The sequence below is a fragment of the Labeo rohita genome, chromosome 1, assembly GCF_022985175.1.
Source record: "Labeo rohita strain BAU-BD-2019 chromosome 1, IGBB_LRoh.1.0, whole genome shotgun sequence".
NCBI lineage: Eukaryota > Metazoa > Chordata > Actinopteri > Cypriniformes > Cyprinidae > Labeo > Labeo rohita.
In genome coordinates, this window is record NC_066869.1 from 32,299,284 (window position 1) to 32,557,115 (window position 257,832).

At 35.9% G+C, this 257,832-nt stretch overlaps 13 protein-coding genes across 23 annotated transcripts; 6 read left to right on the forward strand and 7 right to left on the reverse strand.

Annotated features, from left to right (window-relative positions):
• Positions 1–9,011: 9,011 nt before the first annotated feature.
• Positions 9,012–10,631, forward strand: foxe1 (forkhead box E1). Its single transcript, XM_051120187.1, has one exon. The coding sequence runs from the start codon at positions 9,336–9,338 to the stop codon at positions 10,398–10,400; it is 1,065 nt and encodes a 354-aa protein (XP_050976144.1). The 5' UTR covers positions 9,012–9,335; the 3' UTR covers positions 10,401–10,631.
• Positions 10,632–11,944: 1,313 nt separating this feature from the next.
• On the reverse strand, positions 11,945–28,360 carry spag5 (sperm associated antigen 5). Its single transcript, XM_051120175.1, has 26 exons — positions 28,207–28,360; positions 27,458–27,500; positions 27,210–27,326; positions 25,032–27,073; positions 24,757–24,946; positions 24,231–24,347; positions 24,060–24,152; positions 23,860–23,973; positions 23,630–23,749; positions 23,380–23,472; positions 23,139–23,273; positions 21,520–21,613; positions 21,284–21,431; positions 19,625–19,675; positions 19,362–19,536; positions 19,134–19,267; positions 18,863–19,031; positions 17,188–17,311; positions 16,759–16,845; positions 15,264–15,390; positions 13,934–14,066; positions 13,694–13,774; positions 13,384–13,533; positions 13,054–13,128; positions 12,667–12,747; positions 11,945–12,571 (listed from the first exon to the last, which is right to left on the reverse strand). The coding sequence occupies exons 2-26, from the start codon at positions 27,482–27,484 to the stop codon at positions 12,500–12,502; spliced, it is 4,749 nt and encodes a 1,582-aa protein (XP_050976132.1). The 5' UTR covers positions 27,485–27,500; positions 28,207–28,360; the 3' UTR covers positions 11,945–12,499.
• Positions 28,361–31,402: 3,042 nt separating this feature from the next.
• On the forward strand, positions 31,403–36,102 carry trmo (tRNA methyltransferase O). The gene is made up of 6 exons (XM_051093286.1): positions 31,403–31,620; positions 31,715–31,869; positions 32,139–32,313; positions 33,841–33,998; positions 34,986–35,534; positions 35,618–36,102. The coding sequence occupies exons 1-6, from the start codon at positions 31,532–31,534 to the stop codon at positions 35,827–35,829; spliced, it is 1,338 nt and encodes a 445-aa protein (XP_050949243.1). The 5' UTR covers positions 31,403–31,531; the 3' UTR covers positions 35,830–36,102.
• A 1,412-nt stretch (positions 36,103–37,514) lies between these two features.
• Positions 37,515–39,777, reverse strand: hemgn (hemogen). 4 transcript variants are annotated; one of them, XR_007828604.1, is made up of 4 exons: positions 39,475–39,636; positions 38,552–38,631; positions 38,074–38,396; positions 37,515–37,958 (listed from the first exon to the last, which is right to left on the reverse strand). XR_007828604.1 is itself a non-coding variant. In XM_051121350.1 (4 exons), the coding sequence occupies exons 3-4, from the start codon at positions 38,447–38,449 to the stop codon at positions 37,834–37,836; spliced, it is 501 nt and encodes a 166-aa protein (XP_050977307.1). In that variant the 5' UTR covers positions 38,450–38,631; positions 39,475–39,541; positions 39,643–39,777; the 3' UTR covers positions 37,515–37,833. The 4 variants fall into 4 exon arrangements, 2 of the variants coding, with proteins under 2 accessions (XP_050977307.1, XP_050977301.1); XR_007828603.1 differs by having other exon boundaries at positions 38,540–38,631; XM_051121350.1 differs by adding an exon at positions 39,643–39,777 and having other exon boundaries at positions 38,074–38,631; positions 39,475–39,541.
• Positions 39,778–42,620: 2,843 nt separating this feature from the next.
• Positions 42,621–47,267, forward strand: anp32b (acidic (leucine-rich) nuclear phosphoprotein 32 family, member B). 3 transcript variants are annotated; one of them, XM_051118592.1, is made up of 7 exons: positions 42,621–42,830; positions 44,618–44,767; positions 44,857–44,979; positions 45,966–46,158; positions 46,250–46,374; positions 46,460–46,529; positions 46,612–47,267. In XM_051118592.1, the coding sequence occupies exons 1-7, from the start codon at positions 42,777–42,779 to the stop codon at positions 46,695–46,697; spliced, it is 801 nt and encodes a 266-aa protein (XP_050974549.1). In that variant the 5' UTR covers positions 42,621–42,776; the 3' UTR covers positions 46,698–47,267. The 3 variants fall into 3 exon arrangements, with proteins under 3 accessions (XP_050974549.1, XP_050974557.1, XP_050974566.1); XM_051118600.1 differs by having other exon boundaries at positions 46,615–47,267; XM_051118609.1 differs by having other exon boundaries at positions 46,253–46,374.
• Positions 47,268–52,567: 5,300 nt separating this feature from the next.
• Positions 52,568–76,202, reverse strand: coro2aa (coronin 2Aa). 2 transcript variants are annotated; one of them, XM_051119483.1, is made up of 12 exons: positions 76,021–76,202; positions 65,792–65,992; positions 63,325–63,441; positions 63,009–63,158; positions 60,546–60,725; positions 59,972–60,088; positions 58,137–58,241; positions 57,934–58,030; positions 56,330–56,442; positions 56,086–56,176; positions 54,751–55,037; positions 52,568–54,634 (listed from the first exon to the last, which is right to left on the reverse strand). In XM_051119483.1, exons 1-12 carry the CDS (start codon positions 76,162–76,164, stop codon positions 54,503–54,505), a joined length of 1,734 nt encoding a protein of 577 aa, XP_050975440.1. In that variant the 5' UTR covers positions 76,165–76,202; the 3' UTR covers positions 52,568–54,502. The 2 variants fall into 2 exon arrangements, with proteins under 2 accessions (XP_050975440.1, XP_050975443.1); XM_051119486.1 differs by lacking the exon at positions 76,021–76,202 and adding an exon at positions 68,340–68,577 and having other exon boundaries at positions 52,569–54,634.
• A 2,004-nt stretch (positions 76,203–78,206) lies between these two features.
• On the reverse strand, positions 78,207–103,005 carry uso1 (USO1 vesicle transport factor). 4 transcript variants are annotated; one of them, XM_051110763.1, is made up of 26 exons: positions 102,756–103,005; positions 102,228–102,314; positions 101,411–101,475; positions 101,241–101,317; positions 100,990–101,001; positions 99,854–99,954; positions 99,642–99,744; positions 97,108–97,163; positions 96,877–96,997; positions 96,604–96,782; positions 94,153–94,293; positions 92,015–92,103; positions 91,774–91,928; positions 91,230–91,435; positions 90,244–90,264; positions 88,486–88,596; positions 88,048–88,166; positions 87,073–87,254; positions 86,502–86,623; positions 84,669–84,807; positions 84,407–84,570; positions 82,826–82,888; positions 82,596–82,694; positions 79,649–79,744; positions 79,313–79,528; positions 78,207–79,200 (listed from the first exon to the last, which is right to left on the reverse strand). In XM_051110763.1, the coding sequence occupies exons 1-26, from the start codon at positions 102,819–102,821 to the stop codon at positions 79,114–79,116; spliced, it is 2,877 nt and encodes a 958-aa protein (XP_050966720.1). In that variant the 5' UTR covers positions 102,822–103,005; the 3' UTR covers positions 78,207–79,113. The 4 variants fall into 4 exon arrangements, with proteins under 4 accessions (XP_050966720.1, XP_050966728.1, XP_050966737.1 ...); XM_051110771.1 differs by lacking the exon at positions 100,990–101,001; XM_051110780.1 differs by lacking the exon at positions 90,244–90,264.
• An 830-nt stretch (positions 103,006–103,835) lies between these two features.
• g3bp2a (G3BP stress granule assembly factor 2a) lies at positions 103,836–112,972 on the reverse strand. Its single transcript, XM_051118518.1, has 13 exons — positions 112,732–112,972; positions 112,176–112,292; positions 112,006–112,087; positions 111,737–111,910; positions 109,821–109,911; positions 108,953–109,055; positions 108,628–108,814; positions 108,209–108,310; positions 107,993–108,095; positions 107,801–107,860; positions 107,541–107,666; positions 107,307–107,425; positions 103,836–106,293 (listed from the first exon to the last, which is right to left on the reverse strand). Exons 2-13 carry the CDS (start codon positions 112,268–112,270, stop codon positions 106,012–106,014), a joined length of 1,524 nt encoding a protein of 507 aa, XP_050974475.1. The 5' UTR covers positions 112,271–112,292; positions 112,732–112,972; the 3' UTR covers positions 103,836–106,011.
• A 934-nt stretch (positions 112,973–113,906) lies between these two features.
• Positions 113,907–118,216, forward strand: ints12 (integrator complex subunit 12). 2 transcript variants are annotated; one of them, XM_051121447.1, is made up of 6 exons: positions 113,907–114,395; positions 114,461–114,619; positions 114,722–114,906; positions 115,315–115,474; positions 115,552–115,704; positions 117,304–118,216. In XM_051121447.1, the coding sequence occupies exons 1-6, from the start codon at positions 114,222–114,224 to the stop codon at positions 117,931–117,933; spliced, it is 1,461 nt and encodes a 486-aa protein (XP_050977404.1). In that variant the 5' UTR covers positions 113,907–114,221; the 3' UTR covers positions 117,934–118,216. The 2 variants fall into 2 exon arrangements, with proteins under 2 accessions (XP_050977404.1, XP_050977482.1); XM_051121525.1 differs by having other exon boundaries at positions 113,911–114,377.
• Positions 118,217–118,235: 19 nt separating this feature from the next.
• On the reverse strand, positions 118,236–133,024 carry arhgef38 (Rho guanine nucleotide exchange factor (GEF) 38). Its single transcript, XM_051121323.1, is given in 16 exon segments — positions 118,236–118,691; positions 121,028–121,239; positions 122,906–123,107; positions 123,186–123,317; positions 124,353–124,508; positions 124,510–124,665; positions 125,091–125,213; positions 125,890–125,994; positions 126,075–126,208; positions 126,533–126,732; positions 127,024–127,041; positions 127,142–127,289; positions 127,648–127,765; positions 127,888–128,072; positions 132,613–132,770; positions 132,772–133,024. Coding segments are annotated over 16 exon segments (2,295 nt in total). The 5' UTR covers positions 132,837–133,024; the 3' UTR covers positions 118,236–118,508.
• A 5,004-nt stretch (positions 133,025–138,028) lies between these two features.
• Positions 138,029–142,881, forward strand: ppa2 (inorganic pyrophosphatase 2). The gene is made up of 12 exons (XM_051121636.1): positions 138,029–138,281; positions 138,737–138,801; positions 138,912–138,950; positions 139,030–139,083; positions 139,429–139,548; positions 139,805–139,891; positions 140,257–140,383; positions 140,467–140,594; positions 140,683–140,771; positions 140,930–140,999; positions 141,078–141,117; positions 141,221–142,881. Exons 1-12 carry the CDS (start codon positions 138,107–138,109, stop codon positions 141,247–141,249), a joined length of 1,023 nt encoding a protein of 340 aa, XP_050977593.1. The 5' UTR covers positions 138,029–138,106; the 3' UTR covers positions 141,250–142,881.
• tet2 (tet methylcytosine dioxygenase 2) lies at positions 142,854–165,508 on the reverse strand. The gene is made up of 10 exons (XM_051121193.1): positions 164,883–165,508; positions 148,904–151,720; positions 148,672–148,762; positions 148,488–148,581; positions 148,086–148,294; positions 147,667–147,817; positions 147,490–147,579; positions 147,209–147,346; positions 146,525–146,879; positions 142,854–146,364 (listed from the first exon to the last, which is right to left on the reverse strand). The coding sequence occupies exons 2-10, from the start codon at positions 151,674–151,676 to the stop codon at positions 144,977–144,979; spliced, it is 5,289 nt and encodes a 1,762-aa protein (XP_050977150.1). The 5' UTR covers positions 151,677–151,720; positions 164,883–165,508; the 3' UTR covers positions 142,854–144,976.
• Positions 165,509–185,514: 20,006 nt separating this feature from the next.
• cxxc4 (CXXC finger 4) lies at positions 185,515–216,055 on the forward strand. The gene is made up of 3 exons (XM_051135111.1): positions 185,515–185,760; positions 187,131–188,069; positions 215,000–216,055. Exons 2-3 carry the CDS (start codon positions 187,245–187,247, stop codon positions 215,051–215,053), a joined length of 879 nt encoding a protein of 292 aa, XP_050991068.1. The 5' UTR covers positions 185,515–185,760; positions 187,131–187,244; the 3' UTR covers positions 215,054–216,055.
• Positions 216,056–257,832: the final 41,777 nt, after the last annotated feature.

Genomic DNA, 257,832 nt, shown 5'->3' on the forward strand with positions numbered 1-257,832 from the left:
AATTGTAGTTGGATCTGATCCATAAACAATTATTTATTGTTTGCTGCTATAACTATTTTCTAGCATCAGCTCCTCAAAAACAAGGTTTTAGTTTTAAGTAAAAGAAAAAATTAACGCTAAGCATTTGAGAGTGGTTAATCAGTGTTTAAAGAGCAGGAAATTAGTATATCATGAAATCATAATCAGACTACTGCCAGTAATAATAGGGCAAATCCATCCCACAAAGCAAAGAAAATCAAGTGTGTGAGAGCTTGAATACTTGTGCGCAAGATGTGGCTTGCGTTGGCTCTTTGCTTTAAGAACAGGTAATCCAGTAGTGTCAGTGATTGAGGAGATACAAATCCTGCAGTAACAGACATGCAGGTGGCACTGGAAAAGAACTGCATACCATGCAGTTTTTTTCTCTCTTTGTCTTTGTCAGGCATCCCCAATGCCAACCATCCACTAGCTCTCTCTCTATTTCACTTTTAAAGCATAGATAGATAGATGGATAGATAGATAGACGTTACACATGTTCTCTTAATATTCTCTTAATATTTTATTTGTTAAGCTCAAGATGTTTTTCAAAGATTTCATAACCATGTTTGTTATATTAAAGGGTTCAACCAGTTAAACAGCCAAAATCCTGCCAACACTTCACTAAATCTGCAGGAGCTGAAAGATTAGACACTGAATGACATTCATGAGAGATGCAGAGCTTTGGCTGTTCAGAACACTAGACATCATGCATGAACTCATAAAGCAAAGGACGTACACACATACATCTGGATTACATTCGAAAAATCCATGCCACGATTTTCAAGGGCCAAATGAGATCATTTCTATCACCACTCTGTCATTTTACACAATATCTGTGAACGGCATATAAACAAATGAAATAAATCTCAAGGTTAAGGACTGTGGAACTTCATTTCATCGTCAAGTGCCAGCGAGGCGTGGTCACATCTGTCCTCCTAGACAACCAGTTTTACTAATGAGAGAGAACATTCCATGGAGAACATTGAACCTTCACACTCACAATACAGCTGGATTGAGCAACCCATTCAGAAGCAGGCAGGGGGAAAGAAAATGAGTTTTTGAGCCAACAGAAGTCTATGTCTGCAGAAGCATTGGAAAAGTACCTTGGTGGCCAATGTATACTATCAGACACATGGAGCCAACGCAAAGCCATGGAACTGATGTGCATCGTACCCAGAAAAGGGTTTGCAGAGATGCGTTTCTGATGCTTTCAGGCTGTTTACTTACCATCTTTAAAATTCTGAGCAAAAATTTCAGTCACACTTAAAGAAACTACAGTCAAGGCCAAAAATATCAGCACCCTTGCAATTCTGACAGAAAATGCAACACTTCTCTCAGAAAATTGTTCCAATTGCAAATGTTTTGGTATTCACATGCTTATTGTTTTTGTTTGCACTGCAACAACACAAAAAAACAGAAGAAAAGTCAAACTTAATAAAATTTTACACAGAACACAGAAATAGACTGGATAAAATAATTGGCACATTGTCAAAATTGTTAGAAATAATTGCTTTTTAAGCATGTGATGCTCCTGTAATTTGTATTTAGACACACCTGTGACAAGTAACAGGTGTGGGCAATTTAGTAATCACACTTGCAACCAGTTAAAATAGAGAAAAATTGACTCAACCTTTGTGTTGTGTGTCACACTGAGCATGGAGAAAAGAAAGAACTGTAAAGAGTTGTCTGTGCATTTGAGAGTAAAAATTGTGGAAAAACATGGACAATCTCAAGGCTACAAGTCCATCTCCAGAGATCTTAAAGTTCCTGTGTCCACTGAGCGCAATATCATCAAGAGGTTTACAGCCCATGGCACTCTAGCTAACCTCCCTGGACGTAGACGGAAGAGCAAAATTAATGAAAAATTACAACAAAGGATTGTTCGAATGGCGGATAAAGAACCCAGATTAACTTTCAAACAAATTCAAGCTGATCTGCGGACACAGGGTAAAACAGTGTCATACCACACTATCCATCGCCATCTGAATGAAAAGGGACGCTATGGTAGGAGACCCAGGAGGACACAAAGGCATAAAAAAGCAAGACTGGAGTTTACCAAAACTTATTTGACAAAACCACAATCCTTCTGGGAGAACGTACTGTGGACAGATGAGACAAAAGTATAGCTTTTTGGGAAAGGACATCATGGCACTGTTTAAAGAAAAGAACACAGTCCCTACAGTCAAACATGGTGGAGGTTCAAAGATGTTTTGGGGTTGCTTTGCTGCTTCTGGCACTGGATGCTTTGACTGTGTGAACGGTATCATGAAATCTGATGAGTACCAAAAAATTTTGGGGTGCAACATAGTGGCCAGTGTCAGAAAGCTGCGTCTCCACCAGAGGTCATGGCTCTTCCAGCAGGACAATGACCCGAAATACACTTCAAAAAGCATTTAGAAATGGTTACAAACAAAGCACTGGAGAGTTCTGAAATGGCCAGCAATGAGTCAGACCTGAATCCCATAGAACACCTGTGGAGAGATCTCAAAACAGCAGTTGGGAAAAGGCATCCTTCAAATCTGAATGACCTGGAGCAGTTTGCAAATGAAGAGTGGTCCAAAATTTCAGTAGAGACGTGTAAGAAACTCATTCATGGTTACAGGAAGCGATTGATTTCAGTTATTTTTTTCCAAAGGGGATTCTACTGAATATTTAGTTAAGGGTGACAATAATTCTTAAAATCCAGTGCATTTTTTTTGGGGTTCTGTGTTGAATTGTATCAAATCTGACTTTTCTTCTGTTTTTTTTTTGTTTTTTTTTTTTTTTTGTGTGTGTGTGTGTGTGTATGTTGATGTGAGTACCAAAACATTTGCAACTGCAACTATTTTCTGAGAGAAGGGATGCATTTTCTGACAGAATTGCAAGGGTGCCGATATTTTTGGCCATGATTGTACTAATTTGCTACAGTTAATAAGGTAGTTAAGTTTAGGTGTAAAGGGACTAAACTATGGTCATGTAGAATAAGGCATTGCTTTATTAGTACTAATAAACAGCCAATATGCTACTAATATGCATGCTAGTTAGCTAATTTAATGAATTTAGGCCATATCAAAAATAGTTACTTTGGTCAGACTTTATTTTAAGGTCCAGTTCTCACTATTAACAAACCATTAACTATGGCTTTAGCCTCAATAAACTCCTAATTTGCTACTTATTAATAGGTAGTAAGGTAGTTAAGTTCAGGTATTGGGTAGATTAGGAATGTAGAATATGGTCATGCAAAATATGTGCTTTATAAGTACTAATAAACCACCAATATGTTAATAATAGGCATGCTAATAAGTAACTAGTTATTAGTGAGAACTGTTCCCTATACTAAGGTGTTACCTGTACTTTTAAAACATAAATAGATACAATTAAAAAAATACCTTCAGTGAAGACAGTATTTCAACAGATGAATTACAGTCATATCATCTCCAAAACAAAATATGCTGTGGAATAACAACTCTACTGAGAGGTGTTATTAAAATCTTCCCTGGGGTGAATTTATTGTTTGAGAAGCCTTTTCAGACAGATGATTCAGTTAATATTTTTTACGGGGTTATTCTAATGCGAATGTACGCAGAGCAGTGCTGATTGCCCTGTCAATACAGACAGGTGGTTGCCTTGTGGAGGGTCATAAAGAGTGAACGTTAGCCGAGAGAGGCAGCATTCTGCTTCAGTTATGTAAACTGGCCTGGCCTGAGAACCAGTCAACCGGCACTGGGACTTTGCATTGCCACTGACAAGACCCGGGCTAAATGCAAACAGTATACATGTTCAGGTACACACAAATAAACACACGCAACCATGACTAGACTAATGCATGAAACACAAATGAAAATAAATATATTTATACTGCTCTATAAGTACTGATAAACAGCCAATAAGCTAGTAATACACATAATCAAATATTACGGACAGGATAAGATACGATAAGAGAAGATAAGTTTTATGCCTTGTGCAGCACTTAAATGGGTAATATGAGAATCAAGGAACTGTTGAAACATACTGTAAGGAAGAACACAATGGGTCAGATAAACCATTTCTTAACATTCGACTGATCATATAAAACAAAATCTGTTAATGTTTGAGACATTTTTTTATTTATTTTTTTTTTTTTTTTTTTGAGTTCCTGAGCTCTTGGACAAAAACACAATATAGGTGGAATTTCAACAACAATAATAATAAAATATACACAACCAGTCAAAACTTTGGAATAATTAAGATGTTTTTTGTTTGTTTTGTTTTTCTCAAAAAAATTATTGTAATTTTCTACTAAACTTATTATAATATGATGATTTCATGCTATGAAATATTTTTAATATTTTTGTGGAAGCTGTGATTCAACACAATTTAAAAGTTTGGGGTTAGATTTAAAACAAAAACAATTGACCAAATATGAAATTAAACACATAATGTAACAAAATATTTCTATACCAAATAGGGTTGGCAAACGATTAATCGTGATTAATCGCATGCAAAATAAAAGTTTGAGTTTGTCTAATATATATATATATTCCACAGATATCTTTAAAGATATATTTAAAGATATAGATCATATCAGAAAACTAACAAATGCATTTCATTCAAAGTGACTTAGAGCAGCCTAGATTATAATTGCAAAGACAATTTCTCTAGATAAACATTTCTTTGCAAACTAGACTACCACAACTAGACTATACTGCCACTTTTTCGACAACAACTCACTTCTATCACAAACTTGCATAATAGCAAATGTTTGCCACAAAAAGAAGGCCAGTTATTCCACACCACCCACAGAGGGCTTTAAAAATAATTGACCTGCAATTATAATCAGCTAAAAATCTGTCAATGATTGATTTCATAATTTAAAGCTATTTTAAATCCTTAGATCCATAATGACCATTATTACTTAAAGATCAAACACCAATAGCATATAAAAATCAGCAAAACCTCCAGAACGTGCCAAATTTACCAGCTTGTAAATTGCTGAACACGCACTGAGATGCACACAGACCGTGAAAGGAGCAAATGAGTGGCCCTGTTATACACTGAACGCCTGAGCAATTAGTCATGTCTATTATTCTAAACCAGCAAGCATAAGAAACACTCAGAGCAACCCAACACAAATAAACTGTCACCAGCACAGCACCAGAGGGTTATTTAGTGAGCCGTCAGCTACGCGCTAATGCCAAACACTCCGAATAACACGCTAGATTTGTCTGTCCACTGTACTAGCTTTTTCTTAATCAAATTACAGCTGGGCTTATAATAATGACATGCATAATAATTATATTTTTTGCTGTTAAAAAAAAAGTACAACAGCAGATGTTTCCTGAAATGCAATACTAATTACAAATGAGCTTGTGACCAGATTTCTAACAGAAATGAACAAGAAAACATTGTTTGTGTTTTGAAGGAAGGCTGTGCTTTTGAAGTCTTTTACACATGAAACAAACTATCTAAAGTGACTTTCTAAATAAATACTGAAGTTTTCTTTTGCATGTCACCATTTTTTGCCTGAAGAGTGTAGGGGATGTCAGAGGTTTTTTGCATGGCTTATAATGACAAAACTCTGATTTACATAATTCATCAATGGATGGCCTTTTGGACCATTCCATTTTGTACACTACTGAAAAAAAACATAATTCTATTCACATTGGAATACACACTACATTTGTTCAGAACAAACTAAATAGAGCAATTTTCAAATTAAATAAAACATTTTCATTTGTGTGGCTGTTTTTATGATGATAAAGCAAAAGCCATATAGACATATATTATAAATTAATTCAAGATTTTAAGAATTTAATTGGAATGCTAAATAAACAGTATTTTCATTTATTTATTTCAGAGACTAGCCAAACAATCAGTACTAAGCTACACATATTACATACACAAACTGTTTCCTTGGAATTCCAAGGAAAGGGCTGGTGATTTCCACAGAATTCAAATTCCTGTCATTCACAAAATTTTTCACAACCTCCACCTGATTACTCTGTGTGTCATCATTACAACTTGCCAACTCGTAAATACAAACTTCCCAGGTCAATAAAGAGAGAGAGATTTTTTTTTTCTTCTGGTTATTCTATTTCATTCTTCACACTGGAATCTGCAGATCAAGTTAAAAGCATTGCATTATTAGATGCATTACTCCTTACAGCAAGGTCTGTAGATTTTGGCAAGTGTAGCATGCAATGTAGATTATATATGCAGAAAACACTGCTATTTGAAAACAAGCACTGAAAATGTATGTAGGGAAAACAAAACAAAACATTATGTGTAAAATAAATATAAAAACGGGTAACACTTAAAAATAAGATTTATTAGTTAACATTAGTTTATTAGTTAACATTAGTTAACATTAGTTAACTACTTTAGTTAAAATGAACTAAGAATGAACAATACTGTATATTAATAACAGGCATGCTAATAAGTAACTAGTTAATAAGTGAGAATTGTTCCCTATACTAAAGTGCTACCATTAATCTTAGTTATGGTTAATTTCAACCTTTACTAGTGCATTATTAAAAAGTTGTTCTTGTTAATGCACTGTGAATTAACATGAATGACTGTATTTTTATTAACATTAAGAATGATTAATAAATACTGTAATAAATGTTAATACATTAACATTAACTAATGGAACCTTATTGGTGTTACCAAAACCGTTATAAACTCTAAACTTTCATATTTAAATTCATTTAAATAGTCAAAAAAAACTATTTTTAAGAAATTTAATAGATTTTTTCTGTAGCAAAGGTGAATTGTGTCATTTTCTGTCCAATATGATATCTTTAGTGAAACAGTGTTTAGTGTTTATTTAGTTGTCATTCATTTTCAGCAGAATTTGTATCAAGAAAAAATCATCCTGCTTTCATAAATAAACAATAATATCTTCATATTATTATTTCATTCATATATTCAAGTGCTATCATTCAGCTGTGTGACAAATGTACTCATACATGGAAACACAATACCATTTTGATTACATGACCTGTAACTATGGCTTTTGCCTTAACAAACCACTAATTTGCTGCTTATTAATAATTAGTTACGTAGTTGTTAAGTTCAGATATTGGGTAAGATTAGGGATGTAGAATATGGTCATGCAAAAAATTTTACACAACCTCCACCTGATTTCACTGTGTGTGTCATCATTACAACTTGCCAACTCGTAAATACAAACTTCCCAGGTCGATAAAGAGAGAGAGATTTTTTTTTCTTCTGGTTATTCTATTTCATTTTTTATAATAAACTAATAAACAGTCAGTATGTTATAATATAATAGGCATGATCATAAGTAACTAGAGAAGCATTCTAAAACGTTCCCTGTTCTTTCGTTACAGTTTCCACAAAACTTATGTAATTACACAATTATCCCTCTGATTATCAATTGCGTAAACAGAGCTATTGCATGTAGTCAACTCAAAAATGTAACATGTAGAATTAACAGTGTTGGTGTATGAACTTTAAAAGACTAATTGTTTTTATCTTCTTTGGGGGTGGACCATATATTTATTCATGATATTTTTTTTATCATCTCTGATGTCCTCTGATGTTTTATTAACTCTGATGACGTCAGTGATAGAACGAACAAAAGATGGGGTATTAAGGTAAACTCATTTTATTAAATGTAAAATCATCTGTATGACAGAAAGCAACATTTTATGACTCATCCCTAGAACATTTTCTGCCAAATGCACAAGGGTGGGCAGCCCTTAGGAAATATCCTCCATAAATCCGCCAAGCACAAGAGATTACCCTTGGATGACAGGTAAGGAATCTCTTTGTAAGCCCAAGCAATGTTTAACCTTCAGAGAGAGGCTCGTTGTCTTGGCGTCTGTCCGAGGAGCAACCCATTTCGGCATAACCTCTCAAACTCTCACAGCACAAGATCCCTCAGTTGGCCTCAAGTGCGGGTTCTCACATAAGAGGTTTTGCCCGAGTATTTGCTAAGCACTAGCTTGAAACAAACCACTGAATATAATTAAAGAAGCCCACCTGATCAGCGTGGAAGTTCAGAAAGGTTGTTTAAGGACAGAATTTTTTCATTTGCCTAAGATGACCACTGAATGAGAATTAGCATTTAAACAAGGCTACTTTTCATTTAAAAAAAAAAACATAGCTTAGAGATTGTACACCGTGTAGAATCAATTGCATTTTTTTTAATTTCCTTTATTAAACATCTCCCCAACATGGAAACAGGATACCTGGCCTAGGTATCAGCCTATCTATACCCACACACCAAAATGTGACCCAGATTTGCATGCTGTTAAAACAGAGGGAGGCACACACGGTGGCTTACAATAACATATTTACATCTTCTCACACAGATGAAACCGCCTGACACGGCACTAAAGAAAAAAAAATACTCTGCGGAGGCAATGGAGTTTGTATTACCACTAAACAGGGCTATTAGAGCTCAATAATGCCCCACTTTAGCCAAAATGAATCCCAATCTGTTTTGCTTGCTACAAAAATAAACATGCTTGTTTTCCATTACTTGCTGAAGAGCTAGAAAATGAGGTTCTTGGAGAAGGATAAGCTGCATGTAGGAAAAAAAAATGATAGGAGTCACTACTCTGCAGTATAAACAAAAATAGGATAAGTAGTCAAATAGTAGATACCTTTTAATCTTTTGGATATTCTCTGAGGGAAAAAAGCACTTCGGTGGCAATAGAGAGTATGGTAGCTACTTGAGAGTCTCAGGAACATAATTATAGAAATCACTCTTTGAGAGTGAAGAATTTTTAACACACACAGAGAGAAATACATGCATGGACTAAATCAGTCCAAAGAACTCAAAATTTTGTCATTTGTCGGCTCTGAAAGAAAGGACATCTGTGTTTTTAATGTATTAATGTTAAGTAAATACAAGATAACAATTGAGAAAGCACTTAAAGATATACAAATCTGCAAAGGCATGTGCTTTTAGCCACGTGACAGATAACCTGCTTGAGGAGGTGTGGCTAATAACTCTTCAGGTAGTGTGTTCCTTGGTTAGCACAGCCAGTTATTGACTGCTCACTTCTCTCTTCAACGTTACGAAGACCACCATCAAATTTATGTGAGTGCTTCCATTTTTTAAACTTGGTACTGCAAAAACTGCTATGAATTTAGGGCATTAGTGTAAGGACACACCTGACGTTCCAGATGAAGTGCAAAGGAACTGATATTTCTGGTTGGGGATTTTAAGGTCTGCATTATGACTGGTATTTTTTCACCAGAATATTTCCAGCAAGCAAAGAACATTTGTTGCTCCTGACAAAGAACCAAGTGAACCAAAACCGTGACAGTCAGACTATCGTGATTTTCAAGCTGTGCTACCGTTGGGAGTCATTCTAACTAGAGTCATGCCTGTGGTTAAAGTGGAGAGTGATTCTCCCTCTGAAACCACTCTTCCAGTGAATGACAGTCAGAGAGCAGAGCCGCAAAGAGGGCGCCGGAGGAAGAGGCCCCTTCAGCGAGGCAAACCACCATACAGCTACATCGCTCTGATCTCCATGGCCATCGCCAACTCACCCGACCGCAAACTCACTTTGGGAGGGATCTACAAGTTCATCACTGAGAGGTTTCCTTTCTATCGAGACAACTCCAAGAAATGGCAGAATTCCATTCGCCATAATTTGACACTCAACGACTGTTTCATCAAGATCCCCCGAGAGCCCGGTAGACCCGGAAAGGGCAACTACTGGGCGCTGGACCCCAACGCCGAAGACATGTTTGAGAGCGGAAGCTTTCTACGACGGCGAAAGCGGTTCAAACGCAGCGACTTCACTACGTATTCATCATACGTTCATGAGTCTCCCGTCTTCTCGCCAGTCCAGATTGCACGCTCAGCCTACGCCAACTCGGTGTACTCCAACATGGCCGTGAGTCCGCCATATGCACAACAGCTGCCTTCCGCCTACTACCAGTCCTCTTCTCCAAGCTTCAGCGCTGGTCAGTCCAGGGTCTTCAGAATCAACTCTATCATCGGGTCACCTGGCAGGATGGGGCAAAGTGCAGAGATGATGCCTCAGCAGTCTTGCCGCAGTTTCAGTCCTGACAGTGGCTCATGCAGTTTGGGAGGCCCGGGATTCCAACATCAGTCCTGCAGCGGGGAGACGGTGCTGTCGTGCTGCTCAGGCTCCTCAAACAACATGGCCTTTGCCTACTCCAGCCCAGGACATGGACAAACTCAGGTATCATACCCGCAAGGTAGCACCCAGGCCTACGGGCCAACAGGGAGGGTGGCCATCTCCAGTTTGTCTCCCATTGCTGGAGATGCTGTGGGGGACCCCTATGGTAGAACCTCCCCTGCACAGCTGGGCTCTTTTGTTCAGTACAATAACTCTGGTCCCGTAGGAAGCTCAGGAGCCTACATCAGGCATCCAGCTTACTCAGGTAACATGGACAGGTTTGTGTCTGCCACCTAAACAAGACCAAGAATTATTATTTTTTTCTCCATTGCAAGAACCGCTGGAGCACAGGAACATTTGGCGGGACTATTTTAGCAAATATGAAAAACATTGTGAAAAATAACTGTGATATTTAAACTGATGTTGTTATTGTGATCCCATCAGTTGAGTAAATTGAACTGATAATAATCTCAATTTACGCATGTACAGACTTTTCCTATTACAAATTTAAAAAAAAAAAAAAAAAAAAAAAAAAAAAGAAAAAAAAAAAAAGCACAAAGTGCTCAAATTTAAAACAAATGTTTACAAAGATCAAACTTTTTTCTTTTTTTAATTATTTGAGTGAAATGTGTTCATATGCTTTGTATACGCTTTTCTTATAATTGCCATCTGTGGTAAAAGTGTAAATTTACTTTCTTAATGAAATAAGGTACTACATTTACTTAATTCAGTGATATAAAATGTTTCTACAAGACGCTGTGTTGCTATATCCTTTAGACAATTTCTGAGAAAATTTCTGAGTTCTGAGAAAAAACTTAACATTTTAGGTTAAATTTAATGATTTAATAGTGATTATATATAAAGAACACTACGCTCTACAGCAAGAAAACCATTATAAAAAAAAATAAAAAAAAAAAGTCCTTCAGCTGAACTTAAAATGTTAATATTTTATCATTTGAAAACTTTCAGCCATAATTATCTAGTACTAAAATAAAAGAAAGCTGAATTATATATATTTTTAGAAATTGAGTTAAGAAATTGATGTATTGATGTATACATTCTTTTGTAGCAAGCTTTCAGTCAAACAGGTAAAACAATGTTTTAGCATGCAGTTGGATGCAAATTATCAGTCATCCATGACGTTTTTAAGTTTACACTGCACAAACAACAAAATGGTTAGAATAAGTGCAAAAAAGGTTTACAAGACAGGTAAATATAATTTTCATAGAACTGTTTTGCACCTTATCTTTGCTGTGCTTTATTATACTTCCAATCTTCCAGTTCCACACAATAGCTTGTTATTTGACAGCATGTCCTGTCACTCTCCATTTTTTTTAAAAAAGGGTGATTTTATATAGGTCTATACTTAAAGTATACCAGTTGTGTGCGGTGACAAAAAAAACTAACAAACAAATAAACACCAACAATAGTGACATGTTAAAAATATAAAGCTGCTCTTTTAAACAATTTAAACTCACTTGGTATGCAAACAAGGGTCTTAAACCCAACAATAAAACTGAAAATATAAATAAAAATATTTGAATGAACTCCACAATCATTAAGCATTGTATTATGTGTAATGACTCAAGGATCAGTGTAGAGTGTAATCCTGGCATTTTTGACAAGCTTGTGAAGTGGCCAATATTTGCACTAGGATTAAAATGAAATTTTTCATCATATTTGTCTTGCTGTATGAGTCACAAATTCAATGAATCTGTATTTATTCAACAAAACGCAAAAATGTACAGATAAAAGTCCTAATATGGTGAGAAGGGAAAGTTGAGCAGTCAACTGCGTAGGTTTTAAATTGCAGGCCAAAGTAGAGATGGAGGTATTGACTATCAGTGAAGCAGAAGAACACATTAGTGAACATTGTGCTTGAATGGGTGGATTAAAACATCACAACGTTCACCAGGTTTTCACAAGCACTGGCATGATTAGAAAACTATGATTAATTGCTGGACTAGCTGCTCATCAATCAGCCTTTATGTATATGATTCAGACTATGAGTAAACAACAAAAAAAGCACTCAATCAAGAGTTTCTGTTTAAACCCAATCTGTAATACAAGAATTTAAAACACTGAAACACAAAATGTTACTGTTGTCCTGATAACAATTCTAATAGTTTAATACACATGTACAGCCCTTTAAATTTTAAATTAGACAATATATATATTTTAAACAGTATATCCATACACTAACTTATCACTTACAAAACTTAATGTAAAAGAGTGTTTACAAAAAAATGAGCAGAATGGCCTACAACCAGACATAAAGTCTGAAGATTTTTCTTTAGTTTAAATGAAAACATTTTTGAGAGGAAATCAAGAAGCCTGTTTATTTAACAATTATGCATTTAAAAACTAAACGGACACATTTCTGAATTTTCAGTAACTCAATCAAGCAATTCTACAAGCTTTTGTAGTTCAGGACAGCTCTTAACAAGATCAGGAATAGAAGACAATGTCTGTGAATGGAAGAAAACAGTAAATTTGTTAATATATTTCCAATATACACAATATATTATATAGATGTTTTTATTTTTTTTCCCCGTCTCCTCACCTGTCTCACTGTTTCGATCATATCATCAAGCAGATGTAGCTCTCGCTCCAGTTTACTCTGGTTCACGGCATGGACCCTTTGCTATAGAACAACAGTTTATGTAATACAAAATCAAAATGACATCAAAATAAAAAAAAGAAAAAAAAAAGAGTGAACTTAAACATGCACAAGTATTTTGTCTTATAACTTGGCATGACTTAGACAAAAAAAAAAAAAAAAATCATGATATATTTGGTTTAACATCACTGAAAAAAAAAAAAGTACATTTTCTGTTCTACAGATTGCAGGGTTTTTTTTTTGTCAGTAAAAAAAAAACCTATGCAATACAATACATCAACATGCTTGCGTCTGTACAATTACAACTATAATAAAGCAGGTAAGACTTACATGTCGTTTTGCCCTCTCCAAGACCTTGCCACGATTTTCCTCTGATTCCATTAAATTTGCCTTGAGCTTCTCAACCTACGAACAGAATGTGTGTATGTGGGGAGTTGATTTTATTATTTTTTTTTTTAGGGTTTCCAAAACTCTTGAGTCCATAAAATGGGAACTGCTTAAAACAGTGAATTTACTAACATTTGATTTTTGATTAATGACATGTAAAAAAAAAACAAGTTTTGGGCCATTTGAGAGTTGGGGGGGGGGGTATACGCGGTTATTATTGAATATTATTGTTTTGTGCCAGCCACAGAGGAAAAACTAGATAGACAGACGTACCTCTCTGAGCAGTTTGATTCTTTCATCTAATGCTTTGGCACTGGCTGCTGATTGGACACCTGTTTGGTTAAGCTCCTCCCTCAAGACCTGAGCCTCCACCTGTGCCTGCTGTTCCAGTCGACGCAAATCAGCAACTTCTCGACGCAACTCCTGTTTCACACAACAGAGCAAAGGCTCGTTAGTTGTCATACAACAATCTAACAATAGCATCAACAACCACAGTAATTTGTCCATCAGTCTAAAAACATATGTGGAAAGATAGGCAGCATTATGTTTGTGGGCAGTGATTGCACTGTCAAAGGATACATACACTATTCTCTGCTCTGTATTTGTGTGCTGCCTCCAAATTTTCCTCCATCTCGCTGCACAGTTTCCTCAAGTTTCTTTCATCCTTAAAAAGTGCAGACAGACAAATGATTATGTAATCACATATTTAATCCTCTTACGCTCTAAATCCTTGAGAGCCAAATTAAAGAGTTTTGTCGCTGGGAAACTGACCCTGAAAATTTCTATCAAATATGGCTTATTAAACAGCGAGTTTAACAATTACCTGAGCTTTTTGCTGCAGGACCGCAGCATCCTTGTCCACCTGAGTCTGCAGTCGGTCCACATTCTGCCTCAGCTCTGAGACCTCCAGTTTGTGTCTCTGAGACTCTTCCTGCAGCGCCTCCTGCAGGCCACATCTGAAACAGCAGGTTGTCAGAAACATGGAATGTTTCAAGGTTTTAAAACTAAGGCTGAAGTGAGGCAATAACACATAGATAACTGTGTGAATACTATACTTTGGTTTTCCAGTAATGTTGTACTGTTACATATAAAATCATTCTGTGGGACAAAACTTAATTTAAAACCTAAATTTCATGTATACTAATGATTGCACTCATTTTGCCGAATTTGGTCACACTTTATTTTAAGGTCCATTTTTCACTATCAACAAAGCTAGCTTTTGCCTCAAACTCATAATTTGCTGCTTATTAATGGTTAGTAAGGTAGTTGTTAAGTTCAGGTATTGGGTAGGATTAGGGATGTAGTTAAGGATGTAGTTACGAAACCAGTTTTTTTGTGAAAAATCTCTCTTAGCCACATCAAACAGTACAAGCACTGTCAAATGTGTTGTTTCAGTCATAGATTTTTAATACTGAAAAGTGATTTCACTGATGAGGGGTTTAGACCCAACTAACTCATAGTGAAAAAAAACTTGCATACAGAAAATAAATGTATCAAATATGAGGAAGTAAAATACTAAACAATTAGTACTGTGATGTTCAGGCATGACCTGTTTAGGTACGAATTGGGCTTTGATGTTTAACTCCGATACAAAACTTGGAACCTATTTGTGTGTCACATGTACACTGTAACCTATTACGGCTTGCGTGACACACTCATTTGCACACATAAATGAAAATCGTTTTATTTACTCATGATGTTTCAAACCAGTCTGACTGCCTTTCTTCTGTGGAACAAAGACGTCATTTTGAGATTTTTTTTTTTTTTTTTTTTGGGGCATATAACGAATGTTATAACGTCTTTTGTGTTTTGGAGAAGAAAAAAATCATTTGTTTTAAAATGGAATGAGTGCATTCTCATTTTTAGTTCAACTATTCCTTTAAATTAAGCAAAAAGACAAATGGACAAACAGTTCAGATAGCTATTTGTATAATATTACATTTAAATGTGACTTTACACTAGGCATCCTCTACTGTTAAACTATTCAGTGCATTTTGGATGTTATATATTTATATGCATGACAAATATTAATATTACATATTAACACAATTAAGCTATATATACCTGAAAACTCTGTTAAAACCCAGCCAATTTCCTGTTCCCATGCAAATGAGCATTACTTTAGCAGTACACCTCACACGTGAGTAACTCACATGGTCTGCTTCAGCGTCTGCTGCTCCGTGTCTTTCTGGATTCTCAATTGGTCTAAGGTGAGCTGAAGATCTGAGATGGTCTCACTAAAATCAGACAACAGCTCCAACATTCGGCTCCTTTTTTCCTCTGAGAACACAAGAGAGCATCTATATAAACATATTTTTATTATCCATCCATCTACATCTATATCTCTCTCTATATATACAGATGTAGATAGATAGAGATATACATGCATATGTAGATACATGCCAGGATACACACACAGATATACATGCATGCTTGAGTTTGGATCTAGCATAAGTACTAAAACAGTTGAAGTTTACATACACCTTCCAGAAATTTTAATTATTTTACCAAAATAAGAGGGATCATACAAAATGCATGTTTTTTTAAATACTGATCTGAAGAAGATATTTCACATAAGAGATATTTACATTTAGTCCACAAGAGAAAATAATAGTTGAATTTATAAAAATAACCCTGTTCAAAAGTTTGCATATACTTGATTCTTAATACTGTGTTGTTACCTGAATGATCCACAGCTATTTTTTTTAGTGATAGTTGTTCATGAGTCCCTTGTTTGTCCTGAACAGTTAAACTGCCCACTGTTCTTCAGAAAAATCCTTAGGGTAACACAGATTATTTGGTTTTTCAGCATTTTTGTGTATTTGAACCTATTTCAAAACAATGACTGTATTATTCTGAGATCCACCTTTTCACATTGAGGACAACTGAGGGACTCATATGCAACTATTACAGAAGGTTCAAACACTCACTGATGCTCCAGAAGTAAAAAAACGATGCATTGAGAGCCAGGGGTGAAAACTTTTTGAATCTGAAGATCTGGGTAAATTTAACTTATTCGTCTTCTGTGGAACTTGTAAGTATCTAAATGAAAAAAATATATATTATAGGCAAAATAAGAAAACTGTACATAACCTCACTACGTTCAAAAGTTTACATCCCTGCCTCTTAATGCATCGTTTTTCCTTCTGAAACATCAGTGAGCATTTGAACCTTCTGTAATAATTGCATTTGAGTCCCCCAGTTGTCCTCAGTGTGAAAAGATGGATCTCAAAATCATACAGTCATTGCTGGAAAGGGTTCAAATACACAAAAATGCTGAAAAACCATCAAACAATCTGTGGGACTTAAAGGACTTTTCTGAAAGAAAGAGAAAGGGCAGTTTAATTGTTCAGGACAAACAAGGGACTCATGCACTACAACCACTAAGCAAAAAAAAAAAAAAAAAAAAAAAACAGCTGTGGATCATTAAGGCAACAACACATTTTTATAAATTCAACTATTATTTTCTTGTGGAGTAAATGTAAACGTCTTTTATGTGAATATCTTATTCAGATCAGTACTAAATAAAAATAACATGCATTTTGTACGATCCCTCTCACTTTGGTAAAATAATTAACAATTTGTAGATTCTACAAGGTTTATGTAAACTTTTGACTTCAACTGTATATGAATGTGTTATGAATGTACCTTTCACTTCCGTGTGTGTAGTTGGTGGTATTCGGGTAAAAGCACTGGTTTCACTGCCAATGCCATCTTGTTGCTCCTCCCTCTCTTCTGCAAAACATTAAACAACAAAGTAGTTATGATAAATAATGATAAATAAACCTCTAATCTATTTTCCTGATGTAAAAGTAATCATTAAAACCTAAATACAACAGAACTGACATCAAAACAGTTTTGTGTGGAGCTTTATTCCATGTTCTTAAATTCAAAAGGGTTTAAACTACTTTTAAAACCTTTTGAATCACATTCCCACACACAAACATGTCTGTGATTATTTACTTTAAGTTTCGCAAGCAAACTGAAACCTTTGACACTACAGGAATAGATCCTCAAATTATGCAGCATTAGAACTGCTTTCCAACAAGACAAAACAAGTACCAAATACTAACGCACCTGAACCCTCAGGAGACTCTATCTCAGGTTCCTGTGTCTTCGTCATGGCCACCATAATAGAATCCACAAAAGAGCTGGAGGGATGTCGATGAGACGGCAATGCCTTATCAATGTTCTCTGACTCCTGAGAAATGCAAAACAATGTTATTAATTCAGGGGGGGGACCTGTTAAAAAATAAATATTGGGTTTGCAAAAAATATTGCAAACCCAATGCAAACACAATACAGTTTTTAAATTATAACCATTAGACTGGAGTAATGTCAATTAACAACTCACTTGCAGTTTCCATTTTTTTTCAATTTAAGAAATAACCCGATACAAGTAAATACAGTAACATTTACTTGGTATACCTCACAAAAACAAAAACAATTACTAAAAAATACCCATAAGCAGATTTCTAATTTGAAACTTTGTGTAAATGACCAATAAGCTTCCACTGTATCTACAAACTGTAAATCAGTAAATGATTACAAATAATTTTGCTAATTCAAAAAAGGCTAAAATAAAACATGTAAATAGAAATAAGATGTAAAATGGGAAATGTTGCTATCACAACTAACTTAAAATTATTTTAAAAACAATATAAAAGAATTTAAAAGGATAACATATAAAAAATATAATATATACATATAAGTAAATAATATATATATATATATATATATATATATATATATATATATATATATATATATATACAGTACTGTGCAAAAGTCTTAGGCCACTAGTATTTTCACCAGCTAAAAAATGGTTTAAAGTAAGTTTTCTTCCTTTTGTTGTAGTGTGTCAGTAGGAAACATCAGTTTACATTTCCAATTACATTACAATTTAGTGAGATTTTTGTTTGCACAAGGAGTCTGACAACAGCCAGTGCTCCACAGAGATCTGATCTCACCATCATCCAGTCTGTCTCTGGAATGACATGAAGACACAGAATAACTGAAACAGACTAAATCCAGAAGAACTGTTTCAACATCTTCACAATGTTTCAAGTAACCTACCTGCAAAGCTACCTGAAAAACTATGCACAAGTGCACCTAGGGCAAAAGCTGCTTTAAACGCAAAGGATGGTCACATCAAATGCTGATTTATTTTAGTTAATAGAAGTTCATTGATAAAGAAAATCTATTTATGACATTATTTTTGACAGCATCCTCATTTTATGTGCCTAAAAATTTTAACAGTACTGTAGCTTTGTAGGTATTGGTCTCTTAAAGCATCTTGGAGATGTTGCCACAGTTCTTCTGGATTTAGTCTCAGTTTTTTCTGTATCTTAAGACAGACTGGATTGAATGATGGTGAGACCAGATCTCTGTTTGCACAAGGAGTCTGACAACAGCCTGTGCTCCATACAAAAATCTCACTGGATTATTATAATTAATGGCAAAATGAATATTTAGAAATGTAAACTGATATTTCTTACTGACACACTACAGCAACAGACTGACTTTAACTGATTTTAAACCATTTTTTAGCTGATGAAAATACTAGTGGCCTAAGACTTTTGCACAGTACTGTATATGTATATTATATAAATATAAATATAAATATAAATTAGTAAAACAACAATATCACTAAAACTTAAAATGAAAATTTGAAAATGTAAAAATGAAACCTTATTAATTCAAAGTAATTCACAGCAAGCTAATTCAGACAAGTACAGTTAAGCATAGTGACCTTGGATGTTAGGGATTCCTTTAAGATGCTCATGAGAAAGCAAACTCTGTGGTTTAGAAGCATGACATCATTAGATGCCTGTGCCATCTGCTCTCCTTGTTCCAGCAGCATGCTGCGGGCTTTGTCTCGTGTACTGTCCAGCTCTTCCTGAAGGGACTCTTTCTCAAGCCTGAAAGGAGAGATTGCATCAGAAAAAGACTTTCATTTATTCTGATCTGTTGAGACATATTTGTTTTAGAAGTAACAGTGGACAGACAGGAATATTCTGTACCGCAATTGTTCCAGCGCAAGTTTGAGATCTTCACACTCCAAATTTCTCTCTCTCAGGCCCTGTAGGTGACACCGCAGCAATCGCTCGCTTTCCTCCATCTGTTCCCGTGCCAGTTCATTTTCTGCCTGCAAGAACTGATAGAACGAACCACATTTCTGTTATTATGGGAGTAACTAGTATAGCTAAAGTATTGTGAATGTTTTGGTGTAAATTCTAATAACTCATCACCTCAGTCATTTCTTTGGCACTAGACAGGTCGGTCTGCAGTTGAGCCAGCTGACCAAGCTGGTGGCGATGAATCTCAGCTTCAGCGTGGAGTTCTTTAATCAGGCCTTCTCTGTGTGACAGTGCGTTCTCATATTCCTCTAGCTGTTTCCTGGAAGTCTCCAGCGCTTCCTCAAGACTGCCAAAAGCATATATATATTTAAATTTTGTACATTTGTTAATACAGCAATAAACAAAAGAAAAGGGATCAAAATGTCAAGACATACCGGTTTGCTCTCTCTGTAGCTTGCTGCGCATCGCACATTGACTGCTGCAACCTAAAGCAGAAAAATAAATTAATATTTATAATAGAATTGCATGCTATATTTGCACCCTATTGTTGCTTCAAACCTGTATGATTTTTTTAAAACTCTTAATCATACAGTGTACATGTAGGTCAGTGTCCAATGTTGTTAACTGCAGTGGCAAAAACATTAAAATATTTTGCAAAATATCTTTTTGTGTGCCCTGCAGAGGAATGAACGAATGATACAGGATTTAAAGCAATTTAGGTAAATGGCCATTTTCATTTTTGGGTGAACTATTCCTTTTAAACAGTATCCATTTTTGAAGGTTTCCATATTGTTGCCAACATTTATTAAATAGTGTAATCAGTTAATGTCCTCTTTCTATGATTTACCTGGTATGAGTTTAACAAGTTCACACTCACGCTCTGTTGAATTTCACAGAATTCTTTTTCTTTTTTTTTTTTTTACACAAATATTTGAGTTTGTATTTTCTGTCACAACCATCATATCAACATTTTTTAAACCTCTTCCCCTTTACTTTTCTCATGAATGTTTCTATTTAGCAACATCAGAACAACAACATGGGTACTACATGTAATACATGCTTAATGTTTATTTTTGCCAATATTTATAGTGAATAACTGACAAATTATTTTGCATCTGAGGGTGTTACCCATATTGAGTAATGAGCGAAGAAAACCACATTTTGAGAAAGCGAAGCAGCAGTAGACTGCTCCCATGATCAACACATCCAAACATGCAAAATTATATGTCAGACATATATTTCAGTTTTATAGCTTCCCAGGAATATGTGATTAATAAAACTGTAACTGTACAATAAATTGGAAATAATTAGGTTTCCATTCATTTGCCTGGTTTGAAATGTCCTAGATATAAAAATGCCTATAGATTTGATTAATTTAAATGACTTAAACGACTCTAGAACAGGGGTGTAAAACTCAGTTCCTAGAAGGCCACAGCCCTACAGAGTTTAGCTTCAATTCTAAGCACCTGTCCCAGCTAATTAAATCTTTCAAGGGCCTGTTCATCATACATGAATTACTCAGTTAGCTGGATTTTATTGTTAGCAATTAGACATGATTAGGATTGTTATTATTTTGAAAATTAAAATATTTATTGCAGTCATACACACATTGTGTACAGTGTACATGTCTGAGCCATGCATTCATTTGAACAGTGAACTTTTATGCTGGTGATTTTGATGCATGACAAATCTCAAATGTTTTAATGATGCACAATTAATTTAAACACAGTCAGGTATCTCTTAAAATAGATCTTTTGGATTAAAGAATAAATCTGCTAAAAATTAATTAAAATTATATACATAAATATACACAGTACACGCATACATTATGTACACAAAAAGTATTATTTTGGATGCAAATAATTAATCATTGCCCAGCACTAATTATTTTAATGCTTGTTTTGGCTTATTTTAAATTATTTTAAATGAATTGCCACTGTTCCTGATTCTCGTGCAAACAAATAACAATGATTATAGGTCAAAACTCTAAATTTGTGTATCCCAAAATAATGAGTGCAATTCAGTCATCCAATAAGTAATATGAAATGAAATGAAAATCAAAAAGCTAATTCCACAAGTGGATTTCTGCATACTTGCTGGTCTCAGAGGCGAGGGTCTTTTCTAGGAAGGCGTAGGAGGCCAGTGTGGACGTGACAGTGGCTGAGAGCTCAGTGCTCCTCCTCTGCAGCTGAAAGCGCTCCTCTTCTGCCTGATTCAGCTGCTCCCTCAGCACTGACATCTCTGAACAAACACACACAGCAGAATCAAGTAAAAGCTCACCTTTGACTACAGAGGGAATAAGTCAATTCAAAGTAAATCACTGTCACACCTGAAGTCATAATGGTCTGCTGCATGTTCAAGTCTGAAATCTGTTGACTGGCATCTTGCAAGCTTGACCTCATGTGCTCTAGTTCATTTTCCATCTGGGGATTAATGGAAACAGTGATTTAAAAAAAAAAAAAAAAAAAAAAAAAAAAAGAGACTGCATCTAAAGTAAATGCATAAAGAGATTAAAGGCATCACAACAAATTTCAAATGACAGTTTCATGAATGAAGAAGATACACTCTAATATTAAAAAACATTTCCACCTCCATTTGCCCATTTATTGAAAGTGAGGCTTTAGAAAGGCCAAAAAAAACCTAGTACTTTCGCATTTCAGTTCGGTAGTCTGAAAAAATACATTCTTACAAACCCAGTCCAAGGCATTTAACTATTTGGCTTGAACTGTGCATCTTAGGGTGCAGTTGCAGACACACAGTATGATTCAACGCAGCAAGATTAATGTGGGCAGTCAATTCTACAGAACAACAAATTGGATATATGTGCTGTATGTAACATAAGCATAGAAATAAGTCAGAAATACGACTTTAATTCATTAATCTGTGAAAGTTTATAGAGAAAAATTCACAATTTCCACGTGCAAAAATGACATTTCTATTGTCAGTAATGTAGTGATCTATGACAGCTCACACACCATGTCACTTTCAATCCAACTATCTTTCTCTTGGTCGAAAGTGCCTAAACAGTGTGAGGCAATCTTTTGGCCTCACATGAAATTTCAGATTTTGTGAATTCTTATTAAAATGAAAAAACTAAAATAACTGGATCTTGCCAAACAACGGTAAATATGACTGCACTTTAAAAGTTGCACTAAGCAATTTTTTGAAAAACACTTTTGACTGCAGTGTCGGACAGAGTCCAAAAACACACTTGTAGCCAATCAGCAATAAAGGGGCATGTCTTTGAAAGGAAGAGAGAAGATAGCAATCACAGGGCAGATATTAGCAGATCAACTATAGACAGAGAGAATTGGAAATTTAAAAAAAAAAAAAAAAAACTAAAGGAAAATATCAGAGGAACAAAACATTAAAAAGAAGGCGATCAGGTAAGGGGTAGGACCTGCGTAAATATCAGAGCAGCCTTTAAGTGGTGGAGAGAGCTAAAGGAGCAGGAAGGGCTCGTATCGGACACAGAGGTTGTGTTGTTTCTTTTTGATAGGTAAGTAACATTGATTTTGCATTGTTTCACACAACTTATCTGTATTGGCTTTTGTTTGAATATGCTTGTGCCATCTTCGCTTGTGTTCACGGTTGTCATTATGCCAGGGTTGTGTATGTACGTGAGGGGCGGAGATGTCAAAATAGAGACGAGGTCCTGTTGGGCTATGGGCATGTTTATTTTGGTGCTTTCAAAAATCAACATTGTTTGGCTTAGTGCACCTTTAACATGCAATAGCTGGTCAAAATGAGATTTCAGTCTGATTTTAAAAATCAACCATCACTGGATCTGTTCCCTAAAATTTCTGTCTGTTCTTCACACAAACTTTTATATGATTTCAGAAGAATTTTTCTTCTAACTATTGTTTGGGTTCCTTTAAGGTTTGACAGACACAGAACTGAGGATTAATAAATAATGAGAGAAGTTCATTTCAGTGGTAAATGTCTAACCAGGTCTCTCTCTTCCATGGCTCTGTCTCTCATTGCCAGATGCTGCTTGCTGTTCTCCACGGCAGTCGCAGTCCTCTGATGAAGCTGGTGAAGCACTGGGTTTATCCTCCGAATCAGCTCTTGAGCCTTTCTCAGCTTTCCATGGAAGAAAGGGTGCAAATTTGTTATTTTGCTCCTTAAAGGGTGAATTAGCAAACTTTGATTGTTTGATCAACTGATGGTTGTAAATGGGAAGTCTTACCTCCGCTAACAAGCTTGTGTGATCTTCGTGCTTCTTTCTCAAATGGTCATTTGCTGCACTGATGGATTCCATGTATAACTTGCTCAGTTCAACCTTGGGGAGTTCACACACACACAAGTTACTCAGAATACAAGGACATTACATACACAGTCAAGCAAGCCTTACAGAGTGTCTGTGGTCACTATTCAGCTAGTGGGAACATTATATTTTCATATAAATTGAGGTAGGGATTCAAGCATAATGAGCAGACCAGTGATGGGTAGGCCACTTTGAGGGCTGACTTCAATTCCTGGTGAGACCCAACAGTGTGCTCTAGTTCTGCCACCTGAGCAGCATGATAGCTCCTCATCTGCTGCGTTACATTGAAGGCCTGTGCACAAAGACAAATGAACAGGATAAGAGGCAAATATCAATAGGATATTAATAAAAATAATCTTGCGTTCTTAAGCTTCAGCAAAATGAATAAAATTGTCCTCTAACCGCTTCCTTCTCCATTAGGGCCTCATCCATGCGATGTCTCATATCCTTCATCTTCTGCTCCATCTTCTGGAGTGTTTCCGTGTACCTCCCATAAAGAGACTTCATCTGACTGACCTACATAACACAGATAAGATGTGATTTCTTCACAAATATCTTTTATGAAGCTGATAAAATGTATTGGACATTAAGTAGTGACTTACCTGTCTAGATAAAATTTCCTGATCAACATTAACAGTATCACCAATCTGTTTCATCTGGAAGATGGCATCCTCTGTGCTAGACTTAAAAGAACTCTGTAGAAGAATTATAACATTTTAGGCCTGTAAAATTTTAAAATGCAAGCGTAACTTTAAAAATAGGGTCTCTCTCACCATCCCAATCCTCATTGCATGTATGCTCTTATATAAACTGTGAAGAACATCCTTATCATGCTCAAGACTCTGAATTCTCTCCAGGGCAGTGCCATACAAATCTCTGTATGTCCCATTCTGGCAAATAAAGATAAAATAAAGCAAATCAAAAACAGACATATTCAGACACAGTTTTTCTTCCAAAAAGCTGTCTGTGGAGCTGGGGTTGCTCCTCAGGTTTTCAGGTTTGTTTGTTTTGTTTTTTTCTGGATTCTGGATTTTGTTTTATGATTTGATATAAATTATTCATCAAAAATTGTCTAATGGAATAAATTCATAAAACTTTAACAAGATTATTTTATTCCATACTCTCATTCTATACTTTATTCCATCAACTGCTTGGTTACCAACATTCTTCAAAAAATCTTTTTTTGTGTTCAACAGCTGAAATAAATTCATACAGGTTTGGAACAAATTAAAGGCGAGTTAGGGTTATTTTAAATGCTGACAATTTTTGTTAATAGCATGTTAGGCTAAGGGTTCTCACCTGTCTGAGCTCAGTGTGGTCTGTCTGGATGAGTTTCTCTCTGAGATCTGATGGAGAAGTGTCTTTACTCGGATTATGGGCCCGTGCAGAAGTGAGCTGCTGGGAAAGAACCTCCACCATGACGAGCGTGGAAGTCAGTCTCTGTTCCAACTCTGATCTAGACAGATGCTCCATATTTCCAGGCATCAGGCTTCAAAGAGGAAGTAACGTGGGGACAATGTAGATCACATCAACAGAGAGACAACTATTCTTGCTTATCCACTTATCATACTTACTTCCATAGCAGAGAGTCAGTTGAAGTGCTGGCATCAGAAACATCAACCTCATTTAAAATCTCCACCGCTGCTGAGGTATTAACACTCCGCTCCATCCGCTGAACCGGGGTGCTCCAGACACAAGCACTACGCATCGCAATTGGAGAAGTGCCTACTAAAGCATTGTGGTGATTCACTGGTGCTGGAGTTGGAACAACCACCTTCCCTGATGCAACCATCAACAATTCAGCCATCTGTCTGAGCTGTTCCTGTAGAGGCCCATTGCCCAGAACTGGAGGGACATTCAATAACTTCTGTTTGTCTGCAGAAGGCATTTTAGGTTCCACATCCTTTTTCTTGGGTGGGTCTTGAGGAACAGGTGTATAGCTAAAAGCATTAGCCAGGGATGTGGAGTTCAATAGTGGAGGAGGCATTGGACTCTCCGGGAGCTCAGGCCACAAATGGCTCATTGGGTTCTCAGCTGTGTGGTCATGTAAAACACTTCTGCTTAGGGTGGGCGTCTTTGGAGTGCAAGAACCCGTTAGAGCAATAGCACTAGGAAGTTCCTGATTAACAGAGACAGCTTCACTAGATCTATCACAGAACCGCATAACTTCGATGTCTGGGTGGACCTTCTCGTCTTTTAAACTCAGTGTCTTATCTTTGAGAATGGTGGTTTCAAAGGCACCTTGAGGACAAAGATTTTCCTGAAAATGTGAACCTTCTTCTTTCCTTTCCGGCAGAACCTGTTGATCACAGTATTCCTCCACATCCTTTCTTGTTATGACAGAAGAGTCATCCTTGGGCACTTTGTATTTATCATCACTGTCGCTAAATGGTACAACATCTGAACTTTCCATATTATTTTTACCATTCAGTACTGACAAATGTTGGCTGGACTCTTGGTTAGCGACTGTCTTTGATGCTTCGGTTTCACAGCATGTGACAGATTCACACATTTTCTCTGTATTGTTTCCAAGAGGTGATGTTGAACTACCAACTGTATTTCCAGACTTCTCCAAAAGACTTGATGAGGAAAGCTGTGACTTGGAACAGACCTCATTTTCAGTGGTCAAAATATTTAGGACCTGTGAGTTTTCTTTAGCATGGCAGTAAATATGGTCATCATGCTTCCTTCCTGGTGTCAAATCAGCAAAGCTTTGACCATAATTTTCACTGATGTCACTTAAACAAGGCAGACTTTGTTCCTCAGCAAGATTCTCCATAAGCACAGACAATTTTGACATGTTGGATAGATCAGCAATTTCTACTTCAGCCCCAGAACAACACAAGCCTTTAAATGTGATTTCTCCTTCTCCGTTAGATACACCATGGCATCCTTCAGAGAGATCAGCTTGATCGTGATTGTTTAGGTTGACTGTATTTTCAGGGTCACACCAAGTACCTACAACGTGTTCAACATTTGACTGAGGCACGTCATCTGCATCAACTGTACTGACGGTGCTACTATCTTCACATAAAGACTTCCAATTACAGTAAGAATGACCCAAAGGTTGACTGCTTACTGATACAGCCTCTGTGCCCATTTTAGAAACTTGAGTATTTTTACATTGTGAGTGATTTCCTGATCCTAGATCTTTTACGAGAATGGATTCATCAGAGATGGACAAGTTATCAGAAACCTGAACCTCTCCACCTAAGCACATGAGGGATTTGAATGTGACATTTCCCAGCTCATTAGACAAAACCTCTGCCTCCTGACACAAAATAGATGAAGCATCTAAACCAATAGATGTGTTTCTATAATAGTACGCATGATCAAAATGCTCTTCAGTGATCTGATTATCCTCTGTGCCATAAGGTTCAATGGTTTCATTTGGGTCACTTTGAAGTGGGTCATTATCCTCCAGTGCTAGACGCCTGATGAGAACAGACTCATCTGACATGACAGGTTCATCCTCAACTACAACTTCTCCTTCAAGACACACAAAGGATTTTAATGTGACATCTTGATGTTCAGTGGCATCCACAGCATTCCCATCACTATGGTTGTTTGTTGTGATAGTTAAGCTGGATAGGTTTTCATCAGGGGCAACTTCATGCTGGTGGAAAATACAATATCTCAGCTGAGGTCAAAATAGTAACAGTTATTTTTCTTTCCACTCCACATTAACTTGAAATCACAGAAAGTTTTAAAGACAACGCTCATTTTAAATCAGTGAAGGAATGTCTCCATACCTTTGTTTTAGAGTCCCTATCATGCATCGCTGCATGCTTAAGCTTCACAGTCGGACTGTCCTGCAAATTCAGCAGTTCATTCTGTACATCTCTGAGTGGAACTCTATCTGATCTGGGCTAAAAAAGAAAAAAGAAAAAAGAAAAAGCATAAACCTCTATGATCAGAGCTTAAACTGTCAGATGGTAGGAACAACATAGATAATATTCATTTTTTATAGTTACGATATGCATGGATGTGGAGTACTCACGTTTGACAAGCCATTGACAGATGACATGTTTTTAGATTAATATCTGCAATCAAACAAAATAATGAATGGAGGTGATTTTAGATACATGTGACTTCCTGCAATATTATTCAACTTTAACTGGCACACTTTTCAGAAGGCATAAATATCAAGTAATATTTCATGATTTTACATCACCACACATTATAAATCACCATCTTTCAACTGTCATTTTCAGAAAGTTCTTGACAAGTATATACATAGGCTCTATTAAATAACGTAAATAACATTAACCATAAACAAGTGTTTAAAAATAGTTTGATATTTATAAATAAAAAGAGAAAGGGATATGCTGCCTGCATTCACTACATCACAGTTAAAATTTTAAAATAATATATAATACCTTTCTCACATTATTTCTTACATATCTGCTTACAAACAGTTGAGATCAGGACTACTTCTCCACAGCAAGTAACAGTTTAAGTAGTTGCTGGTTAATATCTTCCAAAAATATATTATAACAATAAGACATAAACGTCACTGCTTGCATCCTCTCAAGAAATGTCAACTCTGATTGTGTCTCAACGCCCAGCCAGCTGCCTTGTCTACAAGACATTTTAGACATCACAGACACACATCAAATATTTCTCAAATACTGCTTAGATTGGTAGGTAACGTGATAACTTCTAAAACATGGTCTGTTTATGGAAACGAATAAAGTAAATTAAAACCCGAAATATTATTAATGATTCCATTCCTTCTTTAATTCTTACCTTCGCGTTTCATAAGCGCTTTTCTGAACGGTACTGTTTATTTTAATCCTGACTTGAGTACTGTAAAAACAAGCGTAATCGATTTAACCGCCACTAGCACGTTCAAAATAAAACGCACAATCACCTCATTGGATAAAACCACCGCGTAACATACGGAAACACTGTTCTTCTTCTTCTCTGGTTTATTGATGATTCGCATTCCATGTACACAGCGCCACCTACGGGACTTTTGTGAATTCATCGTTGTGACATTTTTGTTAGTTTTTAGGGAAATGTTGTAATATTGCAACGTTGGGCCTACTGGGTAGCAGAATTTCAGTGATTTTACTTACTGTTTTAAGAAATGTGGAGAACATCTAAGGGTTCATTTGCAGGATGCACTGCTTATGTAGCCTCATAACAGTAGCCTATATATATCGTATAATCACACATATAATCACAAATCATGAAAAATATGAAAAAATGTTATAAAAAACGTTTATAATACAAAACCTTATGAACTGCACAAACACTTTGACATTTACTATGCTTAGCTCTGTTTATAACCATGTTCCCATAATAATAATAATAATAATAATAATAACCATAGTCCCATAATGTTGGTGTAGCCTTTATGGCCTCGTTTTATGCCTATGGTTTCGTTTTATGGGAGTTGTGTCAGTGAGATAGGATGCTAACTGAGGATGACAGAGGATACTAACTGAGCCTGAAACAATGTCCTGTTTAGTGTCTCTTTCTTGGTAACATTCAGAACTTTCCAATCCCATTTGTACACTAGCCATGCAGGCGTTGACCACGTCTAGGATGATGGTGTGCCAAAAGATGTAAATGTACCAATGGTGGGATTTCATTGGAAACTGGTATTTTGCTGCAAAATTAGTCCAACAAATCAACAACTCCTTGTTATGGGCACTCAGGCCTCTCAACTTCAACGTTTCTTTTTACTTCAACCGAGGAGCAGCAGCTCCGGGTCTCTACCAGATGAGTTTAAACACTGATTATTTTCTAGGCTAAATAATCCCAGCGCAAATGAATCCTTATACATACGAAAAAGCAAAAAACTGCTACTTGGGGTGTAAAAATAAATTGGTGATGTTTGGGTGCGAGATTCCTTTGTGAAGTCAAAAACTCATGAATCCAAGGCACTCGAATACTGTGGAATATAAAAAGTCTTTATTCATTGGCAGTGTTGGAGGTAACGCATTACAAGTAACACGAGTTACGTAATAATAATATAACTTTTTTTCAAGTAACTAGTAAAGTAACGCATTACTTTTGAATTTCTAAGAAAATATCTGAGTTACTTTTTTAAATAAGTAACGCCAGTTACTTTTTTCACCATTTATTGATTGACAAGTCTCCTGTCTGGAAATTGGGAGTAAACATAATGTTACTGTATCTCGCTCACAAAAAAACAGATTTAGTGTTCCTCTAAATGAATAAAAACAGTGAAATGCAAACTCAGAATATGATGCAACCCTGCAGTAACTAAATATTTTAAATAAAACAAATATCCTTTATGTATTTAATCCCATTTTATTAACCAGTGTCTTTGCTGCTGACCTTCAATGATGCAATTCAACCATACTAATAAGCAAAAATTACTTTAGGTAAACTAGCATTTGTGTTTCTTTTTTTATAGCTGAAGAGTGATCTCCTGCATAAATGTACTTTTCTTTCAGCCTGAGGTGAATTCATTTCACATTTTTTTGTAAAAGGGGTTTTACATTAGAATTGTTTTATATTAAAAACAAAGAAGCAAGCCCTGCCCAGATTTAAAAAGTAATGCAAAAGTAATGTAACATTACTTTCAATAAAAAGTAACTAAATAACGTAATTAGTTACTTTTTCAGGGAGTAACGCAAAATTGTAATGCATTATTTTTAAAAGTAACTTTCCCCAACACTGTTTATTGGCTTTAAAGTTTAAAAAACAACAAATGTGCGGGTGCACATTAAAAACTTTAAAGCCATGTGAATAAAGGCTTTTTATATTCCACAGTATTGTGTGTACAGAGTGCCTTGGATTTTTAGAATCCCTATCATACTTACACGTTGTAAAGAATCCACCCATCCTAAAAAATCACACATTCCACAAAATTCACACATTACTGTCTGGCTAGCTTATTGTGCCCTTTACTTATCATGCTAATAGCGCATATACCCCCACATTCCAGAACATTATAAACCTTTCTATTATGCAGCAAGCAGAAATTTGGGTGGGCAAAAAGCCTAGAAATGAAAAAAGGACTTTTTTAGATTTTATGAATTATGCAGATTTTATGAATGATAAAATACCAGTAGTTTCAACTATTGCTACAAGAATACTTTCCAATTCACAATAAATAAATAAACCCCTTTTTATACCAGTTTTGACATAACAACCTCAAAATACACTATTAACAATGCATTCAAATGTAGCTTAATTAATATCTGCATGATATTAATATAATATATATATATATATATATATATATATATATAATTTAGACATTTTACTTACTTGAATATTGATTAACCCAGTCCAGTAAAACAAAGAAATGTGCTTCAAAGCATGTTCACAGGTAGTGTGAGTTCATGACCAGGTGAACAGGCCTATTTACAAAATCTAACACCCCATTAGCATTACAAGGCTGGACAATAGGACATATTATGTAAATGTGGTCTCAGAGAGAGATAAAATAAATAAACAAACAAACATGTGCAGGTTTATTTTAATAGAGCTAAAAGTGATGTTCTAATATTAGAACAGTGAACTGTATTGACTAAATTAATATTTAAACAGTTTGAAGTACTAAAATATTTTCCTGGCACCCTACAATGCACAGCTTAATCGTTATTCAAATAATAATAATAAAAAATAATAAAATTGCTCAACCATTATTTTTTAAAGAAATATGTGTGAAATTTAAAAAATTATAATAGCATGATTCCAAGAGTATACAAAAAACACAAATATATATGCAAATATTATTTTAATGAGTGTCGCGTTACTGACATACATAAATTTACTTCGCAAAAACAAAAATTGCTGTTTCCAGCAGATATCAGGGTAAGGAAACTAGACCGGCTTGGTTAGAGCAGTCATGGCCCGTGTTGTTTGCACAGTAAACAGTAGGTGGCAGTATGTCACTATGTTGTTCTGTTCTCCAGTAACCTAAAGTAGTGTCATTCTGTGAAAGTAGTTGGTCGTCCAACGTGTTACTCCCAAAAACAAAACACGTGGTCGTACTGCAGTGGAAGTAGAGTAGTTGACGGAATAAACAATCCCGTTTACCATCACATGAAATATTTTCTAGAGTATAAGGTTTTCAGCTATTACTAAAATGTCGCCTCCAATATGTAGTTGTGCTGAACAAGTCAGAAAACTGACACAGCAGGCGTCAGTAATGAGAAGAGAGATAAAAAATCTCAGGTAGGTTCTCAAATCATGATTGTGTATATGTGTATATGATTATTCTGAAAAAACGTTCCCTCCATTCATTGATTGGTTTGTTGATCAAATACAGACAGCAGATGGATGGAGCCATACGAGCACATAGGAAGCAGATGTCATCACTTCAGTCCATGCTGACAGACTGTATGAAACACGAGGATAGCTTACAGTCAGTGAGCAAAAGCCCAACTCAAAGCTCTAGTGAAATAAATCAATTATTAGAGCAAGGTAAAATGATTCTAATACCACACATTGACACACTTTCACCACTGATTCAGCAGTCCACTATAGTAGACCATATTTAATTAAATGTAAATGTTGTGTGTTGTGTCATTTTAGGAAAATGCTTTGAATGTATAAACTAAAATGACTGACAGTGAAGAAAGCCCCTCTTTGGGTCCAGATTGATGTCGTCATGTTAACTAGTCTAAACAGAACCCCTTGGTCACAGCTTTGTTTTCGTGTCAAACTGTATTTGTCTGTCTTGTCGGTTTCAGGACGTATTCAGACAGTACCCATTGGATACATAAGCTCATGTTTTGCAGTCAAAAATGGCACTCCACGACAACCCACCATATGCAGTTCTTCTCGGGCCAGCTTAAAGATTGAACCCTCAGTCTTCAATAACCCTGAGCATTCTTTAGTTGGACTGGAACAGTACTCCCATATCTGGTATGTAGCAAACAAATGGAGAATCTCATTTGCGTGTACACATCTACATTGCTCCTTAACTGCCTGTCAGATTTTTGAACTTGTACCACATACAGAACTCAAGAAATACATCATAATCTTGTCTGTGGAACAAAATGGTAACAAAAAGTCCTGCACTTTTTTCTATCCCATTTAGGTTGTTTAAAAGTTAGTACAGCTACAGAGACCGTCACATTAGCAAAATTTTGATCAATTTTGGATAATTTAACAATGTATAAAGCACAGGTCACACAGAAGTCACTTTTAAACCAAGCAGCTTCATGTTGGTCAAAAGGCAAATCTGCATGACCAACTTAAACCTATTTTAAAATCTGCATAGGAAAATCTTTCGCCCTCTCTTGCACAGCCGTTGGTCTGCAAACATATAGTATGGTGAATGACGTCAGTTTGACCGATCCAAGATCCAAGATCTACATGCTTGGAGCGGTCAAATGGGGCATCTATACATATCTATGGTCATACACTACCAGACTTTAAAGTTGTTCTGATCACAACAAACTCATAAGGAAACATGCGCCTTGTTGCTATGAGACACTTGACAAATGAAAACAGTGTGTTTTAAAATCATCTGAAAATAGCAAACATGTTTTAAATCATCCGACTGTGTGGAATCAGAGTCTAAAGCTAAACAATCGGCATCTGTGACCATCATACACTACGCAGTTTTCTATGGAATCTGTCAGCTCAAATCTGCAAACTGGCTCTGACTTTCAGCAACTAGCACCAACTTCTCCAGACAGTAAATCGGTGGAAAATCAGGGCAAAAATTTGTATTCCAGTCTGTATGCTTACACATTCTTACCCATGCTGTAATTGAAAATGGTGTAGTTGTCATAATATTAAATGTGTAGCATCGTATACTGTTAAACCATGACATTTTCTTAGCTGCTATACCATAAAAGTCTCTCACCAATGCAACCCTATTAGCAAAAGCATAATGCTCTCAAGTCCTTAGATGGAAGAAGTCAGACAGTTAAGACAAACCACCTTTTTTTTCTGAGTGACCGATGAGCAGCGCCATAAAGGATTCTAACTTCCGTTTGGTTGCTTTCGTGTTCCGGTCTCCACAGAAATCCATGTTAAAACTGGGAAAAAAGATTAGCTGAATTGAAACTTTTTCAGTGTAACTAAATATAAAAATGTGCACAGGTTTAATGTTATATCAATGGCTCAGAAAATATGTTAATTTGACTAGAAACACCAGAGAACAGAAATGTCAAGCACCGCTCCAGTCAGGCGAGGCTTCCACGTTCAGAAAAAGGTGGATAGACAGAATTGTTTAACTGACCTAAATAACAACGTAGTGTTTAAGACTATTGATCATGCAAAATCAAATGAGAATGGGTTTGGTCATTACAAGAAGTAAATTTAATGGTTACCTGGTAATGTTTCTAGACAGGTCTGACAAGTGACCAGACCTAATTAATGACAATTGAAAGTTAAGTACACATTTGTGTGAAGTGAACTTTTTTTCTTTCACATTCTCAGGATCATTTTCCTTTTCCATAAGAATGGGCAAATGAGCTACAAAGCCAAAGTAAAGCCTCCCCGTCTGAATGGCCAGAGGGTGGGGGTGTACTCCACCCGTAGCCCCCACAGACCTAATGCTTTGGGACTGACTTTGGCCAAGCTAGAAAGAATCACAGGTACCAAATTTACAAGACTACGTGACTTTTAAGACAGTGGTTCTCAACTAGGTGGCCCAGGACCCACATGTTGGTCTCAGAAAAAAAAAAACACCTAAAATAGAGATATTTCTTATTTTCATTAATTCATTCAACAATTGTGTTTATTTCCTTGATGAACCAAAGTTTCCAGTGTGTTGAAAAACCTTAATATATGAGCCAAGTTATCCCAATTTTAAAAGTGTGATTTCTAGAACTGGAAAAGTCATGTGAGCTAACAAAATCATCTCAAATCCATGACATTTTTTAATGAATGCACATTCCAGTTATGCTTGGCTTTAATTTTTTTATTTGTATTTATTGGATAGAAATTGGGAGTTAAAAAAAATTCTTGACCTTAATTATTCTCCAGTAAATCACCAACAGCTGGAAAAGCCATGGGATCTTTGAACATTGTTGTTGTGGACAGTGGGGAGCCTTGGAGTCAAAAAGGTTGAGAGCCACTGCTCTACTAGATGATTATCGTGTTATTTCCAATGTAATTTTAATGTACGTGTTTATTTTAATTAATGAAGGTTTTTAATAGTTTTAGCTTTAACATTTTGTTACCAGAATGTACTGTAATGTAATGTAATTTTTATTTTTACTTGAGGCCATCATCCTCAATCACAAATTTTGCTGAAAGCCTACCATTAACAGGACAACTAGTGTAACATCAAGTTTGTCATAGTCAATATGTTTACCAAATGAAAATGTGTTCTTTACCTAATAAAATAAATTTGAGGGAACTTGAGTTTAAACGGATAGTTTACCCAAAACTGAAAATTCTGTCATTAATTACTTACCCTCATGTCGTTCCAGACCGGTAAGACCTTAGTTTATCTTCGGAACACAAATTAAGATATTTTTGATGAAATCCGAGAGCTCAGAATTTTTATTTTTGGGTGAACTATCCCTTTAACATACTGGATATAGCATAAAGGTAATATAGTATCATTTGTTTTCAAGGGGATACACTTCACTTGTCTGGTGTTGATATTATTGCTGGAACGCCTGTACTGGACATCAAGCCGTATATTCCAGACTACGATTCTCCTAAAACAAGGACAGATGAAACCAACAGTGAATACAGACAAACATCACCAATCACAGACTCTCAGATGCCCCAAGTAATGGATGTGGACGAAGAACCAAACATCTTAGAGACTTCATCTAAACCATCCTCAGAGCTCAGAGTTTGTCCAGCTGGACCTTCAGACTTCTCTCAGTCTGAAAGGTCTGGATCCAGTGATGTGACTGGTGTACTAGCAGAGGTTAAAAACTATCTTAAACAACAGCAGCTTTTCACTGAAAATGCAAAAGACAAACAGACAGATTCTCCTGAATGCACTTCATTGGCAGCAAACCCTTTATGTTCATCTGCTCTTAAATTTGGATGTGAGGACTACAGTACTATTGCTGCTTGGCTCAGGGAACCTCCTATTAGTAACCTAGATGTGCGATTTACTGCGAATGCTAAAAAAGAGCTCAATGAGTTTGTTCCCTGCGACAGTACAGGTATTTGTTCTTTCTGATGCCTAAGGGTTTATTTTTCTAATAAAGGCAGTTGTCATTTTTCTAATTGACTTTTGATTCAATAGACAGCACAAGACCAAAGTTCCAGTTCTTGAAAGGACCAGATGAAGCAATGGCAGCCATCAAAGGCATTCTGTCAGCTGACCCTAGATCAGTGTATCGTCGTACACGTTGTCAAGACCGGCTGTTCTTCTTCACCCTGGATACGGCTGACATCACCTGCTGGTTCGGAGATGGTTTTGCTGAGGTCGTGAGAGTCAAACCTATGCAGAGTTGAGAACTCACAAATGTCGTGAGATGTGTCAAGTTTCTGCTTTGTTTTTTTTAAAGATAAAAATACTTAAATGGATAATTTATCCAACAATGTAATTGTAAACTTGAAACATTTACTCACCTTCATCCTCGTGATTAAAAAAAATCATTTTTAAACCTCTACTACAAAGCACCTTAAGATATTTTTATGTTTCATCGTCTACTTTCTATATGTTAACATACTATCCTCAACAAGCAACTGTATTGCTGGAATATTTGTAGCTTAACAATTTAATAAATTAAATTTTAATCATATAATTTGTGTATGATTATTGCATTTTATAATTGGTTACATTTTTCTAGTGAAGTAATGAGTTTATTAAAACTGCTGTACGTAATTTTTTTTTTATTGTCATTGATAAAGCATAAAATACCATCATATGTTTGCAGATATTTCGGAAATATGTTCACTCACTTGTTTCTTCAAAAAAAAAAATAATAATAATGCTAGTGCCAGTTATTGTACTTTGAAATGTCTGTTCTGGTTAGGAATATCTGTTTTTGTTTTGGTCTGTGTGATTTTGGCCACTGTCTGTTTAACCAATTGTATTTTGACATCCTGGGTTGCCAGTTTGCCGAAAACACACCATATTGCAGCCATGGAAGCCAGCAAACGAACCGTTTCAGAGTTTGCAGATTCTACCCAACTTAAAAAGCTCTATGACCAGAGACCTATTCAAATGTAGATAAATCAACTCACTGTGTCAGGACTGAGTAGTAACTGATTGCATGTAATCTGGATTATGTAATCAGATTCCAGATATTAAGTACTTGTAATCGGAGTATATTACATATAAAGATGTTCATTATCAGTTTATGGTTACTTTTTATGGATTACATGATTACGTATTATTTATGCAAAAATGTCTATAAATTGTTAATTTATTGATGCATTGATTCCCAAATGTTTTTGTTAAAAAACTACTTGAATTAGTTTAGTCAATATTTAAATAATTTAATAACACATTTACATGTTTACAGTTCTCTAATATTGGTTATTGGTTACACTAACATACAGGTAACCAAATAAAATGGTTCAATTTTTAGTGTTCAAGACTTACAATTAAATTTTACATTTTTATGTTTGAGTTAATTATTAGATTACAATTCACAAAGCCACTGCAGTTTGGAAAACCCTGGTGTAATGTAATGTTTAATGTATTGATGTTAATCTAAAAAAATGGAATATAAATTCTTTCTTAGCTTTTTTATGTAAATATAGTATGTTTAATGATAAGTTTAAAACATGTTAAAGTAAACTAAAAGAAATCTAAAAAGTAGTCAGAATACATTACCTAAAATGAGTAACCTAGATTACGTTACTAACTACAGTTTTCATCATTTACTAGTAAACAGTAACAGATTACAATTTACGTGTAATCTACCCAGCACTGCAGATTGTAAAGCTTGTCGCCTGCCGTAGTCAATTGCTCCGGTTGCTATTGTGTATCTGGCAACCCGCGTGACCATCGAGTCTGAGTAGGAGGGGGAGGGAGAAACGTCTCTCTCCAATATTTTGAATTTGGACTGCAGTACCCAATTCAGCCGCTAGCTGTCAATGTTACATTGTGTACCTTTTAAGTGTTGCGAAATAAAATTTAATCCCGTAGGAGCGTGATGGGTTTAGAATTCAGTGACTGTAGACAAAGACAAAGTACAAAACCCATTTATTTTTAAAATAGTCAGTTGTACAAACAAACTAAAAAAAAATAATTTGTCAGAGGCTTAAGGAAAAGTTCTAGGTACTTTACAATCACTAAAGAACACAAAAGTACTATACTGTAACAATTTCAGGTTTTTATTTTATTAACAATATGTCTAGATTTTTTTTTTTTTTTAACAGAGTACTGATAAGTAGCATATATACATGGTGACCTGAAGAATTTAATAAATATACATTTGTTCTTGTTTTAGGTTTAGAAATAGTAAATTAGCTAAAATGCATTTTTTTCTGTAGAAAAAGAGACACTCAGATAATTAAACTCTCAGGTAGACTTTCTGGTTGAGAAGGAGCAGATGCTGGAGGATACACTGGCATTGAGGCTTGAGTCTGTTCAGGTACAGGTTCATCAGCACATGGCTGCTCGTCATCGCCTAAAACCAAAGTACATTACTCATCAAGTAAAAAAACATAAAATGCTTAATAATTTTATAAATGAACCACTCAGCAATTAATGAAGACCTCAGCTAGGGGCATTTCTGCAAATACCTGTGTCAATGACAAGGGTTTTTTGAGGCATGTCTTCCTCCTCATCAGGCCCCAGATCCTCAATCAGAAACCCCTCCAGAGGTTTTTCACTAATTGTTTCCACAGGCACCAGCTCTGGTTGTGGCTCAACTGGCACTAAAGGCACTGTCTCTGCTATCGTGGGTAATACAGGTACTGTGATAGGAAGTGTGACAGGGGAAGGATCTGTTTCCTGAGTCAGATCGAGATCTTCTGGAATAACTACGGGCGGTTCTTTTCTTGGTCGACCTTTCCTTCCTGGGGTACCGCTGGTCTTCTTTTTAGCTCTTTTAACACTTTGAGCCCTGTGTTTAATATCAGGAGACATTATCTGAATGACTACTCCACATTTGTGCATCAATACCACAATGTGATATGGCTTGAAAATAAATAAGTGTTCTAGGCCTTTTCTAGTGCATCTATTGGCCTCATTCAACACTATCTTTACCCATAAACCCACTGGTTGGTTGCCTTTTCCTCTGCCTCAGCCTTTCGTTTCCTTCAACAGGTCTCTGTCTCTCAATCGCAGTCGAATTCCACCTACCAAACAAACAAATCACTCACTCCTTTGCTCTTTTGCCTGCTGCAGATATTGCAGTTTACTTTGTAACATTAGCTAGGGTAAACCAACCACAAGTATTCAGAATTCACAAGTGCACCAAAAGGCGCCAAATGCATGTTTCAGAAGAAATGTAGATGCATTGACATAGATAAGAATCATGCCAGTTATGGCTGTTGCCAGATAACAAACATATATTCTAAGAACATTTTGCTAACGTTCCCATTATGAAATAAAAACATTATTTATGGAAGTTCTCTGAACATTCAAAACGTTTTGTTTACATTTTTTTTTTTTATTCTTGGCTATGCAAATGTTAAGGAAACATTACATTTTATCATTTTGCAAACATTATGGGATGTTAATTTGTAATGTTCTTTAGTAACAATTAAAAGCGTAGGTGTCCAACTTAATTTCAACTTCAACTTCATTCATTTCATGAATGTGCATTTGAAAAAAAATCATGAATGCTGTATAAATAATGTTTTTGTGCCAGTGTTACTGAAAGAACATTTCTTAATAATTTCTGAGAACCTTGCCACAATGTTAGCCAAATGTCTGAGAATCAAATATCTCATTATCATTGCTAATACATTTTTTTAATAATAATAATAATAATAATAAACAAAAAAGTTGTACATGAATATCATTTTATGTGCAGTGCAAATTAAAGTCCTGCAAATTTAAGAACTGAAAAGTTTTGTGTTTTTTCCTTCAACAGTCACTAATAGACAAACAATGAATAAATTGATAATGAAAATATTCAGGCAATCGAGCTCTTTCTAAAAGTGATTCATTATGAAGTTTTAAATCAAAAGTCATACCTTCATCAGAATCTCTTACTTCAGATGGCGGGATCTCTTTCTCCAATGTCTCTTCCATTTTGTTGTCCTGTCACATGAATATGAAGTATTGAAATGACAGGGCTGCAAAAAATTGCGCCCATTTACTTTTCCTGCTGCTAAGAGAATAATTATCTGGTTAAACATTACCGTAGTGCTGGGAGAGTTCTTGCAGTTGTGCTCTTATCTTATTTGCAAAGGTGGAGAACTTGGCACAATACTCACAGAAGAAAGTAAAAAAAGGAGGTCATGGTGCTGGCAGCCTGTGCATTTATGTGACTGTTTGTCTGTCGTCACTAGAGATGACCGCTAGTCCTGACTTGGTCAAGGGCCATTGACAAACATGTAGCTAAATCATCAGTTATTAAAAACAAACACATAAACTGACAGAGATTATCATTTAAATAAAAGGTTTAAATGAATCTTGTAGACTTGTAGACAAAGTATCATGGTAGATTATGATGAATACTTAAGATCTGGTTGTCATTGTGAAGAGTTTCAGATGCACTTTCATTGTGGAGAACGTCCCCATAACATTCTTCTAAAGTTCTCATTACATCCAAGTCTAACTATCTCCTGCTAAAATTCAATAATCAGTTTTTGTGTTTTCATCCTTTGTTAAAAAATAAGCCCCGGATCTCATGCACTCTTAAAAATAGAGGGTTCGCAAAGGGTTTTTTCACAGAGATGCAACAGAAGAACTGTTCGGGTTTCCCCCAAAAAAGAATATTTTGTGAAGAATATTTTAATAATCTGAAGAACCTTATAAGTTACATGAACTTTTCATGGAACCACTGATGCCATTAAAGCACCAAACCCTTATTTTAAAGAGTGTAAAACAGAGATTAACATAATTGAATTAAAAAAAATATATGTACTCTATGATCTATTCACATAAAAAAACACTGTCACGCTCACACTGTCTTTAATTGTTAGTCTTTGTAGTTTGAAGATACCACAGTTGAGAACTTCCCACCCAAAATAAACTATCCCTTTTCAAAGTGATTAAAAAATTGATGCTGACATCGAAGGCGTTTCTGCATTCTGTATTTCCATGTTATTTGAATACTCAAAAGGGTTGTAAAGTGCCTGCCCTCTCTGGCCACTCATACATAACCATTTTATCTCTGCCGCTCACTTTCTGGGCGTGTTCACAATCGTGTCGAAACATATTGAGCTCTGCTCTCCCGCCATTAAGTAGATATTGTGCATCAACAGCCTTGAACAGCTCTTAGGTTAATGAATTAAATATTACCATAGACATTCAACATTTATCCCAAATTAAAATGATTTAACATTTGTTTTTACATTTATTACTTTTTTCTTTTTTTTCTTTTTTTTTTTACAGTAGATTACTTTCCCCTAGCAAGCATTTCATTAAAATTAAATGTTTAGTTTTCTTCTCTCCTACTGTTTTAATTTGGTTGACCTCCACCACTGTAACAAAGCAACAGCAACACCGAACAGCATTTTAATATCGAGATGCTTTCAGAACAGCTGAAGCTTGTGTGGGATATTGCATGATTCTTCATGAAGAAAAGCCTCCAGTTCTTTGTAGGATGAAGTGCACGTTCAAAGATGTCAGTAGTCAGAGAGGCCATGGAAGGTGTTTGACTCTACCCTGTTAAAAATGTTCTTGTTTTGCAGTTTATTTTGAGTTGTCATCCTGGAGCACATAGAATAACAAGAGAGGATAGCGATCATACGCACTGTGTACAAATCAGCCTCATATTTTTTGCCCAACTCTGCAATAATTTAACTTATAAATAAAATAACTTCACAGTTATAAATCTCCTAGCATGTTGGCATACAATGCTGGTTAAAACTAGGTCAGGGGTTCAGAGAGGTGCAAATTTGTATTGGTATTTACCAGCAAATCTGATAAGTTTTAGTGTCTGTAGTGTTGCAGGTGACCTTTGACCTCTGTTCATTTTTGTCAATACAGTTTGTTCATGTCTAGCAAATGGAGTCAGTATTTTCAGAATGGTTTCTCTTGAATATTAAAGTAATGTGTAAGCACAGTTAACAGATAACATTTGACTCTGTGGCCCTTTGGTTCTTGCTGCCTCAAGTTGCTAATAGTTCTTATTGCTAATATTTAATGTAAAGTGACTGTCCTTTGCATATGCTTTTGTAATTGTTATTAACCCTTAGTTTCACATATATTTTGTTTCTAATATTGAAGGATAAGAGAGACCTGACAATGTAGAAGCAAGAAACAAAATAACGCCCTCTTCTGGCAAGTTTCTACACAGCAAGTGAACTTGTTGAATAGCAGTTTATAACATTAACACAGATTAAACAAATAGTAACAAATATGTTTTACTCTTTTGTATGTATAATTTAAACTGTATAAAATTAAAGAAAAACGCCTAATTAAAATGTATGCTGTTTTAAAGCATGTTTGTTGTCCCATGCATTAGAAAGAACATGAGACTAGAATTTTTTTTTTTTTTGCATTTAGAATCATGTAATAGTCGGTTTATACAACATGGGTTTAATCAGTATAAAGTGGTTTGCTTCCCAGACACAGATGAACTAAAATTCATGTCCATTAATGTATAAGTATTATACCAAAGTCATAACAAGGAAATGTTTTATTAAAATATATAATATATATTTTAGATATGTATATAGTTGATAGGGGATACTCCATTTGGATATATAAATAAATAAATCAGAATATGCAATTATTTATTTAGTGAAAATGTAGGCTTTCTGACTATTTTAAACATATTATTTGCATTAAAATAACATGTAGGCTGGGTAAGCAATAAAATGATGTTGAGGTTAACACGTTTTATTGCAGATACACCATAAATAATGGTGAGGCCGTTTTTACCCAGATAGAAAAAAGCAGTGTTCTGCGTTTGCCTAGTTCCCCATGATGATGCATGAATTTAAAAGCCATAATACATGATTGATAATATAAGCAATACGTTACATAAAATAAAACCATATATGGCACATTTCCAACAAATTTTAATTCAAGTACAACATTTAGACAAACTTTTCATGTCACATACTGTAATGCAGCACTGTTTGATCTTGCGTTTGTGTGAGTGCAATGGGCGTCGTTGGCCAGAGATGGCGCTATTGAGTATATATTTGTTTCAGTGCCGTTTCCCTCCATGGTTTCTGCTCTCCCAGAGTAACTTGGCGCTGGGCTCAGATCATTATACAGTCCCATATTCTCCCTCCATTAAGGCATCTTTCTACCTTTTGGGCTGAACAGAAATTCCTCCAGAACCCGAGAGGGAAGAGTCCAACTTTTGAGGGGCGATATGGACATGAAAAAGAGGATTCATTTGGAGCTGAGGAACAGGACACCATCTGATGTGAGTAATTTTGAGCCAAACCTTTAGTTTTGTGCCCAGCCATGCTAGCTGTGCTACTTTCTACTTCCACTGACCTGTGTGTAGTTTAATGGTAAGCACATGGGTGTAATACCCCTGGTACAGAGTTAGACGAGAAAGTACTGCGTGTATATTCACAGCATTAATGTTCATTCGTCTGTTTTGATATGAAATGACCCGGACTGTGGAAGCCACACTGAGTAGTTAGTTTGGAAAGCTGAAGGCATTATTGCAGCATTTTAAGCCCCCCATGCTGGATGTGTGTATTCGTGATCTGGCATGCTTTTATGCTTAATATTTTGCTCATTTTAACATCGGCGTGGTAGGATATGGATGGGATGGTTTATTTCACCGTGGTGGCCATGTTTGTTGCTAACATGAGGCGCCCTTTATTACAGGCACTTAAAAGCTAAAGTAATAAACCAGATATACTCTAAAGATAGCCATACATTAACACGTTTTCTTAAATACAATCACATTTTAGTCTGTATCACTCTAAAGCATAGCTCTTGCTTTGCTATAGCGTTCGGGTATTGTAATAATAAGAGCACCAGTTCAAAAAATAAAGTAAATGTGTAATTTGACGAACATACAGTCGCATTATGAATTTTATTCTAAAGGGCACGGAGGCTTTCCGATTCTATGAATAAACTGAGATTTAAAAAAAGTTTGAGTAAAACTGCGAGAAGATGCTCAAAAGTATCTTAAACCATGTAGTATTTAACGCATGTATTCGTTATTAATAAGATCGTGTTGAATTATTGTTACTCGCTGCTGCGAGGCGCTGATTCCCGCCATTACTCCCCACGCGCCACTACCGATTAAACTAACGCTTATAATCAATAAACCCTCGCTCTGATGATTTTTTTTAGACTGTTCTAAGATATAATATGTAGCACAACGTGTGCAAAGACGGAACGAGAGACTGAGTTAAAAAGAAGCTACATGTGCTAGTTAGGTTGGACAATCCGGCGGAAATGTTTGAGCTCAGTTTTAAAATCAACTAAACGTCGCGTAAAATATTATCCTGTTTGATGAATAACAGCATAGAGCCAGGTTTTCAACCGCAGCGTTGAGTTTTGTTTAATGTGTAGAGTTTTTCTGTCGATGTAGTCTATCTGAGGAGGCGCCATGTTGTCATGAGAGAAAGAAACTCTCCATTTTTGTCTCACTAATTTCCGCTCTGTCTTCGTCTTTCGCAGCAGGAATACGCCATCGACATATCGCTCCCATCCTATACAAGCTCACAAATACCCTCCACTTGCAGTTTGTCACACAAAATGTCACAAAAGACCGTGGTGTCTTTAGGATATGTCCATGTTGTCTGGCTGTCGGCGTGTAATCTGCTGTTTTCTCATTGGTGACTCGCTGCGACAGTCTGAGCCATAGGGCCATACAACAACAGCAGCAGCAACCGCTTAGCAAACATTATTCACTGGTTTTCAGATTAGTTACTTGACTAAACTCTTGTCGAACGCATATGGCTACTAAAAACATCCAAATCCCCTACACATTTTAAAAACAAGTGTATTTGCAAGGGTCGCCGCCTTGTTTTTCCCCAGTTGAGAAACTTTTTGTTTAAGCAGCATAGTTTGTCGCCTCCATTGAGCATGTCCATGTTGGCCAACGTGTCCAACTCCCCTGCCTACTCAAATTTGAGTTGTTGCACTTATGATTCCATATCATCGTTGCTGAGTCTTACTGTTAACATATTAGATACAGTATTATACAGTATTTATAATTTTTGCTCTTATGTTGGTTGTTTCTAGGTACGAGAACTTGTCCTTGACAACTGCAGATCAAATGAAGGGAAAATTGAAGGCCTCACAGCAGAATTTGTTAATCTTGAGTTTCTAAGTTTGATAAATGTTGGTCTACTCTCGGTCTCCAACCTTCCTAAACTCGGAAAACTTAAAAAGGTAACCACACACGTTGTTCACTGCTCTCTGTTAAGAATGTGCAATATTATCTTAGTTGTGTTCTGATATGCAAGTATTTTAATTTTCAGTTGGAACTCAGTGACAACAGAATCTCTGGTGGCCTTGATGTTTTAGCTGAAAAACTCCCCAATCTCACACATCTAAACCTAAGTGGCAACAAACTGAAAGACATCAGCACATTGGAACCCTTGGTTTGTACAAACTTCCTGTCATGTAAATTTGCATATAGTTTTACACGTTAAAGTTTCCAGCTTAACCCTGTAAAGCTTACTGTATAATATTTGATATGTAAATTTCCTTTTAATTATCAACGAGATCAAAACGTAAAAATAAATGTCATGTTTTTATTAATATTGCGAGATGAACACTGGACTAAAGCACCTTAGGTTTTCTTGATTATTCATACATACTTTTTTAGAAAGATCACGTTAAAATTTGAGTATCAAATAGAACACACAAAGCTTGATGAATATTTATTTGTCCATCTGTCGTAACTTTTATTCCGTTGCATAATTTCATTTGCCCCCAACAATAAAAACAGTAGATCATTGAGTGAGCATATAAATATCATCTTAAGACATATTGTTGGGAAATTTAAAATGCATAAAAATATCAGTCATCACTGTAAATAGTCTGCTAGACTAATATTGATATTAAATATTGATAAAAGCACCAAATTGCATACTTTTGTGCATTTTGGGCCTCCAAATAAAATAAGTGGGTTTTTTTTTTTTTTTTTTTTTTTTTTTTTGCACTTCTTCTGTATGAAACTATATGAGCCATAAAAGCCTGATGTTTCAATAAAAGAAAAAACTATTACTTTAGATATCAGGCTTTACGGGGTTAAAGTATTTGTTCACCCAAAAATGGAAAAAAACAGTCATGTCATTCCAAACCTGTTTGACTGACTTTCTTTCGCAGAACACAAAATAAGATATTTTGGCGAATATTGGCCACCAATAATTTTTAAAAAATACAGAGACATTTTTCAATATCAATTTCATCTGTGTTCCACAAAAGAAAAAAAGGTCTGGAATGACGTGAGAGTGAGTAAATGATGACAGAATTTTCATGTTTGAGTGAGCAATGCTACAAAATATTTGAGCTGTGCTTAATTTTAATGACATTAAAACAATGTAGGTGTTCAGTTTTGTGATTCATCTGTTCACTTTGGCAGAAAAAACTCGACCATTTGAAGAGTCTTGACCTTTTCAATTGCGAAGTCACGAACTTGAATGACTACCGGGAAAGCGTCTTCAAGCTCCTTCCACAGCTCACATATCTAGACGGCTACGATATGGATGACCGTGAGGCGTCAGACTCTGACGGCGAAGCTGATGGTGATGGGGTCGATGACGATGATGATGAGGGTTGGTGTAGCCAGCTTTCAGTTTCAGTGTTTAACAACAGTTCAGTTTTTTTGTGGTTTAGCAATGTTCATTAATATCACTTTAAATATAGAAGGAGAGGAAGAAGAGGATGAGGATGGAGAGGAGGAGGAGTTTGACGAGGAGGAAGATGACGATGACGATGAAGATGAGGTTGAAGGCGAGGAGGATGATGAGGATGGCAGTGGAGAGGATGAGGTACGAGTTCAATTTCATGCGTTGCTTATGGAAACTAATAACACCAAAAAAAAATGATTTAATTAAATGGGCTTGTTGGTTTCAGGAGGAAGACTTTGGTCAGGATGGAGAAGTAGATGATGATGAAGATGATGATGACGATGATGATGATGAAGGTGAGTTGTATTCCGATGAGAATTTTTGTGGTCTTGCTTTCTTTGGTGTGTGTTTATGAAGTAATTGTTTTATCTCGCTCAGAAGAAGAGCAAGGAGGAAAGGGTGAGAAGAGAAAACGAGAAGCAGATGACGAAGATGATGACGATGATGATGAGGAGGACGATTAAGAGCCAATGAACAACTCTGTTACCAACCCTACCCTCTCCTTCCTTTTCAACAACTTGGCTATCCCATCAACCTTTCTACCCTTTCCACAACTCCCCCCTTACCCAAGCGCTAAGCTCCCTGTGGGGGCAAGACTGTACCGGACGGGTGGAGCTGTTCATATGGAGCCTACGAGCTGAATGAAAGCCTTCTGGATCGGTGGCTTACTCAGCGTTCCACAAGTCCACTGTCAATCCCCTGCCCGTTTGTGTTTCAAAACCTCTGGGGACTTTGGGGACTGGTATTTAGTTTTGGGTCTGTGCTTTTAATATTTTGTTGAAAGTGTTTTTTTTTTTTTTTTTTTTTTTTTATATATATATTTTTTTCCTTTCTTTTTTTGTTGACATTTCCTCCCCCTTTAGTTTTTGTTCCAAATTTCCCAATAAGATTGCTATAGCAACTGTGTGACAAGCGGGCCATAATTTTAGTGTGGCAGCCTGTGGCACAAATCAAGGTTGTAGCTACATTTTTACTTTCTGTAAGACAAAAACTTTGTAAATAAAATAACATTTTGTGCTTTGCTCACTCTCCTATTTCTCTGTCCTTTGTCCTAACATTTATTTTAAGACTGACAACGACAGTTTGGGAGACCTATGTCTGTCTTGAGACGATCATTGCTTGATGAAACTGCAGCTGATCATTTAGTGCACTTGTTTTCATGTTGCAGTGGTTTATTTTTGTTTTTCGTTTTATTTTCTTGAATACAATCAAAATTAAGTCAGAAAAGGTCATACCATTTAAGTTGCTATGATGATGCTTAAGTCTAAATGTTATGACTAATAATTAGTCATTTCAAAATGCGGTGACGAACTAATAGAGTCAAAAATATTAATGACCTTTTCTTTAAAACCAAATCACAGGTGTTCTCAGAAGATGCATGTTGGCAAATCTGTGCTTAAACAAATCCAAACAAGAATCAGATGACAAAAATAGTATTTAGTGTACAAAGGGAGTTTGTAAAATATTATTAACTTATAATGAGCTGCTCATCGAGCCCTACATCTGATCCTGTCATACTTTGTGCATATTTCATACGGCTTTAACATATTGTATTCACAACATTAAAGCAAACATTGATTAACCCCAAATTACTAAACAACTGAACTATATTTTAATGAAATGCTTTAAAACTGTTTATAAAAATTGTAAAATGTAATAGAGCTTGGGGCTTGTCGTCACACTTTTTGTTTTGATTTATTCAGTTTCTGCATAAAACCAAACCTGAGTGCCTTGACTAAAAACAGCTACTGAATATTTTCAATGTCTTTTGCCCAGAAGAAAAATGGTTGTTTTTCTCTCACAGCAACATTAGAACACCACATTTTTGGTAAGTGTCAATGGTGACACAAAAATGTGTAGTTGTGTGTGCAGGGATCATGTAGAACCCTTGCAGAAAAGGACAAACATCCTACAGGTCACAATACAGTCCCAATGTTGGATTTCTTAACATCCTATAAGAAATAATACATGTAATGTATACTCACTGTAAAATGTAATTTTTTGTATGGTTTGTTCAGGACTTATGACTACTGTATTGCCATTTTCTGTGGGCTGCTATATCATAAAGGAATGATTACAGTATTCTTACAAATAGATGAACTGACAAGGCTACAAATAGCAGATCAAAATTAGAGAACAACCTACAGTTTCCTAAATTCAATTTCCGTGTCTCTGCTTAGTCCTATTTGAAGTTATCCTAACAAGAGTAAAAGGACCATTTTTAAGCATATTTCATAAATTAACTGTTTTGAAACACAGTATAAAAAACTTTGAAAAAGAACTCTGATCGAAATTAAAGAACACTTAACAGATATATAGTTATATAGTAATTGGTGTTTATCTGGCACCTGGTGCTAATTTTTTAAATTACAGTGTCTTGAGAAGTATTAATCTTTTTCACATTTTACGTTGCAGCCTTATGTTAAACTGCATTAAATGACTATTTCCCAAATCAATTTACATTCCATACACCATAATGACAAAGAAAAAATCTGATTTGTGACAACTGCAAATTTATTAAAAATAAAACACTGAAATAAGTACATTGCTTAAGTATTCATACCCTTAACTCAGTACTTAGTTGAAGCACCTTTACAGCCTCAAATCTTTTTTGGTATGATGCGACAAGCTTTGCACATCTGCATTTGGCAATTATCTGCCATTCTAAGCCTCACTTCTTCAACTCTCAAATTCTGTCAGTTTGGATGGCAGACATTTTCAGGTTTCTCCAGAAATATTTGATTGCGTTCAAGCCATGGCTCTGTCTGGACAACTCAAGGACATTCACAGAGTTGTCTATAAGCCACTCTCGCTGTGTGCTTAGGGTCATTGTCCTGTTGGAAGGTGAACCTTTTGCCCAGTCTGAGGTTCTGAATTTTCTGGACTGGGTTTTCATTAAGGCTATCTCAGTCCCTGCTGCTGAAAAAAGCCCCACAACATGAGGTTGCTACAAGCACACTGTACTTTTGGGATGGTACTCTGCAGTGCAGTGCTTGGTTTTCTTCAAACAGGATGCTTGGAATTAAGGTTCATCAGACCAGAGAATCTTGTTTCTCACAGTCTGAGGGTCCTTGAGGTGCTTTTTGCAAATTCCAAGGGTTTTTATGTGTCTTCATTGAGGAGAGGATTGAGTTTGGCCACACCACCATAAAGACCTCAGGGCTTGGTTTTTGCTCTGTAATGCATTCTCAGCTGTTAGACCTTTTCTAAGAGGTGTGTGCCTTTCCAAATCATATTTATTCAAATGAATTTGCCACAGTTTAACTCCACTCGAAGTGTAGTAACATCTACAAGTGATATGAGTGCTCTTGAGCTAAATTTCAAGTGTCCCAGAAATGAATGAATACTTATGCAGTGGAATCATTTCAGTGTTTTATTCCTATTTTCTTATTTCTAATAAATTAGCAAAATTGTTACAAACTGTCATTATGGTGTATGGAGTGTAGATTGATGTGGAAAAAAGTAAATTAAAGCACTTTAACATAAGGCTGCAACATAAAACATGAAAAAAAGGAGCATGAATACTTTTGCAAGGCACTGTATATGACAAACCCTATTTAACTGATAGCACTCACTGAGATTGCAAGATGGCGGGCTGCTCTAAGGTGCCTGCAAGAGAAGTTGGTCTTTCCAAATCTCTGATTTTTCAAATATTGCAGGTTCACAGTGACACTAATTCATTTAGGCCCCCCTAGAAGGGTGTTAGTCCATATAAGACAAATGCACGAGAAGACAGGATAATGCAGAGACTTTCAGTAGGGATTGGTTCAACACTGCAGCTGGAATTGCTTGCCAGTTCAGTGCTGAACAGGGTAAGGATGTGTCTCAACATGTTTAAGAGAAGTCGGACTGAAAGCACACTCTGCAGTGACCTAGCCTCTGAGCAGAAACAGTCAAAACGCCTAGGCTCACCTTTGCTGAGGAGAATGTTGTGTGGACAGTGGAAAACTGGTTCAAAGTTCACTTTGGCGATGACAGCAAGTTCAATGTATTTGGGTCTGATGGGAAACATTTTCTTTGGTGTCAAACTGGGGAAAGACTGAAGTCAAAGAGCGTAAAGAAGTCAGTGAAAGGTGAAGAAGGAAGTGTCATGGTTTGGGCGATATTTCCTACAGCAGGAGTTGGGCCTTTTGTATAGCTACTTGGCAGAATGCAAATGTTTATCAGAACCTCCTTCAGCAATATGCGGTACCTTCCCTGCAAGCATCTCCCAATCAGCCTGCAATTTTCTTGCAAGACAATGCCCCTGTTACAGTGCAAAACGGGTAAACCAGTTCCTTGAAGCTAAGAGAAATAATGCACCGAAAGCACTGAAGTAATGAAATGGCTGGCCTAAAATCCTCATCTAAGCTTGATTGAAAATCTCTAAAAATGCTTGGTGATAAAGTAATGGTTAAGGAACCCACTACAGTTACTAAATTATGGAAGAAAGTGGAAGAAGAGTGGACAGAGATCACACCAACACAGTGTGAGAAACTAGACATATTCTGCGACCACACATGTGCTGAAGTCATTCAACGCACACTTCCTACTAATTTCTGACAGCTGTAACCCGCCAAAATTTTAGTTGTAATCTTCTTTCATGCTACAGTGGTTGCTGTTCTCAAATTTTAATCACTGTGTTTGCCACAAAATAAAGGTTTTTGTTGAAATCCCTTGGTTATTTTGTCTAACATGTTAGTAGAACAGTAGTATACCTACAGCTAATATTCCTTCAAATTTTGAGCGATCAAGGTTAACAATTTTTCTGAAACAAATCAACTATTTATAGGTTGTTCTCTAATTTTAATCTCCACTGTTCTCAACCAAGAGCCCGGGACCCACTTTAGGGTGCTTGAGTAAACTTCCAAAGGGGCCAAAAGATGTCTCAAAATGATTAAAATAAATTATATGAAATAGCTGAACAGTGAGAATCTGGTTTCTCTCAGTCTGAGGATCCTTTAGGAGCTTTTTGCAAATTCCAAGGGTTTTTATGTGTCTTCATTGAGGAGAGGATTGAGTTTGGCCACACCACCATAAAGACCTCAGGGCTTGGTTTTTGCTCTGTAATGCATTCTCAGCTGTTAGACCTTTACTAAGAGGTGTGTGCCTTTCCAAATCATACTTGCCACAGTTTAACTCCACTCAAAGTGTAGTAACATCTACAAGTGATATGAGTGCTCTTGAGCTAAATTTCAAGTGTCCCAGAAAAGGGTATGAATACTTATGCAGTGGTATCATTTCAGTGTTTTATTCTTATTTTCTTATTTCTAATAAATTAACAAAATTGTTACAAACTGTCATTATGGTGTATGGAGTGTAGATCGATGTGGAAAAAAGTAATTTAAAGCACTTTAACATAAGGCTGCAGCATAAAACATGAAAAAAAGGAGTATGAATACTTTTGCAAGGCACTGTACATGACAAACCCTATTTAACTGATAGCACTCACTGAGATTGCAAGATGGCGGGCTGCTCTAAGGTGTCTGCAAGAGAAGTTGTTCTTTCCAAGAGCCCGGGACCCACTTTAGGGTGCTTGAGTAAACTTCCAAAGGGGCCAAAATATGTCTCAAAATTATTAAAATAAATTATATGAAATAGCTGAACAATGAAAATTTTGAAATCATTCAACATGTTGAATAATGCAACATATACTGACATTGTATTTCTCGCTCTGGGGAAAAATCCTACATGCACCTTTAGATTCTCACTCTCATAGCCTTTTAACTTGTCCCTAAACAGTATATATAACTCAAACTCTGATTCTAGTAATACACAGATATAAATGTCAGACTCTCTCCATGTCAACACCTCTGTAATCTTTTACTTTGGTTTTGTTGAAATGGCATTAAAAGAAATGTGTTAAATGTGTTTGTGTGAATTTGAGTGTTACAATAAGATGAATTAGCAATTTAAAGGTATGAATGGAAATAACATGCATTTAAATATCATTTACTTAACTGAATAAATTGCATATATTTTCAGCTTATTCTGACAAGTCTGTCAAAGCTGTATGTGTGAGTGGCAGGTGGAACAGAGGCCGATACAATCCAGTGAAATTCCCACAATTTGTGATAAAAGAATGGATGAGGCATCTGGGAGCTGTTAAATCTGGATTCCTTCAATAACACTTGACAAGTCTTAATAAAATAAATCATGAGAAAATATCTTCCAAGACTCAGTTATGAAAGTAGACTATTTTAGTTAAAACTAGAAGGCAGCAACCAAAATCTCTTTCATGAAATCCAATTGATTTGTCAGTTCTTTTAAATTATCAAGGTATTAAACTTTATTATAAAATACATTCAACTTATGTTTTTAATTATTGTATGTTTTTCTGTAACACTTTGTAAATCTTCAGTAATATTTGTGAATAAAACACTGTTGTTCATTGTTAATGTTAGTTCACAGTACAGTGATATTAAAAATGTATAATTGCTAAATGTAATGTGACCCTGCACCACAGGGTCACACAGGTATATTTGTAGCAATAGCCAACAATACATTGTATGGGTCAAAATGATCGATTATCCTTTTATGCCAAAAATCATTAGGATATTAAGTAAAGATCATGTTCAATGAAGATATTTTGTAAATTTCCTACCGTAAATATATCAAAACTTGACTAGTAATACTCATTGCTAAGAACTTCAGTTGGACAACTTTAAAGGCGATTTTCTCAATGTTTGATTTTTTTTGCATCGTCAGATTTCAGATTTTCAAATAGCTGTATCTCAGCCAAATGAGATCCTATCCTAACAAACCATACATCATGGAAAGCTTCTTTTTTCAGCTGAAAAATGATGTATAAATCTCAATTTCAAAAAATTGACCCTTATGACTGGTTTTGTGGTCCAAGGTCACAAATAATGTAGAAGTTTTGTTCATTGTTAGTTCATATTAACTAATGTAACTAATGTAAACAAAGAGAAACCTATGTCTAGTATAGTTGTGGCAAACATTTATTTGTGGTGAATGCTTTATTGAATCTTTATAGTTTTTTTTATAATTTAGGATTAAAAAAGAAGAGACTGCAATCAAGGTTGTTTGGACAACATTTAGTAAATATCTTGAAATATTTCAGCAACAACACTTAAAATAGTATCTATAACCTCTTATTCGATTATATATTCTGACGTGTGCACACACAGATCTATATATAAACAGAACATTATTCAAATAATTTGTAAAAAGTATGGCTTGTTTAAATTTGTGAAACTAAGTGTAGCATCAGTGGATCCTAATTGGAGACTATTTTTTTTTGTTTTGTTTTGTTTTGAGTTAAAGTAAATCATTAAAATGTGGTGGTACTTTCATGCATTTTGAACAGTTTGGCAGTTCATAGCAAGCGTGTTGCAGAATGGGATTTTGTCAGTGGATGGCCCTTATGCATGAAGGAATTACTGAACCTAAACTTGACTTTCCTTAGATCTTGTGTAAACCCCAGCCAGTTCCCACTATGCTACCACTTCAGTGCATGCTGGGATTTGGTAAACTCTTTTAACAGCATTTGAACACACAGAAAACTAAATATCTTAAACATAAGATGATAATGAACTTACATTTTCAAATTTACCTCCATTTGTTCTAAAAATTTGCATTGTTACTCTCAAACTTTCATCCACATCACTCATCCATTTGCACAGAAATTTAAATTAATCAGAAAAAAATCTAATTACAATCACATTCAAGCAAAATCTCAAATAACCCAATTTATAAAACAAAACACTCATATGCTCATTTAAGCTCATTTTTAAAATAATAATAATAAAAAAAAAAACATTTAAACAAGTATGATCACAAGCTAAAAAAAAAACATTTGCATAGTGCTAAAGTGTAATAAAAATTCCCATGAAGGTTGTACAGTGCACAAAATGTGCATACAAGGAATGACTTTCCATAAAGAGATGTTAGAAATGTGAATGTAGCCCATGTGTTTCTTTAAGGAGCGGTCACATTTGCGAAATTTCGCGGGCAAAAAGGTCTGTTGTCCATTGTCAAAAGTGTAGCGATGCATGAAGCACAGCTCAACAGTCACTTTCAAATCAAGCAGCTTTCTATTGGTCAAAGGCTCAAATTCATGTCACCAACTTGAACACAAGCAAAATCTCTGAGGGGAAATCTTTCACCGTCAAACAAAACTCCCGGTCGCAAGGACTCCTCTAGAAATGACTGGACTTCTGTAAATGTGACCGCACCTTTACAGCATAATTCATGAGGCCCAAAATTCTTAAGTGAATGTTAGTGAAGCAGACAAGGCTTTTGACAGTGTGATGTACTACAGTTTCTTTCAAAGAGTGGCATGTGAGTTTCTCACATTTTTGATCTCCAATTCTAGCTGTTTTATCCGCACATCTTTCTGGTTAAGCTGCTCCCTCAGCCTTCGGATCTCATCCTGCTGCTTATAAAACATCTGTCGTAGCTATATGCAGAAACACATACATAAACACATTAGAGGAAAGTATCAGAACACTTTTTATGCAAGCAGTCGCTTAGCTAAGGGGATAACTGATCACTGCTAAGCTACATGTAGCATACCTCATTCTCTGTTTTTGGTGGCGAGCAGTGTGTGGAATCTAGTTGTCCGTTGCTGACATAGGTTGTGGAGCTGCTTCTTTCATCTGTGGATGGGAGCAGCAAGGTTGAGGGGGTTTCTCTGCGCGTGTTCACCTCTTTGGCATCCTGCCTTTCCTGAATCAGCTGTGATAGTCCTGGCCGACTGCGAGAAATTTGCGTCTCCATTGAGTCTGTTGGGTCTTTCCCTGAGCCCAATTCCACATATGAGTCCAGTTTACTTCCAGGCCTCAGAGACATCATCACAGGACCTGCAGAGCATATCAATAAGTTTTATTCTCTCACCAATAAATGGTTTTATTATTTCTGACATTATATGTAGCAATACATACACTACCAATCATAAGTTAGAAGTCACGGTAAAAACTTTTACATTGTTACAAATATATATAGGGTACAATGGGGCTAAAAGGCACCCCCTGAGAAAAAAATGTGCTTTTCACTGTGCCCAAAGTGTATGATTACAGAAAAATACATATGTATTGAACATTTATGAAGCAACAGATTTTGTGTGAAAATAAATCATACAAGTCATTTATTTTGTTTAAAAATCTCATAAAATGTATGAGGTGGCAGGGGGTAAAACGCTCACCAGCACTGGGTAAAAGGCACACCATACTGATACAAATACTTTAGTTAAAATAATGTTTTTTAGTAATGTCTAAGTTAATACTATTCTAGTTAATACTAGTTCAAAACAATCACTTTGCAAAAACATTTGACTGGTCGTGTATATTTCAGAATATTACTGCTTTTACTGTATTTTTTAACAAATAAATGAAGCTTTGGTGAGCATAAGTACGGAGCCCCCACACATGACATGCAGGGCAAAAAAAGTAAATCATGCCTAAAAAATCGTCTAATTTGTTCCCTCGGTTTACTAAATCGTGCACACGATTTACTAATTCGTTCCTGTGTTTTTAAGTTTTGAGTAAATCATGCACACTAAATTATTCGTTCTAATTCCTGTTCACATTCTTATAAACCAATGTAGATGCCTCTTACTTAAATTTGAGAATGTGTCTGTAACTCATTTCCAACTCAAAATAAAACCCAATTAAAATGTCTCTATCCATAACATAGCAGCAGCTATAGGTTTATGCAGACAGAAAGTAGAATGAATTATTAATTTGTGCACGATTTACCTAAAACAAGGGAACAAATCAGTAAATTGTGCGCATTTAGTTATTTACCCTCCTAATAATAATTTCTCATTTTTTTATTCCACAGAAGAAAGAAGGACATGCTGGTTTGAGGGTTAGTAAATGATGCTAGAAAATTATTTTAAAAGACTCTAACCTTTGTCTAGACCACCGATCCACTCATCTGCTGTCATGGCTGGCTTGTTCCCAGCTGTCATGGGGTAAATGTCCTCTTGATAGGACTCTGACTGCAGAACAGAACACAATAACATCTCATTTAGTCATTTGCCAGATTGCCAGGGATCCTTATCAACAAGGACAGCACAGTCAAGTGTGTAGTAGCTCTACTTTTTGTCATATTTTTTGTATTTGCAAGCATGTTTGAACAGAATTGTATGTACCCTTCGTGGAACAATCATGGAGAGAGGTTCTATGAGACATTTGATTGTCACTAGCTTGTAGAATCTGAAGATTTCACAGGAACACACATCAAGCCCTCTCTTTGGCATGACACCTGGAAGAGAATGCAAAACATGTTCTGATTAGAAAATCATTAAAAGATCAAAAGCACACTTTTAAAAATAATACTTAGTACGGAAATAATACACTTAATATACTTAATGCAAACTGAATGTATTGTTTTTAAACACTTAACTGCATGTTAAAGTTTTTACATGTAATTTAATATTGTCTTTAAATTATAGTTATAGGGTACATCTTAATACTTAAATGTAATTTACAGTTGAGGTCAAAAGTTTACACACACCTTGCAGAATCTGCATGTAAATTAAACAGTTAAACTGCCCGCTGTTCTTCAGAACAATCCTTCAGGTCCCACAAATTCTTTGGTTTTTCAGCATTTTTGTGTATTTGAACCCTTTCCAACAATGACTGTATGATTTGAAGATCCATCTTTTCACACTGAGGACAATTGAGGGACTCATATGCATCTTTGCATATGCAAAGAACAGCGGGCAGTGAATGAACAACTGTCATGAACAACTAACACTAAACAAAAACAACAAACAAAAAAAACACAGCTGTGAATCATTCAGGTAACAACACAGTATTAAGAATCAAGTATACGTAAACTTTTATATGTAAAATTCAATTCTTTTTTTCTCCTGTGGACTATATGTAAACGTCTTTTATGTGAAATATCTTATTCAGGTCAATACTAAATAAAAAATAACGAGCGAATGATCTCTCTTATTTTGGTAAAATAATTAACATTTTGCAGATTCTGCAAGGTGTATGTAAACTTTTGACCTCAACTGTATATTTAAACTTGTATGTCATATTAAATATATTAATAATCCAAAATTTGAAATTATTTAAGTCACAATTATTTAAAATATATTAAATGTATATTAAATGTAAAATATAATGTGTATTAATATATTTAAAGTAATATCAAATAACACTGCAGTTAAAATTACAATCAAGTATTTTAAATGATAAACATCATAAAGTATGAAAAAATATAACTTTTGTTATTTGAAATATGCTTCAAAGTTAACTTTTAATTATACATTACTACAAAGTGTTAAGTCTCTTTGAGTATACTTAAGTGGCAAGTGCACACTGAATACAATTAAGTGGACTTCTTTTTTAACAAGGGCATAGTCAGTGGGATGGTTTTGGGTTCATACAGATGAAGCTGAACATTCTCAAAAACTTTTATATTTATGTACAATTAGTATATATATATGTGTGTGTGTGTGTGTGTGTGTGTGTGTGCTCCTGCTGAAGGTAAAATATAGTACAGTACTTCTCTGGCACCTGAAGTATTTAAGCCATTTACTTACTAAACCTGATAAGTGACAGAAATTACAAAAACGTCAACAAGGACAAACCAGTTTCAAATGATTGTTGATTTGTGCCGCTGTTTTTACTACTTTTTAAAGGAACATTGAAACGGGGTAATAGACTTCTGATGAATTGTTGTTATGAGTATGTTTTTGTGTGTATATACATACATGTAAGCTATACATAGAGTACTCACCCATTCCCTTCTGTGGTAGAAGAGATCGGTATTCAGTCAGATAATGCACATATGGCTTCTCTGGACTGATTTCATAGTATCTGATGTTTCCATCACCCTAAAGATTAAAGGAAGATTGTGTTATCCATTAATAACCTGTATCATCAACAGAGCGGTAAAACACTATTTTTGCCAATCTGGTAATCCAGGTTATATGTACTCACTTTTCCAGCTATGTAAAGCATGTGTGTGTCAGGGTCATAAAAAGGAAAAAGAACACCAGAGGAGCCGTCCAAGTCCTCTGAATAAGACGGCTTAGTGAGGTCCTCCTGCGGAACATACACATGTACGTGTGATTTTTGGACTTAACACTGTTAAGATTACTGTTTTTTTAGCCAAAGCCATCAAAAATACCAATATAAAGTTATTACTGCATTGAATCCATATTTAATTCATATCATAGTAAAACAGACGGAAATGCATTGTAATGGTCAAAAAAAAAAAAAAAAAAACTGCTATGTCATGATTGTAACACTAGGGGGAAATCTAAAGCGAGTCACGATTAGCTCATTACTTCTATGGCTTCTTAGAGATGTCCTTGAAGGTGAGCTTGTCAGTATGGCGCTTGTGATGACAGGTCCATTCCAAACAGTCAAAAATTAACCAGGGTTTGGGGCAAAAATGCCACCAAAAGTGACAAAAATGTCACAGATATTTAAAAGTGAAAACAGATAATTCCCCCATAGCAAATTCCTCTGTATGTGAAAAGTAAAAATTAGAAGCGTGTATCTCAAACACTCCAGTGTCAGTGTCACTACTAGTAAAAAACTTAATTGTTAGAAATGTTTAACTAATTTGAAGAAAAAAAACACACACACTACTTTTCAAATATTTTTGGGTCAGTAAGTCTTTGGTAAGTCAGTATGCATTAAATTAATCAAAAGTGACAGTAAAAACATTGTTACAAAACGTTATAAATTATTATTAAAGTTTATTAAATGTTGTACTTTTCACTTTGTTAATCAAAGAATCCTGAAAAAAAAAAAAAAAAAAAAAAAAAAACATAGAAATAATTGAAAAATATTATTTATGAACGATAATGTATAATTCCTATTTAATTCCTGTTTTTTTTTTTTTTTAATTGACCCATTTCCAAGCATTTCAGTTTTCACAGCTAAATCTTCTACCAATTTGTTGAAAATGTACTTGTCTTATAGCTTTCATAAGGTCTGCTTGTAATTTGGGTAGGAAATTACACCATGATTATTTTAAATTATTACAAGCTTTTTGAAATACCAAACCAAAGGTGATTCTAGTATGACAAATTTAAGGAATGCACACCCCTAATGTCCTGGTGTTGTGTTATTCAATAAAAAAAATATTTCAATTTATCACTACCAATGTGCTTTTGGGTCTCATATTTGTTATACTGAGAATTAAAAATAAAATAATTAGTTACACTATGACTGTCAATGTCAAGATGGTTAATCAAATCAAAGTAAGCAAAGTATACTGTTCACAGAAGCAATACCAGCACAATATTCTACGACTGACAATAATATCCTGTGATGAAAACTACTTCACTTTTTCTCAAATGGCTGTTTTGGTATCATTTATGTGATTTATGTAATTTCTAACAAGACAAGAAATGTTTTGCATTTTTGAAATATTAGGCATACAAATAAGTGTGAATGTGTTCATATTTAAAATATTATTAACAAATGGTTCAGAATGATTGCTTTCCCATTAAAAATGTTCAAGACATAGTTACGGTCTTGTTTTATAGGTGACAAGGTAGCCATAGTTGCTCAGATCTGGAATTTATTTCAATCAATGATTGAAAAATTTGCCATAAAATTTAAATTTTATAAAATAATATAAAATAATTTAAATAAAATAATTGTAAATAATTTAATTTAATAATAATAATAACCATAATTTAATAATAATTTAATTTAAAAAAAATAAAATTATTTTAAATAATAACATTTGAAGACATGCTGAGTGTTTTCATACAAATAAAGGAAAAACAAAGGAGCCTATTTTGAGAATCCCCTACCTGATCCCATAGTGCAATCTGACGATGGTTCCAGCGTGAATTGCCCGTTGAGAGGAGCATTTTCAGGTTTCCAAGAAATAGCACTTTACTGGCTTTGTGTGATTTGCAGTTAGTCTCCTGAAATCACACATTACACTTCAGTGAGATTCAAAAATAAATGCACATTCCTCTTTCTAAAAAATATACTTGTCAAAAAAATAAATAAATAAATCTATCAACTATGTCCTGTAAAATTACATAAATCATGAAATGAAGTCCTGTTTTCATCTGAGTCACATGAAGAGACATGCCAGTGTGAATGTACGAGCTGGTGCTGACCTTTGGGTAAAGGTTTTAAAAGTGTTAGTTTTGGATGTGTGGTGTCAGAGGGGCAGCCCAGGGGATGTGCATTTCTGTGCAAGTACACATACAGAATGGTATGCCGTCTGTGTCCCAGCACATAATTAAAATTAAGTGAAGGATGAAGTAGTGATGGGCTGGGTTAAAGTTGTATGGAATAATAATACAAGCTTCAAAAACACCATACGCATGACAGATAGAGAAGAAAATCAAACTAAAGGCCACACACACACACCTGTAAAAGGGTGCCAGTTCGTGGGTCAATCACTCTGATCTTCTTGTCCTTGCAAGAGGTGGCAAGTCTGCTGCCGTCTGTGTTGAATGACATTGACAAAACCACATCTGAATGCACACTGATGGACCGCACAGGGTTCTTGATCACCTGTTCAGGAACATCAAGCTTCCACACCATAACCTACACAGAAACACACAAACAAGCACACTTAATGTAAATTAAGGTATGTTTACTGACATTTAATGCATGTACAGTAAGTTCAAAAGTTTGGAGTGAGTATTTTTTTTTTAATTGTTACAAAATATTTATATTTTAAATAAATGCTGTTCTTTTGAGCTAAATGTTAAAGTCTTACCAACCTCAAACTTTTTAACGGCAATACTGCAAATAGCATTTCAGCTGTATTTTTCTTGAAAGTATATAAATTATTCTTCCACTCCATTCTTCCAAAAAAGCTTAGATCTTATTGACTGAAATCAGATTAAGACCGGGGCAGAACATTTCATTCTATACTGTGTGTTATTCAGCAGGAATCTGTTTTTATACACACTACACACTGTCATTTTTTGTAGAGACATTTTACAGGTAAGAATCCTACAGTTACTTTAAGGAATGCAAGGTGTGTGTGCCTATGCGCTGTGAAGGTTGTTGCTCTACACCCACCTTCACTGCCTCAGGATAGCACAAAAACAACCCAAATAGAAAAAAAAAATTAGAACAGGGTGGGGAACCATGAATAAGAAGTTTGGGAAACAGAGATGCTTAATACCACTTTTGTTCTATTGGGGGCTGGGTGGAAGCGAATGGGCAACAAATGAAGGTGGGAGTCAGCATTAATTTACTCAGACAAGACATAATCTAGAAACAATGAATTAGTCTGGCTATGAGCATCCAAGAAATATAATATGGAACGAAAATGCATCTAGACACGTGTTTAAATGACTGTTGACTGTTTCTTGATCAAAAGGGATTTACTGATCAAGAAGGGATTAAAATCCACACCTAGAGTCAACAACTATTTAATTATTCTGATTATTATATCATTATACTATTACTACAGATCTGAAATTAATCCAAATACTCCATTTAGGGCTATAAAAAGGGTAATACATGCAATACGTAAAGATTAATATTAGAGCTCAATGTTTAATGTAAAAAATAAGCATCTATTATTATATCTAGAATGATAAAAGCTATGTTGCGCTTTTTTATTTCTCTTGACCAAACAAGATTCATTATAGAAAAACTGACTCAGGATGTCATGTGAACACTGCATACTATGAGGCACATTTACAGCTGATTAAGCTGAGTTTAGTTTTTTTAAATTCTTGTTTGTAATTACATGTTTAATAAAATAAGCCACAAGCAAAACTTACAATAAATGGAAGCTTGAAGAAAAAATACTTTCAGAATTTTTTTTAATTATTTAATAATTTTTAATAAGAGTGACACAATTAAAAAAAAATGTCTCACTGCTGCTTTAACATATATAAGCACTTACGGAATGCTGCTTGTCTAACCAATTGCTGTAAATGCATTTATTTATTTAAGAGATCCCTTAGTCTCTTTTCCAATATTAACAAGGTCACTGCAGATTTTTGGGTCTCTTTCAGGTTATAAATTATATATACCAAAACTCAGCTGCTGGTTTACAATTATAAGATTAAATATGAACTCCTAATGGTACATAGAGACTATTAGACTCTGATATTACTATTATGTGGTACTAAATTTATAAAGTTACTTATGTTTTATTTATTTATGCTTTATCCTCTGTTCATCCCTTCAGAGTGACGTCTAAGTTTACTTCACTATATTACAATTAAATCCTATTCTAATCATGACAAAATATATAATTGGAAAGGTCTAAGACTCCTAAATAGATATTTTACCACAGTTTTTTTGTTACAAATTATGTAGGAACAGTAATGGATTAATTTTTGACAAGCGTGCACCTTAGAAATCTACATGATAACAGGAGTTTTGACCTTTGTCACCAAAAGTCTTCTTCGTTGGCCTCAAAATTCATCCTTTAAAACCCATTGCATTACCACCAAAATGGTACTTTAAAATCATATTAGAAAATGTATTTGTTCATGAATTATAACAATTTAAGTTTGGATAGTGCACTTTCACGTCCATGTTCAAAAATAGGTGTGACAGTTAAAGGGTTAAAATACATTCAAGTAATAACTAAACTATTATCTTTTAAAATAATTAAAGTATTTTATTTGTTTTGCTCACACACTCAAACAATAGAACTAATTCAGCTCTGGCCACTGGAAAGTAAGTTTAGGATTATAACATTGCTTGTGAGCAATGAAAACACATGATAACATGTTTTGTGATGTGTGCTAAGAGCTTATTATCACTAAGAATATTTTAAATGTTTACCTGGGGGCCAGTTCACAGAAACCTTGTCTGTCTTCATTCCATGACAAAATATGTGTGTGGTTTAAGTACCTGGTAGTCATAGCCAGTACTGAAAATGATGTTGTTGGCAGTGGGGTGCCACTCAATGAGGCCGACACGTCGTGAATGACCCTGCAGCTCCTTCCAAGGCACTGTGATGTTCTTCAGAACACCATGTTCAGGAATATCCCAGATCTTTACCTGAACAACAAACATGGGCAATATCAAAACAATGTTAAAATGTATCAAGAACATCTGTCTGAATACAGTTACTGTAGGTAGAAAGTGAAATATGAGGTAATCAGATCCATTTTAGTCAGTATGAATTTGAGGTGTGAGTGTACGCACACTATATGTCCACACTTACTGTGCTGTCCTCTGAACAAGATGCTATGCAGAAGTCATTAAAGGGATTCCATTTGATGTCAAGTACATTGCTTCTGTGACCAGAAACCTTTGGATGATGAGGGTCAACCTTGCCAGTCTGAGAAGACACACAGATGCACCATTATTTGTACAGAGAGGACAACCATGGGTCAAGCTTTGAAGTATATTTAGCATCTAGCTGATAAAATTATCTACACAGTAAAAAGTAACCTGTGATAATCTTAATTGTTATAACTTAAGGTATCCAAGTTGGGCAACACTTCACAGTAAGGTGTCTTTTGTTAACATTAGTTAATGTACTACCTAACACGAACAAACAATGAACAATGCATTTATTCATCTTTGTTAATGTTAGTTAATAAAAATAAATGTTAGTTAAAAAAAAAAATTGTTAACACTTTACAATAAGGTGTCAACATTAATGTATTAACTAACATGAACAAACAATGTTTACATTTATACATTTATTACACTATTTATTCATCTTTGTTAATATTAGTTAATAAAAATACAGTCATTCATTGTTGGTTCATGTTAGTTCACAGTGCATTAACTAATGTTAACTAACACAACTTGTGATTTTAACGCATTAGTAAATGCTGAAAGTAACATTAACTAAGATTAATAATTGCTGTAGAAGTATTGTTCATTCTTAGTTCATGTTAGCTAATGTTGTTAACTAATGTTAACTAATGAACCTTATTGTAAAGCGTTACATTCAGTAATGCTAAATAATAATTTTGACTTTTTGACTTTTTTAGTTTACTATTATTTTATACACACACACAAAACGTTTTAGATAATGTACAGTTTAAAATGGGGGGGGGCAGTAAGATTTTTTAATGAAATTAATACTTGCATTCATTAAACTGATCAAATGTGATGGTGTAAAGACATAATGTTATAATGTTACACAAGACTTCTATTTCTATATCTAATAAAAACTTCTTTTGAAATTTATTTTTATCAAAGAAGCCACAATGATACATTAAACAGTTCAGAAAAATGAATAATAAGACTAAATGTTTCTTAAGCACCGAATCAACATATTAGAATGATCCGAAGGATCATGTGACACTAAAGACTAAAGTAAAGAATATTCAGGTTTGTCTTGTTTTAAATAAAATCTCACTAAATAAATCTCACTAAATTTATATTAAAACAAGGAACAATGTTGCTGAGAACACTCATCATTCAATTACACATTCAACATTCTCCAAAAAACAAACCAAAGTGCTTCTCAATATTCTTTTTTATACAGTTATTTAGATATTTTGCTGAAAAACAAGATACAGATTAGACTAAAATAGGATTGTTTGTAGTGCAGTACAAAAAAACTAGATCTAAGTCACTGCAAGTTTGACCAAGAATCATTGCATAGAAATGTGTTTGCAAAAGACACAAGTCTCAACAAGGAGAACATCCTTTAGTAGCCAAAAAACAGTTACGTAACACAGATGACTCAGTTAATAGGTGACAAAACTTGACCTTATCGTTTTTTATATCTAAACAGGCAACTGTGGGCACTTTGGGGTTCTGGGGAAAGACACTAAAATGTTGAAATGCTGAAACATGCACTAACTTGTATGGTGTGGTCAGATCACTTTATATGTTGTTTGCTACTAAAGCACATTACCTGTACAATTAAGTTAACATTAAGTACAATTAAGTCAAGATAACTTTTTTAGACACCCTTTGGTGTTTGGGGGGAAGGAGACAGACAATACAGAAAGATGCCTCAAGGCTTTCATGTAACCTGTGCCATTCTTGAGATATGAGGTAATACCTGACTGAACATGAGACAACAGACCAATAAAATGACACAGAGAGCTAAAGTGTGTCAGAACAGGTAAGCGTGCAAGAGTGTGTGTGTGTGTGTGTGTGACAGAAAGAATGAGTGTGAGAAGCTATTTTTGTATATTAGGCTGTAAAATAATAGAAGCTCATAAATATGCTGATAAAAAAAGTTCTTCATTTTCCCTGAAGAAAAAGGAAGATACTGTAACTTACGTAACTTGCCAGTCATTTAACCTTCCTGTTATGTTAAAAAACTGAGTACAACTTCTGAGTCGTTTGTCAAACAGACCTACATTGGTTTCCATGTTTACCAAAAATTTGCAATATGAAAACAGTAATGACTTACATAAAACAAGAAAACCTTTACATCTAAATATGTGAAAAAAAAATTGACAATTTGACCCCAACACAAAAGTGGTAACAAAAATTGTACTGCCTTTCCAAAACACATCCTTACATGTACATTCATGCCCCTAAATGAGAAATATTTACAGAATTTCAAGAACAAAATAAACAGTTAACCAGTTTTCAAGCAGTCTGAAAACTGAATGGGAGTCAAAATAACCCAAATAGAACAGGAGGGTATTAAAAACATGTTACAGTCCATATTTTATCAGTGCTAGTCACAGATATGAACGTGTTTCACTCACGTGGTTGATGGACAGTACCAGGAAGGCCCCACCCCCTGCACATTCCGTGATGACGGCGATAAAGCGAGGGTTGACGGCGCAGAGGTGATTGTCATGAACACTCCGGGTGATGGGGACACCATCATAGCAATTCTCTTTTGTGGCCGGCTTCCCAAACACATGGCGATACTTGGAACTACGGTACTGGGGACGCCATGTCATCTAGATTAAAACAGAAGGTGGATCAACATTTGACATTACTGCCAAAGTCAAAATGCCACAAGTTTTGAAAAAGACATAAACGGACCTATGGGAGAGAGAAAAAACTTGCATCACAATTTTTTAACCTTCTGTGTAAATTTAATATTCAGTGAAAATCATAAAATCAGTTCAAAAAAGTGTAACAGAACACAAGCATAAAAGTTAGTCAGGCTACAACAACTAATCAGTAAAGATTATGAACACAATATTAAAACGGGCACCATATAGGGTAACACTTTATTTTACAGTCTCTTAACTAGTGGCTTATTAGCATGCATATTACTAGAATATTAGCCATTTATTAGTACTAATTAAGTACATATTAATGCCTTATTCTACATGACCTTATTCTACGCCCCTAATCCTACCCAATACCTAAACTTAACAACTACCTTACTAACTATTAATAAGCAGCAAATAAGGAAATTATTAAGGGAAAAGTCGTAGTTAATAGTGAATAAGTGTTTCCTATTCTAAAAAGTTAACCACTTGGGGTATAGGACCTAATTCTCACTATTAACTAGTTGCTTTTTAGCACGCCTATTATTAACATATTGGCTGTTTATTAGTACTTATAAAGTACATTCTGTATGACCCTATTTTACATCCCAAATCCTACCCACTACTTTAACTTAACAACTACCTTACTAACTATTAATAAGCAGCAAATTAGGAGTTTATTGAGGTAAAATTCATTAATAGTTTGTTAATAGCGAGAACTGGACCTTAAAATAAAGTGTGACTATACTAATTTCTAACCTGCAAATCCTCCTGGTAGATGCTGTAACTGGTAAATTCTGTCATTGTGTTTTTCATTATGATTTCAGTTATTATTTTTCCAAAGGCTCTTAAAAGAGTGAACTGAAACTGAATGTCCATAAAGCAAATATGGCAGCCTCCAAGTCAGAAAGAAGCAACAGTCAGAGCATAACAAAAAGTGAGTACATTAATTTTGACTAAAATGACTCTGTTTTAATAAAACAGGTGCTGTTAGCATCCTACACAATTCATAACATATGGTCATCAATTCACATACTTTTATAGTCTTAAATGTCAATATTGTCTAAAGGAGGATCCACCTCTGCAGGAAACAATGAAGAAAAACCCCACTAGCCAACTTCCAACAACTTCACAAACAAAATGCCTGTCAGAAACATCTTCAACAACCTTGATGACTGTGTAGGTAAATGCATTGTGAAAACAATATGACTGGTTTTGGCTGAAGGATAAAGTTCTCAGGTACTAGATCTGAGACTGCTAGATACAAGACAGAGCAAGATCAAACTGCAGAAGAAGAAAATCTGGTGTTTCAACAGCTGTATTTACATGAGTTGTGTGCAGTTGAATTCTGAGTGTGAAGATCACATTCTAGAGAATATGGTGTCTAAAACAGATAGCAGTTACAGATTTGACTGTTTATAGCTGCCTGACTGGAACTGCAAGTACATGCAACAAAAAATGTTTAAGTGACTGACGTCCACCAAAACAAGTGCACATATATTCAAACACACCTGAGATTAACATTCTAAGCTTCCCTTTAAATGCAGTGCATCCTGGGTGGAGAAACAGTCTTATCTGGGCAATACAGGCCAAGAGGGGGAAAACGCATATCTTAACACTACATTCAGTGTCTGATGATTTATTAGACAGCTTCGAACACTAATCCATACTAAAATACATTGAAATCAAGTTGAAAAAATGAAACATTGCAACACTGTTTAATATATATGAGCAAATCCTTTTGTGACAGGATTTGTATATGTCTGAGTGGTTCAGTTTTCAAAGACTGGTGTAATGATTAACGAAGTGATGGATTAGCTAGTGTGGGTGTGGTGGTAGGTAACAATAGATATAAAAATCATGACAATACCAGAAACTTCTTATTAATGTATGAAGCACAATTAATAACAAAAACATTAAGGGTAGACGTCATCCAGACACAAATTGAACATGGCATTTAAGTTCATCTTTCTGGACGATTATTTTTTATTTTTTTTTTTTTTCGTTTGTTTGTAGCTTTTCACCTTTACACCACCGCATTAACTTTGTGTTTTTATAGTAATTACGGCATTAACATAACAAAAAAGTTTAAGCCCTGACAGCAGAAAATAATAGTAACAGTGACTGTATATTAATACCATAACTATAATAGTATAGTATGCATTATAATATCCTCCATCTCTCCAAAACCCATCTGGCCTGAAATGAACTAATATAGTTTTTAAAGATCTCATCGGTTCATTGAAGTGAGAAGGCAATATCTGAAACATGTTACAAAAAAATGCCTTTGGCTGTGAAAACTACTCACCCTGTCTGTGCTGAGCACACAAAGACCTGAGAGAACAGAGGTGAAGATGCAAAAATAAAACTGGAGAAAATATCCCTGTTTACCACTTCCACAGGCAGAGTTATTCCATTTCAAATCTCTTGTAAAACATCACAGACAAAGAAAAAATAACAATGAAGAAGCAAATCACATAAAGACAGTGAGAAAACAGAAGTTAAACTTCTGCCCTGCAGCCTCAGTAAATGTGGACTGAATGCCAGCAGCACGTCCAGCGCTTGTGAGCGAAGCAGGTAAGAGATCATGTGTGCACACTCCCTAAATGGGTGGCGCCTCACAGCAGAAAGCTCAGGGGAAGGGTAGGTGTGAAGAAAAGATAGGACAAAATCACCACACTGATTTCCTGTACATTAATCACTATGGGCAGGGCATTAAAATGTCTTAACACTACATAATAATACATGTATTGACATTTCTGTATTTGCTTTAAGGGTCAGTTTTTTTAAATTGAGATTTATATATCATCTGGAAGCTAAATAAATAAGCTTTCCATCGATGTATATCAATATGACTGAGATACAACTATTTGATACAACTATTTGAAAATCTGGAATCTGAGGGTGCAAAAAATGTAAAAGAAAATTGTCCAAATAAAGTTCTTAGCAATGTATATTACTAATCAAAAATTAGGTTTTGATATATTTATAGTAAAAAATTTACAAAATATCTTCATGGAACATGATCTTTACCTAATATCCTAATGACTTTTGGCATAAAAGAAAAAGCGATCATTTTGACCCATACAATATTTTTTTGGCTACAAACATACCTGTGCTACTTACGACTGATTTTGTGGTCCACGGACACATTTTATTTTATTTCTTTAAACTCATTTGCAACAAATCTCTAATAAACAGCCAAATCTATCAACATTTTCACTAAAAGACGTAGTGAAATACATAGTCACACAAGAACTTCAGAGTGATCACAAGCTACTGAATCAGAATTATGAATCGATTCAGTGAAACAGACAGTTTGAACTCATTTACAGAAATGAATCACACAAACAATAATGGCATTTTTGCTGCTTTAGTATAAATCAGTGAAGCGATCAATACATTTCTCTCAACACGCTTATACTTGTGAGATTAAAATCACTGCAGTATTCACAGTTTTTCTTATGGGATATCAATCAATTATTTATTCCATGGAGCTGTAGTGTGATGACTTTTTTTTCTATATTTACCTTTCTATTTTTGCTCAAGGACCTATAAATAGTGTCTCTGTTCTTTTGGATGTGCATGCTTTTGTTCATTTTCCTTTCCAAAAGACTGTATTGTGAATATTTGATATATCATCCAATCTTTGCAGTATTCAGATCTGAATCTGTCTGCTGCGCAACAGAAATTTCAACTGAGCAGAAGCAAAGGCTGTTTCTCTTTGTTACTGAACAACAAGAAAAGCTCAGGTCATTATCGAGTGTCATCTGAGTACAGCAGAGGCTCGATAGAAATATGTTTATGCTTTGTAAATAAGCAGTGTAAAGCAAATACTCAGGAAATGAATAATGGAGTCGTAAAAGTGGTAGAGTTACTGGATGCAAGTCAATATGAGGAGAGTAAACACACACAGGGACAGAGTCCAGTCCACAGGTCAGGTTTAGTCTAAAAAAGCAGACGGAAGTATCATTTCTATTAAATGAGTTCAAGTTTCACCTGGAAGATAAGTTAGTCACTGAACACCTGCAAGACATAAGAGGATAGGAATCACTGAAAAACCTGCAAACTGCACCTTTTTGCTGAGTTGCTGCAGGCAAATGTCGATTACTTAAATAAAAGTTCACACTACTATTAGCGATGAGGTCAGGATCTGTTATCCAAGCAATTAGAGAGCAGCTTGACATGCAGCTTTCTGAAGGCCTCAAGAGCTGACTAATGTGCAGAGATTACAGACATTATGCTAATAACCAGCTACAACAGAGGAAAAGCTCTATGGGTCCAGATCTTTTAGTGTGGAAAGGTGTTTGATCTTGAATGAGCAGATCTGCATTTTCACAATACACCGCCTGGTTTCAGTTTCTGGGCCATTGAGGCCTCACTAAATCCTAACTGTGTGGATGGGACACTGACATTAGTATTGTCTTCGAGTTCTGGGTCACTGACTGTTGTTATGTTAATTACCCCTAAAATGTTGAGAAAGACTGTGTTTTGATATGATAAATGTCGACTATGGGCTCTCTAGGAGGGTCTGGTTGAGTTTGTTTATCCTGTCTCAACTCTTCACTCTTGCAAAGAAGGTCTTTAGGTGAAGTTTGATCTAGAATAAGGACATGAGTGCATGTCCTGAATTAATAATAATAAAAACGAACAACTTTATTGCTTTATTGCACCAACACAAGATCATGAAACTGCATCTGCAACAGTATCTGTTAACTGACACCATAAAGTCCAAAAATAAGCTAGTGACGTGAAAGCAATTGTAAACAGCAATAAAGCTTGATCACGTCTACATCTTGTTCTTAGTTGTATAAGTGTAATAAAAAAGGTAAATATGATAATTAAATAAATAAAATATTACAATACAATGCAATATTTATTAAATAATATTAGAGTCTAAATAAACTAAATAAAAAATATATATATATGTATATATTTCTGCAAAATTAAATGATATTAAACCGATTATTGTATGTTTTGTGGCAGTTTGAAAATTAAATGCCCTTTAAAGGGTTATTCCATTCCAAAATGAAAATTTTGTCATTAATCACTTACCACCATGTCGCTCCAAACCCGTAAAAGCTTCGTTAGACACGGATACGTTTTCTATGTTTATTTACACTTTGATTTGAACGAAAACAGCGTATCCGTGTGAAGCATACGCTGTTTGCGTCCAGTGGATACTCTCCAAAATGGTGCTACGGTGACGCAGTGTTGCTAAAAGGTGCTTTATGGCGCTTAAAAGTAACGTACCAACTACACTAAACCCTAACCAGCAGTGTTAACAAAAGCAAACATGATATTAAAATTAAGTTTCTGAAGCAACTATGCAAAAAAAAAAAAAAAAAAAAAAAAAAAAAGGCAGGTTAGAACACATTTGTGTAAACATGTTTTGCATATGCCCACCCCATACATGTCTTTATGTGGTTTGCTTAGCAAATACTCAAAAATCTCTATTTGAGACTGGTAGGAAATTATCTGCCACTTTGGGTTTGGTAAAATCATTAAGGGAAGCAATAGTTTGTCAATGCATGAATCGAGTAAGGAAAAATGTAAATGTATTACCAATGTATTAAAGCTGAAGAATGTGACTCATTTGCACAGCTCTTTGTTTCCTTCGAAAAGTGGGACTGTTCAATTTGACTTTCAAAGCTTACATTTGAATTTCCCTCTTAAGAGAAAAAATAGTTACTGAGGCTCACCAAGCTGATTCTGAAAGAGAAACTTCTGGATAAAAACATATCCAGCCATCAGAGAAACAAAAAAGTGAATGATGATGTATTTAGCTAGTATTACACAACATGAATAGTAGCTGCTTGTTAAGTCAAAATTGTGCAACATCACTCGAAGCTCACAAAATAAATCACAGCTTATAATGATGTTTGCAATATGGGTGGAAAGTACATATGTGTCACGCCTTAATTCTGCAGATACATTATTTATTCACAAAAACGAACAAAATAATGTGAAGGAACTATGGCTTCCTCACAGCCTCAATGGTCATTAAATCATTAATGTCTATTCATGAACTGTCCACCTGCCTAAATCAGGGAAACTATATATCCTAATATTGCAAACAATACAGCCATCTGCTCATCTAAACACTACAACATTCAGAAGAGCTCATGAAACCTGAAACTAAATCAATATGTTTATTGACAAATACAAAGAGGGATGTGCTGCACACACAAACTGTAATAATGACTTGAGCATTACAGAGGGATGTGAAGTCAGGAAGATTCCATGCCATTCAATAACCCACTTAAAAAGAGAGGATGCTGGGAAAGGCTTCTTGATGGGTTTCAGAGTGGGTACAGTAACTGTAATGTGAAACTAAAAATAAAACAAACTGAGTTTGGTAGACGATGGACATGATTCCACACATTATACAGCATGCATTTTCTTTTATCAGCATAATTTACTGTCTCTCTCTCTCTACGTAGAATTAAATTATATACAGAATAAGCAACATAGCTACATGTCACCCTGGACCACAAAACCAGTCATATGGGTCAGTTTTTTGAAACTGAGATTTATACATATCTGAAAGCTGAATAAATAAGATTTCCATTGGTGGTTTGTTAGGATATGACAATATTTTGCAGAGATACAACTATTTGTAAATCTGGAATCTGAGGATGCAAAAAAATCTAAATATTGAGAAAATTTGTCCAGATGAACATCTTAGCAGTTTATAGGCTGACTGTACCTGGGTAATTTGTGTAACAACTACTGATTCTTAGAAGTTAATGTTAAAAAACATTACATTAAATGTAATTCTCCTTCCAGCAGATGATGAAAAGGCAAAGGAAGGCTGAACTGCTTGAGCCTGTACTCTGTCCTTTCTTACTAATCAAAAGTTAAGTTTTGATATATTTACGGTAGGAAGTTTACAAAATATCTTCATGGAACATGATCTTCACAATATCCTAAGGATTTCTGGCGCTAAAGAAAAATTTATAATTTTGACCCATACAATGTAAGGTTGGCGATTGCTACAAATATACCTGTGCTATTTACGACTTGTTTTGTGGTCCAGGGTCACAAATATGAAATAAACATGAAACAATGCATGTATGTGTGTATATAAGAGTTGTTTCATATGCACAATGTTGCTTGTATGTCAAGGGTTTATAAGCTCCCAGAATGCATTGCAGCATGAATAAATTAGGTGGTCAGGATTGTTTTGCTTTTTGCTGACTTGATTTATGTTTCTGTTTTGTCATCGCTTTAAGTTATTTGTTTTGCATGGTCTTTTGCATGGTATGGGTTACGAGCTCATATTTTCTCTTTATTATGTTTGTTCATTGTTAATGAGGTTTCTGTGCTAATTGTTGAGGACCATGTGCTACATATTACTACTGCACATAATATTTTTTTAGAGGTCAAGATTACAGTTCATAGTAGCTGTGTATAAGAATTATAGATTTCTAAGACTTACAAGAAGATCTGCTGCATTGCTAATTCAACAAGAATTACGTACTATTTCTGACATTAATTTTTTGTATGAATGAGAAATGTTACTATCAGATTTAATTTGGACAAAGAAAGTAGTCTTGCAGTATAACAATTATGTCAAGAAAACCTAACATTATTGATGTGCATATGTTGACTTGTTTCATTGCCCAACAACTCAACAACTGTGATGGACTGCCAGTCTAAAAAAAAGAATTTGAATCAATAGATGGGTGTTCATTTCCTTCTGCAAATGTCTAACTTCACCAAAAGCAAGAAAAAAAGAAAGAGAGTCCCTGTGGATTTCCTGTCAGGTCAAGATTGAGCTAATTAGAGTTGTTTTTTATGTACAATCTCGAATCAGCATATTAGAAATGACTTCTGAATGATCAGAAAACTGTTTTTTTTTTTTATTTGTAATAATATTTCACAATTACTGAGCATTACTGAGTCTTTTTTTTAAACATAAAAAATGGATAGTGCATTGTTTAACTAGATACATTACTTACCCTCCTTAACTGACTGTTCAACAAAAACCTGCTAGTCGATTAGTTGACCAACATGACTCATCTGTGACCTGTGTTCACTAAAGGGATCAACTAAAGGTTACTTAAAATAATCCAAGGTCTTTGAATATATCAAGATCTTGAGGGAACTTCTTGTTGAGTGGACAAACCCATTCAAACCTTTTTTTTTTTTTTTTTTTTTTTTTTGTTACAGTTACAACCAAATACAAAATGTAAAAGTGGAACAAATCATGAACAAATAGTCTGTTCACACCAGGAGTATTTAAAAATGTATTTTTAAAATGTATTTAATAAAGATATGCGATGCAAAACATCACATGTTGATAGGGCTGATAGGGCTACCATAAGCACCAAATGCTGATATGATATGTACAACTTCAGCATCTCTGGACATGTGATTCAAAGCCTGCAATTCAAATCACAAACCAACGTGAATAACTTTCACCACTGAGTGAATATTCATCTCCAGTGTGAACAGGTCCATAAAAATGCATTGTTTTTATTCAAAATGTGGTTAATACCAAATATTTGTGTTTAAAACAGCCTTAAGAAGGCATGATCTTACCTACCACATTACAAACTCCAAACAGAAAGACAGTGAATGTAGACAATGTTATCTGATCCTTTGTCATTAACTAAAGTTACCTGTGTGGTGACAGCGCTAGCAAATGGATTGTATACAACTGTATATTTCATCAGTGCAGGTTCAACCAAACCTTTTCCAAATGCTCATAAAAAATATTTTGCATTAGAGAGTATTCTCACCTGACCTAAAATCAACCAACAATACAGAAAATCAAACTCTTTAGCCTATGCTGTGAATTATCACTGAACTGTTGAAGATGTACAGAAAAAATACCATTAAAGCGTGAGAATGGACAGAGGAGCCAGAGTCATATGTGTCCAGGTAAAGACCCAGACTAAAGCAACACTCATGGCTCATGGACGTGTCTGAACACGACCACACCTCTCTTTGACATGTTTCACCCTCAGGACTTTGACACCTGGCAACCCTTATGAACTGTCTTTCATTACCTGGCCTCTCGTGAGTGTCTGTCTGTCTCACTCAGCAATACACCCAGGCCACATCCTCTATTTAGTATTAAAGAATATGAGTGACAGAATTCAAGCCAATTCAGCTAAACACTAGTGGTTTGGCAGACATGTGTTTTATAATAATTGCTTATGATAATAAATTGTATTCAGATTATCAAAACTGTGGTTGTGGTTATAACAGGCACAAATAGAAAGTGGATACTTAAATGTATAGTTCATCCGAAAAATGAAAATGACAACTAATTTTCAGTTTTGGGCTATCTCTTGAATGAATCTGATAATATATTTATTCACATTTTTATCAATCTAGTCAATGTTCTTGATCTGATGATTAAAAAAAAAAACAAAAAAAAACTTTTTTTTTATTTTAAAATTAGCCATCATTTTACAGAGGTGTTGAAAACATTTGTACTATAGAAATACAGTACATCACATGTAAGTGTCAGTTCAGTTCTAGAAGAGATCGTGAAAAAGTCTAAACAAAATAAACACAATAAAAACCATTAACATTTCACAATGTTTTCATTTATTGATATTAGGTAACTATTAATCACCATGAACTAACAATAAAAATACCTCCAAAGCACTTATTTATTTTAGTTAGCTATTAATTAGGCACATACTGTAGCCTATTGCTTATTGCTCATGTCGGTGCATTAGGCTACTAATGTTAACTAATGGGACCTTACTGTAAAGTGTTACCAAAATTAAAACTATAGACGACATGAGATAAGATACATACTTATCTGGCAATTTATCAAAACCATTGATGTTCTAAGGTCTCCTAAAGTCACTCTATCACCGTCAATAAAATAGCCTATAATAATAATAATAATAATAATAATAATAATAATAATAACAATAATAATAATAAAATACATAAAAAAAACACTGTCTGAAACACTACACAGAAAACTACAGTTAAGTGTAAATAATTATGAGTTTTCTTACCTTTGTGATGGTCATGCAGTATGAAGAGAACTGAGAATATAACCCACGGCTACTAGATCCGCGTCTTTTTAAACACTCTCTCGCTGAAATGTGTAAGAGAGAGAGAGCGAGAGCGAGAGAGAGATTATAGGATGAACAGTACATAGATGCCGCAGTGTTTGAGGTGAGGTGTGAGCATCAGCTGGCATCTGTTAGTGTTCATTATGGGACGCAGACATGTCCTCCTAAAGGGGCGCTTGGACGCTCAGAAAGCCAAACGCACCATTGAGCTTCATTCAAATCACAGAACGCTGTTCGTTTTATTCGATATATGTGTACACTACAGTGTATAATCATTTAAATGTATTAATTCCGAGAACTGTAGTCCAGGTAATACATAGAAATATCGTAAATCAATCGCTATAAAAATGATTAAAATAAAGTCTTAGTTAGTAATCACAAAACTACTATGATTGGCCCAGGCTTGTACAGCGATGTGAAAAGTAGCATGTATCACGTGACACCTCTGTGCATGGCTTACTCCGGCTTTTGTCTGAACAACATTTTCAACTGATTAAGGACATTCTAGACGAACTTCAACACTTATTTAGTTTAAAGATATGGTTAAGAGTTAAAACAAATCTTACTTTTTTGTGCTAATTAGACCTGTCCAATTAGAAATAACTTGCATGCACTAAGACCCGCCCATTTTTATACACTTTATTCCGTTCACTACCAGTCTCGTTTTTTCGATGTCTATGGGTGTGGGACGGCGCTGCGGTGGAGTTTAAGGGTGGGGAGATGATATAACCCATAACCTGTGTTTGAGAACACTGCCCTCCCCCACCCCATATTGATAGATTTGAGGGCCAAATATAAAATATGCAAATAAATGAAGTAATGTGGGGAATAAATGTGTAAGTATACATTCACAATAAATAATAAAGCCGCTAGGGCAAATGTGTTTTTATTTATTTTTCTTTTTTTACTAAGAAACATCTGCAACAAAGGCTTGAATTAGAGTTTTAATGTTTTAATAACTTACTCATTTGTGTAATAATAGATTTATTCGTTTTTAAATATATTCTTTAATTCTGTATTTACTTTTTTCATTTATTTACGTGTTGCTTTCTACACGTAATAGTGGTGAGTGTTCTTTTATTGATTAATCACAGTTAATCACAGTTTAACCTGAGGTTTTGGTTGGCCAGAATGGTCCCGGTAGCCCCTGCTGGTAAATGTCATAACTACACCAGTTGGTTTCAATCTTTCCTTACTGGCAGATTGCCTCTGGGCATCTAGTCTATTTATTTTCTTTAAATTTTCATCACTATGAAACTTTTGAAGAACAATAAAAATGTCACAGGCCCATGAGTTTTAGCAAGGAGCCTGTTTCTCAAACTAAAGACTGATATACCTGTCTTCTTGCTTTTGTGCATCACAGCCGCCCACTTCTCTCTCTGCCCTAGGTGCTGAAAATAGGCCTTCGCTATGACAGGTAATTTTTCTGACTTTTAATTTTATAAAAAAATAATAATATATATATATATATATATATATATATACAGTAGTCAACATTTGAAGTGGATCAAAACCTTTCATCAAAATTGTCCTAGAACCGAAACAATACCCATTCTTGTCTTAGGCCAACTTCGATTAACTTTTCTGATCCACTTCAAATGTTGACTACTATATACATATATATATATATATATATATATATATATATATATATATATATATATATATATATATATATATGTATATATGAAAAATTAAAATAATTAAATTTTTACAATATTAGTTTGGACTTTTGATTTTAATGCTACCTTGGACAGAAGAACACATTTCTTTCCAAAACATAAAACTATCTGATTGCAGATTTTTGAACTGTAGTGTACAAATAGCAAATATTTAAATATATTACAGCAGTTTTTTTTCCCATTGCACAATTTTTTTAATTATGGCATTGCTTTCTGTAAAGCTGCTTTAAAGAAAGCATGCTGTGGATTTTAATATAATTATGCCATCCTTTACAATTCTTAACTAATTCATTATCAAACATTACCATGAATACAATTCATGGCAAAATTATATTTGTGGGTATTAGCAGTGAAAAAGTCCTCCTCAATCCTCAAAGACAGCTGTATATGTAACAACACACCTATCAAGAACATATATTGAAAATTAAGTTTCAAACCAAAACGTCACAGACAAGCATTTATATAGTTTATTCTAAGGAGGCTTGTTCATCCATAAATTAACCAAATGCTAAATCAAATTTTGCAAAATAGCTCTCCAGTTTTAGAGGAACCTGAAAGTGTATCATCCCAACATTTAGTGGGACTTCAGCAGTGTTATATTGAGGAACACACAGGTAGAACGAACATAATGTAATGCGAAGTGGGTTGAGTGTGTTTGATCATTTGTAGACATGAATGTATAGGTGAACAACTCTTAAAACTGCTGACATGGAGGAAGAGAGGGAAAAACAAACAAAAAAAACAATAACAGCCATCTGACCAGGCATCTAATGCAAAACAGGAAATGGACAAAATTTGAATGAGGTGTTAAACAGAGTTCACTATACACCTGAGCAGAGAAGGCATGTCTTACAGAACACATCCATCCATCCATGCATCCATCAATCATCAAGACACTCTCACAAGCTGTCAAAACTGTATGCAAATACAGACTGAACTCTCTCTGTGGATTTGCACTATGTATAACGAAGAAGGAGCAAATCTTTTCTTTATTTTCTCCTCCATCATTAGTGCAAATAGCTCTTCAGAATCTTCTACAGTACGCTACCAGGACATAAGCATTGGGAATGTTGATCAAAGACAAAGTATTCACCTGTGTGTATTATCTGAATGAATTCAAAGCATCTTTGAAATGGGTCTGGTTCAATTAATTGGACTGTTTTTCACTGCAAAATAAAGTCTAAAAATTAAAATGCAGGTATGAATAAAGTAAAGAAATATGTGATTCTTCTAAAAATCAGAAGATCAGCTCTACGATCCAAGGCCTTCAATCACTTTCTCTAAGCGTGTAAGTGACAGGTTAATATTAGCAGTCTTTCACTTCCACTATTAAGTCAATACACTTTTTTTTTTATTCATCACACTCTTCTTCCTCCTCTTCATCATCATCTTCATCATCAAACTGGTCCCTTGAATCCAAATCATCCTCATCTTCAATCTGTGGGGAAAAAGTCAAACCAAGAATAATCTTAAAAAATACACCACAAAAAAGACATTTGATGGATACAAAGCCAGTGAAACTATGTTCTAGAGTGCTGTGAGGAATGTACCGTCTCTCCCAAGTCCTTGAGTCTCTGTTTCAGGTTCAGAATCTTCTGGTCCTGGTCAGCGAGTAGCATGAGAAGATCGTCCTGCTCCTTCTTAGACTCCTGCACCTCCTGCTGCAATTTGCTCTTCTCTGCCTGCATGATGGCAGCTGTGCTCGTGGCTGAAGCAAGTTCTTTCTCCATCAATTCCTTACTCTCCAAAAGAGTTTTAACTTCACCCTGAAGGACAAAGTAGGACCAAAAAAAGCAAGTGTTAAACAGGAAATTATGTAAAATGTAAAAGCACATAAAATCAGTAAATGCTGTAAAAAGGAAGGCAGCCATTTAAGGGCAAGACACCTTGAGCTTTTGCGTCTCTGCTGTCTGAGCGGAGAGCCTGCTCTCTAACTCTGCAATCTTCTCTGTGTGGACACTATCTTCTCCTGGAACTGCAGCCTGAAAGAAAGACAATACTGCACTTAAAAGCACAATCACTATTGTTTAAAGGTTTATGGTCTTTAAGATTTTTTAAAGAAATCATTACTTTTATTCAGCAAGGGTGCATCAAAAGTAACAGTAAAGACTTTTTTGGTAACACTTTACAATATGGTTCCATTAGTTAATGTTATTGTATTAACTAACATGAATGAACAACGAACACTACATTTATTACAGTATTTATTAATCTTTGTTAATGTTAATTAATGGAAATACAGTTGTTCATCGCTAGTTCAGTGCATCAACTACTGTAAACAAACACAGCTTTTGATTTTAATGCGTTACTAAATCTTGAAATTAACAATTAAGATTAATAAATGCTGTAGAAGTATTGTTCATTCTTAGTTCATGTCAACTAATGTACAGTATCTCACAAAAGTGAGTACACCCCTCACATTTCAGCAATCATTTTTAGTATATCTTCTCAAGGGACAATACTATAGAAATGAAACTTGGATATATTTTAGAGTAGTCAATGTGCAGCTTGTATAGCACTGTATATTAACTGTCCCCTAAAAATAACTCAATATACAGCCATTATTGTCAAAACAGCTGGCAACAAAAGTGAGTACACCCTAAGTGAACTTGTCAAAACTGTGTCCAAAGTGTCAATATTTTGTGTCAAACCATTGTTATCTAGCACAATCATTCTGGGCATGGAATTCACCAGAGCTGCACAGGTTGTTGCTGGGATCCTCTTCAAATCCTCTATTATGACATCATGGAGCTGCTGGATGTTAGACACATGGTGCCTCTCCACCTTCCGCTTGAGGATGCCCCATAGGTGCTCAATAGGGTTCAGGTCAGATCACCTTCACCTGTACCTTCTTCAGCAAGGCAATTGTCATTTTGGTGCTGTGTTTTGGGGTCATTATCATGTTGGAAAACTGACGTTCGGCCCAGTTTCTGAAGGGAAGGCTTCAGAAATGTACAGTACATAATGGAACCCATGTTTCCCTCAATGGACCGCAGCTTCCCAGTACCAGCAGCACTCATGCAGCCCAAGCCATGATGCTACCACCACCATGCTTGACTGTAGGAGATACACAGTTTTCTTGGTACTTCTCACCAGGGCATCACCACACATGCTGGACACCATCTGAACCAAACAAGTTTATCTTAGTCTCATCAGATCATAGGACATGGTTCCAGTAATTCATGCTCTTGGACAGGGTGTCTTCAGCAAACTGTTTGCGGGCTTTCTTGTAAGCCAGCTTCAGAAGAGGCTTCCTTCTCGGATGACACCAACGCAAACCGACTTGTTGCAGTGTGCAGTATATGGTCTGAGCACTGACAAGCGGACGTTCTGCTTCTGCAACCTCTAAAGCAATGCTGGCAGCACTCATGCATCTGTTTTTTGAAGCCAGGTTCTGCACCTGACGCACAGAACGAGCACTCAACTTGGACCCCTTGGTCTTGGACCTCTGTATGACCCTGGCCACAATACTGTAACTCAGTTTCAGGTTGTTACTGAACCTCTTATAGCCTAGGCCCTCTTTGTCGAGAGCAACAATCCTAATTCTCAAATCTTCAGAGAGTGTGAGAGAATTGTACTCAAAGCACCAAATTTTAACTGCTCTAATACAAGATACACAACTTTGTACGGTCCTGTCAAGCAGACAAAAACATGAACATGATGAATAGGACATGTGGCTTTGCATGGTTAAATGACATAGTGTTGTTATCACTTAGGGTGTACTCACTTTTGTTGCCAGCTATTTTGACAATAATGGCTGTATGTTATTTTATTTTCAGGGGACAGTAAATATACACTGCTATACAGGCTGCACATTGACCACTCTAAAATATATCCAAGTTTCATTTCTATAGTATTGTTCCTTAAGAAGATACACTAAAAACGTCACAGAAATGTGAGGGGTGTACTCACTTTTGTGAGATACTGTAGTTAACTAATGTTAACTAATGAACCTTATTTGAATTTCAAATAAATTCTACAAAAGTCTTTCATCAAATTTGTAATAATCCTGAAAAAAATCAGTTTTCAACACTGATAAAAATAAATGTTTCTCAAGCACTTCCGAAGGATCATGTGACACTGAAGACTGGAGTAATGATGCTAAATATTTAGGACTGTCATCACAGGAATAACATTAAAATAACATTTTAAAATACCTTAAAACAGAATTTTTTGTGCAATCTGTAGGATCCTGATACCTTGTGAACAATCTAGTGTTTTCTGGTGGACTCACTATGAAATTTGTTTCCCCATTTTGAATCTAATTTCAATTCAGTATCATAAAACTACTTAAAGTTTCAGTTAAAGTTTAATTAAATAATATTTAAATATGAAAACTAAAACTAAAACCATTATTGAATAATTAATTAAAACAATTGGTAACACTTTACTTTAAGGTGTCCTTGTTACACGTTATACGTATTTACTATTAAAATAACAATAAATTGTGCATTATTATTACATGCAAGTAACCCTAAGCCAAACCCTCATCATTTCTGTTGCTATTCAAACTGCATTTTAGCAGGCTATATTACACAGTGAAACCATGCCCTCTCATGGCTTGTTTTTGTTAGTTTTTTTTTTTTTTTTTTTTTTGCAGAGTGAGTGACACATTAAGACGATACATCCCCATTTACTCAACTGCTGCTCACGGTGTGAGGTGTTGCTCTTGCAGTTGCTGTTTTCTTTATTAATTAAAATATATATATATATAAAAAAAAAATTACTACGATACTGATATCGAAATATAGGTGGTCTGTGGGGATGCTATCTGAAGCTGAGGCTACAGTTTGCTGGGTTGTATTGTCTGTTCTGTTACTGAAACACACTTACTGTGGTCTCAGATCCTCTGAGTAGCTCCTGTTTTTCACTCTGTAGTTTTGTGATCTCTGCGGTCTTGCTCTGCAGCTGAGCTTTTAACAACTCCACCTCCTGCAGTCAAACATAAAAAAGCAAAAAAAATGTACTTTTAACTATTTTCATTTTGTATATAAGTGTTTTATTTGCAATACAATATAAGTGTTTTGTATGTAACGTAATGAAGAAAAATGTTGGAAGTTCACCTTTTGTAATTCTGTGACCTCTGAAGTCTGTGACCCCTCTGCTGATGGTACGCCTTCAGCTTTCTGTAGGGAACAGACCAAATATTTCCAAATATACCACTGCTGTTCAAACATTTTGGGTCAGTACGATTTTTCTACAAATTTCCTATTCATAAAAGTATCACACATAAAAACATTAAGCAGTTACCACAAAAAATATTAAGCAGAACATCTTTTTGTGAATGTTTTTTGGGCACCAAATCGGCATATTAGAATGATTTCTGAAGGAGCATGTGACACTAAAGATTTGAGTAATGGTTGCTGAAAATTCATCTTTACCACAATGTGAAAAATAACATCTTAAAATATTAATAATTAGTGCTGTCAATCGAAAAAAAAAAAAAAAAAAAAAAAAAGAACTAATCAATCACACATTTTTCTGAAATTTTTCGTGATTAATCCCACCTAACATTAAAGTTCTTAAATATACTTTTATATTGCAATGATTTCACATTCAATATTTTAATTAATGTAGAAACCACATAAAGACAGTATATTTTTACTAGTTGTTAAATTATTATTTTTTTAATGAAGGTGACTATCACTGATACCAATATTTCTGATGTCTCTAGGAAATTGTTCTTTTTTTCCTAATATTTAACCATTGACTATAGCCATTTAACATCACAGTATAATTGAGAGACATCAATTTTAACATTAGACTTTAAAAAACAACAACTTATAATTTAAGTGAATTTAAAACAATCTTAACATAAACCCATTATTTATCTGTGCCCTTCAGCAAGTAGATCATATACAGAAGTGAATAAAGTTATCAAACACTAAATACTAAATTAAATATAGACTAATCCTTAAAGCTACAAAAGTTGATTTCCTCTTATTTTTGTTCTTTGATTAATAGACATTACAGCAGCTGTGTTATTAGGTTTTTTGGCTGCTATTATTTTAAGAGCTGCCACTGTTGATCGTGATGTGGATCTGACACACATGCTGACAGTTTCATTCATGCTTTAATATGAAATTATACGTGCTACAGTGCACATCACTGCATTTGTGCGTGCGACTGAAGAGCGTGTGCTGCGAGCACAGTATAACAGCTGACAGGACAAACGGCTGACATATGGCCTGACAACATCTCATCTGACCGCAGTTCACTGTTCTACTGAAGCTCCCTGCACCTTTCCTGTGCTCGTTTGACTAGCACCTGGCCTGAAGTGAAGTTGGAGTGCGCATCTGAAAAGTCTCCTGTTTGATGTGGTTATAAAGACATTCTGCGACTAAATAAACACTAAAAAACGAGAAGCAGCAGCTGTATGTGGGGTGGCCAACACTAGCCCCAACTCTGCATTAACATTAAGATGGAACAATTAATCACCTGCATTAATGCACTAATTTTGACAGCACTAATATTAAAAGAGAAAAGAGTTATTTTAAACTGTGATAATTTTTCTCAATATTACTGTTTTACTGTAATGACCCCAAACTTTTGAATGAAATGTAAATGATACTCTAAAAGTCTAAGATATTAGAATACCACTAGAAAATAAATTTCAATTCCTGAAAGACTGAACACACACATACCAGGCTGGTTATTACAGAGTCCTTTTCAGTCAGCTGTGTCTGCAGCAGCTGGTTTTGTCTTTGTAGTTCCTCAAGTTGTTCTCTGAGTTGGCTCAGCTCCTCTGGTTGCAGGCCGTTCACTTGTGCTGCCTCTGCCTGATTACCTGTCTGCTGATTATCTTTACCTGCAATGTAAAGAAAGAGTAGACCACTTTTGTAACAGTAATTGCTAATAAAAGATCACAAATACTACTGATATATATATCTGATATTTGTTCAGTACCTAGTTTGAGTTTGAGGATGTTGTACTGATCTTTGTGCTGTTGGATCTGAGAGAACTGCTGTGTTATGGTGCTCTGCAGCTTTTCATTCTGAGAAGTCAGCAATGTTACTTGCTCCTTCAGCTCATTTATTTGAGAATCCTGCAATTAAAGGGGAGTGAACAGAGGAGAAATAGTGAATTAATACGCAATTTAAGATTCCTTCTAAAACCCTACAGAGGAAAGAGAAATCAGCGGCAGCGCTTAAGCAGGGGTTTTCTTTGGTTATAAATTTAATATGTAATCCTTATGGCAATTATAATTCTATAATACTGTAATATAGGGCTGCAATGATTAATCGCACGATGTATACTATAATAATACTACCTACTATAATAATAATACCTACTATAATAATATCAGCCATATTCCAAGCCAAAGTACATAAGGATTCACTTCTCTGGATTAAGATCCAGTAGGGCTACATATGGCAGCAATCAGAGCTCTAAATAACCAGGTAAGTTATCTGTTTGACCATTCTTGGTCAGATTTTCCACATTTTTGTGAAAAGCCTCTTTCAAACATGGTGTTCAAAAGTTGCTTAAGGTGCGTTGGCTGGATCACAACATAAATACTCATTTGAATTTACTGCCATATCAGCTTCATGGTAGGTACAGATAATATTCAAATATCAGTAAACAACATCTTATAAAAAGCACAGACAATTCTTTGCAACATGACTACTTTATACAAGATTCTTTACAGTGCCTTGCAAAAGTATTCAAACCCTTTCTCTCCCCCAAGCTTTATGTTGCAGCTTTATGTTAAACTGCTTTAATTTGTTTTTCTTCACATCACTTTACACTCCATACATGATAATGACAAAGCACAAAACAGATTTGTGACAACTTTGCAAATTTATTAAAAATAAGATAATAAATGAAGTACACTGCATAAATATTCATACCCTTAACTCAGTATTTAGTTAAAGCACCTTTACAGTCTTTACCTCAAGTCTTCTAGGGTATGATGCGACAAGTTTTGTACATATGGATTTGGGCCACTCAAGGACAGTTGTCTATAAGCCACTCTTGCTGTGTGCTTAGGGTCATTGTCCTGTTGGAATGTGAACCTTCTGCCCAGTCTGATGTTCTGAATGCTCTGGACTGGTGTTTCATTAAGGCTATCTTAAGTATTTTGGTGCATTGAGCTTTCCTTCTCTTCTGTCGAATCCCTTAGTCCCTGCCTCTAAAAAAAAGCCCCACAGCATGAGGCTGATACCACAACGCTTTACTGTTGGGATTGTACTCTGCAGGTAATAAGCAGTGCCTGGTTTCCTGCATACATGATGCTTGGAACTGAGGTTCATCAGACCAGAAAATCTTGTTTCTTACAATCTTAAGAGTTCTTCAGGTGCTTTGTAGCAAATTCCAAGTGGGCTTTCATGTGTTACAAACAACGTTTTTGTTTTGTGATTTGTGCTTTGTCATTATGGTGTATGGAGTGCAGATTGATGTGGAAAAAAAAGTAATTTAAAGCATATTAACACAAAGCTGCAACACAACAAAATGTAAAAAAAAAAAAAAATTAAGGGGTATGATAACTTTCGCAAGGCACTGTACATGTACTTGTTATAAAAATTGTTTGTGTTTTTAGTTGGGAAATAATTTATTTTTTCAATAGAGCTTATGGTTTTAATACAAAATAGGCTGATGAGGTGTGCAAATTATTGTCGCCTCATGAATAACCCAAGAGCACTGAATATACTTACAGACACTATATACCTCAAAATATCGATAAGACTACTTTGAAACCTTGCATATGTGAGAACACAGTATAGTTTGATGTATTTTTACCTGTTCTCTTATCAACTCTTTGTACTGGGTTACAATGCTGTCATGCTGTTCTAGTGTTTTCTTCACCTCTTCTTCCTTTTTCTCTTCCTCGCTTGACTTAAGCACTGCTTTTGTTATCATACCTATGAACAAATGAAAAACCACATAACATGAAAAAAAGAAAACACTGTGGATGAGGTAAAAGGATCATACTATGAGTATTCAAATTTTCTTTAAAGGAACAGCAACAGAATGGACAATTTAATTCAGAGAGAATGAATGACATTAGCAAAATGAACATTTTATAAAGCACAGAATGAAAAGTAAACTTTGAAGAAAAAAAAAAAAACACCATTATGCCACTTTAATACTAAACATAAAATGGCAGTGTTAAGAATGCAGAATGCAGGCTATATGTACCCCTGGACTCTTAAAGGAATAATTCACCCAAAAATGGAAATGTTCAACAACGGAATTTCTGCATCCGATTTAGACTTTAATTTAATACTGTGCATCTGTGATTGGATCACTGACAGATGTTTATAACAAGGGAAAAGAGCTATTTGTTTGTGTTCAGGATTCCAACACTGACCTTCCAACTCTTTGACAAGTTTGGTGAACTCATGATCAAACAGCATGTGCTCTGGGGTGGAAAAGGCTGGCTGAGGTTTCTGAGCGGCACGAGAATACAGTTCGTGTTTGGTTATAAAGCCCAACTTCTCCACAAAGTTTTCCTTTCCTATGCGCTTCTCAATCAACTGCTTCAGCTTTTCTCTGTGGAAAGGAAATTAAAAATATTTTGAGAAACAGTGTGCACAACTCTTAATGATGGCACTGGGGCAAATGTTGTAAGAAGCACTGTCAATAGCAAGATGTTAATTTACGAGATTAATTAGATACACTACCGTTTAAAAGTTTAGGGTCAGTAAGTTTTTTTTGGTTTTTGAAACACGTTTCTTGTGCTCACCAAGGCTGCAATTATGTGATCACAAATACAGTACAAACAGTAATATTGTAACAGTATTACAACTCAAAAGAACAACATTTATTTATTAATAATACATAGGCCTGGTTTCACAGGCAGGGCTTAGACTAAGCCAGGACTACACCATAGTTCAATGTAATTTTTGTAATGTAACTTTTCAATGTAAAAAACAAAGGCACTGATACATTTTAAGATCAGTCAGTGTAAGTTTCTTTTAGTTGAAACAACTCAGACTTACATTTTAGTCTGGGACTCGGCTTAAGCCTTGTCTGTAAAACCAGGGGTATGTAACATGCAAACACATTTTTTTTTTTTTTTTTTTTTTTTTTTTTTTTACAAACATATATTTAGTGTTTATTTAACACCAATCTGTCCAATTACCTAATTTTGTATCCAGTTTTACACAATATAATACTCATATCTGCTTTCTAAAAAATGTTCCATGTTCATGTAATGTTCCATGTTCATGTAAACATCCATCATGATTTTAAACCAACTGACAGCCCTAGTTATAAAATGAAGAAATATGAATACATGAAAGTATGAGTGGAAATAGAGAAAAAAGGTAAAGTAAGAACATACTTTGTGTAATTCTCTAAGCTGTTGTCATTATAGTAGATACAAATGCCCAACAACAGAGCACACAGACCCTGTACCAGTCGCTCATCCTCACCCAGGTTTTCTGAGATTTGACCTGTCAGCTGAAAACAGAACTTAAGGAAGCATAATGAACAGAGCCTCTGACAAACAAGTAACTGTACTTAATAAAATGGCATGAGCCAACAAAGTGCACACTGGTTGTACTCTAGTCTGCAAAGATTGAAAGCTGTAATGTGGTTGTTGTAAATGTAATTCAACGACTAGCTGCGATCAGACCTGGTCACCTTCAAACCTATAGTCCCACTGTGAATTATTAACTAAGATTCAAACTTTATCATGATTGTACAATGAGATTAGTCATACACTGTTTGTGTACATCAGCAAAATAAATCAGGTGTGTGTGTATGGATAAAAGGATACAAAGGGAACATTATCTTGATTGTGCAGGAAGTGCATGACAGCGATAGGACAGTTACTGATCCAAGTGCAGAGCAACATGAGGAGACCGACCTTCGTCTGCACCCTACTGCCCTGTACACAGAAACAAAAACACAATTATACAGTCTTAATCACACACTCATACTGCCATACACATTTATGTTGAGATAACAATCTAAGAAATGAGCAAATAAGTTCATAAAGAAACTACTGCAAGAAAGTCACATAACATTGTAAAACATCTGTAATTTTGAATGAAAGTTATTTTAGACAATATTTCCAAGGTCCTCCAAATCACATTTGCTCATTTCTGTAGAAAAACAATAAACAGCAAGACTGCAGAGGGTTGCTTTTTTGAGTTAGAACTGTGCCGAGCAGTTGGAGCCCATCTAACCCTTGTCTTTGACCTGTTTTGCTTGCAATTAGAGAGTTGATCTTACAAAATTTAAAAGAAGGATATTTCATTAATTAATTCACAAATAATAAAATAATGAGAAGTATAAATTGAAAAACGTTTGTTGTTATGAGGATCAAATTGTTTTCGACATGTATGAGTCAGAGAGAGCGTTGTGTGTATGCTATTTTTGTAAGAATTCGTTCCTATTTCGAATTTCAAGTGACCTAAAAACCAATCCATGTTCTATCACAGCATATCTGCAATTAGTAAACTGTAACTAACAAATGCATTTTATTCAAAAGTCTACAGGCTTTCCAAGCTTTAAGAACTGTCAGAGTTACTCTTTTTAGTTAATTAGCTTTTGAGGATAAAACGCCATCATAATTATCTAAAAAAAAAAATTAGATTAGGTCTATGACTTCCCATTAATAAAACATAAAGTAAAATATTTATAAGTTATGTGCAAAAACAGCAGTAGAAAACATCAAACACAAACTCAAGTCCACCGAGACACTTGGAACACAAACATAAAATCTGGAGTGCCTCAATGTGAAACGTAACCTCCAAAGGCAAGACAAGAGTAGCATCCCAAATGATGTACTATACAATATGCTAACGCTACCATATACTTTATTTTCAGTCAAACAACTACATCATGCAGATATTCCTAGAACACTGCGTATTTTAGTGTTAATGCACTTACATGCATTGCTTACACTACCGTTCAAGGTTTTATTGTTCAAAATATGCTTCAACTTTTCAATATATATTTTTTTTTTCAAAGAAATAGCGTCTGTAAGTGCGAGCTTATGTAAATCAAATTTTAGGGGTTAAAAAAAAAGCATACTGGAAATTTTCAGTGATAAGCAATGTTAAACTGCAGTTCCAAATCATGACATAAATTAGTAAAAGAGATGCTGGGAGAGAGTTAATTGCTGAAAAACTGAAAATCAACACGTTTATAAAAACATTTTGCAAATAGCAAAACAGGAAAGTACTGGGCAGCAGGAAAAGCAATCAGAAATATTAGTTTTAAGTGAATATTTACTGTCACAAACTCATTGGACTTGCAGCCACCTGAAAATGGGTGAACAACAGTACAGATTTCACAGATTGAGTCTGAAACATCTGTATCTTCCAGAACAAGCCCGAAAGACCAGAGCATGCGGTCAGCAGTTGAAAATCAAATGGTCAAAGCCAGGGCTGCCAGGGTCAGTAGGGGACACAACAAACAGGGCAGAAACAGCAAACAGAAGAAACACAAAACACCTAATGAACCCCCAATGTGGAAAATGAGGCCAAGCCACACCATCACATCAAACTGTCCACGCTAAAATACTCACCCTCCGGTTGAGCTTATCACCCTGCAAAAACCACAGCACATTTCACGTTGAAATTTAGTGACAACCACAAGGTAGCATTCCCATATGAGTTTCTAGTGTCCCCAAAGTTTGGGACACTTACCCCAGACCTGTTGAAAAAACAGCTTAGACCAGTATGAACTTAATGGTCTAGGCTTGCTTATGCTGGTTTGGTGCTGGTCAAGCCAGGGCCATAACCACCACAGAAATTAAGAGGTCCACTAGAAATGGCCAAATTGTAACAAATTGTGCTCATCAATGTTTACTGTTCACTGAAATGGAGCGCAAATTCCAGCATGACACTTCAGTACTTTTAACAGTGAAAGAGTGCAAGACTAGATTTAAATAGCTAAACATTTAATATTTAACTGATTTACTAAAAAATGTTAATGACAAACAGTAATATTCAGTAATACAAACTACTCAAACTTTGTCAAATTTCACTGTTTTAAATAAAAAAATACATGCTGTCATTTATATGTTTCATGTCATTTTTAAACATTTGTAAAATAATACAAATGTTGTATATTTCAAAAAATATTTGCAAATGGTTCAAATTATATTCTTCTTCTCGAATTTTTTTGCCCCTTAAATTCATTTAAACTTATTTAATTTCTTTAAATAAAAAGACCATTACCATTGGAGTCCCCCAATGTTCAAGACATGGTAATGGCCTTGGGTTTAGCTGTATAGCCATGCTGCTAGTGTGAACTTGATGGTTACCCTAAGAACAAACTAGCACACCAGCACCCCATGCAGTAGACCAGCAACCAAAACACAACATAGTCTGGTCTTTTCAACAAAAAAGCAGCTACGGTAGAACTACTGAGGCAAAAAATAATTTTTTTTAAAAAGTTTCAATACCCTTGAATACAGTTCATGAGCTCAAAGCCTTAAACCCAAAATGCTGACTAAACAGCCATTGATTCTAACACAAGCTGCCACATTTTTAGGTTGAGAGAGGGTACCTGGGACAGGATGTTGGTGCACTGCTGGAGAAGTGAAACTGGTGGCTTGCCGAGACTGGTAGCCAATTGTACCCGCAGTAGCTGTTCTTTCTGGGTGAGGTTATCCTGCAGCGCATGTGCCAGAGCCACAGCGGCACACCAGTTTGACAGAGAATCCGCTGAGAACAGACCTCCACACAATAGCTGTCCCGCTGAGATAGAGTTAGCTGAGGGAGAGAGAATCATGACGTGGGTCATAAAATGTACACAAATGACAAGGAAAAAAGTTTGAATGTAAAAGTTTGACTGAAATCAAAAATTTTAACTGTGAAAACAAAAATGCATGCAAAATAACTAGAGAATTTATTTAAAATAAGTGAAGCTAATTAAATTATAATAGAATTTTATAAAGAAAATAACAGCTACACTGGGATACAGCTTTTGGACAGAGAAATTGTCCTTCTGCTGTTACCATGTACGAAACAATCAACTGAAGTCACAGGATCCTTGAAAAGTCAACACCAAGGCATCCATTAATGGCAGAACTAGTCAGGGGACCCCTTACCATCTATAGTGGAGGGCAGCAGTGTGGCTACAATCTCCCCCTGTCCTTTATGGTTCTTGTACAGGAAGCATTGGAAGCAATAAAGTACAGCACAGCGGAGAACAAATGGCTGTCTCTCGTTCACCATCGACATGAGAAGAACCACAATTGCAGGCCTGGAGAAAACAGCCAACATGTTCATGTCACCAACTCTTCCTTTTTTGTTACTGTTTCAATAAACAGTGCTAAGGACAAACCAGACCTTGGTGGATTGGATGGTGCGTTAACTGATGCAAAGTAGTCCTGATTCACTTCAGAGCCACGTATAACTTCTGACACAGTATTGATGGTCTGCAAAAGAAAGACAAACAGAAAATACTTTTCAGAACAACAAGAACAACTCTCCATGAGTAAAAAACAGCAGCTTTGAGTAACACACGTTTTTTTTTTAACTGAATGCTGCGCAGTTATGGGCTGTTCACACAGAATGTGTTTTTGACTGTTTCTGCTAGCGCCTTCCCTGATAGTTTACTCAACCCCATGTCATCCAAGATATTCATGTCTTTCTTTCTTCAGTCACAAAAAAACTGAGTTTGAGAAAAACATTCTGGGAATTTCCAGCAATGATGCTCAATGGTAAAAAGGTTAAAAATGTAGTTTCAGTGCAGCTTCAAAGGGCATTAAACGATCTTAGTTGAGGAATAAGGGTCTTATCCTGCGAAACGATCAGGAATTTTCTTAAGAAAAAAAGCAACAAAAACATTTATACACTTTTCAACCACAAATGCTCATCTTGTCTAGCTCTGCAATGCGCATGCGTACTCTGTGCACTCTGGTTCAAGACAGTGAGGGTAGGTCGAAAAACTTCCATCTAATTTTCTCCTCCAACTTCAAAATCGTCCAGCTGTTTTACCATTTTTTTTGTAAAGACCGTTTGACCTTCTTTGCACATTCGCTTTGTAAACACTGGGTTGGTACTTCTGCAGCGATGTAGGATGATTTTAGAGTTGGAGGAGATAATGAGATGAGTTTTTCAATCATCATAACTGTCTTGAACTGGAGTGCACAGAGTACGCATGCGCATAGAGCTAGACAAGATGAGCATTTGAGGTTAACAAGTATATAAATTGTAAATTTTTTTAGAAAATAACCAATAGTTTTGCTAGATAAGACCCTTATTCCTTGGATGGGATTATGTAGAGCCCTTTGAAGCTGCACTGAAATATCCTGGAATCTTTTCCTCAAAAAAAAAAACGTCATTTCTTTGTGACTGAAGAAAAATATGAATAGATATGAACATCTTGGATGACATGGGGGTTTAAGACTTTAACCCATTAAAGATTAACATTAATTACAACAAAAAGCTGCGTGATGTGGCATCGCATCAGTATTTTTTACTGTTGCAGTAAAAATATTAACAAGTAGCGACAGAAGCTCACAGAGTGGAACCATTTCATGTCATCAAAATAATGACGCCCCCCCATAGTCCAAAATATGTATAAAATGATGTAGATTTTTTAATTAAGGTAACTCTTTCAAGGGTTTTCTACAGCATATTTCAGTAACAGACATTGTTTATGATATATTAAGTCATATAAGTCTTAATACCTGGGGTTGCCTTTAATTGCAAAAACACATACTGTGTCAATGACCCCTTGCTCCCTAAGTTCTTAACAGGAATCCACTTCTTTGAGCAGTGGTTTCACTATCTGATGTACCTACACTGGTTTCTATAATAATGACACAGGTTATGACAGTAACTTAAACAACAGAGAGCTGTGAGAATTTTGCCGCATGGTATCTCACAGCAAATTTGAACTCATAAGGTGCATGAGAGAACATAGATGCAGCACTACATTGCTGGAGTCCACACATAAACATTTATACAGTACTGCACAGTGAATGACAAAACAAATTAATGGAACTTTAATCTTCACTGTATGCTGGATGTATTTTGGTAGTTAAATCGAAAAGTACTGGTCAGAACCGTGGCAGGCGACTAAATAATGTTCACTGGCTAATAAGCTGTTAGACTTTACTTGCTAGTGATTGAGTTAGAGGCTAAAAATAAGTTTAGCACAGATATATTTTCTCGCCTACACTACATTCTGACTAAGCGCTTGAGAGTTTTACTCTTCAGCTTTACAGAGCACTATTCCTATTTATATCAACAGATGCACAGTGGTATTGCGAGACATGTGGATAACCAAACAGCTGCTGATCCCCATTGACTTCCATTGTATTTTTATCCCAATACTATGTAAGTTAAAGTGGACTGCACTCACAGTCAAAGAACTATACTTTGAATGGCTATCATGCTCAGCTGTCCGCTAGACAGTGGAATATAGATCTTAAGTGTAAACAAGGCCAATGAGAATAAGGTTCTGACAGCAATCTGACCTCTGTGAGAATGTCTGCAGGAACACCTGTGGCCATAAGGATGGTGCAAAGCTGCTGGAGGAGACCACACTGGAACATAGCCTTCTGACAGCTGGCTGTGGCCCCTGGAGAGTTCACTGGAGAAACCATCACTCGCACCAGCTATAGAGACAAAACACAACGAGAAATTTTAATTAATGTCCACATAACAAAACAATGCTCACTGACTTGAGTTGCTTCTATGCAACCTGGAAATATTCTTTTTTGGGGGGAATATTGAAAAGCTATTTGTACTTTAAAAAAAAAAAAAAAAAGGCATTTATGATTATGGTAATAAATTAAAATAACATGATAACAAATAACAGGTTGCAATGTAATGCAGCATAACAGACTGCTTTTGTGCAGGTAAAATAACTGGAAGTGAATAACACCGGATCCCTTGCACATTCAAGTTACCAATAGACATGTCTGCTATTGCATTAAATATAAGTTGTGTAATATTGCTGGATCATCAACATAATAAAAAGCAAAAATAGTAATAAATGATACAATTTATTATCATTATTACAGTTTTTCTCGATTGCTAAAACACTATAACCAGTCTTTTAAACTAAAATTTCAAAACCATAATGCCATTTTTCAAAAAGCACACCCATTTCCCTGAACTATAAACACTATTCCCCTACTTTAACACATGAGTCAGATTTGTGAACTGTTACTGCAAAACTCTACACACAAATCCCTACATTTCTTAGTGCTTACCCCATGTGGTCATTTAGAAAGCACTAGTATTCAATATTGTTCACTAAAGTCTGCAAAGTTTGAGCTCAATTAGCACACAATTACCCAAGTGGAAACACTAGGAGTCAAAATTTATCACACATCAATCAGAACCTTCGATGGAGATAAAAGGGCCAAAGTCAGCTTACAGTTAGGTGCATTTCTCAGATCAGAAATGAAATTCTCAAAACTACTTGTTCAACCTCCACATCATCTAGTCACTTGTGCACATCATAAAATTTTTCTAATTTTTTAAAAACAAATTGCGTTTGCTTTGGTATGTTCATGCAACTGATTATGCAACTGATTTGTCTGCGGTTTCCTACATTATCAGTTCCTATTGTTATGTTGCTCAAAATGTATTACATGTATATAGTTCTCTGTGCTATAGTCTTACCCCTCAAAATATCAAGTCATTAGCTCATGGAATATGTCTTTACAGTAAATGCTAAATTTTTGATCTAGTTGTCATAAACTGTCAAGCATATTCTACACATTTCTATTAGACCTTTTGTAAATTTGCCATGAATTGTTCAAGTGAATATTGACTTTCACTAATGTAGAAACTACAGATCAACCAATGATAAAGCAGTTCTCTGAAACAGCTCAAAGGTACATCTCAACATCTCATGAACCTTCAACTAGAAAGCACATATAGACAGAGGACAACACAAGAGTTACAAATTCTGACAGTGGACTTTCTAATTTATATTTCCGCCTTTACTCTTATTTCTTTTTCTTTTCTATTTCACAGTGACTTTGTAATGTATTTGTGTTTTATTTATTTCTTTTTTTTATCTATATATATATATATTTTTTTGTCAGACGACTACTAAAATTGTAAGTGTGAATCCTATCCGGTCTTTTTCAGTCATAAACCCCGCATACAGTAATGTGAAATTTCGAAGAGGAAGAGTAGGAGGTAAAAGAGAAAGAGGATGAGACAAAGGAGGAGGATGATGACAACAACATGGAAGAGAAATAGGAAGGGCAAGGGCAAGAAAACAAGCAGTCTCATATATTTTAGTTGATGCATGCCAGGGTTGGATCAGGCTTGCAAGAGGATTTTACCACTGCTGCCTGTCCAGGGCCAATTTAGTCTGTGATGTTGAGGAGGTTCTTTGGCCTGTTCCAGACCAAAGACAGGATGCTGGGGCAGAACAATTATTTTTGTTGTCTACAGTACAATAAATTAAGGATTAAAACACTTGCAAATGCATACATTTGTTGTGTTCATCATGTGAATTTTTTTTTTTTCAAGCAACACTTGTTACCAGTTTTCGTAGTATTGTTTTGAATTGATCTCATCAGTGTGTAAAACTGTGTTGTAGTGTGTGTGTTTTTGAGGGTTTGTGTGTCATGTCTGAGAACAAAGTTTGTTTTTTTCAGCAAGATTGAATTGTTTTGAGTGGAGAGCTTCATTTTGACCTGAATATAGTAAGTTCGGGGAATTGAGTTAGAAGTTACGGATTTGTGTTTAGAGTTTTGAAAAAGCGAGGCATAATTTCAAGAAATGTGTTTAAGCAATTGAGAAAAACTGTATTATAATTACTATTATTATAACAACTAGAACTATTCAAGTAATCTTAATAAAAATGTAAAAATAAAGTTTTAATTCCACAATAAATCTTAATGTAACTAGTAAGCATTGTAATACTAAGCACAACATTGATTGGAGTCTTCATATCAGACCTGCAGCATTAGATGGAGGTTGGTGACCTTCTGTGCCGACCAGCCAGAGTTGTCATCCCCCACCTCAAACCACGGCTTCATCTTTTGGATATAGGATCCTTCTTTAAAAAAGTTCTGGTTGGAGCTGTTGTTCTTCAGGAGGTTGAGCAACAATAAGAGACAGTCCTCCACCACAATACCTGTGAGATGAAGATGTAGCTTAATGAACAATCCTTGAATTTCAGGGTGCCATTTTCTATTTTAAAAATGAAATTTGTTTGTTTAACGGTATACCTCCGTCACTTGAACCCTCCTCTGTGATAATTTCAAGAAGTCTCTCAAATGCATTTTCAAAAGCCACGATTTTCTGAATTGCAGTGTTGCCTTTGGTTAGCTGCTGCAGCAGCAGGAGACCCTAAATGGGGAAAAAAGTAAATTGGTTTAATTTAACCTAAAAAAAAAAAAAAAAGGGCTTTCTGTAGGAACACTCATGTTAATGTAGAGCTTACATCATGTAACACTTACATCATTACGGATAACTTCTCTGGAGTCAGCAAGAAGATCCATTAACCTGGACACTCCTATCAAGTGTGAAAACACAGCAACATTAGACACCAGATATTTAGAAAAGAATCCATACAGCTTTAAATAATGCTAATGTTGATAGGTGAGCAAAAGTCACTACAGATATCAACCTGTGAGTGTCCAGTGAAGGCAGATTTTATCAATGTTGAAAAAAAAAAAATGATTGATGAAAAGTGCTGATAAATATTTAGTGGAAAGTGAGATAAATCTTTCTTTTCAGGGTTCTTTGAAGAGAATGTTTAATAGAAACTGTTTTTTACTGGCAATTTATTACCATTTAATGCATTGTTGCTGAATAAAAGTACTAATTTCTTAAAAAAGTAATAATAATAATTGTACTGACACGCATACTTTTGAACGGTAGTAAAGACAAAAATAGACGCTCATAATCCTCTAGTTTATATTCTCTTTGCATTATAGCTCTGGACATACTACATACACTGTAAAAAATAAAAAACACAATTTGTTGAGTCAGCTTAAAATAATTTGTTACCCTGCTGCCTTAATTTTAAGTTCAGTCAACTAAAATAAGTTTAATCAACTTGAAATGTTAAGATGTACTAAGTAACAACTTAGATATTTGTGTTTGCTAAACTTAACAGAGGGCTAAATCAGCTGCCTGATTCAACTCAAATATCTAAGTTGTCTCTTAGTATAATTTAACATTTCAAGTTGAATAAACTTTTGAGTTGACTGAACTTAAAATTTTAAGGCAGCCAGGTTACAAATTATTTTAAGTTGACCCAACAAATTGTTTTTTACAGTGTACTCCATTGCTACATATTAGTCTTTAACCACTAAACATATCCTCAAGCCACATATTCACAGCTTTTGTGGCTGCTTTTGGGAGTGGCATTTATTTAGCGATTAACTGAACAAAAGGGTGCTGCAGTTTTGTCACATTGTTTGCTTGCAGTATATACAGTGCTGCTTGAAAGTTTGTGAACCGTTTAGAATTTTCTATTTCTGCATAAATATGACCCAAAACATTACCAGATTTTCATCCTGAAAGTAGACAAAGAGAACCCAATCAAACAAATATTTTTAAAATATTTTCTTTGTCATTTATTGATTCAGGAAAATGATCCAATATTGCATATTTGTGCGTGTGAATATTTGCTTTCTGTATCTGGTGTGACCCCCTTTTGCTGTAGTAACTGAAGGTAAAGTTTCTTGTAAATGCTAATCAGTCCTGCTCAATAACATGTAGGAGTTTTAGCCCATTGCTTAGTGCAGAACCACTTAAACTCTGTGATGTTTCCTCCTAAGAATAGCTTGCTTAGTTCCTTCCACAACATTTTAATTGGACTAAGGTCTGGACTTTTACTCAGCCATTCCGAAACTTTAACTTTGTTCTTCTTTAACCATTCTTTGGTAGAATGACTTATGTGCTTGGGGTTGTTGTCTTGCTTTAGACCCACATTCTCGAGACTCTGTTCTTAAACAGATGTCCTGACGTTTTCCTTTAGAATTTGTTCTCCTGATGGTGGGCTCATGAACATTAACATTAGCCATTGTGAGAAAGGTCTTAAGTTGCTCAGAAGTTACCCTGGGAACTTTTGCAACCTCACAGACTATTACACGTTCCACTTTGGAGTGATCTTTGTTGGTCGACCACTTCTTGGGAAGGTAACAGTGGTCTTGATTTTCCTCCATTTATAAGCAATCTGTCTGACTGTTGATCTGTGGAGTCCAAACTCTTTAGAGAGGGTTTTGTAAACTTTTCTAGCCTGATGAGCAACATCAACTCTTTTTCCAAGGTCCTCAGTAATATCATTTGTTAGTGACATAATTCACTTCCACAAACATGATCAGACTTTCATAGATCCCTGTTCCTTGAATAAAACAGGTCACGTACTGACATTTCATAGTCATTGCACTGACTGAAAACACCTCTGCACAGACAGACTCCAATTTCACCTGCTCCAAGAGATTCACATACTTTTGCCACTCACAGACATGCAATATTGAATCATTTTCCTGAATAAATAAATGACAAAGAAAATATTTTTGTCTTATTTGTTTGATTGGGTTCTCTTTGTCTACTTTCAGCACTTGTGCAGACATCTGATGATGTTTTAAGTCATATTTCTGCAGAAATATAGAAAATTCTAAAGGGTTCACAAACTTTCAAGCAGCACTGTATATTGGTAATTTTAAAGCAAGCAGTGCAATTCCTAGCAAATCATTTCAAATGACCACCAATGCTTTGGTTCTAAAACTTCTTTAGGTATTAAAAGATGTTTTTTAAATGGTTAGTTCGCCCAAAAATGAAAGTCAATAGGGACCAACTTTGTGTTCATGAAATAAAGTCAGTGAGAGTAAGTAAATGAAGACAAAAATTATAATTTTGGGGAGAATTATCTCTTTAAGTAGACCATCAGTACCAGCAAATAGTTCTTTACACTCAGACAAATAAATTTTGCAATGATGCTTTCTTAATTACAAGAGAAGAGCAAGTTTTTTGGACTAACCCATTGGGCTGACCAGGATGATGCCTTGGACCTGAGCACACTGGTTTTTCAAAAGAGCAGTTAGGAGCTTAACACCTGGCCAGCGGACATGGAAGTCAAACTCCTACCGAGGGCAAAACAATCACAGAACATCAGGAATATGTTAAAAGAATATGGAAAGCAACAAAAAGACAAAAGTATAGTTGGCAGATGAAATATCAGTTCTAGCTTACCTCCAACAGTGTGAGGAGAAGTGTGATATTATCTGGTTCCCCGACAAACTTCTCAGTGAACTGAGCTCCCAAATCATCCTCCTGCTTTTGCTGGTTCTCCTCTGAAAAGAGAAAATGAGGCACACAGAAACTTATTCTTTGCCGTTTTTACTTTCTTGGATTATTTTAACACAAAAAAAAGCGCAGGGAGCAACACAAAAAGATATGGAAAGGAAAGATATGAAAACTGATACTAGGAGAAAAGAGATACTGTGTGCTAAATCTGAACAAACAAAAACTGTTTTCAGTACATATGTTATCAAGACTCCAGATGAAAGAGCAGTGGAACGTGTCTGCTGACAAGAAGCGTATTAATACAAAGAAGGATAGAAAAAAAGCACATCACCAACAGGTTAGGAAACTGGAGAGAAACTAACATTAAACTAAACTAAAATAAAACCACACACCAGTTAAAGCTTAACCTCTCCCACACAGAGAAAAATGTATTTTTAATATTAGGACAAGACAAGGACATAGCTTGAGAAGTGCAATTTTCATTCTTTTTTCCAACAGAAATTTGATTTTGGGGAGATTTTCTTTGCTGAAAGTAAACCTAAACACAATCTTTAAAAAAACACGGTGACATAGATGGAACCACACACTAAATCCAATTATTATGAATTAATAATTATAATAATAATGTTATTTATTTTATTCTTACGGACAATTTAATTATTAACTCATAAATCAATAACTTGGAAGCCTGAAAACAACAACTAACCTATGTAATCAGTGCACTAGCTCAACCTTTGATTGAGCTAAACATAAGGAACAACTGTCTGCTACCAAATCTGAAGTAACAAATTTAACAAATTGATCAAAAGAAATGTTTTGGATCATTTTCTAATCTCCCAACCAGCAGAAGAAACTACTATTGAAAATGCATAATCTGCATATGACCTGTTTAAAAACATCTGGATGTGTTGATTAGATTTAAATTTCTATTCATTTACAAATCTTTTTATGATTTAACTGAACATCTGTTAAACTGCGAAATATCAATTGAGTATCATATGCAAAGTGGAGGTATTCTACAGGGATTTAAGCATGGATGGGCTAGCGGTTAGACAGCATCATGCACAAAAAAAGTGCTTTACCTTCAGAATCATCTGGTGGATTAAACATGGAAAGAAAAAGGAGGAGGATCAGATATACAATATTTCCCTTCTCATCGAACAAAATTGCAAGAGGGAGACTAGTAACAGACTGAAACAAGGTTTACAGACTGTAAGGACATTTTAAAGAAAACAATTCATTTGAAGCCCAAGACGCTTTATGGATGTTGAAAAAAATTAATTAAAATCCCAACCAATATCTAACCCAGACAAAATAAAGAATATAAACATACCTGGTTCCTCCTCTTCGTCACTGCAAACAATATTGTACAAAGTGTCCAAAGCGTAACCTAGGATTTCAGTGTCTGTCCTGTTTAAAAAAAAAAAATCAAAGACAAGTCATAATATGTGGAAAATGTCTTTACAATTAATGTAATATTTTTGACCAAAGTTTGAAACGTACCGGTCAGTCTGAAGTATACGAACCAAATGATCCATAGCCATTGTGCCAACCTCCATACGGTATTTCTGCAATTAAAAATCCACTTGACACATGTTCTACAAACAGTTATGTATACATTTCTGTTATAGATATTACAGATATCTCATGTCTGAGACAAAAGTGTTTTAGAGGTATAGGAGGAAGTATTTTATCACAAAAATGTACTCACACTGCCTTTAATGTGAAATATAAATCATTCGGTGAGATTTACGCAGCGTGTACTCTAGTTCTTATATTTTGATATTCCATCATCTACGCATTATAAACAGTGCCCAATTTAAGACTTATTATCAAACAGTTAACTCTGTCTACACATAATAACACCAATAGACCATAGTTTAGTTACATCATGCTGCAGTATTAGTAAGTAAATAATAAATAAACTACTGTTTGGGGAGGTACGTTTTTTGTTTGTTTGTTTGTTTTTTTAAAGAAGTGTCTTATGCTCACAAAGGCTGCATTTATTTCATATCAAAAAAACCCATTGAATTCCTGTGATTACAAAATTTTCAACAGACATTGCCCCAGTCTTGAGTGTCAGATGATCCTTCAGATATCATTTTATCATGCTGATTCGCTGCACAATAAACATTTCTAATTATTATCACTGTTGAAAACAGATGTGCTGGCTAATATCTTTGTTGAAACCATGATGCATTTAATTGCACAATCCTTAATGCATCCTTGCTGTATTTAATTTTTTTTTACCTTACTAACCCACACTTTTAATATTTCAATTACGAAAAATCAACATGACAAAACATTAATTGCTGGTCACCTTGGACAGAGATTTGAGGGCACGGACAGCATCTCTTCGATCCTCCAACAGGGTGGATGAAGCCACTCGGTCACACAATTTTTGAATCTGACAAGATAGACAGACACACAAGAACAGTTTGTAAATGCTTTGGCATAAAGTGAAATAAAAAAAATAAATAAATAAAAAATAAAAAAAAAAAAAAAATATATATATATATACATATATATATATATATATATATATATATAGGCAGCACATTAAACAACAAACATACAGTCTAACTGAACATATGCTATTCAAACGTCCTTTAGTTTATATTAAGGTTTATGCATACACAAAAACACATGCCTGATTTGGAATTGTCAAATCCTGATTCATATGCTTCGTATATATTCATATTTATACACATTCGACTGCTTATCTGTTTAGCCTTACGTAATGCTTGTTATTGGCCCGATAAACAGTTGCATTCACTTGTCTATAAACTGTATTAATTTGTATTTATTCACACATACATTTACTTGTTTATGCAGTAAATAAACTCACTGTTTCTGCTCCAGTCGGCTGTTGGCCTGTTGGATGCCTTCCCACTACTTCCCAAATGTAATTCATCCTGCTATGTGTCCGCTTTAGGTACTATTTTGAACGTCGATAATCAGATAGATTAAACGTCAGTTAAAGTAAAAAGAATTTCCAGGACAGCCAGAGAGTAAATGTCATTAAAAACAGCAGCTGCCTGATGTTGATCTCTCAACACACCAGCACCCAGCCCGGAACTGACTCGGACGCGCATGCGCAGAGACGTGGCGATACGTGGCTGACCACAGCGTCAATGACGATAATTTAAAGAGACAGTTACACATAAACACCATGCTGATTAAATATGTGACCCTGGACCACAAAACCAGCCCTAAGGCTCAATTTTTTTAAATTGAGATTTATACATCATCTGAAAGCTGAATAATTTGACAACATTTGAAAATCTAGAATCTGAGGGTGCAAAAAAAAAAAAAAATTCTAAATACTGAAATCACCTTTAAAGTTGTGCAAATGAAGTGCATTTTACTAATCAAAAATGAAGTTTTGATATATTTATGGCAGTAAATTTACAAAATGTCTTCATGGAACATGATCTTTACTTAATATCCTAATGATTTTTGACATAAATGAAAAATCAATATTTTTGACAATGTATTTTTGGTTATTGTTACAAATATACCCATGCAACTTATGGCTGGTTTTGTAGTCACATATTCTATGAGTTTATTCACTGACCAGCATCATGTGTAGTAGCTTTTCAAAAAATAAACAATAACAACAACAACAACGATAATAAAAATGTATAATAATAATCCATAAAAATCCAGTAGACTTTGTGGTTCTGCGGTGTAATATTTAAAAGCAAATAAAATATGCTTTACTTCATTTAAGAACTTCATGTGATGTAACTCCTGTAGCTCACTATTTTATTGTCTCTTTGCTTGTAAATTTTGTTCTTTGTTGCAAAAACAAAAAACAAAACAAAACACAAAAACGTCATGCTAAATGCTTATTTTATAAGTTAAACAACCTGCAAGTGTTCAACTTCTGATCTTGTTTTTTGATTTAAAGCCACAGCACTTGCACTGAACAGCACAGATTTCAATTTATTGTATGTCAAGTCTACCACATTGAAACTGAATGAAAATGAAATAAAAATAATATATATATAAAAAAAACTTAATAAATAAACACCCAGCTGCAACATGTTCTACTCACACAAAAATGCAGTCCAAGTAAAAGAACATGGTAACCACCTGCTAATACAAGACCATGTTACTGTTCCACCAAAATGAACTACATCTATAAACAGAGCATCTATAAATGTCATAATAACTGCATGGAAACCAATGTTTTGCATTAGGATTAGAGGGTTAAAAGAATCAGATTAAATGATATGAACGGATAAAACAAATTAAAGTCTGATGCATATTTTGGGTTGAAAAGCACAGTTATTTGACCAAGCCCTAGGTGTAATGTCTTCTTTTTTCTCTCCTGTAATCCAAACGTTCAAAATATTTGGCTGACTGAAGTGCTTTAAGTCTAAAAAGAAAGGCCATTGTGGCATTTATTTACACAGTAATTAAAATGTTCCAGGTCCCAAACTCAGAACACATAAGAACTAGGTGGAGTGGATGGGGAAAGAAGTCTCTAGGCAGGACTCTAGGCATATTTTCTTCCAAAATTGTCCAAAAGTAAACGTATCTGCAACCAAAATGTCTTTTTACAGAGAACAAGCTGTCCAAAAGATGAACAAATAAAAAAGAAATGCAATGTCCCTGATGAAGATTGTCCTAGAAATACTGCAAATAGTGCAATCTACCTGACACGGAAGACATTAAACATCAAAAACAGCGCTACATCAGACTGTACTTACAAAATCAGTGCAAATTGTAGACTGAGTACCACTGCAAAATGAAAACAGTGTCTACCCCACTGTACTTATGGTTCCTCCCAATCATGAAGAACAGCATTAACATATTCCTCATTATGACCAAGACAAAAATGTAAAACAGGTGTGGATATGAATTAAACAGATACACATGAAAAATAATAACAACAAACAGCAGAAAAATATGCTTTCCCCCAAAAAAGGCATAAATTCAGAACAGTCCAACACTTCTTGAAAAAAAAAAAACATTACTGAAACCTTATGTGTGTGGGGGGGGAAAACAACAAACTCTTTTTCTAATCAGTGCTATTTAAAATACCATTATAATAATAATTTCATTTAAAAAAATGTAGATTGCAAAACTAGTCCATTTGGGAAAGTCAGAAATGCACCAGCAAAGTTTTTATGTACCCTGTATAAATACTGTTTTGTTTAATTTAAAAAAAGAACAATTGCTTGGATGTAAAATGAAGCTCACATCACAAAATGAGATTAGGATTATGAAAACAAAAAAAAAAATGAGAATTTAAATTTAATAAAGTGACTCTGCCTTAGGAAAAACATTCAGCATAAATCCAAAATGTCATTACAGAAAAATCATGGTACCTTTCCACTTTACAAATGCTTCTATTCCTGCATCACTCATCTATTCAGGCAGACCCAGAACATAAGAAAAATGCTGTCAAATCTGTACATTAAAAAAGAAAAACAAAAATAACACATGAACAGAACTGGAGAGGACACGTCTTGTCTCCACTCTCACTGTCTTTTACTTTACATATTTAAAGCCTTTCTTTTTTCTTTTCTTCTGTTACAGTTCATTACCATTAAATGAAATATTGTTAGCTCACAGTTATGACTACTAGGTAGCCTTTAGCTTATTAATGAGCTGATTAGTGTAATTACCTAAATAATCTGTATTACAAGGCTAGCCTGAAAAAAAAAACAAAAAATATATATTTTTCAAAAAGGCCATCTTTCAATCTGCACATTTTACACCAATAGCAACTGGTAGGTAATCTAATAAGAAATGTCAAAGAAACACCACAGAGCAGAAATTAGACTTCTGTCGACACTAAATACACCTAACTGATTTGTTTCCATACAAAGTTTGTAATTGTTACCATTTGATAAATGACAAACCAGAGGACTTGCAGCACAGTTCCAATTTAAAGTGAACAGTGTGTTTTGAGTCATTAGGTTGTTCAAGTTGTTGATCTGTTTCATATGAAACAGCTGACATTCCAAAGGCAAAAATGCAAGTGTACACAAGGAGTAAAACGGAAACTGAAGTATGTATATGTTTTTACATAGACTTCTCAATATCATAATGGACATTTTACTAATTCCAAACTACAAGGGGAGCTCCTCTCAGCGCCTCTGAGCAGTAAAACGGCCCTCACTTGAACCTGTGCCTCTCCCAGAGGCCATGCCTGGTTTAGGTACGGTGGAAACACGGGAAGGTGGGCCTCTGCCATCACGGTCCCGCATGATGCTGCTTCCGGCAATGCCACGTGGCCCGCCTGGACCGCGATCACTACGCCTTGCATCGCGACGATCTTCTCCACCTCCACCACGGGTTTCTCTCTCACGCATCGCCCTCGTCTTTTTCTCCTCCACGTTCAGACGTACCTCACCACGGAACATGATCGGCTAATGACAAATGAAATGGAGATCAAAAAATATGATCTGTGTCAACAGTGGATTAAACGACTGTCAACAGTGTTACACAAGTATTATTGCTGCAAATTTTAACAAGACAATTTAACTAAACTTATGTTTTGTTTATGAATATTTCTAAACATACCATATGCTCAGTAGTTCTAGGTTGAGTATAGTCCAAAAACACTAAAAATGTCAGCTAAGTTACCTGTCAACTGTGTTACCCAGTAAAGGTAACATGGTGGACAGTATCAAACATAGATGGTATTTATGCACATATTCCTACAGATCACCTTTATTTATATAGAACTGTATACAATATAGATTGTTTCAAAGCAGCTATGTAAGGTCATGTTTGGGTTTTTGGGAAATAGGAAAACTGTCTTCTTTACATTGTAATATTTAAGGTGTACCTGAAGTACACTTGCAAAAGCACAATCAAATATACTTAAGTATATCTTTAGCTGGACTTTAGCATGACTGCATTAAGTACAAAATTAGTTGTTCCAATACAGCAGACTTCAAATATACCAGTTTAGTACACAAAAAGTACAATTGCAGGGTATTTTTATTAAGTACATAATATGTAAATGTATCTGTAGTATACTTAGCATGACATAAATGTATTTTAAATACATTTTGTATATTTATTTTTCATAAGGCTTGCTAAATAAGCTTTGTGCATGTGTCATGCAAAGTTTCCTTCAATTTTCAAAGCTGAGACTCATGGGATCGATATTGTGTTATTGAAATGAAACACAAAATCTACAAACAGATTCTCTATACTCGTCTTGCAGTGAGAAGATGTTCATGTCTTTCTTTTTTCAGTTGAAGAGAAATTATGTTTTTTGATTTCAGCATTTTTATCCATATAGTGGACGTCTATGGTGCCCCGCATTTGAACTTCCAAAAAAAACAAACAAAAAAAAAAAATGCAAAAAACTGTATTCTTAAAAATTGTTTTAAAATTGCATGCATAAAAACAAAAAAAAAGCTTTCCTTACTTTAACTCCTAAAATTCTTTGCACCGGCTCAGAATCATCAAAGACAACAAAGCCAAAGTTGGGAATCTTTCCTCCAGTGCTTTTGGTGTTGATTCGTAGCTCAACAACATTTCCAAATGCTTGATGGGAGATTCAAAGAAAAAGCAAATGTGAAGATGATTGATTAATAGATAGGAGTACATGGATCAATGCAGTGGTTACAAAAAAAACAAAAAAAAAAACAACAAAACTTACTCATGAAGAAGTCTTTGAGTTCATTCTCATCAATGTCATGAGGGAGATTTCCAACAAACAGCTGATGACTGTCTGGATACCTGACAACCCTTCTGCTGTCCATTTCACTTGACTCGTCGCCCCTTCCTAAGCAACATACAAGATTTCATCAGCTATGACTATATGGTGACCAACAAAGTCAACCTTTCTATATCCATTAACAAAATTACTGCCCAAACAAAAGCTATATCCTATTGAAAATATACTAAAAATACATTTACCTTTATTTACAAAGCTGAAATGAGGTTTTCCAGTTTGTGCGTCAGAAGATGAGACACCATCTAATAACATATGAGAAAAAATATCCAAAGAATGAAAAACAATCAAATCTGTGTAATCAGTCTGAGTCAATCTCAAAAGAGTTATTTGTAATAAAATAATTTGTACAGAAGCATTCCATTCTAGATTCATACCAGATCTAGGCCCTCTTGAGGTTACTGGAGGTCTGTCACGGATACGCTGGTCACGTGGACGGATTGTAGCTGACGGTACCTCTGGCTTGGTCTCAACTCTGGGCTGACAACAGTAAAAATAAAGAAAGCATGCACATGAAACAGTTTAATTAATTATTATTACAGCATTATATTAAAATGAGAAGGAAAGTTGTTAATGTACTCATAAGTACCTACCTGTGAGCTTGGTGCTTTAACAACATGTGGTTGAGCTCCAGAGGATGGAACAGTTCCAGCAAGAGGCAAATTTTTGCTGGTCACAGAAGCCCAAGATGAAGTCTACCAGAGATATGATAATTAAAAATATAAGTGATATAATTAAAATAATGATAATAACAACAATCTAGAAAAAAACAACTAAACATTTTTGAAAACCTACCAGTGAACAAATGATACTAGAAAAATTGCACACTTAAATTATACATTAAAAATAAATCACATTATCAAACTCTTCTATCATTTGTTCAACTCAGGAATCTTACATTTTTTAACAAATTAAATCCATTTTTTTGTTTTTAACATGGGTTAACTACAACAACTCTGTGATGAAATTAAAAGTATATCTTGCATAAATGGCATTAAAGATCAAAATTTACTTTAGGTGGTTCTTGTATGTTAGGTGGCGATTCCACAGGAACAGGAGACGGTGCTTTTTCTTCGAACTCCTCTACGACCTTCTCCTCTGCCTTGAGCTTCGGCTCCTCGATCTTGGGTTCTGGGGCAACCTCAGGCTCTAGTTCCAGAACTGCTTCCTCGTGAGCTTCTTCCACACCATTGTTACAGCTGAAGGTGAAAAAGAAAGGCATAAAGGTATTAGACTACTTATAAAATGGGAAGTAGGAATTCAACAGTAGCATACTAGAATGAGAAAATCTACAACTACAGTATATTTTAGTAAGCGAATTAATTAAGTGAAATTACCTCACAGGATGGGGTTCATAGCAGTTTGCATTACTGGGGCTGTCCTGGAGGGGTTCGGGTGATGGTTGCCTGTCTTCTGGCTCATCGGTTTCTTCTTCGGACTCTGTTGGAGCAATAATAAATAAAGTTTAAAAACGGTAAATCACTGAAAAAAAATCTGAATGAGAAAGTACAATCCCGTTGCTTTCAAACATTACTATAGCTCTAAAGAAACCATTTCACAATATAACTGCGATTGGAAGAAACGATTTGTAAAAAATAACTAAATTTTACATTTGCAAATTCATAAAAGCCACACCCAGGCAGAGAAGAAAAAAAAAATAATCTCTGACTCACTGGGCAAGTGGTTCATCAGAAGAATATTTGTAAAGGTTTGACTTAAAATGTCTAATAAAGAAAACATTTTCATTGTTGGACTTGCGGGTACTTGAAGCTAATTTGTTCCACATGTCTCCACATGGGGATTTTCATGGAAGTTTTTAGCTTAAATGGTGTAGTAGAGCTGATGTTTGGAATATTGCAAATTTAACTGCTAGTTGCTAGACAACCATATATCACATCCATCTCAAAAACGACACAAAATGTAATAGCCAAAGACCATTTATGTACTTGAAGTACGAGTTGTCACTAAATGCATAAAAGTTCAAACAGTGAAGAACAGCAATAAATAGAGCAACAAATGGAAATCATTGGATTTCAAGTAGACTGTGAAACTATAAAAAGACTCCTAGCATAACAGAGCTAGAGCAGCAATACCAATGTCAAGACAATGCACCGCTAATACTTCTTGATATGAGAAGCAACAGCCTTTTTATAGATGCTGAATGTACAAACTGTATGTGTGTAATAATCTTTAATTTCAACTAACCTTCATCGAGCTCCGCTTCAGAGTCACCAAAGACCTCATCCTCATATCGAAAGATGTCATTGTGAACATAGAACTTATTTGCCACAGAACCCTAGACAACAATAAAACAAAAAGGGCAGTATATTAATAGGGCAAATCATGATCACCATGCAGATCATAAGATTAGCCCATCCACTGGCTACACAGGTGAAATAAATGTCATTCTTTACATAAATATTCTGTATATACTAGCACACACAAGGACAAGTTTGTTTTTAGCATTGTAGGGTAAAAATTAATAGCAGAAATGCACCAAAATATAGAAAGAAAGTATTTATACTTTTCCATTATTTATCTTCCTGTCACATGTTTTAAAGTTTAAATGTCCCATGGTCGGTTAAAGTTTCTCACTGCTTTTTAGTACATGTTGTTTTCACACCTTTATATTGGGCTTGTCATTTTTTTCATTTACATTACCTTTGAAAATTAATATAGTGTTTGAAGCCTATGTCTGTAACTTGATTACTATTGTGAAAACAAACCTACCACTTATTGACATATTCAAGGTCTTTCATATATAACAACGTATAAATGTGGTGGTGTGTATACATGTTCTACTTTCTCACAAAATCACTTTGATTTCCACTGAACAACTGGCTACACTTCTTTTCTTTAGTACTGTTTTGTTTGTTTTTTATTCAACATATTTACATTTCCTTTCAGTTCAGTTTACAAAGGATTAAAGAAGTCCACTTCCAGAACAAAGATTTTCAGATAATGTTCTCAACCCTTGTCTTCAAAGATGTTCATGTCTTTCTTTTTTCAGTTGTAGAGAAATTATGTTTTTTGATTTCAGCATTTTTATCCATATAGTGGACGTCTATGGTGCCCCGCATTTGAACTTCCAAAAGGCAGTTTAAATGCAGCTTCAAATGATCCCAAATGCGGTTGTAAACGATCCCAGCTGAGGAAGAAGGGTCTTGTCTTTCTTAAAAAAAATAAAATAATACAATTTATATACTTTTTGATGTCAAATGCTTGTCTTGTCTTACTCTTCCTGAACTCTGTTTTTTTTCATGACTCCTGTTTTTTCAAAACTCCCATCTCATGTTCTCCCTCAACTTCAAAATCGTCTTATATCGCTGTTTTCCCCCTTTTTGTAAGGGTGTTTGATCTTCTTTGCATGTTCACTTTGCAAAGACTGGGTCGGTATTTCTGCAGCAATGTAGGATGATTTTGAAATGATTTTTGAAGTTGAGAGAGAAAATACGATTTGAGTTTTTCGACATACCCTAACTGTCTTGAACTGGAATACACAGAGTTCAGGCAGAGCAAGACAAGACGAGCGTTGTATTTTTTAAATGAAAATAACCGATCATTTCGCTAGATAAGACCCTCTTCCTCAGCTGGGATCGTTTGAAGCTGCATTTAAACTTCATTTCGGAAGTTCAAACTCGAGGCATTATAGCAGTCCATTAAATGAAGAAAAACCCTGAAATGTTTTCCTCAAAAAACATAATTTCTTTATGACTGAAGGAAGACATTATCTGTACATTTTTGTTCTGGGAGTGGACTTCTCCTTTAAGGCTTGAATACCTCTGTCTCCAAACTGGAAAATGGAAATAACTAAAACTTGTAATTTTACATAATTTTACTGCACCTGCACTGATACTGGTTTTCAGTATCATTGTCAAAATATTATTAAATCAAGACACATACAGTTGAGAAGCAAAATAACATAAGAAGTTGGTTTTCTAAGATACTAAGATTTTCTAAGTGATTATTTGGTGTCTACAAAGAAACTTGAAATCTATGCTGAAAAACGTAAAAAAAATGTTATACTACAAAACCAAACTTCTAAGGAGGTCTATCCTTTTTATTAGGAATGTATATTACAGTAGAAGGGATGCACATGTCATTGTTATTATTATACACACCTCTGGAGCCAGTACAAATGTCTGTAGGAACTTCCTCATGGGCTGCCCATTATTGGAAAGTTCTCCCATCACTTGGACAACCACACCATCACTCAGAGTGGCATGGGCATCCACATGCCGGATTTTTGTGTGGCACTCACTGAACTGCAGGGACATTACCTTCTTATGTATTTCCTATAGATCCGAATAACAGATTCTGGTGAATGTCTTTATAATTCTGATATTTTCACAGGTTATAATTGAACACAAGAACAAATTTTAAGACTTACAGCTTGGCCATAGACTGCCTCTGAAAGCTTTCCATTTGAATCCAGACCACCATGGACATAGGAAGAGTTTCGGCCATAAAATCTGAATTGTGAGAAAGTTTTTAATATTTGTTTTAGATCAAAATGCCATGAAAGATGAAATGATGAAATTATGATTTTATGAAGCATACCTGTGCAGAAAGTCTGGTGCTTTATTGAGTAGTGTGTAATACTGTCTCACAAACTCCCGCCCTACCAGCAGGGGACTGGGCTTCTCCATCACCATTTCTTTGCTAAAAAGTCAGAATCTGAAGGGGTTTTAAAAAACATTTATTATACTACTATTACTACTAACAACAACAATAATAATAGCCTAGAAATAAAACGTTAAAAATACATTAAAATCACATTCCACTTCTAAGTAAACTGACTTTGTTTTTTGTTTTGTTTTTTAAGAATTTGTATTATCATTAACATTCTAGGAATGCTTCAAAAATGGTCTCATGTAATTTATTACAATGATGCTTACATAAGGGCTGTATGCAATGCATTAAGAAAAATGACAAAGAAACAGGTTATGTCAACTTTACTCTCTGATAACTGTCAATAATGTCACAATCAACATTTATTTATGCATAATAACAATAATAATAAAAATATGACATCTAAATAAATCCTGTTAGACTACAGAGAAATGAAGCATGTCGAAATTAACTGAAATGGTTTAGGATTTATAGATCCACTTACCTTTTTCTTGGATCTATTTGATTTACCTAAGTGATTAAATAAATAAGAAGAATTATTCAAGTCGTCTTATAAAATTGTAACTGTTGTATGTGTGTCAACGACAGCTGCTTGAAATCACAGAGACATAAATTCCATCTATTCTGTGTTATTAATGGAAATGCTGCTGTTTGGATCCTTATTGTCTAACCCCTGCGATCTGGGACAAGAACCCCCGTCACACTGAAACAGCCAATCAGCTTCTTACACTCGACAACACAATTATGACGCTGCCAGAACGCATTCTTCCGACCCCTGTCAACAACGCCATAATCGACATGATTTGCCGCTTAACTCGCACAATAAATAAACTGGATGGCGATTTAAAAATATGGGTTTTGACCGCTCATTATAAGACCTCACTGACCATTTTATCGAGGTTATTACAATTTTACGCACTACGTAGCATTTCCTTGTGTTACATTTATTAGTGTCCGACTCATTTGATTTCTAAATTCGCTGATACACTCTTCTTTTGTTTTTCGTTCGTTAATAAATGTATATATAGTGATATTTGTAAATCATTTGAAACTTTATATTTCTTGTGGAGGTGCTGTCAATGGTGCTGAATATGACAACTAAAACGCATTGCTCATGTCGGTATGATTTAATAGAAACACAAAGCGTCATCAGAGAGAAATAGAGTGTAGTCGGCAAATATCACTACACAAGGTTGTCGTCCTGTAGGGGGCAATTGACGGCTCAGAAAGCAGGATCCACCACTGAGACACATTCAAATCTCTGTTCGTTTTATTAGAGGCATATGTACGGAAAATTAATAATATTCAGTAATAATATTCAAAAACTCAGTTTGTACCAAGGGATAGTATGTGACCCACTTGTGGATTTCTGCCCACGTAATTTTATTTTTAATAATCCACATCTAGTCAGAAACGACTGTGATTGAGCCATTCTGACCAGCGGTGAGAAAAGTAACAAGTATCACGTGAAAAAACCGTGCATGTTCTGTTTGGGCAATAATTTAAACGTAACACTGATTAATGTTTATTGTCTTTGAATTGAAAACACACAGAAAATAGGTAAAACCTGAGCAAAAAAACAGTATAACAATCGCATTTGACCAATTAGAGACAGCATCCTTCCCACTAAGCCCTGCCCATTTTTAGTATTCCTAGTTTCTTCAAGGGCTTGTCTACTCACTGTATTTCTGTTCGGTCGTCGGACCAGTTCATGCAGCGAAATACTCACTGCTAACTTCGTTAATTAGTGCTAAGGGTAATATTGTGATTTACTGCTGTTTATAAAAACCTGCTTTACACACCTTACTTTTGAGTCAGTCGGTTCCAGTTGTTTAGTTACCTTCAGAAAACTAGAGGTTGTACGAGACAGAAATGCGGGTTATCTAGGGTTATTCTTCTATACAGCACATTAAACTCCATAGGAAGAGAGCTGATTCGCTGTCTTATGTAAAACCATATAGTAACCGCTAAGCAATGGCAGGAACAGTAAGTCTAGAGCTAGACCCCATCTTTCTGAAGGGACTGGGGTACCTTCACTCCAAGAGCAAAGACTCAGCAGAGAAACTCAAGGCCCTGCTGGATGAGTCTTTAGCCAGGGGCAGTGACTCCATCTATAGGACATCACTAAAGGTGATCAAATCAAAAAAGGTATTTTTTTTTTTGTTTGGAATTTAATTGTTGTATTAATGTGTAACTAATTTTCTATGCTTTAGGAAGCCGAAGTGAGCAAGGTGTCATTACCAAAAATGACCAAACAAGACTCCAAATCTTCCTCTAGTTCATCGTCATCATCATCCATCACCAGCAGCAGCAGTAAATCAAGCAGCTCAGACAAGACCAAGAAAGAGAGCGAGAAGAGAACTTTGGAAAAGGTCTTAATAAATGTCATTTTGCACTATTGTTTATTATTGTAAATATGATATACCTGTAAAAGCTCAACCTAAAGCACTAATAACAACTCATATGATATGTAGATTAGGGTTGATCCTGGGGAAGGACCGGAGCCACCTAAAAAGCCTCGTGTGGAAAAGCAGGACAGTCATTCCTCTCCGATTGCTTTTCAAACCAAGGATATTCCCATCCCAGATTTCACGGACATTGATGAAACCAACGCTGACGACTTTGCCATGGAAATGGGTCTTGCTTGCGTGGTTTGTCGGTGAGTGATTTAGCATAACATATTGATAAAAAAAGGCCTGGTAACCAAATCGTTACTGGTTAGGTTTTCACAAGGATTTAACATGTTGTTATGTATCATGACATTTAAAGTCTGGTTTCTCTAGCTGAACTAAATCATTTTGAATGAAAGCTGTTGAATTACCATTTACCTATTTTTTTTTATCATAAACGTTATACGAAGTACAAAATATTAATTAAAAACAAAGTTAAATAGATTAAAGCTAAAATTCAAACAAAAACTGAAACTAAAAGCTAATTAAAAATTTTAGTGAATAATATGATATATAAAGCTTTTTGGAACAGTATTCATGTCATTGACGTCTATTTAATATTTTATTATTCTCAGGCCATGTTTGTGTGAAATTGATCCAGCTTTCTCTTTTCTCAGACAAATGACTGTCACTTCTGGCAATCAACTAGTGGAGTGTCAAGAATGTCACAATCTGTATCATCAGGAGTGTCACAAACCTCAGGTTACTGACAAGGATGTAAATGACCCACGGCTAGTGTGGTACTGTGCTCGATGCACAAGGCAAATGAAACGAATGGTAAGAATTCTGACAATAAGTTAGATGCATATCACTAATAGTATCAGCACTCAGTGAGATGTTTATTAATGTCTCAGGCACAAAAGACCCAGAAACCTCCACAGAAACCAGCTCCAGCTTTGGCAACGGCAGCACCTATGTTGAAAGATCCACTGGTGAAGAAAACTGAAATAAAGCCCAAAACGGAAACAACAGGTTCATTCCAGGCCTTTAAGAGAACGGAGGTGAAGGTGAGTGTATTCACACCAGTACAGGTTATGGACCAGGGATCTCAAAGTACTTGAGTCAAATGAAAAAAATTACAACAAACTGTTTTACAGCGTTTTACAGCCATGAATTAAAATTATAGAGTCAGTGTTGAATGTTAGACTGTCCACAAACTAGAGATCAAAAACTTGCTTCAGTGTAAAAATCAGTAATTATTTAAATATAAAAGGGCAGAAAATGCTGTGTAAATCTACTGTTGTGTCCAAAAGTATGCACTATACACTATGTAGTTCACACACTCGTGTGTGAACTTTATAAGAGTCTAATAGCCCCTCTCTCTCCTATTTAATTGAAGACGCAGAATGCTGCGTTTTGTTTTATTTGTTTATTTATTTATGTTTTTTTTTTTTGTCATTCGGATATGTGAACTGCTCTTTTTCTTTTGGGAAGTTTCAGTGTAAACAAACTACTCATTCTGTTTATACTACAAAATGCCATATAGTGTGTAATAGTGCAAGATACACAAATTGGGATGCAGTTTACCAGTGCAAGCTCTAGAGTTTTCCACTGCCGTTCAGACGTTTGGGATCAGTTATATTTTTAATGTTTTTTTTTTGTTTTTTTTTTTTTTTTTAAGAAGTTTCTTATGCTCATTAAACTGCATTTAATTGATCAAAAATCCAGAAAAACAGTCATTTTTGTGAAATATTATTTCAGTGTAAAATAACTATTTTCTATGTCAATATATGCTAAAGTGTAATTTATTCCTATGGTGCAGAACTGAATTTTCAGCATCATTACTCAAGTCTTTAGTGTCACATGATCCTTTAGAAATCATTCTAATATGCTGATTTATTACCAATGTTGATAACAGTTGTGCTGATTAATATTTTGTTGGAATCTGTGATACTTTTTTTCAGGATTCTTTAACAAATAAAAAGTTAAAAAGAACAGCATTTATTTTAAATAGAAATCTTTTGTAACAAGTAAGTTAAAAAGTTTGTGGTCAGTACATTTTTATTCTTTCTTTTTTTTTCTTTTTTTTTTTTTTTAAAGAAATTAGTATTTTTATTTACCAAGGATGTGATAAATTGATAAAAAGTGATAGCAAAGACTTAAATATTTTTTGGAAGGGAATTAATACTTTTATTTATCAAGAAAGTATTAAATTGATCAAAAGTGGCAGTAAAGACATTTATTATATTATAAAAGACTAGTATTTGAATAAATCCTGTTCATTCGAAGCATAACTACTTGATTATAATGAAGTTTTATAATCACCAAGTCAGCATAATGGAATGATTTTTGCACTTGAGTAATCAGCTTGTTAGGTCTGACGTCACTGTTTGGATCCAAGCAAAAGCAAACAACAAATGGTTCTAATATACAATCACACCGTAATACTACAGAAAAATCATGATCCTGACCTTTATCTCCATACGGAAATCTCAAAAAAGCCAGACATTGTTTCAGTTTTTTATGAATGATTAAAATATTGGTAAACAGGATGGCTGGCTCATTGTAAAGTATATTCAAAACAGATATTTTTAAATTGTAATGATATTTCACAGTCTTACTGTTTTTACTATATATCTGGTCAAATAAGTGTCTTTTGTGTTTAGGCATCTGTGGCATCAGGAAACACTTCCAGCAGTAGCTCGTCTTTGCCCCCAGGCCTTACAGGATGGGCTGCCTTTACCAAGACCTCAAATGTAGGACCTTCCAGTACCAAACTGAGCACCAGTCAGCCAGGTAGCAGTAAATCAACCCCACCTCCCTCAGGCTCCAAACCTGTGGGACTCTCTGCACTGGCTAATGTTAAACCCGGTCTGGCCACTAAACCTTCAGGAGGCAGCAGCGGTGGAAGCGGTAATGGAAACAACGGCTCTAGCACGGTACCCATGAAACCACCTCCTCCACTCACACTAGGCAAGCAGGTGTTGAGTCGCTCAGCGAGTGGAGATAGCTTGGGGAAAATGACTGTGACTGGATCACAGTCACCTGGGGCGGCACCCTCTAGCAGCCTGGGAGGCAACGGTGGGTCAGGAGGCAATGGAGGGGGCAACGGAGGCAATAGTGCTGGCAGTAGTAACAGCAGCAGCAGCAGCAGCAACAACAACAACAACAGCAACAATGGAGCAAAAGCTTCAGCTGATGGCAAGACGCCCACTTCCCAGGAGTCTCAGCTTAATGCTATGAAACGGCTGCAGATGGTGAAAAAGAAAGCAGCACAGAAGAAACTGAAGAAATGAGGAAGAGAAAGCCAGACTATTGTGTTAAAGAGCAAGTCAAATCCTGTTTTTCAAATCAAATATGCTTGAATTTGAATGTTACTGGTCTTTCAGAAGTGGTTTGGTTTGAAGATGTGCCTCATTCTTTCTAAACCAGCCACATTACTGAAATCAAGCTGCTCATTTTAATAATGTGTTTAATAAATAACACCTTTTTTTTAGAAAAATGGATTGTTGTTATTTTAAAACCTTTTTTTTAATGTTTATGCTAATACTTTGAGAAATGTAGGAGAATAATGAACAACAGCCCACAAACAAGTAGGTCATTTGTATGATCGTAAATATTTTATTTGTCACATAATCTTTTATATATTAATATTACTATATACAGTTACTTAAAATACTTTTTTTTTTTCTGATTAACAAGTTTTCTATAACAATTTGTATATAATTCAAGCAAACACTGTTGGTAGCATCACATGTGCAAAAATATTTGTGCAGGGTTGGCCTTCATTAAGCAATTAACTTAAAAGCTATATTCATATTTTTCTTCTTTTAAATAAAAAACTTTTCTAGAGATTAAAACAAAAATAGTATTAAGCGTATGACATCCTTCCAAGGTAATTTGCTGGAACATAGCCTTTTTGTCCATTAGACTCAGCGAGCCACCAGTCTTTGTTACCACCGAGGTCTGAAAACTGAAGGATACGAACATGCTGGTATTCCTGAAGTGTGAGCTCTTGTTCACAGCGTGCCTGGAATGCATAAACTGCATAGAACTGTGAAAAATAAAAATAAAATTAATCTCTTCAATAATTCAGCCTTACAGCAGTCAAGCTCAAAGAAATAAAATTTTACTTTAAAGATTAGTTATCATATTTTAATCTACAAAATGCACTATGTTACCACATAACAGCAGAATATCTGAAAAATCTTTTTGTCTCGTTTGAAATGACTTGGTTCGTCCTCCTAAGATCCTGTCCAGGACATTTTACCAGTAGGTGGTGCTGTCTATCCATTCATGGTATGAAATTTAAACATGAAAACAAAATTGACCTACTTTCCTTTTAGAGCCATTAGTGTGCCTTATTGTGTGAAAGAAAAGTTTTAATAATATGTCATCAAGATAACTAACTTTTTTCTGTCTCTGAATGTTTTTTGTTTTTAAATTACATAGCCATGGTCCTCCAGGTAGAATTAATGGTAATTCACCTAAAAATGAAAATTCTGTCATCATTTACTCAACCTCAAGTTGTACAGTATGAGAATTTTCATTTTTGGATGAACTATCCCTTTAAAGCAAGGGGTGTCAAACTCAGTTTCTGGAGGGCCACAGCCCTGTAGAATTTAGCTTCATCCTTAATTAAACACACCTGATCCAGCTAATCAAGTCCTTCAGGCTTATTTGAAAACTACTTGGTTTGTGTACTGGAACTAATCTCTGCAGCGCTGCAGCTCTGCCGGTACTCAATTTGACACACCTGCTTTAAAGGGATAGTTCACCCAAAAATGAAAATTCTGTCATTAAAGGAGAAGTTCACTTCCAGAACAAAAATTTACAGATAATTTACTTACCCCCTTGTCATCCAAGATGTCCGTGTCTTTCTTTCTTCAGTCATAAAGAAATTATGTTTTTTAATGTAAAGAAATTCAGGAATTATCTCCATATAATGGACTTCTATGGTGCCCCCAAGTTTGAACTTCCAAAATTCCATTTAAATGCAGCTTCAAATGGCTCTAAACAATCCCAGCCAAGGAAGAAGGGTCTTATCTAGCAAAGCGATTGGTCATTTCCGAAACAAACTGACAATTTATATACTTTTTAACCTCAAACGCTTGTCTTGTCTAAGTCTGCGTTTTTTTTTTTTTCTGGTCAGTTCATACCCTAACTGTATTGACCCGGATTACACAGACTACGCATGCGCATCGCAGAGACAAGACGAGACGAGCATTTGAGGTTAAAAAGTATATAAGTTGTCAGTTTGTTTCAAAAATGACAGATCGTTTCGCTAAATAAGACCCTTCTTCCTCAGATGGCATTGTATATAGCCCTTTGAAGCTGCATTTTAAACTGCATTTTGTAAGTTCAAACTTGGGCACACCATTGAAGTCCACTATATGGAGAAAATACCTAATATGTTTTCCTCAAGAAACATAAGTTTTTACTGACTGAAGAAAAAAAACATGGGAGTAAGTCTGTTAATATGACAAGGGGGTAAGTAAATTATCCGTAAATTTTTGTTGTGGAAGTGGACTTCTCCTTTAATTACTCACCCTTATGTTGTTCCAAACCTGTAAGACCTTCGTTCATGTTTGGAACACAAATTAAGATATTTTAAATGAAATCCAAGAGCTCTCTGACCCTCTTTAGGGTCCTACCACATTCAAGGCCCAGAAAGGTAGTATAAAGACATCGTTTAAATGGTCTGTGTGACATTAGTGTTTCAGCCGTAATTTTACGAAGCTATAAGAATACTTTTTTGCACAAAGAAAAGAAAAAATAATAATTCAACAATTCTTCTCCTCTGTGTCATTTTTTTAATAAAGTCGTTTTTGGTTTTCATTGCACACAAATAGTATTCTAGTAGCTTCGTAAAAATTACGGTTGAGCTATGTCACTTGGACCATTTTAACAATATCCTTACTGCGTTTCTGTGCCTTGACTGTGGTAGGACCCTTGCTGTCTATGGAGGGTCAGAAATCTGAACGAAGATGAACGAAAGTCTTACAGGTTCGGAACAACTTGAGGGTGAGTAATAAATGACAGAGTTTTCATTTTTTGGTAAACTATCCCTTAAGCATGTTTAAACTATATTTTCTTTGATTTTCAAGTTTAGGTTTTGATAGTCTTTCAGAAATATTAAGTCTCTTTTATTTAGATAAAGACCGAAAATAAGGTAAAGTGCATTCCACACAGCTGACACGATTTTCTCATTTCCTGAATGAAAATGTGTCGCTGTTCCAGTCAATGATTTCAATGATTTTCTTCAGACTGAACAGAAAATTCACTTTTCTTTGCTAAAATTTGGAAACAACACCACTCTTGCTTGTATGAAAATGATTGCATTTTTAAGCCTAGTGTACTACACATACACACTCTTCATATATGTCTTACATGTTGGTCCTCAGAGGCATCCGGCTCGTCCTGTGGTCCAGACTGAGGGGACGTACTGTCTGAAGTGCTGTACGGGCTAAAGCTCCGCATACTACTGCTCCTGCTGTTTGACACGAACAGACTCAGATTGTCGAAGTCATCTGGCCTCTCAGTCACCTCCCGCTGGGGGTTGTAGGCTTTCAAGAATGAGGAGTACACATAGCCCTGCGTATCTAAGCACACACACAAACAGAAATGTCATTATCAGCAGCAGGAGCCTGGTTAACCTAATAGGAGCAGAAGAATTTTGCTTTGTGAGACCATAAGAGTGAACGTGATCTCAGACAGATCAGTTTCAGGCCTCAAACAAACTGAATGAATTATCTAACAGATCATGGATTCCACTTTTCACATTCCTCTTAAATAATACAATTAAAATATCACTTTCACGACAAAGAACACTTTTTAAAAAATATTTCAAGTAAAAAGTCATTTCAAGGGTTTTAGTGGCTAAATTCATTTTTCTGCTTCCCCCACTGACCTGAACAACCTACAGTAGTTGATATACAGACAATAAGTCACCTGACATAACAACCAGAACGTTGGTCCTGTTGTGAAGCAACAGTCTCTGTGGAGTTAATGAGAGGCTAGTTTATAGACATGTGATGAAAAAATGTCCTGAGGGATTTCATTACTCTCTGCCATAAAGTTATAGAGTGCTACCACAGATAGGATTCATACAAAATTTCCACCAGCCTTATTAATGCTTCAGTTAATGGTGTCTCCTGTAACGTAAATGTCATGTTTACTAGTTTAAACACGCATGTGAATTCATAGCATAAACATGGAAAAAACGCTTTATAATAAGGTTCACCAAGATCAAGACTACTGAATACGGTAAAACTATTAAGTTTTACCAAAATTGTTTTATTTATTTATTTATTTTTTTGCTTTATGTCTTACAACCATTCATTTACAAAAAGATAATAGAACATGCTCTACTTTTCAAAAGTTTTGGGTCAATAAAAAATATCTGTTAAAATAAATAATAATAATAATAATAATTATATATATATATATATACATATATATATATAAAACTTTTATTTATTGATCAAAAGTGACAGTGAAGACATTTATACTGTTACAAAAGATTTATTTAAAATAAATGCTGCTATTTTGAACTTTTGCTTTTTCTTAGAATCCTAAAACAAAACAGAATTTCACAAAAATATTACACAGCATAACAGTTTTCAACTGTGATAATGCTAAGAAATGTTTCTTGAGTACCAAATCATCAAATGTGACCCTGGACCACAAAAGGACCACAGTCTGAAGTAGCATGGGTATATTTGTAGCAATCGCCAGCAAAACATTGTAAGGGTCAAAATGATTATTTTATGCCAAAAATCATGTTCCATGAAAACATTTTGTTAATTTCCTACCTTAATTATATATAAACGTAATTTAAAAATTGGTAATATGCATTGCTAAGAACTTAATTCTGACAACTTGATCATGTGACACTGAAAATTGGAATAATGCCTGGTGAAAATTCAGTATATTCAGGAATAAATTAGAATTTAAATTTAAAACAGTTATTTTAAATTGTATTAATATTTCACAATATTACTGATTTTACTGCATTTAAATCAAATCTTAATCTTACTGACCCCAAACTGTTGAATGGTAGTGCATGTCCTCTTGTTTATTTGTGAATGAGTAGTTGTAGCCTTAACTAAACAAATTTCTTGTTAGCACTTCACAGTAAAGTTCTATATTTTATTAGTTAATGACTAACAATATTTCATAATACCTCCCTCTTTTAGACTGTATATCATTATACATTTTTCTTCTAAAAAAATGTATGGGCATTTGAACACATATAAACAGACTTACTCCCAGTGTGTACCAGCCAGCGGCTGCTGCTTCCCATAGGGTCTTTGTCTTCCAGCAGGGCCACCAGCTCCCCCTCCAGCAGGCTGATGTCATTTTCCTGACAGGCATTGCAGTTACGTTTGAGCTGATAGAGCCGATCCACTGCAAACTCTTCCAGGAGCCAGGCTCTGTGCTCCTCTGTCTGTCTGGGGATCTCGGGGACCTAAAGGGAATTTTCCAGTCAGCTGGGACGTTAATGGGACCTTATGGATTTACCTAGACTTATCATTTGCAATCCTACCATTTTCTTGTCCCGTTTTTCAAAGCTCACTTTGCGTTCCATCAGCTTTTGGGAATTGTCTTTGAAGAATCCAAGGTTGCTTAGCTCCTCCATGATTGAATTTTGGACTTCACTGAAGTTTGACAAGGGAACCTAGATGACCAATGTAATAGTTAAAATGTTGTATTAAACGTCCATGACAGAATATTGAACATACTTTAGATGAGGGGTTCTCAACTCTCAACCTCTGGAAACTTCTGAGGGCCCAATAAGTCTTAAAATTATATCTACATAATCTTAATTACAATCCTAAAAAACTTAAAAATAACGGTATACAACATTAAATCAACTAAATGTAGTTTCAGCATCTGTATTATTGAGACGTTGAAGCCCCCGACAGTTACGTGAGTGGAACTGACTGTCATACAGTGAATTACAGTGCATTGCTGTGCATGTGCATTTGTTGCTACTGTAAAGCAATCCACTCCTTTTGGAGGAATTTCTCTCACCGAACTTTTTTTGGGAGGAAACGTGGGGATGAAACAGAAGCCATTCACCATATTAAAAGTAACTATACTATTAGAGTGATCTTGAAATTAGAGTGATCTTGAAACTATTATCAGGGTAAAAAATTTACATATAGTTGTTTAAACTTACATAATATTTAGAGTTTGTTTTTATTAAAACAAGTTTTAGAGGTTCATATCAGCTTAAATAGGTACAAAAAAGTCAAAAATGTTGAGAAACCCTGCTGTGGGTGGAACAACCATTGTAATATATAAAACCCATATTACACTTTCTTTTGGCATTTATCTGCATTTTTGCTGTTTTACAGGAAGGAACTGTAACTAAGTTTTATTTTGTAGCCTATGTGAACTTCTCCTGTTCTGTGGGAAGCTATATTGCATGCCTAAAGATCCTTTATGCTTAGAATATAATAGGCTAATGGTTTTGAATAACACAAAGGTTGTAGGTTTGACTCCAAGTGTGGACCACAGCAGTAACCTGATCAGTTTCCCCCCTAAAAAAAAAAAAAATCACAATTTTGCCCTTGAGCAAGACACTTAAACCTGAGTTTTCTAGGTTGAGAAGGGCTCTGTCACTTTCTCTTCATTTCATTGTGATTTTGTTGTTTTTTAAAAAATGCATCACTGTTTTAGAATAATTTTACTACCTTGTTTAACTCACCGGTATCTGGTGGATAGGCGGTTGAGCTGCCTCCATCAGCTTTCTAATTAATTTTACTACACAAATTAGGCAGTTGGTGAGGATTGTTCTGACGGCTTGGTTGAAGCATTGCAGCTCCTCAAGCAACTGGGCATTGAGGGCCAGGTAATCTTTTTTTGGCCTGGCCTTGTTCCTCTTTGGAGGATCGAGAATCCAGCTGGCTGCAATAGTCCAACAGTTTATCGTAGCGCTTCTGTATCAGCTTCTGTGGTGATGCAAACATTCCCAGCAGGCTTGAGAGAGGAGCCAGAACCAGACGCTCCATATGATCTTTCTGAGGAGCACAAACCATGCAAATTTTAAAAAGGATGAAAGGTGGGAAAACGTATATTGCGGATGCGGACATTTAATTAACAAAATAGAGGTTTATATGCCTTATAAACTAAATGATTTGATTGAAAGAAAGCATAGAGATGTGTGCATAGGAAATGTAAAATAAGTGTTAAGGGAATACTATAATTAGTCTCACAAAATATTAATTTCAGATTTCAGCATTCTGGTGATGACTCTAATATTTTACTGTACTTTCTACTGGCTGTATGTAATTTTATAGAGGAACTTTAAAATGTATCGTCATTGACTGTTTGAAATGTTTAAAGTTCACAATGCAGTCTTCTTTTTTTTCATGAAGACATGAGAACTTTTAATTTTACATGATAGTTTATACAGATGCGTGTTTGCGTGAAGGAAAACACTTACAAACTGTTTGTATGGATCATTGCCATTCCTCTTTTGGTGAAAGCCATTTGTGTCTATTTTGTCTGGATCCTTCACTATAGCTTCCAGGTCCTGTGCATTTTGAACAGCAACGGATATCATTTCCTACAATATAAAAAGAAACATAATTCTTTAATTCAGGTCCTAAATAGTAGTTTAAGACCAAGATCTACTTTTTAAAAATACCCAGAGAACACATTATTTAAAAGTTTGCTTTGAGATGCTTTTAATTAATAGAAATGCAATCAAATTCTCAGTATTGTACAATTGGACTCTGGCTTTTTTTTTCTCCCGAAACACTAAATAAATAATCTCATATTGTCTATTAATGTTTGTCGCTATGCACTGGAAAATTGCAAAATTGATCCATGCAGTTATTTTGAGACTGATTTTGAGGTAAATTGATTTTTGAGAAAATTTTTATTATTTTGCTGATTTATATAGAATGAATTTAGGATTAAATTCAAGAGGTGCATCGTACTTTTCTAAAAGCAAAATAAGCATTCTTATATATACTATAAACACTTTTAAGGCAAGACACCACAGATGAATATAGGGTATTGTCTTAATTCTAAAATGTTACGTTTGAATATGCAAATGAGGCATTACCTAATTAAATATGTACAAATTTGCGTACATTTGTCAAATATGTCAAAAGTGTTAACATTCAAGTTGAAGGTTTTTTACTATTTTTGTTTTTAAACACTTAAAAGTGTATCTTGGACATTTTAATCGTTTAATTTGTCTAGCCTTAACATCGTTTATTAATGCATTTTCATACCTGAGCATAGAGCAAGTAACAGCTGATGTTTTTCACTAGCTGTCTTACAGCTTTCTCGAGGCTACGGAAAAGTTTTTCCTCCTTGTCAAATGCTTCATCTCTCACCTGTGAAGACAAAAACCATAACAACACTGCCTTTACAGAGGTAACAACATGGTAATTTTAGCATTGTTCCATTCAAGTACCTGTGGCTCAACACCAGTGAGAATCTTGAAATAGCTTGTCAGTCGGTCTGATTTCTTCCTGATAGAATGAATGTTGAACTTGTTGAGTTTACCAATCAGTGAGGTTTCATCGTCACTCCTCTTATACTTCAGCACTGAAACAACACAAGTGGCCTTTATTTGCATACTTGAAAACTCCCAAACCAAAAAAAGAAAGAACCTTTTATCCTGAATATACCACCTGATTTGTAAAACTTATTTATTAATATATCTGAAATTGAGTAGTCTAATCTCGTTGCCTTAAAATTTTGAGTACGTTTAACCTAAAACAATTAGTTGATGCAGATAACCTAAAACCTTTGATATTGTGTTATCTAAACATCATTTGTGAATCTAAGCTGATTTGACAAAATATTTATTTATTTATTTATTTTTTACAGTGTACTTGTAGTTAGTACAATATCCTGTGTATGCCTCACCTATGTCTTTCCTCCTCTTGAATTCATTAATGTTGATGTTAATAATCTTTACAGTAGTCAGAGCTTCCTGTAAGGGCCTGTTGTCAGGGTGGTCCGCGGGTGTGGCATTCCACAGTTCAGCTAATAACAGTGGGTATTTCATGATTCGCTGCACTGGTTTAATGAGTAGAGAGCCCATGTCAAGCAAATTGGGCTTTCCTCTAAAAAATGACATTGAATGAAAAAAACATTAAAAACAGAACATTGTGGTCCACTTTGTTCAATATATACAAACTGTATAAATTACTTTTATGCTGTTTCTGTAGCACAACTGGAAAAGCACCAGCAGCAACAAAATTACAGGATTGATTACGTACTTATAAAATGCCTAGCTTGAATACACTCTAGGTTGGGTTGAGAACTAACATAGGTCTATATACTAACATTCATGTTTATAAAATTTAAATATATAGTATTTATGACAATATTTAAATGAGAAAATGCATACTCACTCTTGGTCATATATTCTCCTGTGAGGGTAAAGACAACAAATCATTAATGTGAAACTCACAGACAAAGGCCTAAACATTACACTTATATCTAAGAGATAAATGCAGTTAACATCATTACTTGAGTGTGGATATACATCTTCTAAAATGCTGCTGGATGTCCTCCTGTGCTTCATAAGACTTGAGTGAAGCATTAGCCTCGTCGTGATGATAGCAGTAAATTTTGTATACATCCTCCATGACGGCTTTGGCTTGAATAAACACTTCTCCTAAAAAAGGTCAGACTGGATTTTAGGCAGTAACTTATAGAGTTTAAAGAGGTCACAGTTTGATATTAAAATCTTTATATATTTGTACTGTTTTCTTTTCTTTTTTTTTTAATTTAAATAAAGTTTAATGAAATTGTAAATAATTATGACAATAATTTTATGTAATATTTTTCATAGATATTAACAATATTTTTATTGGGTTTAATAATTTTATTAATATTTAGTTTAATAATAAGCATTAATAAAGTAATCCTAATTTATAATGGTGGTTGTTTCTTTATATTAATGACAGGCAACATTTTTGTTTGTCGATGTTTGTTAGTCAAATATGTCTAAATGAAATGCATTTTAAAATTACCTATGTGTTGTGTTTCAGGGTCAGGGTCAGCTATGGCATCTCTCAACCGTTGAAGCAGCTCAGCAGAGACAACACACACAGACTCAATGTTGGTGAATAGTCGATCTACATCCACCACCTATAAAAAAAAAAATCAGACCCTATTTAAATCAATGCATCAAACTAGAAATAATATAGAAATATCAATATAATTTGAGAAAATACATCTGTGGAAATATGATTGTGGTACTGTGAACGTGCCTGGGCTGCTCTTAGAGGAAGCAGAACCTCGCTTATGCAGAGCTCCAAGTCCTTCTGATAGTCTCCCTCTGTCCTAACCAGCTCCTCAATGACCTTTGACCTTTTTATCATCTTCCTGTGGCGGATCTCTTCTGGATCCATGGTTGGAGACGTGGGTGAGGAGAAATCATGGGGGGACATTTTCTCTGATGCGATAAGGGAAAACAGAGACAAATTATGCAGTTTAGATTTACATACAAAGGGGATGGTTTGCCCAAAAATAAATAATTACCCCATGATTTACTCACTCTCAATCTAGGTGTATCTTTTTTTCTGTCAGAGGAACATAAGTGAAGTTCTGTTTAAAAATGTCCTGGCTCTTCCAAGCTTTATAATGGCAATGAATGGCTGCTGAGATTTTTAAGTCAAATAAAGTGCATCCATCCATCATAAAAAGTACTCCACACAGAATCGATGCATTTGTGTAAGAAAAATATCAATATTTAAAACTTTATAAACTGTAATCTCTAGCTTCTGCTGTTGTACACATCTAGACAGGAGAGTGGCTTTCCAGCGATATGTCAAAGGATGTAGGCGAATGCGGTGACAAACTTGGAAGTGCAGTAGAGAAAACAAAATAAAACACCAGTCACAAATTTGAGGTACAAAACAAGGATTTCCAAAGAAACATGTCAGAGGATTTCAATATAAACCAAGAAGAGACTGGTTTTGCTGTAAACACAACTTGGTTCTTGCGAGACTAGCATATTCTTACCGGAGCTTATGCTATACCAATGTCATCCACTGAAACGCCACTCTCTCGTGAACACACGTACAACTGTTAGCAGAAGCTAGCAATTATGGTTCATAAGGTCTTCATTAAACCCCTGGCACTTTATTGGACTTCAAAATCTCAACAGCCATTCACTGGCATTATAAAGATTGGACAAGCCACGTCATTTTTTAATAAAACTCAGATTATATTCATCTGAAAGAAGAAAGTCATTTACACCTAGGATGGCTTGAGGGTGAGTAAATCGTGGGGTAATTTGCATTTTTGGGTGAACTATCCCTTTAAATCCTGTAAAATTTATGGTAAAAAATGGTAGCTCTGTGGCTGCCAGAAATTCACCATTAAAAAATATGGTGACAGCATTTCAGGTTTTATGGAATCGATTAATTCGTATTGCCTCATATATTTTTACAACTTATATCCCCTATATTTCAGTGATATTATGTTAATAATGATATAATATTACTTTAACTGCCAAAAATTGTAAGATTGCAAAACTGTAACAGAAAGCCACATGATGAATCAGAATACCATCATGATAATAAACAATGCAATAAATATTAACTACATAACATAAAATGCAACTTATAACATGTATGTTACTGATAACAAAAATTAGGGGAAAAAAAACTATTTAAATAACATAATAAAATGTGACGTTTCAAACAGAGAATTCTGAGAATGTCCTTATACTTCATTCTAAATGATATAGTGATTTTTTTATTACCAAAGACCATATATTTTAAATTGTTTTACTAAAATTACATGTAATGCAATGTTAAACCATTTACAGTTTTTCATCATACAACCCCAATTCCAGAAAAGTTTGGACGTTTCGTGAAATGCCATAGAATCAAGAATATATTATCTTTTCATGCTCTTTCACCTTTATTTAATTTACTAAAGTACACAGAAAAAAATGTCCAATATTTTCAGTGGCCAACTTTTAATTTTATTTTGTAAATATAACCAAATTTTTATTTGTATGAACACACTCCAAAAGAGTTGAGACAGAGGCTAAATAAAAATGAAAACGTTACAGAATATCCAAATTAAATTGTTTTGAAACAGTTCACAGTAAGCAGGTGAAATGGAAAAAGGTGAAGATATCATGTTTGGGTATAGAAGGAGCATTTCAGTCTTTGCAAGCAAAGCTGGATCTTGTCACTTTGTGCCAAATTTAATGACAAAAGTGTCAAACAAATAAAAAAAATCACATTTCTTAACAGAAAATCACTAAGAATTTAGGTCTTTCACCAACTACCACACACAATATTGTGAAAAGATTCAGGGAATCCAGAGAAACGTCTGATTGCAATTGCAAAACTTGAAGTATTAGTATGCAAACACTCCAGGATTTAAAATAAAAATGAAAAATGCTCTTGTATTGACCAGAAAAACTGACCTTATTATAGGTGCACAAATGAAAAATTACATTACAGTATTTTCATTAGGAATCATCAAAACAGAATATGTTCAAATTGCATTCAAATCTAAATATTTATGTCTTGCTGCAGGCAATTAGAAAGTTAAACAAAGCAGGTATGTACTTTGGGAAGTGAGATGATTTTTTGTTTCCTGGTCAACTCAATATGACACTTCCTCTTACAGTGAGAAACAGAGAGAGGCTATACTGGCAAAGGTGGGGCCAGGTGTCATATTACTTTTTGTGATGTAATTGCTGTCTAGGCCTTCTATCTTTTACCTGCTCATCCAATGATAGATTTAATAGAATAATCATAAGATCAAATGTCAATATTTTCAAATGTTAATAAGGAAATGATTGCAATAATGTAATAATGACTTTTCCATGCATTACATGGCAATGACACTTCTAAAGAGACCCAATCCTACATTTTACACTTAAGTTTAAAATTCAATAACTTTAATTACCCATGAAACAAAACTGTGACTTGTTCTGTGTGAAAAAATGTGCAGTGCACAGACAAAATTTGAGGAGCAAGTCTTAGACAAAGAGTTTGGTTATGACAATAGAGGAGTTGTATTTCACTCATCCCATTCACACAGAATCATATAACAAATCTCTGCCCTACAAATCACCGTAACGTGTCCATTATTCAGAAAAGAGTGACACATGATACCAATCTCAAGCTAATACAGTGAATTCCTTATTGCAAATGTTTCATTAGTAACACATTATTCTCTAGTGGAGCTGCATTTTAACTGCCTGAGCAATTTAGACTGGCAGAAAAAAAAACAAAAAAAAAGCACACAAAGCCTTTCACAAGACTTTTCACTGAAGGCCGGCTAATGGAAACCTGTGCCACACAGAACAGATCACATTTCTGCAGGAAAACGTGACCTGACTGAACTCAAGCTTGGAGATGTGCTGTGAGCTCTGTGTGAGCTCTTTGTATTGTAATAATAATGATTTGCCTATTTTATTTTATTTATTTTCAATCATTTGAAAGCCTGAAGCGAGGATCCCATCCTACTCTCTCTGCTTGGTTTGACTCAGTAACACAAAGTAAACATACAGGATGCAAACATATCTCTTATACACACACACACACACACACACACACACACACACACACACAAGTGGAACCTGCCCTGCAAGTGCCCATTAAGAGCTTGTGTCTCATGTGATCAAGTGTTTGCTTTAAACATTTTTTTTTTTCTTTAGGGATACACATGACAATATCGTATTTCAAACACAGTCACACTAATCTATTGTTTTATTGGTGTATGAATGATCTAGTACACTCAGTTTTATAAACACTTCCTGTTCAGGGATCAACATTTCCTCAATGATGTCATCATATTTGACTTGAAATGTGCCACATGACATACAGCTGCCTGTCAAAGATATGCTAAGCAGTATAAATATATAGGTCTAAATATGGCTAGAAATGTCTCACTTTTAAGAATAAAATGCTAAAATGGACTACATCACTGTGCTGGAAACATTTGCAGATATATCAATAACTAAGAGTAGTATTTTAATACTACTAATAGTTTTTTAGAATAAGAAACTAAAACTGCTGACATATTCCTTGTTGTCAGCATTTCAGACATTCAGTATGTAAACTGGTTTGTTTGCTTTTTAAAGATACATTTGTGAAGTCTCGGAAGTCTCTTTCAGGTGATTGGAATGAATGACAACTCATTTTGTTTATATAAGGACTATTGTTTGCAAACTAAGAAGCTTGTATGACAAGACTGTCTTCATAGCTGTAAGATGTCCTCAATGTCATGACTTGGCTGACTTGAACAGCTTCATTCCCTGTTCACCGGAGGCTGTTAAACTAGTTTTTCTAAAGTGATGTCATTTTCAAGTTAAGATTATGATGACACTGACATATCAGCACAACCAGACTGTGACATGATGTTAACAAGAAAAGGAATGAATAAACTGTTTATTTCTTGTAATATTTCTTGTTCATTTAGTTAAATGCTCTATAATGCAAAAAGAGTGCAATGCGGAATAAACTAACAAAAGATTAGTAGATAACTAGAAACTTCCTGATAAAGTAAACAACATAGGCACTGTGGCTGAGCTTGTTTACGACTGTTCCACAGCCATGTTCAGCACTGTGGCCGAGGTTCAGTTTGCATATGTGACATCAGTCCAGTGGGAATATATCTTTCTCTGTAACGTAACGACGCAACAGGTGCTAAGCATCAGCACATGCTCTCTTTTTTACTTCACCCCATACAACAATCTAATGGAATTTGAGATGGGTGGCTTTACAAGAGTATAATTGGTATAAAACCAACTGTGTGCTAACCTGCTGCTCTGCAGGATGACAGTAAAAATGGGTGACAAAGTAAAAACATGTTGCTGTTAGCATAACAACAGTCTTTGTAAGGTTAGCAAGGCTTTATGACATAAATATTTTAAGTTTAACCACTATAAGAGAACACTACTTCATACAAACCAGGCGAAAAAGCACATTCTATTTAGTGTGTGACCAAAGAAAATAAATTACCTTTAAGTTTAGCACTATACTCTGTTTTGTCAGAATGGCTCCTTCTCACCAAGGTTGAGATGCTGATGTCACCTTTGGAAGAGTCATCATCCACAATAGTATCTGTCTTCCTCCGTTCCAGGTATCTTATAAAAAGTCTATTTCTCCTTTTAATGCCTATCCTTCTCTTTTTTCTCCCCCTTTTCATTCTCTCTGTCATTCCCACTGGCCTGGTTGGGATCCATGTTGACCCCTTACTGGTCCCTCTTGTTTGGCTGTCTGGTGTAGAGGTGAAAGAGAGAGACAGAGAAGGGGAGAGTCTGGGAAGAGGAACAGGTGCAGTGTTGCTGCTACTGCTGTGTACACTAACTCCATGCAGGTAAACCCTCCCCCTCTGTTTCCGGTATACCTGTCTCTGGAGAGTGGTAGCCACACCTCCTTTACAAAAAAGACAGATATAAAGCTAGAGATGAAGAAGTCTTGTCTCCCCTAAGTGAAGATAGTTGGCATGAAATGGGATTCGCACAGTGTAATATCTTGCAGAGTGACTTAAATTTGCAAGGTAGCATTTGCATACCCGTTGGACACGTGGTATACTGAGGCTCAGACCAGCAGCCAGCCAAGACACAAGCAATAAGTCTATCTATCTGTCCATCTATCTATCTAAAACCACAAAGTTTATGTGCATATCTGAAACATAAACATTAAGTATGGTAAATAAGCACACCTTCAAATTTGTTTGTCATAAGTGTGTGAGACACTTCACAATTCCTTTAGATGGCTGGAAATATTGTTTCGGATGCATGCAGATAGAGTTAATATTAAACAAGAAGGAGGGTCTGATGACTTAACTTTGAAGGGCATGACAAAGGTCGACATATCAAACAGGCTTGTAAAGTTTTCGATTTGTGTCAACATTTACAAAGCATTACGACATCACTGGTGTATATATCAACATTAGAACCAAATTTGTAAACGCTGTCAAATGTCATATGACTGTGGGCTTTCAAATAAGATTTTTGTAGTGTTCTGTTTATTGTTTTAATAGATCAGATATTTCCTTAGATTTCAAGCAGATTATGCTATCAAAAAAATGGTTGTTGAGTCATTTTAACTCTGACTGAGATGCATGACTACATTCAGGGGTCAGCTGTCTGTGTAAAAAATGTAGTCAAAAATGTCACCTTTCATACAGGTGAAATCTGGTTAATCAGGAATTATGAGCTGCATGACAATGTGTTTCTGGTGTAGATAAAGGATGAGTGAATGGATGCATTCATCCACCCATAACAGAGAGAAACAAGATCAGAATGTTTTACTTCTGGGGGATGGTGGCCTTGCATTATTGGATTTATATACACATATATCAGGCATAAGATTATGACCACTGACTGGTGAAGGAAATAACTGTCTATCTCTTCATCATGGCACCTATTAGTGGGTGGGACATATTAGGCAGCAAGTGAACATTTTGTCCTCAAAGTTGATGTGTTAAAAGCAGGACAAATGGACAAGCATAAGGATTTGAGCCAGAGGATTTCCAAAACTGCAGCTCTTGTGGGGTGTTCCCAGTCTGCAGTGGCTAGTATCTATCAAAAGTGGTCTAAGGAAGGAACAGTGGTGAACCGGCATCAGGATCATGGGCGGCCAAGACTTATTGATGCACGTGGAGAGCGTGCATCAATAAGGCTGGCCTGTATAGTCCGATCCAAAAGATGAGCTACGTAGCTCAAATTGCTCAAGATGTGAGGTCTCAGAATACAGTTTGTTGCGTATGGGGCTTCATAGTCACAGACCAGTCAGGGTGCCAATGCTAACCCCTGTCCACCACCGAATGTGCCGATTAATGGGCATGTGAGCATCAGAACTGGGCCATGGAGCAATGGAAGTAGGTGGCCTAGTCTGATGAATCACATTTTCTTTTACATCACATGGATGGCTGGGTGCATGTGCGTTGCTTAACTGGGGAACACATGGAACCAGGATGCACTATGGGAAGAAGGTAAGCTGGTGGAGGCGATGTGATGCTTTGGGCAAAATTCTGCTGAGAAACCTTGGGTCCTGCCATCCATGTGAAATTGTGGATGTTACTTTTGACACTAAGCATTGTTGCAGACCATGTACAACCTTTCATGGAAACGGTATTCCCTGGTGGCTGTGGCCTCTTTTAGCAGGATAATGCACCTTGCCACAAAGCAAAAATTGTTCATGAATGGTTTGAGGAGCACATCGAGTTTGAGGTGTTGACTTGGCCTCTAAATTCCCCAGATTTCAATACAATCAAGCATCTGTGGGATGTGCTGAAGAAACAAGTTCTGTCCATGGAGACCCCACCTCGCGATTTAAAGAATCTGCTGCTAACATCTTGGTGCCAGATACCACAGCACACCTTCAAGGGTCTAGTGGAGTCCATGCCTCGATGGGTCAAGGCTGTTTTGGCAGCAAAAGGGCGACCAACACAATATTAGAAAGGCGGTCATAATGTTGTGCCTGAATGTTGTAAAATTTTTATATAGTTATATAGGTGAAATGATGGAGGTGGGGGGGTCAGAATCAGAGTTTGACAAAAGTGAAAGTTTCATGGCCTTATTTCAGTGACCTAAAACATTTAGTTTTTCACTAACCATGCATAAACATGTACATTCATTTTGCTTACATATTATTGTAGCCCAGTTTGTGCTGATTACAATGTAACCAGACTTTAACCATGAATATGTTTTTAAGATACTGAAAAAAGCACAAATGTCAGGGCATGTCAAAACTTCTCCAGGGCCCCAAAACACCCTCAGACCCCAGAGGGTTAAATCATGAGAAAAGTGGGCATTGGGAGATTACAGTATTTGCAATTGAGGCAGACTGAACCTGACTCACCAATTGTTTAAAATTAGAATGTAGTCTTAAGAGCCTTATCATAGTCATGTGATGCTTTGTCCATAACCTGTAGCCATGGTTCTGTTTAGAAAAGCAAACAAAAGGCAAGGAAATTAACTTTTATATAAACATCAGGTAGAAAATCCCTGAAATCATTCTTGAAGTGACAGTCCTTCCTGGTCTCACAGTCTCCAACAATGAAAAAAAGATGTCAAAATTTGCAATCTCAGAAAATATATGTAAAACTTGTACCTTTAGGACCTTTATGGCACTAAGATATAAATATGATTCTTTTAGGGGTAGATGGTACCAAATTTGTATGCCTAAAAATAAATTTCTTGCGCTCTTACTCTGACAGTGTGTTTACATCTTAAATCATTCAGAAACAAGAAAAGAAGCAGTTAATGAGTCTTTGATAGGGTGGAAATTTTCTGCATAGCCTCATACTAGGTGACTAATAATAGGTAAAATGATTTGCATCTAACTCTACTGAAGATAACAATCTGATTCAAATCATACTGGGTGATTCCACACTAAAACTAAAAAGACTAAAATGCTAAGGTATAAATGACTCACACAGACACCTGAATTTGGTCTGGTCAATTAAGTAATTCTTTCCACAGAGCATTTTCTTTAAACAAACAAACAAACAAACAAACAAACAAACATTTTAGCTAAATACTTGTATAATAAAAATAAAATTAGTATGTTTATAGTACTAGTACTATGTAGTATGTACTTATTATGTCAGTAGTGTTGCTCTTTGTGAGTAGTTAATGAAACTATTTTTATATTTACAGTATTTGTTGTTGAGTCTATGAGTCTAGAGTCAATTAACCCCTGGTGTTATCATGTTTTGAAAGTGAATGATATGTATTTATTTTGTGCTGATGACATAATGAATAAACAAGGAACTCTGTTTTTTCCTGGGATGTGTGGTACATGTACTCTTCTGTTACTGGTAATATGATCTGCTTGATAAACTTTCTTTTATTAGTAAAAATGTTATACATTGTACCCCTATAGAGTGCTTCTGGCCTCCTTCTACTTACTTTTTTCTTTTAACATATGGTACACTTTTATGTTTTTGTATCTTTCCACTCACAATATAAATGTCTCTGTTCAGTTTTAGCAGCGGAAAGGAGTATCAGATTATTGAGATGGAGAGTATTTTGCCTGAAAAAAGGAACTGTTGACTTTGTCTCTGCATTTCATTATAACGAACTGCTTTCCTTCTTTATTAGGCCCAGTTTTACTAAAACAGATTACAGAAGTCAAAGTTTGTGATGTCACAGTTGAATTTTAAAAGGAGATAAAGGAAGACTCTTTTATAACTAGGCCTACATACAGGCCCAATAAGTACTTGGTAATCTGTTGTATGAATAAGATTAACTAATTTGTGCTAATTTAGTATACTAGTTTAAATAATAATCAGTTTACACTAATAAATAAACCGCAGTTTCAGTATAAAGGCTTGAACACACTTGAGTATTTAGCATGCTTTTTAACTAAAACTTGCTGTGGGACACATTATCTTTCCACTTTACTGCACCACTGGAGTTGGTTACAGCTAATGATCATATCTACCTGGACCTTTTTTCAGGACCTAGTTTTATAGAGGCTTGAATTTACGTACTATATTTGCACACTATTGATTGGTTTTGGTTGCCTTTAATGTTTGCACAATACCAAGTCTTTCTCATCTCATTGCCTGCCTTGAGTAAGATTAAAATACATTTTATGTCATTGTGCAGAGTTTAATACCTGACCTATGTGCAATTTGTGAGATCATTCCTGGTTTGTACAATGTAAGTATTTCCATATACTGGCACCTTTCGGGCTGTTTGCCGGTTTGTTTCTTCTGCATTTGAGTATGCATTTAAATCTTCCTGCAGTTCACTGTTGTGGTAAATATGGTAGCTGAGAAACAGGCTGATATTTTGGTATCTAAATATTTACAATTTAATTATTCTCTAAAAGTCTCTCAAATATTATTTGCACAGCTTGAATTGATTAAGACACATATGAAGTGTGCCTAAGGAAAAGATTATTAGTGAATATTAACTTTCATTTCAGTCTTCTCACACAGAGCTATTGGATCTCAGAATACTTTAAGTACAGTGTGTGACTGGTTTGGACCACTTTTGAGTTTTGACAGACTGTCAGCGAGAGTAAACACTTGAATAATTTACATTTGCTAAGAATTTTAAGGATTTTTAGATATGTTGTATCTAACTACAAAATAAAATGAATACAGGCAATGCAGTTATCTACATTATTACAGCTGATTTCATAACCTTTCATTTTTTAGCCGCTATAGATAGACAAAGAGCACCCCCTATTGAAAACACTCATCAGCTGTTTTTGTTTTTAAAATTAAATAACTCTAATCCTAAATAAATAAATAAAACAACAGTAAGTGAAAGGTATAAAACATACGAACAGTTAACCTAAATTTAATACAATCCTCCTATCCCAGGTAATATCCACACCTATTCTTACATACTTGAGTACTTTGGCTAACCCATTGTGAAGTACGGTCTTCTGGCTATAGGTGGCAGTATGGAATATCTAAAAAAGATTTTGTGACGCGTAAATGTGTGAGACGCTTCAACGCAAGCAGGAACATACGTCGATGTAAATAATGCGTTCATTTATTCGTGCTGCCACGAGGTTGTCCGCTGCCTTCCTCTGTTCACAGTCTTCTCGAAAAAGCAGGTTTTTATTTTCAGCTGCTTCCACTCATTTGACAAAAATGGTGCATTACCTAACAGAGCTGAGAGGACGACCAAACTCGACTGACTACAGAGTTTACTTGAGTAAGTTTGTCCTTCTCACCTTTTAATGTCATTCATAAAAATGAGCATTATAAACCCCCCCAACCCCCACACCTCTCAAATAACATGATTGCTGGTGATACAACATGTTTCCTCGCTGTGGATTTATCCGCACTATCGGCGGGAGATTGCTGTGAACGTCATAAGCAAGAGACGTAACATGCATGCATTTACTGTTGAACTCACTCAGATTAAAACCAAATGATTCCACTGTTTAATCTGCCTATTTATCGTGTTATTTTGTACACCTTACACTTCATACATATGGTCTAGCAATAGTCTCTTTGTGAATTATGAAAGAGGAATAAGAAGTCTACGAAAGAGGAATAAGAACCCTATTCAAACACATAGTTACAGAGTTTAGAGAATACTTCATTGATACCTTAAGATAAATTGAACTCGGATGAATGTTAGAGATTGTAACATTTGCTTTGCAGAAACTTCAGATGGAAAGTACATATCCCCTTTTCATGACATTCCTCTGTATGTTGCTGATGAACAGGTTGGTGTATTGTAATAAATAAACTAGGAATTAATTGAATCACCTAATTGACATCAACATTACGGGCACAATTCTTACCCAGTCTTTTTCATATGTTTTCCACATATCAGGAATGTGATGTTCCACCAAAGAAGTTTAAAACGAATGAGGTAACCATTCATCCATCTACACATTTTGGGACCTTACTGTCCAAAATAGACGCTAACAATGTTGTGTTGTCTTTAACAGATATTGTTTAATATGGTTGTAGAAGTACCTCGTTGGTCAAATGCCAAGATGGAGGTAAGTATATTTTTACAGAGTTGTTTAGTGTCTGACTGTGGCCAGGATGACCAGCAACTACTGTACCCCGTATACTGTAACTACTGTTTCTTAATTTGATTGATCAGTTGGCTCATTTGGCCAAAAAATAAGAAAACTAATTCAATATAAGATTTACATAAGAATAGTAATATAAAAAAGTAGTAAAAGAGGAAAGAAAACAAAAACAAAGGGCAGATTAATCTGTCAATAATAATGATAAAAAATACCATATAATCGCGTAAGTCTACAATGCATGTTAAGCAGAATGCATATTTAAGCACAGCATTTTTAGAAACATGCTACATTAAGTTCCTTTGTCCACAGATAGCAACAAAAGAACCATTAAACCCGATTAAGCAAGATATGAAGAAAGGCAAGCTGCGATATGTTGCTAACATTTTTCCGCACAAAGGTTACATTTGGAACTATGGTGCGCTTCCACAGGTGATGTTGTCATTTTGATTTTATATATATATATATCTTGCATTTACACAACAATTTGACGGCACAAGTGTATAAATAAGAAACAACCACGGAGTGTCTTAAATAAAGATTTTGGGTGATATATTGGATAAATATCTCTACTATATATATTGTATTTAATATATTAAATACAATATATATAGTATTGTTAATTCATTGTCACACTTACAGTAATATAATACACTTACAGTATTTTTATTTTTGCTAATGTGTAAAGACATGGGAAGATCCCAACCACACTGACAAGGAAACCATGTGCTGTGGAGACAATGATCCGATAGACGTGTGTGAGATTGGCTCCAAGGTGGGTGGAATAGCAGGTTAATGTGGTATCTTGTGAAATCATTTAAGCCGTTAAGCAGTTTTGTATTCTACAAAATAAAAAATCCTTAATCTAAGTTTTGCTTTCAGTTTAAAACACTGAAACCTTCAAATGAATACTTCTGTAAAAATGATCTTTAATGCATTTTCAGTCAGTCCTCATGTTATTTTGTATACCTCTTTGACAGTTTGAATGAATTTTTTGTTGCTTCTAACTGTGTAGGTGGCATTTTTGGCCAATTATTCCATGTATTACAGTGTTTTATCATTTTGCATAATATATTCTTCTTTCCTAACACAGCTTGGTTATTGATTACAAGTAAGCCACTGTGTATTTCTGTGTCACAGGTGTGTGTGATAGGTCAGGTGATTCAGGTTAAAGTTCTTGGAATTCTGGCTTTGATAGATGAAGGAGAGACTGACTGGAAGGTAATAGCCATCAATGTAGAGGACCCTGATGCATCGAGCCTTAACAGTGAGTAATATTTACAAAAAATTGTAGTTATTGTATTATCTACATTTATGACTGTGTAATCTCAATTAGCGTATCATTAACAGGTATTGAAGATGTGAGAAAGATTAAGCCTGGTCACCTTGAGGCTACCCTGGATTGGTTTAAAAAATATAAAGTGCCAGATGGGAAGCCTGAGAACAAGTTTGCGTTCAATGGACAGTTTAAGGATAAGGTATTGTATCACAGAAGACTAATCATGAGAGAGAAGTGTTAATCCATTTAATGATCACCTAATGTTAATGTTGCTAATATCGTGTTAGGACTTTGCCATAGAAGTCATAAAATCAACACACAGCTACTGGAAAGCATTAGTGATGAGAAAAAAGATGAAAGGTGATGAAATTGTGTGGTAAGTGTTTTGATTAGATATTTATTTCAGGTTTCTCTCTCTCTCTCTCTTTTTTTTTTTTTTTAGTTTTTCTACATTTTCAATTTTTGATATTTTCTAGTCGTTTTAATGACCATTCTTGGGACATTGTAATTTACTTTGATCCATCTCTTTCTTAGCCAGAACACTTCTTTGTGTGAGAGTCCATTCAAATGCGGTGATGCAGAGGCCAGTGCTGTAGTTGAAGCTGTGAGTACTTATCATATCAGAACTTTCTAGCTTATTTTTGCCATTACACAAAAGACAAATAATCTTCTGCTGTTGTAGGCTGCAGAATATGGAGAACCCCTCCCAGTATCTTCTGAAGGTAAAATTGTATTATAAATGTTTTTTTATTTTTTTTTATTTTTTTTTTTTTTTTTTTTTTACAGATTATATGACTTTGTTAACTTGTTGTTTCTATTTTGCAGTGGACAAATGGCACTTCTTCACAAAATAAAAGATTATTCACTTTCTGCAGTGTGATCTCAAAACAAGGTAGAAAAGGCCAGAAGATGCCTTTACATGGGTTCTGTAATGTCCCTGGTGCAAAGATTTTTATGTTTCATTAATGTTTTATTTTTTTTAAAACATTGGTTTATTTACTGGCACAAGCGCCACACACACATGCACACACTTCTCATTCATTTCTTATATATGGGTTAAAATGAGAAAGTTATTTTTGCAGTAATGTTGGTGGATTGTTGGATCATGTTTTTGTATTCACTGTTAACATTTCAAAATGCACGTTTCAGTGCCAAAGCTCATGTTCACATGTTAAAGGTTAAATAGTAAATCTCTACAACCTGAGGTTTTACTTTTAGGTGTGTGTGCGTGCATGTGTTTTCTTTTCTATTTCTATTACTATTTATATACCTATTCTGACAAATTAGGAACCACTGTAAATTAAGTAAATTGGGTATGAAGAGCTTGTCTTAGCAAGATGACCGAGAAATCAAACTCTGTAGCATGAATGTGAGTTCTTTAACTGTTGTTAAAAAATAAGATGTGCTCTACTACTTTTCAGGAAATGTGTGCCATCAGAATCAAGAACTAGTATATGGAAAATAAACTTGATCAATCTTTGTTTTCCTTGATAATACATTTACAAAAAATGGTGTGTAAGTTGTAACTTTAATTAAATATGGAACAAAAAACCCTAAATACTTTAAGTACTGAAAGAAGAATTGTGTTTTAAATGTATTATAATTCCATTTTGTAAAAAATGTTTCACACTCTTGGATTTCATTGTGTTTTTGTTAGTGATCTAAAATAATGATAAGCATACAACAATTATAAAATCAAAGTGTTGTAAAGGAATAACACATCAACACTTCTCAAAGACTTTTGTAAGCATTGTTTGTAATTGTACCATTTGCAAATTATAAATAAAAACATTTTATATGTTTAGTTTAACTATTTAATCATTAAAGGAGTCAACATAATAAAGTTGCACAATTTACAGAAAATGCTTGAAATAAATATAATTTTTATTAAAAAAAACCCACATTTCAGCAATATTAGGAATGATAACAAATCATAACAAACAGCTTTCAAATAAACTGCGTTCAGTTCTTCAGTACATTACAATACTTACAGTATTCAAAGCCATTCTTAATTCAATGTTTTAAGCATTACAAATTTGAAGGGAAAAGGGGAAGCAATACAAAAAAGGCAGAAAATAGCACATTTAAACCTTTAGTGTCTAATGGCAAAATACCAACAGATGTACATAAACAGCTAGCTTAATGTAAAAGTTGTGCACCCCAGTTCGTTAGTTGAAGTCAGAAAGTCATTCAAGTAAAGTTGACTCCACTTAGAAACTCTCCGAAGCATCTTCAAGTATGGCTGTTCTTGTCACTCACTAAATTTTAGCCACCCCATTATTTATTTATTTTTATTTTTTTGCTTCATACACAACCTGCTACCCAAGCTGGGTTCTGTACACTGAAATTTATCAACTAATTTAAACTACAAAACTGGAAGCTTCTTTTATAACTAGTCCGTACATCAAAGTGATTTCTAATAGAAAAAAAAAACTGTAAACTTTGCTGTTGTATTAAAAAAAAAAAAAAAAAAAAAAAAAAACTTAGGTGACCTGAATACCAACAAGACAAAGATTTTAGGGGCAAAATCTATGATTATTATATGTGTGGAGTGATGGTACTTTTAACAAATAAACTTTGTACAAAACATGGACTTAGACTTCTGCAATGCAAGCATGTGGTATATACAATGTGGCATAATCTATTTAATTTACAATAATCTACGTATTTTGAATTTACATACATTTTTTGTATTATTTCTGAAATAAAAAAAAATGAAGTGCTTTAATTTTTTTTTTATAGTAGAGCGGAATGAGTTGTATATAATTCATTACCAGTTACTCATCACATGTGTAATTTGATTCAATGGACAGGGTTGTGTAAGAGGCTTTACCATGTTTAGTGGTTGTAAATACATTTAGCCTCAACCTATACATATGCAACTGATGTGCACATTAGTTTAACTGACTTGGTCTAACCTTTCAGTAAAGAGCAAATGCATTGCTTTTTATACTGTATGTCATGACACTTTCCCTTTAATTAAATCAGTGCATGTTAAAATATGTTCAAATTACTTCTTGAAAAGTTTTATCAGAATTATGCTTCGACAGTACACAAATTCAGATTCTTTTAGTTTTATAACAAAGTTAGATATGCATGTAGTATATACAAAAAATTTTGAACGATTTAAAATGCAAAGGCTCAAACCTGATTTAGAGAATACAACATGAACACAAGTGATGTTTATGCACAGAAATGAGTTGATAGATCCCTGATTTTGCAATTCCATTGAAACTTGAAGTTCAAGTAGTACTTTCTAATAGATCAAATGTGAAGAAAGTAAGAAATGAACTTAGCATCAATGATGGCCTGTATTATATTTGCTACAAAGTGTTTGGAAATAAAAGAACAGAAACACCTTGGTATTATAATTCTATTGCCAAACTAGTTCTGAGGTATATGATAAGTAGGTTTTTCTACGTCATTCATAAGCCTTCTCAACACTCTTAGAAATTCTCACATTATGTGTATAGCAGGTCAAGTAGCACCATTTGAAATAAGATCAATTCAAACCCAAAGAAATAGTACGCATATTTACTAAACTATTACCTAAGCATACATTCGAAAAAAATAATAATAATAATTTACTGTACAAATCTCAACTTTTTTTTTTTTTTGTTTATACAGCTAAAGTTGCATTATGTAATAACTGCCACAGCAAGCCAAGCCAGCTGCCTTTGAAACAGTGACGTTGATGTAAAGGTAACCCTGTTATGTGTTCCTTGATGCATGCTTTGATGACCTAATATTGACCATTGTTTTTCATGACTCCAAGTATCAGTATTCAGTGTTCTGAAATGTCACAGTTTTTGTGAATCAGAACATTACTCTTATAAAATTGACCCTCAGTGGCTCACCATACAGTAAGTATAAAGGATTTCTGAAATTGTGTAAGCACCAGAGAAATTCTTTAAAAGGCTGATAAACCAAGTTTGACTGTCCACTATGGAGTTCGTCATTATTGTTTTCCACATTGTGAAACTAAAATGGCTGCAGTGTAATGAATTGTCTTTCAGATCAGAAGGCAGAAAGTACTACCCTCACAATTATTAAAAAGTGCCTCTAAAACACTAATTAAGCAAAATATTTTTTAATTGCTCAATCAAAATAACTATTAAATATTATACAAGGTGTTTTGTTGTGTGTTGTAGAAGAAAGGCATTTGAAAACACATTTGCATTCAGTAAACTCCCTAGCACCGTAAAAAAGTGATTAGCCACAAAAGTCACCCAATATTTCTTTCCAGTAATATGTCCAGATTTGTTGGACTGTAAGCACCATGGATGAAGAACAGTGTGTTATCATAAGAGAGTAATTAAATAATAAATAAATATTTCCAATTGATTCAACAGTAAAGCTTGACTTCTTAAGAGCATGAAAAAACCCACTGATGATCTGCCTTTCCATACAGTAGGATACTGAATCTATCTACTGTTAGTAACTTCACACAAATTGAGCAAGCGTTATGGGTCATTTGGCCAGTGGCACAGAGGTCTGCAACACAATATTGTAGCACCATTTCATTTTTCTGATGCCCCTGTTATTCTTGTGTTTGTGAATGCTCTGGACCTATGGAGGGTTTCACAAGAATTGATTGTAGGGCCCAGTCACCTTGGTAAAGGCATAGGGAGATGTGCTTACATATGTATTGGTAGTGCAGGATGATGACCGCTCCGTAAGCATGAGAAGGAACTGCTTATACGGAGTCTCTGAAGGTTCAGAAGGTTCTGAGTGTTCCCGTTTCACCTTCTTTCCACTGCTCTTGCTGGATGTATTTTCAGCACCATGCTTCTCAGCATCCTCCTCTTTCTCTCGGGCCTTCTCTGCCATCTTTGCTTCCCACAGAGCCAGTCCATGTTTTGCCTCGTTCAAGTTCTTGTGCTGGTAAAACACTAAAGAGATACGGGTGGGATGGTTGCGGTCAGGCTTCTTGAGCGGTGTAGTCGCATGGAGCTCTCGCTTAGCACACTCAATAATGATTGACCCATGACTAGGTGCCACTGCCACCCCTCCAATCTCAGGGTCAAGGAAGTTGTGCTCACTGTCAGACCACACATCCTCCTTTTCTTTTTGTTCTGAAGTCTGGGTCAATGGTTCCTGTTTGACTATGGGATTAAGGGCATTTTCGTTGGGAAGCCTCAGACCTGGAGGTTGGTTCGGGTTGAAGCATTCGGTACCCAAAGGAGGAAACACCTGAGAGATACCATTTGCTCCACGCATGTTTATCTCTAAATCTTTATTACTTTGCATACTTAAGGAATTTAGATTTGGGGGAAACATCTGAGGATTCTGGGACATACGAGGTTTGGGGTAAGCTTCAAACTGGCTGCTTTTTCCAATAGCTGCATAGTCCAAATGTAGATGGGCTGAAGGAGGCCTAGAGAAGGCATCGGGTGGCATATTAGGAGCATAACCTGGGTAATGTCCCATAGAGTGCATGCCAGGTTTCATGTTACAGGGGCCATAACCATTGGCTGGCAAGCTGGGCTCTCCATAGTGTGGTGGGTAGTTGACCCCGTAATGTTGAGGTGCATTGTACTGCTGCTCAGAGTACAGTGAATTTCTTTGGGGATGATACATATCTGGATGCTTTAGATTGGAAGAGTAGTAAGGGTGGTAGTTGTCCATGGGGAGTCCTCCATTACATTGGTAACCAGGGTAGAGAGGGTTGGGTGTAAGAGACCTGGGATACGGGGTGGGCGCATTAGACGCATTCATGTAAGAGTGGGGTGCATGTAAAGGAGAGGGATAAGGACCAGCAGAAGAAGGGGTTTGAGGATGTGGGGTTGCTGATTTAGAAGTGTTTGAGAACGTTCCTGATGGATTTGAGAATCTAGAGAACGGTGGGACAGTGTAAGAGGGGTTAGGACTAGACTGTGCGTGCTGCTGATGCGGCTGCTGAGGCTGATGGACACCATGAGCAAGTGGGAAATGCCCAGAGTCCAGATTTGTTCTCACATTACCTGGGCCTGAAAGAAATAATAGGATTAGACCAAAATGTAAACTTTCGGTTGAAATATTGATAAACACTTGGAATCTCTTCCATTACTTGGACATATAAATCATTTTATCAACTTTTTTCTAACTGAATAAACTTGAGTATTGGTTTTTGAATCTTTGCTTCTGTACCTGTTACAGTTGTGTTCTGGCCTGGATTCTCATAAGCGGCCTGTTTCTGCTTTGCTTGCTGGGTGTTGTCCATTTTGGAGTTAGGTGTGTTGGGGTTGTTTGGTTTGTTAGCTGCAGCTCTCTTGGCATCCAGCTTCTTTTGCCGGCAAGACTTGGCAGGCTCTGGTAGCATACGCACCTGTCTACGAAAAGCACTGAGCACCTGAATAGCACCGGTCTTGGTCTTCTCCAGTTGAGCCTCAGCACTGCCAAACTCATCAGTGGATGAGGCCTTGTATAAGGGAAGCACATGTAGCTGCTCATCCTCAGGAATTTTTCCAATCTCACGATTGTCCTCCCGTGTTAGTGTGCAAACCTAAAACAGGAGTAGAGAAGGATGTTTGGCCTTTTTAATATTTTATACACTACTTTGTTCCAGCCACCTTTAGTTTTTCACCTACATGGTATAAAGCAAAGTATAAATCTGGGGTGACAGACGTTAGTCCTGGAGAGCCGCAGCCCTACAGAGTTTTGGTTCAACCCTAAGCAAACACACCTGAACAAGCTAATCAAGGTCTGAAGGGTTGCTACGAGGCTACAGGCAGGTGAATTTTTATTAGAGTTGGAGCTAAACTCTGCAATGTTTTGGTGAATGCTTTTTATTAGTCGTCTTAGGGCACTCTATTGTAAGCATTTAATTCTTACCACAGTACTGCCCCCCTGCATGTTGTGAAGATCTCTGTGCGCGTGGGCACAGAAGTCTAGACAGGCTGTAACTCCAGAAAATGGTCGTCCTTCTTTTTGACCCAGTCGGCAATCGGGGGCTCTGTGTTCATGCTCCACCTGTCAAATATAGATAGATATAGAAATGTAACATTTAAACTTAAAATTTAGTTCTGAATGCTTTCTTCGGCAGATGCTCCAAAGCTGAGGCTTTCATATATTACAACACTACTGCAACTAGTGTTGAGAACCTAAGTATATACCTGATTGGAGTAAGCATCAGGCGCCATTTTTTTATATGTAGGGGCAATTAAAGTTGCAAGACCCTGGAGATTTTGTTCCAGTTTCTCTTCCTGTAAGGGAATAACAACACTCCTGTTATTTTTCATTTTGTATGCACTTTGTTAATTCAGTTGTGTGTTTGTGTGTGAGCATCTCACCTCCTTGGGATCATCCCCAAGTAGTTTGAACTTTCGAGGGATTTTACTTCTAGCAAATTTGCAGCCATTATAGTACATACTCCATGAGCAACCAAATGAGAAAGAAGCCCCACAGGCATCAGGTTCAAAACCTTGACATGCACATGTTCTCCTAAAGACAATGATAGAAATGACAGAATGTTGAGTTTGAAGACAAATAACATACCTTAGAATATCTAAGACTTTATATTTTGTTGAAGCTATTAAATAAATTGTAATCAGCAACAAACTATATGCTATTTATGTTGGTAGTACATATGTAGCAATACAAAGACCTAAAACTATCAATTTAGATTTGTTGTGAATTGTTAATAATGTGTTTTTTGGTAGCAAATGTTCACTGTGTTTGTGAAAAAGCAATAATAAGCATTTGTCCTTACTCCTCATTTAGAGCGCATCTGCGGTTGGTTAGAGCACCATGTTTTGTTAGAGTGTCACTGAGTTCTGAGTAGAGACGGTCAGCCAGGCTGATTGATATGCCTTCCCAAATTAGGATAACCACTACTATACAGGATGTCTCACATGAGTGACCAGCCCGCTCTCGTACCAAGACAAGGAGTTTCTCGTCTACATTTGCCCTCCGTATTACCTACACAACATATATACACATATATTTAGAAAATATACAGAAATCAGACATGTGTTATGTTAATGCCATAGAGGGCGCTGTTGATAAGACACCCAACAAGCATGCTTTAATATTTAACAGACAAAGAGGGGCAATACAAGATATGTGCACACAAAAAAAGAGGACACACAGGATGAAAATAAATTGTATTTACCCATTTAGCAATGGGGCACCCTTGCCCACTCTTGCCTTCCTTGCCTGTATACACAACTTTTTCAATCCTAATGGCACTTCCAGTCAATCCAGATCTGTCAAAGGGAAACGTAGTTATATAATTATAGTATAACATATAAATAGACCATTCATTTTGTGCATGAGCGGAGTTTATAATATCATACCTTTCCTCCATGATTTTGCGGATGCCTGCAACAGTTGGTGCTGATCCCAAGTGAGTATAATATGGGCCTTCATCCCTTTCACTGATTTGCTCTGTGGATTAAAGCATAAGAGAATGGGATTGTGTATTTTTTAGGAGATGGTTATAAAAGCAAAGTTTAACTTACAGTTGTAATGTATAAACAACACAGAACTTTATAAACTAGACTAAAGTAGATGTGTAAAACCTCTTACCAACACAATGACATGGTGAAATGTCATACTGCGTCTTCAAAGGTGTATCTAGCAAGTTTTTTATTGGCGTATCAAGCATCTTCATGGGTGACTCCAGAAAGCTTTGTAACCCAGGTTCAATCATTTTAGGTGGGGTGAAGTGTTGTGGTTTGCACTGCTCCTTGGCATTCCCCTCAGCACTGGTTGAGAGCACAGTCACAGCCCCAGCCATCTCTACCTTCACCTTATTGGGTGACTTGATGACCATAGATTTTCTTTCAAACACAGGTGAGAGCTGATACTGTTTTAACTGCTGCTCCATGGTAGCAAGAATACTCCTCTGCTGGCTTTGTTCACAGGATGAAGAAGGATGCTCCTGCTTTACTACCACTGGCATGACTTTGGCTTTGTCTTGATCTTGACGCTGCACTTCTATGGGTGGAAGTTGAGCTGAGGTTTCTAAACTTGAGCAGTTTTCACTTTTTATGATTGGCATACTTGGCCTGATGTTGTTAGGGCTTTGTTGCCTCTGCAGAAGGTGCATTCGCAAGGCTGCGTGCCTCTGCAAATCTCCTTGAGCGCCTTGGCATGGGAGAGACTCTCTCAGGATTTGGGCAAAGGGTTCTTGGAATTCAGCTTTGGTAAATGTTTGAACAGGTATCTGACGACTATTAGAAACTTGTGGTAGTTGTGATTGAGATATTGGAGACTGGGGAAATTCCAAATGATTATGTACCCTGTGTTGAAGAGGTTGCTGGTTTGGTTGTGGTTTACTGGTGTTTTGAGAGTACTGCATGTTCTGTTTCCTCTCTGTCAGAGCTTCAGATTCTTTAGTCAAGAATTGTACGTTTGATTTAGCTGAGTCGGGAAATGTATAGTTTTCTCTTATAGTTGGACTAGACAGAGTTTGTGCTGGTGTTTCTATTCCTAAAGATAACGTCTGGGATTCTGAATGAAGGCAGCCCTCTGTTTTAAGCCTTTTCAAGAGTGGTGCATCTACCTGGCTGTGGGAAACATCTTGTGATTGTGGAGCTCCTTGCATATTCGGTCTATCCTGAGGGAGCTGATGGGGAAATGTTCCGGTGGCTTGTTGATGAGCCTCAGCAGGTGGTGGCTGAGAAAGGAAGCTCTGGGATTGTATCTGGTCTTGATCATTTTTGCAGAATTGCTGGGACATGTGTTTGTTAAATTGCATGTTACCATGATTGTGCATACCAGAATTGTTCTGTTGACCTTCAGAGACAGAATTGTGGGCGAATTGTGTAGGAGGTAGGGAGTTTTTGTAACTGTCTTGTACCTTGTTTTCATAGGAGGGGCAATTAGGATTACTGAAATTTTGAGACTGAAAGTTGTTTGAGGACATGGAATTTATACAATGACTTTGGCTCTGTGTGACTGTATGCTGCTGCATGTGGGTCTGTGGAAGGAAAAAATCCCACATCTGGGGGTGGTCAGTAGATGACTGGGCTGCTGCAGTTGAGTTTAAATCTATCCATTCCATCTGGGATGAGTGATCTGTAGTCTTTGACGTTGTCGTTTCCTGATCTGGTTTAGGTGTATTTTTTTGCTCACTGCGTTGATTGTGAGAAGCTGATGTACAGGCCTGGGAGGTCAACCTGCTGTCTACTGTATGTGGCTGTTGCTGTGGCAACGAAAAGTCTCTACTGTCACGGAGGCTTTCATCGGTTGGTTGTTTCTGTAGCACCTTAATCTGTAGGTTCTGCTGACCTGTCTGAGTGTTTTGTGATGGTGCTCCTGCCATCACTGGCGGCAATATATAAGATTCATGGCTAAAATCTTGCTTAGACTTGCTTAAGCACTCAGAATCGTTCTGAAGGCCTTCTCTATCTTTTTGAATCTGTGAGCAACCATTGATGCCTGCCAGTGGTGGCACATTGGACTCCGAAGCTGCCTGACTCAGCAGTTGTGTTTCCATATCTGGCAGGTCAGAGAGAGGATAAGTAGGCTTCTTATGCTCGACTACAAACTTAGAGTATCCATTCACTGTAAACTCTGGATTGTAGCCATTGCTGCCTTGTACTTCTGGGGGTGCCTTGGCAAGTGGCTCGGAGGCAGATGTTTGGGGTGAAATTGGAAAACCTGAGGTTAATGAAGGTGAAGGAGTTTCCTGCTCAGGCAGGTTGCTGGTGACCTGATCTACTTGAGATGAGTTGGTTTGAGGTGCAATGGACACGTGCTCCGGGTAATACTGAGACAAGGTTTTCTCTAAGAGGTCACCAGTTGTACCCTTTACTGAGGGTGGGCTTGTTGTAGCACCATTGGGCATTGGAACTTGCTTGTTCCTTGACAGTGAGAATAAATCCCCATTGGGAAAGTTACCATTTCTTTTACTATGTTTTATCTCGAAATTCCCTGGCTTATTGTGTTTAGGGAATCCCTCTAACCGCTTCTCCATTCCTGCATCTCTTTTATCCCAAAGCATCAGGTCCTCATTTCCATTCACCTCTGAATCAGTGCAGAGTTTTTTAGGCTGGTGAAAATCTAAAAATGTCTGTTCACTAAGAGCATGTTTCATCTGTCCATTCATCTCATACATGCTTTGATCAAATATCCCCTGTGTATTAGCAGGTCCAGAACAATTCTCCTGTTGACTTTTCATTGGGTAGACTACTGTGCTGGGCTTGAAATGGCTCCAATTAGTGTCCCCATTGAACTGCTGAGACTGATCTCCATTCTGGCGCTTGGTGAGAAGAGGGTCTGTCTGCTGAGTGGCACTGATTTGTGAAAGTAACAGACTTTTTTCCGTCTCATGGCTGGTCTTTTCTGTTTCCATCTGGTCTGCTCTGGGTCCATTCACAAGGCTGCCCTCTCTGCGTCCTACAAGGAAGACATAGAAAATGTGATAATGTGATTAGTGATCCGGACTGTCAAAATTTTGCGATAATCAAAGTAGAAATGGCCTAAAGATAACACGAAGATCTTAAACCTATTCAAACTGATTTATTCAAGATATAGTATTGGAATCAATGTTTGATGTTGATTTCAGCTGAAAATCTCATTCTTTGCATTTTCCTTTACAGTCAAATCGGAGATGTTTACAGTCTAGGGGTGGTGTAGTGTATAAAATTTTTAACCATCTATGTAATTTTTTTAATAGTTATGTTATGTTCTTAATACTTTTATTATATTCTTCAATTAGTTTCCAAAAAGCATTATCTATTTCACTATACATTCTATGAATAATTAAACTAGAAATGTCAAAAATATCGTAGAAAATAGAGAATTGTAGATTTGTTGCAACCAAATCTACAGAGCCATACAGAAAGAACTGGCATATAGGATATCTAATATGTAACAGATTCTTAATGGAATGTTTTCCATCTGTTTGAGTCCAGAATGGTGGGAGTTAAAAACAGCTTTGAAATTAAATAACTGCTGGTCTACTAGATCCTTAAATTGGAGTCTTTTTAAAAATATATGTAATATGAGGCCATAACTGTGTCTAAGTTGATGTATATGGGGTAGTCGGTAAATCACAATTAAGGTCTCTGTTATTTCTGATGTTGTTTATAAAACATAGTTTATTATAATAAATAAATAAATAAATAAATAAACAAACTCTTCTGTGACTTGTGATATATTACTAGCTACAATCCACGTTTTAAAATTGCATCTATTATCATCTTTGGGAAGGGGAGATTGTGATTGGTTTGGAGCCTGCATGTGTGCTAAATGAAACTTGAATGTGGATCCATTCCAGAGCCATTTCAGGATTTCCCAACAGCTGAGAAAGCCAAACAGCTTGACACAGTTGGATAAACCCACACTGAAAACAGCACAAAAAAATCTCTCTGAGCAGGAATGACAAAGCACGAGATCCCAGCTGAAGGCTGTCTATATATATCTTTCAGACAATGGCTTTCCATTGGACGTGTCCATAAATATAATTAAAACTGTAAGATTAATACCTTTTTTATTTAAATGTTTTTTTTTTTTTTTTTTTTTTTTTAATATGATTTATTTAAAAATGCTTTGTAAGAACAATCCTGTGCCTTATTGTCTCAGTGAATCTCACAGTCTTACATAACATTAAAACACAAACCATTTAAAGTCCTTATATTCTTTATCTTGTCTGTTGACAACTAGGAGTGGCTTTGAATTCAACTTCTTGTCTATCCTGTTTTGTGAGTATCCTTCTTTTCAAATCCTCTTTTAACTAATGTGATCTCCCAATTTAATAAATAAATGTGTTCAAGGGATCAGTGCTTTGCTTGCTAAACCAATACATCCAAGAAAAGCACAAAGCCACTACATCAATGGTATTTATTGTTAAGTGATTTAACAGTTCCTTAGCCTCAGGGTTGCTGTCTAAATATACAGTAGGTCAGTGGGAAGTGACATTTTCTATGTCTTTCATTATTCACACTCTAAAAACTGGTACTATGGACAAACAAGTCAATCATTATTATGATTATTATTTTGCTTTAAAAAAATGTGTGAAATATGTGTGATGCACATGCTCAATGTCAGTGTGTTTCTAAATCATGATGAAAGGCAGGATTTGTGCTGTTTGTGTTTCAGACATGGCCTCTGATAAACAGTCCAAAATACAAATAGGCTTGATTGTAAAAAACCTAAAAATCCTGAAACTTGGTAAGGTGTTTATTTTATTTTTTTAAACTTACTTTTACACTTGCTTGGCTATTACAGTATTGAAAGATAACATCATGTAGCATGTTGTTCATCTGAGCTTTAGTAAACACACTGCTGCTGGATGTTTGACTGCAGTTGTGAGTGAAACTTCATCTCTTGGTTCCTCCCACTGTAATTTGATCATACAGCTCATGTGCAAGTGTGCTTTAAATGTCATGCATGCAGGGCTGTAAAAGTGTCCTACTCACTCTTCTCCTTTGAGCATTAACCATACCTTATTTTCCCCTGGCATACTGACAAGGAACAAGCTCAGCAAGAATGTCAGCTTTCGCAGTCAACTTTTGTTGGCAATTATTTACAACTTTGACTTGAACCCACCAACTATGACTTGAAAACATATTTTCCAAGTAGCTATAAAGAGTAACAAAAGAAACCGCAAGCCAGTTAATATAATCAGGGCCAGTGTGTCTTTCCTTTTCAAGTGTCACGCTGCTGTTGGAATGTGTGTGTGTGCACTCTCACTCCATTCAAAACATCAGCCCTATGACTCAGGAGAGTTTCTAACAAACTCTTCTAACAAACTTCTCTGGCTTGGGCTCTGAACACCACAGCCTGAGCTTTATTGGTGCTACCAACATCCATGACATTTTGTCATTTTCAATAAGAAGCAAGAAGACATAAGCATAAGAATGGAAACAAAGAGAAAAGAACCCCTTTGAAATGAACGGGTATTTATAGAGAGTCAGCATGTGTACGGGGGAAGGTATAAGACATGCCTCAGAGTCTGTTTGGAAGAGCTCTGTGAGTTTTGTTCTGTGATGTTTTGAGCATATGTATCACATTTGGATTTTAATTTTCTTAAGAGCAATGGAGAAAAACAAACAAAATAGTAGAAGTAGTGGTATGCTTTTAAAATTGCTTCATTTTTCCTTGTCTGCACATGCTTTGTTCATCCCCAATGACATTTCAAATCCTCTTTGTAGGAGAGGATTTGAATAGAGGTAGATTACTTTAAAAGCTGAGCATATATACACTTCTGTTTGTAATTTCACCCACAGCTAGGTCCCCTCTGAAGAGTCAGGTCTGTGTCGGACCTGCCATTGTCCTTTGTTACTAATAGAAGGCAGATGTGGCTCTGCTGTTTGCAATCAAGTCTTTGTGCTCTTGTTCACTCCAATCGGCCTTTGCACGACCTGCATTGATGCAACCAATAATTGTGTTAGCTATAAAATAATTAAGCCCACTAAAAAAAAGAAAATCTAGTTGAAAAGTTGTAGTGGCGTGGTGGCGTTTGAGAAGAGTGGATGATAATTAACTCAGCATAGGTTGTATAACTAACATCATAACATAGCAGACTGAACCTGCTGACCCTTTGCTTCAGAGTCAAGCATTGTCAGTTACCACAGCCATAGATTACTACAGTGTAATTAAGCTCATTACAACAACCTCCCTTCCCCAAAAACAATTTCTATACATTCTATACGAATATACATTCCTCTCAACTTCTGTCTCCTACTACTACCCCCTCCCTGATTCTTTTTGTCTGCACCAGTCAATATATCTGACTAATTTGATGAACTGTGCTCAGTGCAAAGCAAATTTCTTTCAGAGAGCGTGGTAGCCATGGTGATCATTATATTGGTGCTGCATTGCCATCTGCTCTAAACATTAACCGAGCATGAATGACTGACACAGATAGAGAGGGACAGAGATAGAGAAAATGCAAAAGAGTGAACACATGTGCTGAGCACATTGATTCTGGTGGGATCAGCTCTCTTTTATGGGTATGTTACACAGTTTTATTTACTACCATGACATGAAAGCTGAGAAGCAATAGCCATCTCTTCACTTTAAATGTAATTCATATCTGCACAGGGGCTCAGATTTACAAACAAGGATAGCAAGTCATATTCCTGTAGAATGCTCAAGGATAAAAAAAAAAAAAAGATAATATTTCTGAGGTTGCCATATGTGTTGGCGTTTTTTTTTTTTTTTAAAGCTTTTGTTAATAAAGCTTCCCGCTGTAAGTCCTGACACAGTTTCCCCTACACATTTTGGCGAAGCAATGATTTATTGATGTTCACTGCCTGAGCTACAATTAATTTCATTAAGAGAATATCTACAGTACAAATATAGTTTAAACATTTGCTGAAGAGTAAATTGAAATATAGCATCCATTCTGTGTACACCTGCAAAACTAAACCTCAACATAAATGTAACCTGTGGATGGGAGAATTTGGGCTATAGCTGCAGTTGGGTTTAATATTTTTTAAAACTTTTATCACTTTGACAAAAGATGAGGTCACACTGTTTTCCTGCTGCTTGCATTCTTAAGGAATGCCAAGAGCATTTGAGCAGTTGAATGTAGGAGTCAGTGACATCAGACTTCATCATTTGGAGATTGTGAAGAGAGACTTCTACAGCCTGATCAACATCGCAGCAAACTTCACCATAGATGAAGCTCATCGTTTCACCTGTTCCTTTCATGGTGTGAAGAATAAAACCTTGGAATGATTACTAACTAAGATTGGTTCATTGTGATGAATGATTAATCTTATTTAGTTTGTATTAAAAACTATCATGCTTTATCAATTCTATGACACCCTCGATGGATCTTCTTCAAAAAGAAATTGTTCACAGCATTGTCACAAAACTTTAACTTAGTGATGAAGAAAAATCTAATTCTAACATAATGGAAACCTACATGTGCATAAAAACGACATTAAATTCGACATTAAATAAATATACAGTACGTTTACAGGAAATTCAGTGCAATTCAGTGCACCTTCAAAGTTATAAAAGTAAAAACAGATTTTAGTTATTACAACAAAAAATGTTACCATATTAATTGAAATGTATTAAACATACACTTAATAAAAACAAAAATATATATATATGCCAATATTTTCTGTAAAATAAGTAAATTATCTTATTTTGTTTAAATGAAGGATTGCAGAAATGAGTACACCCTAGATTTAATTCAGCAAATGTATAATATTCTAGTACTTAGTATGTCCTCCAGAACTTTAAGTATACTACTCTGACCCTTCTTGTCACTGAGAGTACAAGTTCATAACAAAATGCCACATCAGCCCTGTTTAACACCTTGAGGACAACCTCCTTAAATGCCCTGGTCTTTAATTGGGAGTGTTGTTCAGCTTGTCTCTACAGAATCCCACACAGCTGCTCAAGAGTGTTAAGATTGGGTGAAATACATGTCCACTGAAGGATTTTCACCTTGGGAAAATGAATATCTTCACTGTTGTGTTGAAAAAATGCAGGGAATGAGGAGAGGGTCGCATCTTCTGTTTCAAGTTTTTGTATTCATGACAGCATTGATAAAGTACAACTCTCTCACACCTTCAGTACTCATAAATCCCTATATAAGAGGTTTTCTACCACTGAGTGTCACTCTAGGAACCAGACATTTCTCACTGTACTCCTCCTCTAGCAACACCAGAACATTTTGGATGCTTTTGGATCCGAAATGATTGACTTGGTCTCTTAAGACAAGAGTATGGATTCCCAGAAGTCTATATTTTGTAAATATGGGGCTTGGAAGAGGTAAAATTAGTTTATTATGCTTTGGCTACAGTAGGTAATTCTAGTGGTGACAACAACCATCCATGTCACTTCTGCAAGCTGTGTCATACTCTGTGAGATAAAGTGTCACTCTTTTCATAGCTTTTGCCGGCTCTAAGACACTTGCGTGGTATTTTTCCTGCTCTTTTTCTAGCAAAAACTCACTCATCACTAAATGAAAACTTAAAGTGAAGACCTTATTCTATAAGGAGCTTTGTCACAAGTCCATTGTTATTGAATGTCAGTGGTACTTCTGCTATATCTTCACAGTTAAAACAATAATTTGGTATTCCTCACTGTCCACTTTTATGCTAAGAAATAAATCTCTTGCCAGTTTTCTCTCAAGTGGTTCTATTGTTGGCAGCTTTAAGTCTGAGTATGATTCAGTAGGCTATATAACACTTTTAATTGTCAGGAAATTACTTGTCTTTAAAAGTTTTGGTTCAGTATACATACCTGTATATGATCAAAAATTGCCTCATACCTACACTATTTTTTTTTTTTTTTTTTTTTTTTTTTTTATTTAGTAACTTGAGGGTGTACTGATTTTTGCAACACAACATTTTATCACTTTGATAAGAAAATTGCTTCCTTGGCAATTGATCAAACATTATATGTCCAAAGAACCCTAATATGTCTTTTATTTAGCTTGTTTTTAGCTTGTTGTGCTTATTCTTAAAAAAATAGATATATATGGCAGTTTTTGGACACTTTATATAGATCACCTAGATGCTATAAGAGTTGCTATAAGAAGAAAGAATTTCTATCTTTTAATTAATGTAAGCGCTGGTTGATGGAGACCACTTAAATTATGGGATGGGTTGTGGAATCACTTAAAATGTTAAGAGACATGTTTAGTAATACTGCATGAAAATTATCAGCTATTCTGCCACCTCAGGTTTTTACCTTGTCTCATAAAAGTTACACAAACTGTATTAAATTCACCAGTTTATTAGAAATGATTTAACAACTAAAACAGTTTATTTATTAACTCCCCCATATCTGTTTTTGCTGCTTAGTGCATTTAAGAACTGTAAAGCTTGATGTAGTAGAGAACATGGCTTTTTCTATTGCTTCTTATACTAGGAAGAACCACCTACACTTAGTTCAAAAGTCACCTTAATGGAGGACAACTAATTTGAAAATATTTCCAAATACTAGGAAAGAAAGTTTATCCAGTTATATTCCAGCCTTGAAAGCTGCAAGGTCATCATGTCTTGGCTGACTCTTAGCAAATAATCACTTATTTGCTAAGAGTCACGGTTATCTATTCACCACAGTGGCTAGATTAATAAGGAACTGCATGTTGGTAGACATTTAATTCCATTCATTTTATTATATTATTATATTGATGGATTTTAGCATGCAGATGGTTGGCATCCAAGCAGAGTCCGAGCAAAAAATCCTATTAGACACCATTGGAGCACTGCACTTACAAGTGTGCATTTTATTACGCCATGGTATTTCTAACAGTGATCTGTTTACTGAGGTTGTGAAGTTGTATCATTGCCTATAACATATCTCTTCAATCACCTCCAGTGTGCAGTACTATCCATACATGGCAGTATACAACATTCAGTAGAGAGGAGACAGAAAGTGTTGTGGCTAATCTGTGTATAGGGGGGTTGGGGTGATTACTAGTGCATGACTGTTGCAGGTGTAAGATTCAACCTTTCAGATAATTATCACTTTGTTTGTGTAAATAACAAGGTGTCCAAAGTAGCACAGGTGGATTCCAAAATGCTCAGTCTCAGATTTTCTTTGTCACATGCTTCATTTCGATGCTGTTATTAGTAAATGTGCACTGAAAATTGTTTATGTGCAATTATTGGCTATAAGATCTACTCATATGGTGTAACCTTATATAGTCAGGGTTATTTAGTCATATGAAATAGTATTTAAAAAATATTTTAGGTCTTAAAGCATAAAGCAGTTTTTTTTAGGTTACCTGACTAACTTTTTTGTGGCTTTAGCTTTTTGTTATTATAGGGATAACACCCAGTTCTGTATTTCCTCTACTTAAGATAAAATCTCAATCTTCCAAGTGGGTGGACTGCATTAAGGACATCAAAGACTGGAACTAAACGACTGGACGACTGGAACTCTCTGTTGCTACTAATCATTAGATCAAACAAAAGTTGCTTGACTACAGTTGTAGGCAGGATGGATTTTAGTGTCTAGATATTTTACTGCTCTGCACTTAAGGACATGCTTGTCATGTTGAATTTGTCGTTTCAAAGTAGCATTCCATTGTCTCTTGAACAGCATTCTTCTTAGATATTCTAAGTTATGAAACATTCCTTCTGTTCATGATGCTAACTTTTTAACCTTATCCTGTTTACACCGGTTACTTGTTCTGCATCAATATTAAAATCTTTATATATTGTTAATTAAATATAAAATTGTTTCCAAAGCAAGTGATTTAGCTCCTCAATATCTAAGAACTGTAATATAATTTTATTATCGCTCATGTCCATTAAGGTTCCAATGCTCTGATCTACTGACAGTAGGGGAGAGTGGGGTAAGTTGGGCCAGTGGGTAAGTTGACCCACCCCCTGTATCTTGGCAACTGTACATTTCTACTGTCATGTGACCATGTATTTTGGAATCACCCATCATTTCTGCCAGACTGTGAAAAGAATAAACACGTGGGAGGAGTGAAAGGCACCCATTTACACTTAAAACTATTTTTGGCTTGTCAAAGTAAAATTTTAGCATAACAGTTGTAATGGCTGTTACATCAAAACAAATTTATCCAGGTCTAAAAATATTTATGATGCGTATAGGTGATTTATCAACATATAAAACCATGAAAAGCGTTTAGCTAAATATTAGCCTGAATTGGTAAACTAGCTATTTTTTCATTTTTTATTATTATTTATTTATTTTGTTTTTTTTTTACAAAATGCCAGCTATGGGGCAAAGTGAGCCAAATGCTGTGGGGTAAGTTGAGCCAGCACTTTAACTTACCCCACTATATCTTTGAAGTATAAATTGGTATTTTAATGTGATATTATGCAACTGGTTTAGTTTATTATATATATAGATATTATTTGTAGTTTATTTGATAGGGACAGTGTACAAGTGAACCAAATCCTTCTCTGAGAACCAGAAGATGCTTTTCATCACATTATAATTAAATATATCTTTCCACCTGTAGTCCCTAATGGCCAGTTTGACATTGCAGAAAAAGTACCATGCCAAGAATCTTTTGACTAAAATGTTTATTAGTTTCAGTGACATTCATTCCTTCATTCCAATTCAGTTTTTACTTAATTTTATTCAACAAACTCTCTGTTTAGTCTGTCTTTGGGAAGGTTAAAACTTTAGCGTTCAACACATTGTTTGATTGTTTTCATTTTGTTTAAGTTAACTTTAAGAAAAGAAATATGACTGTTTGTAAAATGAAATTTGATTATTAAGTTAGATTCTAAAAGAGGTAAATTATCTTTAAAATTTCACATGGGTTTGAGTCAGATTCAGTCAGATGATGCATTTTTACCCCCGACTCGGGTCAGCTTACTCCTAACCTGCGGCAAATTGAGCCACAAGAACACTTTTATAAGAAGCCATAATTTTAGAAAACCTTGTCATAGATACATTCTGATAATTTAAAATGATAGGAAATGAAATTACTTTTGATATTTGTCTCATTTTCACTTATCTTGAGGACCACCTAAGTAAAAAATGGCTCATCTTACCCCACTCTCCCCTACCAAAAATTAACAAAACCCACAAGAGGAGTTTTTTGCAGTCTCAAATAGGGCTTCAAATGTACGTGCATTCTACATAACAGAATAAATACCAATAATACTAATACAGTATAATGTATTTTTTTTTTATTTGTTGAATTACAAATTAATAAATGAATAATGGGATTTTTGCCATATGTGTGTTGATTCATCCCATTGTTCCTTTGTCATCTTACCTTACCTTAGAAATTTAAGTATTGTTTTTTTATTTATTTTTTTATTTTTTTCTTTGTCTTTGTCACCTTTGGATTGCTTAGGCCCTGGGAGCTGCAAGGCAACATTCCTTGTAAATTCACATTATATACAGCTGTAAAATATAAATAAATAAAATTATCATTGTGTAATTTTCCAGGAAAAACATCCACCCAACACTTTGAATCTCTTCACGGATGTATTTTACATTTCATGTTGGCTTTTAGTATTTTCCTATTTATTATTCACCAAACTAAGAGACTGCTGATATGGCATTACTTTCTGCTGAGGGAAATGCAATGCACAGACAGGGTCTCTGAAACAAAAACCACATGAAAAGTATTGGACCACTTTGAGACACCAACTGTCTGACCCAAATTTCAGATCGACCCCCGCTCATCTTTAACCTCTTGAAATGTCATCCAAGGCTTATGGGTAGTTTACAGTCTTGAATGACATTGAGATCCAGCTGTCTCTGTGGTAAATCTGCTGTCAACAACGTGACTTTTGGCTTGCCAGCCAGTGTCTATACATGTGAATCATACACCCCTTTCTCTCCTTTTCAGTTTATTGAAAATACTCTTTTGAAGTATTTTATGAGAAGGATCCTTTGAGATTTCTTGACTCTGAGGCCTTGTTGCACTGAAGCTGTTGGTCTTTTGAGCAGCCTGGTTGTGATTAGTGTGTCTGCTGGTATTGGATGTGTGCACCCCCAAATACACACACAAAAGATTTCACAGACACATGCAACAAACCTCTTCTGGGTAGACTTACTTCTGAGCAGTTCTCAAGCAAAAATCCCCCTATAAGCCCTGACATCACCAGTTTCGAAATTAGCATGTGGCAGGTGATTCTTATATTAGCCTGACATACTTTTTGATTCTGATCGGGGGAAAACCATCAAGCATTTCTGTTATGAACCACCATTCTGCGCTTTTGCTATAACCAAACTGATTTTCTTTGAATCCACACAGCTGGAACTGAAGAGGAATCCTTTTGAAAACCACATTTATAAGTGCATCATCACTTTGTTCACCTCAAAGGAAATGAACATGTGACTTTCTCAGAAATACACTACCAATCCCGTATTACTTTATTTTATAATGAAAAATCTTTCTTAGTGACTCACTGAGCTTTACAAATATATTCAGCCAAGTCCTCTAACCGCAAGACATTTGTAGTTTTCAGAGAACTGAAGGTGGCTGGAACAAGGCAAGCCACGTGCCATGAATTTAACTTAGCTAAAGTCTTTTGAATACAAATGTTCTAAATTGGCGTAGTCAGTGACCTGGCTTTCCAGTGACCTTCTTGGCTGGTGTAAGTACACTTCTTCATCTAACCCTTTGACTGGGTTGTGAGTTAGTGTTTGTAAACAGAGCGGCCATGTGCGCTTACGCACGTGGAGTGTGCTCTTCAATTCGCGCCTGAGAATTAAACCTTGACAACATCGCAGATTTCAAAACCCTGAAATTCTCTTCAGAAATGCGAACATCCAGTGATTGTATTGAAGAATGAGACAAAAGTGTATCTAGTGTCATATAAATCACGGCAATCAGAGCTATTGTGACAATTTATGCTGGAAGTGCTTAAAATATTTGTGAATCAACTGCAGTACAAGATATAAGCTTTTAACTAAGACAAGAATTACTTAAATTTACTGCGCAGGCCAGAAAATGTTTTCGACCAAGGGTTATGATAATTGATATAAAATACCATATTTGCATTGCAAATAAAGGCAACAGTGTGTCCTTTGGAAGAAACTGTTTGGAATTGTGATTTTTAAACACCAACCCCTAGCAGAAAATACAATGAGTGCAAATCACAAACAAAACAAAAATTAAAGTGAAAAAAAATTTGTTCACTGGTACATTTAACCAAATAAAACTTTTTAGGATTTTTTTTCTCTCTCTCTACATAATCATTTGAGTCTACACTGCACAAAGAGCCTTCTTATCATGCAAAGATGATCTACCATGTCATTGAACAGAAGTACATTGTTGTTTTGCACCAAACACTCTTATCAGAGAAAAGGGTCTGCCTGTACTTCCAGTCCAGATAAGTTCCAGCTAATGTTGTATATTCTCACCAGCTAAAACCATGCCATTGACACGCAACCGTTATAATTATATTAAAGTAGAATATGTTTAGTGACTGATGTATTGCTGTGTCACCACTACTGTCATCAAAGGATTATCTGTTCCTAACATAAAGTTGGGGTGGAAGCGTATACAGTATAAAAGATGTGATGGCACTTGTCTCTCTCCAGATCTCTCCCTTCACTGTGGTTACATTAGCATTTGCACCACCTCTCTATCACGTTTATTGACAACACTCCATAAAGGATTCCCTTGCAGGCATGGACTAACTTCCACACTTAACATCTAAACAGAATGTTGGAATACACAAGTTAAATACACAAAATAAGGGGTCAGGTCTTCTATCTGTATTATTCCGGTAGCCAATTATGATGCAAATCCTAATAGGGCTGTTAAAATCAGTTAAGCAAAGGTAACATTTGCAATTCATTAGTGCAGATAAAAGAGTTGCTGCTGTATCCTTTTGTAATAATTTACTTGAGTTAATACGTTTGATTGTTACATGGCAAAAGCAAAAATAAAATAAAAATACATCTGCATTGTTCAGACTTGGTTATTTCCAGCCAAATATTGACTTTCTCAATACAACGGTCTAAGCTATTCAAACATTTGACATTATCTTTGCTCAGTCTTTATATTCAATAGCCTATAGCTTAATGTCAAACAAATGCAAATATGTTGCAGGCCACTACAACACACCATTAACTGTGAGCTGTGCGTGATATATGGAATACAAATCAAATTCAGCATGAACACTAAGTTGTTCCTATATAATTGATTGTTATACAAAGAACATATATAGGGAACTGATGTTCTCCAATATAACTGAAACATTTGCCTCTATTGAAAAATTCACTGTGAGAATAAAATGCAGACATAAACACAATTGAGATGTTGTGTACAAATAAACAATGAAATCCTATTAATATCAGACAAGGCAAAAATTCCACTCTCTGGTGGCCTTCAGCTAATGGTGCTATGGGGTTGGGTTTCAGTTCTTTTAAAGCTTCTGACCTTGTGGGCTTCCACCACTACGCTGTTCTGTTTTTTTTTTTTTTTTTTTTTTTGTTTTTTTCAGTCCTCAGGACTGTGCTAGTCTTTGTGTCTGCTTGTCATTCACTGATGAATGCAATGAAAGCAAGGAGCTTGACTATTCCTAGCCAAACACGAACATTTATCCAAAGCACACATCAAATAAAGGAGAAATGTACCAAAAAGAAACTAATGTTAAAAGAAAATATTTTTTTTTATATAATAAATATTAAATTTAAAAACACCTCCTCTTTCTTGTATCTACATACAGATGTCCAATAAGGCCGGTGGACACTGAATAGATAAGATAATTTTGTTAGCAGTGTGACTGTTTAGTCTTGCTCTCAGCACAGGAGATGTATTGAGAAATAGTGCCTGAAGAAGAATTGGCCAACAGCCTCACAAAGATCACCATTTTTCAAAGCAGCCACATTCCTAAAGCTGTCCACTCCACAACATCTCAGATAAAAGTGAATGATGAAGACAAATGGGATTTAAATGCTTGAAAGACATTCTGTCTGCACAAGCCAACAAAAAAGAGACAGAGAGAGGGAGGGAGAAAGACAGACAGAAAATGTCAGCCATGTTGGTGAAGCTTTATCTAATATCCTTTCATTATTATGTCAGCTCACGGTTTTAGAAAGGACAGCACGCTGCTAAAAAGAGCTTGAAGTCATTAAAGAGACCCTGGGGGCAAAAGGAAAAGGGGCAAGAACAGGAAAACTGGCTCACCTTGTTTTAAGTCCTTCCACTTTGTAGAATTCCAACAAACCGTCTAGGTCTCCTCTTAAACAAATCCTAAAGGGCAGCCATCTTGCTTCCTTCTGTTCCGTCTATGAAGAGACTACCTCCGCATCAATATTCATGGGCTAGTCTGACGTCTGCTTTCATCATCAGGGGCAGAATCCGTGCGTTGCTGTTAGCTCTCGAAGCGCGTCCAGACGCAGCCCGTAAACACACGCTCACTCTTGTATGTGCTTCTATAAGCAGTAAGCAGTGAGACAGTCCAGTGTGTAAGTGTGTGCAGATCAGAGAAACCAAGCTTGCTTTGCCGGCAAGCTGAAGTAATTGCAAAATCGCTTTCCTGCTGGGTCCTCTCCACACAAAGGGACTGAGTTTCTTTTCTTCCCCCTCCTTTTTTTGCTCTCTTTCTTTTTTTTTTTTTCAGCCGCACACAATAGTGCACACTTTACTGGCTGCCCTGAAGCACTGGACTGGATTGCATAGTTCATGGCTTCATCGTCCACCCACTTCAGCAGAAACGGAGGGAGGGAAAACCCCTCCACTCACAGTCTGTTCACATTTAGTCAATAACACAAATGTGTACTCAACACAAACAGGAAAAGAGAGAGAATTATTATAAGACACTAAACCAAAGTTTCTTACTCACACTTTCTGGTTTTGCTAATTTTAAAAGCTCTCCATCTGTCTTTTTTTGTCTTATTTTCTCACAGACCAGACGGTTAAGCACTGCCTCAGCTTCTGTGAAGCCTTGCCCTTATTTACACGTGCTTGGTCTTATTTTGGCACACAGCGGTTTGGGGGCTGCACACTTAGACCTTAAAAAAAGCTTTGGAGAGTGAACAAATTCTTGCCTGACAAACAGGATGCTGAATTTATACTGTTAAATTCAATACTGTGAGACAGTTTGGCTAGAAAGAAAATGGATTGACATCTGATATTTGACCTAATATCTAAATGTAGTTAAAGATTTTCTGTACAGAAGACAGAAAGTTCAAAGCTTCTCATTTAACACTATGGCCCTTGTGTGCAGTCATGTACATGTGAAAGCTAGCACTAACCCTTCTCCTCCTCCACCCTCCGTTTAGAGCTTTTAAACATCCCTTTTTTTTGTCTTGTCTGGATTTTAACAGGTGGTTCTTGTCTGAAAAAAATCTGCCTTTGGCTCCACTCCAGTTTTGAAAGGGAGACCCCACCTCTTTCCTGTGGGCCACAGCCTAGCTGGAGTGACGTTTGTTGACTCAATAGTTTCAGGCAGGGAGCAGAAAAGGAGATTTGTTGTTGCACTGCGTGGAGGAAGGGCAGTGGGGGAAGGCAGGAAGGTTTGCATGACCAGTAATCACCAGAACTGGCTGTTCCACATAGATCAGGTCACCAATGGTGCACAATTATCAAAGAATAATCCAAGTTATTTGGTCAAGTTTTAAGAACATGTGACATAATGTAATCACAAGTTTGCAACTATTGTAATTTTCTTAATTATCCAATTGTCACTGGTTAATACATTGTAATAACTACTGAATAACACATGTACGTGCAAGTGTTGTACAAATTCGTAATTTCTTATGAATTTTTAAGGTCTAACTCATACAAAAACATACAAATTGCATGTAAAATGTCACCATGAAGGTCACCCCTAAACTTAAACCTCACAATAGTGTAAGCAGATTAAAAAAAAAAAATGTATGAATGAGTTCACCACAAGTCAACACAAATACTTTAAATACTTTAGCAAGAAATTGTACAAGTTGGCCCAAACAAAATTCACCTGTTGTCACCTTGTGTATGGGATCCTGTTAATACATGTTAATAACTGATGTCAACTACAAAAGGACAAAATCTTGTATGCCTCTTTCACAAAGACATTCCAAAACATTTCCTGTATTCTGTGTTTTAGGGGGTATGCATTAATTTATCTCACTCACAAAAAAAAAAAAAAAAAAAAAAAAAACAGAAATTTAGTTTTCCTTAAAATGAATAGAAACAACTAAATGCCACTCAGAATATTTAATCCCGTTTTATTAACCTACGTCTTTGCTGCTGACCTTCGATGATCCAATTCAACCATATTAATACTATAAAAATTACTCAAGATAAACTAACATTTGTTCTTTTTTTTTATTGCTGAAGAGTGTTTAACTTTGTCTTCTGCATTGTGCTGTACAGACGTGAATTTACTTTTCCTTCAGCCTGAGGCTTTTGGTGTGAACGGGCTTTTACATTTGCCAAAAATATAACTTTTTATATTAAAACAAGCAAGCATGCCCTGTCCAGATTTAAAAAGTAACCCAAAAGTAACGTAATTACTTACTTTTTAAGGGAGTAACGCAAAATTATAATGCATTACTTTTAAAAGTAACTTTCCCCAACACTGTTAATTAACACACATCTTTTTTTTTTTTTTTTTTTTTTTTTGCATCTTTGTCTGTATATAATTTTTTCTCCTTTCACAGGTCCATTAGTCACATAATTAACACAATGTTATGATACACAACCAACACAAAACCACAGATGTGTTCCAGGCTCGAAACTGGTAATATTACCTCTCTTATACCAGGATTACATTCCCAACATTCTGGCTCTGGCTTGTGTTCATGCAGAAGGCCCTATAGCATTTTCCAGTTTACTGGAATCAGAGCCTAGTGTAAATGCTCTGTCTCTATGTAGTTGAAAATAATATAGCTACCATTTTGAGCAATCTAAACTAAGCATCCCTCCTGGTACCCACTGGAGGAATGTTGTGGCTTGTGAAAAAGTGTCAGAAACGACAAATCATCCTTTCACATCACTCCTCACCTCTTGGGGGGAAACCTCTCACCTTGTGTGTGAAAAAGGGGCTGACCCCAAACTGCTGGGGACAATGACGGAATGGACACACTTTTAACACGAGTGACCTCACACGTCTGCTTGATTACAGGCATTAAAGAGGGCAACAATTGTGATGCTTCAACTCCAATTAAAAACTTGAGAGATGCCAGCCACATGACACCTGACATTTCATGTAGGCTTGAATAACAACATACACTCTGAATTTCGGGATTGTCTGCAATAAATCAACTTCTGTGCAAATACACAATTGACAATAGGGGCCTCCTCTAACAAGATGTCACTTCTGTACTTATCTTACAAGACTCGTTAGTGTAAGACCTTCATTTCCTAATTACTACAAACCCAGCAGGTGGGCGAGAGACCCAAAGTGGGGAGTTCAGAAGGCTACAGAGAGGACAGCATGTTACAGCAGGAGCAAAACCACATTACACAGACAGAACCAACTTTAAGATCTGAACTGACAGTGAAAATTTTCACAGTCTGCTTTGTGTTTCTCTAGTTCTTGCAACTGCATTTCCATTTGAGTCTTTCTCTATTGTAATTAACCATTTTCATTTATCCCAGACTAAGCAGTTGCTTCAAGTGAAAAGGGCCGAAGCTCTTTTCACGCATTCTGAATACAGGTGCCTGGTTCTCTCTCACTCTGTAGGGATGCAGGATTTTACGAGGCTCTATTCACAAAGGCTTATTATTCTCCCAGCACAGACACAGGCCATGGAGGGCCTTGAGGGGATGAGACCATATTGTGGCCACTGCTGGCCCTGTCTGTTCCCGTGAGGTTCCCGTGAGCTTCAACGCCACTTCTGCTTTCCAAGCCGGATATTAACATGAACAGGGATAGTGGGGAATAGGTATTCATTTATATTTGGTCACACTTTGCAATAATTATTACTTAATTTTGGTTAATGCATTTACTACCATTCAAAAACCAATGAGCAATTAGAATGTTACAGTATTTATTAACTTTTGTTAATGCTAGTTAATTAAAAAAGTAACTTTGACTCAGAAATATTTTTCATTCTTAGTTTATGTTAATGAATGTTAACAAATGGAACCTCATTATGTTACCCAATGTTTTGTGAATCATCACATTTGCACAGTAATTTGTTCCTAAGCATTAAAATTCACAGGTTATAAATCTGTAATGTCACATAATCTTATGTGTGAAAATATTTTTAAATAAAATAAGTAAACTTACCCTCTTATCTTGTTAATACAGCTTTATATTATTTAGTATTTTGTTTGTTGCTCAGACTGTCTTTTACAATTCAAGTAATTTACTGTAACTGGCTGTAACTGGTGTGATAGAGTAACTTAATTTTAATGTAGTTTGTGTGTGTGTGTGTGTGTGTGTGTGTGTGTGTGTGTGTGTGTGAAATGTAATTGTACATGTAAAATGTAAATTGTAATTGTGAAAATAAATGTAATTCTGTATGACAGTTCTTGCCATCAATAAATTGGCAGCGCTCGCTTATGAAAAATTACAGTGTATTACACATCAACATTTTGTTTAATTGTATGTTTAATGTAGTGCCAACAAACTGCATTAATATAAAATATTTATAATGAGATATTTGATCACAATTATTTATAAATTTTAAATTCATTAACTAAACACTTTAAAGATTTGCTTCACTAAAATAAATGCTTTTTTTTAAAAAAAAAAAGTTTAAATGTGACTACTAGTTTCAGCACCAGTAAAAACAGAAAATAGAAATGTAGAAAATATCGTTTTCTTAGGCAGAATTATCCATTCGATATTGACTTGGCTGTTTTGAATATATCTGGATGAAGAGTTTATCTTTTGTTTTCATGTCATCTGTCATGACAGTCCATCATCATTTTGTAAATATAAGGCCAGATGAACATCTGTTTCAGAGAAGACGGAATTGTATCCCATAAACTTTGCTTTAGCTCAAGGTATGCAATTTAAAATAGACGGAAGAACTGCGCCCCCATCTGTTGGCTAACCACAGTCACTGCAGCAATCTGAAACAATCAGCGTTATCTGAACAGTCATAATCAGCACTCATATATAAAATCTTAATTTTTACATTTTTCAAAATATTTATACAAATAAAAATGTATGAATATCTGCCTAAATAATAGGTACACAGAAGATTCAACATTTTTTTTTTAGCTTGGTCTCACTATTCATTTTAAAGCTTCTTTGGAACAACATAGTTTGTGAAAAAATATACAGATAAAATGTAACTGATTAGTATTTTTTGTACTTGTGTACAATCTTGTTTACACAACAGTTCAGTGGCACAAGTCTGTAAATAAATAAGAAATAACCACTGAATGTCTTTTAAGAACTACTTCCTCCCGCCATGGATTCAAAAGTCCAGTTTTACAGTGTAATTTTTTAAATGTCATGGCGCAACTGCGCTTCGGGTGTCCCGTGATCGAATCCTGCCTCGTGGACCTTTCCCGATCCCACCCCCACTCTCCCATTCACTTCTTGACGTATCTCCACTGTCCTGTCGATTAAAAACAAAACAAACAAACAAAAAAGTTCCTCTCAGGACCTTAAGTACAAAAATGTCCCCATTAAAACTGTTATTTTTAATCACAGTGCCATTTAACTGTAAAATGATGCAATTTTTGTTAACAGGCTTTCATTCTGTTGGCAAGGCTTGAATTTTTTAATGGAATTTTTAATAATAATTTACCAGATGGTGCCATTTTTTTTTTTATTTTGTTTATTAAGCAAATACTCACTTTATTTCTGTTGTCTGCTTCTGTATATTGTCAGAGTGTGGTTTGTATCCGTGTCATAAAAATAATTGTGTGTGCTTGTTATATTTGACAGAGAAAAACTCTACTGCCAATCACAAATCCAACCACTGTGTGCACTGTGCACTGTGTGCTGAGTTTTGCTGGCATCTAATGGGGAAAATGTGTTACTGTGCCCAAACAAAATCTTCCTGAAAGCTAATTTTTTGATATATCAACCTCAAATTTGGAACACAACTTGTTTAGATTTATGGCTTTGATTTTCCAGCAGGTTTGGAGTTCAACATATTTTATAATATATATATTTTATATAAAATATTGTTCATAAAGCATTTCATAAACTTAAACCTCTATAACTTTTTTGGTTTTACTTTTGAAAACTTTTTTTTACTTCAGTAATAATCTGCCATGGGTCTTCTTTAAAATGAGACCAAACTTAACTCGTTAAGCACTAGATAAACAAGATAGTTCCTTTTAGGACCTTGAGGACAAAAATGTCCATTGCAATTTTTAATCGCAGTGACATTTAACTGTAAAATGATGGATTTTTGTTAACAGGCTTTCATTCTGTTGGCAAGGCTATAATTTTTTTTTTTTTACCAGATGGTGCCATTTTTTTAGGTATAAAAATGCTTTATTCCTGTTTTTTTTTTTTTTTTTTTTTTTTTGCTTCTGCATATTATAGAGCCAATTGGTTAAATAATGGTATGGATGTCAGAGTATAGTTTGTATGTGTGTCATAAAAAAAAAAAATGTGTGTGTGTGTGTGCGTGTCTCCTTGTAATATTTGAGAGAGAGAAAATACTGCAAATCACAAATCCAACCACTGTGTGCACCAGTGCAGTTTTCCTGGAAAATCTGGTACTGCACCCAAACAAAATCTTACTGAAAGCTCATTTTTAGATATATCAACCTCAAATTTGGAACACAACTTGTTTAGATTTATGGCTTTGATATTCTAGCAAGTTTATAGTTTAACGTGCTTCATAAAATATATACTTTATATAAAATATTGTTCATAAAGCATTTTCATAAACTTAAACCTTTATAACTTTTTTTTAGTTTCACTTTTTAAACTTTTTATACTTAAACATTTATCTGCCTTCTATCGGTCTTCTTTAAAATGAGACCAAACGTAAGTCTGTGCTCCATAGCTTCAAATTTTTATGACAGTTCTTTGACATGGACATTTTTGTCCACTAAGGACCTATGTGTAACTTTTTATTATTGAAAAGGGTTAAAAGCTTACTGTATTATGTAGAGTCGAATATCATGAGTGAGAGATGGATTGAATGAGTGTGATTACCTGCATCTGATACAGCATTCATTCTTCAGCTCAATATCATATTCAAAATAAAATATTAGTTTGAATGTCCACTGAGGGAAGCAATATCTTTGTGGTAGTATCCTTTAAACTGTTAAGGGTGATTTTCTGTGCTGCTCAGTGCATTTGTTGGGTGCAAGTTGTTGAATGTAAAAATTATGTCCTTGTTTACAACCCTGTTTCAGTCTGTTTCAATATAAAAGTCTTTACAGCTGACTCAGTCATAAACTTGCATCTCTTGACGCAATATAATGGCGGAACTATGTATTTATGTATGTATGATATTAACATTGCAATTAATCTGTGAGAGAACAACAACATCAACACTGTTAAATGTTCACAAGCCAGCAACAGCATTAAATAAAGCCTTTTTAAATATGCATTTAATATCCTCCTTGGTAAGCTGAATATTTTATCTTATTTAACATCTATTTTTCCTCTGCCTCCAATCCACCCCACAAGTGAGGACAAACATGGTAAATTTGTGTCATTTTGCACGATTTATCTGCACTTTGATATTTTTAAAAGTGAAATTGTTTTGCTTCAGGCTTGTCTTCTTTTTGAGGAAAGGAGTGCAATCAGCTATATAGTCGAAGTGATATGTGCAAAATTTGACTTTAGCAATATTAGGGTTGGGCCAATGGCCCAATAGACCCTGCCAGATAGACATCACGCTGTTGAGGTGGGTACTTAAATGCGGGGCATTGAAACTGCTTTAGTATGTAAGGTCTTATTTTACTTTCGCTTTTGATATTTGCAATCGCACGTCCTTTGTGTATACTAGAGCGCATTTTACAAGGTTAGATCCTTGTCAGTGGTGCTCAGGATCTACAAATCATTCGCCATCGTCCTTAGTCATCTCTCCTTACTCTGTTTATGTGGTAGGTAAAATTCCATGTAGCTCATGTAATTCAATGTAACAGGCTACTGCTAACCATGTCACTTGCGTTATTTTATTAGAACGCATTATTCGTTTTCTGTGCCTTTCTGAATAGTCCTCAACCCCCTAACCCCCCGTCGCTGCCGATGTTATCGTCCATCACAATGTTTCACTGTAGACATTGTCCAAGGCCAATTTGGTCACCCAACCCTAAGCAACTTAGCTTAAAAAGAATGTGTTAAACACGAAGATTCACTTCAAAAAATCTATTTTAGATTAAAAATCTTTTTGATTGTTTTGTTGTTGTTTAACTTATTCTGTACTGTCTTCTTTTACAGTCTCCACCACATTGACAAAGAGCGGTCCACTTTAAGGAGGCCACAATTGTCTCCAGTCGCTTGGGTCCATCCAACACCAGTCTGCTGGAGATGGCATAGTTGGTGCCACCTCACATGTTTGTCCCCAACAGTGTCACTGCTTTTTTTTTTAAGGTGCCACACTAGTGCATCCTTAGTTGGGGGGGTATTTGCTCCATTCCTCTTAATTTCTTGGTGAACAACTTGAGACTAGTTTGATCAACACTGAGTTGGCATGGAAATGACCTCCTCTGGAATGCTTTGACAGAACTATGAAAGCCTCTATTGTACTCGTATGTATTCCAGGTATCCCATGCTGTCTTCTTACCCTCAGCTGCAAATGCAGATACTGTGTCACAGCCAGTAAAGTCATGGAACAAAGGAAGACTCAGGACCCAGAGACTTGTCTGTCTCGTGGACAGGTATGTATCTGAAGTTCTTGTCAGTTCCAAATGGCTCTCAACTCTTCAATGTCCAGCTTTGACACATATGCAATAGCTAGGACCACAACATCTGTGTCCACAGTGTGCAGGGTGATCTTTTTAAATCCTTTTCTTGTAGCATCCTTGTATCATGCCTCTTCATGCAAAGGGCAATCTGATCTGATTCTTGTGGGTGAGACGACAGAACATTCATCTAGTATTCATCTAGTATGTGGACCTCACTGTTTGCTTTGTGCAACACTGTCTGTGGCACTGCTTGTACCAGGGATAGGCAACAGTCCTGGAGTGCTGATGACCTGCAGAGTTTAGCTCCAGCCCTAATCAAACACACCTAAACAATCTAATCAAGGTCTTCAGGATTACTAGAGCTACAGGCAGGTGAGTTTTTTTTTTTTCAGGGTTGGAGCTAAACTCTGCAGTACATCGGCACTCCAGGACCGACGTTGCCTATCCCTGGCTTAAACTGTTTTCTAGGCAACTTAACAGATCAGCCTTGTTTCCCAAGTTTAGTCCACCATGAAGGGAGAGTGATCGAGGGTAGGCCTGATTTTTGTGTTTGAAGAAGTTTTCTAGGTCCCCATCACGGGTCCGACTGGTGATGTAGAGTCTGGAAAACAGTGTATAGACATTTTTCAGTGATTTTTCAGCGATTTTTGCTTGGGACTGTCTTTTTATTGGAGCTGTTTTAAAAAGAGGGAGCTTGTTCCTCTTCAAAGGGGCAGTGATGGGCCCTGCATCTTCTCTGCAATCCAAACAGCATCCACAAAAGCTTGATTTGCTAATTCTCAAAGTTCAGCTTCAGAAGGTTGTTGCTGTCCTTTGCGAAGGGGTTTCCCATTTCCTCAGTCACGTCAACCAGTGCACCCTTACTGCTGAACTCCAAGGCATTCTCAAACTCATCAATTAGACGAGACACTTCTGGTCCAGCAACAGAGGGCATCCTTGTTTTGCATCAGACCAACTGCTCCTCCATCTCCAGAGATGAAGGATCAGATGATGAAGTTACTAAAAAGGAGGAGTCCAATGACACTGTGTTACAAACAGTTGCGCTGCGCATGCTTTTTTAAATGTAGTCAGATGCATGGCGAATATTTTTTCAAGCATTATTGTTCATAACAATATTATGGTAATCAAGCAATTCCATTTGGTAGAAACATAAATATTCTGAGACACGCAATATTAACTTCTCCATTGTTGTTCAGTCGTAGTACAAGCAGGGAGGTCGGTAGTCCCACCCCTCCTCCACTCTGATTGGTTAGCTGACTAAAAAGTGACAGTGATGAGTGCAGCATTTTACTCAAAGCTGAACATTTTTCAACTCTCAGTGCCCAAAAAATGCCCAAACGCTGAGCGCTCAGCGGTCAGCACGCTCTTAGCGTTTTAAAAAAACGTGGCACTCTCTATTGAGAACAATTGAAAAAATATGCTAGCTGCGAGGAAAAATGCTTTGGTGGACACACGGCCTTGTCCGTGTGGTGTGGGACAACGCCGGATTCTGCAACTTCTTGGGTAGCTAGGTTGGCGTGGACAAGGGCTTTCACCCAACCACTACCTTCTGTCTAGTCCCCTAGTATCTTGAGAGCTGCATCTCAATATGCAGTCCACCTAAGACAATGACAAAATGATTTTCTCCATGTGTATTAGGCCAACTCCACTGTAATTGTTTGGCTATGCTTTACAGAGCCTGATCCACAGTGACAATTGGTATTTGTCCTAGATTTACCCTCCATACTGCTTGACTGATGACATTCACTGCATGATGAATCATAGCCACTGATTTGGAGTCATCAGGGAACAAGAGAAGTAGAGCTGAGATTACAGGGGTGAGCTTCTTTGTTTGCAGCTGATTGGCGTGAAAGGCTGCGCATGCAGTAGATGTGGATGTTCTACAGGTTGATCTTCCAAGAGACATTTAGTCACTGACTCAAGCCACCTGAAAGAGAACGAATACACAAACATTCAGTAAAAAACAGTAAAGGGGGCAGTAGTGGTCTACAGAGTTTAGCTATAAATTGCTTTAACACACCTGTCTTGATTAGTTGGTTCAGGTGTGTCTAATTGGGGTTGGATCTAAATTCTGCAGGACACTGGCCTTTCATGACTGAGTTTGGGCACCCCTGGGTTAGAGAGTCAGACCTGTAACCCAAAGGTTGCGCGTTCGAGCCTCGGTACCGGCAGGGATTGTAGGTGGGGGAAGTAAATACAGTGCTCTCTTCCACCCTCAATACCACGATTGAGGTGAGACCCTTGAGCAAGGCACCCCAGCTGCTCCCCGTGCGCCGCAGCAAAAATGGCTGCACACTGCTCCGGGTGTGTGTTCACAGTGTGTGCGTGTGTTTGTTCACTACTCACTGCTGTGTGTGTCCACTTGGATGGGATAAATGCAGAGTACAAATTTAGAGTATGGGACACCATACTTGGCCACACGTCACTTCCTTTCCTTTTCTTTCCTTTCCTAAATATACTTCACTTATACAGGCTACCTTACAATGTCATAATACAGTTTTATGATTTCACATACAAGAAATAAATTCACTATATATAAGCAAAACACTATATTTGCCTTCTTTTGTCTCTCATTGCATCAATGAAAGGAGACCCATTTCCCTGGACTGGGCTGATGACTCTGGTGATTTTTTATTAGTTTCTCAGGTAGTTTTTTATTTATTTCTCAGGTAAGTAGGTTGAATGGTGGTAAATAGTGTGACCACCTGGCAATAAGTCTGTTGCGGGATATAAATGTGATTTTGCGGGACAATGCAGTACACGTGTGAGACATTCATTTTCCACTGTTTACTCTATAAAAATACTGTTTTACATCCATTGTCATATGAGCTTATTTATGTTTCTGAGCATGCACATGTAAGCGAAAGAAAGCATGTCCATTTTGTGTGAAAGTGAAGAGAATCCACCTGCGAGAGAAGAGATTTGAAGAGATTTTTGATGCGCCCTCACACTACAAAAAAGCACTCTAGACATTTGTCATTAAAATAACACCATAAAAACCGCCTCTAGCGAACTAATAAAATAAGAATTTAGTCACATCTGAAAGCTGCATCGATTTTGTTTTAATTGGTCAAAATAAATGGAGAATATCGTGTTTTTTCATGTGTGCTCGACTGTTTCCGTCGGTGGTGCTATCACTTGATGAGGTTCGCACAACCTTTGTTTTGAAACTATGCCGCAAAATTAATAAATAAAAAGCTTTCTTAAAAAGGCAAATGTAATGATCTTAATATGATCATTAAAAACCAACAGACTGATGAAAATGCAGGACATTTTCTAAATATACAACATGCAGGACAAGGGGTGAAAATGCTGTGCGGTACAATGCAAAGCGGGACGGGTGGTCACCCTGGTGATGAAATGTTGGCAGGTCAGAAATTCTCCTTGAGAGGGGTGATGAATGAAGGTCACATCCATTTTTTTTTTTTTTTTTTTTTTTTTTTTTGGCTAGTAGGATACTGGAATAATGAAATCCATGTACCATGGAAAGTGCCAGATGAAGATGTAAAACTAGGGTTGTGATCTATGTTGTCTACTACTGCTGTTGTGAACAGTTCTTCTCTTAACATGGTTGGACACACCACTTTCTGTGATACAGCTCACTCTCTTGTTTGACCATTGCTGTGGTTATGTCCATCATTCTGTAATAATATTATATTGAGAGTCCTAGCTGAAAGAGTGTCCACAAGGTCTTTTCTTCATGTCTTGGCATGAACACTAAGTCCCACATACACTAGTAAAGGAGTTTCCCGTTCCTGCTGTGCTTTGGGTGCTTGTGTACATTACACCTCTGAATGCAGCTGTTAAACTGAACAAGCTGAGCTATGCTGAGCTATGCACCCTCACACTGAGATTTGATGTCAGGTCAATCAAGGACAATGGCAACTAGAGACAGCAGTGGTTTGGGTACAGATGTCTTGCTCAAATGAACCAGTGAACTTTGCCTTTATCTGTACAATCTTTGCAGCTTCCGGGAAAATGACAGCCTCATCGTCAAGATAATTCTGAAAGAATAATTTGAGAGCAGCATCAACAGCCTCCTTAAATGCAAGTAATACAGCTCTGCCATATTTGTGTGAGGTAACTCTCTCAGTATTCTATTTTTCAAATGTTTGGAGTTACATGTCTGCTCCAGTCCTCGGTGAGAAGAATACAATTGGTTTAACTCAGCAAGTCTAAAGACAGACATCATTTCATAAATCGCTTGGAGACAAAGGCAGATTTCTTGGCTTAACCTATTTCTTTCCGGATCTTCAAGATTGCGATGTGGTCTTGAGAATGGATAACATGTCAGTAGTCTTGTACTTAAACTGCCAAAGGGAATGCACTCTCACCTTTGTTGTTTAAAGAGGCACATTCTACGTTGAGCACAAACAAGTTTTGGTTGTTGAGGACAGTACATGTCCCAGGTTGGTTGAACCTCGGATTTGACCTTCTCTCAACACTGGGTTGAGACCTGGAGAATGGAGGTTACACCCTCAGAGTGATTTAGCAAAAGTTTGGCAGGGCAGAGTTGGAGCTGTTTGCTTCCAGTGAAACAGCCTATTGCCCCCTTTTTCTGTTGCCTTCATCTCCTCTGTGTATAGACGCTCTGGCGCAGCAGTCTTTATGCTTACCCGCCGATACACCTGCTTCCAGCAGTGTTGATGAGAGTGCAGCAAGACACAGTTTGTCTTCGACTGGTGGCTACATTGTGGTCGTGTTAACACAACTCAATTGCTCTCAACAATCGATTAGACCTTTGAATTCTAGAGCTTTCATTACTAGCTGATTGTATGTGTTTAAGTCACAGCTATTTATATGTAATATAACTATTTTCACTGAACTCTTTAAGAATTTTTTATGATTACGTTATACATTCAACATATAAATGGACAGACTACCAGTGAAGTGAAACCTTCGATACTTTCAGATTATCTCACAGACAGTTGAATGGTTCATTTTAAAAAGCCGGAAAATAGGTTTAAATCCCTTTCCAGACTAATAAGCAACTACAACATTTCTGCTAAATCCCTCAGGCAGCTCTTTTGATCTTGGTACCATGTACTTTAATGACTATGACCAAGCCAAACTTGTTATTTGACATTTTCAGAAGGGGTGTCCTTCCCTTTTAATTATGTTCCACTAATTTGCACCTGATTCTACTAATTTGTGAACCTGATTCTAATTTTAGACAATTGGTATAGCGCTAAATGTATGGGGGTACTGACTTTTTCTACAAAACAAAAGAATTTTTCTTCATATTTCAATTACAAATGGTACATTTTGTACACATTGTACATAATCAGCCTAATGCCATTTAAAACCATGTTCTCTTTTGCAAGAAAGCAATTAAAATATAACCTTAGAATAACTGGGGCATTATTACATATAACTTTTCTTTTTTTTTCTGAACACAGAAAAAAATGGATGAATTGTATTTTGCTTTTGATGCAATTATAATACATTACTAGTCTTAATAGTATATTATTATTACATAAAAAAAAATACAACAGCTGCTAACATGCATCATTTCTGTACTAATTTGTGTGCTTTATATAGTAATATGTGCTTTAAGGTAGGCTACTAATATGCACCCCAGTTACAGCTATTGTACCATTATTTCTGAAAATGTAATAATCTCTGTGACATCATAATGATCTGGTTTAAAAGTTTAGTTAAGTTTAGTTAAGTTTAGTTTAGTTTTGCCTTGTGATGGACTGGTCATCCATTCAGGGTATCCCACGCTTGTGACCCAAAATGCTGGGATGTAACGGCAGATCTCTTTTCACAAAATTGACTTTCTTTAAATGTACAGTCCTGTGCAAAAGTTTTAGGCCACTAGTATTTTTACCAACAACAACAAAAATGGTTTTAAGTCAATTATTTCTATATTTTGCTGTAGTGTGTCAGTAGGACATATCAGTTTACATTTCCAAACATTCATTTTGCCATTAATTGTAATTATCCAGTGAGATTTTTGTTTGCACAAGGAGTCTGATTCTTTTTCGACAGCGTCCTCATTTTACAGCATTTTTACACAAGTGCCTAAAACTTTTAACAGTGCTGTAGCTTTGCAGGTAGGTTTCTTAAAGTATCTTGGAGACATTGCCACAGTTCTTCTGGATTTAGTCTGTCTGATTTATTTTTGTTTCTTCATGTCATTTCAGATAGACTGGATGATGATGAGATCAGATCTCTGTGTGGAGCACAGGCTGTTGTCAGACTCCTTGTGCAAATAAAATCTCACTGGATTATTACAATTAATGGCAAAATGGAAATTTGGAAATGTTTATGTAAACTGATATTTCCTACTGACACACTACAGCAAAAGATAGAAATATCTGACTTAAAACCATTTTTAATTGGTGAAAATACTAGTGGCCTAAAACGTTTGCATAGTATTGTATATTCTGAAATTAACAACACAATTGCAATTAATGTGATTAATCACATGAAAAGCAAATTCTGTCTGTTTGCAGTATAGTATAGATCTACACACACCACTTACTATCCATAAAAAAAAAAAAAATATATATATATATATATAGTATATATATATATATATATATATATATATATATATATAATACACATGCATTATACACAGTTTCAACGAGAAAACCACTATACAGTAGTAATCATAAACACAGTCTGTTTTCATCAAGGTGCTCACAGGAGCTTAAAGGCTCTCTACCAGTGCCCCTCCCTCACACAACTCATAATCTAGCACAGTTTTATCATTGGTAGCAGTGCTAATTTTGTTAACAAAAACTATGATGAAAAATATTTGTTGACAATCTTTTTTCCATGACTAATATGAAAACACTGACATCATTAAATATTAACTATGACATAGCCTATATACATATATCTGTATGTCCTTTAACCAAAATCTCAAAAAAAAAAAAAAAAAAAAAAAAAAAAAAGAGAAGAGAAGAGAAGAAAAATATAGAGAAAGAACTGATTTGTTTACGTTTGTAGAAACCAGAACTAATTTGTAGATAGGTCAAATTAAAGAATTAATATTGCAACACAAGGTAGTGTGGGAAGAATAATTAACTATTTTGTTATAAATGTCCTGAAATAAGGCTGAACTGTTTAGTTATAACCTCATTACCTGAGGTGGTTCAGGTGAGGAAGGTAAACTATATTGTCTAATGTTAAGTGGCAAAGTTGGTTTTCCTGTGTAACTTCATAAGTGTGAGCTACAACGTGACCCAACTGCTGCAACTTTTGGTAAAACTGCAAAAATATTGTAAAAAAACTCAAAAATTCAATGCATGTATAGATATATTTAGTCCTGAAGAGGGCAGTATTAAGTTGAGTTAAGGGATGTGCACTAGTGCATAAATGAGGCTGGAGGAAGCAAATTCCAATCAGAAGTGAGCTGCCTACTTACTCTGAAGGGCACAGCTCTTTAAGTGTGAACTCTGAAGGAAGGCATTTGCTATTGCAAATAAATATACATTTTTTTATATATTATATTTGTGTGGTGTCCTATTCTAGCAATGCTGTTGAAGGCCACAAAAATGCGTTTTGAAATTTACCCAATGTTCAGCTACAGGGAAAGTGTGCAAATAAAGATATATAAAAATTTAACGCACATTAAAATCAGGTGGGAGTGAAAATTAAGCATTATAATACTTAGCATCTCAACTAGTCATATCTCTTACTGAACTTGCATTCTTAGTCAGTCATTTACATAGCTGGGTCACAGTTGAAATTTTAATGAGTAAAGTCAATGAAAATTAAGTTCTGTCCAATTCATGAGGTCAAATGTCCAGTCTGGTACTGCATTTTAAATAGTTGTTATAGTAAGCACCTTTGTTTATTATTATGGATTAGCTAAGTGTTTACGGAAGCGGCCTGTCTTCAGATTTGTGTTCATATTTATATTCATTAAAATAAATAAATAAATAAATAAATAAATAAAATAAAAATAAATAAAAACCTTGTAGTCACAGTTTTTTTTTTTCTTTTTTAAATTGTAAACAAAACATGCAAACATTTTGCTGAAGCATTGTGGTCCTGTTGTAAAAAAGTATTAATATATTTTTTAAACATTTGAATTAAAATGTACAGGTTATCTTGTTTTATACACAAATGTTGAAGTTTGCTTTGATTTTGTTTTTGAGGTAATAATTATGTTATTTGGGCATTCCGAGCCTACAAAAAAATCTACATTTTCCACAACATTGGCAAAATGTTTTATTGTATAAAATTATAATTCGGTTTTATTGTGTAAAATTGAATTAAGGAATTCATTTATTACAAAAATGTAACTTTTCTCAAAGCAGCAATTTAGTACTGATCATTTCATCCAAAAAAAGTAAACTGCACATCATTTGATTACATTATTTTAAAAGTGGTTTCTAGAATGATTTTAAAAGTTTGTGCTGCAACGTGACCCAGCTGGATCCAAAATGCGACCTTTTTGTAACATTGCTAAATTATTTCATGTGTGGAAGAGACCAGTACAGTGACAAAAAAGCTCAATATTTTTTTCCCCCTCTCTCTCTCTCTCTCTCTCTCTCTCTCTCTCTCTCTCTCTCTCTCTCTCTCTCTCTCTCTCTCTCTCACACACGCACACACACCTGTAGTAAGAGACTGGCACAGAGCCAGTCATGTGGCTGCCATGTTTGGCCCATTCCATTCCATTCCCAGGCTACAAACACTCTCGATTTCTCATCTCTGTCTGCTGACAGTTAGGACCATCTCTGCAGATTTCCCAGGAGGATTAAGGGGACGCTCATAAGATAAAATGTGTCTGCGGTAAGGAGGTTTGGACTGACACAGATGTGTCCATGCATAATGGTCTGAAACTGCAAAGTGCCAGTGAAAGCATTTATCTAAAAGAGCTCACCTCACCAACACTATTAAAAGAGATACTGGGCAATTGCTATCTTAAGGAGCTATTTCATCTATTCCTATCCATCTGATCTGACTATTTAAAAATATTTTTGTTGGCGTAGCCTATATTTGTTGGTGTAGTTATTTAGTAATAATAAGTTACATTTAGTTTTGACAAAAATGTCTAAGAACAATTTACATTGTGATATTAAATCCAACATACTTTTAGTCGTCTTTTCTGATAGTCTGTTTTAATACTGAGTTAGTATTTAATATTGCTGAATGTCATTCAAAAATGATCTCCCTGATGATGAAATTTACATCCCCTTGATTGTTAACACTGCGTTGTTACCTGAAAGATCCACAGCTGTGTTTTTTTTTTTGGTTTAGTGATAGTTGTTCATGAGTCCCTTGTTTGTTCTGAACAGTTAAACTGCCTGCTGTTCTTCAGAGAAATCCTTCACAAATACTTTTTTTTTTTTCAGCATTTTTGTGTGTTTGATCTCTTTCCAACAATCACCATATGATTCTGAGATCAATCTTTTCACAGTGAGGACAACTAAGTGACTCAACTAGCCAGGGGGTGAAAACTTTTTGAATTTGAAAATCAGGGTAAATTCAACTTATGTTGTCTTCTGGAAAACATGTAACTATCTTCTATAACCTTTGAAGGGCAGTCCTAAATGAAAAAAAAAAAAAAGATATTTATGTAAAATAAGAAAAATGTACATATATCCATTCTGTTCAAAAGTTTTCACCCCCTGGCTCTTAATGCATGGTTTTTCCTTCTGGAGCATCAGTGAGCATTTGAACATTTTGTAATAGTTGCATATGAGTCCCTCAGTTGGTCCTCAGTGTGAAAAGATGGATGTCAAAATCATACAGTCATTGTTGTAAAGGGTTCAGATACACAAAAATGAAAGAATTTGTGGGACCTGAACGATTTTTCTGAAGAACAGTGAGCAGTTTGACCATTCAAGACAAACAAGGGACTCACAACTATCACTACACAAAAAAACAAACAAACAAAATAAAAACCAACAACAACAACAACAACAACAACAAAACAGCTGTGGACCATTCAGGTAACAACACAGTAATAAGAATCAAGGGGTTGTAAACTTTTAAACTGGGTTATTTTTATAATTTCAGCTATTATTTTCTCTTGTGGACAATATGTAAACATCTTTTATGTGAAATATCTTACTCAGGTCAGTACTAAATAAATAATAACATGCATTTTGTATGGTCCCTCTTAATTTGGGTAAAATTAACATTTATCCAATTTCTGAAAGGGGTCAACTTTTGACCCCAAATGTGTGTGTATATATATATACATAGTCTTTAAAAATATGACATTTCAATAGCAAACACCATATACCATTCAAAAGTTTGGGAGGTTGGTAAGATTATTATGTTTTTAAAAGAACTTGTTTACACTCACCAAGGATGTAGTTATTTGATCAGAAATACAGTAATATTGTAAACTATTATTACAAAATTATAAATAACATCTTTCTATTTTATATTTTTTAAGAAACTTATTATGGTGGCAATGCTGAATTTTCAGCAGTTATTACTCCAGTCTTCAGTGTTGCATGATACTTCAGAAATCAGTCTAATATGGTGATTTGATGCTCAAAAACATTTCTTCTTATTATTATTATTAGTGTTAAAAACAGTTGTGCTGCTTAATATTTTTGGTGGAAAATGGACACATTTTCCTGCAATTTTCAAATATTTGTTTTGCATAAAATATTTAAATATCCTTAAAGTTTTCTTTTAAGATTTAAGATTCATTTCATGGCTTCAGTGTCTAGAATTGAACAAAATGAATGGCCACCCAGGCCACTGGGGGTGCACTGTTCCTGCAAATCATATATCAATGGAAACAGGACTTTGCTAATTGGTGGATAGCACTTTAGGTTTTTGGGCAATGTAGTTTGTAATCAGGAATTCATCAGGAGATTTTGAAAAGCATTCTTTCTTCTGGACCCTACTTTTGGGTTGTTAGTAATATGATTGCAGGTACATTCAGTGATATGCACAAAATACATTTAAAGCTACCACAAATATTATTTTAAATAAAATTAAAGTGTTAGTTTGCCCAAAAATGAAAATTCTGTTTACTCACCTTCATGTCATTCCAAACCCATAAGACCTTTGTTCATCTTTGGAACAAAAATTAAGATATTTTTGATGAAATCCAAAAGCCTTCTGACCCAGCATAGACAGCAATGCAACTACCACGTTCAAGGTGCAGAAAGACATCGTTAAAATAGTCTATGTGAACCATAAGTGGTTCAACCATAATTTTATAAAACTATGGGAAAACTTTTTGTGCGCAAAGAAAACAAAAATGTTACTGTTTTGATTAAGCCCTTAAATCTATTTCACTTGATGTTATTCTACGTGTCTTCTGAGGTCATTTTAAACACTTCATCAAGTAACCAAACAGAAAAAAGACTTTACAGTGCCTATTACTCAAGCAGATGCTAAGTAATTCAATAGAACTTAGGTTATAAAGTACAGAATTAGTGAAATTGTGTATCTGTTCTGACATGTACTTCTGTGTGACATTAAATATGATATTCTCAATGTCTGTCTTTTTGTAAATACAAAGAAATTCTAAATGTTTTCTTTTGTATTTCACAACTTTATATGATTGGATGTGAATATGTGGTAGTAAGTGAACTTTTTGGTACTATTTGTACCTCATCCCAAAAAACAAACAAACAAACAAAAATATTTTTGTTAATGTAACCAAACAGTTGATTAGTCGTATTAAATAATACTACTGATTTAAAAACAGTAACAATAAAAAGAGTTTAAGTTATTTTTTTTTCATCACGTAATGCACATTAGGTTACCTGACAAACATTTAGTATTTACCTGTGTGCTTAGGCTAATTGCTGTGTCTCAGCCTAACGAGCTGACTACCTTTCTGACAGCGAGTTATAAGCCAAAGTGTCTAGGTTTTGAGACAAATTTAGTATGAAAATATTTTGTGTAACTGGTTTTAAATACATTTAATATTGTAACTAATTAGCCTACTTACACGTAATCGGTGAGATTGTAATGTAAAGAGTTACCAAACAGATAGCGAGAGAAAGCACGCTGTTTCCCGGTGGAGATTGATGAGCATCCCCCTCCCCAGAGCTCCTGGTGTTTCTATAGTAATTTCCAGCCAATGATCAGTTGGTGTCCACATCCCCATCCTCCTCACCTCAGCACCAATCAGCCACACACAGCGACAGGAGACACCTCACCTCCAGTCATCGCTCCACGGACAACAGGCTCAACCCGGACGCCATCACAAACATATACCTTTCCTTCTACTTTTCTTCGTATTAAGAATGGCGTTTTGTGCGTAAAGATGGTGTTTTTGTACTGATCACTCGGCGTGTGTTTATTGTGTATTCATCGCAGAAATGTGCTGCTCTAGTGTCTGGATTGTCTGGTAGGTGATGCTCTTTCATTTTTTTTTTCTCGCTTAGCGATAGTGGCGCATGCTTTCTGAATGTCCACTGTTTTATTATTTATTTCGGGTGGGTTTTGAAGGCGCCAGAGTGATTAAATTCCATTATGCAATTTGATCTGAATGTCTCGGGCTGTAATCGACGGCACAGTTGTCTACTCTCGACCTCCTTCAGTCTCCTCTGAGTATCGGATATTTCTTATTCTCTGAACTTTGTTTACAGCATGAAAATCAACGGTTTAAAAGCACATTTTACTTGTGAACAGAAAAATAAAAACCAAAAATAACAGCGATAATTAATCATTTGCATCATCAGCACATCGTACATTGTTTCTCAGGACAGAAACTTCTTATGCTTGTGAGTGTAAAGTGATATTTTTTCCTCTGTTATGTTCTGTTTGTCTTTAATTAGGAAGTTATAAAGCAGCGTGAGCCTCTTTAAGAAACTTAATAAAGAACATTACTGGCTTCATGTGAGGTCTCAGATGATTAATGACAGGGTCTTAGATATGAATGGTTATCCAGTATTGTTTCTCAGGTGGAAAGGTACAATTAAATTCAGAACCAGATGTTCACAGAGCTTTGAATTGCTGTAGTCGTCCTGCAATGTACCACAAGCAGTCAGTGAGAGAGTCTAGTGAAAGGTAATGCAAGTAGAGGAAGATGTGTCTAATAGGCTTTTATCTGTGGCAACAAAACCCAGCCAGACTGGGAGATCGGAAATGGATCCCCCCCACACACACTACAGTTGTCAAGGTCTGGGACATGGTTGGAGTGAGCCTCACAAAGTGTCTTTGTATCATTGGATGAATCTTGACAATGTGCTTTATTTTTCAACGTATTTTCGTAAGAACTTTGTGCTTGATGCATGATGCTTTTTTTTAATGCAAGAAGTTGAGGCTGCTTTTATTTGATCACTATTATGAAAAAAAATATGTTAAATGCACATGAATGTTTTGCTTCTATTATGATGCTACTTCTATTATGATACTTTCTTCTAAGTCTTGGTCTTATACTATAAATAATATAGTAAGTAATTACTCTTAATTTTACTATTTCTTTCTGGGAAGTCAGTGTACTGACAGTATTTTATGGTGGTGCAATTATATGACTTTTGTGCATGCTTATGTCTGTTTCCTGTTGTAATGCAACATTAAAGTGTCATAGCTACAATGGTAAGTCACAAGATTAGAATCCCAATTTTATGACTAAAGCAATCAGGAGGAAAAAAACAAGCGACAATTTTGACTGAAGTAAAAAGCATTCACTATAGTTGAGTAACTTGGAAGTGTCAGATGATGTGGGGGAAATGTTTGTCACTTGTATCCGTAATTGTTGTTCTCTTGTTTTAGTGGAGAGGATAAACCAGGATGGTAACGTGTTGTGTCTAACAAGCTTCACCTTGACAAAAAGCAACTGCCACCCTCCCCTGAATATTTCTTGTGAGCACTTGAAACTTAGCAGTCATGTCTAATCTTAACAATGCGCTTTGCATTGAAAGCGGCCAGAGCACCGACGTGTCACTCTTGCAAAAGGATAATCTTCAGGACGGTGGATTAAGCCAACTGTTGGATTACAATGCCGAAATGGAAAGGTACAGGTCGTTTGCAAACTTTTACAAAACCAATGGGGCATTTCCACAGACTGCTAAGATTGCCCGCATAACGACACCAATTTTTCCCAGCGCCAGAATCGGCGTGTCCCCTTGGAACTGTGATAACGGCATGCTCTGGGGAAGGAAATCAGCAGCAATAAACCCTAATAGGACCAGCATGCATAGAAACGACTCCCAAAGGCCGGGGAAACCTGGCGTGCCGCCAGAGACGCTGCAAATGGCAAATAATAATTTCCTCTCTAGCTTATCCCCTGAACACTGCAGACCTTTAGCAGGAGAATGCATGAACAAGCTGAAATGCGGTGCTGCTGAAGCAGAGATAATGAATCTCCCGGAACGTGTTGGAACTTTTTCCGCTATTCCGGCTTTAGGGGGCATCTCATTACCTCCCGGGGTCATCGTCATGACAGCCCTTCACTCCCCCGCAGCCTCAGCAGCCGTTACAGACAGTGCGTTTCAAATTGCCAATCTGGCAGACTGCCCACAGAATAATTCCTCCGCATCCAGCGGAAACCCGGCGAAAAAGAAAAGGAAAAGGTGTGGGGTCTGCGCGCCCTGCAGGAGGCTAATCAACTGTGGAGTGTGCAGCAGTTGTCGGAACCGTAAGACGGGCCACCAGATCTGCAAGTTTCGGAAATGCGAAGAGCTAAAAAAGAAGCCTGGCTCATCACTAGAGGTGAGACGACGGCTCAGACACCACACTCCCCCTCCCTCCTTCCCTCCGTGCACTCAAAAGCATTAACCTTTCCTTCTAGTCACGTTTCTAAGCCCTTGAAAATTGTTTCCATGCCCACCCATGCCTGAACATCCCCCCGGCTTCTCAAATCTGCCTACCCGCCTAGCCTAATTGGCAGTAATTAGGGGTGTTTGTGCGGAGCGCAAGCTGAGCTTGGCTCAGACACCCCTAATTGCTGCCAGTCAGGCTGGGGCTGGAACGCATCCGAACAACCCAGGGCTTGGCTCTGCTCCAAGCTGAGCTGGGAAATGGTTTTCAGCAGAGAGCCATCCTTCTCTGCACTTGGTCATTTTAACCAATTATAGAAACTGTCTCCTGACGAGGCTAGTCGATCTCCCCCACAATGAGAGCAATAGGAAAATTCCTGCTGCTGTTCTTCTATCACACTTGGGATGTGGGAAGTCTAGATTCTCATCCTAATAGCCTTATGCACTGAAAAGGAAATAGGAAAAACAATTGAAAGGATTAACCATGTTTTTATTAGTTTTGAATATCTGAAATATATCTCAATCTATCCATAATTTTGGTCCAAATAAAAGGACAATAATGTGTTTCAAAAATACAAATTTGGCAGCATTTGTGTGCGTATGCTTGAGTGAGAGTGGATAAATATAGGATATATTTCTAGAATCAGCAGAATTTAGTTCTGCCAACAAGGCTCTGTTTACACAAGGTGTGAATATCTGTCTTGGGTGATATGATGTGGACAGTGCAAAATAAAAGTGTAAACAGGTTACAATGTGCAAATCTTACAAATTACACAAAAAGACAAAAGCACTTGGCATTCATTCAGAAATGCTAATGTGTCCTAATGCATCGAACAATACTGAAGTGCAGTGTTCAATGCAGTGACCTTCGCTTCAATGGAATACAATCACAATCAGTGGTTACAGGAGATGCATATGAGAAGCATGGTAATACCAGTTGTAAACAGGGCCTAAGGCATACTTTTACACTACTTCCTTAAGTAATTCTCCACCTGCTGATTGAGTGCATGGAAATATATTGAAATACTTTTTAGTACTGGTTCCTTAAATTTGTGCAGGTTAAGGTTGAGTGTGACTGTTGTTTATTACATGTGTTTGGTGTTGTAACAGCTAGGATAAAGTAGTGTAAGTTGTTCTACTTTCTTCACACTGACTTTGGCATCGTTGCTGTGATTGTCGTGTGATATGGAGTATTTTTTTTTTAAATACTTTCAACTATCCCAGCTTAATATACATATACAATATGTTATAGCTATTTATAGTTTGATTTCTTGTGAAAGCTTTTTAATATCCCATCAGTTTGGGTGACCACTGGCAGACGGGGAAGTGTTCTGGTCTGGAAACCTGTTGGAAAACAGTTCTTTTTTTGCTATTCCATTTGGTGCTGCTTATGGGACAGATGTAACATACTTCACCTAAAGTTTATTCATGTATTCATTTATGTTAGGACATTATGTCAACTTTTTTATTTATTCATTTATTTATTTTAATAACTTAACTCCACTGGTGAAAGTTTTAAAGGAGAACAAAAAATTACAAATAATGTGCTCACCCCCTTGTCATCCAAGATGTTCATGTCTTTCTTTCTTCAGCAGTAAAGAAATTATGTTTTTTGAGGAAAACATTTCAAGATTTTTCTTCATATAATGAACTGGTATAATGCCCCGATTTTGAACTTTCAAAATGCAGTTTAAATGCGGCTTCAAACGATCCCAAATGCAGTTGTAAATGATCCCAACCAAGGAAGAAGGGTGTTATCTAGCAAAACGATTGGTTATTTTCATTAAAAAAATAAAATATAAATACTTTTTAATCTCAAATGCTTGAAAAACTCTAATCGTATTTTCTCCCTCAACTTAAAAACTAATTTCAAATTCATCCTACATCACTGCAGAAGCACCAACCCAGTCTTTGCGAAGTGAACATGCAAAGAAGATCAAACACCCTTAACAAAAAAGGTAAAACATAAGATATAAGATGATTTTGAAGTTGAGGGAGAACATGAGATGGGAATTTTTCGACATACCCTAACTGCCATGAAGAGCAAGACAAGACGAGCGTTTGAGATTAAAAGGTATTTAAATTGTATTTTTTTTAATGAAAATAACCAATCGTTTTGCTAGATAACACCCTTCTTCCTCGGTTGGGATCGTTTGAAGCCGCATTTAAACTGCATTTTGAAAGTTCAAAATCGGGGCACCATAGCAGTCCATTATATGGAGAAAAATCATGAAATATTTCCCTCAAAAAACATTATTTCTTTATGGCTGAAGAAGGAAAGACATTAACATCTTGGATGACAAGTGGGGTGAGCACATTATCTGTCAATGTTTGTTCTGGAAGTAGACGTCTCCTTTAATTAACATGTTACATTTTCATTTGGGAGATAAAGTGATACAGATATGAATCAATTAGGTATTTATTGATCTAGAATGGTACAAATTGTGTTTGGTGAAGTGTCAGTTGAGAATAATTAAAGAAAACTAAAAACTGCACTTAAAAACCAAATCAGCATATTAGAATAATTTCTGAAGGATCATGTGACACTGTAGAATGGAGTAATGACTGCTAAAGACTCAGCTTTGTCATCACAGGAATACATTACATTTTAAAATATATTAAAACAGAAAACAGCTGTTATACATTGTAATGATATTTTAATATATTCTCTTTGTTGCTCTACTTAGTATGTGCGGAAATGCAGGGTGATCTGGGTTTGTTGTAAGACTGATTAGCATCCTCAGCCCACACACAGCCTTCATCAATTTATATTGAGCCAACATGTGTAATGACCAGTACAGAAGAACCATGTGTCTTTACACAAGCATCTGCAGACACATACAGACTAACATATACTCTTTTTTTCCAGTTTATAATTGAATTGCTTCCAACTATAGGCCGGGATACACAACACACAAACACACACCGACTCACACGCACATGTATGTAGACCCAGCTGATTGCACCTTTTGCTGCTAACAAATGATAAACTCCCAGTAAGCAGCTGGATGTTGCTGTCAGTGTTTTGCACCTGGGAATCACCCTGAACTAATTATATCTTAAGCGGCAGTGGAAAATGCAAATTAGAATTTTACTTACACCCCTGAAATCGGAGAGCCAATTTAATCTAATACCGCCTTTAATTTAGCGCGCTAATGCAAGACCCCGGAGGATTACCCTGTGTCACTGCTCTGCTGTTCTCTCTCTCTCTCTTTCTCTCTCAGACACCAGAATGGATTAGTCTAGCAGAGTCATCTTATCTTTCCTAACGTTTCCTGAGCTTGCTTTGGGTCCAGTAATGCTCCAGGTTAGTCAGACAGTTTGAGCGTGGGTTCTTTTTTGGAAGTTTTTTTTAAGATGTTGATCAAAGGCTTTGTGCATACATAAGCCAGGCTCTATATTGGAAAGTGATTGGTTTCCCTATTATTTACAGTAATAGGTCACATGTAATGCATGTTGCATAAAGGGCATGAAGTAACTGATACTTTTCTGTTGCAGTGAAAACATGAACACTGCTGTATAGTGTGAGATGTGAGTAAAATGCATTGTGTTTTATGATAATGCATGAGGAGAGATTTAATGATTTAGTGATTACTCAGTGATTATGAAGGGTACCGAAGCTTAAATGCTGCATAAATTATTGAAATTTTGCTTGAGGAAATTAAGTGCAAGACAAAGTGTTTTGTTTGTTTCGTGAATAGAGCTGTTTTTGCCTGTAAAAGACTTTAGACTAATTAGCTAACTAACTAACAGTTTGCCAGTATAAATTAAACTAATAGTGCACTTAAAAATTAATATTGTTGTCGTTTATTCATACACGTCATTCAAAGCCATATATACAGTTTATACAGTAATCTCCAAATGTTACAAAATATTATGTAAAAGCTATATAACTTCTATTATACAGCACTGTATTCTCACTACTTATATCTTCGGAGCCAGCTTTGTGTGAGGAACAGAATGAAATTTAAAGGGATAGTTCACTCAAAAATGAAAGTTCTTACATGATTTACTCACCCTGTAAACCTTTCTGATTCTCTGACCAGTTTTCCAACATTTTGGAGAATGTTGGAAAACTGGTTACCAACATTCTCCAAAATATCTGCAGGTTTAGAATGACATGAAGGTAAGAATTTTCATTTTTGGGTGAATTTCTGTATCCTATTATTCACTGAATATATTTTTCCCTCCTCCACTGTTTGCAAATCTTATTTATGCCAACAAATTCTAATTTGTAGAGATGTTTTCTTTTGAATGCATTTTTCCCCCAGTTTTAGTTGACTAAACCCATTGCTCTACACAGTGTGCTACAGCTTTGTTGCTAGATTTATTGTTTTATTTTTTCTTGCGCTATCAATTAAGACTGAAACGTAATCAGACATGCCTGGCCTCTGCCCTTACCCGTGACTCCTCCCGTCTCCTCTGACCTGGCTTGATTTAACATCTCCAGTTCAGTGGTGAAAGCAACTCATTATCAGTGGCCGTTTTCTGGGATGGGGAGGGGTGGCGGATCACTGGAGGATGGTCAGGGTGAAAGTGTAGGTGCTGCGAACGTTAATGTGTGGCACTTTAAATTTTAAACAGGTGACTGTAAATAATTGATGGCTAGCTCTGGCTGAGAAGTTAAATGGTTCCCCATCATTGCGGTGACCTGTTTGAAAATATGTGAAGAAAGTCAATGCAGAAGGGGTCTTAGTATTTACATTAAGGATATAGAAAATATTGCAGACATTTTGTACCACATTTACAGCAACATTTACAGATTTGGTTAAAAGTATATAAAAAAAAGAAAGAAATTAAAAGTATTTTTGACAAATGTAAAAATTATGTTGAGATCAAGGCTTATAAACCCTCGTAGAAATTGAAGTAGACACTTTATCTTACCTTTTAAAAAGAGTACTTAAAAATGTGGTAACAAGGGTAATCATGTCAGTGGTGTAAACAAAAGCTATTATTCTATGCAAATATGGTTATGCTTCATTGTTGCTAACAAGCTGATATGACCAATATTACTTATTTTATTTACATAACCCATGTATTATATGGCATTGTTTCTGCATAATAAATTAATTATGAGTTACAAATACTCATTTGAATTTTGTCTCATTCCGAAAACCCTTGTCTTTGCTTCATGCTGAGTCTACACCAATAGGTGTCAGCATAAAGTCCAAGTCTACTGTTTTATTGGTCAGCTCAATAATCATTTACTGCAGGGGTCCTCAACTCTGGCCCTCGAGGTCCACTTTCCTGCAGAGTTTAGCTCCAACCCTAATCAAACACACCTGAACAAGCTAATCAAGGTCTTTAGGATTACTAGAAAGTTACTGGCAGGCGAGTTTGATCAAGGTTGGAGCTAAACTTTGCAGGAGGGTGGACCTTGAGGGCCAGAATTGAGAACCCCTGATTTACTCACTTACAGTCATTCACATCATTTTTTTAACACACAATATCCAGCACACTAAAGTATAGAAGAGTGTAATATTGTCAAATGACTTGAACTTTGATGTAGATTTGGGTATGAACTAGGGGTGTGCGATATATATCGTCTGCGATAATATCGTAATTGTTATAAAGATGTTCAATTTGACATTATCGAGTATTTTGCAAAAACCATTCAAAACAACTACAGAGTGCAGTGAGATGCAAGAGTCTATTACAAGAGTGCATTACAAGAGTCTAGACTAGTGTGCATACGTATTAACAGTGCGTTCTTTCACTGCATGATTCAGTCTATTAAAATTCATTTAGTATGATCACAGATTCAAGACATGGGGACAGAAAATGTATAGATTTATTCCACTTCATATAGTTAATCAATATCACACAAAGAGTGTCGTTTTCTTCTCCAAAAATTATCATAATTACAAATGTGATATTGATTTTTTGCAACAGTTCAATAGACACGAATTAAGAGACTTACGTTTTAGACAGAATATTGCCTGTTTTTGCTGTATTTCGCCAACAAAAATCATTCCAAACACAGCTACAGCACTGTTTTGCGTCTCTGAGCAACATGATGGTGTTTCGTTCGTAAATGATTCGGCGGAATCGCAATGACTCACTTATTAACTGTGTATTAACTTATTACTGACACCTACTGGTGGTTAAAGTATCTTTTTTATGATTTAAATCTATTCAAACATCAGTATTCAACGTTTTATGTTTAAAATATCAAAACATTATTTATGCATTTGTAAGTGCGGGTTAAATGCATTCATGATCTGCATTAAACAGTGTGTAAATACATCTAAATGCCACTTCAGATGCAGCTTCTGTGTTTCCTTTGTGTTGCAAAGATGAATTTTGTTGATATTGATTTCATTTGCTTGGTAACAGCCCAAATGTAAGAATTTGACACGTTAATGCACACTTTTAGAAAAGAAATAACTTTTTAAAAGTTAAAATGCCCATAAAAGGTAAAAAACTATTAAACATAATTGGAAAAGATTAATTTCAGTGTGAACTGACCACCACAAAAAAATAAATAAATAAATAAATTAGGAGTCAGCTGTCAAGGGGAGTCATTAAGATACCAGCACAATAACACACTCAGCAAAATATCGTCTGATTATCGTTATCGATAAAATCCCAGTAAATATCGAGATATTATTTTTTTGTCAATATCACACACCCCTGGTATGAACAGTATGGACAAATTAAAAGACTAGTAAAAGACTTAAAAACGAATGATCCCTATCAATATTTATAACAACCGCCGTTGATTTTGCATTCATCAAATCAAAACATTATATTAAAGTTCCACTGAAGTAGTTCGAAGAGCGTATTTTTTGACCCCCCCTCTGTGACTCCCCTCATGTGACCTTTTGCCTGGCCCTGATAGCCACAGATTCCAACATGTGTGCCAAGTCTGAAGCGTTTTTGTGCATGTTAAGGGCCCCAAAAGCCCCAAAAGCCCCTGGACCTTGAAAAAAAAAAGAGAGAAATAATAATAATCCTTAGAAAAACAATAGGGCCCTGCATCCCTAGTGGCTTGGGCCCTAATAAGAAGTCCAGGTGGAGCATATCGAAGAGCTCCTCCCTTTTTAAAAATAACCAATAGTTTTTTGTTTGTGTCAGCCCACGAAGCTGCACTGACAGCTTGTGGGAGCCACAGTTGTATTAAAAATGAAGGCTCTTTATATTTAATATGGAACTTTCTAGAGCAAAACAGTGATAATCTTTAGTAATGGTTATGATGTGTAGTGTGAAAAGGCTGATGCATGGCGCCAGTGTTGTTTCATCTGCTCGTCAGTGCTGTTTATAATGCCGTCGCTTTCTAACCGTTTCTCTCCCTAATCTCCTCCATAGCTCTTTAAAATACAGCATTCTGTGTAGAATGTGTAGAATTCAAATGAGTTGGATAAGTTTCACAGTCTCGCATAGACGAGTGGCTCAGAGAAGCACTGAAAATTTTATGAGAAGCTGATGAAGTATGATGTCATTAAATTGTCAATCCATATTGGTGGATGTGAGAGACTGTAAATTTTGCATTCATAAATCTTCTATATGCAATTTTGTCATTGTTTTGGGGCACACTAGCTTATAGATAAGCTTAAGGGTACCGTATTCATAGTAAAAGTTAAGTTAAAGAAAAACTTTAGACTTTTACTTTTTTTGATTTTATGAGGATTGTAACAGTTTTTTCTGTCTCTTATGTGTCCCAGTGGGCTATACTGACATCTACTGGTGTGGATGCATGGAATCTGTTCATTAACCGTTGTTGCTTCATGCCAGGCTGTTTGTTTAGGTTTTGTTCCTTTTTGTCTGATGAGCTCAAGTGAAGAAAAAGTGTAATTTTCTCTTTGTGTTGTGATAATTTGAAGCATGGATGGTCTTATCTTCTTCCCTGAGTGTCTGCTAAAACAGTTTGAGGTTCTAGCTGATTGCACATGATGATTGTGCAAAACGTCATTGAATGGTACAATGTTGTTATAGAGGATGTTACAGCACCCTTAATGTTTCTGTACTATGTGTCTTTGCTTAAACTACATATGTATAGTAGTCTGTTGCTTCTTGCTGCTGTTCTTCGAAACACATTTTCTTTACTACTTCTCCTCAGACCATAAAATAAATCCTTGTCAATTTTGTAATGAGTTATGGCTTCTTAGCGCATTATTGTCTATGCTTTTCCTTGTGTTATAAAACACACATCAATTAAATTGACATTCTTGGATTCCATCCCAACAAATTCTCGTACATTGTTAGTGGATCGCGCTGCAGAGTAACTGGCTGCCTCAACATATTTCACTTCTTCAGTATATGGTTTGCCACTGTTGCTATGTCTTTGACAGACACATTTCGTGGTGTGATGGCTGCGGCTGTCTTGTCTTCATACTCAGCACTTGAATTTATGGTAGATTTTTCATGGGGAAAAAGTAGTGCTACATACACTCACCAACTACTTTTTTATTGGGTACGACTCTTAAGATATCTAATTGGCCAATCACATTGCAGCAACTCAGTGCATGTAGACAGTGTTGGGGAAAGTTACTTTTAAAAGTAATGCATTACAATTTTGCGTTACTCCCTGTAAAAAAACTAATTACGTTATTACTTTTTATGGAAAGTAATTTGTTACGTTACTTTTGCGTTACTTTTTAAATCTGGGCAGGGCTTGCTTCTTTGTTTTTAATATAAAATAATTCTAATGTAAAAGCCCTCTCACACCAAAAGTGAAATGAATTCATCTCAGGCTGAGAGAAAAGTACATTTATGCAGGAGATCACTCTTCAGGTATAAAAAAAAATGAAGCACAAATGTTAGTTTATCTAAAGTAATTGTTGCTTATTAGTATGGTTGAATTCCATCATCGAAGGTCAGCAGCAAAGACACTGGTTAATAAAATGGGATTAAATACAAAAAGGCTATTAGTTTTATTTAAAATATTTAATTATTGCAGGGTTGCATATTCTGAGTTTGCATTTCACTGTTTTTATTCATTTTGAGGAATACTGAATCTGTTTTTTGAGTGAGATGAATTAATGCATGTTCACATTTAGTCTAGAATACAGTAACATCATTGTTTACAACTAATTTCCCAACAGGAGACTTGTCAATCAATAAATGGGGAAAAAAGTAACTGGCGTTACTTATTTGAAAAAGTAACTCTTCTTAGAAATCCAAAAGTAATGCGTTACTTTACTAGTTACTTGAAAAAGGTAATATTATTACGTAACTCGCATTACTTGTAATACGTTACCCCCAACACTGCATTTAGACATGTAGACATAGTAAAAACAATCTGCTGAAGTTCAAACTGAGCATCAGAATGGGGAAGAGAGGTGATTCAAGTGACTTTGAACGTGGCATAGCTGTTGATACCAGATGGAATGGCGCTAAGAAAAGAACCTATTGTACCAATTGAGCGTCATTAGCCTGCCTGAGCATTGTTGCTAACCATGTCTATTTCTTTATGACCACAGTACCTATCTTGTGATTCTTGTGAAATGCCCATTACCGTATTTCATCTCTGGAGGCTTCCTCACCCCTTAGTGAATGTAAACACTGTAAGGATGGTAATGGTGGCATCAATTTTAGCATATTAATTTGAGTTCAAGTCCACTGATGAAACATTGGATGAGCTAACTGATCAGCCTGAGTCTTTATTGCAAACATGACTTCAGCAGAACGTTTCTCATTGTTAAGATTTTTACTTTTTTAGTTTGATATACATTATGAGATATTGAAAATATGTTCCTCTACATTATCCGTCAAAAAACTAAAAAAAAGGCTTAATTATATCAGTAAGACAGTAATAGCATGTGTTGGAGACCTACAGCTTGTGTATTGGGTGTACACAATATAAAATACAAAACTACATGTTTTGAACACTTGGTAAAAAATATATACATCATTAATTGTTCATATTTACACATTGTGAGGAGCAAGTTGGTCCAAATAAAGTGGGTACTGTGGGTACCCATCTTTAATTGATAATTGATAAATCCCATGTTGACCTCGCCAAGATTTGAGATCGTTTTAACCACTGACTCAATCAACATGCTTTGGAAGTGTATACAAAGATCATTTGTTTTTGCAATGCAGAAAACAGCATCTTCTCAACATGGCGGCATCGTGAACCAACTAAAGTGTTTGAGGTTTATTGAAAGTAGATGTTGTTCACAGGCAGCCAATTAAAACCAGCACTGGCATTATGCAAATTTGTTACAAACATACATACGTAAGTAAGTTACGGAAGTGAGACTGGAATTACAGATGACTCGTTTTGGGAGTTCAGAGTCTTTTTTTGGAAGACAAAAATTTTATTTATTGTGCACTTTGAAACTTTGCAGACCTTTTACATTCACAAAAACAATATAATACACTGCATGAAAGATAATATTCGAAAAAGGATAAGAGAGACACTTTAAAAACAAATGAGTCAATGTTAAACATTTTAGTATTCGAGAAGTATATGCTAATCACTAGATCGTTGATATGACCGGAAGATGACTATCATGACCAACATGTAATTTGTCTAAGCTTCAATAACTCTGTTAGGAGAAATGATTGCTCCCTCTAGATGAGTCCATTTGGTTGAAGATATATTGACGTCTGTAATTTAACAAAGATAAAAGGATTAAATCCCTCAAATATGGAAATTCTATGATCAGTTAGATAATTTAGCCTCATTCACAACCTGTGTAACATTTTCCCTGGAATAGTGAAGGAGATGTTTAGATGATGTTCTCACTGCTCTTTTCTATAGCCGCTTTTCCACTGTCAGGCCGAACCGTTCTCTTTGCTTAACCGTTCCGTTCCGTGTTGATCCGGGCCAGTCAGCACGGATACGGTTTCATTTTCCACTGTGGTGCTGATAACGGAACTCTTTGGAATGTAAATACAAATGCGTCAGTCATTGCCTTGGTAACGCAATTGACAATAATCAGATATTTCTGTTTTTGGGACTCCTTTTTTTAAATCTGATATTTACTTAGTTAAACAACAGAAAAAAAGGACACAACTCTTGGCGCAAAAAAATAAAATAAACAGAAGGTGACAACAGGTATCACGTTACCAACAAATGCAGAGGGGATATGCATGCCAACGGAGCCGGACACAGAACGTAAAACCTTTCTAAAAAATACCACATATATTTATATTTACAGTATTAATGCATGAGCTATGAGCGCAGCGTAGCTGTTTACTTGGCTGTTTGATCTAATGGCGCGCTTTCGCTTAGCGCATACACTCTATCAGTACGGTTCAGCGCGGTTGTCTAACCGTGCCGAGAATTCCGTTTGTAATCGTGCCGTGCCGTAGCAGGCTCAGGTGGAAACACAACTGGAGCCGTACCTGACCGCTCTAAGAACCGTTCGGCCGGACAGTGGAAAAGCGGCTTATAGACCAGTGTTTGGGAAAGTTACTTTTAAAAGTAATGCATTACTATATTGCATTACTTCCTTAAAAAGTAACTAATTATGCTACTTAGTTACTTTTTATGGAAAGTAATATGTGTTGTGTTACTTTTGCATTACTTTACAAATCTGGGTAGGGCTTGCTTGTTTGTAATATAAAAGGTTCTATTTTTGGCAAATGTAAAAGCCCATTCACACCAAAAACCTCAGGGTGAAGGAAAAGTACATTTTTTTTCTTATTAGTATGGTTGAATTGAATCATCGAAATTATTCATCTCACACACAATTTTTTGTAATGTAGTAATGTACTGTAATAATAACTGAATTTTGTACTGTAATAATAACTGAAATAGAGAACTGGTTTATATTTGAGAGTTTTTTCTTTACTTAAAAATAGTACAGACCTTTTCTTCAGTCCTGAAGATGGCTAAAATAACTGGCATTGCAAACAGACAGACTGAGGGTTTCACAGGCATTGGGAGGTTCAGTTTAATTACCTTAAAATATTAGTGCTCCCCGAGAAGCTGTCCACGCTCCCACACATATGCTGGTGAATCTGTTTAGAGAGGAAGGCCGGTCAACTCCTGTTTTGCATTTTGATTTAACATTTCAGAGAACAGGCAATCTGTTCAGATCGCTTAGCCCTCGCACCGATACACCCACATGGCTCATCGCTATGCTGCACTCACTCACTCTCCTGTGCCGACGCCAGTGACTGACGTCCCGCTGCCATTCTTTAAAGGCCTGCGGGCCGCCACAGGGAGGGAAGCTTTCCACAAAATGTCCCCTGAGAGCCCTTAGAAAGCACCCTGCTGCCACTGTCTTCCTCTCACTCTTTCACCATCCTCTCTTGTACCTTTTCTACTTGTGTCTCTCTGCCTCCTTCTAAAAATGAATTTTTCTTTTTTTACCCATCTTCATTTTCTTGATGTAGATCAACAGCTAACAGTGACGTCAACCTTATTTCTCCGTTTCTTGCTGGCCTATCGTGCTTTACCACTGTTTATAGGGTTGTGGTCTGTGAGAAATGATTATATCTCAGAAGTGCTCTTACAGAAAGCTTACATGGAGGATGGTGCACTCTAGACTGTGTTGATAGACACTGAATACTGAGCAGCTTAAAATTATAATGGGGATGTATTCTTCATTCAACACCTTTGAATTTTTGGAAAATGCTGAAAATGTCTGTGTTTTTATTGAATTCTTAATTATGTGGTGCTACTTTGTCATGCAAAAGGGTTTTTATTTATTTTATTTTATTTTATTTTATTTCTAATACATATGTGAGCCTGGACCACAAAACCAGTCATAAGGGTCATTTTATTTTAAATTGAGATTTATACATCTGAAAGCTGAATAAATACATTTTTCATTGATGTATGGTTTGTGAGGATAGGACAATATGTGGCAGAGATACAACTATTTGAAAATCTGGAATCTGAGGGTGCAAAAAAAATCTAAATATTGGGAAAATCACCCTTAAAATAGTCCAGATGAAGATCTTGGCAATGCACATTACTAATAAAAATGTAAGTTTTGATATATTTATGGTCGGAAATTTACAAAATATCTTCATGGAACATGTTCTTTACTTAATATCCTAATGATTTTTGGCATTAAAGAAAAATCCATAATTTTGACCCATACAATGTATTTTTGGCTATTGCTACAAATATACCCATACTACTTAAGACTGGTTTTGTGGTCCAGGGTCACATATTCTATGTTACATATATATATATATACATACATATATATTATATCTTATAAACCACTTGTCTTATGTGGTGTCACAGAAATTCAAAGCATCTTGTCATAAGCATAGAAAAACAGCCAGTTCATCCTAAGTCTTGTATTTTATTGTATTTTATTTTACTGACAATTTTAATAAGAGGAGCACAGACAGAATGATGACAATGAGGTAAGCTTAAAAGATGACACAAGCCAGATTCGAACTTGTGTCACCAGCATAAGCACCACAGCTCAACATGCAGGACTGAACACTAAACCAACACTTTTTTTTCTGGAAGCATTTATAGTACGAAAATCAGCATGTGCCCCTTTTGGTAGATTCATGGAAATAAAGAAATAAATACTTTAAATCAAAAATAAAACAGCAGCATTTAGTGAGGCATTTAGAGAAGTCTCTGGCTTGATAGTAACATCTCTCCTGGCTGCCTATCTTTGTGTTATTTGTGTTAAATATTATGTGTGGGAAAAATAGCCCATGACCTCCAGGTGGTATTCTGGATTTTTATTTTTCTTACAAGGTCAAATATATACTCAGAAGACGGCATGGCTATTACATCTCCTAACTGCTCTCTTCACACATTTCTTCTCAGTATTTCTTTCTCTTTCTCTGTCCTTGTCTGAAAAATGCTTTGTAATAAACAGGTTTTACACTTTTCTATCATTGCTCAGTGGTCTGATAACTGTGATAAACTCAGATACCAAACCATATGTATTGTAAGTAAATAAGACACTGTTGTTTGTGTAACAGATTTCATTTTGAAATTCCACTGAATATAATTCTATAAAATATTACTACTGCTTGACAGATATCACTGACATACTGTACAGTATGTCAGCTCTGGGCTCTGATAGATGGATAGATGGATAGGTAGGTAGGTAGATAGATAGATAGATAGATAGATAGATAGATAGATAGATAGATAGATAGATAGATAGATAGATAGATTTAAAGTCCCTTTAGGATTTCAGACATTATGTTGTCATTGTGACAAACCATAACTTTACAAAGAAAAATGAAATTAACACAGTCATGCTTTTTAGCTAGTCAGAACTTTGCAAATATTAGTCCATTATAATAGCTGTATTATCCAGATTCTGTCTTTTAACACACATCTGCTGTGTTGTAACTGCATTACTATAGGTTCATACAGAATTTCTCAAAAAACTTTGGAAATAACTGCTTTAAAGATATGCATTATATATTTCATTTTTTTAAACACTGATATGATTGACTGATTCACATGGGCAACATCAAACTGTGAGAACCTTAAATAAGTTTTTTAGTGGAAGCAGTGTTTTCAGATCTAATTGGCTGTATTTTTAATCATTCATTCTGTTTGCGTGAAGGTGGTTGTGATGTAAGGCTAAAGCAATCAACTGCAGAATGTGGATGGCATAGATGAGTGGTGTGTTTGTAGCAGCCTTGAACTGGCTCCCTATTATATGCCGCTCAAGCGGCTGGGATATTGGCTACCAACACTGAGATGAGATCTCCTTCTGTGAATGTTGGTGATGGATTGCTGTACCTTCCAGGTTTGAGCTCGGCAACGCCCCAATATTCCCGCAGAATAGAGTGACAGGCAATATATAACACATCAGTTTGGGCTGACTGCACCAGAGAAACTTTTTTTTTTCTTTCTGGAGAGCAGCCCTGTATTTTTGGCTAGCCCTCACAATCCTAAACTGCTTGAATCTGTTGTATTTTTCTTCTCTTTCTGTGATTTCAGTCGGAGTTACTTGCTAGGATTGACTAATTTAAAAAGACTTTTATAGCTTTTTGTCATTGCCAAGAAACTGATGACCATTTGTGCTGTTTTTAAGATGAAGACCGACAGTAAGACAACTAGCCATGACTGATCTGTAAGGGCATACAGGGTTGTGCCCTGTTGAAATATTTATCCATTTGAAAACATGCAACTCTGTATAAACTGAATCAGTCCTGAATTGGTAATTTAGCAATTTTGTTTAAACTTGTAAAAGTTCAGCATTATTCAACAAATATTATCTGAGTTTTTAAACTATTTTAAGTCGTAAAGTGAGATGGATATATTGAAATTTAGTGCATGGCTTCAGCAGACAGGTTGGCTATTAGTGGTTCAATGGATCACAAAACTCACAGTTCAGATCATGTTACGGTTTTTGAGTCATGGATCAGAACATTTTTCAATCAGCAAGAAAAAAAATACAACAGAACAAAGTAAATAGTAATAATAATAATAAGATGAGTAGTTTTCAGGTTAAAAAAAAATTAATAATTAAGGTAAAATAACACTGTATAGAGTGTTTTCACATTAAACTGAATGTAACTCATGCATAGGCTTCAGAAAAATGAAGAAACAAAAATTATTCACTATGTCGGGATAAGAAATAGAAGGAAGAATTGTCGGGTCGTCAGTCTGCGATCGTATGGATATTTACCACCTATTACTAGGCTTGACGATATGGACTGCCCTGTGGCCCGGTGCAAATGGTAAATTCACTACACTGCACTTATGTTCTAAAATGTAATTTGTCTGGAAATATTACGTTATTATATTTAGTATCTAAAAGGCCGTTAACAGCTGAAGACATAAAAAGGAGAAAATACTGTAGCAGACAGATCAATTTCACTGTTCACGATGCACGAAATATTGCAAGAAACATTTAAATAATGAATTGGGGGTGGGGGTTTATATGTATGTATCTTTGAGGGGAACTGTATGTTTTCAGAAAAGTTTACATGGCATTTTCTTTTCATCTAGCATCTGTATAATGCATTATAAAGCAGTGTTAATAAGTGTAGCGCAGCTTTGTGTACAGCAGTAACAAAGAAAACACTATCGCTGCTTTGTGTTGAGTCCTTCTCTATATGATTTAGCAGCTTCCACACATTTGTTCTGTGGTTTAAACATCATAAATTAGAACAACGTCTTTAGTAGTACATAAACCATGCAATCCATGCTGCTGTTTATATATAAGTATCGCCACAATGGCTACGCATCCGGTTAACTGACCAAAACGTGACTGTGGTCTGATCTCCCAAGACTTTGCATGTTTGTTTAGAATCACCTGTTACATATGCTCAGCAGGTTTAAAGTTTTGAGTTTTTTTGTTTAGGCTTTATAGGGTTTTGGGTATATTTAGACAGGCCCTTAAATTTCAACATGTTTTTGATAATTATTGACCTAGGGAGTCCAGAGAACTGCACTGCGGTGTTTTTTTCCAGACTGAGCGAAAACCCTAGGACTAGTTCACAAAAGTAGTTCACAATCATTTAAAAAAAAGAGTTTGATTGACAGCAGTGGTTCTAGAAGCAAAGTTGTTCGGAACGAGGAGGTCTGTCATACAACATGAATATCGCATGTATGTGCAGAAAATCGCGCAATGCACAGTAGTTCACATCCTCAAAAAATGTGCCCCCAGTGGCCGATTTCTTTTAGATTTCTTACAGACCTTTGGGGCAAATGGGCCCACTGTGTTTCATTCCGATTGGCCTCTGTTAACCTTGTCTAATATGTGCTCAAACTTCATCGGCCAATGACTGGGTTTTTTTTTTTGAGATACGCAAATATCCCCATAGACACTTGTGGTACTTTGAACCAAGACCGAGCACAGCGATTTTCATGTAGGACAAATGGTTGCCTAGTTATCGCCATTTTTATGGTTTTTCCCTCTTATAGTGCCCCAAATTGCCAATCTCCACAATTTGACAATCTTCAAACTGCCAATCTTTCACGAATCTTCAGCTTGAGCTCTTACATAAGTGTGCCGAGTTTGACAAAGTTATCTCATTCCGTTTAGGAGTTATAGGCATTTTACTAAAAGTGGCCCTTCCCCCTTCAAACATTTTGGCATCCCTTTGCCATGGGGAGTCGAAAGTGTATCTTTTTTTGATAATTATTGATATTCCCTCTCCACAGAATCTTTCTGAACTGGTTTGGTTCTGATCGGGCAAAAAACCTAGAACTAGTACGCAAAAGTCGTTTTTTCAAAAAATGTGAAATACCCGAAACTTTCAGTCAAATCTGAGGCATGCGTTTTGTCTGGCATGAGCCAAGGATTCCAATGACATAAGACACTTGAGCCTGTGACTGATGGTTTAGGAGTTATGAGCGATTTCATACTTATGATTGCTGTAGCGCCCCCTGTGAGGCTGATTGGAGTGAGCCTTGGTCACGATGTAGGGGATGTGAGTACTACCAAAAGTTTCAATTCTCTACAACTTACGGTTTGGTCTGTGCAATCAGTTTAATGTGGAAATCACTCATCCATGACCATTCTAACAATTACAATAGAGTTTCAGCGCTACATGCTTGAACCCCTAATGAATTACTATCACATTAGTGAAAATTTGTAAAATAATATAAAAGATGGTTACTTGGTTAGTTGTTCTGAGAATCGACCTGCATTCTAAAATAATGCATGTTCTAAGTCAATGTATAATATGTTTGTAAGGCCAGCCAATCAACATTAGAGTGCCACTCTCTGGCTAAATTATGCAGTAGGACACTAGACCTTTGCTAGAAGTGTCTTGCATATGTTCAGTCATTTGAATTTCATATAACCTACAATTCGACCCAGAATCTGACACACCTAAATTTAGGGTCAGAAACAGCATCACACATTTTGTTTACTAGAGTAATACAAACATACACTGCAAGACATATCCTAAACAATTAAACTTGTTTTTAAAATGTTTAATGCAAAGCTAAATTGAGATGTTTATGTCTGCCTAGCAACATTGCAGTTTGTTACACTAAAACAGAATTCAAATGATGTGGTCATATGTGTATATATGTGTATTTTGGCTGTTTTACAATGGTTTTAAATGCAGCTCTTGAAAATGAGAAACATCCATTAATAATATTAATAACATTAGTTTAAGTGTTAAGTGAGTCTTTTGTTTTGAAAACATTATCACTTTTTTTTATTACCTTATCTTTATTACCTTAGTTGGTAGTCCTTTAAAAATGGATAATGAGATTAATTTTGTAATGGTAGCTATGCACAAATCACAATTATATGGTTAGTCAGCCTGGTCTCATTGTTTATACATAGGTATTTATACGTAACGTTTAGAGTTGTACAAAAATGTACAATTTTGTATGTTTTTATTGATGCTAAAATGTACAGTTTAGATGTATTTCAACGTTTAAAACGTACAAATCGCTATGTATTTTTAGCTAAAAAAAAGTCAAATATATTCGTAAGATATTCGTTACAATGCTTTTTTATCATTTTATTAATAAGCGATTTAGATTTTTAGCCCCCTTAACCTACCCCCAAACCTAAACCTCCCCATTTTATAGCAAATATGCATTTTTATCATTTTATTAATAAGCGATTTAGATTTTTAGCCCCCTTAACCTACCCCCAAACCTAAACCTACCCATTTTATAGCAAATATGCATTTTTATCATTTTATCAATAAGCGATTTAGATTTTTAGCCCCCTTAACCTATCCCCAAACCTAAACCTAAACCCATTTTATAGCAAATATAAAAGGATATAAAACATAACTGACCAAAATATGCAGGGAAATTACCATTTTAGTTACAATATAGAATAAAAATATTTTTTATAATTGCTAATCCCACTCCTACCTCTAAAATTAACCATAACGTTCTCTGTACAGTAATAAAGAAAAACATGACAGACAAATAAGTGCATTCGCAATCATTTATTTATTTCAAAAATGTCAAACGCAGGACCAAAAAGCAGTCCAAATGACCATGAATTGCAGCCGCAGTCCTCTCTGACGGAATACGGAAGGTTTGTGTGAGGTGCAGAGCAGAATTTAAGTTGTTAATCACTGAAAATTTTATCCAGATTATTTTCCCTATCCACTCTGTGAAGGCGCGCGCGCATCATTCAAGTCACACCTCACCAGAAACACGGCATGTCGTAGTCTGTGACAAATGCAGACAACAGCCAACGAGAGTTCTATTTTCCTGCCGTAAAACTTGTCGTTTCTTGATGCGGCACTAAAATTGTTTCATTTTGTAGTTATGTTGCGCGTTCTGTGTATTTTATGGTTCTATTGTTAGTCACAGCAAGTCGGAGAAAACACCTTTTGTGTTCCATCACGTTAATATTACATGAATATTTAAACGATTGCAGAAATGTTATTTCTTTAAAGGGTTTAAGGGTAGTCTTGTTTAACATTGTAGGCCTATTCTTGGAAATGAGCGGGCAGCAGGAATCACACAGAACAGAATTAAATGTTATAATTTCATATTAAATAAACGATTAACAATTTAATAATGCAATTGAAAGCATAAGGTCATTGGTATGACAAATAAAAACATCAATAATGAAATTAATGCCGCAATTTCAATATTCATAAGGATTCGTTTTTAGGTGTCATCAGTACGTCAGTAGTGTAGGTTTAGATGCTGAAAATACGTAAACATTACGTAAGTAATGTTAGTAAATGTACATTTCGTAGAACCACATTTTACGTAAATGCATACGAATTATCATGAGATCACGTTGGGTTAGTAACGTTTATTATTTAAATTTGTTTTTTTATTCTGCTGTCTGTGGCACCATCAGAAGAACTGGCAGAAGAATTACTTGTACCATTGTACAAGGTTTTGGTCATCTCACACAGCCCTCGCACAAAGATTGCATATGAGATGTAAACAAATTTTCTGAAATTAAACGAACATTTATTATGCATGATATTTAATTTAAATTATGAGACAGATTAATCGGCTTGGCGATGTAACGGTCTGTCACAGTTCCTGTGTTTTTATGTTGAGCAGCGAGCGCATGTGAATATGTTTACAGGTTCAGCGGTAGAAACAGTCTGTGGATATGAGCTATTCTTGTGTTGGGAGCATAAGCCATGAAGGAAGAGAGAAGTGAAGGATTATTTATTTATTTCTGAAAGAACCTGTCAGAATTGCCTCCAAAGGATTGCAGTCATGAATGGTGGCCTGGTTCCCAGTCCATACGTTAATAAATAATGGATATGTCAGGGCAACGTATGGGCTGTGCGTTATAATGAGCGTTCTGGAGCACATCAGCACACTGCCTGGACTGGTATTCATCTCGTGAAGAGACGAGGGTCTCAGCCACTGTCACTGAACCCAACCCCCCTCGTTCTTTTTTCCCGTCAGCCTTCTGTTTCTTAAACTTTAGCCTTCTTTTTTTAACAGAAAACTTTCTAGCAATGTAGAGGGCATCTCAATTTTTTTTACATATACATATTATGTGCTGGGTACTAACTGGTACAATTACATCTGGATTATGTAATCAGATTCCAAAAATGAACTGCTTGTAATGAAAAAAAAAAGTTACATTTTTAAAATGCTCATATTTAGACTACAGTTATTTTTTTATGGATTACATGATTGCATATTACAATGCCTTTAAATTATTAATCATTTTTATTCTCCTTAATTCTTCTTCATTGTCTTTTACATTTTTCTATCCTACTTTGACAGTTCACAATATTTAGGTCAATTTAGGTCAAAGCAAATTTGATTAAAATGTTACATTTTTGTAAGAGTATCTTAAAGGTATATTAAAAGATACCTTTAGAAAAATAATTCTGTCATCATTTACTCATTCTCATTGTGTTACAAACCTTTTCTTATTTTTATTTTTATTTTTTGTAAAATATTGTCATACAGGTTTGAAACAACATGAGAGTGTGTGGCTTTTTTGGTAAACCTTTAATTCAGGGCTTTATTTGGCTTATTTTAGTTGATGTGTCTTTAACGTCGGCGAGCGCGTTTCGTTCTTAAACTCATCCACGTTGACAGCCCAGTGCTGATTGAATTTGAGTCTCTGCAGCATCTGCCATTATCGTCCTCATGGTCTTGAGTGGTTTATCTGTGGCCTCCACGAATCACCATATCAGGGCTGCTGGGGGTGGGGGAGAAGGGATGGGATTGAATATGATGTGTGTGTGTGTGTCTATGTGTGTGTGTGAGACAGAAAAAGAGTCTGCGTGCATATTTGTGTGAGAAACTGTATGGCCATGTGCATGTATGTGTGTCTATATGTATAAAGCTATATCTGTGTTTTTTGGCATTTGATTAGGGTTTGATTATGAGTCAGCACTCTTCCAACCTAAACACTCCTCTCTTTCCTTCCACTCTCCCTCACCTCAATCAGAGCAGGACATGCACGGCCCCTGTCATTAACTGCACCTGCCATCCCCAATCAGTGTCAATGGCTGTTAGGACCCCCACCACATCTAGAACTCTCTCTCATTCAGTCTGCCTGATTTTGGCTTTGACATGTCTTCCTTTGTGAGCAGGACGTAAGACTGTGTTCTTTATTCGGCAAATCTCAGTCACATAAATACTGTACATCCATGCTGATTGTTTGAGAACATTAGGTGGGGGACACACTGATTTGAAAATTTTGTCAGATACAAATAATTAATAATTATTTTTGTTATAAATAATTCATATCGTAATCTGGTTGTATTATTTATGACATGAAAATAATTAGCAGTTGTACATATGTATTCATATGTAACATTTACTGGTACTTTTTTTGTATGTTTGGGTAGATATTGAAACTTACAATATGGATGTGCTGGAAACATCTAAAACGTAATCAGAATTAGAGATTTACAAATATAGAAATGTAATATGTGACCCTGGACCACAAAACCAGTCATAAGAGGCACGGGTATATTTGAAGAAACAGCCAACGATACATTGTATGGGTCAAAATGATCTATTTTTCTTTTATGCCAAAAATCATTAGGATATTAAGTAAAGATTATGTCCCATGAAGATATTTTGTAAATTTCCTACCGTAAATATATCAAAACGTAATTTATGATTAGTAATATGCATTGTAAGAACTTCATTTGGACAACTTTAAAGGCAATTTTCTCAATATTTATTTATTTATTTTATTATCCCGGCCAAATATTGTCCTATCCTAACAAACTATACATCAATGGAAAGCTTATTTATGATTACGTATAAATCTCAATTTAAAAAATGACCCTTTGTGGTCCAGGGTCACATATATTTACATATTCTTTATCCCATAAATATGTTTATATAGTTACATTTTTACAGTTTTAATTATATTTTTTAGATCCCAAGTGAAGGATTTTAGTAGTTTTAGTCACTACTGAGTTTGCAGATAGAGATCGCTGAATGAAGTCTTGAATTTTGTTCTGTTCCTAACACAGCACAACAAATTTTATGGTGCATCTGTGGTGATTTTTTATTCACAGCATGTTCAGAAAACTGCTGTGGCTTACGGAAAACAAAATAAATAGTTAGATGATTACAGAAATTTTACTCATTTTGGCATTTTAAATTAGAGTCTTGTTTAAATTATGTAATTCTTTAAAACGAGTCAGCACCAGAAGTGACACAGAACAGTGTGAAATGTTACAATTTCAATTGAGCCAACTAATAAATGCAATTGAAAAAAATCTCATTGCTTATAAATACAACAGAATCAACTGATTGATTAAATTAACTGTTCATATATTATGTAGGAATTCATAAACATTTTAGATACAGTATTTTCACTACTGTTTATCAATATGCTACTTGAGTGTCTATGCAATGTATGTAAATGTTCAATTGGTAGTACCACATTTTACATAAACAAACATATGAACACAAGATAATGTTGAATATGATAGCCAGCAATCTAATATATTCTAATTATGGACCAATTGAAAAAAAAAAACACACACACAAATAATATTACCTGACAACAATGTGGTCTCTCATATGTTGTCAACCTTAAGGACAAATGTTTAAAATGATTTTTCATATATTGAAAAGCCTAAGCATTGAATGCAGGCTTATATGTATGTACGCCCTGTTGGCCAGCTGAACATTTGTCCTAGCATCTTTTGATTGGAAATAAAACCTCAAAGTTACTTGCATCCCCCTGTCGTATCACTACCCCCTCTATCTCGTATTCCCTCCCCCCCCTCTCTCTGGGTGGTTTGATGGAGTGATTTTGATGGAGTGCGCAGGCGGGAGAGAGCCGTCGTCGAGCTGTGCTAATTGAGCTCTCTTTGTGCCTGGTCACAGCAGTGAGGCGAGGAGAGACGGCTGGAAGTGAATTTGAGCAGCACTCAGGAAGCCTCAACCAGATCGATAGTGCGAGACTTAACAAAACGCAGACATGCCGGCCACGCACATCAGGGTCATTACTGTCTATAGCGAGCCACATTTCCACCAGGGACTGATCAATGGGGGAAAATATATGGATTTAGAGAAACATTTCTTTTCTTTTTTTTCTCAAAGCCACAACTTATTTCAGTGTTTTTCTCTAGACTGTTTTTCATTCAAAAGAAAAGGGTTTTTTTTCCACTTCTAGAAATATTTCAACACTGGGATTACTTTTCAGTGGTTTGCGGTTATCCAAAATATATGTGAGAAGAGAGTCACTCTATGCAAATCAATCCTTTTGTCTGTGTCTCGTGCTTTTCCTCTTCTGCTCTTTACATTCAGTCTTTCATGTTTTTACTTACTGAAGATATCATTCTACTGCACTCTTTACCCCTAATGATTTTGAACATTCAGGATAATATTTTTGTTACTCTTATGCATTAAATTTCTTCTTATTGTCTGATTGGTCCTTTGAGGTTAAATAAAAAAAGCCTAAATTTAATATTTAACATTAACAAACTTAATGTGTTGCGGATTTTGTCAGTTATATAAATGAAACAGGTAGGATTTCTGCACCCCAAAAAATCATGGCATAGTTGAAACAAATAGGATTTATAAATATATAAACCTGGTTATTTTATATTTAAAACACACAAAGTTTATAAGTACTATTACAGAAATCTGACAAATATGCATGACATTAGTTTTTTAGTTTATGTTTAAACTGTGTAAACCAAATGCATGGGCATTTTATATGAAATTAAAATAAATAATTCTTAAATTTAGGTCTAGATTTTTTTTTTTTTAACTGTATGGGTTCCACTTTGTTGCTGTTAGAGTAATAGGTCAAAAGTTAAAAAAGCATTTGGTGTTTGCACAACAATTTTTTTTTGTTTGTATTGGTTTTTTGCATTGCACACAATCACACAAAATTCTAGTACGAGCGGGAATTTTGAGTGTGAATGTAAGCACTTTTGAAGAAAGCGTGGTGTTTGTGCGTAAAAATTCTGTAATGTCTTCAGTGACAGATCCAGTACTCGATTTCCCAGCAGTGCAACAAAGCATGAATAAAATGTGTAGATTACATTACTGTTTACTGATTTTATTTATATTATTGTTCACATTTTGTTTCTCGTCATTTTCACTTATTTGTCATGTGGTGCCACATTGTGTCACATGACATTATTCATAGCTCACGCTTCAGGTGTTATTCGTTATAGTGGTTAGTATGTTGCAGTAGTCCTAAATGTGAGGTCTGAATGGAAAGAATGACATGCTCACAAACTCTTCGAGTTAGCAATATGTTGTGATGAGGTAAAACTAGGTATTTGTTGAATGAAACAACTCTTACCTTTTGTTGTCACATTTAGTGATGTCTCGCCACTTGCTTGCTGGATAATAAGCGTCCTTGTATATAATGATTTTATGATCTACTCATTTAATATGAGCCACTATAAACGCGGCCACCAATAAAGCCTATATCATCTTTGGTCTGCAACACCTTTCAAATAACTTACATAGATGAATAGATATGCTGTTTGAAAAAAAAAAAAATGTTTTGACACTTTTTTTATGTTTTTTATGCTACATTCTTTTGCCTGTTTAAATCTATAGAATGCTCCATAGCTTATGTGTCCGTTATCCTAGATCACTGGCTCAGATGATTCATTTTCTTCTTTACAGCTTTCATACATACACACACACACACAGGTTTCCATGTTTTATGGGAACATTCCACAGACGTAATGTTTTTATATTGTACAAACCAGTGGCATGCATTGGTGTTCTGAAATGAGAAGGCAAAGTTTTAAACATGAATTCATGTCCCATTTCACATTTTCTTGGTTAAATAAACATTACGTACACTACAATATTGTATTTTTACACTAACAATGTAATTAATAGGCTATTCTGTTTATTAAAATTCTGTATAAATTTCATCCATATAGTGTTTTTAAGCATTTTACATTTATTCCAAAATAATAACTCAAGGCAGTAACAATTTAAACAATATATTTTGTATAAACAATTATATATATGTTATTCATGAAATGATGTTTAGCTTTTCTTTTCATAATAAACTTATTTTCGGATCATCAGTCATCAAAGCTTGGTAAATACTGGTCACAGATGCAGAGATGTACCTTTAATAGGGTTATGGGCAACAGACTTCCGTATTCTGTTAAACAGTTCTCATTGTTTCCAGTTCACACGTTTTACATATGCTTCGTTAAATATGAAGCTGTTTTACTCAAGATGCCTTCAAAGTAGATCACAAAGATGATCACAACCAATGTCCATTACATATGTGGATTGATATATGAAAGTAACATTTAGTTATAAAAATCAAATAAAATGTCAACAGTAAAAACAGCTAGACAGTTTTACTGATTACCTTAAAAGTCCATTGATATTGGCATTATATAATATGGCTATTAACATGTTCTCCGACAAGTGGAAACGATTAGATCTGTTTTCCAGGTTTGGTCAGGTGATGTTCAACATTTACCCTATTTCAATAAGCTGAATGCTCACAAAAAAAACAAAAAACAAACAAACAAAAAAAAAACAGATCATGTTTTCAGGCCATTTAAAGTTTGATTTTGACTTGACAAAGTGGTGATATTCCATAAGTGTGTGAGTTGTTTACATACTTTTTGATTAGTCTTCCCATTCATTCCATTATGGAATGTTGTTCATTTAGACTGATTCACATACACAGAGCAAGAGGCGGGATTTAATGCATGAACTAATTACAGCCGATCATAACCAGTCATATCTCGATGGAGGCATTGCCTTTTCTCACATGACTTTCCCCCATTCATTCTCAATTACCCCACACCAAACTCACCACATGCATTAGGGGTCTGTAAAAATTCAATGGTCTCAGGGGAGGCGAGAGAGATGTGCACTCCTGCTGTAACTTTACCTGCTGGTGTCACTGTTGGACAGTTTTACTTTAGAAAAACAAGTGATTTATATGCTTTTTATTCATATTTTGTAAGGAAACGCCCCTGTTACAAACTGTATTTTCTATACCCTTACCTTAACCTTTTGCTTCTTTTGTTTATTTTCTGTATGTCGAATGCCAGTTTATCTAGAAACAAGTGAATGCTCCTCTTTACCCTTTCCTCCTTTAACCCCAGTCTCCCCTACACAGTATATTTTAGAAGTGTGTTTAATTGGGCAGTTGAAGAGTTCAGATGCAAAACCAGCTAAAAGCCATCTCGGTCAAAAATGAGATAATGATACTGAGTGAATGCTCCTGACACCTAGTATGCATCCATCAAATACTTTTACTTCAAACTCGCTAAAATCCCAGCCTCAGCCCAATCAGAAGTACCAGTACATAGAAACCTATACAAAATAGCCAGAAAGAAATGCTAATTTTAAAGAAATACATCAGATGGATTTAGAGGCTTTTCCATCTGAACTCTTCAGTTTCAGGACAAAAACTGTTTTTCCTAAAACATGGCATTTTCAGATTGAACAAAATTAGCAAAGATAATTATTCTTAACTGACTTTCTTATAACCATTTGAATAAACGTAGCAATAGGTTGAACTGTTCCAACTTGCATTTATTATTGTTAACTAACTTTAACTATTGTAAAATGTAATGAAATCTGTATCTGATGTAATAATGCTGATTCTCTGTACATTTCTTCTGTGTTGTCTCCAGAGAACGCCAGTAAACAACGGGGGAAGCATTTCGATGGTTCTTTTAGGACTCTGAAGCAAGTGACATCATATGCAGTGATGCCATAGACTTACCACAAAAATAACTTGCAGGGCTACAAGGACCCAAAAAGCCCAGACTGTGGATGACAGAGCATGACCGAGGGTGGGACAAGCTAAAAAAAAAAAAAAAAAACAACAACAAAAAAACTTTGTAATTTTATTTCCTGTGTAATTATTATTGTACTTTTGGCAGCATCATAATGTATATTTTTCAGTGTCTGTCAATGTGTTTTAGTGTCTTGGCTGTGCAAGTTGCAGCCATTCCTGTAAAGAACTGAGTAGACAATCATTACAAACAGAAGAAAATAATGTCAACCAATGGACTAATGGCCAATGATATCACAACTCTCTTTGAAACATAAAACATATTTTTAAATCTGGAGCAATAATCATAAAGGTAATTGTTCTCTGCCATCATATTCCAAGCTTTCTATAGAATGATCTTAAGATTACCTCTTTTCACTTTAACCAACAAATTCGAGAGGACACGTTGTGACCTCCACTATTAATGTGATGTTTTGTAATCGACACACTGTGTCTGAACAGTAAACAAAAGCCAGTAATTTTCTTTCTTTTCAGCTGTGCTGATTTTGCGTGGCATATTGCAGTGCAGGGCACAATATCTTGTTGCCATGGTGCACTTTTAAAAGTCCGGTAACGCTGAGAGAAGGTGATTTAAGGTTGTTTGTATAGTCTCTCAAAGTTCGATTGCATTCCATTTAGTTTTGGTTTAATCTGTTTAAAAAGCTGCCCAAAGGTAGGTAGAGAACCAGTAAAGAACTTTTGTGAACATCACAGTAAGATTTGTGACTTGCATTTTTAATTCTCACAACACAGTAAACTACACATTCCGAAACGAATTATCCAATAAGTTGCTCATTGTCTTTACCCTAATGTTGCATGTGTTAATGTGTTTTTGTTTTAAAGATAACTAAAAATTTGTATATTGTTGTTGTGATGCTTTTACGTGTTAAAATAATAAAGGAAACAAAAAAAGTGTGAGAAATGTAATTTGATGCCAGGAAATGGTGACATTTTTAATCACACATATACAGTAAAACGTCATCATTTGTATATATATATTTCTTGTCTTTCTCTCATCCTAATACAAGCATACATTTCCTGTCTCTGTGTAATTGTAATGCAAACCATCACAAGGGATAAAAAAGCGGGAAGAAAAAAAACAGGAAAAAACAGGCATTGTCAGTCCCATCTTCCCCTAGAATGCAAAAATGTCACATGGAAAAGAGAGTGGCTCCCAGAGGCGTTAAGCTTTAAAGAGAGACTGAAATCCCATGCGGTTTGTAATGCGTGGAAAGGGTGCGTTTTGGGGGGGGGATGGTTTGGGTGGATGGAATACTGAAGGTTGATGGGTAGACGGGTGTTTGGGTAAATCAGGCTTTGGATATTGTGAGGACAGAATCATTTTTGAAGGTGTGGAAAGGGAACAAAGGGACATTTTTTTCTTGGAAACAGTTTATGGGAAATATAACATCAACAACAAAACACCAACACCTGATTCCAACCTAGCTAGCTTCTTTTGGGTGATTAGATTAGGCTAATTTACAAACTGCACCCCTATTATTTATCATGGTACAAAATTCATGTTATTTGTCAATTTTGGAATTTATATACAACAACTCAGTATATGGGCCATTCTACAGAACTGGTCCAAAGTCAGAACTGGAAACGTCTTGGAAAAAAAATGTATGTATGCAAATTGTATAATATCCAAAGTACACATTTCTAGTAGGCCTAAATTTCCCCAAAACTCCCCAAATTTGTCACTACCGAAACACAGTAATATGTTTAATTAGAAGGGTTATATTGACCTGTTAAGATTTTGCTTACATCTACATGGTAAATATAGTTTTTTGCTCTTTTTTTTTTTCAGAGGTAAATCCATATAGATTACATTTTTAACAATATTTCAAGTGTAATTTATGAGATTTGTTGTATTTTGAATCCAATTTTTCTTAAAAGGCAAAAAGTTGCTCATACTGATTTCAAACTTATGGATTCATTATTTTAAATATACATTGAACCAAAAATTATCATAACATCTTAGTTGATTATTCAGTATACTTTTTTGACGAAACATCCCATGTTTTGGTAGTAACTGCACATTTTCGGCAGTGACAGTAATGCTTTGGTAGCGACCAAATCACATTACAGAATTTTAATTTACATACTAAAACACTATTAAAACATACTAAAATAAAAAAAAAAAACATAACTGTACTAAAATGTTGTTTATTTCACTCACCCCCTTGTCATCCAAGATGTTCATGTCTTTTTTTCTTCAGCCGTAAAGAAATTATGTTTTTTGAGTTAAACATTGCAGGATTTTTCTCCATATAATGGACTGCTATGGTGCCCCAATTTTGAACTTCCAAAATGCAGTTTAAATGTGGCTACAAACAATCCCAAAGGTGGTTGTAAATGATCCCAGCCGAGGAAGAAGGCTCTTATCTAGCGAAACAATCGGTTATTTTCATTTAAAAAAAATACAATTTAAATACTTTTTAATCTCAAACACTTGTCTTGTCTTCCTCTCCCTGAACTCTGTGTATTCTGACTCAAGACAGTTAGGGTATGTCGATAAACTCTCCCTCAACTTCAAAAATCATTTCAAAATCATCCTACATCGCTGCAGAAGTAGCGGCTCAGTCTATGCAACGTAAACATGTAAAGAAGATCAAACACCTTCAACAAAAAAGGTAAAACAGCGATATAGGATGATTTTGAAGTTGAGGGAGAACATGAGATGGGATTTTTTTGAGATACCCTAACTGTCATGAACCGGAACAAAAACAGAGTTCAGGCAGAGTAAGACAAGATGAGCGTTTGTCATTAAAGAGTATATAAATTGTATTATTTTTATAAACATATTGGATTGTTTCGCTAGATAAGACCCTTCTTCCTCGTCTGGGATCGTTTACAACCACATTTGGGATCATTTGAAGCTGCATTTAAACTGCATTTTGGAAGTACAAAATCAGAGCACCATATCAGTCCATTATATGGAGAAAAATCCTGAAATGTTTCTCTCAAAAAACATAATTTCTTTATAGCTGAAGAAAGAAAGACATGAACATCTTGGATGACAAGGGGTGAGTACATTATCTGTCAATTTTTGTTCTGAAAATGGACTTCTCCTTTAAATGTGTATTTTTTTTTTTTTTGGTTGTGTGACAGCAGTTTGGACCAAATCTGTAGAATGGCCCATATACAAGCTGAACAAACCTGAAAAAATCAGTCCAGGCTCGGTGGAAAATGTGCATGTGACAACATTTCTGTAATATAATAATAGGTTGCTTTTTGGAGGTTTTGTGAAGTTTGAAAGGTCCAGTGAGTGGTTTGGTGGTTTAGAAATTGTCTGGTTTTATCTGAAACAGATGAACATGAATATGCCAACATTTTATTATGGTAATTGTTATACTAATCGTGGCAGTTGAAATTTCTAGTGAGTGGTGCTGATTAATGTTCTTGCACTTTTGAAAATAATGGACCATCTACACTAAACCATACCCTAAACCTAACCGATAACTGACCAAAGCCAAATGTGCACTTTAGAAAGATGGTACAAACTCTGGTACAAACTGTCACTGGGGTGTCAATTTTTTGAAACCCCAGTGACACCCCAGCATTCATTTAAAGAACGTTAAAGATGCATATTAGTGCCTAAAGTGTACATATTAGTACCTAAATGGTACATATTATAACTTTTTTTTAGAGTGTAAGACAAAACCGCATTTGCTGAAGTAACCATGCATTATAGCTTTAAGCTTTTATTGGGACTCTTGTTTCACGGATGCTGTACCATGTGAGCTACTGTGCAAGTTTACTACATTAGAAAAGTCACACATATTGGGCTGATTATGTGATGCAAATGTCAAAATGTATTTATACACTGTGTAAAATATTTTAAGGTTTGAAGGAGTGTCTGATGAAAGTGGCAAATGTATGTTTAATACTTGTTACTGACTCTTCGCAGGCTTCTCTGTTGTTCAGGAAAGTATGTTGGACAGGAAATATGACGCATTTGAACAGCTGGCAGTACAGGGCCTACGGAATATGACAGCAGCCTCATCCATGCCAAATCCCCTCGGCTAGTGATCACAAGGTGATAAGGGCCATCAAGAACATGTTGAATGCTGAGATTAAACCACAACAGAGAGGGCTCTAATCCTCCTCTGTTCTTGAACCCATTCACACACCTTGATTTGAAGTAGGCTCCCTGAACACACACATCCCTCCATTGCATAAATAAATGAATACAAAACCATAACAGACTGTGGTCGTGCAAAGTGTTCTTTGTGTAAAAATCAGTTTGTAGAAATTCTTCTATGTTATTCCACAGATGTGTTTGTTTTATCAGATTAGTAAATCAATAATATCCAACATATAATATACATATATATATATATATATATATATATATATATATATATATATAATATCCAATTTATAAAAAAAATATTTCAGTGAACAAACAAAAAAAAAAGTATAGACAGATATTTCTCACTTTTTGAGGTGGCACTGTTGGGTCTGAACCCTGTGTCTCCCGCAGGCATGCCCACCCCAGGGATGGTGCAGTCGTCTAAGTAATCCCTCAGGGATTCTGCAGGGAATGCTCATGCTGTGCTGTACTCTGTTGTGCTAGAAATATTGGCAATTCCCTGGTACACACAACTCTTGGAGAGGGTGAGGGGTTGAGGAAAAAAGACAGGTGGATCTAATGTGGTAGAACTGTCGAGATAAAGACACTTTGCCTCAAAAAGGGAACAGGCCATTTAGCTGAAGTAATTTGGCACCATGTGTCCTATCAAAATATCACAATGTATAAAACATCCATCAGGACTCTACTTGCATATATATAAACAATGTTTATCCTCTCAAAATGCTAGAGTCCAGGTAGACGGAAATGGAATTTTGAGACGGAACCATTTTTTTCCCACAGAAAAAGTGGTAAGGTGAAGGGGAAGAAAAAGAAAAGCCAAGACATGGCTCAAAAAGAAATAGATGAAATGAGAGTGTAAAGCTGGAGCATGCCCTCCTTTTTATTATTTATTTCCCGTCTGCATTTTTTTTCACAGCACACATATTGATGTGGAGAGACCAGGGTGTGAGTGTGCGTCAGAATCATTTCCTGATGAAGGTGACAAAGTGGAAGTAATCAGTAGAGCTCTGATCCAGTGTGACAGCCCTAGCAGTGCTGCTCTCTGCTCACAAGCAGGTAGAGCAAAGAAAAGGAATTTTTAAAAATGCTGTTGTCTCTTCATACCTGAATGACAGACATCTTCAAAGGGTAAAAAGGTGAACGGTTTCAACATATAATGACAGGATTGTAGTGTTTGTTGCTGAAATGAGGAAGTGACGAAAACTTGAACATGTTTGCAAGAACAATATGGGTAATACATGGTATTTAAAAAGCTACTACACTACAGTACAGTACTACAGTAGAGTGGTAAATGTTTAGACACATTATAGATGCTTTACAAAAACAGCTTTTTAAAGCTGGTTATTTATCTTTGGCTGCAGTTTGCCAGTAGGAAATATTCATTTTAAATGTCCAGATTTAGATATTACAAATATTCGAATAGTATGATGAGATGAGAGTTTTAGAGTCCTTCAAAAGATGATATGGCACCCACAGAACCCTGATGTCTTCACCTGGGATTACATGAAGAAACAAAAGCAACTGAGATCCACACAAGAACTTTGGCAGCTTCTCCAACAGAGCTATACTGTTAAAAATAAAAGTGCTTCACGATGTCATAGAAGAACCTTTTTTGTCTAAATGGTTCCATAAAGAACCTTTAACATCTGAAGAACCTTTCTGTTTCACAAAAGGTTCTTTGTGGCAAATGAAGGCTCTTCAGATTATAAAAAGGTAGGAAAGACATGGGTCTTTAAAGAACTTTAGACTAAATGGTTCTTTGTGGAACCAAAAATGGTTCTTCTGTGGCATCGCTGCGAAAAACCTTTCAAGCACCTTTATTTTTAAAAATTTACTTCTAAATCTACCTGGAATCTACACGCTTAAAAATAAAGGTTTACTAGCTTCTATGGTTTCATGAAAAAACATCCTTAGAACCTTTTCACTGCGCAAAAGGTTTTTTAAAGGGTGGTGGAAAAGTGTTTTCATTTCAGATTATTAAATGTTTTTCACACTAAGAAAAGCCATTTGAAGAACTACTCACTGAAAGATTCTTTAGGGGATCCAAAATGGTTTTTCTATGGCAATGCTGTGTAAAGTTTACTTTTTAGAATACCGGTACAACACAAATATAACACAAAACATAAGAGGAACAAGTGGGATGTGAAAGCTACACAAAACCTTTCTGTCAAGCTAAAAAGACCAAACAGATGCTCAGGGTCAGAAGCAGGATTGCCAGGTTTTCACAACAAAATTTGCTCAATTGCTCCTCATAACTAGCCCAATCATATTTTGGAGGGGATACCCCGGTAAAAATCGCTTTGCAGTACATGTTTTGGCGGGGGTTCCCCTGGTAAAATTTGCATTCTGGGGCTAAATATAAGGTTATTGGGGGCACTTCGACCCGCGAACACAAAAAAACAATGCACGCCAACAGTGTTAAAGTAATCCAATTTTGTTTGGAAAACCGCAGACTTGGCAACACTGCTCAGAATAGAAAAAACAGTAAACATACTATTTCATTCTTGGTGATTTGACAGTTTATAAATAGAGTATAAATAGATTCACCAGAAACCCACTCGTGATGGGTTAAATGCAGAGGACCAATTTCAAGTATGGGTCACTATACTTGACAATATGTCGTCAATTTCACTTTGACACTTTTTAAAAGATTTTTGGGTCAGCACACCTTAATAGCTTCAACAATTGATTGCCAATTAAGTTTAGAATACAATGAATTTATGCCCAGATTATGCAGAGCTGTAATAGCTGTTAATGGTGGATATTTTGATGAATCGAAAATTAACGTTATTTCTATGTATAAACTCTTAATATGTTTTCGTAGTTTGTGTTGTCCCTCATCAGTGCAAAATGATCACAAATTAAAAAGGATTCATGCCAATATTGTCCAAACCCCCACTTTTCTAGGGCGTTTCCAAACTTTTGGAGGGCAGTATATATATATATATATATATATATATATATATATATATATTGCACTTTATATATACATTTTTTATAAATAATTTTTATATTTTATACATATCTAAATATTTAAGCTGCAAGTTACATCAATAGAGCAGTATTTATCCAAATCAATTTACTGTACTGTATATTTATCACAGGAACAAACCCCTTGAAGTAGCCTACTGTAGGGTGACGTGCCTTGCTCAAAGGGACTAGTAATAGCTTTTGGATCAATCTTTGTGGGGTTTGAACCTACAACCTTTCAACCAGCCCAGAAAATAAAATAAGTTTTCTTGCTTATTAATAATTGCAGAGGAAAACTATTTCAGTTTCCACCATTCCTTCACCTCAGTGATTTTCAACCAGGGGCACAGATTCCACTAGGGAGCCCCAGCAAACTTTCAGACGGCCTTTAACAAGTCTTAAAATAATAATAAAAAGGATTTAAACTGAATCGTATCTATATAATCTTTTTTTTTTTTTAAATGCTTAAAAAAGGAGAAAGAAGAAGAGGAAGTAAAAAGGAAGAACTGATTTTAGGTTTATTAATTTTTATTATAACACATGTACAAGGTGTAGGTGTACCGAATCATCCTAGATAAAAGTGCCTTCGAATAAGTGTAAATACTGGACAAAAAATGATCTTGGAGTTTAAAAAAAGAGAGTATAAGAAACACTGCTTTAACTATACTCTCTCTCTCTCTCTCTCTCTCTCTCTCTCTCTTTCTATGTGCATGTGTACCTGGCATTTCCTATGTTATGGGGACCACACAAAGATAGTAGCATGAGTGATCATCACAAAACTGGATAAGGCAAGTGCACTAACTCTACAAGTGTCACTGTGGCACTGTTACAGCAAGACGAAGTATAAATATTTCAGACTGTCATTGCAAGTAGCGTTACAACCTCACAAACCTACAGCTTCTCATCATCTCATTTTTATGTTAAGGACATCGTTGTACTATCGTTGTGCTTTTATTTTACTTCTTTTTTAAATATTTTTTTATTAAAAATCTGTGTGTTTGTTTTATGCATTTATTTTTTTGCTAAGGTACAGATTTTGTTAATTTATTGTACAACTTGTGTTTATTAATTCTGCAGTTTCAATTTTGGGTATGAATTCAAATAAATTTGAAGAAAAACATATTTTTAGACTAAGATTTAATACATATGACTTTTATTACTGACAGTAAACATTAAAAAAAAAAATATGCAGACACCTTGCAGTCACCCCCGATATAAACTCCTTAAAAATGTCCATGAAATATGAGATTCTTTGTTCCTGTCTTCATGCATGGCTTCCACTCTTTCTGTGGTGGGCGGTGAAGAATGTTGTTACTAGGCAACAAGCATAACAATGACACAGGTGCTCACTCTCGGGGGGTTGGGGGATTCTTATTCTTCTCTCTCTCTCTTTCTCTCCCTTTCTCCATCTCTTTCTGTCCTTCTTTTCTTACATACTCTCTGCATCTTTTCCTGCTCTTAAAGTTCAGTTTTGGAAAAAAAAAAAAAAAAAAAAAAAAAAAAAAAAAAAAGAATTCCAAAAAATGTTATTAAAATGACAAGGGCATAAGGGCACAAATAACAGGCTGTTAAGATGCCCTCTGTGCCTTACTTTGCAGCCCTTTGTCCTGAAAAAGAGAGCTCAGTCTGCTCTCTCTCCCCCCTCCACTGCTGCTCACCTTTAATTAGTAAGGCTACACTCAACCCATATTCTTGAAATCGTCTTCACACTACCCACCAACCAGTTGCTTGATCTCTCCTCACTGATGCTTTCTTTCATGCACACGCACACACATATGCTCAACGTTGCCCTTGCAGTTATCATCTGCCAAAGGTCCTGGTTATTGGTCAGCCGTACACTTAGCAACCAAGGATGTGGGGTAATTTCCTCTGTGCAATCCCGTCTCTCCCTGGATCACTGAACATTCCTCACCGCTGTCATTGACCCCTGTACATCACGCTAGACAGAGATGCGAAAGCCCAGAACAGTTTTGCCTTGAGTGGCACATCAAGGAGAAAGAAAAGTGATGGGAGGAACAAGAAGACATCTTAAAGAAGCTGTCTACATTTAAACTTACTTAAACCTTAAAAACAGTAACATTGTGAAATAATATTACCGTTTAAACTATTTGTTTGATCAGTTTAATGTATCCTCACTGAAAATATTAATTTGTTTTAAAAAAAATCTTACTGATTCCAAACTAGTGTATCTATATGGCCACAAAACTGTACACTTTCAGGGGCCTTCCACCCTAAGATATAAAAGCTATGTAAAAAGTACCTCTTTGCACCTTATTTACCCCCAGATGGTACATGTTAGTCCAGTAAAGGTACATAATATTTGTTAAAAGTACCAAAAGTGCTAATATTTGCAAGTATATGCTAATGCTAATATTTGTGCATTTGTACAGACAAAAAATATGAAAAATAGAAAATTGAATATATTAGGTTTATAGTCCAATTCTTTATGGATATTTAAAATATTTAAAAGAGGAGAGGAGAGGAGAAGAGGAAGAGGAGAGGAGAGAAACATGTGTGAGAATATTTCCATCCAATCTGATCAATGGTGATATTAATCTGCTTGCCAGTCAGCCTGCCACCCAACTGTTTGATTAAAACAGGGAAGAAATATGACGTAACCGATAAAACTGTTTGTCAAAATGTCTGTGTGTGGAATGGGAGAGGAGGAAATACAGGCAGAGATAAAAGAGAGAGAGAGAGAGAGAGAGAGAAGGATAGATGCAAGAAGGGATTAAGAAGTGGGGGAGGGTGGTGTACTGACCTTCGCAGGTATCACTTTATTGTATGCCATTTAGAATTGAAAATGCTAACATTCATTGTTTGAATTTGACTTGAATTTGAATAGCAAAAATGCTGCAGAAATTCAAATGTTTGACAGAATGAAAAAAATGTAAAGACTTTTGCAAAAAAAGTTTCATTGTAGGCCTAGAGACAGAAAGACTACTTTAATTTAAATAACAATATGATTATTAAATTCACTTTTATTTTGTGAATTAGAATTGAAGAACACTTCATCATCACCTGTTGAATTTTTTGACTTGTAATTCAATAAATTCCAATTTCTGTCATTCCAGTTCATAGTTCAGTAATCACATTGGTACAAATAGTATGAAATGTCTACTTGACATTCAGTTAAAGTAAAAAAAAAAAAAAAAAAAAAAAAAAAATTAATAATAATAATTAAAAATTATACAATCCTGTACTTTAAAGAGCAAATTTGTCCCAAGTACCTTCATACTGTAAGTAGAGCATCCATGTACACAAAAACATACCTCCTCAGAGGTCCAGAAAAGGCTACACTCTAGAAAAAATGCTGGGTTGTTTGGTCCCACTTTATATTAAGTGGCCATTTATCAAAAAAAAAAAAAAAAAAAAAAAAAATTGTACAATGTACTTAATGTGGTCATATTGTACTGCAGAACACTTTTGCTGCAATTGAGGTAGGATATAGGTAAGGTTAGGGAGAGGTTTGGTGGTATGGGTAGGTTTAAGGGTGGGTTAAGGTGTAAGGGATGGGTCAACAGTGTTATTATAAGTGTAATTACAGAAATTAATGTAATTACATGCATGTATTAATAAAATCTAAGTACAATGTAAATACATGCATGTACACAATAAGTACATTGTATAAAATGATTAATTTCACTGTAAGTACATAGTAGTTAAGGCCACTTAATATAAAGTGGGACCCAACAACCCAGCATTTTTTAGAGTGTAACAAAACACAACCTTTACATTCCTGCACACATTAAGTAGTTTGGAGTATTCGATAGCACTATTTTGTAAAAACAAGAATTTATTTACAATTACAATTTTATTAAAGTGTATTAATATCTGATTCGCCTGTCCTGCAGGTCTTTGAATTGTAGGGGTAACCAGACTACCCAGAGAAACCCACACCAACATGTGAAAGAACATGTAAAAAATCTTGAAACATAAATCTGTTGTACTGTTTGCTTCTTGTTCCAGTGTTTTCCTATGAAAAACGGAAGCTCTCTTTTTCTAAATCATTTGGAAAATCTTTTTTTCCCCAAAGTACCAAAACAATGGGTTCATCCACTACCTATTTCTTCCTTTCCTCTGTGTTGAGTAAGAAATATTTAGAAGGCTGCGACTAAAACTGTTTTCATACACTATATGTTTGCTGTAGAGATAGTGTTGTCTGTTATTTTTGTGTAAGTGTTTGCTAGTTACTGGTTCAGTGTTTATAGAATGCTAGCTAGGCAGGAAACTTTGAAACCTACAAAACTAAGTTTAACTAACAAAAAAGTTTAATATCAGTATGGTAGAGGTAATCGCCAGGTATATTATTATTTGGTATGTTTTATTTTGTTCTAGAACAGTTTTTTGCAATGCCTCAGAGTCCTTTGGTGAGTTTAAGTCATGTTAGACAGATCATATTCATGAGTTGAACACATACGAACGCCACCGCAACGAAGCAAAAATGAGTGAGAAACTTTTCTTTGAGTAATGAGTTTCCATGTCAGTGAGAAAAAAATGGATTCAGTATATGTAGGTAACAGTAAATTATATATATAAAGTATATATATATATTATTCTCTCACGATACCTTAATGAATTTGAACTGAGAACCTTCTTGCTGTGAGGCAACAGTGCTACATACTGAGCAAGCATACTGGCATAGGTCTATCTCAATTTATAGCACCTTGATATATAAATAAAAGTATAAAGAAGCAAAGCAGAGTTTGAACCAGAGTTTGAAAACCTTACTGTATTTTTGGTATAAAAGGTACGTCACCATCTTATTCTGACCAAAATGATTTTAAATGCTTTGATCCAATTCCAAAATCTTAAATGTAAATTTCCCAGGAGGGTGTGAATGTACCATTTTCTTATTAATTTATAAAGAGAGTTAGAAAAGTGCTAGTGAAGGGATAACCTTCACATAAGTAGATTTCCTGAATATGTTTTGCTGCTAATTATCTACTCATAAACTATCACTGACTGTTCTGAGCAGATAAGCATAACAGGTTATTTTAGTCATTGCAGTCTTTGATGCTGCAAATCACAAGATTTTCAGTTATCAACTTAAAAGCTGGTTATATCTTTCAAAGAATGGACTAAAATCCTGCTAAATTGTTGGAATGGCCTAAAGTCATATTGCTTTGTAGAATACAATAAATAAATAACTAAATAATACAAATCACAAAAATAAAAAAAGAAAAGAAAAACAAACAAAAGCCTTATCACAGGTGTCTATTTAAAGACATTTTCTCTCAACATTGATTAAGTTACCTTAAGATACAGTAGCAAGGAAACATTGGAGACATTTTGGGTGTCAACTAGGTGCTCCGCTTTCCCCACAATCCAAAGACATGCAGGATAGGTGAAACAGAAATAATAATTGTCCATATGTGTGAATGTCTGTGTGATCCCTGGATGGTTTTCCAGGCTATGGCCCGATATAGCATCCCCACAACCCTGTATAGGACAAGCGGTTTGGAAAATGGAAGGATAGGAGATGCTTTCATATGATGCACAGCTGTTAATTTTTGCTTGATCTGATCATAACACTGTAATCACATCTGTTAGATGTTCTAATAGATGTTTTAGATCTTCTACCACTCGGTCAGAACACTGTAACATAAAACAGAAGGCTAAAATATTGATATTTGGTACTAAATCTACTGCAGGATTTGTTGGACTTACTTCTTACGTTCTTCAAATATAATCTGAAGCAGAATAAGTCACGATACAGGGAAGGCTTTATAGGGTCAGCTGGTCTTTCCTCCTAAGCACTTTGTGGAAATTTGGATTTTGCAGCAATTTTTCAAATGGATCAGCATTTATTCCTCACCCATGGTATCCATTATAACAAATAACATCATATCAAAACCATTTTGCAGGTCTGGGGCATTGGTAGGGGTGTCCACTGTCTCCTATGCTATTTGCCTTATACACTGAACCCTTACCTGTGCAATATGTCAGTATATAGAAGGTTATCAGCTCAAAACAAACCATGCAATTTGAATTTTATATATAAAATATCACATATATTCCACATACTAAATTCAGAGATTCTACCTCCATTAAATGCCTAGATGTAGCATTGAAAAAATACATGTGCGGTGACAAATACAGTGCTGTAGTGATGACGTGTTTGTGTAGGTCATCCTGGAGTTAGCATCACCTTGGTTCCCCTGACAAAAACCCAATATTTTTCCCAGTGGCTTTTGGATTATTGCATAAAATAAACAAAGCTTTATGATTCTTACATGTTTCGGTCATTATGATTATCTACAAACATGAACACAACTTTTTCAACTTTAATCTATAGATTTACAGTGCAGCTGGTTTCAGGTGACCTGAGTTCTAGTCTTGACTTGTGATGCTTATGGCACAAAGAAAGGTCATCCCTTTAGCACTCACTTCTTGCAATATAATAATTACCAAAGTTTCTCTTTGATTTTATTCATGTCAGACATTTTTCCAGACTCCAGTCTCCCCATCATGGTTATAGCGTCTTTTATTTTCTGTACATTTCCAGTAGTCTCATGAGAAATGAGTGTAAGTGGTAGTTCTGGCCAACATGAACCAGCCTGTTCTGGCAGGAATACTTGTAGTCCGTTTGCTATTCATTCATAAAATTTTACCCAATCACTGCATTGCTTTGTCCATTCCACCCCAAATGAATTCACGTGAGTTCCAGTTGAAGTATCTTGATTACTGTAATGGTTATCACATGTCTTTGTTACTCATCTCTGTATCACCTGCAGTAAACCAAAAATGCAGCTGCTAGACAGCTGATTTTGTCCACATCACTGGTTATCAGCCAAAGAATTCATCCAGGTTTGATTTTTTTTTTTTTTTTTTTTTTTTTTTTAAGAGTAAATACCTGTAATTGTCAGCCATTGTTAATCACCTAGACCTCTCAGATGTTCCAACAAACTACTAAACTACTTAAAGATATTTTATGGCTTGACTATTTGAGTATTAGTATAGGACCCTTAATAAAATATCAATAGCACTCCAATGAATTACATGGTCCTGGTCCAGTCCAAAGGCCTTTCTTCTAATTCTTCTCAGCTTTTATTTGGTTTAAAGCACGGAAAGCACCAACATTATGATTTAGGACGTTGTAAAGGGTGACAAAGGGAGAAATCCCAGCTGCACAAAGAGTTGCTAGTAGCGTTTAAGCAAGAAATGTACAATACCTTCATTCTTAGGATCATGGAAGTAAAGTGAACCCCAGCAACCTCTGACTGCATAACCTTACATTTAGTGCTATCCCACATTATGAAACACAATGTCAAAATGTAATGGAACTTTGAAAGACAAATAAAGGTGAGACTTACTCAGAACAAGATTTTGGAAATAAATATCAGACAGAGGGTCACTTCACATGTTCAAGTTATCTTAATCTGAACAGTATATGAAAAAAGTGAAACAGCAACAGATGGAGCCAGAGCAAGGTTTGTTGCCCATATCTCAAACAACATAAACGTTAAAATCTTTATGTGACACATCTTTTTGTGTTTCTTTCTCTCAGTCTCATAAAAAAAAATTAAATTAAATTAAAAAATCAATCAATCATATTTATACATTCATATCATTTATATACATGTTACCTCTGGTAGTGTTTCCTTAAAAAATGGGAAAATGTTGTGTTCTTGTGTATCCATGTTTGCGGCACTTATCATACAAATATGTGTGGGAGATATAGCAGAGAGGAGAACTTTGAAACTGCCTGCAGAGATGAGTGTGTTCTTTTCACAACTAAATCACTCGAGTGGTGACCGACTGGTGAGTTAGAACTGAACAAAGTAGAATGCCGCTTGAAAAGAATGATTAAAAACACTTTAAACAGAGAGGTTGAACTCCTGTCGAATTAATGTAATTTCTTGGCAGCATTTAAAGGCTTATGCTTTGTCCCTTGACAGACTATTTTCAATGGTGAAAGAAAAAATAATAATAACTAGTCAAATTTAAACTAGTCAAACTTAAATCCAAGTTATTCATTATTTATTTACTAATGTTCATTTAACTTTTAAAAAGCAGTTTTGTTTAAGCTGTATGAGTTGTTTAAGTTTACAGACATCTCCTTTAACCTTAATACACAACATGATTCATAATTCAAAATATGAGGAAGCGGAGACGAGCGGATCCATCTGCATACTTTTATTGAAGGGACGTGACATAGACATGGTCAGGCAGGCAGGGTCAAACAACGGCAAACAGGTATTTGGACAGCAAGGTGAAGAATAGTCCATATAGCAGGCGAGGGTCGATACAGCGGCGAACGTAATCCGTAAAGGGCTAGGCAAAAGAGTGGTCAGACAGGCGAGAGTTCCGAATGGACAAAAACAAGGAAACTAGACACAGACTAACAAGGAAAAACGCTTTGTATGAATGATGAACACAATTCGATACTCGGCGAAGAGTGACAGGAAGACCGGGGTATTTATACTGTCTCTGATTGGACGGGGGTGAAGTGCAATGGCTGATGGGGAGTGTAGTCCGGGGTGTAGTGTGACAGTCCGTGCGTGACAAAAAGGCGAGAGCGACGTCTGGTGGTGAGCGGTCTGCAGCTCACCGACTAGATTCGTAACATAGCCCCCCCCCCCCAAAGAGCGGCTTCCAGACGCTCCAACAGAACAACAGTCCATGGGAGTGGTGGGGCGGGAGCGAGACAGGGCAAGGGCTGGAGGACCAGGTCCCTGCGGAGGACCCGGTGATTGAGACAGGACCGGCAGAGCAGGAGCCCACCCGGGTGCAGCTGGAAGCGGAGCAGGAGGCACAGAAGCCCTCCAGGGTGGAGCCGGAGGCAGGGCATGAGGCGCCGGAGCCCTCCAGGGCGGAGCCGGAGGCGTAGTAGGAGCCCTCCGGGGCAGAGCCGGAGGCGGAGCAGGAACCCTCCGGGGCAGAGCAGAAGCCCTCCAGGGCGGAGCCGGAGGCAGAGCAGGCGACGCTAGAGCCCTCCAGGGCGGAGCCGGAATCCGCGTCACGGTCTGGGACCTGGGGGAGCAGGGACAGAGCAGGCAGACAGAGGGGAGGCAGACAGAATCCAGGGGGAGAAGGTGCTGCAGCCCTCCGGGGGAACAGGAACAGAACAGGAGGCGGCAGCCCTCCGGGGCGGACAGGAGGCGCAGCAGCCCTCCGGGGCAGAACAGGAGGCGCAGCAGCCCTCCGGGCGGAGGGGAGGGCAGCGGCCCTCCGGGGCAGGAGGCCGCGTCACGGTCTGGGACCTGGGGAAAGCAGGGACAGAGGAGGCAGACAGAATAGGGGGAGAAGGTGCTGCAGCCCTCCAGGGCGGAACAGAAGGCGGAACAGGAGCGCAGCAGCCCTCCGGGGCAGAACAGGAGGCGCAGCAGCCCTCCGGGGCGGAGCAGGAGGCGCAGCGGCCCTCCGGGGCAGGCAGGAGCAGCAGCAGCCCTCCGGGCGGAGCATGAGGCGCAGCGGCCCTCCGGGGCGGAGCAGGAGGCCGCGTCACGGTCTGGGACCTGGGGAAAGCAGGGACAGAGGAGGCAGACAGAATAGGGGAGAAGCAGAGAGCTTGTAAGGGGACGCCACCTCCAAGGGAGGATCTACAGCCGAAGCTGACACCTCAGGAGGTATTGGCGCGGCTTCTCCGACCGAGGGGAGCTCTGGAGCAGGCCTGTGACCAGACGGGAGCTCTGGAGCAGGCTTGTGACCAGACGGGAGCTCTGGAGCAGGCTTGTGACCAGACGGGAGCTCTGGAGGAGACTTGTGAGCTGTCGTGGCCTCTGGAGCTGGCTTGTGAGCAGACGTGACCTCAGAAGCAGGCTTGTGAGCAGACGTGGCCTCAGGAGCTGACTTGTGAGCAGACGTGGCCTCTGGAGCTGGCTTGTGAGCAGACGCGACCTCAGGGGCTGACTTATGAGCAGGCGTGGCCTCAGGGGCACAGTGTGCAGCCCACACACACCAGATGGCAATCGCCATTAAAGGTAGAGCAGCAGCGGGAGGTTGTGGTGGGCCCAATGCACTGGCTATCCCGATAGGTCGTGGTCTTGGGAGGTCAAACGAGATGTGGCTTGACTTGGGGTAGTCGGACGGGGCATGACTTGACTCTGGGCCGTCGAACGAGGCCTGGTAAGGCTCTGGGTGGTCAGACGAGACGTGACCGGGCTCTGGGCGGTCTGATGAAACGTGACTAGGCTCGGAGCGGTCTGACGAGACAAGACCTGGCTCTGGGTGGGTGAGCGAGACAAGACTAGGTTTATGAAGCTCAGTTGTGACTTGACGTGGTTCACGGAGACCAGCTGTGACCTTACTTGACTCGGGAATGTCGGTTGAGACCTTACTCGACTCAGAAACGACAGCCCTGACGTTGCGTGACTTGGAGGATTGACTGGACTCTGAAGCAGCAGCAGTGAACTTGCTTGACTCTGGAATCACAGTATTGGCTTGGCCTGACTCGGAAGCTTGGTTGGAGGCTGAAGCTTGACTGGAGGCTGAAGCTGCATTAAAACAGGACTTGGAAACTGGACTTGACTCACGAAGATCTGCTGTGACCTGGCTTGGCTCATGAAGATCAGCTTTGGCCTGGCTTGTTTCAGGAACGACAGCTGTAACGTGACTTAGTTCGGGAATGACAGCTGTAACGTGACTTGGCTCTGGAACAACAGCAGTAACTTGGCTCGGCTCCTGGCTGAACTCGTGGTGCACAGCTGTGACTTGGCGTGACTCGTGAGGAACAGCAGTGTGTTGGCTTGACTCGTAGAGAACAGCAGTGTATTGGCTTGACTCGTGGAGAACAGCGACTGTGTCTTGACCTGACCCTGTTGCTGGGCCAGACTTGGAAGCTTGATCGGATTTAAAGGCTTGACCGGACTTGGAGGCCTGACTTGACCTTGGAGTGGCAGCTGGAGCTTGACTTGACTCAGAAGATGCACCTGCAATTTGACTTGGCTCTGGAAGAGCAGCCTTAGCTTGGTTTGGCCTGGGAGACGCTTGACTTGACACTGGAAATGAAGCGGTGTCCTGACTTGTTTTTGCAGGAACAGCAGCTGTAACGTGACGGAGCTCCATCTTGGCTGCCCATACAGCTATTAGAGGTGAGTCCAGCACGTGGGCCATCATGTGAGCGGGCTGTGGGAGGGCTGCCATCTTGTGAACAGATTTGGGGATGGCGGCCATCTTGTGAACCGGCTCTGGGATGACGGCCATCTTGAGGAGTGGCTTGGAGACGGCGGCCAACCTGTGCAGTGGCTCTGGCGTGGCAGCCATCTTGACTGTACTTGGCTCAGGAAAGATGGCTGTAACGTGACTTGAGATAGGTGCGATGGCTCTGACTTGACTTGACACAGGAAACACAGCTGCAACTTGACTTGACTTGGGAACTTGACTTAACTCAGGACGTACAGCTGCAACTTGACCTGACTTGGAAGCTTGACTTGACTCAGGAAATGCAGCTGTAACTCCATCTAGCTCTGGTATGGCAGCTGTGACGTGACGGAGCTCTGTTTCCGCCGCCATCTTGTGAACAGACTCCGCCGTCGCCGCCATCTTGTGAGCGCGCGCCGGCGCTGCCGCCATCTTGTGAACGGGCACCGCTGTCGCCGCCATTGCTTGAGCGCGCTCCTGCACGGCCGCCATTTCACGGGCGATCCAGGCGGCAAACGTGTTTGTGGGGTCGCGATCCGGCGTGACCGCCAATCTGCGAGAGGGGTTCGCGGCTACCATGTCCGCGTTGTCGCGTTCCTCCTCCGCGACTCCCACAGTACACGGCGAGCCCACACACATAAACGCAAAGTTCATGAAAGCCACTAGCGAAGAGCGCGGACCCTCGCGTCTCAGCCTTGCTTTTAACGGCTCATTCACGCCATCACAAAAGATCTCAATTATGGTGCAGTCCGGGAGAGTAGAATAGTTAGCTAGGGCTAAGAACTCACGGATGTACTGGTTGAGTGAACGTTGTCCCTGTTTGATCCTGAAGAGAGTGAAGTCAAAGTCCATATCTGCCGAATGTCCGGGTGAAAAGCTGCTGGATCCTTTTGTGGCCGAGTATTCTGTCACAGTGGGAACGAGACGAGAGACGAGCGGATCCATCTGCATACTTTTATTGAAGGGACGTGACATAGACATGGTCAGGCAGGCAGGGTCAAACAACGGCAAACAGGTATTTGGACAGCAAGGTGAAGAATAGTCCATATAGCAGGCGAGGGTCGATACAGCGGCGAACGTAATCCGTAAAGGGCTAGGCAAAAGAGTGGTCAGACAGGCGAGAGTTCCGAATGGACAAAAACAAGGAAACTAGACACAGACTAACAAGGAAAAACGCTTTGTATGAATGATGAACACAATTCGATACTCGGCGAAGAGTGACAGGAAGACCGGGGTATTTATACTGTCTCTGATTGGACGGGGGTGAAGTGCAATGGCTGATGGGGAGTGTAGTCCAGGGGTGTACTGTTGCCTTTGTGACAGTCCGTGTTCAAGTGATTTCCAAAATTAGGGGTTCATTTTAACCTATCAGTATAGTAATTAAAAAAAAAAAAAAAACAGCCCAGCGTGTTGGGTCAAACATTTGATGCAACCTAGCTACGGCAAATGCCGACACTGGGTTGCTTTTAATGTTAAGATTTGCTTTTTTTTTGTTACTAATCAATGAGGCCCTGTAGTCTTGACAACCAGCATGACCCATCCACAGAAACTCTCTCAGAGTGCTTACCGCCCAGACAAATGAGACAGTGATTGTGTCCATTATTTGAGGTATGAAAACTACCGCATCTCACAAGACACTCAAGCTGCTTACAGGAAATGCTCTTTTAGGCTGCATTTCCTTTAGTATCTTTGCCAAACAAGACACACCACTAAATGCACCTTTCACGCAGACAAGAATCTTCTACAGTCTTTGTTTTTTCTTGCATTGTAGAGAAATAACACAGCGCTCATGAAGAGATCAGCTTCAAAGCAAAACTCTGAATGAGTTGATGCACGGAGCCATCTTATATACCCATTTGTACAGCAAGATGCTTAACATGCAAATTCCACTTGCCAATAGTCATTGCCTTTTTCTTGTAATACTCAGAGGTGATTGGGGCCCCCAAGTGAGACCCTAACGTGAGTGTTTATGTAACGTTGAATGTGACTGAATGAAAGGAAAGGCAGTGTATGTACACAACCACCCTATAATGATAAAAATTCACCCAGTGGTATTTTTTTTTTAATCTTTATCAGTAATATCCCCTTTTTCAAATCAAGCCATTCTCAGCGTCTTGTCTGTGTGACATCCCACAGACCAAGGCGCTCCCACGATAGTTAATAGTTAATTGACATGGCCGTCTTACCTTAGACCCGCCCTGAGTGTGTGGAGTGAGCTGTAAACAGTCCAACCGCCATTGTGTCAACTCCGGTGCAGGGGAAGACAAGAATGTCTCCGATTAAGGTGTTTTGTTGTTGGATGTAATAATGAACATAGCAGTCATCATTTACTCCTGACATCTATGCTGCTTAAGATGCAGAGGATTAATGTTACTTTCGGTTTTGAAGGGAATGCGCCCATGTATGGAGTGTAAACCAGCATTATAATTTTCACTCAAAACCCTTCCTTTTTCCTTAATGTATTTAAAAATCTCTAATTCTTTTCATTTGAATGTATTAAATTCTTTGATTTCATTGTTATTTCTTTTGATTTAATTACACTGATATGCATAGTTCTGGAGTTGTGTAGTTAGTTATGTGCAACTGCTAATAAGCGCGCTGCCCCTTTAAGAGACACTTGATTTTGGGCGCGTGTGGAGTGTGTTAACATGATTTAAAATGTGGTATTACACCGATGTGCTATTTTTGTCCAAGTTTACATTGAATGTGTGATCGTGTGGTTTGTGTGCTGTTGTTCACCAACAGATAATGAAGTTATCGAAGAGAGACCACAAAATGCATGTTTATTAATGTAAATTCTTCGTTTGTCCAGGTATGTCATTGTGTGATTCAAGCATAATTGACATTGTTCTGATGTTTATACCACTGAGAATTTGTAACCAAAGTATGTTATAAACTTCTCATTAAGACCCTAACGAATCGTATGAACTTGTGATGACCGGTGACCCTTTTAGTGCACAACAGTACTGAGGTGCAAATAGTATCTCCCACTATTTATAAGTACAAATATTATCTAACTACTGTTTACACTTATTGCAAAGAAAATACTGCTAATTTAACAGTGTTAATAGAATTGATAGAATCACTAAAAAATATGGTACACTCTTAAAAATAAATGTTCTTTATTGGCATTGATGATTCCATGAAGAGTCTTGAACATCCACTGAAATTTTCAAATGCAGAAAAGGTTCTTTATAGTGGAAAAAGATTCTTTATATTTTTAAAATGTTCTTCAAAATGTTTTTTTTTTTAAGAACTGTTCACTGAAAGGTTCTTTGTGGAACCAAAATGGTGCTTCTATGCAGCATCACTGCAAATACATCCCTTTGGAGCCTTTATTTTTAAGAGTGTATTTTCACTGCAAATAGCCACTGCCTGGTACTACAGTAAAATTTCCAAAATTTGGATTTCGTTAGACCATTAACTCTGGTATGAAGTCCTTGCCTTTAACACATCCTCTATTGTGACCAAGAAAGGGAGCGGGAGCATTTCTGTTGTGTTGTGGCGTGATTCACTATTGTTGTTAACTTGTATTTGCTTTTTTTTTGGTTTGTTTTTGTTGTTGTTGATGTGTTGTACACTAATTACGGTACTGTAACAGATTAGTTACTTTTTCTTATCCTGATTACATAACTGTTTAACCTATTACTGATTGCCAAAGCTGAGTGAGAAGCTATAAGCTTGAATGTTCCATCCAGTTCCTGGTTAGGTGAGAAATAATTGGAATTGCTGTCAGGGATAAGTCTCTAATTGCGTGAAGCACTGAACCCCAGGGTTTGACAATGTCTGCTCTTTTTTTGATCCAAGGTATTTAGTGCTGAATGTGCTTGAGTAAATAAGCAAATAATCTTCAATTAAACTGGACCTGACCTTGCATACACTTCACCTGATCCACCACCAATTAAACACTTGGGTTCGGCAACCTACCATCTCAGAGGATAAAATTGAGTGTCTGTGTGTGTGTGTTCATATATACCCACTTACCCATAATTAATTTTGCTGACAAATGTATAGCCAGAAGTGAGCTAAAGCTGACAAAATATTACAAAACCTCCTTTTGGGAATGTCCTCATTTATAAAAATGATATAATCATAAAGTGAAGGAAGTATTATAGTATTCATAACTGTATATAAAAACAATACAAAAAAAGTCTATGCGATATCCCCACTTAGATAAGTGAATTAAATCCTCGTTTAGATAAGTGTGTGTTACTGTGTGACAATAACAATTTTTTTATTCTGAAAAAATGCTTCATTTATACAGACATTTTCTTCTTCTGTGTTTTTTTTTTTTTAACAAAAAACTTCCATTAATGTCACTGTCAATGTTCTCTTTGAGGTTAATCTCCAGTTGATTTAAACTTTTTAATTACATTAATTTTTTTCTCATTAGTGCCAGTAATTTTAGAGAAAAACGTTTAATTAATTCCACATTATTATTATTATTATTATTATTTATTTTACATAATTCTATTTGTATTAATAGTTAAAATTGTGTGAGTATTTTGAAAAAAAAAGGCTAAAAGGAAAAACTTCAGTCTGTGCCACTTGGTAAATACAGAACATGTCCATCAGTGACATCACCATCATATCACCATCAGTCAGAACTGTGACCACATCACCTTGAAGCTGAAAGAATCTTTTGCCTTTCTGAGTTTAACCTTCAAATCTTTTGCTTGCTGCACTAATGATGGTGTAGCTATTCCTGTTTGCACATTAGCACGAGCCCTTTAACCTGACTATGTCTGCCCCCTGTTTCCACAGAGATAATAAAGCCATCAAAGCATGCAAACATGCTTGTGCTGTGTCTCCATGATGAGCAGGCAGTGAGAAGATGACTTTCCAGGCAGACTTGCTACTGATCTTAAAAGGCAAAGGCAACAACAGAATTGTGTAAGGCCAAATTACTGCATCCTCACAGCAGTCATTTTAATGTGGTAAATACATTTCTGTGAAGTTTCACCCTGCTATTAAAATCGTTGAAAGGTTAATGAGTCAACTAATATGAAAAGTGAATATATGGTAATATCCCATAACCTCTAAAATAACAAACTTTTGATTAGTCTCAAGGCAATGGGAATGCTATTTAAAGGATTAGTTCACTTCCAGAACAAAAATTTACAGATAATTTACTTTGTCATCCAAGATGTTCATGTCTTTCTTTCTTCAGTTGTAAAGAAATTATTCTTGGGGAAAACATTTTAGGAATTATCTCCTTATAGTGGACTTCAGTGGTGCCCCAAAGTTTGAATTTACAAAATGCAGTTTAAATGCAGCTTCAAATGGCTCTCAATGATCCCAGCCGAGGGAGAAGGGTCTTATCTAGTGAAACGATCTGTCATTTTCGAAAACAAATGGACAATTTACTTTTTAACCTCAAATGCTCGTCTTGTCTCGTCTCTGCGATGCGCATGCATTGTCTGTATAATCCGGGTCAATACACTTAGGGTATGTCGAAAAACTCCCATCTCAATTTTCTTCCCAAATTTCAAAATCATCCTACATCGCTGCAGAAGTACCTACCCAGTGTTTACAAAGTGAACATGCAAAGAAGATCAAATGCCCTTTACAAAAAAAAGGTAAAACAATGATGTAGGACGATTTCGAAGTTGAAGAAAAAAAACGAGATAGGAGTTTTTTGACATACCCTAACTGTATTGACCCAGATTACACAGACTACACATGCACATCACAGAGATGAGACAAGATGAGCATTTGAGGTTAAAAAGTATATAAATTGTCAGTTTGTTTAGAAAATGGCCGATCATTTTGCTAGATAAGACCCTTCTTCCTTGGCTGGGATCGTTTAGAGCACTTTAAAGCTGCATTTTGGAAGTTTAAACTCGCGGACACCATTGAAGTCCACTATATGGAGTGAAATCCTGAAATGTTTTCCTCAAAAAACATAATTTCTTTATGACTGAAGAAAGAAAGACATGGACATCTTGGATGACAAGGGGATAAGTAAATTATCTGTAAATTTTTGTTCTGGACGTGAACTACTCCTTTAACAGAGTCAGGGTAACACTACAATAAATTTCAAGTTAGTTAACATTAGTCAATATATTGAGAAGTAACAAAGATACATACTTTTACAGCATTTATTAATGCAGGCTATGTTACTTTACATGCTAAAACATTTTTTATTTCAAGCTATATGAATCAGCATTAGTAAATGTATTATGAACAAACATAAAATTAACAATGAACAGTAGTGTATTTTATAAATTAATATTAACCTTGATTAATATATGGTGTAAAAACAGTTTAATATAAGTCTTTTAAAGAAACACAGATGAACAGATTTAATTTAAGCTTATATTTACGTAATGTGACGAGTCGGCTGCCTCCCCCCTAATTGTCAGCTATACCCCGTCGGTAATCGCCGCCCTTCACCAGGCTCCCGACGGGAGTGGGCGTGTGGGAGGAGGAGGGGCGCTGAAACTCGGGCGGCGTGTGATGAGGCACACCTGATGTGAATGAAGCCTCATCACCGCCGCTGTTAAAATGCCGAGTGCGCCTCTCCTCAGGGGACCGGACCGGTCTCTTCCCCGTGCATGCACGCTGGTGTCCTCGTGGGTCCAGGAAGGGTGCGTAAAGGGACGAGCACCGCCGATAGGATGGACGAGCTGCCGGACCCGCGGTCCGGACATGAGCCGCATGGAAATGGCTGCGGGCCAGGATGCCGGGCCTTCTCACCCGCCTGAGGAAGTGCCGCCGCTAAGGAATGGATGAAGCCGCTAAAGGAAGCCGCTACCCGCCACGTTGCCGCGGACCCCGGCGGGGAGCAAGTGCGGCCGCCGGACTCCGCCCCTTACCTGGACCCTTCCTTTCTGAACACTGCCCCTCCTTCACGGATTCCCTTCACGTCGAGGACACCAGATCCCCCATTTATTTTGGACACTTTTTTCCCCCTTTTTGGACACTTTCTGTTTATTGTTTAATAAAAGTCTCTCCGAGGCCTGACGTCACGCCCACTGTGTCTGTCGCTTTGCTCCGCACCCGTGACAGTAACCACAGAGAGTAATAGCACACATACATAGAGCTCATAAAATATGGTAAATGGAAGCTGAAACATGATGTTTTTTTTGTTTGTTTTTTTAATTATCCCTACATTTTAAAACTTGTGAAGTGTTACAGATGTCCGTGCTTTTCTCCAAGGGAAAAGTACATTGCACTGAATATATTGCAGTTAAATGCTAAATTGTAGAGTTTGTTCTTTGTAGTCTCCAGTAGCCTTACATATAATATAAATAAACAAAATGTTGTCCAATGATGTTGTGTAAACAGAGGTACCATACAGATAATATGTTATGTTATATGAAAATGTTATTTAACTGACTAGAAACACCAAATTCTGACAGGCTTCAGCAGTTATACACAATTCATACAGGCAGATCTGCCGTCTGATGCAACTCCCTAAGATAATGATGTGGAACTATATGTGGATTCACTCATGGCTTTTCCTAAAAAAAATATTCAAATTTAAATGGCTTAAAATAATTTATACTGACATAGAATGACAACTTATTGTAACAGTTTTTGGCAGTGTTTGTGGGAAATTGTTTCTTTACGTGTTTTTGTTAATGTCATGTTTGATTCTGTTGTTCATGTTGTTAGCCAGATCAAGTAAACAGTGTCTTCTGCAGCCATAAAGTGTTTGAGGTAATCATTAACATATAGATGACTAGCTTGAATGGTTCTCAAAGTTATAGTAGTGCAGCATGCTATAATCCATCTAAAACTAAAAAGAAATAAATCTGCTAGTTGTTTTATAATTATTAAGCATAACATTTTTATGCTTCAATTGCCCGCTTTTTAAAAATCTGTGTTTTTTAATAGTTCATGTAGTAGTTGGGTAATTAAGATAATGAACATGACTATGCCCTCACTACATGACTGAACCACAAGTGGTATCACATGGAATTGCAAAAAAAAAAAAAAAAAATGTTTACAAACAGGTTTCCCTAAAGCCCAAACTATACAGCTCGTATATGCTCTAATTCATTTCCCACCTACTCTGGCCCAATATTAAAGGATGAGATGGAACAACAACAAACTACTAACTACTAGAGATGACAACAACAACACAAACTTGTGTGAGGGGGTTAAAAGATACCCACAAGTCTAGATTTATCAGTCATATGTGCAGACAATGGACATGGATGAAATGGAGTATATGGAATATTCCTACTACGCAACTATATTAGTATGCAAAAAACAGTATGGCAAAAGATTATTATGTCTGATTAATGGTCATATTATTCACAAAACAGCTGAAGAAAAGTACCCTGATGATTTTGAAGATTCTGCATTCTATGTACACTTTATAAGGTATAAACTACCATAAGGTCAGGGGAGAGGAGGTGTGAATGGCAGGTATAGGTGACACAACTGATGCCACATGACAAAGCCAACATGGCAGATGTAGTTTGGATTGCATTCATACACACATTTACAATATACAACACACTTTTTTTAACTTCATCAAATGTAATCTACTCAGTATGCAATTTTGAATGTGTCATAAATGCATACACTATGTTTCCATCAAAACTTAAAGGGGTCATTGGATGCAAAGTTCACTTTTTCATGATGTTTGAACATTAATGTGTGTTGGCAGTGTATGTACACATCTACCCTATAATGATAAAAATCCATGCAGTGGTTTTTAATTAATCTGTAAAAATAATATCCCCTTTTTCAAATCGAGCCATTCTCAGATGCCTGTCGGTGAGCCGTTGTCACACCCCTGGACTATCTAGTTGGTTTCTCCCAGCATTTCCCCTGCAGTTCTGTGTGTTTTGGTTTCTGCCTCATTGTCTGCACCTGTTTGTAATCAGTCTGTGTGTATATATAGCGTGTGTTTTCCCCTCTTGCCTTGTTGGACGTTAATGTTACTACCCTGTGTTCCTGTGTCTCCTGTGTTCCCCGTTGGATTTATTAAATACCTTTTGTTTATTTACGTCGTTGTTCGTGTGCTTCGTCTGAGCGTGACAGCCATCGCACTGACAGAGGCCGTTCCTACGATAGTTGATTGACGTGAGCGTCTTACCTCAGACCAGCTGTCACAGTCCAGTAACCTCCATTGTTTCGATGCCGGAGCAGGGATGCAAGTTAAATTGAGCGATTGAGCTGATGTGTTGCTGGATGTAATAATAAACATAGTAGTCGTCATTTACTCCAGACATCTGAGCCACTAAAGATGCAGTGGATTATGTTTGTTTGTGAGGGAAATGCAGCTCCCGATCTACATATATCTGTCTATGTTCACGGAATGATCCAGCTTCACTTACAGCAGAAGTGAGTATAAGGGTTTTTTTTAATGAACCTTTGCGATCGCCTTTCCTTATAACGCAGCTAAAGTAAACAGGCTCGTCACTCCACCGAAAGAAGAGAAGGGCGGGGCGAGCAGAGCTTATTTACATTTAAAGGAACAATCCCTCAGAATGGGATGATTTTTCCAAAGCTCATTTTGACAAGGTAAAAAGGGAGTTGTTTTACACAACCATTGAGAATTTTTAACCAAAGTATATTATAGACTTTTCATTAAGACCCTAAAGAGTCATATCAACTTGTCGAAAACGGGCATCCGATCCAACCTTTAAGGATACTTTGGGCTTATTACTCCTGATAAACAATTCCCTGCCAACAAGCTAAGTACAGAAAGCCCTGTCCCAAACTCACATCACTGGTTGAACCTGAGGTTGTCACTCAAAAAATTAATGTGTCTCCACTTGGAACTTGGAAAGGAGAAAGTACCATCTAACATGTAAATAACAAATAACATATAAACTTGTCTCATTTATTAAAAAAAGTTACATTAACATTTTAAATGGTGATAATCACATTACAGTTACATTTAAAAGTATTTTAGTTAACCAGTGTGATTACTTTTTGAGTGTCATTTATTTAATTTAAACATTAAACTGTAACAAGCAACATTTAAACATTAACGTAAACAGCAATTGGTGATTTTCTGACTCTGACATCTTCATAAGTTCTGTTCAAGTCTGATACCCCTTGTGGAATATGCAGAATTTTAACAATTTTAACAAAATAAGAGGATCATAAAAAATTGCATGTTATTTTTATTTAGTACTGTCCTGAATAAGCTATTTCGCATAACAAATATTTACATGTACTCCACAAGATAAAATGACTGAATTCATAAAAACTGCCCTATTCAAAAATCTACAGACACTTTAATCTTAATTCTCTGTCATTATGTGAATGATCCACAACTGTTTTCATGTTTTGCGAAAGTTGTTTGTGAGTCCCTTGTTTGTCCTGAGCAGTTAAACAGCCTGCTCTTCTTCAGAAAAATCCTCCATCTCCTGCATATTCTTTGATTTTCCAGTATATTATCCATATTTGAACCCTTTCCAACACTGACTGTATGATTCTGAGATCCATTTTCTCAAATAAATAAATCATACACAACTATAACAAAAGGTTAAAACATTTACTGAGAAAACACAATGCATTAAGAGCTTAAACTTTGGATGATGTGTAGATTTTGTTTAAAGATCTATATAAATCGTATACATTTCCCACTGGGGATTAATAAAGTTTATCCTTATCCTTATCCCAGTTATTATTATTATTATTATTTTTAATTACTTATTTATTTATTTTGGTTATACAGTTTATATAATTAAACAGACATGCTGGTGTACAAATAGACATAAATAGACAATATACCCCAACAATGCAAGTGCCATGTTAACTGCATGTGTAGCTATGTGTGCCTGCACCATCTTAGCCATATGGCTTAAATAGCTAGTACTCATAATTCATACCTGGAGGGGGATAGCCCAGAGCTTTTTAACTAGTGACTTCTCCACATTCTCCTGTGCAGGCATATCCCTAAAATTTGTTTCAACTAATAACTTTGGCTATAGCCAAAGTCCAAAGTTATAGCTAGAATGCTGCCTAGCAAGCTGATGGAGAATAAATAAATAAATAATTCAGCAAACACCTGAGCAATAATATTTTTCAGTGAGAAATCTCATAGCACACTCACTAAAGTAAAACAAGGTTAGATGCAGAGGTAGTACACCATTTGATTGACTGGCAGATTGCATGTCAAGGACCTATCAACTCGTGCCATCAAATCATTTATATAAAACTCCCCAAAAACCTCTAAATCTGTAATAAATGTCACATTTTGCTCTACCGCCATTTAGTGGAGTGAAATAAGTCCAAATGATGCTTCTTTTCTCTGTCATTAGCACTGCCACTGCTCTTTCTGTTTGAATGACTGCCTCTGCTTTTCATCATTTCTGCCACAGTTCGGATGAATGGAAGCAGAAATAGTTTCTTTTTGCCATTTTTTTCTTCACTTATAAGCATATTTAAATAACATTATGCTAAATTAGCATTAAAACCAGTAATATATAAATAAAATCTATACCTTTCAATACCTTGTCGATAAAATATAATTATCTGAAGTACTGATTTTCCAAGATCATGGTGCCTCTCCTATAGGAATCAGCCCATTTTATGTTGGACTGACAAGCTTTTGTTTGCCACTAATATCAATACATTTTGCTTCTAAAATGCTTCTAAATGAATATGCTGCAAGTAATCTGTCACCAAGCACCAATTTAGTTGTGATAGTATTAGCATATCCTGATTCTTTGCCTTACAATTATTAAAAAGAAATATAACTTAATGATGCCAAACCTTTTGTGAATTAATCTTACTGCTCTACCCATTAAATGTTGACACCTTGTCTGTATTAGAAGCAAGCAATATGGCACAGCACCACAGAACTAGATTGCTTTCATCTTAAAGAGTATTATAATGGGAGCAGGGTTTATCACGTAGCATGTTTTATGAGAGGCTCTTTTTCATTGTAGACAGGTTTGTTAGTTTTAATGCAGCTGTTCTAATTTCTTGTGTTGCATTGTTCACCTGTAGTGCGACAAAGAAAGTTGCTCATTTGTTTTTGACACTTCTCCTTGTTCAGATTAGGATTTGGTTTAGGGTTAGTTGCCTATAATTATGCATAATTTACTTTTATATATTGTACGTTTACGTTTACGTTTATATATTGTAATATATGTATACTATAATGTAAACTGAAGTGTTACCCAATAAACAACCAGAAGTTAAAAAAAAATTAATCTTAGTTAATGTTCCTTTTTAAGGGAGGAAAATAAAGAGAAAAAAAGAGTTCTGAAACTCATCTGAATTACACTTGTAGTAAAATAAACACAGATTTATATAAAGTTATTAGACAAAAGTAGATTTATACAATAACACTTATACTTTTATCTCAAATGAAATCAAAATTAATAGAGAATGCAAACACTAAATAGAAAGGAAGTCTATGAAATTATTACATAATCTAGAACTTTCCTCAGCACTTTAAAGGCTTACTGCTACATGGCCTTTTTTGTTGTTAACATCAAATACTACATATAGTATTTTTATGCAAATTTGTCTGTCACTTACCAGAAACAGTCAAATTAAGCAAATATGTTAGTTACTACATTAGTTAAAATGAACTAAGAATGAGCAATACTACAGCATTTCTTAATCATAGTTAATGTTAATTTCAGCATTTACTAATGCATTATTTAATTCAAAGGTTGTGTTTGTTAAGATTAGTTAATGCACCGTGAACTAACATGAACTAACAAATATTGATAAATAAAAATTGACAACAAATGACACCTTATTGTAAACACGAAAACAACAAACACCAATACGGTCCCACTTTATATTAGGTGGCCTAAACTACTATGTACTTATATTTAAATTAATCATTTGATAGAATGCACTTATTGTGTACATGCATGTTTTTACATTGTACTTATATATATTTTTTAAAAATAGCTGCATGTAATTATGTTTGTAATTAATTTCTGTAATTACATTTATAATTACATTGTTGGCCCATCCTTACACCTACCATACCACCAAACCTGTCCCTAACCTTACCCATATCCCACCTCAATAGCAGTGAATGTGTTTTGCAATACAATATGAATACAATAAGTATAAAGTATTTGTTTTCTGTTGTAAGGCCCTCTAATATATATCGGGACCACCAATACAATGTACAATGTAATCACTGTTCTATTGTTTTAAAGAAAAGTATATTTGTCATTTACATTTAGCCTATTTCAAAATAATAAATAACAGAACACAGTAAGAAATTTCATACTTAATGTATATTTTGTTTGTTAACTGAGCTGCTTTTAAGGTCAACTTATTTTCAGATCATCAATCATCAAAGCTTGGTAAATACTGCAGGTGTCATGATGGTCACAGACACAGAGATTGCATTTCACCAAACTGAATGCTCACTAAACAAAACAAAACACATCAAAGATCATTTCAAGTTTGATTTTGATGTTACATAAAGCGATAATGTGACCATTTTGCAGATGAATCTGCACGAAAACGAGAGGTGGGATTTATTTTGTGAACTGTGTCAATCATAACATGATAGATTTATTTCCTCCTATCACGTGACTTTCACCCATTCATTTTCAATTACTCCCCGCCAAATCGACAGCACACTGTAGAGAGTTTAAAACTTTATGGGCTTAATGGGTTGTTATTATGTAGTAACAGAAAACCAAAGAACTGCCCCTGATGCCATGAACAGGTGACATGATGTCTGAAAACCATAACAGGCAAAAATACAAATCAGAACATGAATTTACTTGAAACAAAGATAGATATGGTTAAGGCTGACTACAAAAAGTGCCTTGTTCTAAATTATTGGCTTATAAACATGAAACCACTGCCTTTCTTTTTCACATGCCAAACATTTTTGGCACTGTGCTGCCTTTCCATTCTATGTCTGACGTACAATATTTGCCCTGAAAGAAAATCAGAAACAATGCTACATGACTATTGTGTGTCAGAGCGTGTTATCCTGACTTGGACACTCAGTGGTGATCCTGACCTTGTCTCATATCTCCTTTTTAAAAATATGTACATTGTATATATATATATATTTTTTTCTTCCAATGGGGCAATTTTTTCTTTAAGCTCACCTATTATGCTTTTTTTTTTTTTTTTTTTTTTTTTTACCTTAGTTTTAGTGTGTAATGTAGATGTAGGTACTTATTTGAAATCCTACCATTATTTATGTGACTTAGCTATGTCACAGTGTTACACATTTTCATAATGCCCACCTACTAGCTGCACTGACTCACCCTCAAAGAACATTTGGGTAAGTGATTTTTTTTAAGTTTAGAAGACACTGTTTTTTAACAGTGAGGGCAAAACCACATGGAATGGACTTCCAATACCAACACCACTGTTAGCATAGATATAATACTGTTAGTTGCACAAGAATCGTGTATGCAGAAAATGATTTCAATTAATTGGGCACCACCGACAAATGGCAGGAAACTAAACTAAAGGAAACTAAAATCTTTAAAGGGCTCAAAAGCAGACAACAAGCTATGCTTGACATGTAAAAATACCACAGTACCTTAAAGCGATAGTTTACCCAAAAAGGAAAATTCTGTCATTAATTACTCACACTCATCGAAGGTGAGCATATCGTTCCAGACTTTCGTTCATCTTGGGAACACAAATTAAGATATTTTAGATGAAAACCGAGAGCTTTCTGACGCAGCGAAGACTGACATGGAAGAGAAGAAACCGCTGAACAAAGTCATTATTTTAGTTTTCTTTCCACACAAAAACTATTCTTGTAGCTTCATAACATTATGGTTGAACCACTGATGTCATATGGACTATTTTAATAATGTCCTTTCTACCTTTCTGGGCTTTAAACATGCGTTGATATCTATGCAGGGTCAGAAAGCTCTCAGATTTCATCAAAACTATCTTAATTTGTGTTCCGAAGATGAACGAAGCTCTTACAGGTTTGGAACAACTTGAGTGTGAGTAATTAATGATAGAACTTTCATGTTTAGGTGAACTATTCCTTTAACTAGGGTGGGACGAGTGGGGTTATATATAGGGGTATGTCTTATTCAGTCTCTACAGTGGGTACGGAAAGTATTCAGACCCCCTTAAATTTTTCACTCTTTGTTATATTGCAGCCATTTGCTAAAATCATTTAAGTTCATTTTTTTTCCTCATTAATGTATACACAGCACCCCATATTGACAGAAAAACACAGAATTGTTGACATTTTTGCAGATTTATTAAAAAAGAAAAACTGAAATATCACATGGTCCTAAGTATTCAGACCTTTTGCTGTGACACTCATATATTTAACTCAGGTGCTGTCCATTTCTTCTGATCATCCTTGAGATGGTTCTACACCTTCATTTGAGTCCAGCTGTGTTTGATTATACTGATTGGACTTGATTAGGAAAGCCACACACCTGTCTATATAAGACCTTAGAGCTCACAGTGCATGTCAGAGCAAATGAGAATCATGAGGTCAAAGGAACTGCCTGAAGAGCTCAGAGACAGAATTGTGGCAAGGCACAGATCTGACCAAGGTTACAAAAAAAATTCTGCTGCACTTAAGGTTCCTAAGAGCACAGTGGCCTCCATAATCCTTAAATGGAAGACGTTTGGGACGACCAGAACCCTTCCTAGAGCTGGCCGTACGGCCAAACTGAGCTATCAGGGGAGAAGAGCCTTGGTGAGAGCGGTAAAGAAGAACCCAAAGATCACTGTGGCTGAGCTCCAGAGATGCAGTCGGGAGATGGGAGAAAGTTGTAGAAAGTCAACCATCACTGCAGCCCTCCACCAGTCGGGGCTTTATGGCAGAGTGGCACGACGGAAGCCTCTCCTCAGTGCAAGACACATGAAAGCCCGCATGGAGTTTGCTAAAAAACACCTGAAGGACTCCAAGATGGTGAGAAATAAAATTCTCTGGTCTGATGAGACCAAGATAGAACATTTTGGCCTTAATTCTAAGTGGTATGTGTGGACAAAACCAGGCACTGCTCATCACCTGTCCAATACAGTCCCAACAGTGAAGCATGGTGGTGGCAGCATCATGCTGTGGGGGTGTTTTTCAGCTGCAGGGACAGGACGACTGGTTGCAATCGAGGGAAAGATGAATGCGGCCAAGTACAGGGATATCCTGGACGAAAACCGTCTCCAGAGTGCTCAGGACCTCAGACTGGGCCAAAGGTTTACCTTCCAACAAGACAATGACCCTAAGCACACAGCTAAAATAACGAAGGAATGGCTTCACAACAACTCCGTGACTGTTCTTGAATGGCCCAGCCAGAGCCCTGACTTAAACCCAATTGAGCATCTCTGGAGAGACCTAAAAATGGCTGTCCACCAACGAACCATCCAAAATGACAGAACACCAGAGGATCTGCAACAGAAATGGCAGAGGATCCCCAAATCCAGGTGGAAAAACAGAGCATCTTTCCCAAAAAGACTCATGGCTGTATTAGATCAAAAAACTAAATGTGAGCAAAGGGTCTGAATTTAGGACCATGTGATAAATTTTTCTCTTTTTTAATAAATCTGCAAAAATGTCAACAATTCTGTGTTTTTCTGTCAATATGGGGTGCTGTGTGTACATTAATGAGGAAAAAAAATGAACTTAAATGATTTTAGCAAATGGCTGCAATATAACAAAGAGTGAAAAATTTAAGGGGATCTGAATACTTTCCGTACCCACTGTACATTTGGCTGACTTTCTAGAATGGCTAAGATCAGTTAAAATCTACTTATAAACACTGTAAACGGTCATGTATTCTCTTAATTGCAGTCAATTAGGCAATATCCGTGCAAGGATACAAGGATAGACTGTGATGCAACTGTCCATAAAGCACTGTTTACATAGACCAAACTTCACCCACAAGAATTACATAAATAATGAATAACCATAAGTTCACTTTCGTGAAACTTTTTGTTGCTATGCATTGCCAATTTTTTCTGCTCCCTAAGGTTATCATGTGCAGTAACAAAAGGTTGTTTTTACGATAATTTGATTTTACTTTGGGATAAACAGCCCCATAGTTGCAGAGACTAAAAGAAAAACACACATACACACTGGTTAAAAAAGAAACCAAAAGAAGCATAGGTTGGCTGAGGAGCAAAATGCACAGTGGCTGCGATGCAAAGTGCTCTCATAAATGAGAAGGCAGGGATTTTTCACATAGTATTTATGTAATGAGTGGATGTGTGACTTGGCAGATATTGACCTCTCCAATTATAACGTACACTGCAAAAAATCTTTTTTTTTACTTAGATTTTTTTGTCTTGTTTCCAGCGAAAAAATCTAAAAAATCTTAAATCAACAAGACAAGCAAAAATGTCTTGTTTTCAGAAAAAAAAGTCAAAATTAAGTGAGTCATTGCTTAGAACAAGCAAAATAATCTGCCAATGGGGTAAGCAAAATAATCTTATTTCAAGCAGAAAACAAGATTATTTTGCTTACCCCACTGGCAGATTATTTTGCTTGTTTCAAGCTAAAACTCACTTAAAGGAGAAGTCCACTTCCAAAACAAAGATTCACATATAATGTACTCACCCCATTGTCATCCAAGATGTTCATGTCTTTCTTCCTTCAGTCGTAAAGAAATTATGTTTTTTGAAGAAAACATTTCAGCATTTTTCTTCATCTCTTGCTCTCGTTGAACTCTGTGTATTCTGACTCAAGACAGTTAGGGTATGTTAGAAAACTCCAAACGTATTTTCTCCCTCAATGCAAAAGTGACGGAAAGTGAACATGCAAAGAAGATCAAACACCCTCAACAAAAAAGGTAAAACAGCGATATAGAGCGATTTTGAAGCTGAGGGAGAACATGAGATGGGAGTTTTTCGACATACCCTAACTGTCATAAACCGAAAAAAAAACAGTCTAGGCAGAGTAAGACAAGATGAGCGTTTGACATTAAAAAGTATATAAACTGTATTATTTTTATTAAAATAGCCGATCGTTACGCTAGATAAGACCCTTCTTTCTCGGCTAGGATCGTTTACAACCGCATTTGGGATCGTTTGAAGCCACATTTAAACTGCATTTTGGAAGTTCAAAATCGAGGCACCATATCATTCCATTATATGAAGTAAAATGCTGAAATGTCATCTTGGATGACAATGGGGTGAGTACATTATATGTGAATCTTTGTTTTGGAAGTGGACTTTTCCTTTCATTTTGACTTGTTTTTTCTGAAAACAAAACCTTCTTGATTTAAGAATTTTTTGCAGTGTAGATGAATTGTAAAATATGCCTATAATAAAACTGTGGCTATTAAAAACAGGAAATAGAGTTGTGATAGAATGAGTTATAATAAAATGCCAAAAGTGCCTGAAAGAAATGGTCCACCATCTGCTCAAGTGGTTATTTTTAATTGGCGTATTTGCTTAAACATCCAGCTACATACATAAATACGTACATTTGTAACCATATGTTATTCATTTATTTGTTTGTATTTTATCACTCTATTATTATTTAGTTCAAGATAAATGTTTCTTTCTATCTTTATACAGTTTGCGACCAAAACGGCACATCTTCCTTAAGGGAAGCTTTTAGCCTCATTGTACCTCTAGTCTAATATAATTACAGGTGATGGATAGTGAGTTTCCCCATCTACGGCTTTGGCCGGTAGCAGACAGCATTGAGGAGATCACCTTTGTGCGAAAGACAGCAGATATATGGCTGTATATTATATTTGCAGGTCCTGCATGTGAGATGGGAGAGGGAGAAAAAGCCCATGACCATGAAATAATTTCAGCGTCTCTCTCTCTCCCTTGAGACCTCACGCTGTCTGAGTCAGTCTTCCCCTCTCTTCCGTCTCTCTCTTCCATTCAAATCTTCCCCTCCCCCATTCAGTCTCCTGCTGCTTGAAGCTGGATGTCTTTTTTTTCCAGCGGAGAAGCCATGCACTGCAGTTAAGTGCTGCAGCAAATCATCACATTAGGAATATGATCAATTAGCACTATGACCCATATCCGTTTCTGACAACACCACGGAGAACACCCACAAACACAGACGCGTACAGACATAGATGTATTGATACGTAGAAACGGCAAGCATTCATATATCCACTCACACAATTACTGCACCTTTTTTTATAAATGTAAAAATACACACATAAATACTAAACATAATTGTACACATTCATAGTAATTATTCCAAACAACATTGTTCAAAAACAACACCTTTAAATTCATTTATGACTCTCCATTAAAAATCATCCCCCTACCCATGAAAAATATGGCTATTTAGTTATTTCCGTTGCAAAAAAAACACCACTAAAACCTGTTAAAGCAGTTCCACCTTAAGAGCGGAACCTTAACAGATTATCTCGGTTATTTCACTGCCACTGAGCCGGCACTAATAGTCCGAGGCAGATATTGAAGAGTAGCGCAGGGCCGTGGAGATCTATTAGAAATTCCCATCTACACGGCTCATACATATTGATTTCTGACACCAAGCAGCACTGAAAGCCCCACGGGAATAATATATTTAGCAGGGTTGGCAGTGAGGAGGTCACAGAGTGCATAAAGATTAACCACACAGCCCCCTGACAGGGCTGTGTGTGACTGTGTGTGTGTGTGTGTGTGTGTCCACACGCAAAACATGTTTGTTTCTATTCATTTGTCCTCACCATCGAAGGTGAGCAACAGAAAAGCACCAGTGATTTTTATATGATGCAAGAAATGGAAAAATGCTAGGCAGTGTTTTATTACTCATACCCTGATTGTACATTATCAAATGGATAAAACATTGAATGAGTCATTGTATGATATATTAATTAATGAAATACTTGGAGGACAAATACAATATATTTGTGTACTGATATGGCTAATTTACAGTTCTGTAGTTTGCGTGTGTGTGTGTTAAATTGCCTGTGTATCTGTTGTTTGTTGGAGGGCGCTGAGCTTGGTGGGTGCTGATGCAAGGCACGCCTTCGCTGATTAGCTTGTCCAGGTGAAAGAGTAATTACTTCAAAGGGACAACGAGTGGTGAGAGCAAGACAGCAATCTGTGGAGGAGGGCTTGACTCCACACTGAGAACACTTAACATTACCCCCACCCCCCTACATCCACGCACACATCGCCCATTTCCTTGCACAGAAAATGACAACACGTCTGCGCTTGCTCTGCCTCTCTCTGTCTACCTCGCTTAGCTCTCTCGCTCAACCATTTTCTCTCATACGTGTTCTAATCTGCATTAGGTTGCTTCAATTACAGAAATCTGTTTTAAGGTTGACTAAATGGAGGTCTAGTAGTTTTGTGGTTGGTGGTTCGATTCCTCTGAGGTAGAGATCAAATGTATAAGGGGTTTAATGAAATGATCTTTTATATCTTGATGAAACACCTCTCTGGTGCCACAATATGCTGAAAAGGATGGTAAACTTTTAGAGAGGAAGCAAAAACACTGTTCTTTTTTCTTGTAAGTAAGCTGATGGGACAATACATACAGTACATAGAATGCAAACAAATCAAATCATATAAAGAACAGATATGACCATGACATACATAAACGGAAATACATATACTTAACTGCATCTAATGTATCCGCAACTTGATTATATGCCATGTTTCGAATTAAACTGTCCAGGTACTTTATTAGAGGGCTCTATGTTTTTTCAAAAGCAGTCACTTTTGAACAGTCAAAACACTGTTATAAAGTCTGGGGTCACTCAAGATGTTTTGAATATTTTCTTGTGCTCACTAGGGCTACATTTATTTGATCAAAACTACTGTAAAACAGACTGCGATTTTAAAATCTAAAAGAACTGTTTTCTATTTTAACGTATAAAATGCAATTTATTCCTGTGATGGCAAAGATGGATATTCAACATCCTTCAGAAATCCTTCTAATAAGCTGATTCTTATTAGAAGGATTTCTTCCTCTTTTTTTTTTCTTTTCAGGATTGTAAAGAAGATGAATAAAAAAGAACCACATATAGTTTGCAATAGAATGTTTTTATGTAAAAGCCTTTATTGTCACTTTTGATCAGTTTAATACATCCTTGCTGAATACTAATTTATACTACAACAAATTAGTTTAATTTATTTATTAAAATCTTACTGAGCCCAAAGTTTTGACATATACACTACCACTCAAAAGTTTGGGATCAGTAAGATTTTTAATATATTTTAAATGTTTCTAATGCTCATCAAGTCTGCATATATTTGAAAAATACAGAAAAAATGTTATATTGTAAAATATTATTATGATGTAAAACAACACTCATCTATTTTAATATCTTACTGAGCCCAAAGTTTTGACACATGCACTACCGCTCAAAAGTTTGGGATCAGTAAGATTTTTAATATATGTTTCTAATGCTCATCAAGGCTGCGTATATATTTTATGAAAAATACAGAAAAAAATGTTATATTGTAAATTACTATTACAATGTTAAACTATGTTCATCTATTTTAATATACATTAAAAAATAGAATTTATTTCTGTGATCACTCCAGTATTCAGTGTCACATGATTGTTCAGAAATTATTCTAATATACTGATTTATTATCAGTGCTGGTAACAGTTGTGTTGCTTAATATTTTTTGGAACCTGTGATACTTTTTTTCATGATTCTTAGTTGCCACATGATCCTTTAGAAATCATTCTAATATGCTGATTTATTATCAGAATTATCAATGTTGGAAACAGTTGTGCTGCCAAATATGCTTTTGGAACCTGTGATTTTTTTCAGGATTCTTTGATGAATAAAAAGTTAAAAAGAACAGCATTTATCTAAAATAGAAATCTTTTCTAACAATATACACGACTGTTCAAAAGTTTGGAGTCAGTACATTTTTATGCTTTCTTTCTTTCTTTTTTTGTTTTGAAAGAAATTAATACTTTTGTTCACCAAAGATGTGTTAAATTAATGAAAAGCGATAGCATAGATTTACACTTTAAGAAAATATTTATATTTTGAATAAATGCACTTTTTAACTTGTCATTCATCAAAGAATCTTGAAAAAAAGAATCACAGGTTCCAAAAGAAATATTTGGCAGCACAACTGTTTCCAACATCGATAATTCTAATAATAACTCAGCATATTAGAATGATTTCTGAAGGATCATGTGACACTTAAGATTGGAGTAACAGCTGATGAAAATTCAGATTTGCATCACAGGAATAAATTATATTTTAAAGTATATTAAAATAAAAAACATTATTTTATATTGTAATAAAATTTTGCAGTATTATTGTTTTTTTTTTTTCTGTATTTATGATTAAATAAATGCAGTCTTGATAAGCATAAGAGTCTTCTTTAAAAAACATTACAAGCCTTACTGATCCCAAATTTTTGAGCGGTAGTGTATATAAATGATTTCAGGTCACAAGTCTAATGGTCTACTCGCCACACAAAATGCAAATGCAGTTTGTATATCAGAACGCATAGAGAATAAAGGCAGATTCTCTAGATAAAAATACATTTAAAAAAAAAAAGTCAAATTATAGTAATAAAATAACTATTAACAATATTTTTCCCAGACTTTAATAGGCATCCTGTGGGCATTGTTCAGCATGAGGAAAAACAAATTAGGTTATCACAGCAACCCATTAATTTGAATGGGAAAATTAAAAGAAATCAAATTCAGTATGTGTGTTTGAGCAGATTATTTGTTAAATATTATTACAAAAATAAATATTAATACAAAAATACAATACCTGTTAAAAATTAAAATAATGCAGTGATATTTGATGAAAAATTTAGCACTGGAGGCTATATATCACTATGCAATAATAACAATCTTTCAGCTTCTAGCAAGTGCTATGGTGAATTAACATGCGCTCCAGAACACACATTTAGCAGCCTGCAATTGCTTTCGTCTAAGGCTGCACCCTGCCCATCCTTGAGGGATTCGTCAGCAAGAACGCAGTGGAGTGGAAGGCAGGTTCCACTGTCAGAGTGAAATAATAAAGCACCAAGATGCTGGTGGTGTCGTGTTAAATCCTATCCCCCTCCAGAATCTTACCACTTAAAGGACCTCAAAGTGATTCTATTGACTGACAGAACTTTTTTGGCATTCTATGGATTACTTGCATGGGTACTTTCACATTTCGCATTTCCAATAGTCATGATTACTGCACCAACATACATTTTTTATAAGGATGATTTTTCATCATTAACATGACTTATCAAAATTAAGTTTTATTGTGGTAGACATTTGACTATTAATATGCAAATTAGATTTCAGAATCTAGTGCAAGCAGTTTCTGAATAATAAATACATCTTTTTTATTATATAATTATAGATAAATTATAATTATATCACACTCAAATCCAAAATGTAGGTAACTTTGTTTCTGAACAGATTTGGAGAAATTAAGCACTATATCATTTGCTCACCAGTGGATCCTTTGCAGTGAATGAGTGCTCAGAAACCTGATAAAAAATATAATAATTCACAAGTAATCCACACAACTCCAGTCCATCAATTAATTCTTTTTAACTTTAAACCACTGCTTCTGGTCAAGTCCATAATAACGCTTCCTCCACTGTTGTCCTTTCACATCAGCTGCGGAAAGATGCCAATACACACACAATTTTAAAGTTTAAGTCAATTTTAAAGTTTAAGTCCAAGTTAATTTGTGGCTCACTGTATTGCCTTATTAGATCTCTCTGAACCTCTCTGATTTGTCCAAGTATAGGTCTCTGCAGGAAAGTGATGGGAGTTACCAGATCGGGGCGTTTTTAGACCATGTTACCTGATTGGCTGACGTCATAGTGACGGTAGGTTTTGATTGCATGATTTAGAAACAAAGTCAGAAAACCCCACTTTTGCTTTGTAGAGACCTCATGCTGCACTCCAGACAACTCAAAATTAGGATTTGTCCCACCTCCTTCTTGGAAATAATGTCTGGAACACCGCTTAAGGTCGGATATCCGACCTGTGAACTTTGGCAAGACGAATCATTTGACATCACTGCTTCCAAAGAGCATAGTGTGTCAAACTTAAAAATATTAGAAATATTATATATATATATATATATATATATATATATATATTCGCTTTTCGTCAGTTTTTTTTTTCTGTTAGTTAGTTTTTTTTTTTTTTTTTAATTGACAGAATTATGTTAACGTGGCGTATGATTGACTAGAACTCACTTAAGTTGGAAGTCGGACATTTCAAGTTGGATGTTCCCTCTTCCGACTTTGTCTGGAATGCGGGATCAGTCTCTGTTTGTTGGAAAGAGTGGTGGATTCGGCCTTGTGATTGGTCAGATCGCTTGTCAATCAAGTAGTTTGTGAAGGGTCAATTACTAGTGTATTATTGTTTTTTTTTTTTTTTTTTTTCTGTTTGGACTTTCATTCTGACGGCATTCATTGCAAATGATCAATTGCTGAGCAAGTAATATAATTTTAAATTTCTCCAAATCTGTTAAAATGAAGAAACAAACACATGTACATCTTGGATGGCCTGAGGGAGAATTAATATTAAGCTAATTTTCTATTTTGAGCGAACTACACCCTTATTGGTGTGTTACACACACTGATGATATTTCATACATGTTGAGCTTTAATTTATCAATACATTGGCTGTTCAAAAGGCTCAAGAGAAAAAAAGCATGTGTTCCCTAGTAAAAAAAAAAAGTAATAGATTTAAAATGCATTTATGTTATACTAAGTACAGT

Coding starts and splice junctions, on each gene's coding strand:
- foxe1 (XM_051120187.1), top strand. CDS start 9,336: ATGCCTGTGGTTAAAGTGGAGAGTGATTCTCCCTCTGAAACCACTCTT.
- spag5 (XM_051120175.1), bottom strand. CDS start 27,484: ATGTCATCTGTCAATGGCTTGTCAAAC. Junction 19,268..19,361: donor GTGCCAAAGAAATGACTGAG/GTGATGAGTTAT, acceptor TCGTTCTATCAG/TTCTTGCAGGCAGAAAATGA. Junction 16,846..17,187: donor AGAGTCTCCTGAGGGTTCAG/GTGCGTTAGTAT, acceptor AATGTTTTGCAG/AAGAGAGGGAGGAGCAACAA.
- trmo (XM_051093286.1), top strand. CDS start 31,532: ATGTCGCCTCCAATATGTAGTTGTGCTGAACAAGTCAGAAAACTGACA. Junction 31,621..31,714: donor AGAGAGATAAAAAATCTCAG/GTAGGTTCTCAA, acceptor GATCAAATACAG/ACAGCAGATGGATGGAGCCA. Junction 32,314..33,840: donor GAACAGTACTCCCATATCTG/GTATGTAGCAAA, acceptor TCACATTCTCAG/GATCATTTTCCTTTTCCATA.
- hemgn (XM_051121350.1), bottom strand. CDS start 38,449: ATGCACAAATGTGGAGTAGTCATTCAGATAATGTCTCCTGATATTAAA. Junction 37,959..38,073: donor AACCCTTGTCATTGACACAG/GTATTTGCAGAA, acceptor CTTTGGTTTTAG/GCGATGACGAGCAGCCATGT.
- anp32b (XM_051118592.1), top strand. CDS start 42,777: ATGGACATGAAAAAGAGGATTCATTTGGAGCTGAGGAACAGGACACCA. Junction 42,831..44,617: donor GGAACAGGACACCATCTGAT/GTGAGTAATTTT, acceptor GGTTGTTTCTAG/GTACGAGAACTTGTCCTTGA. Junction 46,530..46,611: donor TGACGATGATGATGATGAAG/GTGAGTTGTATT, acceptor TATCTCGCTCAG/AAGAAGAGCAAGGAGGAAAG.
- coro2aa (XM_051119483.1), bottom strand. CDS start 76,164: ATGTACTGTTCATCCTATAATCTCTCTCTCGCTCTCGCTCTCTCTCTC. Junction 60,726..63,008: donor GTACTGGCTATGACTACCAG/GTACTTAAACCA, acceptor GTTTCTGTGTAG/GTTATGGTGTGGAAGCTTGA. Junction 60,089..60,545: donor GAACTGGCACCCTTTTACAG/GTGTGTGTGTGT, acceptor GTGTGATTTCAG/GAGACTAACTGCAAATCACA.
- uso1 (XM_051110763.1), bottom strand. CDS start 102,821: ATGAATTACATTTGGGAAGTAGTGGGAAGGCATCCAACAGGCCAACAG. Junction 102,315..102,755: donor AGCCGACTGGAGCAGAAACA/GTGAGTTTATTT, acceptor CTATCTTGTCAG/ATTCAAAAATTGTGTGACCG. Junction 79,529..79,648: donor CAGAGACGCAAAAGCTCAAG/GTGTCTTGCCCT, acceptor TTTGTCCTTCAG/GGTGAAGTTAAAACTCTTTT.
- g3bp2a (XM_051118518.1), bottom strand. CDS start 112,270: ATGGTGATGGAGAAGCCCAGTCCCCTGCTGGTAGGGCGGGAGTTTGTG. Junction 107,426..107,540: donor ACTCAAAGACTTCTTCATGA/GTAAGTTTTGTT, acceptor TCTCCCATCAAG/CATTTGGAAATGTTGTTGAG. Junction 106,294..107,306: donor AAAGAATTTTAGGAGTTAAA/GTAAGGAAAGCT, acceptor ATTTGTCATTAG/CCGATCATGTTCCGTGGTGA.
- ints12 (XM_051121447.1), top strand. CDS start 114,222: ATGGCAGGAACAGTAAGTCTAGAGCTAGACCCCATCTTTCTGAAGGGA. Junction 114,620..114,721: donor AGAAGAGAACTTTGGAAAAG/GTCTTAATAAAT, acceptor TATGATATGTAG/ATTAGGGTTGATCCTGGGGA. Junction 114,907..115,314: donor CTTGCTTGCGTGGTTTGTCG/GTGAGTGATTTA, acceptor CTCTTTTCTCAG/ACAAATGACTGTCACTTCTG.
- ppa2 (XM_051121636.1), top strand. CDS start 138,107: ATGCGTTCATTTATTCGTGCTGCCACGAGGTTGTCCGCTGCCTTCCTC. Junction 139,892..140,256: donor TGTGTGAGATTGGCTCCAAG/GTGGGTGGAATA, acceptor TCTGTGTCACAG/GTGTGTGTGATAGGTCAGGT. Junction 141,000..141,077: donor CCAGTGCTGTAGTTGAAGCT/GTGAGTACTTAT, acceptor CTGCTGTTGTAG/GCTGCAGAATATGGAGAACC.
- tet2 (XM_051121193.1), bottom strand. CDS start 151,676: ATGGAAACAGAAAAGACCAGCCATGAGACGGAAAAAAGTCTGTTACTT. Junction 147,347..147,489: donor CTGATGCTTACTCCAATCAG/GTATATACTTAG, acceptor TATATTTGACAG/GTGGAGCATGAACACAGAGC. Junction 146,365..146,524: donor CCAGAACACAACTGTAACAG/GTACAGAAGCAA, acceptor TATTTCTTTCAG/GCCCAGGTAATGTGAGAACA.
- cxxc4 (XM_051135111.1), top strand. CDS start 187,245: ATGTCTAATCTTAACAATGCGCTTTGCATTGAAAGCGGCCAGAGCACC. Junction 188,070..214,999: donor AGCCTGGCTCATCACTAGAG/GTGAGACGACGG, acceptor TGTTGTCTCCAG/AGAACGCCAGTAAACAACGG.